We start from the raw sequence: 287,463 nt of genomic DNA, 5'->3' as shown, positions 1-287,463 counted from the left end.
CTAACAAGTAGGTCACAGTTCTACTCAATGGACTCAAAAAAAATGTTTTATCTGGTTAAGGCATTGTGGACAACACAATCTGGCTGGCTAGCAGGCTTCATTGACTGCCAATGAGTGCTAATGGTATGGGGAATCATTTACATGACATAGCTGTCCGTTTATATTTATTCTCATATTTCTCCAGAATAAATATATTTTTTAAATGTAATAAAGCGTTTAAATCCTAAAAGTGGGTCATTAGCTGGTCCTAAAAAAAGCAAAAACTAAAAACTGTTATACGTACTGAAGTGTTTGATCTTGAGAGAGGGTTTTTTGAGAATGATCCTTTTGATGAAGAGGTGTAGGTGGGAGATGATGATGAGGGGCGGGGCCAGACAGGGTCTGGAGTGATACTCCACTATCAGGTTGTAGCGCTGGAACTTCCAGTAGACATCGCTGTTCTCCTGGACCTTATTAAACGTGTAGCTACACAAAGACCACACATACAAACCATCAATTACTAATTACTCCATGCAGAACACCAGAGTCCAGATTAAGGATCTTCAGTCCTCCTGCAAAGCTAACGTTACCTTTCTGAAGAATATCTTTTAATACCAACCCCACAAAACTAAATACCCTCTACACACCATCAGATACTAAATATCTATCTTTTACATACTTTTGGATAGTAAGAACTCCACATGTTTCATTAGTTACTAGTCTATACTTCAAATACCAGGTATTCAACAGTCACCTCTACTAAACTACAGTGACAGTGTTCAGACGTGCAGTCCTGTGCTAATGGAACCCCACGCGTCAGTGCATTTTAATATTAAACTATAAAAATTCTAAATGTAAAAATAATTTTAAAAGGGAAATTTCAATGAAAATTAAACAGAGCACTAATACCTAAACATGGCAATGAGCAGGTTGAGTAAAAGCACGTTGGTGACGAGGAGGTATATGGACAACAGTATGAGGACAAGCCAGTTAGCTTCAGACTGTGGACACGGTTCCGCCCCCTGCTGGATAAGGCTGACATTGTTTGTACATGTTTTCTCTCCTCGCTTTAGAACTGGAAAGATGGTAAGTAAAAAAAGTGTATTTTGTTTTCTTGTTTTGATCATCTCACTTAAGCTCACACTCACTCACCCACCCACTGACCGACTTACCATCTAATTCGTCCAGTGGTATTTGTCCATAGATATGCAGATATGGCCTGTAGAAGACTCTACGAAAGACCCAATAAGGTCTAGGGTCATAAGAGTATAACAACGCCTGATTGGCTACCCCATAAGCCATTAGCCAGACTCCCAGGAAGAACAAAAAGAAGAACACATCTTTCACCTAGGGGGAAAATAATGGATACCTCCTTGAGATGAGGGAATCCATGTGTGTCTATGAAATGTTTCATCCATGGTGACCCAAAGGCATCTTGGTCCATTACTTACCATTTTGCCAACAATGATGATTTTGGGTCCAAGCTGCTTATGCACAGCAAATATGTGAATTAGACGAAGAGCAAAGACCATGTAGTCCACACACAGCACTGGACGCCCAAACTCATAGGACCCAGGGAACATCCTGCAACACACACACACACACACACACACACACACACACACACACACACACACACACACACTGGTGTATGACAGGTATAGATATTTCTGTCCCATTTTCAGAACAACACCAAACACACACACACACACGCACCTGCAGATGAGCCCAAGACAGAATAGTATGATGGCTGTAAGGTCACACTTGTTCCACCAGTCTGAGATGTATAACTTCATACTCTGAGAGAAACTTGTACCACCTACATTATAAGACTTTGAAAGAGACATAAGCCATTGTGTGTATGTGTACACGTGCACACACGTGTGTATGTACATCATATCTGTGTGTATGTGGTTCTGTACCTGTCGAATCTCCTCACAGACCAGAGTAAACACCCAGAAGTACAAAACATACTCTATGGGGGCGGGGCCATTTGGAGGTGGAGGCTTGAATTCAACCAGTAGTGTGTAAGCAAACAGGAAGAGGAAGAGGAAGTACATGAGCACATTGCCTAGAAATGAAGTAACTGGGGCAAACCAGAACTGCTGCCATCGATGGAATATGAAAGGATATTTTGGAATAGCATGATCCGATTCTGTAACAGAACCAAAATACATTATGCCAAAAAATACAATTATCCTCAATACTTCCACATTCAAAGTCACAAATAAATTCACTCCTCATTTCTACCTGTGGGATCTCCTTTTAGAATAGCACAGTCTTCAACATCCTCATCACTGAAAAATATTAATCAATTAATTAATTAATTAAACAATTAATTAACAAAGTAGGGGATTACACACATTTCTATTAACAGGATGAAATAATAAATAAATGAAAAATATTGACTAAAGGTGTGTATAACTTTAGGAGACACTAATTACACGTGTGAGACATCAGCAAGAGGAATGGCCGCAGTGTCTGCTTCTTTGTCGCCCACATTTTCAGAAGGAGAAGCATGTTGAGATGCACCGTTTTCCTCCCTAACAGAACCAGAGAGACTGAGTCAATCAGGAACAAATCGAAGTCAGATTTTCTGTATGGTGGAAGTGTTGGTGAAACCATCTGAATGTGACTGTCCATGGTTCTGTTAGTTACATGGCATGGGTAATGTCATCCATATTGAAGGTTCCCATGTTTGGTGCTTGCAGGCTGTCTGTGTGTCTGCTGTGATTTTCCCTAAAAATGACACAAGCACAGAAAAGAAGAAGTTTACAGTCCCCACTTCTGTAATTTTTTTCACACCCAGTTGGTATTCCAGCTGAGAGTAGGAGAAACGCATGCCTTTTGATTTGTGGTTTTACTCTACAGCATTTCAAATCTAACAGAACCCAAATGATCCCACAGAACACCAGCTCAGAGAAAGCTTGAACAGACACTGACCTGCAGAGGACTGAAGAGTTTAGGACAGGGTGGGAAAGGAGAGGAGAGCACAGAAGAGAAGGAGAAGGTTCCCAACCTGAAGGTGATGAGGTTGGTGTAGATGAGGGGAGGTAGGAAGAAGGACATGACCAGCCTCCACACCTCCGTCCTGCTGCTCATGTCTCCCCACCAGATCCGAGACAGCAGATTCTGTCCCCCAAAAGAAAACAACAACAACAACAAACTCAGAGAGAAACAACACCTCTGGGAACAACACACTGAGATATTATCACAGTGTTTGAAATTAATGAATGCCTGAACACCCGCGGCTAGTAAAACGTGAAGTTTGGACAGCAGCAATAAAAATCTCTTGCCCGGTCAGGCCAGTTCATTTTACATTTTAGATTTTTGTCATTTAGCAAGTGCTCTTAACCAGAGGGACTCACAGAAGTGCTTTGTCATTTACACTTAGAATGTATCCCAGCCAGTACAGTAGGTTAGAGTTCAAGATACCATTGAACTAGAATACTGTTGAAATACAAGGATCAATACTGATACCTATAAGTGCAAAACGTATCTCAGACAATAATAAGTGCAATAACAAAAAATAGCAAAGTATACATGCTAGAGTTTTGGTTACTTAATAGGTGCAGGATCAATGGTCATTCTTAATAGTCCACAAATAGATAAGTCTTCAGTCTGCATTTGAAGACTACAAGGAACTCTGCTGTCTGGCCAGCCAGTGGAAGTTTGTTCCACTCTCTGGGAGCCAGAACACAGAATAGTTTTGATGCTTGTTTTCCATGAGAACTGAAGCATGGTGTTTCAAGCTGAACTGTATTTGAGGTTCAAAGCACTTGATGTATGGATCAGGGTTTGACCACTGACATCATATATGGAGGGATTGGTCCATTTTTGGCTTTGTAGGCCAGCATCAAGATTTTAAATCTGATGCGAGCAGCCAATGAAGGGAATGGTGGAGAGGAGTGACATGTGAACTTTGAAGACCAGTTGTGCTGCTACATTCTGGACAAGTTGTAGAGGTCTAATGGCTCATAGAGGAAGAGCATCTTGTAATGAGATACATTAGTCTATATTTGAGATTACAAGAGTCTGCACAAGCACCTGAGCAGCTTCCTGGGAGAGAAAGAGCCAAATCCTTCATATGTTACAATGATGAAATCTGCAGGACCGGGTCAGATTTGAAATATGAATTGAGAACAACAACAACAACAACAACAACAACAACTGGTTGTCCAAAGATATCCCCAAGCTACGAGCAGCTTCAGATGGTGATACCAGGGAGTTCTTGAAGGAAACTGTGAGGTCATGGTAAGGGTTGGGTTTCTGGGATGTACAAAGCTTGGTTTTACTGGGGTAGAGCTTCAAGTGTTGGGTTGTCATTCATGACATAATGTCAATCAAGCATGCTGAGATATGCCTGGAAACCTGCTTGTCAGATTATGGGAAAGAAAGAATTAATTGGGTGTCGTCAATATAGCAGTGGTAGGAGAAGCCATGCGAACCTATAATACTGTAGAGCATTACTGAATGAGGAAAAGAGATAATTGCTTGTAAACTGCTCATCCAAGAACTTTTGACAGGAAAGAGCGAAGTGAAACAGTTCTGTAATTGGTTATGTTGGAGCTGTCAAAAGTGGCCTTTTATAGGATTTGTACCATCCTGGTGAATTTAAACGCAGTTGGTACATGTCCAGAGGATGAGGAGTTGTTGATGATGACAGAGATAAAAGGAAGCGGATCTCTTGAGATTGTCTGTAACAGAATGGAAGGAATGGGATCCAGCAGACATGTAGTCTGATTGCTGGAAGTCAGGAGTTGAAGGTTTTTGTCTGATAAGGGGAGAAAAAGAAGCAAAAGTGCTGGATGTAGGAGAAGGAACACTGGCTGGAAGAGTGGGGACAGAGGAAAAGGATTGGTGGATTGCTGCAACCTTCTGCTCCAAAATGGTGATGAAATCCTCCGAAGTAAGATATGAGCGAGAATGGGGAGGTGGAAGGTTAAGTAGAGAATAAAAAATAGTGAAGAGCTTGCATGGATCAGATGCTGATGATTCAAATTTCCCTCTATAGAAGGATGACTTTGCAGAGGTTATTTCCAGTGAAAACTTGAAAAAGAGAGACTGGTATGAGCCGAGGTCTGAATCAAGGTGAGTTTTCCTCCACTACCTCTCGGCAGTCCTTAGTTTTCTCCTATGGCAATGCAGCGCTTCTGTTAGCCAGGGAGATATTGCAGTTCTAGAGGAGAGAGGGCACAGAAGATTCATTGATGAGGAGAGTGTAAAAAAGAAAGCCATTAGCAACTGTAGGGAGAGAGAAGAAAAAGAATCAGGGTGAGGAAGGGTGGATAATATAGGAGAAGTAAGGAAAGAGGGAGTGAGGGAGCACAGATTGTGAGGAAAGGAGAACATGTGAGGAAGATATGGATGGAAAAAGAAGGGCAGGAGAGAGAGAAGGATAGAAAGTGATGGTCTGAGATGTAGGGAGGGGTGACTGCGATGTCCGATGCTGTGGTGGTTCGGGTTAACACTGGCCGCTCTGTGAGGCAGAGGAGACTGGTTGAGGATGAGGATGAGGTCAATGTTTTTTTTTTGGATAAACGTGTCAGCTAAATGCCGTGATTGAGTGGGGTTTCCTTCAATGGAGAATTGTATCAAGAGTATATCAAGCTCATCAATTAAGTTACCTAGGGAACCTGTAGGGTGGTAGATAACGATGATGTGAAGTTTGGTGGGGAAAGATACTGTAATAGTGTGACATTAAAAAGAAGAGACTGAAGGACAGCAGGGTGAAATTCCACTTTCGAGAAAACAGTAAACCTGTGCCATGACCCCTGCCAAGATGCCTTGGAGAATGTGTGAATGAAAAGGAAGAGAACAGGGCAGCTGGAGTCGCTGAGTTCTCAAGGACTATCCAGGTCTCTGTTTCAGCCAGGAAGTGTAGTGAGTGGAGGGATGCTAGGGCTGAAATGAAGTCAGCCTTCTGGACAGCAGATTGGCAATTCCAAAACCCTCCTGCCATGGTCCTTGGGAGTAAGTGAGGTTGCGGTATCTACAACCTCTAGGAGGTCTAGGAGATCTGTGAGATATGTAGCCAGGAAATTGCAAGACACATTTCAGGTTGAAAATGTTTAGGTTTGTGGATTTATGTAATGAAAGTTTGTGAACATGTCTACTCCTGTAATGGAGTCAACCTAATTTATTTAACTATTCAGTGAGTGCTGTGTCCACACCCCAATTTACACTTAGGGGCCAAGGGGAAACTTAACCAACCAGAGGATATTCCAAGAGAAAAACCAAACCACAAAAAAAATCATGTTGGTGTGTGTGTGTTGAGGGGGGGGGGGGGGGGTCGGGGCACAATGTGTTAACAATATAACTAACGCCAAATTCATTTCACTTCAAAAAAACGGTCTTGTCCATTCACATAGCCAGTCAAAACAAACCAATGACATAATCTGTTGTCAAACAACATCAGAGTGAGGTGTGCAGGAAAATGATGAAGCGCAAGCATGAAGGAAAGCGAGACAACAGTTTCATTAACTCATGGGTCCATTTTGATCCCCTCTCTGCCTGAGATGTTCACTGTTGAACTCATGTGAATGAGCACAGGGCGGGGCCACAAGCACAAGGCGGTGCCATGAGCATAGGGTGGAGCTTGGGGCATAGGGCGGAGCTTGGGGCATAGGGCGGAGCTTGGGGCATAGGGCGGAGCTTGGGGCATAGGGCGGAGCTGCAGACCTGCACACCATCTTGGCTGAAGAAGTAGCGGGCATCAGCCGCCACAGCCATCTGCAGACAGGTGACTCCGCCCCACCTTTGGGAGGTCCTTATGAGGAGAGTGAAGGCACTTTCCTCGCTGCTCTGGTAACAGGCAGAAAACACATCTGTGGAGACAAAGGTGGTTCACTCACACTGGTTTCATAATAAAAAACCCTACTGATAATAACAAGTAGCAGAATGAGTAGCAGCAGTAAAACCTGTCATAGGTACAGGGTGACAAATCTGGAGGTACATGGATAAACAAATGTCCACATGATTATGCACATCTGTGTAGAATGTGGGGTTAGCAAATCCACAAACTTTAACTCACCAAGTTACTCTGCAAAAAAAGTATCTCAGGTACATTAAAGCTACATTAAAGCTATATTAAAGCTATCCTTCAGAGAAACATAACCAGCTGCACTACAGCCTACATGGTGGAAAAAACCTTAACTGCATTTAAGATATATCCATGATTGAGATCAACTCCTGCTAATTACAAATCAGCAATCAAAATAGGCTGCCAGCCAAACAATTTGGTCTCATTAACCATATGGTCTCGTTAACTATTTGGTCCCATTAACAGGCAGGAAGCCCCTGGAGTCATTTCCAACAAACCAATAAAAAGGAACTTGGATTAACAATCATTGTACGTTAAGAAATTAAATGAGATGTAACCTTTACCAATTCCATTGCCCAGCTCAGCCATTGTAAATCCATACAAGCCACTATCCCCACTGTCTGCAGTGCCATCACCAGCCAAGTGCTGTGTGGCCCAGACTCACTCACCATGGGCCAGATTCTCAAACGTCTGTGCCAAATCCTTCATGGATTGCTTCGTCTCTGCCTCATCCTCCAGCTTGGAAAGCTCTCTCAGAATCTTACATGCACCCAGAGCACTCAACACAGACTCTTCTGCCTGAGAGAGAGAGGAAGAGGAGTTAAGGACAGACAGACAATATGAGAAAGGCAGAGAGAACAACTAAGAGGAAAGGACAGATGGAGGAAAACTACATCTCGAAAGAACATCCAACAGCCTGAGCACATATTGAGAGATGAGGCAAAAATGAAGGGAGAGAGGAAACATTACCATCTCCCAGAAGAAAATGGCCATCTCACTGCGATTCTGCAGAACAGCCCAGATAAAGAGGGAGGTCCAGGGGTAGGTGCACTTCTGGTAGCGATATCCACATTCACCTTGCAGGAGCTTGGTCACGTGCTGGCAGCGACAGGTAACACAGTCAACATATGCAACTGAGTAAAGGCAACTTCTCCAAACCCTGTCCACGCAGACCCTGAGACAGGACGTGTCCATCTGGAGTCCTCAGATGTAACAACTAAAATGGACCGTGTGTGAAACCCTGAGGACTAGGTTGGTTTCACCAATAACAGCCCTTCCGTGTTGTTTTGGTCAGTGTTCTAAATCTCTATTACTTTTTAAATGAGTAGATGAGAGGTGATGTTATGGGGAGAACAGTACCCGCGTAGCTTTCCTTGAACTTGCTCCTGGCTCTAGTCCCAGGACTGTATAATAAAAAGGCTGACATACACCTCCGAAAATGTCCCCTAACAACCGCGAAACCTAGAACACAGATAACACAATGCATATCCACCAAAGAAAACATCTCCAAAAAGGCACACACACACACACACACACACACACACACACACACACATCTACACCCCCCCCACAACCACGTACACCCACACCCCCACACATCCACACCCTCCATCTCTACCCACACGTGAGCCACACCTCCTCCCCTGCTCTCACCTCAAACAGGCTGACTCCATGGCCACTAGAAGGCCCCAGTAGGGGTATGCTGGACTTGCTCCCAGGCGACTGGGTGGGGTGTGAGGTGGAGGGACTTTTCCTTTCGCTCAGGTACGTCTGCAGCTGCGTGTACACCAAGGTGTCCGGCAGCGACTGGTACAGACTCTCCAAACGCTCAAACGTCAGGTAGTCCAGGACGTTCAGGCCATTTTCTGTGAAGATGCGAACAAACTGGGGCTTGTTGTTCACCAGAGCATCTGTCATGGACTCCTCCAGATCATCATACTGCCACAGAGAGAAAGAATGAGAGAGTGAATATAGGGAGAGTACTTGTAGACATGTGCTTCACAGAGGTATTCACTTAGGTCTACTGCAGTAAGTGCATGCTAGCTAAATTACTTGTAATTACTCTAACCTTCCACTGGATGTCGCCATTGAAGAGCTCGCTTTTGGCAATGTCCACTCTGTTCCAGGCTACAGCCAACTTCAATTCCTCAGTGTATTCCCTGGTGCTACTGCTTACCTGTTTACAGGCTGTGCATGTGCACACCCAAACACAAACACACAATTCAAAAATAACACAAATCATACACAGGTAAACCTGCACACTTCTTGCAACACAAAAGCCGGTATCTATGAGCTTACCTCTCACCAGAGCTTTTAGAACGACATTGTCAAAATCATCGGAGCCATCCTGATCACCATGAAATACAGTGATTAAGGCTCTATTCTGATAGATGCTCAGAGCCTAGAAACAGAGAGAGAAAAAGATTTAGAGGCATGATTTGGCCAAGCTCAGTCTGCTGGCTAGTCCTCCAAGAACACACACACACGCACACACACACACACGCACACACACACACACACACACACACACCAACACAAGCACACTCCCTACTCCTCTCACCTGGTCCACTAGCTCCTCAACTGTTTTCTCAAAGGGGAAGTGTCTCTTGATCATCTCTCGCACTCTGTCTCCAAGCTCAGCTTTAGAGCTCTCTCTAGTGTTAGAGCCCTCCCCATGCACAGGGGGCGATGTAGAGTTCAGGTCACTCAGGAGCTCTGTGATCAGATCAGCTGCTGGACCTGACCCATCCATCACCAACCATGGTGTCACTTTCTTCAGGGAAGCATCCATTCTCTGAAGATGGAAAGTGAGAGAGACATGGCCCAGTTGTGTATTGTAGTTAACTTCAATAGAGGTCCATAGAAACAGAACTTCCAACATACCTTCAACACTGAAGCCTCCCCGGAAACCAGCAAACACATCACAGGGATCTCAATGTTACCACTGCCTGTATGTGTGTGTGTGTGTGTATCAGCAGCGAGAAAGGACAAACAGACTAGTTATTGCTGCATGCCAGTTATATAGTTCACAGAACACAATACTTCACTTATATTATTAGGTGGAAACCATGCACATCTGGATTGTAGACAAAGAAGGCACAGTAAATTCCGGTTACTTTCACCAGGGTTATTGTATCTGTAGTGAATGGAGACCCCTGGTCTGAGTTTTTCTGATTCCCAGAACATGATGCCATAGGATTACGTGAGCCTGGCCGAGGCATTAGAGGGGAGAGATCAGACCCAGGCAGCTATGAGAGGTGGGGGGGCTCAAATCAAAGGATTAAAAGAAGTCAAATCCACAGGGACATCTTTTGCTTTTGTTTGGTAACATGGTTAGGACCCTGCACCTCTGAGACTAAATCTGTAAGACTGTTAAGTATTTCAACAGTAATGTCAAATTATTCTGAAACATGATGTGTGATGTTACTTTTAACATTAACATTGTTTAGCCATTTACGTATATTTTAGAATACTGAGCTTCACGAGAGGATAAAGGTAATAGGCGCTTAATAACTCTGCACAGTAAACTTGGTAAAACTACAGATATCAATTCCTGTTTCTTTTCAGGTTTCCATTATTTTTAAAGTGCTGTTTCTCTCCCTCACCCCATATTCCAGTTCGCTGATGGGAAATGTAGTCCTCCAGGTTAGTTAAGAAGCACATCTCACCACCTCGACGGTTTACGCTACCATCATCCACCAGGAGGAAGCCCTGGTAGTTTTTATCCAAGTAGAGGGAGTCCTGTGATGTGTTCTGAACATAATATCTCGCTGGGAAACTACCCTGCAAAAGAAAAGATGGATCCCATCTCTTAGAATGTAGACATGGATGCTCAGTGACGTCTACATGGAATGTAAGCACATACAGTTAGAAATATATGTTTGTGAACCTTCAGCTAAGTCATAGTAATCAATAAAATCTTATTTAAAACTTAATGAAGGGCATGAATGAACTTGGCTGAAGTGGGCCAGTTCTCACCTTTGGGTTGACGAGCTGTTGCCGATTGCAAACCAGCCCCCAGGGGGCGACACCCAAGGCCACGACTTTGGAGTGGGAAGGGGAGGAGGCAGCAGCTCTGTGGTGCCTCACTGCCTCACCCACACAGCGACCTACGCCCTCGCTCAGCCCACTGGTCATGATCCAGGCCCCTGATGCACGCACACACACGCACACACACACACACATTAGTGTAAAGGCCCAAAGCACACAGACATCACTAGTGCTCACTCACTGAACAAAAGAAGCATGAGCAGAGTAATCATGTAGGTACACTGAGAAGAGGATGCTGGATGAGGCAGAATCCTCACAGCGTGCAGGTAAACATTAGTACATTAGTTCCACACACAAATATACCTGTATGCTTATATAAAATTGGCAAAATGATAAATGATCAGAGATTTGAACATTCTCTGGAGTAGATTGATATCTATTTATCTATTAAAATATTTGAATTCTTGGCTGCTCATTTCCACCAAAAAATAGTAAAACTTTTAAAATCTCTATTACTTTTTAAATGACTAGATGAGAAATGATGTTATGGGAAGAACAATTATCAATTAACTTGCCCTCTGTTGTCATGTTTACATTGTGGAGAGGAGAAGAGCCCACAGAGAGATTAGATGATTTGATGAGACATTAATATTTACATTCAGGAAATACTCGTTCAAGAAACACAGTCAAAAGGTAAAACGAAAGTTTCATTCTGGATGGAGCTCATTACACACAGCCAAATCCTCTCATGTTCGGACTATATACACACCTGCCACGGTACACAACCATGACCAAAACCACTGTATACACACACACACACCTGCCACGGTACACAACCATGACCAAAACCACTGTATACACACACCTGCCACGGTACACAACCATGACCAAAACCACTGTATACACACACCTGCCACGGTACACAACCATGACCAAAACCACTGTATACACACACCTGCCACGGTACACAACCATGACCAAAACCACTGTATACACACACCTGCCACGGTATACAACCATGACCAAAACCACTGTATACACACACACCTGCCACGGTATACAACCATGACCAAAACCACTGTATACACACACACCTGCCACGGTATACAACCATGACCAAAACCACTGTATACACACACACCTGCCACGGTACACAACCATGACTAAAACCACTGTATACACACACCTGCCACGGTACACAACCATGACCAAAACCACTGTATACACACACCTGCCACGGTACACAACCATGACCAAAACCACTGTATACACACACCTGCCACGGTATACAACCATGACCAAAACCACTGTATACACACACCTGCCACGGTACACAACCAATTACAAAAAATGTTGTATGCACACACCTCTCATAGTACAAAACTGACAAAAAGTGCTGTTAGCATGCATTATTGCAACTGTTAGCCTTAGCAAAACAAAAACACAAGAAGAAAATAATAATAATAATAATAGAAAAATCAACAAATTGTACTAAAGAGACACAATATCACATCATGAGCAGGCTGAACAGTCAGTCTGTTCACAGTGTAGAAAACAGTGTCAGGCACTGAAACAAATAAATGAACTGGAACAACAAAACGACACAGCACAGACATGAAGAGGAATTGACAGCGTAGAAGTCAAAGGTCACCTGTGCTCTGGGCGGCTCGCACCAGGTCCTTCCTCAGAACCTCTCGAACCCAACCTTTGACCTTTTCATGACCCCCACCCACCAGAGACAGTACCAGGTTCGGTGCCGACAGCCCCCAGTCTGAAGTCATCAGATCGAAGACGATCTTAGCTGGAGTGTCACAGGACAGGCGTATAAACTGGGGATTTAAACAAAAAGTCTAAATAAATGTGTGTGTGTGTGTGTGTGTGTGTGTGTGTATGTGTGTTATGTGAAGAGACTTCAAGATCTTGCAGGTGTTGATTTAGGGTGGTGTTTTTAAGACCAACTGAAAGGTACATAATGACACAGAAAGCTTATCATCTAACTACATCTTAGACTAAAGGTTACAAGACAAACCTAAAAGTTGGATGTCTTGTCCCCTTTCCCTCACACATGTGCACACCTACCTATTCTCTATTCATAGCAAGTGATGCAGACCTATTGAAATACACCAGAGCCAGCAACCAGCAACGGTGGACATACTAATCTAACTGAAGTTTCCATTTACATGAACATTTTTGGCATTTTGCAGACGCTCTTATCAAGAGCGACTTACAAAAGTGCTTTGTGTATCCTAAACAGTACAGTAAGTTAGAGTGCAAGATACCAATGAACTAGAATGCTGGTGAAATACACAGATCAATGCTGATGCCTAGAATTGCAAAAATACATAAGCTCTCTCTCAGACAACAATCAGTGCAATAAACAATAAGTACTAGATATTCAGGCAACAACACTCACCCATATTAAATGTATTAATAAAGTCATGAAACAATATGAACAAATTAAGCAAGATTCGACTAAATAGAGAAGGGCAAGATCGTATTAACTAAAACAGTGAAATGTATTTCACTGCCTCTTAGTACACAATATAATAACTTCTCTTATGAAGTGTGTGCGTGTGTGTGTGGGCCACGTACATGACTGTGTCTGTGACCAGCCCCGGCAAACTTAAGCTCTCCAAAGGCATCAGTGGGATACTCGGAGGTGTGCAGGGCACTGTCCCACTGACACACCATAGCAGAGCTGAAATAGTCCCGTGTGGCTATGGCCCCATGGAGCTCCTGTTCAGCTCCACACTGACACGTCCCTTTACTGGAGAGATGAGAGTGAGAGAGATACAGAGGAAACAACAAACATCAACATAGAGTAGTCTATAACTAGATCACAGGTCTTAGGGTCCTATAACTGCTAAGCTTTAGAAAATAATGCCTCCTATTGGATGAAAACACTTCCATGCCTTCTTACAGTTTCAAATAAATCAGGCATGTTTAAACATCATTAGTCACAAATCTATTCAATACTTTTTTTGTTTGAGCACTTGAAAGTCAATGAGCTATCCTTTTTTTCAATGAAAGCCAGTTAAATAAGTTCATTAACTTCCCTGAATATGAACCAGCCATTTATATCAAAATAGGTCATAGTCACACCCACAAATACAGAGTTACAACTGATCAGTGAATGTAATCTATACGTAATCTCTGATGCAATGGGTTTTATCTCGTTCCACCCAACCCAAAGTGTTCAATTTTCTAAAGACACAATAAAACATGCCAAAGTCAATACATCTTCTCCTTAAATGCTACAAGCGATTCCCTGGAACTAAAGGAGAGCTCTTCACACCGGTTCACTTTACAGTTTGTTGTCATGGCCCTGCCTGGTTCTTGGAAATAGGTGCTGCTGATTTGCATGGAGGCTGTTTTGGGTTGAGGTCAGCGACTGGAAGGTCCGGCTGCGGGTGATGTGCTCTGATGGCACGTTCTTCCAGCATTAGAGCTGTTTTTTCTTGTTTTGTTATTGTTTGTTATTATTTCAACTTTCATTCATGTGCAGTCTCCTTTTTACATCACCCTTTCGTGAGCCAGACCAGTGTAATGATAAGGATTGCCTCACAATTGTTGTGCGGGGTTTTTGTTTTTTTTTGGAGTCTCGCCACATTTTTCACATCAGGATAATATTAGTGTAAAACTCGTATACCATCTTTAACAAGTTTTATTTTTGTTCGAACCAGTTGTGGAAAATTCCATAGAAGACAACACAAGAGTCGTAACATAAATCAACATTCACTGTGATTACAGTTCCTGCTGGAAGCTCAGAGCTCAGTCAGACGGCCTGTTCCACACCCAGAGCTGCAATACCTGCTTGCATCTTCCACAAACGTAGTGCACACCCTCTTCTTTATTCCCCGTGATAGTCGACTCTGGAACACAACAAGCGGGTAACATTAGAGGACATCATCCCCACTGCTACTGGTACCAGTGTGTGATGCATTTTATAAGTGACAGAAACAATAATGACTTAGATAGTTTAGGCAGACTGGTTATTTCTACCATATACACTAAGCACTATGAATTAAATAATTCAGAAGTCCAGAATATCACATTTTATTGCATTTTTATGTATAAGGGTGGACCTCTAATGCTTTGTGATCAGATGCTTCATTTTAGTTAACCACAACTATTAGAGACATCCATAAGATAATTAAACAAAAATAAATGTTACAACTGGTGGAAAATTCTTGGTGCTCAATATCCATGCTGTATATGAAACATCGCCAGTCTGGTTAGTGCCTACCTATGAAGTTAGTCTGAAGCAAAAAACAAAAAACTAACAAACAAAAAAACTCTACCACAAACATTTTATAGCCGTCAATGAAAGAAGGTCTTTAGAGAGCACAGAAGCTCTTTAAATTACACAGCAATAAATGATAGTAAAAGTAGTCTAGGACAAGGCCAACAGTGAGCAAACAGCCAGGTTAATGTCACGGTAGGCCGGTCTGCCAGCAGGAAGGACATGCCCACTCGCAGTAGGGATCACTCCACATCCCAGCCCCGCTCCGCTCCCAGTCCCTGGAGTACTGATTGTGGGCACCTGACATTGCTAATTGTGTGACTGTTTAAACCCACAGGTACACGAAGACAAGCGCTGCACCTTAGCGGACTATCCCTCAGCATCGCTGCGCTGCCTTCGAACCAAGGATGACCTTTTGTTTTTGCTTAGTTAGTGCTTCCATTTCACTATTATCTATGGATAATAAAGAGCACTTCTCCACAACCCTGCCTGTGCAACCCCAGCAGTGCTGTTTATATTCCGTTTTGAAATGCCAAATGGAGAAAGAAGTGGTGTAACGTAGAAATATTTAGATTCCATATTTATTTCCCCGAAGGGTTTCTGACAGTACTGTGCTCTTTTTTGAGCTTGTATAACTGAAGGTACATTTGGTTGTGTGCAGTTTAAAAGAAAGTACTTCTCATGTTCCTGTTAATTAACTGTCAGGCCCTTAAGAGTTTAAAAATAGTAATACATACCTTGAAGCTTTGAACAAGCTTCTAGTTAGTTTAGAATTTATGTGGTTACATAAAGCAAATTACTGCAGCCAGAAGGAAGTAATGCAGTCAAACTATCTGGAAAAAGCAGTGGTACCAGTGAATATTTCCATCTACCCGCATGAGAGAGACAGAGCATAATTTTGCAAACATAATTAAACTTTGAATATAGCTACCAGCAACCAGATCCGCAACCAGAGTGTTATTTTTATGTAAAGTATTATATAAACGCTTAAAATAAGAAAGAACTATATTGGAGCAGAGTCTCTCCAGGCCAGGATTTAAGTAACTACGTCATATCCAGGTGACACTGGTGACAGGTTCGTATTGAGGCCGAACACTACATACAGTACACATGCTCTGACTGAACATCTGCGCACTACAGTGCATTTGTACAGTACATTTAATAACCAACAAGTCCTGTAATAATCGTGTACTAGCAATTCAGTGTCATACAAATTCATACAAACGAAACAAATAGGTAAAAATGATAGATCGGCTTAGAATGTGAACTTTTCTTTGACCAATTAATTACAAAAAGAGTAACTTAGCAACAAGAGTAGCCCATCACGTTAGAATATTTATAATCGATGGTAGCAAAATCTTCCATTCAACCATTTTTGTGATGACCGAAACTTGATGAATTAATTCATCAAGTTTCGGTCATCTCAGAAATAGCATAAAGTCCTATTAATTATTAAAAGTATATGAAAACCGTGCCTACACAATCCTAGTGTTGTCTGCCTTCAGTGGCAGGCTCGTGTATTCTAAACGCCGCTCAGACGATCGTGACATCAGTTATGTCATGGTATGTATGCAAGTCAGTACCTGCAACCTAGTCGCTATTCATTTAGCCACACAAAGAAAGGGTCAGATATTTGTCTATGGCATCAGCATAGCTGTGCTTCAATCCAACCCAACTTCAGGAAATAAATTCTGATCAGAAACTTAGTCAGACTAGTTCATGAAGTCATGAACCTTCTGGCTGTTTGCATATAATTTGTTTCTTCTTTCATCATCTGCGATGTTACTGCGGTCTTATTCATTGCCACACTGAAATGAGATATTTTCCCCTATACAAGGAATCAAAACAAATATTAAATAAATTAGTTTTTTTTAAATTATCACTGAATCATCAAATATTTAAATAAATATTAGTTTAATTAAAAAAACAAACATATTTTGCAAGTTAGTTTACAAAGAGCACATGCTTAAGACTGCGAGGAAACAAAAGCAATGGCGACCCGTAGTTTCTCGCGCAGGGGTGATGAGGTAAACCAACCTGACTGTTTTCGGTTTTTCTAGACTCGTCTCCGACCGCATCGCTTTCTTTCTCCAGTTGTGGCATGACGGCCTCTTCGGTGTACCTCCTATGTTTCTAAGTATCGTTTCGCTCCCAGTTGGTTCCTGTGGGGTATTCAGGATGACTTTAACTTCTTTGACAGCCACCTACCTACACAAGGAGTGGTTTCAAAACCTTGGGGCTAAAGTCCACATCTTTGCCCCACCCACACACCACCACTGACATTTACCCTTCTATCGCATTCCTCCGTGAAAATCCGTGTGTCCCACAATCCCGAATACTGTACGTTATATTTTCCGGCCACGCCCAACACAGGTGTAGGGGGTTGGTCTAGAGAAGGTAGATTTTAGTATCCTCTAGTACCAACTTTGTTAACGCTTACCTTGTACATACACTCAGTAGCCACTGTATTAGGTTTTACAGGTGCATTTATAGGTGTCCAGTCACCCTGTAGTCCATTTAGAGAATTGAGCATTAATGATATTTAATGAAGTACACATTTTTTGGAGGGCAAAATCAAATTCTTTGGATTTTTTAAATGCAAAAATGAAAAATAGGAAACATTATTGTCATTATTTCACTACTGTGAAAATAATTCTTTCAGCCACATTAATTTGTGTATTATGTGTGCTTAAAAAAACAGAGAGCCTTGTAATGAACACTGGAGTTCTGATGCCCTGGCATACTTTGCTAATTCTTTTTTTTACATTTTCTAACATTCCAAAATGAATGCATTTTATATCATGACTCATTAAAAATCATTGTTGTTTTTGGAGAGTTAGGATAGGCTAAGCTCTACTATTGTTGACCTGGACCTCAGTTTGATGTCCTGATTCTGTACACAGAGCAAGGATATGAGTTCATTATGAAAAGTGACTCCAAGTCCATTATATGCCTACCTCTATGCTGTGTATGTGTGCACTGAACTCTTTAGTTTAAGTGGAGTGAAAGGATTTGTGGGCTGGTTCAGGGATTTACATTGTACTGCATATGTCCTTTTTAGGACAGAAAATGCTTAAACCTGCGTCTACAAATGTGGTTGCAACACAAAAAAAGAAAATGTGGTAATGTGGAGGGGTCTCCATTTGTTCTTTTTTTGTTTGTGTGAATTTTCAACCTCCGGTTTGGCAGTTCATTTTACAGAAACTTGCATGACTGGTTGTGCTGGTTTCATATACCAGGCAGTGACCGCTCAGGTACACTGGTGCTTCACTCCACATGACAGGTAAGGGGAACTCCCAAGCAAGAATCTATGCTCGAAATGGCCCACTACATACCGTATACTGCATACTGGTACCCAGAGTAGCGTGACAGGCAGGGGACTGCCAAGGCATTAATCCTGGTCTGTACGCCAGGAGTGAACGACGGCTACAAAGCCTACAGGAAACTGTCTGAGATGGCGGGGGTGGGGAGCAGGGTGGAGTAGGTTGTTGGGAGGAGGAGTGCGTTTCCTGTCCTCCACAAATAAGCGCTAGGAAATCTGCACTCCTTGATGAAAGAAAAAAAATTCCATCACAAAGCTCATGACAGCACAACACTACTGAAATACAGTTAGACTACAGATTATACTTTCAAAAGAAATCTGTTCGATAAGACACACTAAAATTGGACTTTATGGTGAACTTGCGGATGAAAAAAATGCATGCGTAAAATTGTCATATGGCATTGCTGTAGGCTCACCGGAGCAGTTTCTAAATGTGCCATGCCCTGCAGTGCAAGAGCTTCAGGACCGCTATATCAGAGTTCTAATGCAAGTATTTGCTGTGAGATAAATAACAATGTTAAGCAATTATAACCATGGGTGTAGACAAGGAACGTGCGCTTGCAACACCGTGGCTCGCCGTCAGCTACTCACTCTATCGCATTAGAACAAAGAAAATGTAGAGTGAACACTGCGGTGGAATATGTAGACCTATAGGAGTCAGACAGGGTGGCAGAAGGACATTTTCACATTCTGCCTGTCATTGGTCAGCATCACAACAAGGTCTGATTAAAGTACATCCACACAATTACATCCACAATTTTACTCACACATTCTTATGAAGTACTTTTAAATTTAATCTTTCCTTTCTCATCGCATTATTTATTTGTTAAGTAAGATTTTTCTTTAAAGTTTTCCCACCAGGATATTTCATAGGCTGCTTCTACCGAGGCAGACACTAATCAAATAACAGCCACTGGCCGGAGCACGCGCTGACTGCATCACGAGAAGCTAAATCGTCACCTTTCTGAACTGCTCCCTGTACGGTCACCACAGCACACTCAGGTGTGCATGCAGGGATCGTGTATTCAGCCCCGATCTCAAGGCAGAACAAACATGGGTCATTAATTGGCATGTCATCATAAAAAGAGTGAAGAAAGCACCTGCGATCCTCTGGATGAGATCAAACGCTCTGTAACCACCTACACATCTGATAAATTGATTCTAGCACCTTGAAAATTGGCAGACTACCTGGGGCTGAGGGCGTCTACTGTGATTAGAGAAAAATACTATGTAACATAACTCAGTCTCTGAAAACAAAAATGTTACATGGATATACTAATCACAAAACTAACTGCACAAATGCTGGTTTAAAATTAAATGTGAATGCATTCAGAGTGCATGTGTGAGGATTCAAATACTTGTCACTAAATTACTTACCACCCACCAGATTTTAGCAGTAACTGTTACCATGTCTCCTCTGTTTCAGCTAAAATTAATCTACTTCCTTAGCTGTTTAGAAGTTGCCATGTTTGACGTGATTTACAGAGATACGCTGTAGTTGGTGGCCCTCAAACTTAGCCAGGGACCTACGGACCTAATTAGGTTTTTACTCTGAAGTTGACATGAGCATTACAACCATATCAGCATGGCTCATAAAAGACTCTAATAACACTGCATTAGTCTGTCACAGTATTTATTATATTTTTTAAAAAGTTAAAAAACATTTTTATAAGAATATGGTCCATAAAAGTTAGAAGATCCTGGCAGGAAAACAACCAGGAGATGATCAGACGTAATGCTTATAAAAGTGAAATGGAAAGACAGTTCCAGAATTGTGCCCCTTTTTCTCTGTTGACCAGAGCCTGGATATCAATACATGCGTGTGCTTGTGGGCACGTGGATGTGGTCTGTAGTCTTTTAGATGTTCTGATCACTGCTCCCTCAGCTTGTTGAAGAGTAGGAGGTCAGGTTCACGTCTGGAACAGCAAACATAGCACCGATCAGGCCTTGGCATGGAGCAGATGCCTTTCGCTGATTTGCTAACATTTACAAGTCCATTCAATTCAATTCCATTCAATTCTATTTGATTCAATTCAGTTCAGTTCAATTCAAGAGAAAATAAAAAAACAATCACACACACTCCTTTAAAGCACATAGTGAAAACAGAGCTGTGGTTTATGGGGGACCCTGCAGGATAAAAGCCCCGGCAGATTTAGATTTATGGCATTTAGCGGACACTTTACCCAAAGCGACATACAATTATGACTGAGTACAACTTGAGGGTTAAGAGCCTTGCTCAAGGGCACAACAGCAACTTGGCAGTGGTGGGGCTTGAACCAGCAACCTTATGATTACAAGTCAAGTACCTTAACCACTGAGCTACAACTGCCCCTCCACTTGCCAGCTTCTACACCACTTGCATTTCTGGGATAAGTGACTGTCCCAGTCCTCTCCTTGAAGTCAGCAGAGAGCCAATGGCCTGATTGTGGTCATCTTTAGACATGCAGTACTGAAAATAAATCAGTACTAAGAGCTTTCATGAGGCCTGTTTCAGCAATGTGTGTGTGTGTGTGTTTATATATATATATATATATATATAACAGACAGTAGTACACACATACATGAAAGAGAGAGAGAGCGGAGAGATAGAAAATGGCACCTCTGTGAGCAGGACGCGGATGAGTTGATTTAATCATGTTACTCTGTGTTAGCCCCTCCATTATCCAGCAGAGGGAGCTAGAGCAATACTCCAGCTGAAAGAGAATAAGACAGAGAGAGAGAGAAAGAATGATGCATTAAATCCAGACTGTTCAGAGGTAGACCTGAGGGACAGCTGCATTTATAATATTGTAATACAGGCAGTGGAATGTAACCAAAGGTGAAATGAGTAAGGGTGTGTGTGTGAGACAGAGATGACAGAAACTCAGCAGTCTGGGCTGAGCAGGCAAACCAAACAGCTGTGGCTCAGATGAGACACACAAATATATACAGTGTGCAGTATGTTAAAACATACAAACATACTCAGAGCCACAGGAAGAAACTACGGGGATATACACATACACACGCGCCTTGTGTATACAGTGTGAAGGAACAGACAAGTCTGCATGCTGGCCACTGACCTGGGACTCCAACACTCGTAACCTGCGGTCATGGTCTCGTATCTCAGCCATCTGCTTCAACACGTTGTCCACTCTACACATACATACATATATACACACACACACACATACATATATATACACACACACACACACACACACACACACACACACACACACACACACACACACACACACACACACACACACACACACAATGGCAACATCCAATTCAACAAGTCACAACATTCTCCATGTCTCCTGTTCTCATACACAGAACAGGAGCTGCCATAGTGTTTCACAGATTTTCTAACATTTACAATTAACTACCTCTGAGAAGCAAAGTAACGCAGTGCTTTTAAGAAAAATGATCCCTCCTAGAGAAAGATATCGACTTGGATTTCCTTACAAGGCTTGTGATGGGAGACAGGAGTCCTAAAACCTCAGTGTGTTATACAAACTAGCAGTGAAGCTAGAGCTTCTGAGTTCTTATACCAAAGCCTGATATCGCTAAATTGGTTGTCTAGCTACAACTGTACATTTTTTAAAAATTGTGTTCTTTGCGTACTACCTTACAATTTCCTGCATGCTCCTGTATGGGTTTCCTCTCGTTTTCTCAGAGTTCAAACCCTTGCTGTGGAGTTTCTTTTAAAAATCCCACCTCTACTGAAAACTTGCTCAGCACACCTACTGATAATGTCCCAGATCTGCACCCGAGTGCACAACTTTCCACCTCTTTAACAGGGAACCACCTGTGAAGCTGTTGCCCCTCACATTGACAGTTGATTTAGTTTACAGTTTACACTGCTGTTCAGTACAATATAGAAAACCACTCTACACTGCAAATAGTAACACTGTAGATCTGAGTAAAACAATACTTTAGACCTGATTAAAGTAATTCTGTAGATAGGATTAACTGCTCAGAGGACATCCCTATAGGTACAATTTTATTAACAACAACAACAAACAAAAACAAAAACGCTGTTGGGTGCATATCCTTGTGTATACACAAACATAAATGTTACTAAACTGGTCTGTAAGGCATCAGGCATGGTATTCAAACTAGGTGATGTAATAGTTTTGCCTCAGGTTGGACTATTTGTAGCTGTCATGGACAATTCTGACTTGACAATTTTCCTCCAAAATCATGCATTTTTCAGTTATTTGAATCAGAAGAACTTTGTTTACTTCCTAACAATTGCATTATGTATACATTTTGGAAACTGTTGGAATTCATCTTTAAAAAACCTGAGAGAAGAGTAGAGTGTTGTTCCAGGAGTAAGGAAGGACTAACTTGGTAGAGGTGCGTTTCAGCCGCTCCGTGTCACTATCACGCAGTTTTTTGCTTCGTGTTGACAGCAGGTTCTCTTTCTGCAAAGACTCCCATGTGTTCAACCTACTGGCCTTCATATCATGAAGCTCCAACACTGAGAGAGAGAGAGAGAGAGAGAGAGAGAGAGAGAGAGAGAGAGGGCAGATATTTATTATTTGATAACATTCCTCAGCAAACTAGCATGAGTTCAATCCGATGTGAAAGTCTGATCAACACAACATCAAAGCTTACAGGAATCCCAACAACAGATCCATGATCAGTCACGTTAGGACCTCGGTCACTTCAGAACACTTTAATCCCCCCTGAACATTTCCAAATATGAAAGTGAATGTGGAAAGGGAACATTCTCAGAGCTGCTACAGACTTAGATGCTTCCACGTGTTATTATTTCTCATTTAAATTTACATGTTAAACTAGAACTAGGCTAATGCTAGTCAGAGATGGAGAAAAGAAATCATAGATGTATGCTAAAAGATTTTAATTAAGAACAAAAAAAGAAAAAATATTAACTTCAAACAAATGTGAAACAGTAGATAGCTAAAAATGAATCGCTAAACATCAATAAAATTAAGTAGTGAACTAAATAATTGTATTTACATAAATCAAATAATCTCAAGCAGCCTAATGTGAGTATAGCTGAGTAAGGTACAGTAACAGTTTATGGAAGAATGTGAGTATAGCTGAGTAAGGTACAGTAACAGTTTATGGAAGAATGTGAGTATAGCTGAGTAAGGTACAGTAACAGTTGATGGAAGAATGTGAGTACAGCTGAGTAAGGTACAGTAACATTTGATGGAAGAATGTGAGTATAGCTGAGTAAGGTACAGTAACAGTTGATGGAAGAATGTGAGTACAGCTGAGTAAGGTACAGTAACAGTTGATGGAAGAATGTGAGTATAGTTGAGTAAGGTACAGTAACAGTTTATGGAAGAATGTGAGTATAGTTGAGTAAGGTACAGTAACAGTTTATGGAAGAATATGAGTATAGCTGAGTAAGGTACAGTAACAGTTTATGGAAGAATGTGAGTATAGCTGAGTAAGGTACAGTAACAGTTTATGGAAGAATCTGAGTATGGTAAGATGGGAAGTGCAAACAAAAAAACAGAGTTGTGTTCAGTGTTCCAAAGTTGAAAGATTAAAAGTAGATAATAGATGGAGAATATATTTACAAATATTTAGCAGTGTAGTTTACTACTTTATGTGAAGTAGGTCATAGTTCTACTGTACGGACTCACGAAAATGTTAAATCTGATTAAGGCCTTGTGCACAACAAGCTGGTTGGCCAGCAGGTTTATTTTACTGTTAATGAATGTCAACTGTACAGGGATGATTTTATTTATTATTTATATGGGGATCAAGTTCATTCTTTATTTATTTTCCTATTTTTCCATAATTCTTTTACTAACAGTTTTTATATAATTAAAACTACAGTTTAAATCTTAAATCTTACAAACTGTTATACGTACTGAAGTGTTTGATCTTGAGAGAGGGTTTTTTGAGAATGATCCTTTTGATGAAGAGGTGTAGGTGAGAGATGATGATGAGGGGCGGGGCCAGACAGGGTCTGGAGTGATACTCCACTATCAGGTTGTAGCGCTGGAACTTCCAGTAGACATCGCTGTTCTCCTGGACCTTATTAAACGTGTAGCTACACAAAGACCACACATACAAACCATCAATTACAAATTACTCCATGCAGAACACCAGAGTCCAGATTAGGGATCTTCAGTCCTCCTGCAAAGCTAACGTTACCTTTCTGAGGAATATCTTTTTATACCAACCCCACAAAACTAAATACCCTCTACATACAATCAGATACTATAGTCATGGCCAAAAGTTGAAACTGAGAAAAATTTTGGTTTTCACAAAGTTTACTGCCTCAGTTTTTTTTAGATCCTTTTGTCAAATGTTTATATGGTATAGTGAAGTACAATTATAAGCATTTTATTTCAAAAGTTTTTAAAACCTTTTTATTGACAAATACATCCAGTTTAAGCAAAGACTTAATATTTACAATGTTGACGCTACTTTTTAAGACTTCTGCAATTCACCTTGGCATGCTGGATATCAGCTTCCTGGCAAAATCTTGACTGATGGCAACCCATTCTTGCCTAATCAGTGCTTGGAGTTCATTACAGTTTCTGTGTTTTTGTTTGTCCACACAAGAACTGATCACTTTGGCCTTGTGACATCGTGCTCCATTATGCTGGAAAAAGCATTGTTCATCACCAACTTGCTCCTGGAGTGTTGGGGGAAGTTGCTGTTGGAGGATGTGTTCTTAGGCAGAATTTTGAGCAAACCCACTCACTTGGATGAGAAGCAACCCCACACATGAATGGTCCCAGGATGCCTCACTGTTGGCATGACACAGGACTCATGGTAGCGCTCACCTTTTCTTCTCTGGCAATCATTTGTCCAGGTGCCCCAAACAGTCTGAAGGGGGCTTCATCAGAGAAAATAACTTTACCCCAGTCCTCTGCAGTCCAATCCCTATACTTCCTGCAGAATGTCAGTCTGGCCCTGATGTTTTTTCTTGGAGAGAAGTGGCTTCTTTGCTGCCGTTCTTGGTACCAAGCAATCATCCAAAAGCCTTCACCTCACTGTTCATGCAGATGCACTCACACCTGCCTTCTGCCATTCCTGAGCAAGCTCTGCACTGGAGGCGACCTGATTCCGTAGCTGCATCCTCTTTAGGAGACGGTCCTGGTGCTTGCTTGACTTTCTTGGGCACCCTGAAGCCTTCTTCACTGCAACTGAACCTCTCCTTAAAAGGTTCTTGATGATTCAATAAATGGTTTAATTAAATCAGCTGCCTAGTCCTCCTAATGAGAAGATCACTGATATGATGTCAACAGTCCATTTTGTGTCAGGGCTGAAATGCAGTGGCTGGAATGCAGCAATTTTTGTGATTAAGTTCATTTTCATGGCAAGGAATGATTTTGCAATTAACTGCAATTCATCTGATCACTCTTCACAATCTAGAGTTAATGCAAATTGCCACCATAAAAACTGAAGCAGCAAATTTTGTGAAAATGAAAAGCTGTGCTTGTCTCAAAGCTTTTGGCCAGAACTGTAGATCTATTTTACTTACTTTTGGATACCAAGAACTCCATGTATTCAACAGCCATCTTTAGCAAATTACAGTGACAGTGTTCAAATGTGCTAATGGAACCCCACATCAATGCATTTTAATATTAAACTGTAAAAATTCTAAATGTAAAAATAATTTTAAAATGGAAATTTAGATGAAAAGTAAAAAACAGAGCACTAATACCTAAACATGGCAATGAGCAGGTTCAGTAAGAGCACGTTGGTGACGAGGAGGTATATGGACAACAGTATGAGGACAAGCCAGTTAGCTTCAGACTGCGGACATGGTTCCGCCCCCTGCTGGATAAGGCTGACATTGTTTGTACATGTTTTCTCTCCTCGCTTTAGAACTGGAAAGATGGTAAGTAAAAAAAGTGTATTTTGTTTTCTTGTTTTGATCATCTCACTTAAGCTCACACTCACTCACCCACCCACTGACCGACTTACCATCTAATTCGTCCAGTGGTATTTGTCCATAGATATGCAGATATGGCCTGTAGAAGACTCTACGAAAGACCCAATAAGGTCTAGGGTCATAAGAGTATAACAACGCCTGATTGGCTACCCCATAAGCCATTAGCCAGACTCCCAGGAAGAACAAAAAGAAGAACACATCTTTCACCTAGGGGGAAAATAATGGATACCTCCTTGAGATGAGGGAATCCATGTGTGTCTATGAAACATTTCATTTATGGAGACCCAGAGGCATCTTGGTCCATTACTTACCATTTTTCCAACAATGATGATTTTGGGTCCAAGCTGTTTATGCACAGCAAATATGTGAATTAGACGAAGAGCAAAGACCATGTAGTCCACACACAGCACTGGACGCCCAAACTCATAGGACCCAGGGAACATCCTGCAACACACACACAAATTGGTGTATGACAGGTATAGATATTTCTGTCCCATTTTCAGAACACCACCAAACACACACACACACACACACACACACACACACACACACACCTGCAGATGAGCCCAAGACAGAATAGTATGATGGCTGTAAGGTCACACTTGTTCCACCAGTCTGAGATGTATAACTTCATACTCTGAGAGAAACTTGTACCACCTACATTATAAGACTTTGAAAGAGACATAAGCCATTGTGTGTATGTGTACACGTGCACACGCATGTGTGTATGTACATCATATCTGTGTGTATGTGGTTCTGTACCTGTCGAATCTCTTCACAGACCAGAGTAAACACCCAGAAGTACAAAACATACTCTATGGGGGCGGGGCCATTTGGAGGTGGAGGCTTGAACTCAACCAGTAGTGTGTAAGAAAACAGGAAGAGGAAGAGGAAGTACATGAGCACGTTTCCTAGAAATGAAGTAACCGGGGCAAACCAGAACTGCCGCCATCGATGCAGTATGAAAGGATATTTTGGAATAACATGATCCGATTCTGTAAAAGAAGAACCAAAAATACATTATCTTCAAGACTTCCAGATTCAAAGTCACAAATAAATTCACTCCTCATTTCTACCTGTGGGGTCTCCTTTTACAATAACACAGTCTTCAACATCCTCTTCACTGAAAAAGTTAAATAAATTAATTAATAACTGAACAAAATAGGGGATTACACACATTTCTATTAACAGGATGGAATCATGAATGAGAAAATATTTACTGAGCTGTGTATAAATTTAGTGGGAACTAATTACACGTGTGAGACATCAGCAAGAGGAATGGCTGCAGTGTCTGCTTCTTCCTCCTCCACATTTTCAGAAGGAGAAGCAGCTTGAGATGCACCGTTTTCCTCCCTAACAGAACCAGAGAGACTGAGTCAATCGAGAACAAATCCAAGTCAGATTTTCTGTATGGTGGAATTATTGGTGAAACCATCTGAATGTGACTGTCCATGGTTCTGTTAGTTACATGGGTTGGGTAATGTCATCCATATTGAAGGTTCTTGTGTTTGGTGCTTGCAGGCTGTCTGTCTGTCTGCTGTGACTGTTCATAAAAATAACACAAAAAAGAGCATACAAGACAGTCCACACATTTTCTAAAAATTATATGAAAATTATATGTTGATATTCCACAGTAGGAGAGTAGGAGAAACGCATGCCTTTTGATTTGTGGTTTTGTGGTTTTCTACAGCATTTCAAATCTAACAGAACCCAAATGATCCCACAGAACACCAGCTCAGAGAAAGCTTGAACAGACACTGACCTGCAGAGGACTGAAGAGTTTAGGACAGGGTGGGAAAGGAGAGGAGAGCACAGAAGAGAAGGAGAAGGTTCCCAACCTGAAGGTGATGAGGTTGGTGTAGATGAGGGGAGGTAGGAAGAAGGACATGACCAGCCTCCACACCTCCGTCCTGCTGCTCATGTCTCCCCACCAGATCCGAGACAGCAGATTCTGTCCCCCAAAAGAAAACAACAACAACAACAACAAACTCAGAGAGAAACAACACCTCTGTGCACATGAATGTGAGATCGTATTAGCATATTTAAACACATGCACAGGGCGGAGCTGCAGACCTGCACACCATCATGGCTGAAGAAGTGGCGGGCATCAGCCTCTACGGCCATCTGCAGACAGGTGACTCCGCCCCACCTTTGGGAGGTCCTTATGAGGAGAGTGAAGGCACTTTCCTCGCTGTTCTGGTAACAGGCAGAAAACACATCTGTGGAGACAAAGGTGGTTCACTCACACTGGTTTCATAATAAAAAACCCTACTGATAATAACAAGTAGCAGAATGAGTAGCAGCAGTAAAACCTGTCATAGGTACAGGGTGACAAATCTGGAGGTACGTGGACAAACAAACATCCACATGATTATGCACATCTGTGTAGAATGTGGGGTTAGCAAATCCACAAAATTTAACTCATTTAGTTACTCCGCAAAAAAGTAGCAGTGATTTACACTGCAGAAAGTTGGTGACCTCTACACACTATGCGCCTCAGCATCCACTGACCTTGCTTTGTCATTTTACGTGGCCTACCACTTTGTGGCTGAGTTACTGTCATTCCCAATCGCTTCCACTTTGTTATAATACCACTGGCAGTTGACTGTGGAATATTTAGTAGCAAGGAAATTTCATGACTGGATATGTTGCACAGGTGGCATCCTATCACGGTACCATGCTGGAATTCACTGAGCTCCTGAGAGTGACCCATTCTTTCACAAATGTTTGTAGAAGCAGTCTGCATGCCTGGGTGCTTGGATTTATACATCTGTGGCCATGGAAGTGATTGCAAATCCTGAATCATCACCATCCACAATCCCCACTGTCTGCACCTTTACCAATTCCATTGCCCAGCTCAGCCATTGTAAATCCATACAAGCCACTATCCCCACTGTCTGCAGTGCCATCACCAGCCAAGTGCTGTGTGGCCCAGACTCACTCACCATGGGCCAGATTCTCAAACTTCTGTGCCAAATCCTTCATGGATTGCTTCGTCTCTGCCTCATCCTCCAGCTTGGAAAGCTCTCTCAGAATCTTACATGCACCCAGAGCACTCAACACAGACTCTTCTGCCTGAGAGAGAGAGGAAGAGGAGTTAAGGACAGACAGACAATATGAGAAAGGTAGAGAGAACAACTAAGAGGAAAGGACATATGGAGGAAAACTACATCTCGAAAGAACATCCAACAGCCTGAGCACATATTGAGAGATGAGGCAAAAATGAAGGGAGAGAGGAAACATTACCATCTCCCAGAAGAAAATGGCCATCTCACTGCGATTCTGCAGAACAGCCCAGATAAAGAGGGAGGTCCAGGGGTAGGTGCACTTCTGGTAGCGATATGCACATTCACCTTGCAGGAGCTTGGTCACGTGCTGGCAGCGACAGGTAACAACAGTCAACATATGCAACTGAGTAAAGGCAACTTCTCCAAACCCTGTCCACGCAGACCCTGAGACAGGACGTGTCCATCTGGAGTCCTCAGATGTAACAACTAAAATGGACCATATGTGAAACCCTGAGGACAAGGTTGGTTTCACCAATAACAGCCCTTCAGTGTTGTTTTGGTCAGTGTTCTAAATCTCTATTACTTTTTAAATGAGTAGATGAGAGGTGATGTTATGGGGAGAACAGTACCCGCGTAGCTTTCCTTGAACTTGCTCCTGGCTCTAGTCCCAGGGCTGTATAATAAAAAGGCTGACATACACCTCCGAATATGTCCCCTAACAACCGCGAAACCTAGAACACAGATAACACAATGCATATCCACCAAAGAAAACATCTCCAAAAAGGGACACACACACACACACACACACACACACACACATCTACCCCCACGTGAGCCACACCTCCTCCCCTGCTCTCACCTCAAAAAGGCTGACTCCATGGCCACTAGAAGACCCCAGTAGGGGTATTCTGGACTTGCTCCCAGGCGACTGGTTTGAGTTGGGGTGTGAGGTGGAGGGACTTTTCCTTTCGCTCAGGTACGTCTGCAGCTGCGTGTACACCAAGGTGTCCGGCAGCGACTGGTACAGACTCTCCAAACGCTCAAACGTCAGGTAGTCCAGGATGTTCAGGCCATTTTCTGTGAAGATGCGAACAAACTGGGGCTTGTTGTTCACCAGAGCATCTGTCATGGACTCCTCCAGATCATTATACTGCCACAGAGAGAAAGAATAAGAGTGAATATACGGAGAGTATTTGTAGACATGTATTTCACAGAGATATTCACTTAGGTCTAGTGCAGTATGTGCACGCTAACTAAGTTACTTGTAATTACTCTAACCTTCCACTGGATGTCACCATTGAAGAGCTCACTGTTGGCAATGTCTACTCTGTTCCAGGCTACAGCCAACTTCAATTCTTCGGTGTATTCCCTGGCGCTACTGCTTACCTGTTTACAGGCTGTGCATGTGCCCACCCAAACACAAACACACAATTCAAAAATATAAGAACATAAAATCATACACACATAAATTTGCACACTTCTTGCAACACAAAAGATGGTATCTATGAGCTTACCTTTCACCAGAGCTTTTAGAATGACTGTATCAAAATCATCTGGGCCATCCTGATCATCATAAAATACAGTGATTAAGGCTCTATTCTGATAGATGCTCAGAGCCTAGAAACAGAGAGAGAAAAAGTTTTAGAGGCATGATTTGGCCAATCTCACTCCACTTTACTGTCCCAATTTCTGTCTATTCCTCCCAAGAAACATACAGAGAAAAAAACCCTGCCCCCCTTACACACTCCTTCCTATTCTCACCTGGTCCACTAGCTCCTCAACTGTTTTCTCAAAGGGGAAGTGTCTCTTGATCATCTCTCGCACTCTGTCTCCAAGCTCAGCTTTAGAGCTCTCTCTAGTGTTAGAGCCCTCCCCATGCACAGGGGGCGATGTAGAGTTCAGGTCACTCAGGAGCTCTGTGATCAGATCAGCTGCTGGACCTGACCCATCCATCACCAACCATGGTGTCACTTTCTTCAGGGAAGCATCCATTCTCTGAAGATGGAAAGTGAGAGAGACATGGCCCAGTTGTGTATTGTAGTTAACTTCAATAGAGGTCCATAGAAACAGAACTTCCAACATACCTTCAACACTGAAGCCTCCCCGGAAACCAGCACACACATCACAGGGATCTCAATGTTACCGCTGCCTGTGTGTGTGTGTGTGTGTGTGTGTGTGTGTGTGTGTGTGTGTGTGTGTGTGTGTGTGTGTGTGAGAGAGAGAGAGAGAGAGAGAGCAGTAAGGAAGGACAAACAGACTAGTTATTGCGGCCAGTTACACAGTTCACAGAACATAATACTTCACTGATAACATAAAGAAGAATCATACATATCTGGATAATAGATACACATGCGATAGTGAATTAGAGTTACATCTGGACTGTAGACAAAGAAGGCACAGTAAATTCCAGTTACTGTCACCAGGGTTATTGGATCTGTAGTGAATGGAGACCCCTGGTCTGAGTTTTTCTGATTCCCAGAACATGATGCCATAGGGTTACGTGAGCCTGGCCGAGGCATTAGAGGGGAGAGATCAGACCCAGGAAGTAGAGGGGAGAGATCAGACCCAGGCAGCTATGAGTGGTTGGGGGGGAACACCATGGCAGTAGCTGCACTGATGTGTGCTCTTACACAGGTGAACATTCCTCAGATTCTGTCATAACTCAGAAGAGCAGTGGGGTTGCTTACAGGACAGCACATACACAGGTAACCACCTATTTAGATCTGGTTTTGTTTTTGTTTAGCTCATGTTCGATAATATTTAAAATCAAAGGATTAAAGGAAGTCAAATCCACAGGGGACATCTTTCACTTTTATCTGGTACTCTGGTTAGGACCCTGTACCTCTGAGACTAAATCTGTAAGATTGTTAAGTATTTCAACACTAATGGAAAATAATTCTGAAACATGACGGCATCAAAATGTGTGATGTTACATTAACATTAAACATTGAGCTTTACAAAAGGCTCAAGGTAACAGGGGCTTAATAACTGTGCACAGTTAACTTGTTAAAACTACACATATAAATTCCTGTTTCCTTTCAGGTTTCCATGTTTCCATTTTTTAAAGTGTTGCTGTTCTCCCTCACCCCATATTCCAGTTCGCTGATGGGAAATGTAGTCCTCCAGGTTAGTTAAGAAGCGCATCTCACCACCTCGACGGTTTACGCTACCATCATCCACCAGGAGGAAGCCCTGGTAGTTTTTATCCAAATAGAGGGAGTCTTGTGATGTGTTCTGAACATAATATCTCGCTGGGAAACTACCCTGCAAAACAAAAGATGGATCCCATCTCTTAGAATGTAGACATGGATGCTCAGTGACATCTACATGGAATGTAAGCACAGAGCATAGTTATGAAAATGATCAAATTATCTTTGTAAACCTTCAGCTAAGTCATAATAATAAATTAAGTTGTGATCAACAAACACTACACAATATTTATTGAACAACTTTTGGATTAAACAACCAAAATCACAGAAAGAAAAGTGATATTTAATAATCAAAGGAACTACAATCCTCCCTTACTTTCAGTAGCTGTGGAAGATCCCTGCACTGTGTTTAGGAGCTACTGTAACCCACTATGCTTCACAGCTGTCGTATACTGTTACACTCCCTCCACTATACTTCCGAGCTGGCAGGCTTTGTTTTCTCCAAACATGTATTTGTTCCATCTGTCCATTAAGCCTTGTTCCAGGAGTCCCAGGGGTGTTGTGGGAGTTCCAAGTGGGCTTTATATCAGACAGGATGCAAAGCTTTTTTTGTTTGTTTGTTTTATGGTGCAGGGCAAACCTTTACATGAACTGATCCAATTGAAATGCCTAATACACATTCATCAATCTTGAGGTTCACCTGTGTTTTATTTAAAGCCAGTTCTCACCTTTGGGTTGACGAGCTGTTGCCGATTGCAAACCAGCCCCCAGGGGGCGACACCCAAGGTCACGACTTTGGAGTGGGAAGGGGAGGAGGCAGCAGCTCTGTGGTCCCTCACTGCCTCACCCACACAGCGACCTACGCCCTCGCTCAGCCCACTGGTCATGATCCAGGCCCCTGATGCACACACACACACACACACACACACACATTAGTGTAAAGGTACAAAGCACACAGACATCACTAGTGCTCACTCACTGAACAAAAGAAGCATGAACAGAGTACTCAATCACCCAGGTAATGTGGGAGCTCTACAGGCTTTGGGGTACCAAAGCTTGTGGGCCTGATGACATCAACCCCAGGATGTTTAAAAACATGTGCTGAGCAGTTGGCAGCTCCTCTACAGCACTGCTGCTCTCTGAAGAAGGTGTCTACAGTATGGAAGACCTCATGCATCATACCAGTGCCAAAGAAGCGTCATCCAACTGGTCTTCACATCTACAGACCGGTGGCTCTGAGCTCACACATTATGAAAACATTTGAGTGGCTGGTTCTGCAGCACATGAGGTCTTAGTTGGGTGGATGATGCCATCATCTTCATGATATACAAGGCCCTCTCTCATCTGGAGAGTCAGGGAAGCATTGTGAGAGTTAAGTTCTTTGACATCTCTAGTGCCTTCAACACCATCCAGCCCTGCCTACTGAGAGAGAAACTGTTGGAGATGCACCTGCACCCCAACACCACGTCCTGGATCATGGACTACCTTATAGCTCAGCCACAATATGTGAGATTGAATGGCTGTATCTCTGAGTCTGTGATCAGTAACACCGGTGCACCCCAAGGAACAGAGCTAGCCCCATTCCTTCTGTCTATACATTGGACCTCCGCTTCAACTCTGGTTTCATCTCCAGAGGTTTTCTGATGACTCCTCCATTGTTGGATGCCATTACGAACGCCAGGAATCCCACTCAACCCCACACTGCCATGCCTACCTCTTCCCACACACGCCTCTGATCTGGTTCGCTGGAATACTAGCACACACCTGATCATTGTTACTCTCATCATTGCTCCCTTACTTAAAGCTCCCCTCCTTCACACTCATATCACAAAGTATTGCCAACCTTATGTTGCATACCAAGTGGTTCAGTTATGGTTTTGTCTTCCTGGTTTCCGACTCCTGTCTGTGTTTTAGACCTCGTCTCCTGCCTGACCATGGACACCCCCCCCGTGCTCTGCCCCATGTTATTGACCTTGGAACAACCTATGAATACCTGCCTGACCCCACTAATCTTGTGATTGGATCCTCTTTCTCATTTGTGCATGCAATCGTTATAGATGCATCACCAAGGACAATGAGGAGGAGTACAGAGGTTTGATTGGTGCAGTAAAACCAAAGCAATCATAGTGACTTATCAGAAGAAGAGAATCCCCCCTGCCCCTGTTTTCATTCAGAGGGTGACAGTAAAAAAGTTAAATAACTAACTATTTCATTCTATAAATCACTTCCTTATTAAAGTATTTGAATTCTTAGAAATAAAAACATTGAGTGTGGCTACTTAGTCCCAAAGCACTGGTCAAATAAAAAAAAAAAAAAATCTTTAAAACATTTGAAATAATGACAGTAATCCTGATTCTTTCTGTTTTATAGTGCATCCAGAAAGTATTCACAGCGCTTCACTTTTTCCACACTTTATGTTACAGCCTTACTCCAAAATGGATTAAATTAATTTTTCCCCCTCAAAATTCTACACACGATACCCCATAATGACAAAGTGGAAAAAAAAGTTTGTTTGGAATTGTTGCAAATTTATTAAAAAAATAAAATTAAAAAAAAAAAAAAATCAAATCAATCAAATGTACATAAGTATACACAGGCTTTGCTCAATACTTTAAGCACCTTTGGCAGTAATTATAGGTCTTTTTGAATATGAAGCTACAAGCTTGGCACACCTATTTTTGGGCAGTTTCTCCCATTCTTCTTTGCAGAACCTCTCAAGCTCCATCCGAGTTGGATGGGAAGCGTCGGGGCACAGCCATTTTCAGATCTCTCCAGAGATGTTCAATCGGGTTCGAGTCTGGGCTCTGGCTGGGTCACAAGAACATTCACAGAGTTGTCCCGAAGCCAATCCTTTGTTATCTTAACTGTGTGCTTAGGGTCGTTGTCCTGTTGGAAGATGAACCTTCGCCCCAGTCTGAGGTCCAGAGTGCTCTAGAGCTAGTTTTCTTCAAGGATGTCTCTGTACATTGCTGCGTTGATCTTTCCCTCGACCCTGACTTGTCTCCCAGTTCCTGCTGCCAAAAAATCCCACAGCATGATGTTGCCACCACCATGCTTCACTATAGGGATGGTACTGGCCAGGTGATGAGCGGTGCCTGGTTTCCTCCAGACATGGTGCTTGGCATTCAGGCCAAAGAGTTCAATCATTGTTTCATCTGACCAGAGAATTCTGTTTCTCATGGTCTGAGAGTCCTTCAGCTGCCTTTTGGCAAACTCCAAGCAGGCTGTCTTGTGCCTTTTACCGAAGAGTGGCTTCCATCTGGCCAATCTACCATACAGGCCTGATTGGTGGAGTGCTGCAGAAGTGGTTGTCCTTCTGGTTCTTCTCTCTCCACAGAGCAACGCTGAAGCTCTGTCAGAGTGACCCCTGGTTTCTTGGTCACCTCCCTGACTAAGGCCCTTCTACCCTGATCACTCAGATTGTCTGGGCAGCCAGCACTAGGAAGAGTCCTGGTGGTTCCAAACTTCTTCCATTTACAGATGATGAAGGCCACTGTTCTCATTGGGACCTTGAATGCTGCAGAAGTTTTTCTGTACCCTTCCCCCTCTCTGTGCCTCGAGACAATTCCTTGGACTTCATAGCTTGGTTTGTGCTCTGACATGTACTGTCAACTATGGGACTTTATATAGACAGGTGTGTGCCTTTCCAAATCAGGTCCAATCAACTGGATTTACCACAGGTGGAAACAATTGAAGCATGATCAGTGGAAACAGGATACCTCAATTTTGAGTGTCATGGCAAAGGCTGTGAATATTTATGTACATGTGAATTTTTGTTGTTGTTGTTTTATTTTTAATAAATTTGCAACAATTCCAAACAAACTTTTTTCACTTTGTCATTATGGGGTATTGTGTGTGGAATTTCGAGGAAAAAATGAATTTAATCCATTTTGGAATAAGGCTGTAACATGAAATGTGGAAAAAGTGAAGCGCTGTGAATACTTTCTAGATGCATTGTAATAGCAAAATGTAGTGGAGAGGTGGAGAGGAGTGGAGATAAAAAGTGCTGTTAGCATACACCATTGCAACTGTTAACCTTAACAAAACAAAAAACAAAAACAATAAAATACAAGAAGCAACAAATGGTGCTAAAGAAACACAATACCAGGCAGAGAAAGAAATGAAGAAACTAGAACCACAAAATGACAGAAAATAGTGCAGATTAGCACAGATATGAGGAGGAAGTGACAACACAGAAGTCAAAGGTCACCTGTGCTCTGGGCGGCTCGCACCAGGCCCTGCCTCAGAACCTCTCGAACCCAACCTTTGACCTTCTCATGACCCCCACCCACCACGGAGAGTACCAGGTTTGGTGCCGACAGCCCCCAGTCTGAAGTCATCAGATCGTAGATGATCTTAGATGGAGTGTCACAGGACAGGCGTATAAACTGTGGATTTAAACAAAAAGTCTAATTAAATGTGTGTGTGTGTATGTGAAGAGACTTAGAGAACGTTGCTTTAGGGTGGTGTTTTTTGACCAACTGAAAGGTACATAATGACACAGAAAGCTTATCATATATAACTACATCTCAGACTAAAGGTTACAAACACCTGATGTCTTGTCTCCTTTCCCTCACACATGTGCACACCTACCTATTCTCTATTCATAGCAAGTGATGCACGTCACGGAGACCTTACTGAAATACACCAGAGCCAGCAACCAGCAACCAGCAACGGTGGACATGCTAATCTAACTGAGGTCTCCAGGCAACAACACTCCCTCGTCGCTAAAGCTAATGTATTAACTCATTCATGAGACAGTATGAACAAATTAAGACAAGCAAGATTAGACTAAATAAAGAAGGGCAAGATCATATTAACTAAAACTGCAAAATGTATTTCCCTGCCTCTTAGAGAAAAGACAAAATATAATAAGCTCTCTTATGAAGTGCGTGCGCATGTGTGGGCCACGTACATGACTGTGTCTGTGGCCAGTCCCGGCGAACTTAAGCTCTCCAAAGGCATCAGTGGGATACTCGGAGGTGTGCAGGGCACTGTCCCACTGACACACCATAGCAGAGCTGAAATAGTCCCGTGTGGCTATGGCCCCATGGAGCTCCTGTTCAGCTCCACACTGACACGTCCCTTTACTGGAGAGATGAGAGTGAGTAACTCATAGTGGTGCTTATCCTAAGATTTATATCATACTCTCTGATGAATATAATGATGTAATGTAAAGGCCTGAGTGTAACAATGTGAGAATTAGATTTCAAAACCCAGCCAGGCGTGTTCCTCACGGGTTAGTAACACGTTTTTTTGTTCCAACCCGTTGTGGAAAATTCCATAGAAGACAACACAAGAGTCATTACATAAATCAACATTCACTGTGATTACAGTTCCTGCTGACAGCTCAGAGCTCAGTCAGACGGCCTGTTCCACACCCAGAGCTGCAATACCTGCTTGCATCTTCCACAAACGTAGTGCACACCCTCTTCTTTATTCCCCATGATAGCCGACTCTGGAACACAACAAGCGGGTAACATTAGAGGACATCATCCCCACTGCTGCTGGTACCAGTGTGTGCTTTTTAAGTGATAGAAAAAGAAATGACTTGCAAAGTTCAGTCAGACTGGTTACTTCTACGGTATACACTAAGCATTATGGAGTAAATATAATACATATTATTCAGAAGTTCAGTTTTTACTGCATTTTTATGTGCATGGACAGACTTCTATTCCTTTGTGACCATACCTTTCATTTTAGTTAACCACAACTATCTGAGACATCAATTAGTCAATTAAACAAAAATAAAAGTTGCTACTAGTGGAAAATCGTGCTCAATATCCATGTTGTATATGAAACATAAAACCAGTCTGGTTAGTGTCTACCTACGACAGTAGTCTGCAGGGGAAAAAAAACCCACTCTAGGACAAACATTTTAGATCTGGCAATGAAAGAAGGTCTTCAGAGAGCACAGACGTCGTTTAAATTAGACAGAAATAAATTATGGTAAAAGCAGTCTAATACAAGGCCAACTGTAAGCAAACAGCCAGGTTAAAGTGACCAGAGTATCAGTCTACTGCAAACAGCACAATTTTCAATCTTCACACTCTCCATCCTTCCATTTACAACAGCCACTGAGAATTCATTGCAATATGAGGACTCTTTTTTGGCAACTCTGACCTAGAGAGCATGTTCACTGCAAGGTTAATGGCATTTATGTGTATGGCAGGAATAATGGTGAACAACAGATATCAGGAGATACAATGAGGAGAAGAGGAGAGCACAAAGAGGAATGAATAGATAGATAGATAGATAGATAGATAGATAGATAGATAGATAGATAGATAGATAGATAGATAGATAGATAGATAGATAGATAGATAGATAGATAGATAGATAGATAGATAGATAGATAATCAAAAATAACCTTACAAAGTGTTAAACTATAAATTGGTTGTGCTGGCTTCAGTGTTAATTTTCTGAAAATGAATTGGTAAATAAATTAATAAATTACATTTAAGTAATAAAGTCAATGTATTTAAATTAAATTAATTAAAATGTAGTGAAGAACCCTAGTGTTAGCATCATTAGTTAGGGCTACCGAACCGGAGGTCTGCATGACACACAGCAATGTCAGTTTATGGAAAAATTATGTGATAGAAAATTAATGAAAAGTAAACAAAAAACATACACAGGATCACATAATTTTGTGTTGAAAGATTAACAGGCGTTTGGTGAATTCAATAGACATTACGGACAATATGGAAGATGTGAATAAATACAAAAGCAGCGGGGTAGATGGTGTATTTACAAATACTAGCAATGTAGTTTATTATGGATGGATGGGTATAATTAATAGCATCAAAAATAACCCAAATATTCGCAATGTAGTTTATTACTTTCTCAAATCAAAGTTTGTTTCACATACATAGTCATACACAGTATAACTGGCAGTGAAATGCCTTTGAAGACTGCTCTGCCCGTAAACCAAGAATATGGAAAAATATATAGATAAGGGAAATGTAAGGTTAACCTGAAATAGATTCTACAGTGTATTTGAAAAGGAAGAAAAATAAAGTCCAAGATAAAAACAGGATTTTTCTGGGAGAAAAAAAAATAGATAAATGTGAATGTGGATGAATAAATATGTGCAGATAAATAAATGACTGAATCTAAAGGGAATGAATAAAGATGAATATGATTATATACAAATGTACCATTATCCAATTATCCAGCTCAGGGTGTAGGCGTGCAATATGGTGCAGTGCAAAAAACAAAATATGGGTAAGAATGTGTATAACGTTATAATGAACAATGGTTCAGTCCAGTGGGGGAATCCAATGAATGAAGAGTAGTCCCATCAGTTGCCCTCGTTCAGAGCCTGAATGGCCTGTAGGAAGAGGCTCCTCCTCAACCTCTCTGTGTTAGTCTTCAGGGAGCGAAAATACTTTCCTGACCTCAATAGAGAGGAGAGCCTATTGTCGGGATGGGTGGGGTCCTTCAAAATCATCCTGGCCTTGGTCTGGCACTGATTGTAATAGATGGTCTGCACATCAGGAAGTTCCGTATGAGTGATGCGCGCTGCTGAATGCACCACCCTCTGGAGAGTTTGTCTGTCCTGCTTGGTGCTGTTCCCAAAGCAGACCATGATGTTCCTCATGTTCCGCAGCTCCTTTGAGGGCAGTCTGAAGTCTCTTAGGCATCTGAGGTGGTAAAAACGCTGACGAGCCTTCTTTGCCAGGGAGTTGGTGTGGCAGGTCCAGGACAGGTCCTACGAGATGTGAACTACAATGTACCCGAAACTGTCTACTCTTTCCACCATAGTTCCATTGATCTTAACAGGTTGATAGTGCCGCTCCTGCTTCTTGCTGCAGTCCACAATCAGCTCCTTTGTCTTGATGTTTAGGAGACTATTTTCCTGGCACCAGATCTCCAGGTGTTTAATCTCCTCCACGTAGGCCCTCTCGTTATTGCTAGAGATCAGGTTCATGACGACAGTATCATCAGTATACTTGACGATGGTGGTAGAGCTGAAAGTGGCCATGCAGTTGTAGGTGTACAGTGAGTAGAGCAGGGGGCTTAGGACAAAACCCTGGGGGGCTCCAGTGCTGAGGGTGAGGGTGGATGAGACAGTTGCCCACCCGTACTGACTGTGGTCTATCTGTTAGGAAATTGGAGATCCATACACACAGGTATGAATGAAGTCCCAAATCTTCCAACTTGCTGGTGCCTCTGAATGGGAAGATGGTGTTAAATGCTGAACTGTAGTTGACAAACAGCATTTTAACATAATTACCCCTCCCTTTGCCCAGGTGGGTCATTGTGGTGTGAAGCATGTGCGCAATTGCACCGTCAGTGGAGCGGTTGTGACAGTATGCAAACTGCAGTGGGTCGATGGAAGCTGGCAGTGAAGAGGTGATGAAGTCTCTGAAAAGCTTTTCAAATCACTTCATCATGACCGATGTGAGGGAAACAGGGTCACTGAGGCAGTTAGGCCGACGTTTCTTTGGGACAGGAACGATGGTGGATCGTTTGAAGCATGGTGGGATGATACCATGCGTCAAGGAGAGATTAAAGATATCAGTGAATACCTGAGCTAGCTGGGCTGCACAGGCTTTGAGGACTCTACCGTAGATTCTGTCTGGTCCTGCCACCTTCCTGGTATTCACTCTTTTAAACACTCTCCCATGTCACTCTCCGTGATGATGAAAGGGCGCCGTCTGATGGTGGGCCACGCGCATGATCCGTTGGCTGCGCCGATAGCGCCATTTGTGTCGTTAGCACTAGCGCTTTTGGCATTTACGCTGCTAGATGCAGCCTCGAAGTGAGAGAAGAATGTGTGGACTCATCAGTCCTGGGGGTGGGCTGCTGTAGTCTGTGATCGTCCGTAGTCCCTGCCACAGGGTTCTGCAGCCAATCTGCTGGAACTGTGACTCGTTTCTTCCCCTCTCACCGCCCTGCGCACTCCGTATGCCACAGACTTGTACTCGTCCATGTTCCCCCTGATGATCCCTGCGTTGAAGGCAGCAGTGCGAGAGTTAAGAGACTCGCAGGTGGTTTTGTCCACCCATGGCTTCTGGTTGGGAAACGTCTTAATGGTGGTTCTGTGGTTACTTCTGTGAACTAAGTCACAGTTCTACTGTGTGGACTCACTACATTTTTCAATGCGGTTAAAGCATTGTGGAAAATACAACCTCTCCGACTAGCATGTTTGATTTACTGTTGGGTGTGTGTTGTGCAGGCAGATGTAGCTAAATACATATGAGATACATGGTACATGTTTGGGTGGGTTAGTGACATGAGTCAGCACATGAGCAGATTATACAACAGTGCTGTTTATATTCCGTTTTGAAATGCCACTGAAATGCAGTTCATTGCTCGGATGTTTTCCTTCACCATCTACGTTATCATTCACCACTATAGTTGCTTAAACTTCGGAAATCACATTTTAAGCACATTTTCTTATTTTGCCAGAATTCTTTTAATAACAATTTTTATGTATTTAGCAAATCCAACAGCGTAAAGCTTAAAATTTGGTTGCTAGCTGATGTTTATGACATATAAATGTTATTTAGAGTACATATTTACCTGAGGGGTTACTTTTTTGATCTTTAAAAATTAAGGTACATTTGGCAGGGCGCAGTTTAAAAGAAAGAACAAATTGGGCCCTCAGTGTTTAAAAATAGTAATATGTACCCTGCAGATTTGCACAAGCTTCTAGATATTTTAACATTTCAGCTATGTGTACAAATGGCTTTTAATTACTACTAATAAAGTGAACTACTGCAGCCAGAAGGAAGTAATGCAGTCAAGCTATCTGTCAAATGCAGTAGTACCACTGAATATTTCCATCTACCTGCAAAAGAGAGAGAGAGAGAGAGAGAGAGAGAGAGAGAGAGAGAGAGAGAGAGAGAGAGAGAGAGAGAGAGAGAGAGAGAGCACTTTTGCAAGCATAATTATAACTGATCACCACCACCACTACCAAGACTGTACATACATCATGCTGGACCCTTGTGTCCATCTTTAAAGAGGTTCGTATTGAGGTTAGACGCCGAACACTACATACAGTACACCTGCTCTGACTGAATTAATTATTAATTCATCAAGTTTCGGTCATCTCAGAAATAGTATATAAAGTCCCATTAATTACTAAAAGTATCTGATTATGCTTTTAGAAAACCGTGTCTCCACAACACACGTGTCGTCTATCTTCAGTGGCTGGACCGCATTGTGAACGTAGTAAAGACGAAAATGACCCGAGTCCCGCGGTCATGGCGTGTATGCAAGTCAGTACCTGTAACCCCCCCGAGGGAAAAAAAAACAAGTTGCGCCAGGACACTTGCAATAACTAGTTCGCGAGATATGTTTCTGTTTCTGTGATATTCAGCACAGCTGTGCTATCAACGAAGCTTCAGGAAATAAGTTGTGGTCAGAAGTTACATGTCAAAGACTACAGACTACGCTGAATTTATATTAGTCGCTGAGTTTCTGGCTTACATATATTTCTTTCTTTCATTATCTGCGTTTTTAGTAATCAATGCCACAGTGCAATATCCGGAGAATTTATAGAACATTTTTCCCAATGAATCAAAAAAATTTAAAATAAATATTTTTAAATAAGCAATTTATTATGCAAGTCAGCGTAATTGTGTTAGTTTACAAAGAATAAATTTTAAGCGAGAGACGAAACAAAAGCAATGGCGACCCGTAGTTTCTCGCGCAGGGGTGATGAGGTAAACCAACCTGACTGTTTTCGGTTTTTCTAGACTCGTCTCCGACCGCATCACTTTCTTTCTCCAGTTGTGGCATGACGGCCTCTTTCGTGTACTTCGTATGTTTTAACGTATCGTTTCGCTCCAGTGCCTTCTTGTGGGGTATTCAGGATGACCTTTCTGCGGATTAACTTCTGTCACAGCCACGTACATAAAGCGTGGTATTAAAACCTTGCAGCTAAATTCAACATCCTTGCTCCGCCCACACACCACCTCTGAACATCACATTTACGGGATTTATCTGATGCGTTTATCCAAAGCGATATATCATTATATCTGAGTACAATTTCAGCACTTGATGGTTAAGGGCCTTTATCAGGGTCCCAACTGTAGTAAATTGGTGACGGTGTGTCCCACAATCCCGAATACTGTACGTTATATTTTCCGGCCACGCCCAACACAGGTGTAGGGGGTTGGTCTAGAGAAGGAAGATTTTAGTATCCTCTAGTACCAACTTTGTTAACGCTTACCTTGTACATACACTCAGTAGCCACTGTATTAGGTTTTACAGGTGCATTTACAGGTGTCCAGACACCCTGTAGTCCATTGATGAGAATTGATGTTTAAGGATATTTAATGAAGTACAACATTTCTGGAGTGTAAAATTAAATTCTTGGGAATTTTTTCAAATGCAAAAATAAAAAATATGACACATTGTCATATATGACACATTATTCCACTATTCTTCCAGCCACATTCATTTGCGTATTCAGTGTTCTTTAATTTCATAATTCATGATGCACTCAACAGTTTCCAAACAATCATATTCTGACTTAGTCATTCTGATTCAAGTCATGACACCCTTAATGACTTGAATCAGGCATGTTAAATCGTGAGAAACACTGGAACTTGTTCCAATAAATTTTGTAACATTCCAGAATGAATGCATTTTACATCCCGACTCATTAAAAATCGTTGTTTTGGGAGAGTTAGGGTTGGCTAAGCTCTACTATTGCTGACCTGGACCTCGGTTTGATGTCCCAATTCTGTACAGAGAGCAAGGATGTGAGTTCATTATGAAAGTGACTCCAAGTCCATTATATGCCTACCTCTGTGCTGTATATGTGTGCACTGAAACTAGACTTCTTTTTACTATGGAGTGAAAGGTGAAAGAATTAAGTGGAATTAAATTATTTGTGAGATGGTTCAGGGATTACATTGTTCTGCATATGCCCATGTCCCATGTCAGGACAAAAAAGGCTAAAACCTGGGTCTATTAAACTCACATGCCAGGGGGAAGGGAACAGGGTTCAATTTGTCATTTATTTGCATGAATTTTCAACCTCCCTTTTGGAAGTTCGTTTTACGGAAGCTTGTATATCCAGTCGTGCTGGTTTCATATAATGGGGAATCGCCTCTTAGGTACGCTGGTGCTTTACTCCTCATGACAGACAGGGAACTACCAGAGGATGAATCCATGTTCAAAACAGACTAATACATACTGTATACTGCATACTGCACTCAGTATATACTGCATACTTGTTGCTGTAGTAGTATGCAGTATAGTATTCAGTATGCAACAAAAGCAACCCACACTACGGAATCACGGGATTGTATGCAGGTTCCATGCACTTGGGAAAGATTTTCCACCTCCTTTGCATGACTGGATGTAGTACAACACAAAGATAGCTCTGGTTGCGTACTGGAATATTTGGCCAGATTAGTACGTCATCCGAGTATCTTTCAAGCACTGGAAAAATTTGTTTTGTTCGCATACTGCATAAATGGTTCCAAATCAATATGCAAGTAGTACGTAGTAGACTGTTTCAAACACAGCCCTGGTCAGAAGTAAACTGACAACTGCAAAGTCTACAGGAAGTAATTCTCTCAGGCATGGAGAAGTGTAGTACGTTGTTAGGAGGGGTGCATTTTGTGTCCGCCGTGAAAAAGCGCTAGGAAATCTGCACACCTTGATGGAGGACAAAAATATATCGCAAAGCTGATGACAGCACTGCCCATATGAAGTTTATGTATGCAGTGCAAGAGCTTCGAGACCACTACATAAGAGTTCTGATGCAGCTCCAAGTATTTGCTGTGAGATAAATAACAATGTTAAGTAACTATAACCATGGTTGTAAACAAGGAACGTGCGCTTGCAACACCGTGGCTCGCCGTCAAGTACTCACTCTGTCGCATTGGTGCAAAGAATACGTAGACCTATAGGAATCAAAGGGGAGACAGTACGGAAGCCCCGAAGAGTAACGTAAATAAATAATTAACATTTAAAATGTGTTCAAAAGTCAAAGTTCTCCCTCATTTTTTTTATCTCCATCAAAGAAATATGTTGTATACTATCTACCCCGATGGGTAACATAAAAAAAATCTTGGTTAATATTTAGCATGCTAACTGTTAGCCATTAGCTCCCCTCTGAAAATTGTTTCCTCTTATCCCCCTTCCAGGACAATTCGTGAAAAAATGTATTCACCGAGGAGCTAACAGCTAATCGTTAGCATGCTATAGCAGCTCCGACCACGAGGGGGCGATTCAGCTCAATGGACTCAACGAAAAAAAAGAAAGAAAGATGGCCATCGTTAAAGGTGAGTCAAATTTATAACAGGTGATGCTAAGGATTAAATAGTTATTTTATTAAGTTTAGACAACGAGTGACGTCATATGTATGGTTAGACTTTACTGTTTAAAGTTGTCACAACTCTGCAACTTTATGGTGAAAGCCCTAAGCAAGCATGTAATGGGCAGTGATAGCTCAGTGGTTAAGGTACTTGACTTGTAATTGGAAGGATGCTGGTTCAAGTTGCCACTGTTGGGCCCCTAAGCAAGGCCCTCAATTGCTCAAGTTGAACTCAGTCATAATTGTAAGTCGGTTTGGATAAACGTGTCAGGTAAAATGATGTACCTTGGATGGCAACATAAGTATGCTACTTAGAAAAAAATTAATTGCTCAAACACAACATTTACCACCCATCAGGGGCACTGATATCTCAGGGAGCCCCTCAGATCTGTCTACATTATGGCTCTCCCCTTTTTTAATTACTCTGTTACAGCAGCTAGGTCTGCCAGAATTTCTTTTGTAGTTATATTATGCAATAGAGCAATCATGAAATTGTCATGACTGAACCCCCAGTTAGTTGCTTTCAAAGTTATAATTTCAAATATAAAGATGCAGAGTCAGGAATTAGTTGAAGAGAATAGCAGGTCCCATTCTTTATTACAGGTCAACGTTACAAGCATTATTGAGGCATCCTCTAGAGAATGTCTGACAATCACACAAAGAACCCACGTTTTTATAGTTATCAGGAGTGATTGTATAATTGCCCCACCTTCTTTACATACTAGTGTTTGAAATCTCCACCATTATATCCAAACCATGCATTATTCAGTACATGCAAACTGAGATCCAATAATGTGCAAGTTATCTGTCATTACGAAAGTTTGACACCATTATATCATATTGGAAGATTTTCCTTTTTCTAAACAAAGATAATCTCAACTCATACCACCAAACACCTGCAAGATAAAGTTGTTGGTCAGCATCATCCTGCCCTTGTGTGATCAGATAACAAACCTTGTTTAGTCATAGAACTCTCAAAGAGGCTTTCAAGTCTCAATAATCTTTTCCAGTACTAATGAAGTTATTTCTAATGGCAACAGTCCAGTGATCTGCCTTAGACTTTCACAGAGGCCTTGAAACCACCTGCATCAAAGCCTCTGCTCCACAATTACAGACCCAAAAAAGGTCTCTGACCTTAAGAAATCTCAGAAACCTTATGAATCTTTATGCTTTCAAATACAGTCTTGCACCCACCAATCTGCAACTGTTGGAGAGCTTCAAATACTATTATATTGAGATAACCGATAGTCTTATGAAAATCCAGAATAACGTGTGGCCTTTCCTTTACATTTAATTATAATGATTTACCGTTCATCCATCCATCCATCCATCTATCCATCTAACACAAGGGACTAAATCATTTGCCTCAACTTTAACGATATTCAGCTTTCGTTTTCCATTGTCTCTGTCGTTGAGTCCATTGAACCCTCGTGGTCCAAGCTGGTATAGCATAACTATTAACTCCTCCCTGGAAAAAATCGCGAATGGTTATGGAAGCGTGAGCGGGAAATGTTTCACAGAGGAGCTAAAGACGAACGGTTAGCACGCTAAGTGTTAGCCAAAGTTCACGTTTAACTTCAGGTCACACACACAAAAATAAATGTAAAAGAAATATTTAAACATAGAAAAAAATTGACTTTGACTCTAGAACACATTTAGAAACGTTTTAATGTTATCCTTCAGAGCTCCCGTAACAACCACGTCCACTTTGTTTGAAAAAGTTTACTCACATTTCAAAAGTTCTTTAAAGTTTGCCCACCAGGATGCGTCATAGGCCGCTTCTACTGATGCAGGCACTCTAATCAAATAACAGTCCCAGCCTGAGTGGGCGGAGTCCACCCCCTCTCTCAAGATTCAAAGTAGCTTTATTGGCATGACTGTTATAAGATCAAAATTGCCAAAATATTACAAAAAGAAAAATTAACGACAAAAATTGCAAAAAAGCAACAATAGAGAAAAAAATATTTAAAACAAAAGTTTTGGCAACATTTACAAAAAGATATTTATAAAATATATACACATACTTTATAAATGTACTTATGTATAGTATATACATACTTATAATGTGTCTAGTTAATGGTGGGATATGGTGAGGCCACCCTCGATGGCTCCAACATAACCAATTATAGACCAGTATCACTTCTCTCTTTCTTCTCAAAAACCCTTGAACGAGCAGTTTACAATCATCTCTATTACTTTCGCAGAACCAGCTGCATGATCCCGATCAGTCTGGCTACAAACCGGCACATTCTACAGAAACAGCCCTCATATAAGTGACAGAGAAACCTCTTTGCCAAAGCTGCCAAACTGTCAACTGTCAAAGGTCTTCTTCTGGACCTTTCAGTGGCCTCTGAGACAGTAAACCACAACATTCTCCTCTGTGATCTCTCCAGGTTCAGTGTGACTGGCTTTGCATGGAAATGGTTTCAGTTCTATCTGGAGGGACAGTCCTATCAGGTAAAATGGAGAGGATCCACATCCAAACCATGCAGACTCCCCATCGGTGTTCCACAGGGCTCAGTATTAGGCCCCCTTCTCTTCTCTTTGTATACTTGTTCTATTGGTGATGTAATATCTTCTCATGGCTTCTCCTACCACTTCTATGCTGATAACACCCAATTATTTCTTTCCTTCCAACCCTTAGACATACAGGTCTCCAGACACATCTCAGCTTGCTTGACTGACATTGCATCATGGATGACAGCCCACCATTTGAAGCTCAACTGCAGTAAAACCAAGCTTCTGTACATCCGAGGAACTCCCAACCCTTACCATGACCTCACAGTTTCCTTTGAGAACTCCCTGGTATAACCATCCGAAGCTACTCATAGCCTGGGAATAACTTTGGACAACCAGTTGTCATTCTCAACTCATGTTTCAAATCTGTATACACACACACACACACACACACACACACACACACACACACACAGAGGACAAATGCTGTGCATGTATGTAAGCAAATCATGGTATACAGACTCCACTATAACTGAAAGCCACTGCTTTGTGAATCTGGAGTATTTGATGATTAAGTGTAGACCTTTCTATTTACCGAGAGAGTTCTCTACTATCGTTGCCACTGCTCTTTACATGCCTTCCCACGCTAATGCCAAGTTAGCCATGGAAGAGTTGAGTGCAGCAATCAGCAAACAAGAAGCTGAGCATCCAGACGGAGTTTTTATTGTTGCGGGGGACTTCAATCACTCAAATATATGAACTATGCTGCCTACATTTCATAAAAATGTCTCCTGCCCAACCAGAGGAGACAACACTTTGGATCAGGTTTACACGAACATTGTAGAGGCATACAAGGCTGTTCCCCTCCCCCATATGGGACAGTCCGATCACCTCTCATTGTTCCGGCTCCCCAGGTATGTGCCACTCATCAAGCGTGTGAAAATAGCAACAAAGGCTGTTAAAGTGTGGGCAGAAGGGGCCGTCTCCTCTCTACAGCTTCAGTTTCATAACACTGATTGGAGTATGTTCTCCTCACAGGCCACTGTGGACTCTCACAGAGTTCTGAACAAATACCCCTCTGCTGTCACAGACTATATAAACTCATGTATTGATAATGTCACCACTGTTATATATGTGAAGATCTTTCCTAATCAGAAGCCCTGGATGAGTGCCGAAGTTTGCCTACTGAAGCCACGAGACATTGCTTTCATGGCTGAGGATGCTGAGGCCTACAGCTCAGCCAGGGCCAAACTGAAAATGGGCATTAGGAAAGCCAAACACACCTGCAAACTATCTATTGAGGTGCACTTCCACAGCGCGAACCCCCGCTGTGTGTGGATGGGCATCCAGTCCATCACATGCTATAAACCACCCCCACAACTCTCCCATCTAGCAGTGCATCACTCCAGATGAGCTTAATCAGTTTTACGCTCGTTTTGATCACAGCAATTGACAACTCATCACATGGGATGGGCTTCCTCCTCATGAGGGTGAACCTCCCATGTTATCCACTGAGGATGTGCGTTCAATACTGAGCAGAGTAAATGCAGGGAAAGCCACTGGGCCTGATGACGTTCCAGGATGCGTCCTCAGAGCGTGTGCAGAACAGCTAGCTCAGGTCTTCAATGACATTTTCCACCTATTTATGGTTCAGGCTGCTGTTCCGACATGCTGGAAGACATCCACCATCACGCCGGTGCCGAAGCGATCTTCTGCAGCATGTCTAAACGACTTCCGCCCTGTTGCACTCACACCCATCGTGATGAAGTGCTTTGAGAAACTTGTTCTCAGTCATCTGAAGGCTGTGTAACTGGGTCTTGCACTTCCTAACCGAAAGATCCCAGGCTGAGAAGTTGAGCAGTCACATGTCCTCCCGCCTCATTCGGGATGCTGGTATGCCGCAGGGCTGTGTGTTGCGCCCTCTGCTCTTCTCCTTGTTCACCCATGACTGTGTGCCTTTGCATAGATCTAACATCATCATTAAGTTTGCAGATGACAGTACCATGATCAGACACATCAGCGATGATGATGAAACAGCCTACAGGGAGGAGATCCAGCATCTGAAACCTGGTGTTCCACCAATAACCTCTCCCTCATCACCAAAAAGACTAAACAACTCATTGTGGACTACAGGAAGACTAAAGGCTGCTCACACTCTCCTGTTCATATCAGCGGAACAGAGGTAGAGCGTGTTTCCAGCTTCAAGTTCCTTGGCGTCCACATCTCTGAGGATCTTTCATGGACACTCAATACATCTTATCTGGTTAAGAAAGCGCACCAGCTTGTTTACTTCCTGGGGAGACTAAGGAAGAACCATCTGTCTCCTCAGAGCCTGACTAACTTTTACCACTGTACCATCGAAACTGTTCTGACCAACTGTGTGACAGTGTGGTACGACGGCTCCACTGTGGCGGACAGGAAGGCCCTGCAAAAGGTGGTGAATGCTCAGCGCATCGTTGGTGCACAATTCCCTGCCATTGGAAACATTCACCACCAGCGCTGTGCGCAGAGCACGCAGCATCATCAGGGACTCCTCCCACCCCAACCACACACTGTTTAACCTCCTACCATCTGGGAGGAGATACAGGAGCATCCGTGCTAGCGCCAGTCGGCTCGGGTTCAGCTTCTTTCTATTCAACATCACTCTGCTTAACTCTACAATACACTGATAAATACTTCTACTTCTACACAGTTCATAAGGTGTACCCTGGACTTATTTATATTTAGCATTCACCATACTGGATATAGTGCATGTACATCATACACTACTGTTTATATCTATCCTGTACATACTATGTAAAGATACACTGTAAATTATTATTACATAATAGTACATACATTATTGTATGTACTACCTATATTGTATTGTAACTTATTGTTATACTTAATATATTATGTATTTATAAACAACTTTGGCATTATATATAAAATATATAATATATAGAGTCATATATCTACGTACATTTTGTCACTTTTCTGTCTTGCACATTGCTACTACTTGCACTTCTGGTAGATGCTAACTGAATTTCGTTGCCTTGTACTTGTACTAAGCAATAACAAAATTGAATCTATCTATTTAGAGCATCCAATCAACCTAATCTCCTTGGACTGTGGGCTGAAACAAGAGACCCTGGAGGAAACCTACGCTGACACAGGGAGAATATGGAAACTCCACCCAGATAGGGACTTGTACCCAAGACCCTAGTGCTGAGAGGCAAACGTGATAACCAGCAAGCCCCCACGGTAATCTCTGATCTTCCGAGATATGGTGTAGTTGGTGGCCCTTAAATTCAGCCAGGGACCTACAGACCTAATTAGGCTTTTACTCTGAAGTTGACATGAACATTACAACCATATCAGCATAGCTCATAAACACTTTAATAATATTGCATTTGTCGGTCAGAGTATTTATTATATTTTTTAAAAAGTTAAAAAAAAGGATGAACATCATTTTTACAAGAATATGGTCCATAATATTTAGAAGATCTTGACAGGAAAACAACCAGGAGATGATCAGACATAATGCTTATAAAAGTGAAATCCAGAGACAATCCTGGAATTGTGCTCTTTTCTCTCCGTTGACCAGAACCGAGACAACCTGAATATCAATGCATGTGTGTGCTTGAGGGCATGTGGATGTAGTCTGTAGTCTTTAAGATGTTTTGATCACTGCTCCATCAGCTTGTTGAAGAGTGGGAGGTCAGGTTCGCATCTGGAACAGCAAACAGCACCAATCAGGCACCGGCATAGAGTAGATGCATTTCACTGCTTTGTAAACATTTACAATACAATTAAATTCCATTAAATTCAATTCAGTTCAATTAAATTCAATTTAAGAGAAAATAAAAGAACAATCACACAAACTCCTTCTTTAAAGCACATGGTGAAAACAGAGCTGTGGTTTATGAGAGGCACTGCAGGATAAAAGCCCCTCCACTTGCCAGCTTCTACACCACTTGCGTTTCTGGGATAAGTGACTGTCCCAGTCGTCTCCCTGAAGTCAGCAGGGAGCCAGTGGCCTGATCGTGGTCATCTTTAGACATGCAGTACTGAATATAAATCAGTACTAAGAGCTTTCATGAGTACTAAGAGCTTTCATGTTTCAGCAATGTATATATATAAGGGTGATCTAAAATAAGCAGTTAAGTCACCGAGAAACTTAAGCCTACAAGTGCTACTGCAGTAAGACGAACAGCAGCATGTAAACACACACACACACACACACACACACACACACACACACACACACACACACACACACACACACACACACACACAAACAGACAAACACACACAGAGTGAGAGAGACAGAAGGAGAGAGAAAATGACACCTCTGTGAGCAGGACATGGACGTAACTCTGTGTTAGCCCCTCCATCATCCAGCAGAGGGAGCTAGAGCAATACTCCAGCTGGAAGAGAGAGAGAGAGAGAGAGAGAGATGCACAGACTCTTTAGAGGTAGAACTGAGGGACAGCTGCATCTATAATAATGTAACATAGGCCAGCTAAGATATGGTGAAAGCGCTGGAATATAACCAAAGGTGACGTGAGTAAGGGTGTGTATGTGTGAGAAAGAGAGAGACTTTGAGACGGACAGTCATTAGTCTATGCTGAGCAGGCAAACGCAACAGCTGTGGCTCATATGAGACACACACACAAATACATACAATGTGCAGTATGTTAAAATATGCAATTATACTAGGAGCCAGAGGAATTCCAGAAGAAACTATGGGGACACATACATATATACATACATATATTATCTATCTATCTATCTATCTATCTATCTATCTATCTATCTATCTATCTATCTATCTATCTATCTATCTATCTATCTATCTATCTATCTATCTATCTATCTATCTATCTATCTATCTATCTATCTATCTATTATTGCTAGCTAGCTAGCCACACACACAATTCCAGGAAAAAAATGAGACCACTCCAATTTATTCTTAAATCAGCATCTCCACATGTACAGCAGCCATTCCATTCCAGTGTTTGTTGAATTCATTCACAGACACACCTCATTCTAATGAGATGCTGAATAGGTGATCACCTTAACAAAATCCTATTCTAATGAGCAACAGTATAAAAAGCACTGCTGCTGTCTTCACTATTCTCTTGTTATAGAACCAGCTGGATGGGAAAAGCAGTACTAGGACTATCCAAAAAGTAAGTGTAGTCAAAATATAGCTACAGGTCATGCCAAAAGAGTTAAAAAGAAAGGTTCTTAATGAGGAAAAGAAGCGTTCTATTGTAGCTTTACTGGCAGAGGGATATAGTGAGCATCAGCTTTCGTCCGTCTTGAAAATTTCAAAAAACTACGGTTCATAAGAACAAGGTCAAGCAGCAAACACATGGGACAACAACAGCTACATACTGGTAGAGGTTGAAAACAACTCTTTACCAACTGTGATGATCGCCACCTCATTCGAATGTCACTTAACAACCGTAAGATGACATCAAGTGACCTACAAAAAGAATGGCATGCAGCAGCTGGGGTGAATTACACAGCAAGGACGGTTTAAAACAGGCTTCTGGAGGCGGGGCTGAAGTCGTGCAAAAAGCCCTTCATCAATGAGAAGCAAAGAAGAGCCAGACTGAAGTTTGCGAAAGGCCATAAGGATTGGACTGTAGAAGACTGGAGTAAGGTCACCTGGTCATGTATATATATATATATATATATAAACAAACCTAAAACAAAAATGCTGTGTGCATATCCTTTTGTACACAAAAATAGAAATGTTAACTGGTTTGTAAGGCATCAAGCATGGTATTCAAACTAGGTGATGTAATAGCTTTCCCTTAGGTTGGACTAATGGTTGCTGTCGAAGACAATTCTGATTTGACAATTTTCCTGTAGAATCATGCATTTTTCATAGTTATCTGAATCAGAAGAACTTTGTTTACTTCTTAACCATTGCATTATGTATACATTTTGGAAACTGTTGAAATTCGTCTTAACAAAACCTAAGAAGAGTAGAGTGTTATTCCAGCAGTGAGGAAGGAAGATTAACTTGGTAGAGGTGCGTTTCAGCCGCTCCGTGTCACTATCACGCAGCTTTTTGCTTTGTGTTGAGAGCAGGTTTCTTTCTGCAAAGACTCCCATGTGTTCAACCTACTGGCCTTCATATCATGAAGCTCCGACACTGAGAGAGAGAGAAGGCAAATAGACAGTAGAGAAAAGAGCAGTCGATGGGGAGGGAGATTAAAACCCAGAGTACATAACATAAGCACAAGGCTCACACAGTAAATGTTATTTAATTAACAGAGTTTCTGCCCCCTCTGTGTACTTGAGGGTTGTTAAACTTCCACCCTGCAGGGCCAAACCACTACACTCACCTCATCTGATTACTTTCCTCAGCTAACTGGCACGAGCGCAATTAGCTGTGGGAAATACTGGTTAACAGAGTCTGGACTCCACAACCACAGACAAGACTATTTGAGTACTGAGGACTTAATTTAGCTGCTATGGTATACCCAAGGTCCTTGTTAGTGATAAATGGACCACAGTTCACTGCACAAGAACTCGCTGCATTCCTAAAGGCTAACCATGTGAAGAACATTTGCTCAGTACCATACCATCCAGCCACCAATGGGTAGGCTGAAAGACACAGACCAGATCGTCAACTTCGGTAGCAATCACCCAAACAGAGCTGTGTCAGAACATTGTTTAGAAGAGTGGAGTCCCATTGTAATACCACAGAAGCTAAGCTGTAGGAGCAAAAGCTCCACCATCTGCAGATTTCAATCCATCCATGTCAACTAAAAGTAAAAAATGTATGCATGGCAAGCTTCCTAGCGAGACTCCATTGAAGACCACACTTGTGATGTCTCCTTGGTTAAAGAAAGCACCAGTCGCTACCTTGTTCAGGTGACTAAACCCCCAGATCATGTTTTATGGAGACTTTAAAGTAACAACAAAGAAAGGAAAATGGAATGTATGCAATTATGTTAGGGAGTCTGTTCCATTATAGGGCAGAAGAATCCCCTGAACTGCCTCAAGGTGAGAGGCAGTCTACTCTCTACCTCTAGATTAAAAAAAAGAAGAAGAAGAAGAAGAATTGCAATTACTAAGATTATTTTGTGTGTACTTGTGTATTTTCATAGTAAGGTGGGAGGAAATATTGTGTATTGCTTACACTTATCTTTATACACCAGTAGGGAGTAGTATTGTTTGCCTAATTTGGGCAAACAACCAAGTAAAAGCACAGTTCCCAGTTCAACAATCTGAATGTAAGCACTTCATATTGTCTTTTTGAAATGTTATGTTAGTGCAGACATAACAAAACTGAGTGTACAAAACGGGACATTCTCATGAGCCAAGCCTACGTGGCATGAAAACATGGCCAATAAACAGTGACGTGACTGGTCCTCTGTTGATCTCAGAGCTGCTACAGACTTAAAGAGGCTTCCATTTTTTCATGTATTTGTCATTTACATTAACTTGCTAAACTAGAACTTGCGTAATGATAGAGAGATGGAGAAAAAATGCAGAGGTAGGCAAAAATATGCTAACAAAAAAAAGAAAAGAATATTAACATCAATCAAGTGTGAAACTAGATAAGGTAATTTATTTATTTGATTTACATAATCAAATAATCTCAAGCAGCCTAATGTTATGGAAGAATGTGAGTATAGCTGAGTAAGGTACAGTAAGTTTATGGAAGAATGTGAGTATAGCTGAGTAAGGTACAGTAACAGTTGATGGAAGAATGAATATGGCTGAGTAAGGTACAGTAACAGTTGATGGAAGAATGTGAGTATAGCTGAGTAAGGTACAGTAACAGTTTATGGAAGAATGTGAGTATAGCGGAGTAAGGTACAGTAACAGTTTATGGAAGAATGTGAGTATAGCTGAGTAAGGTACAGTAACAGTTTATGGAAGAATGTGAGTATAGCTGAGTAATATATAGTAACAGTTTATGGAAGAATGGTCAGATGGGAAATTATGTGCAAACAAAAAGCAGGCAGGTGTTCAGTGTTCCAAAGTTGTAAGATTAAAAATATTTAGTTAGCCTACACTTATTCTGCAGCATAGTTTATTACTTTATGTGAAGTAGGTCACAGTTCCATTGCACGGACTCTCAAAAATGATTTATCTGGTTAAGGCATTTTATCTGGTTAAGACAACACATTCTGGCTGGCCAGCATGTTTGATTTACTGTTATTGAATGTTAAGGGTATGGGGATTATTTATTTATATGGGCATTAAGGTTTTTAAAAAAATTTGTTGTTTTCATATTTTCCCAAAATTATTTTATGTAATTAAGAGTTTTAATCTTAAGTGGGTCAATAGCTAGTGCTTATGCTTAAATAAAAGAAGCAAAAACTAAAAACTGTTATACGTACTGAAGTGTTTGATCTTGAGAGAGGGTTTTTTGAGAATGATCCTTTTGATGAAGAGGTGTAGGTGGGAGATGATGATGAGGGGCGGGGCCAGACAGGGTCTGGAGTGATACTCCACTATCAGGTTGTAGCACTGGAACTTCCAGTAGACATCGCTGTTCTCCTGGACCTTATTAAACGTGTAGCTACACAAAGACCACACATACAAACCATCAATTACTAATTAATCCATGCAGAACACCAGAGTCCAGATCAGGGATCTTCAGTCCTCCTGCAAAGCTAACGTTACCTTTCTGAAGAATATCTTTTGATGATCAGGGCCATCCTGATCACCATGAAGTACAGTGATTAAAGATCTATTCTTTAATAGATGCTCAGAGCCTAGGGAGAGAAAGATTTAGAGGCATGATTTGGACACTCACTCCACTTGGCTGCCCCTATCTGTCCTCCAACACGCACGCACGCACGCATACACGCACACCCAACCACCCACCCACCCACACAATCCCTACTCCTCTCACCCGGTCCACTAGCTCCTCAACTGTTTTCTCAAAGGGGAAGTGTCTCTTGATCATCTCTCGCACTCTGTCTCCAAGCTCAGCTTTAGAGCTCTCTCTAGTGTTAGAGCCCTCCCCATGCACAGGGGGCGATGTAGAGTTCAGGTCACTCAGGAGCTCTGTGATCAGATCAGCTGCTGGACCTGACCCATCCATCACCAACCATGGTGTCACTTTCTTCAGGGAAGCATCCATTCTCTGAAGATGGAAAGTGAGAGAGACATGGCCCAGTTGTGTATTGTAGTTAACTTCAATAGAGGTCCATAGAAACAGAACTTCCAACATACCTTCAACACTGAAGCCTCCCCGGAAACCAGCACACACATCACAGGGATCTCAATGTTACCGCTGCCTGTGTGTGTGTGTGTGTGTGTGTGTGTGTGTGTGTGTGTGTGTGTGTGTGTGTGTGGGTGGGTGGGTGTAGTGACGAAGGACAAACAGACTAATTATTGCTCCAAGTTACATTGTTCACAGAACATAAATACTGATATTATAAAGTGGAACCATGCACATCTGGATTATAGATAAGCATATGATAGTGAATTAGCGTTATTGTCACCAAGGTTATTGTCTCTATAGTGAAAGTTTAAACCTGGTCTTTTCTGATTGCTAGAACATGCTGCCGTGGGGCTACTTGAGTCTGGCTGAAGCGGTAAAAGGGAGAGATAAGACCCAGGAAGTAGAGGGGAGAGATCAGACCCAGACAGCTGTGAGGGGTTGGGGGGTCTCAGCCTGGAACCACCATGGCAGTAGCTGCACTGATGTGCGCGCTTACACGGGTGAACATTCCTCAGATTCTCTCATAACTCGGAAGAGGAGTGGGGTTGCTTACAGGACAGAACATACACAGATAACCACCTATGTAGATTTGTTTTTGTTTAGCTCATGTTCGCTAATATTTACATCAAAGAATTAAAGGAAGTCAAATCCACAGGGACATCTTTCGCTTTTGTCTGGTTAGGACCCGGCATCTCTGAGACCAACTCTGTAAGACTGTTAACTATTTCAACATGAATGGAAAATAATTTGATGGTAACAAAATGTGTGATGTTACTCTTAACATTAATATTGTTTAGCCATTTACGTCTATTTTAGAACACTGAGCTTCACGAGAGGATAAGGATAATAGGGACTTAATAATTCTGTACAGTAAACTTGGTAAAACTACAGATATCAAGTCCTGTTTCTTTGCAGATTACTATTATTTTTAAAGTGCAGTTTCTCTCCCTCACCCCATATTCCAGTTCGCTGATGGGAAATGTAGTCCTCCAGGTTAGTTAAGAAGCACATCTCACCACCTCGACGTTTTACGCTACCATCATCCCCCAGGAGGAAGCCCTGGTAGTTATTATCCAAGTAGAGGGAGTCCTGTGATGTGTTCTGAACATAATATCTCGCTGGGAAACTACCCTGCAAAAGAAAAAATGGATCACATCTCTTAGAATGTAGACATGGATGCTCAGTGACGTCTACATTGATGCTCATTGACTTCTACGTAGCATGTAAGGGCAGCATAATAATAAATTAAGTCTTTTTCAATAAACACTACACACAATATTTATGGTACAATATTAAAAAAAAACAAGTGGATTACACAACCAAAATTACTCAAGGAAAGGTTTTGTGATATTTAATAATTAAAGGAACTACAATCCTCCCTTACTTTCAATAGCTGTAGAAGATTTCTGCACTGCGTTTAGGAGCTATCATAACCCATTCCTTTGCCTGTGGTCTGAAACAGTTAGGTTGCTTGGGGTGGGGGTTACTCAAACGGCCTCTTTGAGATAATGCTGTAGCACTTCAGTGGACCTCAGCTTGGAGCTTACTTGTCCTCTTACTAGTTTTACATTTATGGCATTTTATCTGACACTTTTATCCAAGGTGACTTACAATTATGTACAAGTTGAGCAATTGAGGGTTAAGGGCGTTGCTCAGGGACCCAACAGCAACTTGGCAGTTATGGGGCTTGAACCAGTAACCTTCCCATTATAAGTCAAGTACTTTAACCATTGAGCTACCACTGCCCCCAGTGATGCTACAAGCCATCCAGGCCTGTGGGCAACAAAGCTGCCCTAGACTATTGCACTTCATCTACTATATGTCACAGCTGGCAGACTTTTGTCAGCCTTTATGTCAGACAGGAAGCAATGCTTTTTTTTTGTTTGTTTGTTTTTTATGGTGCACGGCAAATCTTTACATGAACTGAAATAATTGAAATGTCTAATTCACATTTGTCAATTGTGAGGTTCACATGTGTTTTTCCATCAAATATTACTGCTTAAGCCATTCAATCAATGGACATTTGACAATGTAAATGTGAGTCTCACTTGTTCACTAATACTCTATTTATTATTATAGTTGGCAATAAGATCAAATCATGTTTTTACATAAAATCCAAATAATCCCAGGCGTCACGTTTGGCTCCTCCTAGCATATTCATTGTCACGGTTACCCTGTCTCATGTATTTGTTTCGCTTCCGTTTCTCATTTATCTCCACCCATCATTTGTAGCACCTGTGTCTTGTTAAGCCCATTCGTACTTGTATTTAAACCTTGTCATGTTCTCTGTTTGTTCGCTGGTTACTGAGAATCCTAGCTGCTGTTTATTAATCCAAGCCTCATGTCTTCTCTGCCTGTTTTGTTATCGCTAGTGTTTGTTAAGATCTTATTGTTGCTTGTGTCATTGTTATATGCTGTTCCCCTTTTTGTAATCGTGTTTTGTTTCATGTAGTTTATGTTGTATTTTCATGCTATATGCATTGGTCTAGGACCCTAGATTGTTCTATTGATTACGACTGTGGATTTGCCCATAATAAATCTTGCTCTACTCCGTGTATGCGTCTGGCTCCAAACCACTCATCGTTGCACCAGGATTCACAAAGTTTTCACCCTCTCATCTACATGCATAAATACGCCATTCTAAACCAGGATCTTGTAATAAATAAATTATTCGACATTATGATAGTCTACAATACTTTACAGTAACTTAGTACTGTGCATATGACTTCAGCAATTTCTTCTGCTGTATTTTATATATTTAATTTTTATCTTGATGTATTTAAATGTGTTCTTTGCTTTATATATCTATATAAATATTTAAAGAAAGTGCTATATAAAAATAAAAGTGATAAAAATATTATTACTCTTATGTATGATGAAGGGTATGAAATAACTTGGCTGAAGTGGGCCAGTCCTCACCTTTGGGTTGACGAGCTGTTCCCGGTTGCAAACCAGCCCCCAGGGGGCGACACCCAAGGCCACGACTTTGGAGTGGGAGGGGGAGGAGACAGCAGCTCTGTGGTGCCTCACTGCCTCACCCACACAGCGACCTACGCCCTCGCTCAGCCCACTGGTCATGATCCAGGCCCCTGATGCACGCACACACACACACACACACACACACACATTAGTGTAAAGGCCCAAAGCACACAGACATCACTAGTGCTCACTCACTGAACAAAAGAAGCATGAGCAGAGTAATCATGTAGGTACACTGAGAAGAGGACGCTGGATGAGGCAGAATCCTCACAGCTGACAGCGTGCAGGTAAACATTAGTATAGAGTCCCTGCTCTATGACCTATCGACACCTGTCACCCTCTCCTTTCTCAGCAGACTTCTGAACCTAGAGGACAGCCTTATTCTTTCCAATAGCTCCCTTTAACACAACATTAACATGACATTTGATGAGAACTTCTGACTACTCACGTCATCCTCTTCATCTCCTCACCTACAACCAGGAATTCTTAGCTCCCTGCATACTTCCTCACCACCCAGCCCTACCTTCACCATTATCCAGGTACAGTGGAAGCTTTACAGGCTTCGGGCTAACAAAGCTTGCGGACCTGATGACATCAACCCCAGGATGTTAAAAATGTTGGCTGAGCAACTGACAGCTCCTCTATCCTTCTCTCTCTCCCTCCCTTCTCTTTCCATTCATACCTCCACAATGTGTTCTTTCTCCTTTGTCACAATCTGCACTCCATCACTTCCCTTCTACTATTTTGTCCACCCTTCCTCACCCTGACTTTCTTCTCTCCCTCTCTGGATACAGTTACTAATACTTTCATTTCTACACCCTCATCGTCAATGGATCTTCTGTGCCTGCTCTCCCCTAGACCTACAAGGTCTTCCCCACCTGCCCCCTAGCTAACAAACACTCTGCAGTCCTTAGTTCTCTTCCGTGGCATCGGAGAGGCGGTGGAGGAAATCTCACCTAGATTCAGACTTCAGCTCATACCAGTGTCTCCTTTCCAGGTTCTCACTGGAAGTAACATCTGCATAGTCATCCTACTACAGAGGAAAATCAGCATCTGATCCACACAAGCTCTTCAGCATTTTTTCTTCTCTCCTTAACACCCCCCCTTCTCATCTCTCACTCCTGAGGATTTCACTACTTTCGTTGACAAGAAGGTTGCAGCAATCTGCCAATCCTTTTACTCTGTTCCCACTCTTCCAACCAGTGTTCATTCCCTACATCCAACTCTCTGGCTACTTTTTCTCCTCTCTCCTCAGATAACATGTTGGGGATCCACATTCAATCCATATAGACTCTCCACCGGTGTCCCCCAGGGCTCAGAATTAGGCCCTCTTCTCTTCTCTTCTCTTCTCTTCTCTTCTCTTCTCTTCTCTTCTCTTCTCTTCTCTTCTCTTCTCTTCTCTTTGTATACTCATTCTATTGGTGATGTAATATCTTCTCATGGCTTCTCCTACAACTTCTATGCTGATGACAACCAATTATTTCTTTCTTTGCCACCCTTCGACATGTAGGTCTCCAGATATATCTCAGCATGCTTGACTGACATTGCGTCATGAATGGCAGCCCACCATTTGAAGCACAACTGCAGTAAAACCAAGCTTATCTACATCCAAGGAACTCCCAGCCCTAACCATGACCTCACAGTTTCCTTGGAGAACCCCCTGGTATCACCATCTGAAGCTGCTTGTAGCCTGGGCATATCTTTGGACAACCAGTTGTCATTCTCAACTCATGTTTTCAAATCTGACCCGATCTTGCAGATTTTGCCTTTGAAGGATTTGGCCCTTTCTCATGCAGGAAGCTATCTGGGTACTTGTGCAGTCTCCTGTAATCTCAAAGATACACTACTGCAACTTGCTGGTCTTCCCTTAAGAGCCATCAGACCTCTACAACTTATCCAGAATGCTGCAGCATGACTGGTCTTCAATCCTCCGAAGTTCACACACGTCACTCCACTGCTGCGCTCCCTTCATGGGCTTCCAATAGCTGCCTGCATCAGATTTAAAACCTTGATGCTTGCCTGCAAAACCAAAAATGGACCAGCCCCTCCATACACAATGTCAATGTTCAAAGTCCAATCCGTACCTCATGTATGGCTCGGCTTGAACTTCCATGGTCCAAGTCTCATGGTAGACAAGCATCGAGACCATTCTCTGTCCTGGTTCCTAGATGGTGGAATGAACTTCCACTTGCTGTTCGGACAGCAGAGTCCCTTGCAGTCTTCAAACTCAGACTGAAGACCTATCTATTTGTGGATTATTTAAATGACCACTGACCCTGCTCCTATGTTGACTAACTCTAGTACTTATTGTAGGGTATTGTTTATTACACTGATTGTTGACTGAGATGGAGCTTATGTATTTTGCATTTCTAGGCATCAGCATTCCCTGGAAAGCCAGGGAAGCACTGTGAGAGTTATGTTCTTTGACTTCCCTAGTGCCTTCAACACCATCCAGCCCTGCCTACTGAGAGAGAAACTGTTGGAGATGCACCTGCACCCTGACACCACATCCTGGATAACGGACTACCTTACAAGTCGGCCAGACGTCAGATTGGATGGCTGTATCTCTGAGTCTGTGATCAGTAATATCAGTGTACCCCAAGTAACCCTGCTAGCACCATTCCTTTTCACTGTTTATGCATCAGACCTCCACTTCAATCCTGGTTCCATCACCAGACGTTTTCTGATGACTTCTCCATTGTTGGATGCATCACCAAGGACAATGAGGAGGAGTACAGAGGTTTGATTGAGAGCTTTATTACATGGTGCAGTAAAAATCATCTGAAACTCAACATCAGTAAAACCAAAGAGATTATAGTGGATTATCAGAGGAAGAGAACCCCCACCCCCCTGTTTTTATTCAGGGGGTGGGAGTGGAAAGTTAAATAAGTCTATAAATAACTTCCTTATTAAAATATTTGAATTTTTAGAAATAAAAACATTGTGTGGCTGCTCAGTCCCAAAGTAGTGGTCAAATTTAAAACATATCTTTAAACATTTGAAATAATAACGATAGTAACCCTGATCCTTTCTGTTTTAATAGCAAAACATAGAGAAGAGCCTACAGAGACATGAGATGATTTTATAAGACATTAATATTTACATTCAGAAAACACACTCAAAAAGGTAAAACAAAAATTAAAGTTTCATTCTGAATGGAACTTGTTTTCATGCACAGCCAAATCCTCTCATGTGCTCTGACCATACCCACACACCTGCCAAGGTACACAGCCATGATATAAAGCAATGTTAGCGTGCACCATTGCAACTGTTAACCTTAGCAAAACAAAAAAACACCCGCACCCACTATAACATCATGAGCAGACTGAACAATCAGTCATAGTGTTCACAGTGTAGAAAACAGTGTCAGGCACTGAAACAAACGAACTGGAACAACAAATGACAGGAAATTGTGCAGATTAGCACAGACATGAAGAGGAATTGACAGTGCAGAATTCAAAGGAAACCCGTGCTCTGGGCGGCTCGCACCAGGCCATGCCGCAGAAACTCTCGAACCCAACCTTTGACCTTCTCATGACCCCCACCCACCACAGACAGTACTAGGTTCGGTGCCGACAGCCCCCAGTCTGAAGTCATCAGATCGTAGATGACCTTAGCAGGGGTGTCACAGGAAAGGCGTATAAACTGGGGATTTAAACAAAGTCAAATTAAATGTGTGTGTGTTTTATGGGAAGAGGCTTTGAGAATGTGCAAGCTTTGCTTTAGGAGTGTGTTTTTTGACCAACTGAAAAGGTACAATGACACAAAGTTCATGTAACTACATCTCAGACTAAGGTTACAAACACCTGAAGGATGGATGGATGGATATGCACACACATACATGCACAGTACTTTGCACATCTACCATGACATGTTTCTCTATTCATCTAACTGAGGTCTCCAGGCAACAACACTCCCTCACAGCTAAAGCTAATGTATTAATGGATTCATGAGACAATATTAAGACAAGCAAGATTAGGCTAAAGTAAAATTGCATTTCCCTGCCTATTAGAGAAAAGACACACAATATAATAAAATTTCTGATGTGTGTGTGTTTGCGTGTCTGGGCAACATACATGACTGTGTCTGTGGCCAGTCCCGGCGAACTTAAGCTCTCCAAAGGCATCAGTGGGATACTCGGAGGTGTGCAGGGCACTGTCCCACTGACACACCATAGCAGAGCTGAAATAGTCCCATGTGGCTATGGCCCCATGGAGCTCCTGTTCAGCTCCACATTGACACGTCCCTTTACTGGAGAGATGAGAGTGAGAGAGATACAGAGGAAACAACAAACATCAAGGCTTCACTGCAGGTAGAGTAGTCTATGACTAGATCACAGGTCTTGTTGTACCATTACTGGTACACTTTAGAAAATACTGTCTCCTATTGGATGAACACACCTCTACTCAATGCCTTGTTACATTTTCAAATAAATCAGGCATGTTTATACAACGTTAACAAACGTCACAAATTTATTCAATAATTTTTTATTTGGCTATGAGCTAAGTCAAAGAGCTATGCTTTTTTCAATGTTGACCAGTTAACCAAATTCATTTACCTCCCTGAATATGAATCAGCCATTCATCAAAATATGTCACAGACACCCACAAATACAGAGTTATAACTGATCATAGTGAACGTAATCTATAATCTTCTCTGATGCAATGGGTTTTATCTCGTTCCACCCAACCCAAAGTGTTCAATTTTCTAAAGACACAATAAAACATTCCAAAGTCAATACATCTTCTCCTTAAATGCTACAAGCGAGTCCCTGGGACTAAAGGAGAGCTCTTCACGTCGGTTCACTTTACAGTTGGGTGTCATGGCCCTGCCTGGTTCTTGGAAATAGGTGCTGCTGATTTGCATGGAGGCTGTTTTGGGTTGAGGTCAGCGACTGGAAGGTCCGGCTGCGGGTGATGTGCTCAGACAGCACGTTCTTCCAGTATTACAGAGCTGGTTTTTCTTGTTTTGTTCTAAATAAATGTTTGTTTGTTTTTTACTTTTCATATGCACTCTCCTTTTTACATTACCCCTTTGTGAGCCCTGGCATTTCACAAATCCTTCAGGTCCAGAGAATAAAAACCTAAATTCAGCAATAGTATGACAATAATATTCATATTAATAACTCATACTGGTGCTTAGCGTGAGATTTATATCTTCCTGTCTTTAATGATGAATATAAATGCCTGAGTGTAACAATGTGAGAATGAGATTTCAAAACCCAGCAAGGCACGTTCCTCATGGGTTAGTAACACGGACCCTTTCTAACAAGTTTTATTTTTGTTCTAACCAGTTGTGGAAAATTCCATAGAAGCAACACAAGAGTCGTAACATAAATCAACATTCACTGTGATTACAGTTCCTACTGGAAGCTCAGAGCTCAGTCAGACGGCCTGTTCCACACCCAGAGCTGCAATACCTGCTTGCATCTTCCACAAATGTAGTGCACACCCTCTTCTTTATTCCCCGTGATAGCCGACTCTGGAACACAACAAGCGGGTAACATTAGAGGACATCATCCCCACTGCTGCTGGTACCAGTGTGTGATGCGTTTTATAAGTGACAGAAACAGAAATGACTTAGATAGTTTAGGCAGACTGGTTATTTCTACCATATATGCTAAGCAGTACGAAATAAATAAAATTCAGAAGTCCAGGATGTCATGTTTTACTGCATTTGTATGTATATAGGTGGACTTCTAATGCTTGCTGATCAGACCTTTCATTTTAGTTAACCACAAGTAGGTTAACTCTCTCAGATATCCATAAGTCAATTAAACAAAAATAAGTTACAATTGGTGGAAAATCCCTGGTGCTCAATATCTGTGCTGTATATGAAACATCACCAGTCTGGCTAGTGTCTACCTATGAGTCTACCACAAACATTTTATATCTGGCAATGAAAGAACATCTTCAGAAAGCACAGAAGTTCTTTAAATTAGACAGAAATAAATGTAAATAAATGTAGTCTAAGACAAGGCCAACTGTGAGCAAACAGCCAGGTTAGAGTGACCAGAGTATCAGTCTACTGCAAACAGCACAATTTTCAGTCTTAACACACTCTCCATCCTTCCATTTACAACAGCCACTGAGAAATGATTGCTACATGAGGACTTGTTATAGACAACTGTTTTAGAGGTCTCTTTCCTTTTTCTTTTGGCAAGTCTGACCTAGAGAACATGTTCACTGCAAAGCTAATGACATTTATGTGTATGACAGGAATGATGGTGAACACCAGACATCATTAGATACAATGAAGAGAAGAGGAGAGCACAAAGAAGAACAGATAAGAGAAATACATCAATAGAGATAGATAGATAGATAGATAGATAGATAGATAGATAGATAGATAGATAGATAGATAGATAGATAGATAGATAGATAGATAGATAGATAGATAGATAGATAGATAGATAGATAGATAGATAGATAGATAGATAGATATAATAAATGTAATATCAAAAATAACCTTAAAACAGTGTTAAACTATAGATTGTGTTGGCTTCAGTGTAAATTTTAATTTGAAAATTAATTGGTAAATAAAACAATAATTAAATATAAAGTAATAAAATCAATTTACTTAAATTAAAATACAACCAAGCAGTCTAACTAGAGTCAAAGCACAGTGTAATGCGGCAGGATGAGCCAGATGCGTGTGGATCAGTCAGAGAGAGCAGTCCTGAATGTAACTAAATCCAAAGACAATGCCAAGAAATAGCAAACCAGTCAACACAGGGAGTATTAGAAACAAAGAATACCACTCAGTATGCTCAAAGGAACAGAGGCAATACATACTGCACTCAGTATATACTGCAGACTTGTTGCTGTAGTAGTATGCAGTATAGTATCCAGTACGCAACAAAAGCAACCCACACTACGGAATCACGGGATTGTATGCAGGTTCCATGCACTTGGGAAAGATTTTCCACCTCCTCTGCATGACTGGATGCAGTACAACACAAAGATAGCTCTGGTTGCGTACTGGAATATTTGGCCAGATTAGTACGTCATCTGGGTATCTTTCAAGCACTGGAAAAATTTGTTTTGTTCGCATATTGCATAAATGGTTCCAAATCAATATGCAAGTAGTATGTAGTAGACTGTTTCAAACACAGCCCTGGTCAGAAGTAAACTGACAACTGCAAAGTCTACAGGAAGTAATTCTCTCAGGCATGGGGAAGTGTAGTAGGTTGTTAGGAGGGGTGCATTTTGTGTCCGCCGTGAAAAAGCGCTAGGAAATCTGCACACCTTGAGGGAGGACAAAAATATATCGCAAAGCTGATGACAGCACTGCCCATAATAAGTTTATGTATGCAGTGCAAGAGCTTCAAGAACGCTATATCAAGAACCAAACACCAAGTATTTGCTGTGAGATAACTGACAGTGTTAAGTAACTATAACCAAGGGTGTAGCCAAGGAATGTGCGCTCTGTGAAAACTGTTTCCCCTTATCTCCCTCCCTTCCAGGACAATTCGCGGAAAAAAAATTCACCGAGGAGCTAACAGCTAATCGTTAGCATGCTATAGCAGCTATGCAACAAAGCAATCATGAAATTGTTGTGCCTAAACCCCCAGTTAGTTGATTTCAAAGTTATAATTTCAAATGTAAATATGTAGACTCAATAATTAGTTGAAGAGAATAGAAGGTCCCATTCTTTATTACAGGCCAACGTTAACAAGCATTATTGAGGCATCCTCTAGAGAATGTCTGACAATCACACAAAGAACCCACATTTTTATAGTTATCAGGAGTAATAATATAATCGCCCCACCTTCTTTACATACTACTATTTGAAATCTCCACCATTATAGCCAAACCATGCATTATTCAGTACATGCAAACTGAGATCCAATAATGTGCAAGTTATCTGTCATTACGAAAGATTGACACCATTATATCCTATTGGAAGATTTTCCTTTTTCTAAACAAAGAGAATCTCAACTCACACCACCAAACACCTGCGAGATGAAGTTGTTGGTCAACATCACCTTGTATGATCAGATAACAAACCTTGTTTAGCCACAGAACTCTCAAAGAGGCTTTCAAGTCTCAATAATCTTTTCCAGTACTAATGAAGTTATTTCTGACCGGAACAGTCCAGAGTGATCTGCCTTAGATTTCTATGGAGGCCTTGAAACTACTTGCATCAAAGCCTCTGCTCTACAATTACAGACCCAAAAAGGCCTCTGACCTTAAGAAATCCCAGAAACTTTATGAATCTTTATGCTTTCAAATACAGTCTTGCACCCACCAATCTGCAAATGTTGGTGAGCTTCAAATCCTATTATATTGAGATAACCGATAGTCTTATGAAAATCCAGAATAACGTGTGGCCTTTCCTTTACCACAAGCATTTAATTACCACGTAATCATGCCATGATCAAATAAATATATTTCTGATTTGATGTTGTTTTAATTAGCATTATCGCACTTGTTCAAGAACTGGCTTCTCGCATTGTGGCTGGTTATGCTGGCAACATAGAACTCAATGTATTGTCCATAAAAGTTCTTGTGGTCTTCTCTTTCAAAGTGGCCTATCTGAAGGAATTACTGTTAATTACTCCTTAATTATATTTCATGTCATTACTTTAATATTAGTAGTGACTCTGGTCCAGGGCTTGTTTTGGGAACGTCATATGCTAACGCTACTCTTCTTAAGATGTATGAGCTCATATGCTTACGATTTTAACCATGTATAATTCTACACAATTATAGAATAATGTCAGTTTATGACAGAGTTTTCACAGTTGATAATTCCGAAGCAAAACAATAATCTTTAAACGGAATCGCTCTTTGAACTACTGCGCCTAGCTAAACATACGGATTGATTATCTATCTATCTATCTATCTATCTATCTATCTATCTATCTATCTATCTATCTATCTATCTATCTATCTATCTATCTATCTATCTATCTATCTATCTATCTATCTATCTATCTATCTATCTATCTATCTATCTATCTATCTATCTATCTATCTATCAAACAAACAAACAAACAAACATGACGGACTAAATCATTTGCCTCAACTTTAACGATATTCAGCTTTCCTTTTCCATTGCCTCTGTCGTTCAGTCCATTGAACCCTCGTGGTCCAAGCTGCTATAGCATGCTAACTATTAACTATTAGTTCCTTTCTGGGGAAAAAATCACGAATACTTATGGAAGCGTGACAGGAAAATGTTTCACAGAGGAGCTAAAGACGAACGCTTAGTACGCTAAGTGGTAGCCAAACGTTAACCTTCAGGACACAAAAAATGAAAATAATGCGGAATAACTTTGACTCTAGAACACATTTCAAACCTTTTTTTTTTTAACGTTACCCTTCATGGCTCCCGTAACAACCCTATTCGTTTTGGTTGAGGAATTTTACTTACATTTTTAAATTTCTTTTTAAAAACTATTTTTAAATTTCCAGGATGCGTCATAGGACGCTTCTACTGATACAGGCACTCTAAATAAACAGCCACCAGCCTGAGTGGGTGTAGTGCACCCCCTCAAGATTTTCAATATTCAAAGTAGCTGTATTGGCACGACTGTTACAAGAACAATATTGCCGAAGTATTACAAAAAGAAAGATGAACAAGAATTTAAAAAAAGAAAAAAGTGACGCAATAATTACATAATAGGTTACAACAGTAGTGAATAACTTTTGTTTTTAAATTATTTTTGGCAACATTTACTAAAAGATATTTATAAAATATATACACATACTTTATATACATACATATATACTTTTAGATATATATATATCATTGTCAAGTTTGCTGACGACACCGTTGTCGTGGGTCTGATCTCGGACAACGACGAGAGGGCCTACCTGGAGGAGATTAAACACCTGGAAAACTGGTGCCAGGAAAATAATCTCCTCCTAAACGTCAGTAAGACAAAGGAGCTGATCGTGGATTGCAGCAAGAAGCAGGAGCGGCACTACCAACCTGTGAGGATCAGTGGAACCACGGTGGAGAGAGTAGATAGTTTCAGGTACCTTGGAGTTCACATCTCGCAGGACCTGTCCTGGTCCCGCCATACCAACTCCCTGGCAAAGAAGGCTCGTCAGCGTCTTTACCACCTCAGACGCCTAAGGGACTTCAGACTGCCCTCCAAAGTACTGCGGAACTTCTACACCTGCACTATCGAGAGCATCCTCACGGGGAACATCACAGTCTGGTTTGGGAATAGCACCAAGCAGGATAGACAAGCACTCCAAAGGGTAGTGCGTTCAGCAGAGTGCATCACTCACACGGAACTTCCTGACCTGCAGACCATCTACTACAAGCGGTGCCAGACCAAGGCCAGGAAAATTGTGAAGGACCCCACCCAGAGACTCTTCTCTCTGTTGAGGTCAGGGAGGCGCTTCCGCTCCCTGAAGACCAAGACAGAGAGGCTGAAGACGAGCTTCTTCCCACAGGCCATTCTGGCCCTGAATCAGGGAAACTGATAAACTGTGGGGACCACCACCATCACCATGTAACATGACTGTATATCTGTACATCTGTATATATAGATTTATACTCAATTACCCTGTTACACAACAACTGTAGATATGTTATTATACAAAATGGATCTGTACATTCTGTAGATTGTGTACATATATACCCAACCATATACATTGTACATTGTGTATATAATCATAATATACATATATTGTACATACATTAATATATTTTTGTACATACATAGAAGTTCAAGTTCAAGTTCGGTTTATTCGTCACATACATAGTCATACACAGTATAACACGCAGTGAAATGGTGCAAATGGTGAAATGGAATATATATATTTATCTGCATATATATATTTTTCTCTATGCACCCGTTTTCTCTTCCTCAGTTTGGACAGAGCACTCTCCACCATTTCACTGCGCGTTATACTGTGTATGACTATGTATATGACGAATAAACCGAACTTGAACTTGAACTATATATATATATATATATATATATATATATATATATATATATATATATATATATATATATATATATATATATACATACACACACACACACACACACACACACACACACACTTATAGTCTTATAGTATATAAATGGTGTGAGTAGTTAAGGGTGATGAGGTAGGTGTTACCCACTGTCTCTCAGGTGCAACAAGGGGGGTGTTTCCTCTCCCAGAATTATCTGAAATTTCTGTGTTTCATAGTTTGGGATTAGCTGTTTAAATCTGTCTTTGAAATGTTCTCTACTTGTTTTGAATTTTGACAGTGATGATGGAACTGCATCTGTCTCCACCTCGCCACTAAGAGTGACAACACACTCTCTTCTCTCTGGGTAGCCAGGACTCTTAATACCTGCCCTACAGCCAGGCTGTGGTCACTGAGCTGATACTTGGTCAGGATCCTTCTCTGCTGTACATCTCTGAAGCTCTGGAGATACGGTTCATCTGAACTATCTTTTTATTGCAAAGAAACATTTACATTTATTTTGAGCCTGGATTTGGTTCTCCCAGTGCTCTAGATATGTTGTCAATGCTGTGGTGTGCTACAGCCTGTTTGAGTCTCAGGACACTCTGACTGCGGGGACTCTTCTCGGGGGTTTGCTCTTAGCTCTGCAGCGTTTTAAACTTGTTTCTTTGGGGCCTGAATTTAGGTGCATCCAGACATTTAGGGATCTTTTTTTGGATGTTTATAATCAGAGGGAGTCAGCCTAATTCTCACTTCTCTTTCTTTCACTCTCACTCTCTCCAGCATGTGCTGACTGCATCATGAGAAGCTGAATTGTCAACTTTCTGAACTGCTCCCTGTACAGTCAACACAGCACACTCAGGTGTGCATGCAGGGATCGCATAATCAGCATTGATCTCACGGCAGAACAAACGCGGGTCATTGATTGGTGTGTCATCAGAAAGAGAGTGAAGAAGCCACCTGTGGTCCTCTGAATGAGACCACACTCTGTAACTACCTACGCGTCTGATAAAGTGGCTGTTAACTGAAAGGTTCCTTGTTCCTGCATCTTGGAAAACAACAGACCACCTGGGGCTGAGGACATCTACCGCGAGTAGAGAAAAATTCTATGAAACATAACTCAATCTCTGAAAACAAAAATATTACATGGATTATACTATCACAAAACTAACTGCATAAATGCAGGTTTTAAAATAAAGTGTAAATACATTTCCTTTAATCAGAGTGCATATGTGAGGAATCAAACAGTTTTCACCCAAATTACTTACCACCCACCAGATTTCCACACTTAACTGTTACCATGTCTCCTCTTTCAGGTAAAATAATCATTTATCAAAAAAGACAAAGCAAAACCTTCCTTAGCTGTTTAGAAGTTTCCATGTTTAACATGATTTATAGAGATACGTTGTAGTTGGTGGCCCTCAAACTCAGCCAGTTTTTTTAGTAATATATTTTCTACATCACTTGTGCAACAGTTTGAGTCTTTATGCTAGCCATATTTTTAAGGTAATGCCAGTAACAACCTAACACACATTACGAGGACAATGTTATTTGCCTTTTTTTTAAAAAAAAAACAGTTAATGAAGTTGTGGAGGGAGGTCCCATCAGCACGTGGCTCAGACTGATGCTCTTATCGTCCACTCCTTATCCCGTCTGCAACCCTCGTGGTGGCCATCCAAAGAGAAAGATCTGCAGGACGCTAGGCTTCTCACAAGGGAGTGCAAGAACAACCTCCTCCTCCCAAGAAACATGTCAGAAGGTTGGTAATGGGTGCTGGCACTCAGCTTTTATATCTCTGCATTGGCGAATGACCTTTCCCAGTCATTACAGTATCCTGAAGTACAAATAAAGTCTAAGATACATGCATTTCTCCAGCTGTTCCAGAATGTGACTCATCCCAGGTGTGCCCCAGTACTTCTGGGTAGGCGAGGGTGGAGGGAGGCAGTGGTACAGCCCCACTCCTTGGCTTTTTGAGAGTCAGTCCACCACCCCGAGCCCCTGGTTTTCTGCTACGATGAAATCGACATGAGAAGGACCGTGATTCAATAGAGCAATAGTTTTGCTCACATGAAGGAAAAAAACAAAGTAAAACAAAAAAATGTGAACATGAACCTCCTACACATTGCACACATTTGTAATGTTTACTCTTTACAATCATTAAATGAGCAGAACCTTGTTTGGGGGAGGGGGGGTATTAATAATATAACATCATCCATTATAACTATAGATTGACCCCATCTGAGGTTCTGGGTGTATAATAAATGTGAATATTCTCCAACTACAAGCAGAGATGAGCCCAATGTTATTCTGACATTCACAGTAAAGACATAAAAGAAAGAACAAGATAAAATGAAAGTCATTCATCCTTACACTCACTCAGCTCTCTCTCACACAGACTGACCTATGTAAATCACAGAGAAGGAAAATACTCCTATGTAGTGTCCTAACAATATGGAAAAGTTTGAGTGACAGAGACAGGAAATATGTGTAGATGGTTCTTTCTCTCTCCCTCCTGAATTTGTAATGTTTTTAAAGCATGAGTCACACTCCTTTAATCATATGTCTGGACTGCAAAACAAAAAGACAGACAGGAAGGGGATCGGTGTTCAAGAGTTTACACATTAGCTGCACGTGAGGAGCGGTGCAAGAACAGTAACTTCTTTCGCCTGGTTGCTTCCGCAGGCACCAATCACGTGCAAAGATACAGGCAGGGTCCTCAGGCACTCGTTCAATCAGAACGAAGCATTAAAAGCAGTCCATGTCCAATCACGTTGAAGAGTGCAGAGAGGTGGACTCTCTGTCTTCCTTGTCCTCCTCATCCATTTTGCGCCCGTGCTTCCTGAAATACTTGTACCTCTGGACGTACAGCTTGACCAGATTACTCACTTTCACTGGATTGATCTCGCCTGTTCGACTGTGGCAGATCTGAGGGAGACAAACAAGCTTTAATTAGTGTGTGTTTAAAAAGTGTGTGTCATGACGCTGCATGTTCTGAAACAGTGTGAAGAGAGCTCATCCTCTGAAGCTGGTTACGACGCAGCCCATTACCCAAGGACACCTTATTTACCCCACGTTTGTGTTGTGCTCTAGTTCCAAGCAGACCAAGTCAAGGCTTCAGAACTCACAGCTGTGCTGGAATAGCAGAACTATTCGTTCCACCCTTTTACCATATATTTAGGGTCACGCTCAAATGGCTCATCTCAGTGTGTGTGTGGGCACACAGCAAAGATCAATAAACCTGGAAACCTTCCATGGACTGCAGTTTTATTTTAGACCACCACCTGTCTCCTCATAGTGCAAACAAAGGTGAGGGTTGGCTAAGCTTCTATCGATGAAGCACCTTTAAGAAGGGGAGCTCAGTTTACCTTGTGCACAGCTTTCCTCAAGATATCCTTGTACTCCTCTTTGTTGATGTCCTTGCGCTGATAGTATGGCTTAATGGCCAATTTTACTTCCTCTACTGCCCTCTCCTGGGTGTGCAGCTTCTTTAAATACTGAGAGAGGAAAAAAGGTAAAGGGGAAAAAAGCCACACTGGAACAAATCGATTTCAAGGCATAGCAACAACACATTTAACAGACAGAGGCTGTGAAGGGTGAGCATGTAATTGAAAGAAAGTAGTATTAAACTTGCCAAGCAGGGAGAAATACCTTATCGGGGTCTTTACTCTCACTGTCCCAGCTGGTCTCACTTGCACCCCCTGTCGCTACTGACAGACCTGTAGACAATGGAGGAGGTGGTGTCTGAGCACATCCACCACCCAGTGAAAGTCCAGGATGCAAATGAGGAGGTGGAGTTTTGGTGCAGCCGACCAATGGAAGGGAGCCGTGGAGGATAAATTGCGCTGGAGTTGGACCAGGAGGCAGGGCGTGTGATGGAGGGGGAGGGACTTGTGAGGAAGAAGAGGAGGAGGAGGACGAAGGATGTGTCTGTGATTGGTTCTGGTTAGCCTGAGAGAGAATCTGTTTTAACCAAAAAAAAAAAGGAAACACCTTTGAGAATTAACCATAATTTGAGAATTAGCTACATAAAACCAAACCCCCATGCGGACTTTATTAAAGGTACCATCACCTCACCTGACTTGTGGCCTGAATGAACTCTTGTGCTTTGGCTCGACTGGCAATATTAGCCTCCTCCATTTTAAACAGCAGAGCTGTCACTGCAAGACAGAGACACTGCATTACACTTTCATATGTCTCACTACACTCTGCTCAATAGCTTGAGTGTGTGTGTGTGTGTGGGGGGGGGGGGGGGGTTGTGACCTGTTTCATTTTAAGCACTGCATAATTGTTTACTGGTTTGACATGCTGGTCAGATAACTAGGGACGTCTGATAATTAAGGAGATGTTATCAGAGAACGGAAATCAGTCATTTTGATGACTGACAGAATACCTTGATACATGATGCATTAAAACATGATTGTTGATAAAACATGATCAGCAATTGGCTTTGATCATTACTACTGTTTAGTCAACTTATATTTGATTGTTTAATTACCAATGAAAAACACGTTACCAAAAAACTGCTTATACAACAAGCTATTCAGTAATTAGCTGAAAACACAACAGCTCAGTTACTTATGTTTTTAGTTTACTCAATTAATACTAAGTGCACAAGAACAAGGTCTCCACCACTACTTGGTACTTGGAAGGAGATATATAGAGCTTGAACAATTTGAACAATTGAGGGTTAAGGGCCTTGCTCAAGTGGCCCAACAGTGGCATCCTGGCGATGATGGTGTGGCTTGAACTGGTAACCTTTTGATTACTAGTTAAGTACCTTAACCACTGAGCTACCATGTACTCGGTGTCTATAAGGGTATAAAGGAAAAAGAAACTTACATGCCAAAACACCTCCTGCTGTGCAATCCACCCCTGCCTGCAGGCTCCAGGGCAAGGGTGGAACAGCAGGGGGTGGGGGTGGGGGTGGTGGGGGCTTATTGACCGAAGAGGATGACACTGACGATGAGGAGGATGAGGAAGGGTCCGCAGAAGGTGGAGGAATGGGATGAGAGAGGGATGCACCCGCCAAGGTAGATGAAGAAGTGGAGCATGGAGGCGATGTTTTCTGGTCGTCTGGGGGGAGGGGCTTGGAGGCGGACTGCGATATGCTGTCACCCCTTGACTGTGGCGGGCTAGTGGGTGACTTGGAGGACACAAGCTGCACGGACTGTGACTGAGCCGGGCACTCCTCGGAAAGGAAGGATGGTTCTGGTGTCTTGCAGCTGCTGTCTACAGTCTGAGAGTCTGGAGAAGATTCTCTAATGTCCCGAGAGGGCGGCAAAGACAGTGGGGGCGTGTGAGGGGGTGAGGATGAAGGCGGAAGGACACTGGTAGAAGAGGAAGAGGAAGATGAGGAAGATGATGATGAAGGTGTGGGGCCTGGAAGAGCTGAGGGAGGACTGGACGGTTTAGGACCGACTCCACCCAAAGGCTGAATGTCAGTGCCTGCTCCTGCCCAAGCAGAGGCTAAAGTGCTGCTGTTAGCGCCTTTAACATCTGGACCATCCAATGCCAGGCCCCTTTCTCTGGGTTTCTTTCCCGGTCTCCGCCGGCGTTTAGCCACTGAGGAAGATGTAGGAGACGATGCAGACGATGACGTGGAGGTGGTAGAGCTTGGCTTGGCTTTCTTTGACTTCAGGCCCGTCTGGTTGGTGGAGGAGAGCGGAGCGAGGGTGCTGCGTTGCTTTCCTGTCTTGCCCAGTTCCTTGACTCTGCTGGGTAAGGACAGCGGCTCTGAGCAGGGTTTCAGGAACGGAGACCGACTCTCGTTGTCCCGACGAAACACCACAGCGATAGACCCTCCCACAACCGAAGTCCCCGAGGCCCCACCCACAACCCCAGCAGGTCCAAGAAGGTCAATACCCAGTTTATTAGAGTTTCCTGTGGTGCTGCTCACACCCTCCCGCACCAGCACCGAGACCTTGGACTGCAGCTTGGTCTTCCTGCTGCTTCCTCCAATCTTCTTGGACCTTCCAGAACGACCAGACTCCTTCTTGCTCGTTTTCTCCTTCCCTGTCTTCCGACATCTTGTGGTGGTGGATGAGGAGGCACTGGGCGGAAGGGAAGTTGTGTTGCCAGAGCAAGCAGACAGAGGTGGCGAGAGCGAGGGCAAGAGGTTTTTACTTTTTGCTTTGGGTCTGTGAGAAGAGGACGAGGTGGAGGACTCAGACACTTTTTTGCTGCTGGATCTGGATTTCTTCTTCTGATGGTGCCGGCTGATTTTGGGGGCTGCAGATTTGGGTTTGGGACTAGGGAGAGCAGGTTCAGGGGCAGGAGGAGGCAGCAGAGGAGAATCCTCTAGCGAAGGATAATCAGAATCCAGTGCCTCTCCATCTAAAGACAGCATGTCCAGATCCTGGTGGTCGGAGACGTGGTCCGATTCGTAGCTGGGGTAGTGGGGAGGAGTGAGGGAGGTAGGGTGAGACCCGCTCCTGTGCTCCTCCTCCACTCTCTCTTCGTCATCAGAGCGCCTCTTTCGTTTCTTCTTGCGTTTGCGGGGTTTGTCCGAGCCTTGTGTGGGACTTTGGGAATAATCCTGGGCACGCGCTGGGGAGCTGGGGACTGTGGTGGTGGTAGTGGGTGTTGTGGTAACAGTGATAGTTCGTTTGATGGCAAAAAGGTCAGAGCCATTCAGGTCCTGAATTGACGGAGGTACAACAGGTCGGCCATCTCTTCTCTTGTCCCTCTCCCTGTCTCGCTCTCGTTCCTTCTCCCTGTCTCTCCTCTCGCTGCTTTCTCTCTTCCTTTTTGTATTTCCCCTCTCTCGGCTACTCGATCTTCTGCTTCCTTCATCCCGATCTCTCTTCCTTCCCTCTTTCCTTCTGGAGTCTTGCTCTCTTTCTCTGTCCCTGTCATCTCTCCTCCTGTCCCTGTATCTGTCTCTTTCTTGATTTCTGTCCCTATCCCGCTCTTTCTCTGTTTCTTTTTCTCTGTCCCTGTCTCTATCACGTTCTCTCCCCCTGTGGTAGCCTTCTGAGGGACTAGACCAGGACCTGTGACTGGGGGCGTGCCGCGAGGCATTGTGGGATTGCGAGGAAAGTTCCGGAGTGCTCTGGCGTCTACTCTTCCTCTTGCGACTGTCACTTCTGCTACTTCTCCTCCTCTCCTTGTCCTTCCTCCCTCTCCCACTCCTCTCATGATCCCTGTCCTTGTCCTTTACTTTCCCCCCTCTTCCGCTCCTCCTATCATGATCCCTGTCCTTGTTCTCCGGACCCGAATCCACTTTTCCCTCTTTCCTCTTCTTCCGCTTGTCCTTTTCCTCCCCCTTCCCCTCTTTCCGCTTGCGTCGGTCCCTCTCCTTGGAGCTCTTAGATGACTTGCGATTCACCTTCTCCGTGGACAGGGGCGGGGAAGCAGGCGGGGAGAGAGGAGGTAGCGGCAGGTCAGCTGGAGGAGCAGGTGATACAGATGCAGAGGAGCGGCATCGGAATCTCTCTTTTCGTCTGATGGTGAGTTTCCGCCGCAGGTCTCCAACGCCCACCGGGGGAGCTGGTTCCCTGTTCCACTCTCCTTCGGCTCGGACTGATATGAAACCTTCACCATCCAGTACCCGTAGAATCCTCTCAGGCTTAAGACCTCCCCCCTGCAGAAAGGAAGGACTTCCAGAGGATGGGAGCAGCACCTCCCTTCTTCTCTCCACCTCTCTTTCCCTCCCTCTGTCACTGGCACCCACAATCTCCCCTTCTTCTATCTCAGAATGCTCAGAGTCATCCATTCTTCTCTCTCTCACACCTTTCCTCTGTTCCCTCATTCGTTCTCTAAGGGGCCTGATCCTGTTCAAGTGTATTGTTGCTTCCTCAGAAGCATGAATGGGGATCTGCGTCTCTGTCTCTGTCGAGTCTGGAGGCGAACCAGCCGCCTCAGCAATAGTCTCCCCTTCCTCATTTGCATGGTGCTCATGTCGTGTGCCTCCAACTCGACCTCCTCCTTCTCGATTACCTGCCAGCTCCCCTTCATCCTCTTTCTCTGAGGCCGGAGAGCCAGTGGGTTCAAATGGATCATATTTGTCTCCCTCTTCTTCATCCTCTTCCTCCTCTTCCTCAGCCACTCCTCGTTCTCCCTCTCCTTCTGTGGGGTGGAAGGGGTCGTACATCTCAGTTTCTGGGCCCTCCCGCTGTCCATCTCCGAACATGCGGGGGGACAAAGAAAGACGGTGTGATGCGCTTGGAGATGATGGGGGAGGGGCAGCATGCGAAGGCGGAGCTAGAGAAGACGAGGTGGACGAAACGCCGTCTCCCGTTGCTTTGTTGACCCTGCCGTTTCCAGCATGGCCACTGTCCTCGTCTTCACGATAGCCTGTTCCAATTCCTCCAGGAGAGGATGATGAGGAGGGAGATGAGGAGGGAGAGGAGGGGGCAGAAGAAGGTGATGAGGGAGACGCTGAGGGGGAAGAGGGGAGAGGGCTTTTGGCAGTCTCCATCACCCTCTGAGAGGGGCAGAAAGACGACAACCTGGGCATATGTGCTACAGGTTGATGGAGAGCTGCTGTCCACTTGCGGAAAGGGGCAGGGGTCAAAGTGCAGTCTGTTAAGGCCTTTTCTAGCCTAGAGGCTGTTAAAGGAAGGTACTGTCCATCAGATGTGGATCCTAAAAGAAACACCAAAAAGGACGGAAGAAGTGTCACACTTTAGTAGCACAACAGATCATTTAAGTAGCATAAATGACCTACATAGATCATTAGGTGTAAAATAAGCCACGCTACATATAACAACTTACCTGCCTTTCTGAAGCCAAAATGAAGAAAAACAGGCACTGACAAAGTCAGTGAAGAAGCACCCTCTGTCCTTACCTCTGCTGTGAGTTCCACATCCAAATCACTTGAAAAGGACAATAACACTATATCAGCATTGCGATCTTCCAAGTAGTTTAGCAAATATATTTCCCACAGAGCATTTAATAGCCTGTGACCACAGAGCACTGAGATGTCAGACAATCATCTGCTGTGAGATTATGTAAAGTCATCAAACTTAAACATTCAAGCAAGACACCGCAAGTGTCTCAAATCCAACATCATGTCTATAAAGATCAGATTTAACAGATCTGTTCTAACATGTAGGCTAAACAAAGACAAGAGGCATCATAAATGTCTGTCTGCACACTTAACACTTCATATTCTCTTACACCTACCTGTCAGAGAACTGATGTTGAGAGCACAGCTGAGGCATAAGGAATGCAGTATTGGAGAAACTAGCAGTAGAAGCCCCCTACACAAGCAAACCAAACACTTACATGACACTTGGGTCAACCTCTTGTGCTCACTGAATTACAGACAGATGGTCCAAATGAAAGAGGAGGAACCGATACAGCTCACTTCCTGTGACAGATTGATGCTTTGGCCGTTCGTTCTACATTACCAGCTCACTGGGCTCATCATCTGTGGACTCTCTGTTTCCTTGGTAACACCTTAGACCGATTGTCCTTCTGTTTTCCTCAGATTCCTTCTCTTCCTCTTCATCTGAATGTTGCTCAGGCTGTGACGGGACACACCAGACAGACAAACGCGAGTGAACCTCATCATCTGGCTTTTATGGAGTGATGTTGCCAACACACAAACGCTATCTAACCTTCACATGATCCATATAAAAAGGCGCCCCTTAATCGTGTAAACGGGCACTGACCTTAGTTTGCAGAGTGCCCGCTTCACCACCATCATATTGCCCATCTGCACCCATCTAAGAGACATTGGAATAAAAACCCATAATTGTCAATATAACAATTTCATTCAGACTTCCAAGTGTGAGATATATATGTACACATATATACATACACACACACACACACACACACGAATGCATACAGTGAATAACTAAGACTATTAGGATAAGTCTTAGGCATTATACGTAAAATTTGGTGATGCGCCACCACAAAAAAAGTTTCCATCAATAAAAGTTCTCATGTAAAATTTTGCTATCAAACAAACGTCTATTACGGAATCACTAAAGCTAACCATCGACCAAAGAAACAGTAGTTAAGTCAACGAAATTCTTTTTTTTTTTAACTACTTTTACTCATGTAGCATGCTGTCTGAATATAACATAAGGTCTGTGATGGACTGCGTGTCACCGTCGAGGAGACAGTCTGTGTTTTGACTGGCATTAACTGTCCAAAATCACTCAGGAACTGCAAGTACAGCGCATGGTGCCGTGCTGCGATATTATACTGAAAATCCAATAACTGGCAGGCTAGCTCGCTAGCCAATATGGTGCGTGACGTTTCTCTATCTCCTATTTGCTTGTTAATACTTGCAATTGGTCGATGACCTTTCAAATAACGACAAAGCATTCACCAACCATCCCCATACACCCATCCACTCCACAATGACAACACATACCGAGATTTCTGGTCGACAGCCAGCTAACTTCTACCTTATTGCGGATTAGCTCTCCCAGCTAACTAGCTGTTAAAAATCGGGGTTGTTTTAAATAACTCAATGGCCAAACATGCAGAGGTTCAGCTATTACCGCTGCTGTGCGTGTGCTTTGTTATGACAGATAGTTCCTCATGCGTTATTTGCTAAAGAAAATACTCAGCTGGCTATTGCAGTCCCTAGCTAGCTAGCGTCCCAGTTTCGGTTTCAGTAGCCTGCTAGCCAGGTTAGCTGCGAGATCGACTGACTCTGAACTGATCTTCCATCTAGCTAGCAGGCTAAACTGCAGCTAAGCTAACAAAATTATTTACCGTCACCAGGAAGCGTTATGGCAGTAGGTGAATTCCACAGTCTTGATGCTTTAAAGCACTTCAGTATCCTCTAAAACGGAATATGAAAGGCTGAAACATTTTCCTACTACGAACACAATAAGAGGCCCATCCCATCCTAATCCGCCATTTTACTCCCCTCACTGTAAAACAGCCAGTACGGAATTGTGGGAAATGTAGTTTTCTTTTGGTTTGCGCTTTTTTTCTCGCTCATCAGTTATTTTACCTAGGTTTAAACTCCACTGCCTCCTGTTGGAACGGATGTCGGCACACTATATTAAGTTCGGGATCAGTTAAAAAAAAAAAAAAGTCAACGTGTAGTTAATATAATACAGCGAACGTAGCATAAGGTTGGACATATTGGACCTGTGTACTATACATTCATCTTTTACTTTTAACATGTTTAGGGGAAAAACATGTTCTCCTTTCATTAGATGTTTCCTAGTTCTGGTCAAGTTTTAAAACTAAAACAATAAATTCTACCTTACATTGATTGTTGTTACATAATTACTACACATATATGAGATAATAATACAGATATATGTTATTATGACCTATTGAGACCTTGTAATATTCATACTAACATTATATATTTAATTTACTGTATGCTGTAAAGAGCTAAACTAAACCAAAGTCTGTTTGAAATAGAGTATCTGACTTGCCAAGACAATTTGCAAAGCTGATCTTTACCAAGTTAAAGTTACTTTTCATGTTTCTCAATTATATTCAATACTATGTGTAAACAATAATGTAGGCTACCTCTTAATAGGCTAAATTGTCTAAACCTATTAAACTTAGCCTGTACAGATTTAGCTTCAGTTATCTCGGTTAGCTTGTTGTTGCTAAATCTCTGAGATTCCTCATCAGTGCAAAATGTATAACCATACAAATTTATAACCATATAAATCAGTTACTCACAGGTGACAAGATACTTTAGTGCTTTTATTGGTTTTTATTTGTTACATCTTCACTTAAGGTAGTTTGGTGATTCTGATGAGGAAACATCGGAACCTTCGGTCAATGACCAAAGCAATTTATATCAAGCATATTATATTTTTGCATTCTGTTTCCATGTCTTCTTCCTCTTCATCCTTTCACCACAGAGACCGGACCATTCTCTTTCTCACCACATATAAATAAAAGCGCTTCTACCAACTGAATACCACACAGCCTGCGGTTACCAAATCCACCACTAGGAGTCACCAGAGAGACGGTGCATAACGTGACCACAAGCAGCCTGTGACACTGCATCCCCCAGCCCAGAAAATACAGTAGACATATGGAAAGATAGAAGAAGTCAAATTCACACATTGCAGCCGAAGTGACACCAAAACGTTAAGGACACAGAGAGAATAAGAACAGTTACTTAAAAAAAAAAAATCTAATTACATCTTATTTCATTTCATTTCATTTCAGAGAATGAAACGTAAAGGGCAGAAAATCACAATCAGTGAAAATTAAGAGCATCTGAAGATAAACGAGATTAACCAATGAGCGCATGTCAACAAGCATGCATATATAAATGACAAAGAAACGTACTTGATTCTCTCTCCTGTTCCAGTGTTGTCAGAGTTTGATGGTGTAGGTGCCTCCACTATACTCTTCTTCAGGGAAACCTGGAGTCACTATATCTGCAACTTCACCCCCCACCCCACCACTCTCTCATTCATCCCATCATGTTAATGGGTAGCACCAATATGTGGGTCCATCACTGAGCTGTGCCTCAATATCCGCCTCCAATTAATCACCTGCAGTCAGTCCAAATAATTAGCTTTATGTGCACATTCCCTCCACTTCCCTCCATCTGCTTAATCACCCTTATTAAACCCCGACAAGCCACTCTGGATCCCTTATCAGGCCTCTGTTCTGCCTGTGACTAGGACAGCAGGTCATGTCTCTGGCTCTGTCCTTCTCCTTCTGCTTATGTCCCATTCCCTTCCTTCTCCTTCTGCTTATGTCCCATTCCCTTCCTTCTCCTTCTGCTTATGTCCCATTCCCTTCCTTCTCCTTCTGCTTATGTCCCATTCCCTTCCTTCTCCTTCTGCTTATGTCCCATTCCCTTCCTTCTCCTTCTGCTTATGTCCCATTCCCTTCCTTCTCCTTCTGCTTATGTCCCATTCCCTTCCTTCTCCTTCTGCTTATGTCCCATTCCCTTCCTTCTCCTTCTGCTTATGTCCCATTCCCTTCCTTCTCCTTCTCTTCACTCTTTCACTCTCGGTGTCTGTTTGTCTCTTGGTTTATCTTTGTTTGGTTAAATATTTGTTTGTCTTTAAATCTAGGGCTTGGTGATATGAGCCAAAGTTTATATTGCACTACATGATTTTATATATATATATATATATATATATGTGTGTGTGTGTGTGTGTGTGTGTGTGTGTATGTATGTGTGTGTTTGAACAATAATACATTTTGCATCACAGTAAAAATATACTGTTTATAATTTTACAGTTCTCCCTGTAGACACACATACTGGAAGTTCTACTTGTAACTCTTCACATACATGTGAAGAGTGCATAATATGTGGACAATAAAAATGCAGTCAGACTGTGGCCTGCCACCCAGCGCTACTGTGTTTGCGCTGGACTTGAGACTCACCACATGCCAAACGTGTGAAGGTGTGCGGTGTTCAATGACATGCTGTGGCAGGTGGGGATTAGAGGAGGAAGAGTGCGTGTCTGAGTCTGAGTTTTACTGCAGTGTGATTACATGCAGGGAGTGAGGGGTGGTACACACACTCTCACTGCAGCACTCTCCAGCCATTAGCCCAGGCAGGGCAAAAGAAAAAACAGCAGTACATGAGGCTTTTAAAACATGCACACTAGATTTAGAGTAATACTGTAGGCCTGAAGTGTTTTTCCAGGACCAAAACTGCATAAACACTCCTTTTTGATACATCACTACAGTTTTAGTGAGGAGTTTGACTCTTAAGGAGGCCCCATGGATGTGAGTGTGGAGAGGATCGTTCAGAGCATCGAACGCGGTGACCAGGACAGTGTCCGAACATGGCTGGACAAGTACAACACAGAGGTATGTGTGCCCTCTCACTTGTGATGCACATCAATGAACATAGCAACGATTTTATGAGCGAAAAACACTACACCTGTGAAGGTGTGGTGTCTGGCGTAGCAACGTGGAGCTGGAATTGCTTCTGTCCCGCTCTGCACACTCTGTGGCATCTGAGTCGCCGAGATCCAGCGGGTGTGAAAACAGAGTGGTTGGGATGATTAAAAAGTGCTACTATTCCACAAAGGCATAGACAACCGTTTCCATGACAACAGCGCTGGGGGCTAAAGCCTGCGTGGTGATGATTCATGTATTTGATGCATGATTTAGTGCATGTTTTTGGGGCAGTTGATTAGTGTAATTACAGTTCACTTCCACTTCCTACTGTGCCCTCAGTCTGTGATGGTGTCTCCTCTGCTTCTCCCTTCAGCACTCCCAGTGTTTCTTCTACAGTGTGGGAGGAAAGGAGAGGAGTAAGGTAGGGGATGAGTGTGTGTGCGTGGGCGGGTGTTTGTGGGTGTGTGTGTGTGTGTGTGTGTGTTCGCATGTGCTCAATCCAATCCCCTGCCCTCAATCTTACAGCTCAGACAGGCAAGATTAACACAGCTATTAATGTAAACATCCCTTATCCACCTTCACGTCTCTGTCTCCCTGTCTCCCTCTTTCTTTTTCTCTCCCTCTCTCTCTTTCATCCTTAGTGCTGTGAATATGTTATTACTCACCATTTCCCTGTGCCCATTCCCTCTCATTATGCTCCTGCATGGATGAATGGAACACCGCTACAGGCAGCTAGCAGAGAGGGAGAGAGAGAGAGAGCGAGAGAGCGAGAGAGAAAATAGAGGGGGGAGACGAAAAGATGAGTAATCAAAATCATAAAAGAATAAATCATGGAGTCCTAGTGAAGAAAATGAGCAAAGAGAAGGACATGTCAAAGAGAAAGTGTTACAGACCCAGAAAGAGGAGCCATCAGCAGAATGGCTCGTGCTGCTCTCAGCTCCAAAGTTTCCTCTCTAATGTTTTATTCTTCTTTCCTTTTTTACTTACTTTCTATCTTGTTTATGTATGTATGTATGTATGTATTTATTTGTGTGTGTGCGTGCGTGCGTGCATTTGTGTGTGTGTGTGTGTGTGTGTGTGTGTGCGTGTGTGTGTGTGTGTGGTTTCTCTCTCGGTTCCATAAGAATGAAGTGCAGAGCTATATCCCTGGCTCTGATTACAATGTTGACTCTGGCGAGGAGAGTGAAGATCTTATTTTACGCAGGGTGAGTAAGGGAGTGGCTGGGAGGTCACGTTCCCAACAAGGCTGTCCAGATGTGCTCTCTCACACTGCACTCATGTATTTTCTTACCCTTCATCTCCCTCCCCCCTTCTCCCTCTCTCCCCTCTTTCTCTCACTCCTCCCCTCCTTCTCCACAGCGGCTGGCCGCGGCCCTGATCTGGTTTGTTCAATCACAGCTGCAGCCAGGAGTACTGAGGGCGTGTCTGAGCACCCTGCGCATCCTGTCCCGTGACTGGCAGGCACAGGCGCCCTTCATCACCGACTCCGCCATCCTCACCCTCGCCCGCCTGGCCGGCATCACCTGCCTGCCCCTCCCAAACGAAGAAGAGGAGGTGGAGGTTAGGGAGGGGGAGGGTTCCTGCTGTGGCAGCTCCACCTCTGATGGCTGCACACACAGGGAGACAGACTCGAACCCCGGCACCAGGGCGGACTCCGGTACTGCCGCTCCTAACTCTAACCGAGCACTCTCAGAGAGTGCACCCGAGGTCACGCCGGCTGGGGCAGCTGCACCCACAGGCCATCCCAGGGGCTCCTGTTGCTCTAAACCACGTGTCACTCCCCCAGACATGCGTGGCCGGCCGGGAGAGGTTGTCATAGAGACATGCTATGAGCGGTGCCAGCCGAGCAGGTACGGCAAGAATCACAGCGGCATGCTGGCCAGGGGAAAGAGGGATGCCCGGGGAGAGAGTGAAGAGGAGGGGGAGGCGTGTTACGATGACGGGGAGGCGTCGAGGAAGGAGGCAATGAAGGCTCTCTGTAATGTCATCTACAACAGCCAGAGGGCGCAAGAGAGAGCTAGTGCCCTGAGGTGAGAAACTGGTCTCTCTAGTCGTAGTTCAAATGAGGAAAGGAAGCATATACACTACATTCTGAATCAATCCCTTAGCTATATGACAAATTCGTCTTTTAGCCCAACCTGTCTTTTTCGTTTTTCTCGTTTCGTCTTTGGCCAGACTTTTAACGGGGCTGTCTGAAAAGCTGCAGAATGGCATTCACTCTCTGTCACCCCCCAGTGGGCAATTTTATGACCTGCGTTTACTGTTTCTGCTGACTGCTTTACGGCCGGAGCTCAGAAAACAGTTTAAGCAGGTAAGAGAGGGTAAGGGATCGGGGGTGGCCGGAAAGCGCTGGTCACCTGAGAGGGCAGTAGTCAGTTCTCGCTTCCTTCAGCGTCTCTGTGTGGAGACTGGCACATCCATGCTCCTACACTGCCTAGTGGGCAGGTTTCTGACCTGTGTCTCCTGTCTCTGTGTGGAGACAGGCACGTGGTGTGTCCATGCTCACTGCTGCACTGGGACAGTGTTTGGAAGTGCGCTGGGCTGAGGGCTTTGAGGTGGTGACGGACATCACAGCGCCCCCTATCAGTAAGGATGCCACCCAGCGTGCCATGGAGATCCTTAAGAGCCTTTTCAACGTCACATACACGGTGCGCAGACAAATTTCTGATGAGGTAAACTTTTGCCCATCTGTATAGGCTTGGATTATCTGCAGAAATCCATATAACACCCCACTGTCATTAGTAACAGCCCACTAATAATTGCCTGAATTTCACTGCCTCACTCATGGTACCTGGAGGAGGATGAGGCTCTGTATCGCCATCTAGTGGCAATGCTGCGCCACTGTTTGCTGATCTCCTTTGAAGAGGAAGATTTAGCAGATGAGCTACAAGGGTGAGAAACAGATGCAGATCTACGATAGCACACTAAACTCTAAATAAAGCCGCTTCATGTTATTTATTTAAACTTTGTTTTACCAGAATAGTCGCTTTGAGATTAAAAATCTACCAAAATGAGTACTGGTTGAGAACGGATTAAACTACATCAAAAATACACCTTAAACTATTAAGTAAATAGAAGTAGATACATTAGCAGATATTTGGTTCCAGTCCGATAGAGTGGATAGTAAGATATTAATGTGTGAACCCTGCCCTTTCCCTGACCCCGGTCACTCTGACAGACATACGGTGAACCTGCTGTCTGTCCTCCCCCTGGCATGTCTGGATGTCCTACTCTCTGTGCGCCTGTCTGAGGAGTCCAGGGTGTCCCACGGAGTCAACATGGACAGCGTCCATGCCCTGCTGCTTTTCATGGAGAGAAGACTGGATCGAGTGGGAGAGAGAGAGAGCGCGAAAGAATGAGGAATTGACATGAGATATGCATGTGCATGCCTGATATGAGTATTTGTTTGTATGTCTGTGTGTTTGTGTGTGTGTTAAGGGTCACAAGCTGAAGGAGAAGCTAACTCCAGTCTTAAACCTTCTGACGGAGAGCTGCCGCGCACACAGGGAAACCCGACACTATCTCAAACAACAGGTGCCAAACCTCACCCACCACTTCGCTTCCCTGTGTTTACACAACTCGAACACTGCCGTACCAGTCTGCTGCTTTAACACCACTACTTCTGTGTGGGAGTGACCATATGCTAATGTGATGCACTATGATTGGTTAGATCCTTCCACCGCTAAGGGAGGTGGCTCTGAGGCCAGAGCAGGGAAACGCCCTCAGGAACAAGCTAGTCAGACTGATGACCCATGTGGACACGGATCTCAAACACTGCTCCGCTGAGCTGCTTTTCGTGCTGTGCAAGGAAAATGGTACAGGAAGTCACTTTCTTCATGTACATTTTTTTCTGTTGAAATAGGCATCTCCTTCACATGTAACCCTCATATTATACCCCTATAACCATCACACCAGATTCCCACATATTAACAGTGAAAACAGCCCAGATTTTTAATACTGCACTTGGATATTCCACATAAACTTGATATGATTTTACAAAATTTTATCCCAAGTAATTTTTACCATTTCTATTGGTCATAATTGTTCCCACAATGCAAAAGGAATTTGATACTTTTAATAGTATAAAAAATGCAGTGTGTGTGTGTGTGTATGTACGTGTGCGCATGTGTGTGTTAGTGAGCAGGTTCGTGAAGTACACGGGCTTTGGTAATGCAGCAGGACTCCTGGCTGAGCAGGGGTTCCTGTGGGACCATGGGCCCTCCTCTCAGATACAATACTCCAGTGACTCTGACTCGGACACAGAGGAGTACCGGAATGTCCGGGACAGGATCAACCCGGTGACGGGCCAGGTGGAGGAACCACAGCCCAACCCCATGGAAGGAATGAGCGAGGAGGAGAAGGAGGCCGAAGCCTCACGCCTTGTCAACATGTTCAACATGCTCTCCAGGTGTGTGTGTGTGTGTGTGTGTGTGTGTGTGTGTGTGTAAACTGTTTTTTTCTTCTTCTAGGTGGCCTTCTGTTTGCCTTTGACGGTTCTGTTTTTTTTTTTCAGGCACAAAATCATTCAGCCAATGAGGGTAGCAGCAGATGGCAGACTGGTGCCACTTGGTGGCCAGATGAGGAACAACACCCTGGAGGAAGAGGAGGGGGAGGAGAATGAAGGGGTAGACAGTGAAGAAGTAGATTAGGACCAAAAGGAGAGAGGGGCTTCGGATGGGCAGAGGAAAGTGGAGATAGGCAGAGACAGGTGGAAAAAAACAGATAAAATAGGGAAGGGGTGAAACAGGGATGACAAAAAGATAAAGGAGAAAATTAGTGAAGCTACAGTTGGTTGGAGAAGATAGAGAAGGAAGCATTAGGAATATATAATATGCAACTGAAAAAATGAAATTTTCTGTTCTATGTGCAAAAGAAAACGTGTGTTTATACGAGGAAATTCTTTAATCATCTTAAAGCGAGTAGGACAGCAATAGAATGGCAGAGAATGAGAGTGGAAAAAGAGCGAAGGGGAGCGGAAGAAGGAGAGAGACAAAGAAAGACAGGCATCGCCACAGACAGACAAACACACTTAGAAAACGCCGGCAGTGTTGCCATGGCTGCGTTGCCATGGTAACTACAGGAAATGTAGTTCTACAGATTTGAGGGATTTTTTTTCCCCTCCCAAGAGTGGAGTGTTTACCTCGAAGAGAACTGCTCAGGTTCAAATGAAATGCAGCTTGTACTGTAATGAAAGAGTATTATGAGCTAAATAAAAAACATTAAATTTCCTATGTTCTCCGAGAACCGTTTTCATTCACTGCATGCCCACCGTTGCAAACGCTCATGCAGTAGTAAGAATTACTGCAGCCCGAGGCACCATTAATCAAATCGGCATGTTGTAACGCATTGCTTTGATTCCTCAGCGCTGTGTGCTTTCTTCCACAACAAGCTTAGCTAACTGGCACCGTGTCTCATCTCTCCAGCGCCTGTCCTAGAAGTGCAGCACAGGAACGGGCCGAGCACTCTGGGAACACAGGCACCAGTTCGGGAGTCAACAGCAAACACCAAAACAAGCAGCACTGACCACAAAGCAAAGCAAGAAAGGCAGGAATACACGAACCACGGTTGCTTTCACCATTTTCATCGTTTCGGTGTTTTCTGTTTTTATTTGCGTTTGTCAAATACAGGATTGCTCATGGTCAGATGAAGTATCGAGAGCTCGAGACAGAAGCAACTGTACAATATTTACAGAGATCAAATCAATGGGCAAAGCTCCAAAATAATAATAACAATAATAATAATAATAACAATAATAATAATAATAGTAATAATGATATTAATAATGATAAGAATAATAATTATTATAGTAAACGACCAACAGATAAAAAAACAAACACAGACGTTTTCACACTTTAAAAATTGTTATATCCCTCTGCACCATCACGCTTTCTTTGAGAAAACAGATACGCCATCTTTAATTTTCTTTTGAAGAACAAACAGAAAAAACACATTTTAATTTTAAATACATTTTCCCTTGCTCTTTTTATGAGAGAAAAAAAGATTCACACACAGCTTAAACTCCTCCCCTTAAGTCCAGGCCCTGCCCCCCTATCCTTCACCTGTGGGGCAGGAAGAGCAGGGAATTGTGGGTATGCCATTTCATGTACACCCTAATAAAACATGAGTATTATTATTCAAAATAATAACAGCAAACCGCCCCAGCCTTTTGCGTATGGGGGTGTACTTGTTAAAAATGTCCTTGTATAAATAATACAAATCATAATTATCAATAATACATATTTATATATTTAAGAGTGTGCGTGGAACATAGCATTCAAAGCTCACCTCTGCCAACACATGGGCCTGTGAGTCTTTAACCCTGTTCCCCTTGGCACTGTCTCTGCACACCTGTGCAGACCAAGCACATCTTCACACATTCTCTTTCTCTCTTTTCTCTCTGCCTTTCCTCCTCTTCCACGGAGGAGCTTTCGCATGATACACCAAAAAAAAAAGAGAAAAATGAAAAGTGTCACAGAAAAACATTTTCAAGTTACAATGCAACAGCCCAGAACACTGCTCGCTCCTTACACAGACCGTGTCAGGAAAATGGTACATTCCGACTTGCTTCTGCTCAGAGGTCCTTAATGGTTCAGTCCACTGTCTGCGTTCCATGCTCTCTTGTGCTGCTAGCACACTTAGACCTTTGACCTCTGCCCCTCTAAGCCTTGTTGCTCAGGGTCAGCAGCTCGATGAAAGAGTTGAAATGGGTCTCCAGCCAGCCCTGGTTCGCCATGCACTGCTGCACCACCTCCTCCTGACCTGGGTCTTCTGCTGCTTGTTCTATGCTGTCCGTCTGAAAGAGACAGACAGGGGGTGGGGGGTGGGGGTGGGGGGGTTAGGAAGAGAGAGAAAGAGTGGTAGGCTCGCAGAAGTTGCGACTGGAGTGTACCTTTGCTGTTGTAATAATTTTCTCTGTAAATCATAATAAAGTGCATTCCATACCTCCTTCTTGCAGTGCAGGAAAGTGTGATATTTATAGTGATGGAGAGAGTGGTAGAGACTGTAGATCCGACACGTCTCCGTGGAGAGCTTCAGGTCCTGCAGAACAAGGGCGGGGGGTGGGAGATCAGAGACATGAGGAGAGACACCTCATGACAGACAGCACGTTCCACAGACAAATGGAAGAATGCAGGGAGGCCCATGGACACAAGATCTAACAAAAACAGACACAGGCTCAACGGCGCAAAGGAGCACAGAAGAGGTTTTCAGACCACGTGGTAATACAGGGCCGCGTCTCTTGATGGTCATGTGACCCACTGCTTGCCTGTTGCTTGGGAATGCTTCTTTTAGCCCGGTTAAGGGTTTTGCGGTTGTAGGCCTCACCGCCGAGGTGCACCCGCACAGTGCCGGTCTCCAGGGCGTCGGCCGTCATCTGCGGGTACAAGTGCAGGGCTTCCTGTGTGCGACACATGACACCACGCTGAAGAACAAAGCCCCACTCACTCACTTTTTTTGTAATTTGGCAGTGACATGCTCTGGAGTTCAGATGTGAGGGCCTAAACTGTTGCAGTGCTACCTGGTGCTGGGAGCTCATGGTGACCCTCCTCAGCAATCTCCTTTTCTGTTCGTTAAGAATGCTGTCAATCTTCCTCATGGGTGGGAGATAAAGCTCATCTAAGAAGTGAGACAGGAAGTCAGAAAGTACAAACGCAAGGATTTCAGACAGGCAGTGTAATCTTTCAGTACACAGATTCTGTTCCTTTAGCAAAAATCCTCCACACACTGCCTTGCTCCCTCACTCCATCTCTCTCTCGCTCCTCCCCTCTGACTCTGTCTCTCTCTCTCTCTCTCCTCCCCTCTGACTCCGTCTCTCTCTCCTCCCCGCTCACTCCATCTCCTTCTATCCTCTCCTCCCTCACTTCATCAAACTTCTTTCTCTCTCTCATTTCATTTCATTCACTCATTATCCACTCTGATCTTCCTCCTAGCCTCTGGTCCTCTCCATCATGTCTTCTCCGTACAGATCCTGTGTGCTGCTCCAGCCTTACCATTGGTGTCCTCCAGGGCCTGGATCATGTCTGGGTCCAGAGCTGTGCTCACCAGCATCTCAACGTAGCTGCGGAACATCTCCCGCATTGCTCGACTGTTTATCCTACTGCGCACAGACCCTGTGGGGAGCACGCACACACACACACACACACACACACACACACACACACACACACACACACACACACACACACACACACAATAAGACACACATTACACACACACACACAATTAGACATGCAAAATTAAGCATACACATACACATATATAGACATGTATATATACATAGCATCTTATTCTTACACGCCTACCAACACACACACATACACATACACATAACCATACTTACATATACCCACACACATTTGCATGTACATACCCACACTCACGATTCTGTGCAATTACATGATAAGACTTATGTGTAACCGTAAAGGTCTTGGAAAACAACATAGCAACCATAAATTACACACCAGATACAGGCGAACACACACACAACTGCACACACCTTCATCTTCGCTGGCGGCGTCAGGGGAGGAGTCTGAGTCAGAGGAAGGCACTTCCTTCAGCCACTTCTTCCTCTTCTTGGGCGGAGGCTCTGCCTTAACTTTGACAGGCCTGCTTCTCGTCCTATCCAGTCTCTTCTCACCTCCCATTGGTCCTTTCTTCTCCTCTTTTGCCCTTGCTCGCTCCGCCCCTCCTCTCCTCTCCGCCTTTTCCTGATTCTGCCTCTCCTGAAGCTTCTTTTCCTTTTCTTTCTCCTTCTCTCTCTCTTTCTCTCTTTGCTTCTCCCTCTCTCGTTCCCGTTGCTTCTCCTTCTCTTTCTGTTTTTCTTTCTCTCGCTCTCTCTCTCTCTGTTTCTCTCGCTCCCTCTCCTTCTCTCTTTCTTGTTGTTTTTCTCTCTCCTTCTCTTTCTCCCGCTCTTTTTGTTTCTCCCTTTCTTTTGCCCTCTCCTCCCTTTGCTTCTCTCTCTCCTCCTTCTCTCTCTCCTTTTGCCTCTCTCGCTCCCTTTCCTTTTCTTTCTCCTTCTCCCTCAGCTCTGCCTCTTTCTCTTTCTCTCTCTCCTTTCTTTCCCTCTCCTTCTCTCTCTCCCTCTGTTCTTTCTCTCGCTGTCTCTCCCTCTCTCTTTCCCTGTCCTCTCGTTCCATGCGGGGTGGAGTTTGGCTTCGGACAGGGGCCGGCGGCTTTGGGAGTGACTGGCGCCTGATTAAAAAAAGGAACGTACCTCCAGTTAGTCCTTTCCGGTGCGCGGTTTCACGTCATCAGCAGACAAGCCATGGTACCTGAGAGTAATGGCAGCTCTGTGCCAGGGCTTCCGCGAGCACACTCTGACGTAATCCTTCTTATTCACGTTCTCCAGGAACTTCACGTACAGGCGCTGGTAACGCATCTTTGCATCTCCGAAGTAGCCCAGGTACTGCCAGGGAGCGACAGAAGTGGAGTGGCAGGAAAGAAGGGGGACAGGGGAATAGTTTATTATCCACTCCAGTACGGGAAGAAGGAATGGGATTTCACTGTGGAGACACATGGAGGCCCAAAGGAAGGGCAGTCGAGGCCAGGAGGGGGGAGAGTGCATGACACTCACGTTGCTGGTAGCGCAGAACTGTCGCTGGCCATCTTTGATCTCAGGGGCAAATTTCTGCAGCAGAGCTTTCTGCACCCTCCAGATCGGAGGAGGCTCTCTGCCTGTCTGTAAAGCCAGCTAGAAGAGCGAGGAAGAGGGAGCGAGAGAAAGAGAGAGAGAAAGAGAAGGAGAGAGGGAGAGAGAGAGGGAAGACAGGAGGGAAGGAGAGAGGGAGAGGGAGTGAGAGAGATGGAGAGAAAGACAATGGACAGCAGGAGTAGGAACATCAGAAATTGGAGTGTGAGAGGAGGAGACAGAGAGAGAAAGATGAGGTCAAATACAGTACATAACAACACTACGTGCTATTTCTGAGTTCACTCATAGAAGTGACCTTCACAGACATTTGAAATAACCACAAAGCAGCAATGTCTTCAAACAGTGGCAGTGTTATAGGCTGTGCTCTGGTTACCTTGAGGGTGCCGATATCTTCAGTGCGAACAACAAACTCATCTCTCTCTCTGAAGATGCCCTCGCCACCACTTTCACTGTCGTCCTCCTCGCTCTCTCCAGCGATGGCGGCGTTGTCCTGCTTCTTGGCCAGGTGTAGGGAGGTGATCTGTGGCGTGGGGGCATCCTCTGGGGTGGGGGGTGAGGGCGGGGAGGGCTGTGGCAGCTCAGCAGGGGGCGGGGGCGACGAGGAAGGCGGAGGTGTGGCGGAGGGGGGGAGCGTGGGAGGCGGCGGGGACGGCGAGGGCAGAGCAGGGGGAGATGGGCTGGGGGGGAGAGATCGATGGAGCAGAGGAGCAAACTGGGGCTGGTGGGGTGGTGGTGGTGGGGAGGGGGTGGGGCTCTCCTCCTCCTGGGCAGGCAGAGGGGAGGGGAGCGAGAGCGGAGGCGGGGGGAGAGGGGATGGAGAGGAGGAGGTTGGTGGAGAGGGGGAAAGGGATGGAGGAGAGGGTGGTGCAGGAGCGGGAGGCTCAGACGAAGAATCTGTAAAGGTGAGAGATGGAGAAAGAGAACATGAGAGAGGGGAGTTGGATGGAAAAACGCTGGAAACCTCAGAGCCAAATACACGTGTGCGTAACTCAGCAGGCAGGGGACGTGCGTGCACACTGCCTCACTCACCATCGGCCTTGGGAGCACCCAGCGTGCCATACTCCAGCTCCTCTGCCTGCTCATCCCGCTGTCTCTCCTCTCCTTGCGTTGGCGCCGCGCTCTCCTCTTCTCTTCTCTCCTCCGCTGTCTCATCCTCTTCGTTTCCCTCTTGCTGCAAGCTCTCCTGCTCCACCTCTGGGAGCCCCTCCACGCTTTGATCCTGCATCGGCATTGTTTCTTCTTCCTCGGGGTGTGACATGTGTGGGTCCTCCTGTGGGTTCAGCTGTGAGGGTGAATCCAGGCCCTGAGGAGACACGCTTGTGTCCATCTCGGGATTGCTGTGTGAGTGCAGGAGAGACTCTGAATGAGGAGGGGGTGGAGGTGTGTCCAGGGGTGGGGCCTGTGGAGTGGGTGGGGATGGTGTAGGAGGGGGCGGGACCGCAGCCAGGCTGTGGGGTGTGTCGTAGAGGGCAGAGATGGCTGAGGAGATGCTCTTCTGCAGGTCTTGGTTCTTGCTCACAGAGTCTTCCTCATCTGAAGAAAACGATGGCAGCGTCTCAAGGTTCCTCTTCAGTTCCTCATCCAAGCGCTTGCATGGGGACGGACAGTTGCTCAGGGCCAGCCCTCCCTCGCCTTCACTCTCCCCGAAAGGTTGAGGGGGTGGTGGTGGTGCAGGAGGGGGGGGTGGGGACAAGGGACGGATCCCACCCTTCACAGAGTGGTCATCTGTGGGGGAGGATCCGTCCAGGGGGAGGGGACCCGATGGGGCTACAGGGCCGGGCTGCTTCTTCTCTGTCTTCAGGAAGTCCAGAAAGGAAGTTATGAACCCAGATTTAAGCTCAGAGGGCTTCTCTTCAGTCTGTGAGAGGGGACGAGGGGGAGGGGAGGGGAGGGAAAAAAGGAGAGGCACAGCAGGCAAAGGACATGACAGACCTGACACAGAATGAGAAAAAGGTGAACATACACATTGGAAGAACTGAACAAGAGCGAATAGAACATATACGTACAGAGAACAAAACCCAAAAAAATTAAGAGATAAGAAAATGACATAGAGATGTATTTGAAATGCACTTGAGGAAATGCATAATAAGGAAAAGCATCTTTTTTTTTAAAACTATCATTATTTCCTTATGGTTGTGGTCTCTTATCTTAGGTGTGTCTAATGTGGAGGTAGTACACCTTACTGAACAGCAGGGGGTTGGATGACGATTACTATGAATGAGTAACCGTGGCAACAGCTACCCTGGCAACAGCCAGCTCTCTCTTTCTTTTATTGCATTTTTTAAGGACAGAACGATCATGGTAGTCTGTCAATCATCTCAGACCCAGACTATAGGACTCCCTCTAGTGGAGCTAAATGCACAAACACATTCAGGACAATGCATTTGCTCCAAGAGAAATGTGTCGCAGAGACACATGGTTTTCATCTAAGTGATGTGTTCCCCCATGCTCAAAAGACACAGTATTTGCATTCCTTACAGAATTTTTACAGCATTATTCCTTGAACATCATGAATGTCCCACTGCATAATTGTGTCTTGAATAATGAAATACTTAATGTATCAACAGGCATCTTACTGAGCTGGACAATTTTTGCATGGTGGCCCAGGCCTCTGGGGACAGATCTTCATCCATGTCTCTCTCCCAGGACATCTGCAGAGAAACCATAGATATCTGCACAATGCATATGCAATAACTAAAGATATCCATGTTACGCCCCCCATTCCTTATTCCTTCCTTCTCTTCTGAGGTTACCTGTTGCTGAGGCAACAAGAGCAATTTCACAAGTACAATTTTGCACAAAGGCATACAGGAAAGGAATCGTTTGATTAAAGTTTCAGCATCTTTAGGCTGTGAAAAATGGAAAACAGAAATGGTCTTTATGTGCACACTGAAAGAAACATCTTTTATTTATTTCTATCCTCTGATATTTTCTGTTTTTAAAGTATCTCTTGACAATGGATTAAAAGTGATCCAAGTCAAGTCGCTGCTCTGAAGGCAAGACAACCACTGACTTCTCCAAAAGGGTTTTTTTTTTTTTTTGCACTTTAATACACAGACTAATTTTCCCTATATCCTCTACCAAGCCAACCTCGGCACTGTCAATGTCAAGAAGTGAATACTTTTTAACTGCAGTCAAATCTAATTTCAATATTTAACATATATTTAATACTTACATATAATATTTAAATAGAATTTCAATATGCCAGTATGCTTAGATGTGTACATGTCTACATTATATTTACTCAAAACGTAAGAAGACAAAAAAATGTTCCTCCAAATTTAGGATTTATCACAAGATAACAAACCCTCACCAGCAACATACTGCGAAGTCATACAGTCAAACACTCTAGTGTCCGCCACTGGACCATAAGGAATGGACCAATGGCAAATCAGAGAGGAGCAGGGTGAGGGCTCCCAGCATGCTATGCGCCTGTCTGCAGGCTATGTAATCTAAAATGTAATGTTTAATGTTGCTGTTTATATTTGAATTGTGTCTGTGTCCTGGTTGAAGTTTAATCATGCTCATTTTTTAAATTTCACTAGTGTGTTAGTAAAGCTTAACCATCATGCTATGTTTACTCTTTCGTTATTCTCCCTCCACTTTTCTCTGTTAGCCAGTCTTTTTTGTCTGTTCTGTGCGACTTCTTGAAGAATACACTATTGAATAAAACAGCCATTCTTTGAGCAGAAATGGCATACTATGGCTACTGTTTCTTTGACCTATATAAAAATACAATTATAAATAAGAAAAGGCACTATAAAATCTTGCTCTGTTTTATTTACCTCTTGATCTTTCTGTTTCATCTTCTCCTGAACTCGATTCATGTCATTTCTGTTCATGTCTAATGTGGACGTCGGTCCAGGGCTGAGGCCTAGAGATGGAGCAGACCCTACAGAGCCATCAGACAGAACTGGATCTGTGCTCGACAAGGAGTCTGTCCTCAACAGAGACTCAGATGAAGGCATTGAGGGAAGCGGGAGCTTGATCTGTGAGTGAGGAAAAAGAAAGGAAGATTGCAGATTCGTTGCTGTCCATTCTTTCACTCACTACTCAAATTTAATCCATTGCCACATTTTCCCCAAAGCATTCATGTCATCCCCGTCATTCACCTTGATTGGTTTTATGGGTTCCTGGTACTGTTGCTGAGGCTGAAGTTGCTGTTGGTGCTGTTGGTGCTGTGGTTGCTGTTGATGATGCTGCTGCTGTTGATGTAGATGTTGTGGATGGTGCTGTGGATGGAGGTGTTGCTGTTGGTGCATGTGTTGCTGCTGCGGCTGGAGATGCTGCTGTGCTTGTGGATGATGATGCAGATGTTGCTGTAAGTGTGGTTGTTGATGTTGCTGCTGAAGTTGTTGGTGATGGAGATGAGGTGCCTGTTGATGAGGCTGTTGATGGTAATTCTGTCCTTTGTTCATGTCTCTATGCATCTCCAACATGAGATCCTCTTTCCTGCCACGACCTCTTCCTCGACCGCGGCCTCTCCGGCTCTCCCCAGTATGCCCCATAAGACCTCTGCAATAAGGAGGCTCCGGTAGTGGACGAATACGTGGTCTTCCCCTTGGTCTTGGAGGACCCTCTCTTTTGGGTTTGGTGGGCTTCCTGCCCCTCTTCTTCGGCCCATCATGGGGAAGCAGTTGTGGAGGAGGTCCGAGAGAAGGGTACCCTGAGGGGTGGCAGAAATCCAAGTCACCCATTAGAGGACTTAGCCCACCCACCCCTGAACTGCCACCAGACTTTCGGCAGCTAGACACCAGGTCAGGAAGCAAATCAGGGAGTCTCCTGCTGTTTAGTCTAATGTCAGCAGGAACGTCTGCTTTATCCTCGTCATCCTCAAATTCATATTCCTGGGCATAGGTTTTCTTAGCCTGTGGCTGGGAATTTGGATCTCGTCGCTGTTTCAGAAGATGGAAGGAGCTGGTCTTTAGCAGCTTTTTGGGTCTTGAGGAACAGAAGATGGGTGAGGACAACCCACCTGTTCCAGGTCCACTACCTACACCAGATGTTCCCATCATTTTGTTCCCTGTTCCATCTACACCAGTACCTGTCCCTCCCATTCCAATGCCTGGACCTTGAGATTGGATCAGGCCTAGTTGTTCAGTGTTCACAGTAGAAGGGAGTTCATGGGCTTTCAGGGAGTCCAAATCTAGATGTATGGTGCCATTGCCAGACTCAGAAAGAGTGTGACAGTATTGCCCATACCCCTGGTCCCCATGGTGACCCATCATATCATATCCACCTGTCCCTCCACCTGCCTTAACTGACTCTATTCCATCTTGAACACGCCCTTCAGACATGTCCTGATCTCCTTGCCCTGCACCACCTCCTCCTGTGCAGCTTGACTTGTAGTCCTCAGAACAGAACATGTCTTCCATTCCTGGGAAAAATGATCGATCTTCATCTTGCAGAAGGGAGTCGGGGAAACAGATTGAAGTCAGAGGAACAAACCTTTGCTGCTGTTGTTGCTGGCTTTGTCCCTGGTTCGAAGTCGGCTTCCCTACAGGTGTTTCAGTGTCGAACTGGTGCTCTTTGAGTTGATCCAGCTGTGGCTGGGGGATCTGGGTTTCTGGTTCCCTGGAAGGGGCTGGGGGTGGTAGAGGTCCAGAATTAGTCTGCATGTGGTGAGAGTGCTGGTGGGTGTGTTGGTGGTGTGGGTGTGGCTGTGGCTGGTGGTGGGCATGAGGGTGTCCATGGTGAGAGGCCATGTGGTGCAGATGAGATGGTGTTGACATGCTCAAATTTGGCTCAGTCAAAAAATCGTGAAGCTCTGAAGGTGTTTGTTGAGGAAGGTGTGACTGGTGGTGTGGGGGAATCCTATGCTGCTGCTGCATCTGTTGTTGTTGCTGCTGCAGCTGCTGTTGTTGCTGTTGTGGTCTGTGATGGTCGCTGGCACTCCCATCTCCTCCAACTATCCTCTCAGTGGGTCCTGCACCTTCGCGACTGTTTGTCCTCGAGAGTGTCCGTTCAAGCATGTCTAGCTGTGAGACTGAATTCTGATTTGACTGGCTTTGGTTTCGCTGTGTTTCACGCCCATAGTGGGCCTCCATAGCCTGGGACTGGAGCTGAAGCTGTAGTTGAGAGGCCTGTGGCTGAGTCTCCACTCCACCACCACTACCAGCCCCAAGACCTCCAGCTGGTCCCATTAAAGCTTGTTGGCTCATCGGATGCTGCTGTGGTTGGGGAGGCTGTTGAGTGTCCATCTTGTTACGTGTGGTGTGAGAAAGCACAGACTGGAGAAGGTGAGCTTGCTGTGGTTGCTGAGTCTGGTCAGGTGGTGAGTCCATGTGGGAAAGAGAAGTCTGGGACTGTCGCTGCTGTAGGTCTGGGGTCTTTCGCAGGTAAGGTATCTCTGATGGATCTGGAGCTTTCTTGAGTTCCATGTGTGAATGAGACAAGGAATGGGGGTGGGAGTGCTGTGTGTGTTGGGAGTGCTGTGAGTGTGATGAGTGTGAAGAGTGATGATGCTGGTGTGTCTGGTGGGCATAAGGGTCTCCTCTTCCGTAGTGGACTACTGAGCCAAGGGAGTCGTGTTGGTGTGTGTGAGCAGCATGAGGTTGAGGGTGATGAAGTGCGTCCATTCCCCCTCGTCCTCCGTTTGCTCCAGCTCCAGACACTGGTCTATCTGTTTTTGCTGGCTGTTGCTGCTTCTTGAGAGACATTTCCAGCTGACCCTCTGGACCACTTCCTGGTCCAGTGGTGTTCCCAGCACCTGGAGCCACATTATTGGTGGCATTATTGGTGCGAATGACACTCTGCAGATGGTAGCGTTCCTCAGATGCTTTGTTCAGTTCATAGGCAGACATTCCCTTTGCTCCTTCCCTACTTTGGGCCACTGACTGGGGCTGTGGTGCCTGTTGTGGCTGGGAAGTCACCTGTGTTGGCTGTTGCTGGGTGTGATGCTGAGATGGATGGGGTGCTGGACTCTGGGAGTGCAATAGGTGCTGAATTAGAAAATCATCATCGTCTTCTTCATCTTCCTCTTGGGATCGTTCAATGCCAAGTATATCAGACTCTGACTTGGACTTGGGTGGTGCTGGATGATAAGGCTGTGTCTGAGGGGGTGGTGCTCGTGCATCTGAGAATCCTTGTGGAGATGATAAGAAAGCAGGGGAGAGAACTGATGAGAGGTACTTATTACCTCCAGCTCCTCCTGGAGATTGTGCAGGACAAGTCGGGGCAGGTGAGTGCAGTCCTGGACGGATGATACCAGAATTACTAGAGGGTGAAGGGCTGGAATCAGGGAGGTGGTATGAGGCACCACCTCCACCACTTGCAACATTGGTGTTGCCAGCACCTGCACTTCCTGAACTTCCCCCTCCTGAGCCAGTTCCACTACTTGCCGAACCTGTACCCCCTCCAGACCCAATTAGGGCAGGTGAATGTCCTGTACCACCATAGCCCATGGGGCTTCCTGCTCCTCCAAGAGAGGGTGGTAAAGAACCATATCCTGATTCAGAACCATATACCACCTCAGCTGAAAATGAGCGTCCCGTTGCTCCAAGACCCACAAACCCTTTTCCTGACCCCCCAGGACCAGAGCTCAGATCTTGGGCCTGTGGGGAACTGAATCCCCCATAAGGCTGGGACAGATGGGAGGGAGGTGGCTGACTTGGAGAGTATGATTGAGAGTGTTGTTGTGGTGGGGTTTGGCCAGGGAGGCCAGAGGCAGGCTTAACAGGAGCCACGGGAGAGCCATATGCAGAAAGGCAGGGTTTAGGAGGAGGCTGCTGTGCTGCAGATGATGACACAGGGGGAGGCGGAGGAGGTGGAGGAGGGGGCTGGGGTGCAGGCTGAGGTGGTGGCTGTTGTCTTGAAGGAGCAGATGAGGCGCTAGATGAAGCACTGGGGTTAGAGGAAGCAGAGGAAGAGGAAGAAGTTGAGGAAGCTGAAGGAGGCGTGTGGGGCGTTCTGGATGAGGATGAACTAGAGGAGGAGTAGCCACTGCTTGAACTGGAACTCTTCCCTGCTTTGCCAATACCACTCCCCGAGGCTGATGACGACGACGTTGAGGAGGAGCTGTATGGGGGCTGTATTATGGGGCGGTACACTTGCTCTGACCTGGGTGAGGGTTTGGGCTCAGATGATGGGCTCTGGTCACCCAGAGGGCTACAGTTCACCCCTCCATGCCGATGGTGAGATATCTGCTGGTATCCTGAAGCTCCACAGCTGAGATAATGCTGCAGGGGATGTGGGGTGGAGGAGGACAACTGGGACTGTGCAGGGGACGGTCTCTGGTAGTGCTTAATCACACTGTCTTGCCTGGAAAGGGTTCTTTCCTGGGGGGTAGGGGGCTGTGGTGGAGCAGGGGCCGATGAAAATACAGAGGCATTGTACAGCTGCGAGGTCTGGTCTTGAAGCTGAGAGGAGAGCAGGTTAAATTGGGGTGGAGGTAAGTGGCGGGCAGAAGAGGATGTGGGTGCTTGAGGTGGAGGTGGAGGAGCAGTGGAGGGCTCTTGGGCTCCTCTGTATGCTGCTGCTGCACTCTGTGAGGAAAGAAGACGGTCGAAGCCCAGGCTGGACTGGGAGGGTGTTTTTATGTGCAGCAAAGGGTCGTGGGGCGACAGGAGGCCATTGGAGGTGGGGCTGAAGGTGGGCGTGTCCTGAAGAGACAGTGATGGGGTCACTCCAGGAAAGGAGCGCCCTGAGAAGGAGGCAGGGTGCTGATATGCTGATAGGGCAGAGGAAGTGGGGAAGGAGCCAGAACCAGGCAATGCACTGGATATGAAAAGCTCAGCAGGGGCTGGGGCATGCATTGCTGCAGCAACAGAGAAGGAAAAAGGCAAAACCATCATTAACAGGTTAAAAATACACCTGTGTACATAGGAGTTTATTTGCTAGTTAATCAATTACTTCAATTGACGTATCACAAAGTGGAACATTTAATTGCAAGGAAAGCACCGAACAAACTTACCAGTCTGCCAGGAGGGGGTGCGGAACTGGGAAAGGAGGGAGGAGGCAGAAGGGGGAGGCTGTGGACCTCGGGATTCCAGAGCAGAGATCAGGTTCATGACAGATGCATCAGGCCCAGACGGGCTAGCATGGTGTAGGCCAGCATCAAATAAACCTGAAAGCCCTTTGACAGAAAGCACGGTAAAAGTCACTATTCTGATCTACTTAAATTGTGAACCCAGTCACTTTTCAAAATTTACTCACCTCATTAGTATATGACCATAAAATTATGTTCTATTATTTAGAATAGCAGTAGTCATAATTTTTTTGACTGTTTTTATTTCACCAGCATGAAACAGAATCACCTAATATGGATATGCATACATGAATTAACCAGAAAAGTAAATAACCAGTAAGCGGCCCTCACCTAAGCTGCGGCCTGCTGCACCCCATGCTCCGCCCTGGCCAGAGCTGCCTGGGTGGTGATTTGTTGCATAGCCCTGCAGGGGGTGTGGTGTGGCGTAGGCTTGACGATGGAGTAGTTCTGAATCTGGATGGGAGGATCTGGAGCTCCCATACACCAGACTGAACACACAGGAGAAAGGAGGAACAGGAAAAAAACAGGGGAGGGCACAGTGAAGAACTACTTTTTTTCACACAAAAGAGATTCAGAGTGTTTGGATATAATGATCCCTTAACTGATATGCTATAGTCAATGTATACCTTGAGACACTATAATACATTTCAACACACAATACGCTCTCTCACTTAATACAACACTGAGAAACCCTGGTGGGCTCTGCCCTTTGTAAATCCAAGTATAGAATATTAGATGACCAAGCTCTGCATTATCCCTTTCTTACAGGAACCACACACACAGATTAGCCATTTAATCAGCCTACTTGCTTCCATGTCTCTAACTCTTCTAAATAGCATCTGAATTGGACTATATTCAGACTATACTACATCAGTGCATCATCAGAATGCTTGCATTCTATAGTCTACTCAGTCTCTTTGAGCTATGAATGACAGGACCCATTTCAATTGTTTTCCTGGGCCACTACTAAAATCTCCCCATGGATTGGTGTCACCAGTTTATTAATAAGGAAATGTCACATAAAACCCTAACTATAAACTGAAACATTATATGTATTAGAAATAAAAATAATAACAGCAAAAATTACAGACCAACAGACTTATATTTGTATTTATATTTGGTTTATTTAAACAGATAGAGAAACCCTTGATGACTTGAAACAAACTGTAACAGGTACTCCAAACCATGTTACGATTTGGGATTTTTTTACTGGTCGTGTATGTCCGTGGTAGCTCTTACTCCTCACGTCTTCTATTCACCGTGATTGGCCACAACCCGGCATGTTGTCAGCCAATCAGCTGCCTTTTGGTGTCTTTACAGACTGTTGTTTCCTTTCATAAGAGTGGGCAGTTGAACTGACAATAGCGGTTAGGATGTTGCTGAGGTGAGACAGAGCTCTCATTGATAAAAGCTCTCCTGTGACTGAATTGCCTTGGTAACCCCCTTGCCTTTCCATCCTCAACAAGCTCTTAATGTGAGCACGGCCCAGTTAGCGTGGATCGCTGTACTCCGAGACCAGTGTGGGAAGCCACATGCACCACACACAGAGCGAGCACGTGGTGAGGGGGTGGGTGTCATTCAATACAAGCGGCGGAACAGGGCAGACAGTCTATCTTTACACCAACAGGGAAAAGACCCAATTCACACTCAAATTATTTCATTCTGCATTCTGTGAAATATCCAAAAAAAGAAAAAAGAAACCAATGTGAAATTACATCCAAAAGAAGCATGCACATATGGTACTATTGTACTGTTCAATACTGTAGGAATGAAAAAAAAAATCTCACAGTGAAGATTAACATAAAAAATTTATCCTCCACAAAGCTTTGGTTCTGTGTAAAGATACTCTAATAACATTGATGTCTGTTACATTTCTAAAGGTGTATCTGCAGACATGACTGAACCTCTTCCTGAGAGGATACCATCTGGGAGTTTGTCCGTCTTCTTCAACCACCCGCTCATCTCCAAGGCAGGGCACTTGTGTAATTAGCTGGATAAAAGCTCTAATGAACTGAGTTAAATATTTAAATGCATGAGTGAAAAAGCACGCATTTCTCTCACTGATTCATCTGTCATGACAAATTTAGAATACAGTGTAGCTGCTGAATTTATAATCATTCCAGTTATGTAGAATTCTATGAGTTGTTTGCAATCAACAATACTAAATTATCAAATTTTCATTATTTAAATATCATCTATTTACTGCCTTGCAATGTGCTTTTACATGAGACAATTTTTGATAATTTTATGTTAAACTTAACCATGATGCAAAGAAAGATATGTTTAGCACCTGGTTAAAAAAACCAAGGTCAGTGCCTTACAATATTAATCTTAATCTTGTAGAAAGAAGAAAAAAAATACAATTTCAAAACAGCACAGCAAAATTTGATAATCCCACGAACAACCAGATGCTCCTTTAGCAACGGAATGCCTTCTTCTAAATAATTAACGTCTCACAGCATTCGTTCATTAAATGTAACATTCATTTAAATTAACATGACAGTTCTCTGAAGCCTCTGAGATCTTTTGCCAGATCAAAGGGACTGTCATGCATTAAAACTCATTAAGAATGACGAAGTTTGATAGGAATCAGACCTTAATTGGGTGTTAATCCCAAAGAGGTGGTCCAGAGACCCCAAAGGAGTGCAAGTAGATCTCAGGGGAATGATGGGAAGTGATGGATGCCTTTCAAACACACACACACACACACACACACACACACACACACACACATACACTCCACTTGAGCTTTCATACACACACACTCCATTCAAGCTTCCTCCTCCTCACATCTTTCTGTTCTCTCTTTCCCCCTCTGCCTAACGCCTTTGCCTTGCCTTGCGGTTTCCCTCTGCCACGGCTCTCTTTCTTCATGTGCGGTTCCCTGCACAACTGAGCCTTCTCCTTTCTCTTTCACTTCTCCAGCAGGTGATAATCACCCGAACCCTCCCCTGTTTGCAGCTCTCCTGCTCTGGGATACGCTCCTGTGTTAAACCTGCCCTGTGGACTGCTCTGGATCTACTCATCTTGAAGCTTCGCTACCTTTTGGTCCATAGCCTAGCTAATCAGTTCCTCCATCTCTCCTTCCCTCACGCTCTTTTAGTCTGTATTGAGCTAATGGGATAATATATCTCATCCTGATCAACAGAGAAGAGAAGGAGAGATAAAGAAAGGGAGAGAGAGGGGGTTGACAGAGACAGACAGAGACGCATAAAAGCAAGAACGGCTGAATTAGAAGCTGCATTAGAAAGCTTGTGCAAAACCACTGCACAGGAGTGTTCCTGATTATATGGACGGTAATTCGACACAGTGCCTCCAAACAGGTGCAAAATGTTTACGGGATGATGAGAAACACAATCATGCCCATTAATCTCCATTAGAAACGTGAGTAGGTGTCAGCATGTAGCGCACCCATGGTGCCTTGCTGTGGAGAGCGGTTGGTAGGCCATCTCTGTGTCGTGCACTCTGGTCAGGCATCATAACTGAGACTCCGGGGCTTGCACTGAGAAGTTACATTAACAGAACGAATGAACCAAATGAATCCAGAAATGAGCTTTGATTCAAGTCAAATCTAATGTTTCTGGTGCAGTGGCATAAATAAATATACTGTGTAAAAATATCTGGAGTCGTGGAATGATCAGGTTAATGGTGGTGTGTCTGCATACAGTTAATTCAAACACGTTGCTGTAGCTGCTCTTATTTGAATAAGTATATGAGAAATCACTTTTATTTCATTTCACTTCATTTCCTATTCATTTCATACTTCAGTGTGTTTCATCGCAGCCTAGTGGAGGGACAGGTACAGTCCCGCAGAAGCCCTCTCACTCTGAACCCATATTAATTCAGACCGAAGACAATTACAAATGCTTCCCCAAAACAAAAAAAAAGGAGAAAAGATCTCATTTCAGTTCAGTTCATTTGATTTTGTTCAGATATGCTCTTAGGCTGCTGTGTGGCAGTGGTGTCGGGTTTGTCCGGAGCCCTCTGAGTAAGAATTGCTCGTTAAGGATCCTAGGTCCCATCAATCCGCCTGGGGTGTGGAGGGATGCCCTTGACTCAGAAAGGCAATCATAAACTATCCAACAGCCCAAGAGCAATCACTCCCACTGGACAGATCCAACAGGGAGTGAGGCTGGGTAAGGGGAATGCACACCTGGATAAGAAATACAACCTTAGTTTCTAGTATTACCTGGTCCTAGCAATCACACTATGGTACAGCTACCTGCTATCCTACAGTCTGACTTACTCCCATATATAGACATAAAAGACAACAGCCGAAGTTACTAGGACGTCCTGGTCTCGAACATGCAATATCACCAGGACATGCATACTATCAGAAATTACATGCTGCAGTGGAGGAGAAAAATGTTTATGGAACACAGCATTACTGAGACACATAGGTGTAGTTTTCAGGGAAGACGTGTCCCCCCCCCCCCCAAATAATTTTTGCTCACTCTACTCACATAATGTTTTCGGCTGGGTTTTCTGAGCAAAGCTGAAATGAAACCATTCCCACTGCTGAGACAGGTAGCTCGGAACAGCATTGTTCCTGCAGTCAAATTAGAACCATATCTGCCATCATGGAGAAAGGCCTTTACTTTAAAACAGCACAATGCATATGGATCTAATTTAACTGCAAAATGGCTTGGCACATAAAACTGGGAAATCGCTATTCTCACAGCGCAGTACTAATGTAACAACAAATTCATAGGGTTTAACACAGTGCCTAAAGTAGTAACAAAATAAATAACAGATTTTTTGAAATGTGGAACGTTTATAAAATTCTCACTGCGTGGAAAAACCTTACGACATTACACATGACTAATTCCAATACTCCCCTCCCTTTACACTGGACTACAGAAAACTAAAAATATATAATTATAATTATACAACGAGAACTGAATTGGGCTACTTAAAAACAGCAGGCTGAGAATTTTCTTATGCTAGAGAAACCAACTGATTTGAATAGCTGTGCTGTACATGGAGCACCACCGTCACTGAAAATGAATGCATACAGCCACTATAAGCTCGTGTGATTGATTTGGTTGTCACGGCGACTGGTAATGTACGTAGCCGGGCGCCTTTGAACTGTAAGTAGGCCGCGCAACGTTGGAGCACGCGAGCACGGTCGTGTATCCATAAAACAGAGCGAGACCGCCACATAGTTGGGAGTTACATTTTCCAGTACTGATAAAGGACAATGTCGCATTGTAACATCTGAAATGGTTGCAAATGTAGCAACGCTATTACTCATACCTAGCTCACTTTGCAGCAGGTAGGTACAACAGACAGACTCGGTAGGCTCAAACCAAACATACCAGCACTTAGCCCAGGCATTTGATTGCCATTTTATGTTTTAAAGCTAGCGTACCGCTCGGTCGTTTTTCTTATAGGGTAATTAGTCAAAAATATCGGCAAAATGTGCTGTCCAGTCCGGCGCAATTACACAGCTCTTAATCAAATGAAGTTAGAAAACATATTGCTGTTATTATGTTATACGGTATATTTACCGTATATCTGACATATTCATATTAATTTATATTAATTTAATTTCAAAAGTTATATAGCGCACGCTTTCCCACCACGAATAAATTCTACTATAACCTGAAACGGAATCTCCTCAATAGCTCATAATCCAGACTTGCCACTTAATCACCTGGGCAGGTGACATTTCTATACCTGGCTGTCAATAGGGTCATGAATATGCAATTTGAGATTTGTTTTAATTGTTTATTTATTTATTTAAAGAAAACGTGATGTTGCATTGCAGACAACATGTTTGATTAATGCGAAGCTTTTCAAAGTAGCTAGCGTAATAGTTATGAGCCCGCTACGGCTGTTTAGACAGCATGGCATAAATGTGCAGCGAATACTGTGCCATATGTAATTAAATCTTTGCGAGAAGCAACATTTTCTTGCCAACGTTTTGATACTGCTTTTTTTCATATTTAGTTAAAAATCCGCTATGCACCAGGCGCCGCAATTCCAGAGGACGTACTATTTTGCAGACAGCGTTAGCTACACTGGTAAGAGGCATACAGTAGCCAGCGACCATTGCATCGCCAGATTTATTTGATTGCTGTAACCTAATTGGCCACCTCCAGAATAGTGCTCTGTCAACACACAACGTGGGCTAGAAATGTGCAGAAATATGGAGTTCAGCGTTCATGGAAACATTGCATGTAATATTCCGGCTCGGTTTGCCCTCAAGTGAAAAGGTTTGATTTTTCATTTCTTGATAATACGCTAGCAGGCTAGCTAGCAACATCCCTTAGTCCCATCCCCCTCTCTTCGCCCCTCTCCCCCCCTTTTCTGTCTCAGTCTACCTTCCGTATCGCGCATTAACTCTCAATCGCATTCCTCGCATTTTCAAGACACCCCCTCCTCCCCCAGTAATGACAATACCTGGACTCCGTGATCAGTGCAACTGAATTGCAGAGCACCGAGAAGCAAAGAACATGCAATTGCATCGCGCCCGTCGGCATGGGCATTGTTACAGCCAGCTAAGCATATTTCCACAGCCGATGTATGAAAGTACACTTGCACGGTCACAGTCGGATTCCTACCTTGCTTTCGCCGATCTCTCGTAACTCCATCCCGTTCCAGCGCCCAAATCACCGAATCCTGTGCCAGGATAATTTCTATCCATTAAATAAAAGAAGAGGGATGAAGATGGAGAGATAGACAGGGGGAAGGGGAGGGAGGTGTTTCCTAAATTCTAATACACTATCTCTCTCCCCACGTCCTTTCCTCTGCGTTCTGTGCGTCTGTTTATCTCTCCCGTTTCACATGCAAGTCCTCAAGAATGGGACCAGCTCAGAGGGGGAGAGGAATGGAGGGAGGAGAGGGAGGAGAGGAAGGAGGGGGGAGACGGAGGATACGGAGCGGGGAGGGGAGGGGGTCACACCAACCACCACCACCACCACAAAAATCCGGTTTCTTCCCTCCCCTCTATATATTTCAGCGTCTATTGTCCTCTTCGACAGAGACAGCGCGAGGCTGACGCTGAAGCATACCCCAGCCTATTCTGATTGCCATGCTTATTACGCTCGTGAGGCACGCGGCACGGGCTGATTCTGACCTCTTTTCTTCCCCCCCCCTCCCTCTCCGTTTTCTGACTTATTGCAACCACGAATAATTTAGTGAGATACCAATAGGGTTCTGTAAATGGCAGGGACTGAATGCTGAGGATTTTGCTTCCAAACATCTTTATAGCCACATTCCCTTTACAGCAGATTTATCAAAAAACAAATTAGTTGTCTTATTGCCAATTTTCATTTCCTGTGAGCGGTTCACACGTTGACCCGCATGCCATATTTCGCTCGTAACTTATATCAGTTAGAACTGGAACAAGACAAATGTTAGGTTTAAAAATAGCTATTTTATGTTATTTCGCTACGAAGACGCCATTTTTGAGAGCGGTATGGCTGGCTTGGAGAAGCAAGCTGACTGACTAGCTCACTGGTTCACACACTCCCCCTCTCTCGCTTGCACACATACGCAGTCTGTCTGTACCCCTCGTGCTTACTGCCGCCTTGTTACAGCAGCGAGGCACGACTGAGAATGGAAGGATGTTAGCCACTTCAGTGTAGCGGAGAGCGCCTGATGGCAGTCTGCTCGCCGTGACTACCGAACTAATAGGGAATACTATACTGATAATAGTGTGTATAAATCATTGCAAATAACGCTGCGCGTTAGGCGAATTCAAACAGTTTAGAAACAAGGATATTTCATATAGGCCTATAACGAAATAGTTTACTTGTTTAGGACTTTAGTGAACTCGAAAGACTGGAAAAACATTTATTTAAAAATTAACAGTATTCACACAGTTGTTTGGGGATATTTGTCTTCTGTAGGGGATAATAAAAGTGATCAGTTGAGCTAAAATTAAATACAAATCAAATATTAAATATAGAAAACTTCAAAGCTGTGCTGACAGAAAAATGTAAAAAAAACCCCATTTTTTTTGGACTGAAATGCAGTTATTACTCTTCCCTTTACATGTCTTTAAACGCTGGTATACATGTAATCACTACAGGCTACAAATGCACGCACGTGCACGCACACACACACACACACACACACACACACACACACACACAAATAACATAAAATAAAAATCTAAAAGCACATATTACTCCTAACATCCACCTCCACCCGTGTCATTTTAACTAGGTTAAGGTGGCATATCTGCATTTTCTAAGTCAATCTTCCTGTTGGAGGTGCAAATGAAGTCATTGTGGTCCCTCTACAAAAAAGGCAAAAGAGATATTAATAATCCTTCATTTTGTACACTTACACACCAGTCCTAAAGACTTTACAAACAGTGTTGTTCTGATATGAATAGAAAAAATATATAGTTTTTGCAATGCAGTTTCTACTGACTGCTCTTCTTTGCATGTCAACAAAGGCTTGTATACATATAAACAAGCTAAATAAAAAGCCTGTTTTATAGAATACCCGCCCTCAATCCAGACCCATTTCAAACTAGCATACTTCTGCAGCAGATCTTTCCCAATCTCATTCTTCTTCCTGTTGTCCAGGAGGGGCAGAAGGGGTCATTGGAGTCCCTCTAAAAAATAAAGATAGCAAAAATGACAAAAAGCAAGCATAACGTTGCTCAACACTTTTTTATTGTTTTGTTGTTCCTTTCATATTGAAAAAGCATGTGCGCACACACAAATAAAGAATGAAGGTGTGTTACCCTGAGTAGGGAGGTGGAGGCGCATCATGCTGCCCACTGTGGGTCAGGGCCTCGTTGTACGAGGGCAGACCCGGCGCGGTGATGTTAGTCAGAGGCACTGACTCCTGTGTAGGGTGCCCATCTACAGCCATTTGCACTGGCACACTGTGGTGGAGGGTGGGAGAGGAAGGTGACAATGACATGCATATGTGAACTGGAAACATCTCTCTCTCTCGCTCTCTCTCTCTCTCTCTCGCTCTCTCTCATACACGCACACATGCATGCACCCCCCCCCCCCCCCACACACACACACTTACCTGCCTCTTTGCTGAGAGGATTTACCCCTGTTTTTGTAAAAGTAGCAGACAAGCACAATGGCAATAACAGTAAGGATTACAGCTGCCAAGATCCCGGACACCAAAGCAGGCACATCCAAAGGAGTAGACTCTGATCAAACACAAATTCATCATAATTCGTTAACTAGTACATTTTAACAATTTATTGAATTACTGAAACTGAAGTCCTGTACAGCATTGCACTTGCAATATTTTAAGGATACAACAGCAAACTTGGATCACAGAGAATGACTACAGTCCGTACATACTGATGAGCTGAGGGTCATTGAGGGCAGTGTTCCCTGTTTCTGATCCTAAATCAGGCTACCTCATCCTCACCTGGAGATGCGTTTTCCCTACTCTAAACCCCCCACGACCTGAACCATCAAACACTGGCCTGGGATTCAATTTTAAAAAAGAAAAAAATAGTACAGCCTAGCTGCCTTACCATGACTGTTGTGAGCTTTGACATAGTTCTTCCAAAATTCTTCCTACAGAAAAACAAAAAAGTGAGTCTTTGAGATCCAAAAATTCTTATTTGTTTCTATGTGCTTAAGGAAGTATTATACCATATTGTCCTGTCTACATATCATGGAATTGTTTTAACCTTTTATTTGAAGAGGCTAGTTGTGCACGATACACACACACTCCCTCCTCTCTCACCGTCTTCTTGTCATCCTCAAACACTTCTCTGGCCTCTTCATATGAGCAGACCTCCTCGTAGCACTCTCGCTCCAGATTTCCAGGCACCACCAGCTCAAAGTCCCACTTGTTGAACAGCAGGGATCGGGAGAGGAACACATCCGCCGACCTCTTGTTGATGAGCACTGGAAACAAACCGAAGGCACAATTCAGTGTGACACCACATAAATGTCTATCCATGAACACAAGACAGCAGCAAAATATTTCTTCACAGGGCATTGGCAATGGAAAAAAATACCTCTTTGATCAGACCTTGGGTCATTTAACTATGTTACTAAATGCATGAGAGTATATATTTTGGGATTACCATTAGTACTGTGATGGATGCATCTCGCCAATCCCAGATGCAAAAGGGAGAGTACACCAAGGCATATTTCTGTAAATGCCAGCATGTTACCTGTCCAACACAAGTCAAAGTTTCTACACATTCGCTGCAAAAATCTGTGGAGAACATTCAATAGGTACATAACATAAAGGTGAAGCCTTAAATGACTGTTAAAAATGACAAAAGAGATTAAACAAGCTAGGTTAATGGACAAGTATTTTTCCAAGACCCATTATCTACTTATCTATTATTCGTTTCCAAGCATCATTTGCAAACAGGGGGAGGTGATATCTGACCTGAGAGGCTTTGTTAAAAACGGCATGATCGAGGAAATGAACTGTGCACCACTGCGACATAATTTTTTTCGTGTATCTAAAGGTAGTAGTCTAAAACGTAAACAGGTGCGAAATTACCATTCAGAAAACAGATAATTAAAACTTCTTAAAATGTTCTTAATTGCAATGAAGCGTCTTACTCAATCAAAGGTTTGTTGCAATGACGCCCTCTATCGGTTGTTAAAACCAGGAGGAGAAACTTGACTATCAGTAAGTTCCGAAATCTATTAGAAAAACTGAAATTCGTTCTAACCGTTTGTTGGCCTTTATTGTTATAGCGTTGGATATTGCCTATTCAGTGGAACTGCATATTGTGAAATCCAATATAAATAAATAAATAAATCGCATTTGCATACTGGAAGAACAGTTTTTGATGAAAATACGTATAATAAATGAGTTGTTATAGAACAAGCTGATAAAACATTTGGAGAAGTTAGACCGATAGATTAAGGTACGTCTCATCTAGGCAAAATAAACAGACTAAATATTAATAACTGCACAAAAGCTCTCTTACCTGGGTGTTAAAGTGCAATCCAAACCAGGAAACTTTGTTAATCTTAAAATAAACGAGCTGATAAACCTCCTTTCTCTGTCGTGTGGCAATTATTGTACTCACTAATCAACTAGACGAGATGACCTAACACAGAACTCATGACCTATAAAAAAGGTAGCAAATAAAATAATAATGTAGCCCATTCACCTGTAGCTTAGCTGATTAGCAACGTAAAAAACAGCTCCTGGCGCAGAGCTACTTACCTGTTTGGCAACATACCTCACAAGAGTGGGTGGGGTGTTTTACGGCATTTCGTTAACATCAAAACAGGGTCGTGATATGAACGGAATGGACAAATATTCCGGCACGCTTCGTCTTAAAAGGCAACGCTTTAATATTTAATAACAATATACCGTAAACGTAGCTTTTACACTTAAATTCTCTTAGGTAGGGAAAATGTCGCGGTTACTTCGGTGACTGTATATACCGGTAAATGTAAACACCCGTAAGCCCCCCAAAATGTTAAAGGATAATATTGAAATGTATGTCGTTCAAGGAGGTCTAACAGTGGAACGGTTTTCTAGACTTTACAAGCTCAAACAACCCTGGGTTCCGCATAAACTGCTAGGAATAGATGTGAAGTCCTTGGATATGAGATTCTGGTAACGCACAGCCTTCACATTGAGAATATTTGAAGCCAGTGAAGGCTTATGGCTCCATATGTTTAGAAAACCTAACCAGATGAACGTGTAGCCCAATATGTCAGTCCTATGCATTGTGTTGTAACATCCGTTTTGTGCTGAATGCAGGATACTCGTAGCTCTCTTGCTACTCCTAGGTAAAGCCCTTATGGATTTAGCTGTGCGTAGCTTTTTTTAAAAATACCAACTCCAATATATTTAATCACACACCCTCCCTTACCTCACTTTTTAACATCTGTCACTAGGCTAAAGGGAGCCTTAGTTCTATGGTACATTTGCAATTGGACGCTCCTCCAGGTGCTCTGTTTGTATTGGCTAGAGACAAGGTTTGTTGGCCAATAGGAATTTAATGTAAAATTAGAGGAAACAAGGCCAAGGATTATTGGTCGATGTGTATTGCAAGGTGGAACAATCATAGGCTACTGCCGTCACTGCCCGGTTATGGGCTGCATAAACACGAACATGGCAGGATTCCTACGTAAACCCTAAAACAAAACTAGGGATAGTGTAGCACAAGGGATAAAAAAGTACAATTACACAGCTGCACAACTACAAGTGACTTATCGTCTTCTTTCCTGAAGCCAAAACAAAGAAAATATGTAGTTTCATTTAATTATTTATTTTTGACATAAAGGACGTATATCACGATTTATCAAAGGCTATAGCCTATCCGACGTTAAGATATTACCACCAATAACACCAATACATTTAACTTAATGTAAATATGTAATAATTAAGTACGTTTTAATAGCTACATCACACACAAAAAATAATAAAAATAATACAATTGCAATGTATAGAGAAGAACCTGAATCAGGACTGATAAGCAAATATTTTAATTGTGTACAAAACGTTTCAGATTAATTTTCTGCAATCGAAGCCTAAATGGTGCAGCAGGGTATACTGATATCCATTTAGAGCAATTGAGTTTGATTTAAAATGCCAAAAATTATGGTAATTAACAACGGAAAATCCGTTTAAACAATACCAGATCGTATCACATTAAAATATGCGACTTTTAACACATTCTTGGGCTTCAGACTGAACACAATGCTTGCTTAGTCTTGAGTTAGGTCTCGCGACATGCCTCAGACCTGAAGTACGGGAGCTGCGCCCTCTTGTGTATAAACAAAGAACTACCAAAATCCTAGTCGGGATTATATCTGCAAAATGTAAATTGAACAGTTCTCTGCTCATGTTAATTAAATTGCCTTTGGTTGTTGCTTACAAATCACTGTATACTTATCAAGTAAATCTAGTAGACAAAGTGTGTGTGTATATTATATATATAAAAACAGCAAAAGATTTTACAGACAACATTCTGCAAATGCACCAAGTACCTTGACACAGCCACATAAAAACTCCCCCAAACACACACACACACACACACGTGCGTGAACAAATGAACGCATGCACACACACAGACAACTCCAAAAACCTACCCCCAGGATACTAGTACAAAAATGTACTTGCACTTTAGTGTCAAACTACTTTGGCATCACTATATATGAAAAAGGTGTGCAAACACCTACACTGTTCTTTGGCTTATATGAATAGTGATAAGTATCATTTTAGTAGAGTCCTCTGTCCAACAATTCTATCATCTCTTAAAAAAAACAAACTTTTATATATATATATATATATATATATATATATATATATATATATATATATATATATAAAAAATATATATGAGCTAGCTCTTGCCCTCCCGTAACACTACATCATGAGCCTATAAAAGTATAAAATGCTTACATAAATCCACACTGATTTCTCCAGGGCTGAGGGAAAGATGTAAACACTTCACCTGGAGGCTCTGCTCAGGCCAAATATGGATTGACGGGAGGAAATGTTGCTTACAGTAAAGCAGCACGTTCAGACCATGGGCTGCAAAGTCTAAATGCATAATTTCCAAGTCCAAGCCTCACAACTCTCAGTCCAGACCACGATGCATACTGTCTCGGTTCTGTTAACTGCACCGGGTATTCCACTGTCCTTGAGCGCTTGGTTCAGGCATATAGGGAGACCGTCTGCATCGCCAAGGGCAATGCTTGGCAATGCTCTATTAAACAGCACGCAGGAGCATGAGCGGACCTGAGGACAGGTTTTCTGTATCGAACACAGTATGGGAGGCAGAGTAGCTTGTCCTAGTACAGCAGCATTATTCAGAGAAAGCTGATAGTCAGGGTCTCAGGTTGCTCCCCAAGACATACAGGGGAAGGGAATGACTAGGGACCAGAGCTCTGGCTTGATTTAAATGTGAATTAAAAGCCAATTCTTGAAGGCCAGCACTGTAGATAAAGGGCTAAGAAATAATGACTCAATATGGCATGACTCCAGTGGGTTGTAACTTGCATATTCACTCCTGGACTAGAGAGTGGGAACTACTCTGATAAGTGTTAGCAAACTCAGGTCTCCATCACCAGCTCACACCTTAAAGGGGATTATCTTATTCCCATAACCCAGTACTAGTTAAGGAGAGAGAGAGCCATTTTGGATGTATATTTGTGTAAGTTTAAAAATAAGTGATGTGTTAAGGGAAAATCCTTTAATTCTTGACTTCTATTATGATTTGCACAAAATACCTGCATCCAAGTAGCCAGCGACTGTGTATATACACAAGAAACATACTGTTTTGTCACGCTCCGCTGTCTAGTTGTGATTATTCTGGACAGGACCATAAACTGTCTCGATCTTTTTTTTTTTTTTTTTTAATGTTAACTGAAAAATAACCAAACTGTTACCAATACAGAAGAGAGAAATATTCTAGAAAGTGCAGATGAAAAATAAACTGTAAAACACTACTGCAACCTCTTCAAGAGAATCACTTCTCATTACCATGTATGCACCCTCTACTATGACAAAGCATTCATGCATGCACACACTTTTGTGCACTTACATTCGGCACATATAATGCCACAATAAGCATTCTTAGACACTGAATAACTCACCACTGAATCAGTCCCCCCCCCCCTCTCTCACACACACACACAGACAAACATGAGTGTGGGGGCTTCAGTCTCCTTGGCGACAGTATGAAGAAGCAGTCAGAGAATAGTGCAGGGACAGCCACCACTCTTCTGCTTCCTAGCATGATTTGCGAGCTGCGGGGGACTCTCCGTTTCCTGAAACTTTCTGTGTGTGTGTGTGTGTGTGTGTGTGTGTGTGTGAGAGAGAGAGAGAGACAGAGAGAGAGACAGACAGAGACAGAGACAGAGACAGAGAGAGAGAGAGAGAATGCAGGATGGAGAAAAAGAAACAGATTCCTTAGTTCAGAGGTCTTCAAATTTACTGTTCCAGCGCCTATCACACATTGGCCAATTAATGAAAACTGATCATCTGGCTGATGTTCACGAGGAGCTGGAAAAACACAAAACACCTGTTCTTGCTGGAGATTCCAGATGACCAAGTCATAAAACCTCTGCCTAAGTTAATTTTATGGTATTTTGTCTGACAGCCCTTGGACCCCTTGGATTAATGAATCTCTCCGTCTCGAGTCATACCTTATTGCTCGCACCACTTCCAGAAAAGCTTCATCCACATTGTGGCGGTTCTTTGCTGATGACTCCATATAGTGGATCCGGTTCTCTCTAGCGAATGCCATGGCCTCTTCTTTGGAAACCTAGGGAAAAAAAAAAAAAAGAAGATACACAGGCATTAGAACAAAATTCATTGGCCTTAGGGCAACGCATGATGACTGAATTGACAGGCAAAGATTAGGCTCAGCAAAGTTTCAGTGCATTTCCATCAAACTAACGATCTATAACGCCATAACATGATCTGTTTATTATTTAAAACATGACCTGTTGATAGTATTAGAGACGTTACCACTCTGTGTTGGTCCAGATCAGATTTGTTACCAACGAGCACCATGGGGAAGTCGTCTCTGTCCTTTACCCGCAGAATCTGTGTGTGAAACTTCTGGATTTCATTGTAACTGAAAGGAATGATAAACACATTGCAGCTTCTGGATAGTTCACAAGCGATTCCCCCAGTCTCTCAACTACACATCCACAATTAAAGTTGGAACCAATGAAGCCCAAAGGAGATTTCAGACCACTTCACATAACCTTTTAGTCCACAGAACCATGACCCTACATTCTAAAACTAGAAGTCTAATTCTAATGCTGGTGGTTGGGGTGAGTATGTTCAGAAAAAGAAATGAACAGTCAAGTTAACCAGTGTCAATTAGGGAGAACATTGTAGACACTCTTAGTTATCATAACCTTAAGGTTTGGCACACTAATCCAATTGTTGGGTACACCAGTAAGTACTCTTGGGAGAAGATTAGGCCGGTGTGCTGTAGGATTTTACAAACAAACTTATTCTAGGAAGAACCTGAGTCTTTCATGCAGATCATATGACTCTAGGTGCTTTATCAAAAGATTTAGACAAACTTAGTTCAGTTTGAAATGGACCTGCTGGCATTACCATAAGATTTCTGACAGTCCCATGACGTAGGCTAAAACCAACCCACTTAACCACTCCAGCACCTAACCACAAGCACTCATCACTGGCCTCACTCATACAGGAGCAAGTGCACACACACATACACACACAGGCTTGCTCTCATAAAGAACAATTAAAAAAAAAAACTTTTCACACCTACACAGTCTCTGTTCTCTTTCACTCATTCAAACAGAAAGATGAGGGGCTCTCTGTTCCTCATCCTTCCATAAAAAAAGGCACACAAACCTACCTTCCGCCATCATTCAGAGCAAAGACCAGCAAGAATCCCTCTCCTGAACGCATATACTGTTCTCTCATAGCTCCAAACTCTTCTTGACCTGCTGTATCCAAAACTAAAGAAACCACACACACACAATTTTACATAGAAAGCACAAAATTAAAGCAGACCAAATGTGCAGAAATGGACTAAATCAAAGTTTAACCCAGACATTAAGGTAAGGCATGATCAGACACACAGCAAACCACATTTCTTTCACCCATGTACACACCTACATCCAGCTACATGGCTTGAAGGTATCATGCTGACATACTGATGCAGCAAATCAAAACAAACTGGGCCGGGAATAGTGAAAACAATCATGATTCACTCCTGTGTCATTCTGTTTCAAAAAATGTCCCATTTATGAGACCCTTCAGTCCATGATGACCCCCCCCCCCCTCCCCCCCAACACACACACACCCACACACACACACACTTCTTTACAAAGTAGGATGGGACTCCAAGAACATGAACAGCGACATACTGTCTAATCGTGTTTCTTTCCCATCCACAGTGCAGATTTTGGTGTAAGAGTCCTCAATGGTTGGGTCATAGTCAGATACAAAGTATGACTGTGACAGGGAGAAGAGACAGATATTACTGCTTTTAGTATGCTGGGCAACAGACAAAGAATCTCTTGGGCCTAGACATGAGAGGGCATGTTAAGAAAACACACAAGCTGCGTGGAGTCATGAAACACTTCGAAACCGTACACTGAATAACTCGAATCTGAAACTACGCATGTTACACAACTCGAATCTAAAACAACAGCATAACGTAACTGGTAGTAGTACATTGTATGCCAAGTTATACATTAAAGCAGATTGTAAGCTTCGTGTGACGAAGAGTATTTTGCCATTTCATACGCAAGATGTTTATTTGCAGAACTATTCGTAGTATTACGAACTATATGCTTACCTGAATGAACTGAATGGTTAGGGCACTCTTCCCCACACCACCACCGCCTACGACCACCAGTTTGTATCTTTCCCCCTCTGACGACATGACTTGCTCAATATGCTACGAAGTTCCAAAAATGTAAACTCTTAAAACGAGTCTTTAAGTTTACCGAAACCAAACAAGCATAGTTACTGAACGTCCTTCCAAGTAAACAGATAGTAAATAGATGGAAAATCCAGAGAAGCTAAAAAAAAATAAAGGAGTCTAAAACATGAAACATCTCGAATTAGCTGTAGCTCTCTAGATCACTGATCCCGGCATCTCTAAAACTCAAATCACAAGCTAACATCTTAAATGAGTTTAACTATCACAAACTCTTCCTGTTTCGTTTTATTCTACGGATAGCGGCTCAAACTGTGTATAAATCAACGACATTAAGCAAGAAAGTTAATACGGCCTACAAACTGAGGCGAGCAGTGGAAAATCGTCGATTACCTTCCTTCCGCAGCCGCCTTGGTTAAACGAACCTGGTGCTGGTGCCAAGGTTGCGACTCCAAAGTCAAACAATTGAAAGTTAGTTTGCGAACACGCAACAATGTTACAATTTAACTGCTTAAACCCTGTATCCTTTTGCCCATCAGATATTCCGACGTACGCACGCCAAACCCATTTTTTATACTGGAAACAGCCGAATTCCAGAGATTTTTAACGCCTTCTGTTTTTTTTTCTTAGTGATTTCTTCTTGACGCTCTACGTTCACCGACAGTCTTTTTCATGGCCGAGAGCTACACTTTTCTTTTTCCACAGCGGTATTTCAGACGTAGCCTATGGGAAGAATGGGAGTGTCCTGTAGCTTTACTCATCGGACGAAACCCCACTAAAACCGTGTGTAGTCTACATCAAATCTGTAACCCAACTAAATGAATCGATGAGCCTTTCGAAGTTGCACCAGGCTTGTGTTGTACATTTCCGGAAAAGAGTAGCCATCATAGTAGCTTATACACACGTCGTTCTTTCCATATTTGGCCACGGACCTGTTCTGTCTGTGTTGACTAAAATATTAAGATAGCATGTTGATATAGTTAATACAATTCTTTCGGTGTAAAGTTTTCAATAAATTTCACTTGGATTTCAAAAACGTATGAAAACTACGTTATTTAGAGGTTTTTATTTTTTTTTTTACTAATAACATCGTATGTACGCTATAGGCTACAGCCTACCACAAGCGTTTCATGCCCGCGGGGGTATTTCGAATTTGGCAACATATAGGATATTACTACATTTGAATGTTATGTTCTAAAACCAATTTTACAAAAGAAACGTTGCGGCGACAAGTCGCAACCACTATGCGACGATTGATTACTATTTCATACCGGTCGTGACTCACCACAGTAATCAGCGTGTATAGGGACAAAATGAAAAAAAAAATCCCATCAGTCACAACGGGATGGATGATTCTCTTTACTTTAATAAAATATGTTCATTACGCGGTAAAGGTGACTGCGTTTTTAACGCGTGGTGTAATTAAAACAAAACCAGCTTCTGTTATCAGGAGATCTGTTATACTTTTCCATTTGAAAACAGAAATAATTGATAGTTTGAATAAAAAAATTCATGAGCTCTCTAGTCGAGACGTTTGTATTAATGCTGGTAAATAAAAATATAGGCTACATATTTTCTGTTTTGATTATGACCCTAGGTTATACGTTACAGCAATACTTAATTTTGTGCCGTTTCTGAGTAGAAAATGTTAGCGGCAAAAATAACGTAACAGATTAATTTAGGATCGTAGCGCAACGCGGCAGACGGCTTGGTTAACTGGTCTGGTTTAAAATGTTCTTAAAAGTAAGGTACACACCTCCCTTCCCATCCCCAGGGATGAGTAACAGGGCGTAGTAAAATGTTTTTGTTGGAGCACGTCTCTCTAAATCCACGTCATTCTCATATGGTAGGATACTAAACATTACTTTATGAATACGGTAAATTGAAATCTTTATTTACACTAATGTATAACAATACATATGAGGGTAGTTTAAAATACTACATATTCCTCAATATTTTTTCACTCAGTAGTTCATATTTTAGAGAGCTTTTAGTTATTGAAATATGGTCATCCTAATGTTGTTGCTATTCTTATAAGATTTAAAATTGGCATATTAATGTATATAACTGCAAAAACAAGACTAATATAACCGGCTTATTAGACATAAAATGTATTTTGTTAAGTAAACTAAATTTTAAGTCTGTACATTGTGTAGCTGAAAAAAGATTCAGTGGAAGAAACAAAAAAAGTTAAATATGTTGTCTTTAATGAACACTGTCTCTGTACAAGCCAGCGTCAAAACAGCTAATCACTCTCAAAATATCTATTTATAAATAACAACAACAATCCAATAATTAATGTAATTGAATAAATAGATTTATAGCGGGCTGTGCATTTAAATACAACAGAGAGATTGCAGTCATCTTGAGTCATTTATACACATCCAGTACATTGTCAACTGCCAATAGGCGATTTATAGTGAAGCATTCAACCACAGTACAGTCACACAAATAATTTCAAACAGAAGTCCTACATGCAGTCAAGTCGCAAATTTAGACACAAATACACTTCCTTTTTATTTTCCTTCTTCATTAAAGTTCTTTCTTGTTCACTTCAGGAGCAAGAGTCCGAATGCTTTTCACTGGCTTCAGTCCAATGATGCATGAACAAGTTTTACATGCTTCTGAGTTGTTCTTCAGCATTTATATGGCAGGGCAGCCTGTCCCACTTTGATATGGGGACCAAGAAGCACCCCAAGCAACATACGTTCTCCCCAGCCCAAGAGTCTGTTGATTGTTAGGTTAATGGGTGAGAGTGGGCTCTGATCTCCAGTCATTCCCTCTACTGCCTCCACGGCACTTCCAGCGAGTTCCATCTCTGATGCCCGCTGGTGAGAAGCAGTATTGCACCGGCTCTGAGTCTTCCGCTGGGACTGTGCTGTTGTGCTGTCTCTCTGTTCTTTTGGCAAAGCTGCCTTTGGTCTCGGCTGCTCCTCTTTTGTCTTGTTCAGAGAGGGGCTATTTTTTCTTTCACTCCTTCTTTTCTGTGATCTTGAGTTGGTACATTTGGTAAAAGCTTCTCGGCTGCTGGACCTATGCGCTTTGTTCAGTCCTGCAGCTGAAGGATCACGACGTCTGTGAGCAGCAGGGATACTGCTCAGCTCGCTTTGACTGAAGTCGCTGCTGACCGACACTACCCCCTTCTGGTGATTTTTGGGACTAGGACAGATCGGCGTGAGGGACAGAGTGAGAGTTTTGCGCTTTTCTAAGAAGGAAGGAATCTGAAGCTGACTAGGCTTCGAAGCAGTGGGAGTGTGTACATCCTGCTGGGCGAGAGACACAACACTGGCTGCTCTCGGCACCTCTACAGGCTCCACACTGAGAGTCAGAGCTCTGAGCTTTTCAGAGAGGGATAATGTAAACTCCGGCTTTGGGTTTGGGCTCTGAGCAGCTTCCGTTCTGATGTTCTTGTTCTCACAGTGTACATCCCCTTTGGCCTCCTTAGTGTACCTGTTAACTGCCCAATTACTGTCTATAAAACTTTCCTGTACATCGTTGTTGGTAAACAGCCCCAAAGTGGAATTGTTGTTGGTTGTTTTGCCAGCATTCTGCAGACATGCATCAGAGGATGTGACTGGCTGATGTGTGGGTTGGTCTGTGTGTTTGTTTTTTAAAGGTAGTGTATTCTGGAAGAGCTGCAGTTGACCTAGAAAGTTGAAGTTAGGTGATATTGTAGGTCTGCGCTCTTTCACAAACCTAAAGGAATAAAATATGTTAATAGTAAATATCTCAGTTTCTGTGATTTCTATAGTGGATTATGTCATTTCATGCAATCAATGCAATGACCAAAACAATGCATACATACACAAATATGCACACATGTACCTGTAAGCATGCTCCAGGTCCATTCCCAAGCTGTACATTACATAAGCAACAACAAGAGCTGGGGAACGAGAGATTCCTGCTGCACAGTGGACTATAACAGAACATCCGAGAGACATGGCCCCATCTATAAAACAAATACTCGCTCCATGAGTCCACAAAAACAACCTCTAATGCAAAGATACACCACACCAGAGGCAGTGTAGAGTATTTTGGCGCTAATTGTTTATGCAAACCACTAAATATTTCAAAGCAATATGCATCCAGACACAGTCTGAACATTTTTGTTTACTTGCTAATTTAGATGAATAGCAATGCTATTGTCAGTTAATGCAAGCTGTGGGATTCACGGTCCCTCACCAATGAATCGCAGTGCTTGGGGGATCCAGGGTAACAAGTCGTCCCGGAGAGAGTCGTCTATGGGGATTCGCAGGTACTGCGACTGAAGCACGAACGAAGGCTGAGGACAGCATCGGCTGACGCTGAGCACATACGATATTCCACGGGTAGACAGACAGTCCTGGATAAAATTAAAAGGAAGGGAAGAAGGGAGTAAGGACAATGTTCTGAACAAAAGAAACTAACCGATAAACGGGGGATATCCCGTCAAAACGAAACAGGAGAAGATAACTGGAGGCTACCTGCGTAACGTCACTCTCTGCACCAAGGTAGAGATGTGGCAGGATACGCGATAGCGGTGGTTGCTCCGATTGACTTTCCCTGTACAAAACCATCTTTTAAAGGACGTATTTGGGCCAGATCTAAAGAGAGAACAATGCGTTTGTCAATGGAAAACGGACAGTGACGCATTAAACATCGACATATGAATTACCAGAATATTTCTTAGTCATGAGCACAACCGGATGCACGATCAAATTACTGCAGAGTAACGTGTTAAGTTTATTCTAACAAAAACGAACCATTTGTCTTATTAGCATCAACACTAAGCTTAGTTAATGAATACACATTTAAAAAGGCACTCACCAAATTAATAATTAAATGAAATGTTGATAATGCTCAATTCGTTCAAGAAAAAAGAAGCACGAGAAGTCCAAGAGTGTAATCCAGTTGCAACAAAAATAATAAAGCGTATTAGCTAGTCAAAAAGTGGAAGTATATTGTGGTTAGTAGTAGATTCCGGATCTTTACTCGCTCCACTCCGGAGCTGTTTTCCCTCGCTCCTCTCTGTTCTGTTTGTGCCTGGATTTGTTGTTGTACGTCTATACCTGCGCGAGGCAGGAAAAGGATGAGGTAATCCCCATTCCAGAAGCTAAAATTGCACACTTGTATGTGATGTCATTTTCAGCCAATCCGCGCCGAGGGCTGCTCTGTCACGAGGGCTGCTCGGGCACGCCGTTTGTTAGCGCTCATCAGTTTTACTCGAAGACCTCGGCGTTTTTATTGTGATGAATCGTGTTTTAATCCAGTGATCATTCTCCTAGAAGCTTTACTAACAAGAGGGGGTTACTGAAAAATGCACAGATCCGTGCAGATCTCGTGAAAGGCGATGCATTTACCAAGACTTAAATGTAGTGTAGTCCTTGTAGTTTTGTCCGTTAACCATTCTTTACTAACACGTCCGGTTACATTAAGGAGGTGCACTAGCTAAAGAGGTTGTATAAAATCGTTTCGTTCGTTGCTGTTTAGGTCACGTAAGCTTTCACGATCGGACGCGAGTAAACTGCACGAGTCCGGTTTGTACTTGTTTGGTACTCGGTAAACGACTTTAAAATGCGGATGTACACAGTCTTTTGATGCTTGATCTCTCTATGTAGGATATCTACACGAAAGACGGCTTGAATTCATACACACAGAACAGAAGGGACGCAGCTGGAGTATATGGCATAGTTTTACTTTCACATTATTCAGTACAGAGTAAATTTAATCTAACACAGGTATCAGACATGTAGAACACCGATACACTGGGGCTGCATTAGCTAGCGGATACTGCACAGACACACGCGCACCCCCCGCCACACACACACGACATTGATTCTAAACTGAACTACCATGACAAAGTCCCATCACATTAGTTCTGCAGTGAGGGAGGTATAGTAAATTTTCATTTGAACTAATGTGACAAGGTTCCATAATTCCCAGATTTTTCAAACATCCACACCAGACACACGAGCTCGCTCGCCTCACAATTCTGACATTATCCCTGTATTTGTGATTGACAGTTGGTAGCCGCTTTGGTCCTGTGGTTTCTCTCCCCAACCCTGCCGTCTTTTGACTGCATGGGAATGCCTAGGTGTACGTGCCAAACTTCACTCACTAGTGTTCACATGGGTAAGTGCTTCTGCAGGATTTGACTTCAACACAAGAAAATGTGAGTGCATTTAGCTAGACAAGGAACAAATTGGCCTCTAGGTACATCTGCCTGTGGAATATATGTTTGCGTGCACACGCGCATGCATGCATGCATGCCTGCTGGAGAAATGCTGTTATGATACTCCTGGAGTTCCCATGTACAGACAAACGCACTGGCAGACTAGACATCTGCTCTCCTGGTCTCCTTCCCATTTCCCGACCACCCACTTTAAACCTGTTCTAAACCTTGATGCCCTTGCTTTTTTATATATATATATATATATATAACACAAAAACGAGTGGAATGTTCCCCCAGAATAAAATAAAAACCAAAACAAACTGCATATAAACATCAACACAAACATAATGGACAATCATTTTTACATTTCCATATATATATATATATATATATATATATATATATATATATATATATATATATATATATATATATATATATAAATCATAAACCTCACAATAATCAGGTATGGAATGATGACAGGTACTTAAATTTTGAAAAGCTAGAAAGGGATTGAGTAACAGGTAGTGGGATGGGGGCGGGGCTTATAAAAGCCTTTCCTCTCCAGGCCTCTGGAAGTGCACTGGTCAGCACTAGTTATCCGGGGAATGGGGTCAGGAAGGCAAAACGGCCACAAAACAATTCACAAAACACTTTCAGAATCCCCCACCATCAACATGTGCACTGCTGACTCTGGAAAACTAAACTTTGAGGGAGTAAAAAAAAGGGGTGACATGGGCTGTTAGTGATTCAGACTTCTGGTAAAGAAAGAAATGCTATTTAATTTAGTGTATTCTATTTGCAGTGTTATTATTCACAATAAGGAGGAAGGATCTTAACACCCCCCTGGAATGCATGTTCCACCAAGGTGTGCAGTCGGACATGTGAGAAGGTTGTGTTTTGTGTGTGTACCAGAAATGCTTACAGGTTGAAATGATGCGGAACACACAAAGAGAGAAAAAGAAGAGAATCTTTTAAATCTCACTCTGTCACTCCCTCTCTCTTTCACTCCTTCCATGACCTACGACACACACCAGCTGTCAACACAAGCACAGGTCCACTGGTTATCAGGCAGAATGGAGAAAAAGGAAACCAAATCAAATGATCACAGTTCCTTCACACACACACACACACACATACACACACACGACGACAACGACCCCCCCCACCCACCAAAAAAAAAAATACACACACCCACACTTCACTGCTCACACTCAGGTAAACACCAATAAAAACAAGAATGGTAGCGCTGATGATAATATACAATAATAACCATAATTATAAGAATTAGGACAGAAATCTTGCTGCCCCAGTCGGACAGCTGCTTTTCCCTTATGTGTTGAACGCTTCTGGAGACACTGTTCAGTGCTGTGGAAGTTGGAACGCTGGTCTGGTCTTGGTGACTGTTCTAGAAGGTGATGGTCCAGGACGCGGGTTCTAGAATCTCAGTTCTAGAACTGTTCTGACAGCAACTCGCAAAGACGCTTGGCCACAGTATCCTTACTGCTGCGCAGAGTCAACCGATACATCTGAGAATAAGGAGGTGGTAGAGGTTAGAGTCAAAGCCACACACGTGGTGTCCTGCATGTGTATGTAAATCTGTGTATACACATGGTGAATGTGAACACACGCCAGTTATGAGGATTAAAACGGTCTGATGAGCCACACGCAGAGGGGCCGCAAAAACTAAAGACACGTCATAGCTAGAGTTCTGTGTTCCTCTACAGCCGCAAGAAACAGAGAGCAGGACAGAGCATGAGACAAAGAGCTACACGTGCATTACCTGCTCCCCGGCAGCAACAGATACAGACAACAGTGCGATGCTTCAATGCAACACACATAGAGACCAAGGAGTTCGCATTCCTACAACTGGGACGACCGGGTGTGTGCACATGCATGCGTATTTGAGAATGTGCATCATAAAAGTGGTGTGAGCTAAATTTAGGAACATTGAAGCAGACAAATTGGCGAAATTCCATGTTTGAAATTAGCAGAAAAATTCGACTATATTATTAGCAGCCACAACACCTTTTATGGTGGAGTCTGTACAGGGAGTATGCGTGTTTGTTTTTGTGTGTCTGGTAACAAGCATTTAACCAAGCATATGTGTAGAAGTACACCCTTACCTGGGCTTGTGCGTTGGGCTCCAGTCTCAGCAGACAGCCTATTTGTTGAGCCTTGGTTTGGATCACACCAGCACACACAAAGTTTTCTGGGTTCGGATCAACGTTGTCCAGCAGCGCGGTGCCAAGTCCTAGCAACTGCATAGCCACGCATGCACACACAGAAACAGACACAGAAAAGAGAAAGAAATACTTACCAAATCAAACTATGCCAAACAACAATTAAATTATAAATTCCACAATCTTGTTAAAAGCCTAAATTCTGTCTCCACTGCTCGAAGCTACCAAACCTTCCCTTACCAATTTAAATTCACTATGCGGGAAGGAAGGCTCCCTTAACGTTCAGAGTACCGCTGAGGGGCATCGTCCCAGAGGCAACTGTGGAGTGTGTGTGAGGGACCATACCTTGGCTTTGAGCACTTCTGTGTCCATGGGGTGGTTAGCCTTAAAAATCTTTTGTGCTTCTTGCTGGGGCCTATGACAGAATAATAATACATATTTTTTGGCTTGATCGCCAATAATTACATCACACACACACACACACACACACACCCCACCGGGGAAGACTGCATTACACTTAGTTCTGAATACTCTGATCTACACTACTTATGCATGATGTCGCACAGAGAACTTCACATGTTGGCACGTGCTCTCACGCACACACACACTCACTCACTGGCTGAGCTGTTTCCATCGCTGAAAGAAGTCATGAGAGGACATCTCGGTGGGCTGGAAGAACTTGTTGATAGTGACGGGCAACTTAAGTGAAAGGTTCTGCAGTGCTCCACCGTACCTGAAACAACAGGATGTGTGAGCACACCCAAAGCCTGATCTGAGAAATCCCTCACTCCATGGCAGGCTGCATTAAACAACCTTAAGGCAAAAAAGACCTGAGCCCTTCTCCTTCCCAACTAAACAGAGGATTTCAACGTTGATATTTGCCTTTCATGTATAAAGCTGAGTGATGAGCAATAAAGAACACGTGAAGAACACCTGAAGGTTCAGTTAAATTAAAGAACCAGACCTACATAAGACAGGAAGAGAGTGTGCTCAACCTTAGAGGGTATAAGGGATCTATTTTTGGTTATAGACAGAACTATTCAAAACTTACTTACGCAAGAACCATCATTAAAGTTTCATTGTGGAAATAAAACACAAATTTGAATAAAGTATATAATAGGTCTTTGGGGGGGGGGGTTACCTGAACTTGATGTTGAGAAGTGGAGCATCAGAGAAGTCAGAAAGACATTCAATGTTGATGACCTGCTGCACCTGAGCACCCCCCTCTACTAGGGGGTCCACAGGCTTCAGCTGCACATTCAGCTGTAGGGTCAGTCAAGGAGAAAAAACACAGCGTCCACTTGCACCTCCCCCATCACCCACCCCCCTCTCACACACACACACACACACACGGAGCACCTGGTGGAGGTTTGTGGGTACTAGGTTAGTATAAGAGAGTGAGCAACTGTGTGTGTTAAAGTGACCATGTGCATGTGTATGCGCATACACAATGGAGGTAGTGTCGGTGTTAGAGGGAGCAAAGATGAAGCTGTGTGTATGTGTACTGGACAGTGTGCGCGTGCGTGTGTATGTGCGTGCGTCTGCCTCTGAGTGAGTAAGTACAGGAGAATCAGTAAAGGATATGGCTCTGAAGTTCTCCTGGGCAGGTGACTGTGGTACTGAAGCTAACAAACTGCACTGAAGTCTTATTGCCATAGAACAGGTACATCCGACCTGACAGCATATAGTAAACATTATGATTGGTTACACTTTTCTTCTGCGTACTCTTACCAAAATCTCATTTAACAAGGCAATAAAAATTAATAAAACAATATTTCTTAAAGTATTGGGCAACTTACCGAGGTTCTGGCGATATTCAGACTTAATACCTATCTGAAGTAGCTGATTCTCAAACAGAACTCCATTATTCTTACACACAAACCTGCAGGGCAGAGATAGAAACACCACAGACACCGGGAGGAAAGATTTAATTAATTTAATTGGCAAATGACAGTTAGAAGTGCTGAAGACATGGGAAAGGAAGAGGATAGGAAGAGGGAGAGAGAGAGAGAGAGAGAGATTGAGCAAGTTGGGGGCTTTAAATGAAACAGTAATACATTAAAAACATAAAAAGGAAGGGGTGGGGTAGTTTGGGGGGGTGGGGTGGGGGGTTGCTCTTACTTGTTAAGCAGCTCATCTGACTCAGGCAGAGGAGGAGCAGGATCTTCAGAGACCACAGAGGGAGGAGCAGAGCTGAGAGCGGAAGAACAGCTAGAAGGAAGACCCCCGTAGAGATGAAGACAGAAAGATGGGTGAAGAGTTTGGAGGGAAGCATGCAGGGTAACCAAACAGAATCGTGGGAAAGAAGGGAGTTAAAAAAAAAAAAAAAAAAAAAGTACATAAAATAATAATCAAAACAAACAGTAGCCAGAGCAATGATGCATGAGACAGCAGAGGGAGAAGAAAAAGAAGAAAAAAACAAAAACAAAAACACACACACACCAGAAAGCAGAGGGGTTAGTTATTGCATTTAAAAGTTCCAGCCCAGACCTCATAGCAAACATGCATTAAAGGCCTAACACCATACCACACCAAACAGCACAGCTTTCATCATCCAGGTCAGCACAAATATGACAGCAACACACACAGTTCTGCCTAAAGTATCTATTGCAACATTAATACTTTATGTGCAACTTCTATTTTGTATGATATATGACTTTTTTTCTTCGTTCTTTCATATTGACACAGTAGCCAACCACTGGCCTCTTACTCCGAGTCACCAGGACCCTCAGCCAATAAGGAGTCAGAGCTCTCAGTGGGAGGTTCCAGATCTCTGCCATCGTCCAATGACAATTGAGGACAAAAGATGCACAGGCATTCACCCAAATGCGCACGCACACACACACACACACACACACACATGGAAACAAGAGGGAGAGAGAAAGAGAGAAAGCAAGAAAAAGAGAGAAAGCAAGAACAAGACAGTCACATACACAGCAAGATAAAAGACAGGCTAAGATTACACCAACACAAAGAGGAAAACAAAAAGAATGCGCGATAGAAAAGTGAAACGACAGAAGAGCAGAAAGCCTGACAGGACAGTTGTAGCCCGAGAGAGCTGCTCCAAAATTAGCTTTTAAAGAACAATTCACACCTTAATTAGTCCAAGTAATAGAAAGTCTGCAATAAAGTTCATTAGAAACCTCTTCATTTACCTTAGGAAGCCATCATCGTTGACACCAGCAGTGGAAGCCGCAGGCCCCGCCTCTGAGAAGACATCAACCAATAGGCTGCCTGCACTGACCGGCGCAGCACTGACCGGCGCAGCTGAGCGAAGGCCAAGGAGATCAGCTGATGGAGAGGGAGTGGACTGAGAGAGAGAGGAGGGAAAGAAGAAAGATGTCAACTGTCCATTTATTCTAGAAATATTACAGTTCTTCTACAAACTCTTAGAAAAGAACTTTTGTTCGACACCACAAACAACAGACAGATGCATGGCTGTGGGGGTGGGGGAGGGAGAGGTGGTCAATGAGGAAGCATTTTCTTGGGAAGGTTCACTTTTTTGCTGATTCACTTCCCACTGAAGTGCAAGCATGGCAGTTCAGTTATGAGGCAGTGTGGGCCTCTGGCCAGTATGTTTCTAGAGAGCATATGTATGTGTGTGTGTGAGAGTGAGAGCGAGAGAATGTTTTCAAATTAAGTGACATGGAAAGGAACTGCTCCTTGCATGCTCTCCACAGGTGTCCCACAAGTATCACTGCTTGGCCCTCATCTCTCTGTATACTCCCTATCTTGTAGAAGTTATACCCATGACACTCAGTTCATTTTCTCCTTCACTCTCAGATACCAGCATTTCAACTCTGATCTCCACAGGCTTCTAAGAAAAATCTCATCATGTATGGCTGCACATCATCTGAACCTGATCCCCAGCCAGACAGAGCTGTTACACATTTCTGGTGATTCCTCCCCGGCCATCTCCTTCTGAGAACCCACTTATCATAGTGTCTGAAAACGCAATAAATTTGTGTGGCCCTGGACAACCAGCTATCATTCTCTGCCAATGTTTCCAACAAGAACCAGACATGCAGGTTTCCTTATATAGGCACGTTTACCCCAACATCAGTAGAATTCTGCCATTTTATTTCCAGAGTAGCCTCATAGTTGATTTGGGTCATCTGAAGACTGGTCTGCTGCAGCTCACTCTTGGCAGTCCTCCCTGCACATGCCACTAAACCCCTGCAGAATGCAGCTGCATGAGTCATATTCAACCTTCCCAAGTTCTCTCTCTCTCTCACACACACACACACACACACACACACACACACACACACACACACACACACACACACACACACACACACACACACACACACACACAGCTGTGTCCGTCCACTGGCTTCCTGCAGTCGACCGCAATATATTTAAAACCTTCACACTTGCTTACCAAGCCAAAAATGGACCAGCTCCCTCCTACATCCAAGCACTCATCTCCCCACACTGCATCTCGCAACCTTTGTACCACTACGACAGTACGAGTTCAACCACTGCCCCTTTAGAGACAGGGAAGACATGCCTCAAGAATTGTGTCTGCATTAGGAGCCAGACAGTGGAATAAACTATAAAAACTTCCAGTAGTAGATTACAGACCTTTTCAAGCAGCATTTTAAATGAACAACAGTAACTTCTAGGCACTTGAATAATCAACATTCCTTCACTTACTTATCTTATTTAACTAAAGCGCTATTGCAAGCCATTCTGGACAAGAATGTGTGCTACATGCTGTACGTGTGTGCTGGCGTGTGACAGAGAGAGAAAAGAGAAGTGTTTTTTTTTTGTTTTTTTTGTTTTTTAAAAGTGTCTCTCTGAAAGGAAGAAATCCTTATGTTGGCACACTAGGCCTGAGTCTAAAGACACCATTACGATAGAATACTGTAGATACAACACAAAGTACATACAAAACAAAAACGTAGAAAGTGCATAGAATGCGCGTGTGTGTGTGTAACATCTCACGGCATTGGATGCGGCTATGGCAGCGTTGTCCCCTGGCCGTTCTGCTCCGTTGACCTCTCCTCCCTCTCTCTTTCCCTCCTCCAGCTCTCCAGCCGACACAGCACCAGGGCCCTTCTTCTTTTTCAGCTTGGCCAGGATGGATGACTCCCTCTCTGGGAATGGAGGCATCTCTTCCAGCACAGTGGCCTGCAGACACCCGGTTACACAACTTTAGACAAGAACAGGGGCAAAAAACTTCCATGTCTACAACTAGCAATGAGCTAGTTCTATGTGTCTGTGTATGGATCATGAACCAGTGTGCATCTGTGTGTAAAGTACATGAACAAGTGTGTGTGTGAGATTCATGAGCAACATTTTACATTTATGGCATCCAAAGCAACTTACAAATATGACTGAATACAACTTGATCAATTGTGGGGTAAGCGTCTTGCTCAGAGGCCAAACAGTGGCAACTTGGCAGTTGTGAGCCTTTAATTGGGAACCTTCTGATTACTAGTCAAGTACCTTAACCACCGAGCTACCACTGCTCTGTTCATGAGCGCATGCATGCGCGTGCGCACACACACACAGACAGACAGACAGACAGACAGACAGACAGACAGACAGACAGACAGACAGACAGACAGACAGACAGACAGACAGACAGACAGACAGACAGACAGACAGACAGACAGACAGACAGACAGACAGACAGACAGACAGACAGACAGACAGACAGACAGACAGACAGACAGACACGTCCCCTCTCACCAGGACATCGGTGCTGGCGATGGAAGAGAGTTTGAGGTACTCTACGGCACGCTGCTGCAGCTCCACGTCGCTGTTCCTGATCTGGCTGTCACATCGCAGGACTTCCTGGATGGTGCTCTTGGTCTCCGGGAACAGGTTAATGAACTTAATGTAGGCAGAGAGGAGCAGGGCACGTGTGGGCACCGAACACAGGTGGAACTTAGAGTGCAGAAGATTAAACTGAACCAGAGGACTGGAGGGAGGACGGGAGAGGGAAAGAATATGGATGGATAGACACGCAGAAAGGGAGACAGGGAAGAAGGAGATGCAGGGACAGAAAACAAACAAAAACAACAAAACAACCAGCATCAAGGCACTGTTGCACTCACAGAGACACATGCTGAAAGCTTGGTGTCTGAAAGCCGTGGCAGGTGGAAGGAGAACTCACCTGGAGCGAGGATCACCAGCGATGAGGTTACCAAACTCCCCTAGGATGTATCCTCCAACCTTCACCATGTTCTCATGACAAGCTGGAGCTTGCAGCGCCTGAGGTTAAGGGTCAGAGGTCAATCATGCAATCAATCAGCAGTTGGAGCCAAGAGAGAACTGGCGGATAAGAAAAGTAAACGGCAGTGGCCAAGTTGGATGGCAGCACACACCTCGAAGACGGTCTTGGCTGCGTAGCCTTGCACGTCATCGCGGTTGATGACAATCTGGATAACACGGTACCACACTTCCTCGCTGACATAGTCACCGGCGATGCGGATCAGGTTGAGGATGGTGTCCACGTACCAGGAGTAGTCCACGGCGTACTTCTCTGCCAGGATGGCCACCTTCAGCACCATCTCCTCCCGGATGGAGTAGTCAGCTGTCTCCAAGTAGCTCAGCATCTCGGCAACGATCTGCTTGGCATTGCTGCGGTCGCACATGGCGTAGAGCAGGTCGGCCGCACGCTGGCGGACACTGACGTCCCTCTCAGTCTGAGAGACACGGACGGTGGGGGAAAAAGAGGGGAGAGGTGACAAAAAGGGGGATAAAGAGAGAAAGAAACACACACACACACAGCGCTATTTTTTTCCCCCTTTTTCTGCACAGTTATCACTTTTAAATGTTAATTATTCTTTAAATATCAGTTAATTAAAATTCAGAGAAAGCGATAGAAAATAAGTGAGCCAAAAGCAGTAGGTTTTGATTTATATCCACCCACAGCAACAACTAATTAAATACTATTAACAAATTTAGAAATCAACAATCCAATTTGACTCCTCAGTGAATTAACAGTTTTGAAGTATTCTCTTGAAAGTGTCTGGCATTAAAAGGAAACTGTAAACAGAAGTCGTCAATTTGCTTTTATATGCATTATGTAAGCCCTCACAAGAACAGATTTACAACTTAGTAAAGGTGGGAATGATATTTGCAAGACAAGTTCAAAATCAAACATCACATTGAAACATTATAAACCTCAGTGTACTGAAAGGCTCTTAAATCTGTATGTGTGTGAGAAATGTCCCACAGAGAGTCCACATGTGACATTTGTGCGTGTCCTCACTTTGAGGGCATTAATGACCGTCTCGATGTGTGTCTTCACTGCCTCGTGGGAGAACTCAGAGCTGGCAAGGGTGCACATGCTCTCCAGAGCCAGATAGCGCAGGTTGGTCTCCCTGTGCTGCAAGAACTGGCCCAGCTGGTTACATGCTCGCACAAGCAAGTTGGGCTCACTGGACAAACACACACACACACCACACAAACCACACTCTTTTTCACATCAGCTAACAACAAAAAAAAGACTTTGGAAGAAATAAGTAGCATCAAAGCTCAGTGAACTAAAGCAGGTGTGTACCTGTCATAATGAATGATGAGGGCAATGGCTTCAAACAGGATGGCATTCTTGGCGTTGGAGTGCTGGACCTTCTTGGACTTGGGAGGCTCCTGGGCTTTGTTAAGGATGGTCTCAAGGCATTCCACCAGTCGGCCCTTGACGGCACCATCCTCAGGCGGCGGGTAGCACTGCAACAGGCGAAGCAGCTTGCAGGAGAGCCATGGTGCAGGAACAAAGTAGTATGTGTAGTCCTGGAGGTCAGTGGAGGCTGAGGACACGATCTGAATGAAAGAAAGTAAGAGGTAAGCGGAAATCCAGACAAGTAAGAAAGAAGGCCACACAAGTAAGAAGGCAAGAGTAATTCTGATTATAATGTGTGTAGCCAAAAGCATGTTGGAGTGTTTCATTTAGACAAGCATAACAATGAAAAATTCTTTGATCCTGGGATCAAGTCAGCAGATCTTACAAGTGTGATTGCTGCCTCACCACAAACACGTGGCCAATAATTGTCCTTTCCATTATCCCAGTCAAGGTGAAAAGCCAGAAATCCAATCAGGTGGTCCAAGACAGACATTTTTAGATCCAAGCAGCTCAGCAACATTTTGCATTTACAAACCTTTGAGTGTTGAGCTTGCAAGAAAAAAAGCTGTTGTTCTATTGCGGACCATAAATCATGTAGACAGTGGAAAGTTGTGTGATGGTGAGGATAATCCAGACTTGATTATCTTAGTTCTGAAAAATTAATTCCATTGCCAGATATGTACACAAAATACTATGCCTGTGTTTAAAGCACAATGCAAGCACAAAACAGGAAGACAGTGTTCAATGGGTATATCTGAAGGGCATTAAGATCCCAATTATTGACTCTGTTATTGATCTACTCATTGGAACAAATGCAAATAAAGTCAAGGAAACATGGGTGTAGATCAATAGGCAAACTGATGGGCCCTATGTAATAATAATGTAAAAAAAAAAAAAAAAAAAAAAAAAAAAATTAGGGTGGGCTATCAGTGATCCTCTTAGAGTTGGAAAGGGGTTGTGTTGCAACTATGAAGTGTATTTCTGTTGCCAGGTTGGAAAATCTGATGATAAAGTACTATAATAAAGGCTTCACTGAGAATTAATGCTCAGAATCAACTTCCATGCAAGAAGGTAAAAAAAAAAACAACAACAAAAAAAACCCCCACACCACCACTTCAGCTGCACTGAAAGATGGACATTGTCTTGACTTACCTTTCAGAAAAGAGCCATGCAAAAAAAATAATAAAAAAAATTAAAAATAAGTTACTGTTCTGCAAATAAGCAGAGGTTTGTTTAAGCCTTGAAAGGAAATCTAGAAAAAGTGAGAGGTTTCATAATGACTATGGACTTGTTCTTAATAAATATGCCCGAGCAAAGATATGCAGAAAAAGTGCCTTCTCACCAGCCATGTCTACCTGAGGCAAAGGTCTGGTTTGTTCCTCACCATGAAGTTCATCATCCAGTTAGGCAAGATGAGTCATTTTTGACTGTGAATCTATATATAAGGGAAGATCATTGAATACTCTTGCAAGGTCCAGAGCTCACAAGATCTCTTGTAGAAGTCCTCACTAGGTTCAGATTGGAACTAGATAATATTTATGGCTGACATCCAGACTATCAAGTCAATATCTCAGAGTTTCTGCATTGGTCTAAAGGTGATGTTTCAGTGGATATTGCAGTGGAATACAGAATTCACTGTACATTTGGTGCAATGTCAAAGTGCAAATTTTGCAAGTTTTTCCAAGAAAACTGCCAACGATATTAGTCTGCTTTACCAGCAGATGTCGACACAATCCAGAACCATTTCTATGTGTGTTGAAGATGACAGAACTAGAAGAGGAATTCTATCAATAATAAAGCCACTGTATGATCCTCTAGGACTGCCTGTACCTTTCACACTCTCAGCAAAGATATTCTACATACGTTTGCCAAGTAGGACCAGGATCTTCCTCCATCTCTGTCTTTGGGGTGGGTTTGGGCTGGCATACATTAAGAAAACTGTTAACTTTAAATGGTGGATTGTAGCCTCAAGCCTGATGATTTCGGAAGGCCTATCAAATTACAGCTACATTATTTCTCGGTTTCTGGAAAATGGCAGTGGTAGAGCACATGTTGCGTTACTTTTTGGAAAGTGAAGAGTTTCTCCATTAAAAAAAAAAAAAAAAAAAAAAAGGATTCCTCCTATGGATCTTGCAATTGCTGTTCCTGCTATAAGCATAATGTTGCAACAAGAATTGGATGTTCATCTGGAAATGGATATTTCTAAAATAATGGATCTAAAATATGCAAGTAACGAGAACAAGTGTTCCCATACTTTTTTGGCAAAAAGAATTGCTAAAATTTCAGAAAAAACCTGAAGTTAAGAAAAGCAATTTTGGCATGTTAATAGCAAAATAAATTCAGCCAGCATTGAAAGTTGATGATCTTTTGACAAGTTGTAGATGGACGATGGGCCCAGAAAGACGAATGGCACAGGTTTGAGTAAAGTACAAAGGCAATCTCTGATGACCATCCAGAGGTCAAAAAGACCACCTCTGTAAATAGTTTATTTATTTATTGCATCAAATTACATTTCGCTGTTTACTAGTTACTTTTCAACTTGAGAAAATGAAAATTCTGTTGCACAGATAGTTAGATTTAAAGAAGCGCTATAGTTTTTCTGTTGCACGGATGGTTAGATTTAAAGAAGCGCTATAGTTTTTGTGACTAAAAAGAAAAGAAATTCAGGCTGCCAACAAAATCAGATTTTGTATTAGATGATGGACTTTTGCAAGTGGGCGGATGCCTTAAGCCAGCTTTGCCTGAGGAAGCCAAATCTCCAGCCATTTTCCTCAAAGGATTTGCATGCATCAACATTTCTGATGCATCATAGTCGTCATAGACTGAACTCCCATGTGGAGCCATCTAACAAAACAATACTGAATAACAAGTGCAAATGCAGTTGCTTAGAAAATTCTCTGACATTTACATATAAAACAGTCTAAGAGGAAAGGACACTGAACAAAACACAGCAGATCTGCCAAAAGAAAGAATCCTTCTGGATAGGCCCCCATTCATTATGCGGGTATAGATTATTTTGGCTCCTCTGAAGTGAAGTGAGGGAGAGGTCTATAGACTGCAAACCATCTTTTATGAGGCTGAAGCGAGATTTAATAGCAGGCCAATCACAGCTGCTTGGCCTTTTATACCAAGGTGGATTTGTTATAGAAAGGAAATCGAGCCTCAACTCCTGGACTCTTTGATCAGGCCCCGATATATGAGGAACTGTAGAGAGTCACAATACACCACAAATCTGTTTTGGAAAAGATGACTCAGCTAATATTTGCAATAGAGATAGAAATGGCCCCAGTAAAAAAAAAAAAAAAAACAACAAAAAAAAAAAACCCAAACATGCTAGAAAAATGCTGGAAAAAACTGTTACAAAAGGTCTGCATGTTGGAAGCAACAAACTAAGAGCACTAAGAGTTAAATAAGGACTACATTTGCATAAAGAGTACATAAGGACTTTCATAAGAGAAATCACTTGATGTAAACTGCACTCACATTCTCAGGTTTCAAATACATGTAATGATTTAATTTCTACATGAGGAAGCAACAATGATCACATGTATATACATTAAGCATGTGGTCTACAGTCTTTCAGTGGTGTTGAAGACTAGAGCGTAGAAGCAATCGCCACCATCGAATTAATCAGAGTGCCAATGTAGAGACAGAGAGAAAGAAACAAACACAAAGAGAGAGAGAGAGACACACAGAGAGAGAGAGAGAGAGAGAGAGAGAGAGAGAGACACAGACACAGACACACAAAGACATACCCTGCTGAGACGGGAGACGGCAAGGGACACGCAGGTCTTGAACTCGTCTGGGTTCTTCTGGCTGAGACAGGTGATGAGGGAGATGGCGGCAGTGACGACACCCTAAAATGTGTAGTAGGCAATGGTAGAATGATAAAGTAGACCAAATAAATGTTCCAGATAAAACTGAACGGTAACAGGACATAATCAGCAAAGCAACAGCTAGCCACCGTCCTGCTAGAAAGGGCATTTGGTTCTATTGACAATGGGAAGGAGGTGGGTTGGCTAAATACTGCATGGGCTTGATGCACCCTGCAATAAAACATCATCTACGGCCACACCCACCATGTGCTGATCATTGAGCAGATGCACCACTCTGGAGGTCCACTCGCCCATGAGCACCAGGTCCGGAGAGGTCTTATAGAGCCGCAGCAGACACAATGCTGCTGACTGCTTCACACTGTCCATGGTGTCCCTGTAAAACACACAGGCCACACATTCAGGCAGCCAGCAGCCAGCACACCTTTGCTACAGCTCAAAAGGCTCATTCAGGTGAGACAGGAATGACATGGAGGGTTTTGTCTATTCTGTCTGTGGCTGGATAGGGATCTGCTCCTAAATGCAGCTTTAACCTCCTTCTCTGTCTGCCACCCTCAACCACTAACTCACTCCCTTCATGTTCATCATCAGTTTCTTTGTTTTTCTGTTTTCCTATAGCAAATCCTCTTGCCCTTTGTTCATGGTCACTTCCTATGGGCATGCAACGAATACCAGCATTTGCACAGCTCAGCACATTTACCTGACTGTCTGCAAAGCTGATACAGATCCAAGGTTTCTTTAAAACTGGAGATTTTAAAATAAACTCAAGCACTTCTCGCAACAGTCATCTAAACAGAACATGCTCAAATCATCTCTCTTTGGGCTTTCGGAAAGAAATACAACAGTCAAGCATGTGGAATGATGCTTCCTTTAGTGGGGAGTTTATCTAGACAGCTGACATAATAGCAACACCTATATATGTACAGTGCTCTCTACTTGTTCTTATGTTAATGTAATACAAACATAAGAACACCCCTTTTTCCTGGTTCACCCCACTCTGTAGGATCTTCCACACTCCCTTTCCCTACTCCCCCCATAGTCCCACTTCCCCTTTACTGTTTTGGTACATTCCTGGGCTCTCACCCCGCCACAAGGATGCGTGGAATCTCCCCAGCAAAGGCCTCTGCCATCTCCCTGCTGCCCACGTTGGCAATGCAGTGCAGGGCCAGACACATGAAAGTGGGGTTCCTGCTCGACAGGTCATTCTTTATGGCATTGTTGATCAGCCTGATTAGCTCACTGTTGCTATTCACCAGCACAGAGATGAACAGATAACCCTGCGAAAGAAAGAAAGAGAAAAAGTGTAAAAGAGATAAAAACACTCAAAATACGTAACTCAAAACTGCATGAATTCTGCTTCTTTTTGCTCCAAAGGTCTGGATTCCTGGATAACTACATTTTTCAATACTCGAATACTCTCAGGAGCATTCAAGATCACCAAGCGCCAAAATGAGGCAAAGCACATGCATGTGTTACGGCAGAATGACACACTGAAGACTTCAGCGCACTTCTGTATCTGAGGTCAGCGACCTTCTGGCCAAACTACCTGTTTAGTCCTGTTGAGAAATAGCAGCTTGTCAACTTGGACAGGCCTCAAATGCATGGGAAGAGCATTCAAAACAATACTTAACAGGTGTGGGAACACACTCTTTCCCTTTGAACACGGGATGTGAAGACCACCCAGTGAGGCCAGGTAGCTCTCTGCTAACAAAAGCTAATTGGTATTTAGGGTGCTAAAGCCTCTTTACCTACAGACTTGTTACAAAAAGCTTTGTTGAATGAGAGATACCACACACACCATTTGTCAAATATTGACATAGAGCACACAAAGAAATTCCGAGAGACACAGACAAAACAACCAGAGATAAGCATCACCCACACACTGGCGCTCTCAGAATTCACTTTTAAAAGCAATGCTTTGCTGATTATTTCTAAAAGAAGACAATTCGTTGCAAGTGGTATGAGCACTCATCAATTCAGTGATTTAAACAAATAAATCATTATATTCCAAGAGGAGAGTTTCTGATCACTACAACTTGTATAAACTAGGCTTCACATCATGACAATGCTACAATGGCACATCTTGGTATAAAACATCTCCTCAGCTCAGCACAGACACTTGCCCTGAAAAAAATTCTCAGACACCACATGCACTAAATGTGGGTCATCTACAAAATGACAGTTAAGGATGGAGCAGTCTTAGCAAACGTTTTAGGTGGCCTGAATGTTCCTGCATTCTAGATGTCCAAGCAGAGAAAGGCAGCAAAATCTCATAGGAGGGAACAAAAGATGTAAAATCAATGGAGAGAGACACTCATTGAATAGATGAAATCAACTGTCTTGACTAGATTTGCAATGATTCATCTCAGGTTTCTTAAAAAAACAAAAACAAACGAACATGCTTGAACATGGTGTTTTACATAAAAAAAAGGTAGACAAGGTCTCTTCATAAGACATTTCATTTCTCATTAAGCAACACTAATAAAAGCAAACATATAGACTAAATAAAACAAAATTACAGTATAATTAAACACTCGATTGCTATTTGGTTCAAATACTCAACTTTATTGTGAGGCTAGTAAAATAAAGAATGCAAGAACAAAAACATCTCCTGACCACAGAATCAATGTTGGCTGACTTCTCACGAGAACGATAAAACTACATGATCAAATAAAACTTTAATACAAACAGATTTAATTTTATTTCAAAGATCATTTTGACTTTAATGCCCAAGCATATCCAACACCAATGTCTCTTGTGTCTTCTACTATTGGACGTCTTGACAATTGGATTAAGTTAAGCTTACTAGGAAATCTTGCTTGAATAAATACTCTGTGGAGTTCTGGATGCTTTCACATCAGGATTTGTTGTAATCTTTAGGTAAATAAAAGAATGTAAGATTTCTCACACAAAAATTAGAAATGTTAAAAGCATCCTTTGATAGAATGAAGAGAGCCAGATAAAAGGAGAGCAGGTGAGTGTAAAGCTTAGGGAAGCTGAGGAGCAAACAGTTCAAGTCAATCGAGTCCTGCCTCTGCAGCTATCTAACACCCAACACCACACTTTACCATACTGAGTTCTGCTTATATGCAAGACTCAAGGTCAGTTTTGCGCCAATAAACATGAACAGGACGAGAATGAAAATGATTCAGATTTGGAAAATGTAACCTTCGTTGCTATTGTTGCTATCAATGGTGCTAAAACAATGACTTCACAGGAAGTGCTACTGCAGACAAGATGGCATCGTCACATTCTTCAGCCCTCTATAACTACAACAGATTTGACAGACACTGTTATTTATTAGTATGGCTACATAAAGATTTCCTTGAGTCATCTCTAGAGGACATTTATGGCTTTGTACAAAGCACAAGATGGCAAAAAAAAAACCAACAACAACATGATGCAACAGCCAAATCCTGCAATTTACAGTTCTAAAAATCTCATTTAGCGTGTCCGTGTACTGCACTCTGTAGTTGTGGAAGACTTTGTGCTCTCCCTGTGAGCGTGCAAGTTAGGAGGCAGCAGAGGGCCTGTACTCAGGTCACTAGTGGTTGTGGTGAGCCTACATAGCATGGAGGGACACTGAGGCAGGCTGTGTGGGAGCATCACAACATGACCGTGCTGTCTCTCTGTAGTTTAGCACAAATAAGGTTTAAACACAGATTCAGAGAGAACGGGGGGGGGGGGGGGGGGGGTATTCAAGTATTGAAAACCTGTAGCACACAGCAGTAAAAATGAATAGATAAGGAAAGCAGCTTTGACACCAATACATATGCTTGTACATACAGACATAGGCGCATGCATGCATGCCCACGCCTACCCGCACACCAGGAATGCCCCACTTACAATCTGTTTCTCGGTGTACTTGTTGGAGCTGAGAAGGTTGACTGCCTCCATGTGGCCAAAGTCGATGTCGTGGCCCAGGAGGAAGATGAACAACAGCTTGCACACATACTTCTTCTTACTGTAGCCATCCAGGGCCTTGTCCCCCTTGAACTTGGAGCGGATATTGGCCAGCTCTTTGTTGATGCGCTTAATCTCCGCCTCCTTGCTCTTGCCTGTGAAGAGGATTACGGCCAAGTGATGACACTCTGCATAAAAGCATCACAGCCAGCAGCTCACTGTTAGAAACACAACAGGAACAAAAAATATTTAAATAAGGGAAAAATCCTAAATATTTAATCTTACTTTTGGGAAAAAATGTCAGTGAATAAGCATCCCCAATATTACAACAACAATGATTTGGAGAAAACATAGATGGAAAACAATAAGATGCAGTGTGTAAACCCTGCAAAAATAAATGCTTTAGAATATTCAGAGACTCCTTACAGTCTAATAAAATGCAAAAACACAGCTTTGTCCACATTTCCCTCCCTGAAGATTAGGGGGTTTCAGAGTCAACAGCATCCATACATGTGACTTCCAGGAGTTCTACACCTAAACAAGCCATAAAATTAACAGGAACGTTGTGATGTACTGAGACATACTGCTTGCACGTGGAAACACTTGGCCAATGAAGTCTGATTCTGAAAAATGCTGCTGGTAGAAATTATTATATGATGAACAGCCTGTTGAGTTTATCTTAATTACCAGCTCTTTGGCTTAAAACAGTATTAGTTACCTGCCAGTACATGTTCCCCCACTTAGTGAAGTAAACTATTCATCAGTGCACCTTCAGTAGAGACAATAGCTGTATATGAAAGTGCAATTATATTTGAACAGGGATATCTTAATTATTACCCACCAACCGACCCTGGGGAAACCCTTATTGTCATTTAGGTAGAGATTATCATAACCATCTGCCCTACGGTTTCACTACAAAAGAAGGCAAGAAAACCTTGGACCTCAGAAATAGGGAGATTTTGCAAAGCCAAGGACTTGCAACGGGGAAAGAAAAAAATTCAAAGAACTCAACTCCGGCACACAGTCAAGCTGTCTATAAAAGAAAAATTTTGTTAAAAATGCAAAGAGCTGATGCATTTTTATGTGAAATGCTAGCAGCTCCCCGACAACCAATCAGCCAATGACAATGTGACCACAGAATACCAGGAGGGGCTTATTTGTGATATGCAATACTTCCTCAAAGGCTCTCAAATAGCAAAGTTGTCAATGGGTGTTGCCATGTCTATGTAATCAAAGATACAGCCCTCACCTAAATAGTCAAAACAGAATGCAAGATCGCGTATTATCTTAAACAGGAGAATTTTGCCCTAAGAGAACAGCTGCAGAAAGGAAACAAAATTGGGCTCTCTCCAAAGAATTGGGAGGGGCAACAAAGACAAGCAGCACAAGCATTTTAGGGGTTTGGATGTGAAACGGGACAAAGTCCAGGAACTGGTAAACCAGCAGTGTCTGCAATGCACTGGCAGGAGTATACCTTACATGAAGCCAGTGTGCTTTCCAGAAAATAAATTAATTAATTAAAAGTGTGATACAGTGCTGTGTTTATGAGAACACTGGAATGGGTGACGTTAGCTGTAAATTTCAATAGCCGTCACCAGTCTGAGTGATAACATCATAGCCGGGTAGACATATCAAACTAGACAGCAAGCTCCAGAAGGTTGGAGGCTAATGGAAAAGAAACCAGTTAAAGAGCATGTTTTTTTTAAATAATTTCTAGCCTACATATGACAGAAAGAAGACAGATTGGGAATAAAGGATTGGCTTGGCAACACCAAATTTCTTTTTAATGCTTTTTTCCCTTTTTAATTACAAATGAGCTATGGCTGCATGATATAGACAAATAATATCTTTTGATTGTATTGTGACTGAAGTAGGTCTTGCAATATATAAACACAAAGAAGTCAGAAGAACCTTTGATGTGACATGGTTTCAGACCAATGTAACTTGCATATGCTAGAGCATACAAATACTGTGATTCATAAAAAGCTAAAGAACACTTATCTGATGTGTCTGCATTTGGCTAGCATGCTCACAGCCCACAACAACTGAAAAGATATGCTACAGGTGTCATCTGCATACTGCAGCATACAGTGATACAAGTATGGTAGTGCCCAAAATTGAGATATATATACAGATATCTCAAATCCTCACAATCATCAGCCTTAGATAAAACACTACCGTCTTTATTCAACAATAAATGTTTAAATAAAAATGAAAGTCACATAAGCTCAAATACAAAACCCAATCTATTGTCTAAATGATTGACTGATTCTCAGATCAGCTTAAGTGTTTGGGAGTGATAGACCCCAATGCTGGAGTTATTATTCCAAGGCCCAGCTCTCAGTGGGTAAAGAGGAAGCATATGACAGATGCACTAATCAAGCATCGCCAGAAAAGGACTGGGCATGTGGCGTTTGCACACAGTAAATGGCTGGCGTGCATCACGGGCACCAGCTTTGCTGAGATCATATTCTCTGCTGTACTCATTGGAGCTCCTCACACTGGCACCCCCTACATGGCCTACCTCCCCAACACCAGAAAGAGCCAAGATTGGACTACTTGCTCAGTTCAAACGCACCCGAGCTGTTTTTAGGTTTTGGCTTGAGAAAACTAAAAACCACGCACTAGTATCAGGTATTCTTTCCATCAAGTAGGCTAAAGAGTTATCTGAGGATTTACAGCATGTCATATAACAATGTCAAGGTCTTAGTCATGAAAACATTTAGGCTATTTTTAAAATAACAGCACTTCACTCTTATACTCTTAATATAAACAGGTTTGTGTAAGGAGATGGAGAGTACACTGTAAGCCATGCACTCTAAAATAACCATCAGTGCCCGACTACGCTTTGTTCTGAGGTTGTGCGGTGAAACACACAAAGCCACATGGCACCCTCTGTCTATTCTGTTCTGTTTCATGACACCACACCTTTCTCCCAGGTAGATAAGTGCATTTAGTGGACACCAGAGGCAGAGTAAATGGGAGGAAAGTGTAAGGAAGAAAGCAAAGTTCAACTAACAAGCAACACAAAACGTGCACATCATGACATGCACTGCACCAAATCCGCGTAGTTGGCCAGCCCTCAGTTCATAAAATCTTGTTGCTAAATTGCCTTGAGGTCATCAACCTCTCTTATAAGGTGTATATACCCTTACACGTTTATCAACTAACCAAACATGGTTTTTGGCCAAAGTCAACGAACATCAAAAAGTACAAAATACCTAAAAAGTTTAATCTAATGTTTAATGGACAAAAACACGTTATCTACAAGGTGATCGCTACAGATGAGGTTCATCATTAAAGTATCATATTAGCTGTGATAGCTGCACCGAAACAGCCCAACAATTTTACAACACACAGAAATACACCTTTTTAACGCTCAACGTATGGAAACGGCTTGATAAGCGTATTATCTTACAAACAGATGAGCTGGCCCCTTTTGGTGACGACTGATATCAACTTCCAATTATCCACGTGTTGACGTGACGGTATCTTACGGATTCATTGAAGCTTCTCAACTAGAACAGGGTTTTTCTTAGCGGCCTAGCCGGTTCTGGAGCAATGTATGAACACTTTGTGCTTACGCTACACCATCATCAGGCCCCCCCACCAAGTGCAACCGATGAAATGCAACGGGAACACAACGGTGCAATTCCTACGCCCGCGTAAATGACCTCTCTAGCAATGTAACCCTCCTTCCGTTTTAAAGAACTGGCTTTAAGCAAAGCTAGCGGGATACACTGCTTCTTTTGCAACAGATTCACAAAAGACCAACTAAGCAACACATACAGCAGCTAGCTAATATTAACAAAGATTTACAACTAGGTAGCTAGGATACATAGTCTGTGTAGCAAACTGGGTAACTAAAGCTAGCTAAATAACAAATCGCAGATAAAAGCGGCTGAAACAACTGATCTCAATAACATAAAGGGCACTTACAGTTTCTTATGTCCGAAATGAACACAGCTAATCCTCGCATCCCATCTCCTTTCGACACAGCCGGCATTCTTGCAGGGGTCTCTCTTTAACCCGGCCTCACACGAAACAAATTACTTTCAGATGGTTGAGATGTAGCTAAAATACGTTTCGCTGTACTGCTGCCTAGCAAACGCCACGCTAGCGTATAAAACAGCTAGCTAGCTAACGTTAACTTAAACGGAATTTGGCGTTTGACGTTGTTTTTTTAACTCACGCTATCTTGCTAAATTGGCTAACCAACTTGCTTGTATGTGATGCACCTAGATACAATGTAGAGAGGATTACCTACCTAAGAAGACTTTGATAGTGGAAAAACTTAGCTAGCTAATGTTGCTAAAGTCAAAAGCCTAGCTGCTTAGGTGAGTAGCTTGCTAGCTCCTAATGACACTGAACTACGACGTCGGTGTTTCCGCTAGGTAATTCATTCAAACCTATTAACAGTGTGCAATGGCCAAACGACGACGAGAGTCAACGGTCTGTATCGTTCCAAATCACTAAGGACAAAATCCTAAGGAAGTGCTGTTACTGAGTGGTTATTAAACAAGCCGACACGACGACAAATAATCAATCTATCTCTCTGTTCACTGCGAGTCAGGCGCGGCAAGCTAGCTAAACAGCTAGCTAGCTAGCTGGCTAGCGATGTAAAATGTTAGAATACATCACCCAAATGACCGTTGTCAGACAGTGATTAATCCTATTCTTGGTGAGCCGATTCGATTAATTTGTCTTTTGAGGGAATGGTAGTTCTAATCGGACCGAGGTCGCCAGTAACGTAGCTGTGCAACTATTCGCTGGGTCGGTGTCCACGGGTACGGCTCGTGACAGAACGAGCAACGGCCACTGGACGTTTTTTCAGCGGCTGGATTCTAGCGCTTCCTCCCATGAAGACCCGCCCTCGTCCAATACTGTACTATTGGCTGCGTGCGATTACGATCCTGTTATGAAATGCATCATTAGTTAGTTCGTGAACCAGTTAAACATTTTAACCAGTTTGATTAACTGGAATGGCTCACTCAAACGACAAAGCTATAATTATGAAATGAATAAAGGCTGCAAATTCAAAATATAGACATATCCCGACAATTTAGTTAACATCTATCTATCTATCTATCTATCTATCTATCTATCTATCTATCTATCTATCTATCTATCTATCTATCTATCTATCTATCTATCTATCTATCTATCTATCTATCTAAGCTGTGAGTGGGATGTTGCTATACCTTCAGGATGACAAAAATGTCATTGGAGCATCAACTGAGTCTAAAATACAAGACTGACATTAGAACAAATATTTCACCAACATTTATGCCCTCTGTAAAACAACTGTGAAGGAATTCATTTACTGCAGATGCAGGGAAAACATCTTTATTATGTGTGCACAATGCAGTACACTGTATATGGAAGACTGTACACTGTATATCCTGCTTTGTTAGAGTATTCCAATCATGCACGGAAACAATTACATTTAAAGACTTCTGTTTACAGTGTTGAACTCATTATGCAACACCTATGTCATGTCAATGAGTGCTGAATGCAGTATCCTCCAATAATGACTATGGACTGGGTTTAGCCATGAATTTTATTTTTGTTTTGTTTGGTTGTACCTAAAAAAAAGAGGCCCTGATAGCCTCTGGGGATTGTAGTTGTCGACTTTCCAGAAACATTAGCATGTTTTGGTTGACTTGTTGACAACAGCATGTTTTGTTGACATTAGCATGTTTTTTGTATATTGTTCTGTTTCTCGGGTTTCATTATTTTTCCATGTTTCACTGTAAATAAAAAGGCTTAATTTAAAAAGTCTTAATTTTTTACATTTACAGCACAGAGATAAATGACAGTGTAAATACACGTGTAAGAATGATCAAATAGCATATACCGTGCATAGAAAAATAATCCTGATAATTAGATATAAACATTTACTTAAAATGTTAACTCTATCTAAATAATAGTTTTTATGATTTGTTTTAACCATTTTAGCAGCTTGGATCAAACGTTAGGAGAGTTAACTAAAAATCTATTCCATTACAGATTTTTGATTCCCTATTAAAATGTATCTGCGACTTAAACAAAGGATTGCTTTCCATTGCTTTTGAGTCACTTTTAACTGCAAGTAATTTTAGGTTCCTCGCAGTGACAGCCAATATGGCCACCTATAAGATCCCACAAGCTCATGTGTTTTCTCTGTGCAGATCACGCACAATTTAGGAGACCTGTAAAAATGGTGCATATAAACGTCATGTCCCAGCAGTGCAGGACTGCTGAGAAGGCCCTTTGTTGCAGAATGGCTATTCCATAGACCAGTAAAAACGTCCCATATACGTTTAAAATGTCTTCGCGGTGACAGAATTATGGATGCCGTACATGCGGCACTTTGTGGGAATGTACTGATGCAAAACACTCTTCCGCGATAGGAGACTATGTTCGGCAACGTTTTAAAATAGAGTCGTTAGAAATTCCGTAGCACCCGGTTAAAAGCATACCTTGAAAAGCATACCGTAATCCGTCTTTTTCACTCCGATCGCGCTATATCGGTAGTGTAAACAGGAATAATTGCGGGACATGACATGAGAGAAATTCAGTGATTGGCTGTTTGAAGTCCAGTAGGCCTAATCTAATGTAATCACTGAAAACAAATATTGTTAATCTGAAAGAAATCCCGTGTTCACTCAAATTGCACCGTGCGCAAAAAAAAAAGAAAAAAAAGAAAAGAAATCAGAGCTCACAAATGCAGGCCTGCTCCGTCTTAAATTGCAAGTAAAAGTCACAAAACACGCATCGTAGGAGCACAAGACATTTTAAACCTTTTAATAGACATATGCTACAAAATATACTGATGCCGTTTCTGTGCAATAACAGTGGGTATCGTTCACTCGATCAGAATCATTAAAAGGGGGGAGAAAGAAAAAAGACTAAGTCATCCTCGACATGTTGTAATATAGTCCTGGCTAGTAATCAATTCATTTCTTTCTGTAAGCGTAACATAATACAATTACATTTTTTGTACCCTGATTACCTAATCGCTACATGTAGTCTGCTACTACCAAACCTTGTCTGATATAAGGTTGTAATAAATATAGATAGGTGGGTAAATGAGGCTACATAACGTTAGCTTTATCTAACCTAAATAAATCCCATTAGGCTAAATGAAACATTGTTGATTTATTTATTAGTTTACCTAGACATACACTTTAAGTTGTAGGGTAAAAATTAAAAGTATAAATAAACTATTGGACGAATAACGAGTAGGTTGGGGTAAATAAAATCTACTTAATTAAATAGGCCTACAAGTCCTTTGACGGAAGCTTATCTATTCCAATTGAACACTTGCATTAAAAGCGGAAAAATATACTCTAATTTTAAACCAATGATGACTGGTTTTAGAGGAAAAGGCGGTGTATGGGGCGGGCCCTGCACGAACCGTCCAATGAAAGAGTCGGGCAAGTGCGCGAGCGTAAAAGAGAACGTTCGTGTTCCGAGCTGCACCCGCGGACTCAAATTTATCGTCGAAATGGCGGAGACGACGGACAGAATGGAGGTAAGCAGATATGACACAAAGCTCTGGTGTGCCAGGCCGGGACAGAGGGCAAACCATTATTACGCTTACTTCGAGTTGTCTTTCACCTCAGAGGGATAAATTAAGGTACTGTTGGCAGGTTCCTTTCATGAATTTGGTTATTGCGTAGATGGCCAGCTAGCCGTCGTTGTCCAGCTAAGGGCTCCCTGTTAAAGCTATACCGGCGCATCCATTTTAATAGTTTAACGCGACTGCCCGGTACAAACGCTTAATCCAGCAGTGCGGCTGTAAATTACGTAGTTACTGCTGTTAAACGTTTAGTAGTCTCTCACAGAATCGCAGTATAATAACCTAGCTCTCCTAGCTACCTTGGCTGAGCGTAATTGTCGGTTTTCGCACAGACCGCATGGGACTCGCTAGCTCGTTAGCTACTTAGCTATTCACTCGGTGGTAAAGCGGGGCGTTACAGCGTAGTTTATTGGATTAACTTCCAAATTGACACAAAAACACCAACACTTACATGCCCCGTTAGTGTTATATAGCTGGTACATTTAGATGTAGCTAGCTAACGTAAATTGTACTATTCAGCTATTAGCTAACCTAACTTGCTATAGCTTCCTTTGAAATCAGTCGTTTCAAGTCTGCTGAGCTCCATTCACAAGGTTGACTAGCTAATATGGCGAGTAATGGTTAGTATTGACGTGGGAACCGTTAGCTATAACCGTAAGATATAGTAGTAAACTACAATGACGATAGGCCCGTTTCTTTCCCGTACCACGTGTGCCGGTATCTGTAATGTAAGCTAAGCCTTTGTCCGAACGAGCCTGTTCCCTCCTCACTAGTGAAATTTGAAATTGGAAGATCAAAGGTAACCTCCCAAAACGGGCATCATATTTTAACCAACTTGAATAAAACTTTGCTTTGGTATTGGAATAAAATGTATTGGTGAACTCAAAGTATAAATTGGATAATGTTGTTTAAAAAAAAATGTAACACCCCCCTCCACTTTTCCCGAGGTGTCCCAGGGAGAAAGCTCAGCAAAGCCTGCGGCCGAAGATATGACATCCAAGGACTACTACTTCGATTCCTATGCTCACTTCGGTATCCATGAGGTCAGCGTTAATGTGAACTTTGTATCCTCATATCTTCACTACTGATGCGAAATGAATGGGAAAAGTCTCATGCAACATATTAAATATCTTTTGGAATTTTATTTATAATACATGTACAAGTTCATCGGGTGTCTAGAACAGCAAGATTAACCCAATTAGCAAGAGAACAGATTTAAGTTCCCTGTTGGCCTGTCTTGCAGTGCCCTATTTCCTTATCCTTTCTGTTTTCCTGACTTCAGGAGATGCTGAAGGATGAGGTGCGCACTCTCACGTACAGGAATTCCATGTTTCACAACAAGCATCTGTTCAAGGATAAGGTGGTTCTGGATGTGGGCAGTGGGACAGGTATCCTGTGCATGTTTGCGGCCAAGGCTGGTGCCAAGAAAGTTATTGGCGTGAGTACAAGTCCTGCTTGAGATCTATGCAGATGTCCAGCTATCTAGATCAGCATTGTAATACATTTAAGATGGATCAGCTGTAAAAGCGCCTGACTATTAATGCTGTGTGTATTCCTAGATCGAGTGTAGCAGCATATCAGACTATGCTGTGAAGATCGTCAAGGCCAACAAGCTTGATCACAGTAAGCTTGGTTTCACACTTTCATAGCACTAATGATCTTTGCCATTTAGACACTTTCTCTGCCATTTTACATTTTATCAGACTAAAATCATGCTTGCATTGATGCAAAATTAATTATTATATGCAACCTTTTTGCTTAGTTTGTCCAGGTTTTCGGTTTTAAATTCTGAGGAACTTTTTATAGAAGTAGAGACTTATTTATTATTGGTAGATGCATAGTTATACTTTCACAGAAGATTTAAATAAATAAAGTAGAACAATGCAAGTTATTTTTTGGGGAGTGGGGAAGGTTGTGTCCGTGTCTCGGTCTTGTCTTGGACTCTTGCAAAGTCTGTCTCTGCCCTATTGGTTTTGACTAACACTGCAGCATATTACCATGCTAAAGATATAAGCTGCCTCCATCAGTCCATTAATTAGTGCGGTATGGTTTTGGACACAGCCAATGGGAGAACACAGGGCTCCCACATTGTTTAGCCTCCAGCCAATCATCTTTCACATGCAAATGAAGCTTTTTTTGAAATGTTAAACTTTTTCCACCTTGAATACTTCATCAATGTTGCTATTGACAGTTTTCCCTTTGATTTCCAGTTGTGACCATCATCAAGGGGAAAGTAGAGGAGGTGGAGCTCCCAGTGGATCATGTAGACATCATTATCTCTGAGTGGATGGGATACTGTCTCTTCTACGAGTCAATGCTCAACACCGTCATCTATGCACGGGACAAGTGGCTGGTGAGGGTGTACAATGATTCCTTTCCCCAAGAGTGCCAGAATGCTCCCACCTGTTGCCAGTCAACCTATTGATACCGTTGAATGTAAGCTTAAATTCAATGTTGGTTAATACCTTTTTATAATGGTCATTTCATCCTTGACAGAAACCCGATGGGCTTATCTTCCCTGATCGGGCTACCCTTTACATCACGGCTATCGAGGATCGACAGTACAAGGATTACAAAATCCACTGTGAGTTTTTGGCTTGTGTGCTCAGTTTGCCGAATTCTGCATGTAGTTATCTGGTTTTCTCATCCTGTTGTGCAAGTAAATACTGTTTTAATGACTCCTTGATTCTTTTATCAGGGTGGGAGAACGTGTATGGGTTTGACATGTCCTGTATTAAAGAGGTTGCCATTAAGGAGCCGTTGGTGGATGTCGTTGACCCCAAACAGCTTGTGAGCAGTGCCTGCCTCATTAAGGTGAGTTCACGGGTAGACCCGATGTCTCTCTCTAGATCTGGGTTCATCCTTTTGTTTAGGGCAATTTTTATATTGGTGTTTTTAAATTTACATGTATAAATATTGGTGGGGTGGTGTCATTAGTGTGACAGAACATGGTAAGTATCATGCTCAAAAAAAAAATTTTTTTTTTTGATGAGTATTCAATGCCATACTTGAAACTTGGCTCATTTGTTTGGGGGGAAAAAAGGTCTGTGGAAATACAAACAATACAAAAACTTAAGAAGTAAATGCCAATTTTTTGTTGTGTGTGTGTGTGTGTGTGTGTGTGTGTGTGTGTGTGTGTGTGTGTGTGTGTGTGTGTGTGTGTGTGTGTGTGTGTGTGTGTGTGTGTGTGTGTGTGTCAGGAAGTGGACATCTACACGGTGAAGATCGAGGACCTGTCCTTCACCTCACCCTTCTGCCTGCAGGTGAAGCGGAACGATTACATCCATGCGCTGGTCACCTACTTCAACATTGAGTTCACACGCTGCCACAAGAGGACCGGCTTTTCCACCAGTGAGTGGCTGTATGCAGCGTCTGCCTGCTCCTGGAGCTGATGCACATGGTTGTGTTGTCCTGGAGACGAGCTGTGGAGCAGGCCTAACGTAATCAGGCTTTGCTGAAAATTGCTGGAGTCACTAAACCAAGCATTCCTGGTTAAGTTTAATAGGTATGCGAATGTGGATGGAGATTGGCTGAGTCCACTCAGGCTTTAACTATATGTTCAGGTTTATATAGTATAGTCTGGTGGCTTTTTGTTAAAATCTTCGACCCAAGTCAGCATCATGTCTGCCTACACTGTTATCCTGGAGCTTACACAAGTGCATTCACTGTTTTAAATCATTCCGTGTTATTGGTTGTGATTGAGAATACCTGAGGATGTCAAATAGCTACAATAAATTTGCAGTGAATATATTCTATCTAAATGAGAATCTTTTTTTTTTTTTTTTCTCTTGGATTTAAATTAAATTCTCTTTATCAGGTCCTGAGTCTCCTTACACTCATTGGAAGCAGACTGTGTTTTATCTTGATGACTATCTGACGGTAAAGACTGGAGAGGAGATATTTGGCACCATCAGCATGAAACCCAACGTCAAGAACAACGTAAGCCCCACACCCCTGGGGATGACTGCATTAATTATTTTTGCTGTGCCATCATCTGATCATCTTTCTTTTTGTCTGTTCTACAGAGAGACCTGGACTTCACTGTAGATATTGACTTCAAGGGTCAACTCTGTGAGATGTCCAAGACATCAGAATATAGAATGCGTTAGAACCGTGTGTGTGTGTACGTATGTATGTGTTTTGGGCAACTCTTGAGGGACATCAGTGCATGTATTGTGTGCGTGGCCTGGTTAGTTTTAGATCTGTGTCTTATGGTTATGGAATCCATTATTGATGGAGAGGGAAAGTTTCTGGCTTTTATATGGACACTGAGTTTGTATTCAATGATGGCGCGAGAGGAGAGGTGGCGCTTTTTTTATTGTGCAATACTCACACAACATTTTTTGTTTTACCTGTATTATAGTCGTTGGGTCACTTGTCATGAAGGAATTAACTGCCTGGTGTGAAATGATGGGGGGGGCGTCAATTAAGACATGCACACAAACATGCACTGCATCCCTCTTGCCTGTACATCGTCTTCAAGTTCACTCACTTTGACCGTGTTGTGCAGTCTTTAAGCCTGTCAATACAGCAACATGTCCATGAATCACCCCCTTCGTTTTTCTTTACTTTTAAAACTTTTTTTTTTGTTTTGTTTGTTTTTTGTTTTAAGATAAAGCCTCTTGAGTGTTTCATTGCCCAACGACACTCCATCAGCCAATCGGCATGCGTCTGCGTGCAGGGACAAATGCTGATCGTTGGCATATTTTTGCAGTTCCATGTGAGGAGTCCTCTGTGTTCACAGTAAATAAAAATAAAGTATTGTTCTAAATTAGGCAGCAGTTTCAAACCTTGTGATTGGCTGCATGTGCTCACAGTCTTGCTTGGACTTTTATCCTGGCTGTGCTAAAGAACCTTGCTTGTTGCCAGTAGAGGGCGCCATAATAAAATGGTTTCTTTGCGGGTTCATTCTGGTTTTATTTTCTGATGATAGTGATTCTGCTTTTTACATCTTGAGTTGTAGGTAGAAACTGCGATGGCTGGATGGAAGCTGCAGAGTTTAGTGTAATCTTCTCAAATGCAGTCATGGCTGCTGTAATATTGGACCTTTTCACTGTTGAGGTCTGCAGCTCGGTCCCCCTCTGACTCATGGTTTTTCATCTTTTGTGCTGTGAGCACTTAGATGTTAAGTTTTTTTTTTTTTGTTTTTTTTTAATGCTGATTATGCATGAACTTCAAATGGACTTAGATACTGCCCCATTTTGTGATGTGTAAAGTCATTTTTTCATACTGATTAAGTCTAGTCTTAGGCTACACCACTGGGGTGTCTTTTGGGGTTTTTTTTTTTTGGGCCTTACTTCCTACTTTGCTATGCCTAGGCTTTGTGTGTGACTGAGAAACTGACACTTGTTACCTCTAAATAAGCCAGAGTGCTAAACACTGATTAAGCCTAGTGGTAGGTTAATGTTTTTTCCTTGGATTAGGCTTAGCCAATTTCAGCAAAACTTGCACTGCATGTTATTGTGAACAAAAAGGTGCAGGGGCTGAATAAATAGTCATTTAGGTTGATCACTGATCTGGGTACAGCTGGGTTGCATTATACCCAATAGGATGTGTTCATTTTTCCTGCTTTATTATTATTTTTTAAGAAAATAAAATTTGGGGTGAAAACATTACTTTGTTGCTACATGTCTCAACACCTGTTTCTCAATGCCAAATATAATATCAGCAGCCACTTTATTAGAAGTGGATGTTTTTGGTTGTGTAGTTAATCTGTAGCCAATCAATTGCTATGCAGATTTTTAATTTTTAATTTAATTTTTTTTAAACTTTCATGTTCATCAATGGTCAATTTTTCACTGGCAAATGGTGATGCTTCTACCAGCTCAGCCTGATGGGTAAACAATAGGCTTTGCTGTGCCCTATTCCTATACCACATTATACGCTTACCTGTCACTTTCACTTCATTTCACATCATTTATTCAGAACAGTCATGTGTCTGTGGTTCAGATTCCACAAGGTGTTTTTTGGGCCATGTTGCAGACTTGGCTGCATGCTGATGCTGTGAAGCTTTATTTGAATCAGATATGGTGACTGGGGAGGCCACTGAAGAGAACTGAACTCATGGTCCTAGTCCTGGAACCAGATCTGAGATGATTTGTGCTTTGTGACCTGGCTCATCAGCATGTGGGAAGTAGGCAAAAAAGGATGCATGAGTTCAGGCTGAATCCTCAGGCTGGTACATTCAAATAACTCCTGATTTATATCAGTAGGCACAGTGTGTAAACCCCCCCCCCCCCCCCCCCCAAAAAAAAACAATTCCCAGAACCATTAAACTAAAACTGGCCCCAGTCTGAGTTGTTCACATAAGGTAGGTCAGGTTCCATGCAGACTATACCAAATTCCGTTCCAGTTTTAGTCGCAGCAGAAACAGATTTGTCAGTGAAACCCCCCTCCAACTGTCCAGTTTCTGAGCCTGTGTCCACTGATCCTCTCTATTCCTGTTTTAGGCTGACAGGAGTGACCATTCTCCTTTGACCTCTCATCAGCAAGGCATTTTCATCTGCAGAACTACCACTAAAGGATTTAGTTTTTGTCCCATTCTATATAAACTCTAGGAACTAGTGTGAGAAGGTCCCAGCAGACCCAGTTTCTGAAACACTTAAACCAGCCCATCTGACATCTACATCTCCGCCGTGGTCAGTCACTTTTTGTGACCATAAATTGGATTTCATGGTTTTCTTGCCACAACGAAATGCATACCCAATTGATCAGAACATTGCTAATGTAAAGGTCATATATATACATTCTATTTATTTATTTATTTATTTATTTATTTACATGTGTAGTGACTGCATTACTTTTTCAGCCATTCTTCTCGGTCTTTAACTTTTGCTGTGTGTGTTTCAGATGAGTTTTTTTTTCATGTTGTACTATTTTAGCCTAAGTATAAAGATACTGATTGCTAGGTGTGTGTTTTTTTCTTTCCCCCCCCCCCCATTATTAGGTTTTGGTTGGAAAAAGTTCTATGAAAAATCAGGGAAACAACTGGAGTCGTGAAGGGCATCTCAGAGAAGCTGCTTGCTTCTAGTGGTAGTGAACTGGAACATTTGAGGCATGAGGTAGCAAACTGGTTCTTTATCTTTGTTTCTTTCTTTTGTCTCGTTTCTTGTTTTTCTGATGTTTGATCTGAAGGAATGTAGTGGGTGAGTAGGTGCTGTTCAATCATTCTGAAAATTGAAAAGATTGCAGTGGTTTTTTTACCAGACATCAAAAGGATAATCACAATTCCTTTCTCTTGTATTTATCTGTAAGATAAAAACATGACATAATAGTTTTGCTGACAAATGCCATACTTTAAACACTGCTAAGCAACCCCACAATGACTCATTTGCTAAAACTCACTTTTCCCTGACAGTAGTATGAGACGTATCATTTTTGGAAAAAAAAAATTAGCCTCTTCTGGCTCCGCCTACTCCTAATGCTACCTGTAAGCATACACTATACCTGAATCACAACAGCCAATCAGACCCAGGAGGACAGTTTGACGGAGTGTCAATCACTGCCAGTGCATGTACATGCACTCATTCAGTTGAGCTCAGGAATTTGAGAAAAGCAATAGTGCATAGACAAGCCTCATCAGTGAAGAAGCTGCCCACCCCTCCATCGCCAACAACAGCTTACACGACAAAAGGAAATAAACACAGGATGACAAATTAAGTAAAGCAAGCTCAAAAGAGAGAACTCCATTGTGCCCAAGATAGAACAAGGATAATTAGAGTGCAGTTTTGGAGGGTAAAAAGACTCCAAGCTGATGCCAAGTTTGCCACATTTCTGTTTGACAGGCATTTACCCCTGCTTCATATATTTTTGTTTTGATTAATAAAAAAAATGATCTCCATTCGGAGAAATTTCCTTATATCATTTAGGCAGTCAGACATTCTGATCATAATATTGGCTGGAAAACTGAATTTCAGAGGCTGCCTTAACCAGAGGATTAACAGACTACCCCCAAACAAGCTAGATGTGTGTAGTGAAGTGGAAACTGAGACACCATGAACGATACCTGAACAGAAGCATTGACCAATGTTAGTGTTCCTCATTGCATCTCTGAAAAATCTGTTCTGGGTATGCAGTTTGTGAAAGGCAATGTTATTCTTTATTTATATATTGCTGTTGGCAAACCCATTACTCATTGTGAGACTTGATATTTTTCCCAAATGTCCTGGCAGGTGAATCACATATCACAGAATGTAGTTTTAAGAACAGCTTTTGCCATTAAACTCAAATCCTCTCACCGAGCCCTTTAACTCCAAACGGCTGGAGTTAACAAAATCTCCCCAGTACACCTCAGCTGAGTTTGGTCTACTTGATCCACAGAATAAACGATAACAGCTGGCTCTTAAATTGGAACACGAAGAGTCCCACAGCTGGACTACACAGCTCTTACACAGAGGTATGTTTATCTGCAGTTTTAAGGTAAAACCATCCTCAGTTGATTCAATGGCCTGAGACATGTTCCTGATGGAAGACAGAATGCGAAAGTAATAATATAGTCCACCCCATGCTGAGATTGGTGTTTGTTTTCAGAAGGGTTCTGACATCCTTTGGAAGATCAGAGTGGTAAAATATGATCAACCCAAGCAATGCTATAAGGGAACCCCTAAATGTCAGTGCCACTAAGGGTGCAAGGCTGATCAAAGTCAGACGCTTCCTCAGAAATATCTACACTATCACTCAGCTCTAGAGGAATTGCATTATCATCTGCAGTGTCCTCCTTAAACACTCCCATAATGCTTTCTGCCCTTTGCAGCCTCCTCCCATATACACCTCATCAGATCCTTTTGGCCTGTGCTCCTCACTATAACCATGTCAGGCATAATTATTGTTATGACTATCTTGTTTTTCCTGCATTAATCTTTCATCTCTCTTTGTGGGCCATCTAATGATAGAGCTGTAATCAAAACTTCCAAAAAAAGTTGTCACTTTCCTTAAGTGACTTCTCTATTGTTCTTATTTTTGAATACTTAGTCATTATTTAATTTTAAAATTTTATTTTATTTTATTTTTTACATTCTAGTGATGTTTAATTGTCAGACACTCCGTCCAGGCCCCCCGGCTGTGATCAAGTAAAATGGGCAAAGTATGCTTTATTTGAATTTCATTAGAACACAAGAAAATAGTGTATATTTAAAAATAATAATTGTATTTATAAAGGTTCCAGTTTCAAGAATAGATAAACAAAGTGCGTCAAAAGTCTACCAAGAGTAAATGTAAAACCAATATGCAATATGAAGCATCTAAACCTCTCAGAAAAAGGTTATGGGAAAGAGTGTAAGAGAGCTTTTAAACAATGAAAGTCATTCCAGCTCATGGACATCTGTGTGCACGTTGTCACTTTTGAAATGCAGCCTTCACAGTGAGATCCATCATCTCTGTAGATCCTTCTTCCTTCCTCCCAGTTCACAAAACCATTTTGAGGCCTTTGATTCACTGTGATCTCCGTACACATAAATATCCAACTTGCATGGATGTATTTTTCTCACTGTTTGCTTTTCCTTGTTTTTGTTTTTATTTGAAATGTATTTTAAATGGTGTGGGCTTGTCAGGTCATAGCTTGGAAGCTGTGAGCATTTCCTGGCAATTGCTCTCTCTTTTTGCTAGCAGTCTTAAGAGTCCTGCAGACATCTGAAAGAGAAAAAGTAAATTTAGACAAATATTTATAGACACTCAAGTGAACATATGAAAACATTTTTAACGGGAATTTTATTTATCATGAAGTAATGCTGAATTTTAAGCTTGCCTGTTGAATTTTATATTTTGGAGAGCATTTTTGCTTCACAAAATAAAAACAAAACAAAACAGGTGGTTATTAGATTTTCGCTTCAAAATACAAGAAACAGATAAACAGGCACAAGTAATTTTTCATTTTCATTGTCAGAAATAACAGGTGGAAAATGTAAAGAAATTCTATTTGTTCTTCCTTCAAAAATAAAACAACATTTCCAGGAAACAAAAACAGAAAATCGGTCTGTCTTCATTTTTCTGAAACAAGAAATTCTTCAGTCATTGGCAGGCACAGGAATAGGAGTAACCTACCCTTGTTATAGTCAGGATAGAGCAATGCATGTTTTTGGAGCAGTACTACTTTAGGAAAAACCTCTCTTCCCTATAATCATGCCATTTTGTTGTGGAAGATAATCCTCTTCTTGTCATGTCTAAAACGATTTCAGACGGTGGTGTAAGTTCTGAAGTTGCGGCAGGGCAGGGCAGGGCGGGGCGGGGCGGGGGGGGGGGTGCAGGCAGTTCCACTGGCTCTCATGGTGCAGTACAGCCTCGAGTGACTGGGTTTCCTACAGTTCCAGTTGTGCTCTTTCCATCGGGAACTCCGCTACGCATCTATAATTCATGAACAGATCCTTTAACTTGCCAATATCCATCTGCAGCCAGTCTAAACACACGCTGCTTTACACACACTGACATTCAAATATATTTCTATTCTTTATAATGTATCTCATCCATGGTAGACAAAGAGACCTTTCAAACCAAATCTGTCTCAGCCATGGTAGACAAACTGATCTTTCATTATATATTCATTATTTCTAACTCTAAACTCATAAAACATGAAAGTTCCATTAAAATATATCAAAATATGTATTTTAGGAGAACATGCATGTCACGTAGTAATGGCTCTCAGGATTATGCCTGTAAGCACTGTAAGCGGATCTAACTGACATGAACGTGATTCACTGGCTACTTCTCGAAGTGAGTTGGCTCAGTTGCTGGCAACAAGATATAAGCAAGGCAATTCTTGCTTATACATCATCCATGTCCTTCAAGGAAAAGTCAATAATGTTTTTTCCTTGGATTCAGTAGAGAATCATATTTATTTTGTTATGACAGACAGACTTTGTAGAAGTGCATTTTTAGCAGATCAATATGTTCATTTCATATTCAGCTTATTAAACACATGTTTCAAAAACAGCTTTGAAACATTGAAAGCAAATTTAAAACAACTTTAAAACATGATATTCCAACTTTCATCCTCCGAGCCAAAAGTCTTCCATGCTCCCCTTTAAGAGCAGAGAAACTTTTCCAGTTTTTCATAGGACATATGCATAATGTATTTTTCTTAGAGACTTCATAGCCATGCTACAGTATATTGTTGTATCTGTAGGACTTCCCATATTACACGTTTCTGACTGAACGCAGTATTGCCCTAATTATCTAATCTTTTACCAAACCACTTCATTCTGATTTGTCTTTATACTAGAGGCCAAAAACTTTTTTCAGTCCAGATCATGTGCAACACTGAAACAATTAAGATGACCCCATCCGATGAATGATAAGATGCAATTTAAGATGGAGACTATAATAATAATAATAATAATAATAATACATCTTTCTGATTTTTAAAGAGGGCTTACAATACAAAAATAATAAATATAAAAATATACAGAGTTAGCTACACATGGGTAAACATAAACACAAGATGTAACAAAATAGAACCTAGCTAAAAGCAGTGATGCATGGATGTGTCTGATTTTCTTTTTAAAAGTGCTGCGTGTATTAAAAGAACCCAAATTGATAGGCAGAGAAGTTTTGAGCTTAGACAAGGCTCTAAGAATAAACATAACATGGGCTCTCATCCTAGTATGCATCAGGACTCCACATTCTGAACGCACTATAGGTTTAAAACAAAGATTTTGACTAAAGCAGATTAATAAGCATTGCGGTAGTCACGTCTTGACGCAAATGCATGGACTAATTTCTTGCAATTAAAATGTAGAAAGAAAGCCACTAATCTTAGAGATGATACACATATGATAATCAACAGACTTACAAACATTACTAATGTTTTTTTCAAACTAAGATTACTATCCAAAATCACTCCTGACATTGCTGGTTGACTTCACTGAAATAGATACACAGTTTACAAAGAACTATGCACCTATTTGGCTTTGTCACAGTTAATTCGAAGAAATTGAAATATCCACAACTTGACTTTTGTACAATCTAAAAGGTAATTACTAGATTCATAGGCATCAGATGCCAAGGACAAAGAGATCTCTCATCTTCTTTACCTTGACTTCCGTTTCCTGTACCAGTGTAACCGGTATGGCTCTTTGGAGTTCACTCTGTAGCAGATGCGTCTGCAGTTCCTCCATGTGCTGCTCCTGCTCCGGAAAACTTTTGCTCCATGAGTTTTCGCCTTTTTAGTAATTCTTCTGTTCTGATTTGCATCTCTTTGCCAGATGCACAGATTTTTGCTTGCTGCTCCAGCTCTTTTTTTCTTGTATTCCCCCAAAGTTGGTATGTTGTGATAGTATAGCATCCACCTCCATTCTGTTTGACCAGATCTTGAATCTTTTGCAGAAGTGCTGCTGCTGCTGCTGCTGCTGCTGATGATCTCTGTTATTGAACACATGGTAAGCACCCTCACTTTCTCCAGGTCATCTCCTCTTGTGAACAAACCCGTCATGTATTTGGATCGTCTTTGTCTAAAGATCTTCTCGATCTTCGGGACAGTTTGGTTTTCCTCAATACTGACCCCACTGTTCATGACTTTGTTCTCTTATGTTTCATATCAAAATTTGAAAATCCTGATAATTTTACAAACAGCAAACTGGTAGTTTATAGAAAACCCTAATCAACCTTGAACCTATTTAAATACATATGGAAAGGTCTGATATCACACCAAGCTGTCTCTGATCCATTTGGCCTCTAGAGTGCGTTGACAACTGTTCCAGCATTTAAGGATGCAAAGATATGTATGTGCCCTCCCTCTCTCTCTGTGCCCATTGGTTACACCCCATTAAAATTGCCTTCTGGGCAGCAGAGCGTGTGACAATGCTGAGGTTGTTTTGTTGGTAAGAGTTATGTTCTTAGGTTATGCATGCTGAAAGAATCATTTCAACACCTCCTTTTTAAAAATAAATGTGTGCATGACTAGAATATTTTTAGTTGCATTTGCAGTACCAACACTGTCTGTTTTTCCACTGTAAATGTAATAAACAAAGTCCCAATGTCTGTGAAAATGTTTATTTCATGAAAATGTGAAAATGAAAATGTACACACTGATGTTTATGAAGGAAATTGTTTTCAGCAGTCCTGTTTCTTTAAATTCATTTCTCTGAGTGCTTCTGCCATACAGCTTATATCCATTTTTCAAAGCAGTATATTTTTGTTTCAAACATGAATTATGGAAATTTTAATCCATTTCAATGTATATATATAGTTTATATATATACAGTCTCCAAATGGATATTTATAGTTCTATGATATGATCTATTGAAAAAAGTCCCAAAACATGCTTTAAATGCAATAAGTACTGTAATTCCAAATCTCATGCATTAACAGTACAAACATAGCACATATGATACATGAAAAATTCTTGCAAAAAAATTCCACTTCCATTTTTATTAGTTGTGACACTTTAGTTTCAAGCAGTATTTCACTTAGGCCCCTTCCTTGTCATCAAAACAAACTTGCTGTTGGTTCCTTTTCAGCAGAAAGTGTGGAAATCGTTTTAGTGTACAGGTTTATTGTAAGCAGAATGTTCAAGCTTTAAGCAGTGCTGAATGGACTGAATGTGATTTACAGAGAAATGTGAGGACTAAAATCCCACTGTTTCAGTGTGTTTGGAGTTGTTATCATGCTGAAAGAGTCCTAAAGGGTATCACTGCTAGTCTAGCAAGCGGAAATACCTCGTGGAATGCAACATATATTTGTATTTTTTAATTTTTGATTCACACACACACACACACACACACACACACACACACACACACACACACACACGTCTAGAGAGTACATAGTACATTTAGTTTAAAATTACTGTTTAATGTTTAAAACGATTGTGCGTGTGTGTGTTTTTGTCTGTGTGTGTGTGTGTGTGTGTGTGTTTTTTTTTGTGTGTGTGTGTGTATGTGTGTGTATGTGTGTGTATGTGTGTGTGTGTGTGTGTGTATGTGTGTGCGTGCGTGTGTGTGTGCATTAATTAGTTTTGTCTGTCTCCCTGAGTTTAATAACATTTGTAAAGTGTCACCCTTGTCGAGTGTGTCTGTCCTTCCCCCTCTAGCCATGCTGCTCTTTAGTCTCGGTATGTGGGAGCTTGCCATAAAGAACATTATTCTCGGGCAGACATGTCATGTTCTAAGTGTTCTTCCACACTCACGCTACAATATTGATTTGCAGTCACATTTTTTTAATAGTAGTGTATTTTTGTTACACTGTGTCTTACAAGCAAATAAACATTTACTGCCCAGATAAATAACATAAAATGGTTTTGCACAGTTCTGTACTGTATCATTTGATTTAGACTGGATTCTTTGTAAAGCTGAAATTTATTTAGGAAAACTGGAAAGGTTTAATGTGCTTTGTGAGACAATCCCCATGTTTTATTCATAAACATACAACCTAAATTTCACTGACATATAAGATCATTATGGGATTTTCTTTGGACATCCTCTGGGTTAAGGCATTAAACAGTGACATTAAACAAGTTTCAAAGAGTTCCATCTTAACAGAGTTAAGTGGGATTTGTTCAGTGGTGCATGGATGGATGGGGGAATTATTCCCTCAGAACATAATTTGATAGGTTACTAACTGGTATGTGGTTTACCCTGGTATATTTGAAGTCTTGGTATAATACTTTTTAAAAGTTCTATGGTAAAATGAGAAAGCTCCTGTTACTTACACTGCATGCCATCTTGTTGTCAGAGACCTGCGTTTCCCAGATGTTGTCTCAGTTCTGGATGAAAGGAATTGTTGCTCTCATTCCAATCTTTTAGACACCAATTTAGTACAAAAAACCTTCACTTTTTTTTTTTTTACTGTAAGTGGGTGTAGCATGAGTTTGTTCTTAGTAAATATGATGAAATGATGGCTTTGAGACCAAAGTATGAAATGTAAAAGTTACCTGAATTGACACCTTTATATAAAAGATGAAATTAAAATACAAGAATTTGTTATGATTTACTGCATCCACAAGTAGAATAAAGATATCGTACCATCCTGAATATTTATACCAGATAACTGAGATTTAAAATTTCAGTTTATGTGTAGGGTAGTTTCTTTTGTTCTTTAGTAGACTTTTACTGTTATAATTCAACAGTCACTCATCCTGGAAAGCAGAATTATGGATGAGATTACTGGATGCATTCTCTCTTAAATATTTTCTGTCTGACATGGTATCCCGTTCTTCACCCTAACACTGACAAATATGGACACTCTCTGCTGGGCTGGGAGAGAGGTGGATTCTTTTCCATGCAGTCTTACAGATGATGGTTGGCTTTTGTGTTTATGAACATGTGCAACATGTTGAAAGAACAACGCGATGTGCCTAGAGGTATCGGAGGTCTCTAAGAATGCTTCTCTCCTCCTTGCAACTCCATGCTGATAGAGCTGCTTCGGGGCATTGGTACCAATCAGTAGTGGAATTTGACTGTTAAAGTGGCAGTCAGGAACTATGAGCACTACTGAAGTCATTTTTCTCTACCACTCTTGAAGGTTTTAAGCAAAACTTTTGAAGGTTTTAGGGAAAGAGATCAGTGTGGTATGTAGCCAAGGTAGAGAACATGCTGCCCCCAAGCACCCTCAACTTCAAACACTGAATTAATAGTTTAAAGAAGAAATGACTCAAGAGGAATGCCTTCTGTACATACTGAAGTACTGCAACGTGGCCCATGAGGCAGTAACTGGTGGATATGGAAGTTCCAAGCCCCTTCTCTGGGCCTCATGTGAGGCACGTCTCTGGGATGAGACTCATGTGGATCCCTGGCTCCTGCCTGCTCCATGACAGGAGATGCTAAAGTTTGATGTTTTTCATTAGTCCATTGCTTGAGTTGAAATTGCTCAACTCGGTCTCTAATCTCTTGCAGATAAGGACAGAACTTTGGTCATTAGACCAGTGGCCTGCTATATATTCATCCCTGTCACATTTAAAGCAATGAGTTGGAAAACTAGGTGCCCCATTGCATTAATGATGATGATGAGAGTTGTTAACCCTAGAAAGCCTGTTTGCTTGAATGTGAGTCTTATATAACTCTTTTCAGCTTTGGCAACACAACTACCTGACTGTGCAACTCTGCTGTCTTTCTCTCAAGGTTGAAAGTTTTATCTGTGCTTTGTCAGTTGTCCAGAGCTCTCATCATTAATTGGTAAGCTATGTACTGACTGAATATATGCTACAGCCGTTGAACATCTTAAATGTTTTTTTTATTCTATAAATAGCAGATCAGTGATCTTCAGTTCTTAATAAAAGAAACAGCTCAGGAAATGACGGTTCATTGCCCTTTTTGTGGTCAAGTTAAAGTTCTCATATCATACTTTGGTCCCAGCATCCTCTAAGGAATTGTCTGAGGTGTTTAATAGAATCCTTCGCCAGAACTTCCTCTCTAGAGATGGCAGGGGTGAGAAGAATCTGCAGCATTTGGAGGTTGCATGAGTGTTTGGCTATGAGAAGTATCTTCTGAAAATGCATGCTTGTCTTCAAAGGACAAGCACCTAATTAAATAAATCCCAACGATCACTTTGACTATAGGTGATTTGACATTCTATGAATACTACTGGTATTTTTTTTTTAATTTAAATGGATGACTACCTTTTATTACTGTTATTCAGTCACTGTTATCTGTCATTATAGATTATTATAATACTTATGAATTTACATGTGCACAGAACCTGATATGATGATTCTGGAGGTTGTTCTCTTTTTACTGCTAAGTAGTGTTGTCAAGTGTTCTTTTGAGTTCCTTACCCTCAGGATTAGATATATCCTTCACATCTGCTTATACCACATCAGTATGTATGTCTTATTTGGAGTCTTACAATCAAATGTCTGATGGCAAAAGCATTGTCCAATGTCAAGACTGTTTATACTAATGAGTAGAGGGAGCTGAGAGCTTCATACCATCTGCTTGTAATGAGCTCTGGTCAGGGTGATGGAGCATGGAATAACATGTGACAAATGTTTTCAGACTCCCATGTTAGCTAGCTGTGTATCATGAAAAATCAAAATTTAACATATTAATCTTTTCTCTGTGCTTTATTTCAAGCACTTCAGGGCAAAGAAACAGTACAATGATCTTATTGTCTCAGGGGAAACATTAGGGTGTATTTGATTGACTACCTCCTCATTGCTTAAATGTGCTTAAACAAAAGATCCAAAGGATGTCCTGTTTAATATTTATTGCTAGCTGTGACTATAACTAAAAATTGAAAAGTACAATTTTGGCCCTCTATGTAGCAGATTAACTTGAAAGATACCAGGCCTGAGGCATTTTTTTCTCAGCAGAAAGACACAGAAGATCGTTCAAATTCTGTGCTTCCTTCAGACATTTCCAAGTGTTGCAGATGTTGTACTATTGATGCTTGCATGAAAGATGTTGTGCAGTGGGTAATGGTCATGGAACTCAGTCAGTCAGGAAGCAAAAAATGCCTTGTGTTAAACTGGCATGCCCTGTGGTCAGGAAAATTATTGGTATGTAGATGATCAAAGTGCCAGTTTGTCATATTCCAAAGTGGAATCCTTCCCCTGTACCACTAGTACCACTAGTGTAGTTAATTGATGAGAAGCCTGACATTCTGCTTTTGCCCCACTATGGGTAAATTAGTCTAAGATGAGGAGATAATCACTGGCTATGTTGTACCTAATGAAAACTATTCTGAAAATCTGCAAACTTGTTGTTTTGCAGTTGTTATTTAGGGTTTCTGATGTGGCATGAGGTAAATGCGTAATCAGTCTGTTCATTGTGATAAAGACGTAATCACTTGTCTTTTTTACCTGTCAGTGAGGCTTGAAAAATATGCCTTCTGTTTTAAATGAATTCTGCCACTTCTATTACCTCATCTAGATCATTACATGCAAGAGAAGAGAAGAGGCACCACGTGTGCACTGTTCGCATATACAAAATGTTCAGGGAATATGTGTCAGACACCATTGTTCTGCCTTCTATGATTGACTTGCTGCACATTTACCAGTATTTATGAATATGAATTTAAGGTTTTGGTTTTTAGCATATCAAAAGGAACACAATACTGCACAGTTTGACAGTTTCTTAACAAATGTGTCCTTATGCTCAGGGAAGGGAAAAGGAACATTTTTGCATGCGGTGAGTATGCTCTGCATTACAGAGAGCTGCACACTCATGCATGTCTTACATTCAGACACAGTCCTCAGCATAAAACCTCTCAGTCACAAATGATTTTGTTGCTTCCTTGTCAAAAGTAAACAATACTGGAGCCAAATTGTCTTGGTAACAGTGAAAGGAACTGTCTAAAGTGCTCTGCAAAGAAAGTAATTGTTTCAATAAAATAAATATCATTTTCTGATATCAAAGGAAATTAATTACTACACAAATGAAGTTTGGATGATTTGTCTTAACCCTTAAAAAGATATTTTTACCATCTTAGAGCCACATTTATTTATAAAGAAACAGGCTGTAATGTTGGATTAGATGGTGATAGATGGTATGACATGAAAACAGTTTTGCTGGTTTTAAGAATAAGTACCACATGACCTGCTGTTCTGTAGCACATAGTTTATGATTCACTGCTCTCCAGCATTTTCCCAAAATCACTACAGCTGCTATTCAGCCACTCTTGGAAACGAGAACTATGTAGAATGTATAAAAAACCCCCAGAGACCTACTACTACTACTACAGATCTACTACTAGTCTATGAATACTCAGAATACATTTTTGAAATGATTGATGAGTATAAACCTAGTAGGTCTCTCAGATCTATGTCAGCTTGTACAGGTCAGCTTGTAGAGCTTAAAATACAAATTAAACATGGTGAGGTACTGTATAGCTTTTATACTACATACCACCAACTTCCAGCAGAAATACCTTATATGCATCTATTTCTAAGTAGTTACATATTAAAACATTTCTGTACTCTTTAATATAGCCGTATATTAAAACATTTATATACTCTATAATTTAACTTAATTAAGACTCATGCTTTAATTTAGCTAGACTTTATTTTTGTGCTGCCCTTTTGATGTAAATTATTTTTTTCTTAATTCTGTTGTATTCCAGTTTCTTTTTCTTTCATTTTATTATTTCATTATTTTTAATTAAGCTTTTGTATTATCTTTTCAATTTAAATAAATTGTTTTTTATACTATGTCTTTTTGTCTATTTTAAGTATATTTAAGTATATTTTATTTATTGGCCCATGACGGCCTCCTACAATGATTTGTTTGCTTTCCGCTGAATTTTCAAGAAACACTAACTGATTCAACAGCAAGTTAGACTATTATTTCTCAGATAAATGGGATTTATTAAGTCTCCTTCTTTAGCTTGTCTCTTTTCATATTTCTAAATATTCTACAAAAAAGGAAAAACTCAAAATTATGTAATTATTATAACACAAGATGAGGTTAATTGCTTCATTTATTCATTCACTTTGATAGTTTGTTTCGATGTGAGTATAAGCAGGGATGTCTTTCCACTTGGGGAGGAGAATGGGGGGATTTGAGGGCTTAGGCGGGGAGGACAACTTACGCAGCAACTGGGCCAAAATTCCAGTTGGACCCCATCTGTCTGAGTTTATGGTAACCATCTGTAATCCACTAAAACATGAAAATAATTCCATTAAAATATATCAGAATATGTATTTTATCAAAATATGTACATTGTGCAGCAATGGTTATTCTTTGGCCAGTATCATGTCAGTTGCACTGGGGCTCATTAGATCCAGGTTACACAGTGAAAGAAATTCTGTAGTAGTACTCTGCAAAAAAGGTATTGTTTCAATAAAATAAATATTGTTTTTTGACATCAAAGGAAATTAATATTTTTAAGAATTACACAAATTAAGTTAATGTTGGATGATTTGTCTTAAATCTTAAAAAGATATTTTAACCATCACACAATGGCTGGGTGAAAAAGGCTCTTCTGTAGTGCACACAGGCTAACATTCAAGATCTTTAAAGACACTTGAAATCTAGGTTCAATACAGTAAATCCACCTTTCTTGATGCAATAAATCCTAGAGCATAGCTTCAGATTTTCATATCATGAATGTTAGAGATGAATCTTGTACTGGAGCATGTACCTTTATTAATGTACAATTTATGAAAGTGTTCTTACACGTATAGAGTAATTTCATCAGTCTGCAGTTGTCTAGCATACACATCCCTCCATCTAGCACACAAATGTACATTTGACAACAAAAGCAATAATTATGTAATAATAACCTAGCACTTTTTTTTGCTATGTTTTTCTTTGACTGTGAGAAGAAAGTTTGGACAGCTGTTCTGGAATCAGTGTTTTTTGTCATTATTAAATTGCTTTTTGAGCTTGTTACATTCCCCCCCCAGCTCCATGCTTCTCTGTTTAAGCATGTCTCTTTCCTCACTGTTTTCTCTCTGCACCGCGTTCTCTCTGCAATCTCCTCCCTTTGCGATCTTCATCCATTTATTCTCGGTTTTATCAGTTTCCCTTTTTCTTGAAACCACATCAACTCTCTGCCTGTTTCATTTGCCACTTCAGTTTCATTTTCTGTCAGAAGTTTCTTCCTGTGGTGCATACCTTTATCTTCTGACTTATTTGCATTGCAGAAATGACTGTCCTGAATCGTCTTCACAGACTATTCCCCACACCCATTTTCCGAGCAGGATGAGTCTCAGCTCCTCCAGTCCAATAAAAGCGAAATGCAGGGGAACTGTGGTTAACGTCTGACTATATGAGAGGCAAAAATAACAAAGGCAACACACTACTGCCTCTGTCACACAGAGCCCACATTCTTTACTTATTTTTTACATATGATTTTTATGTTTGCAAATTCACATATTCCAAAGAGGTACATGTTGTCATAGTTGTATGTGATAATTAAACTTATAGTTAAAGTTAGATGAAGGTGATTAGTCTAAAATGTCCATCAGAAAACTACAAAACACTTTTAGCTTTGCAAAAGCATATTATTAAAGATTTATTTGAAATTTATCCCCAAATAAAATAAAAAATCTGTTCCTGTACCTGTTCACTACTTTGTGTTTAGTTTTGCGTTTCTCTTCAAATGGTGAGTGGGTGCATGTGTGTCTTCCCAAAAATGAGAGCTCAGGATTTGTACTGCTATACCAAACACCTACGACAGGCTCCACCCCTCTCTGGATGATGTCACAATGGGGGTTTGTTTTTTTTCTAGGTCCCTATGCTGAAGCTTCTTATCCTCTCTGCTTAAACAGAGTCGCACCAGTAACTTGAGGATGAATATCCTCATTTAGGAAGACTAGATCAACCTCTGCTCTAGTGTAGGAAGAATCAGATTCTCCCAAAGGAACAGTAAAACTAGAAAGTAAAGTTTGTGAATACAATTCATGTTGGTCTGATAAAATCTGCTAAAAGCTATCAAGGTCTCTGGTAAAAAAAGTTGACTTCAATGTGACTCTGCATGAAAACTGTCTGATCAGATTGGTCCCAAAAATCAGTGCAATAAGCAAATAATGTGTGAAAGTGTGATAGCTTGAAAAGGATATAGCTTAAAAACTGTAGAAGTTGATCAAAATAATTTGCTGAAATAATAATAATAATAATATTAATAAATAAATCAATATAGGAAGAGTCCATATAAATATATATTCTTAAACTAGCCGTTAATTTTAAATATAAAGCCAAGCTCTTTTTCTTCCTTAAATTTGCCCAGACCTGTAATTGGAAAGAAGATTTAATTTAAGTTAGTATGACAGTGGGATGTCATTTGATTGCATGTCACTGTATTTTTTTAATTTGATTTATTATCCTTTATTCTTTTATTTATTTGTATCTGCACCAAACTATTAACAAGGAGTCATTCATGTTTTTTTTTCATACACGATGAAACTTTATTGATATTTTTGCATGACAGCTTGTGTTATGTTCATGAACACCATGTAAAGGAAAACTAATGAAGAACCTTTACCTCAGTACTTTCATAAATACACTGGTGGGATCTAAAGTGCAAATTTCTACACATGCCATCATATTTCTATACCATTTCTACATAGCCCCATAGCCAACAGCAGAATGTTCTGAAATATTAATCTGTCTAATCTAACACAGTTTTTAGATAGAAAAACTAAAACCTGGGGACAAGTAGGCTCATCATTGGTTCATGTTTTCTTTCCTTTCTTTCAGGCATTTATAACTGTCCTGTAAATTATATCCTGGCTTTTTAAAAATATTTGGAAGGATAGCATATCTGCCCTGCTCTCCAGATTATCTATTCAAGCATGAAAGGAAAGTTAGTATGACATGGAACATAGGTTATGAGATCACGCACCAAAGGAATTCACTGTCTGAGATGTGTGACTTCATAGAGAAATATTCAGAGCTACTTTTTTTTAATTGAAAGAGAATTGACCCAAGTGATCCATGCTGGCATTTTGGTTCAGTAACCCATCTGACTGACTCAGAGTGGGAGCGAGTCAAAACGGCACCTCCGTCTCTAGCACATATCTGGTTGCATCTTGGACGTTCGGCATCGGAGGACTTTAAGAAAACTATCGATCTTGTGGGAGTCCCTGCGGAAGCAGGACAAGAGGAAGTGGAAGTTGACCAGGCGTGAGATTTTATCATGGCCCAGGTCATTACTGTTGAAAGGGAGAGAGGAAAGAACCTCAGAGGATGTCCCCATCTATGGAGGAAGAGAAGAGAGGAGAATAGCAATTGGTTAGCACTGTAGATATATGGTCAGCTATACAATGAGACCTGCTAATGCATGGCACAAAGATGGTACTTACACATAGACACACACACACACACCAGCAGAACTCTCATACCTTGTGGACCAGTCGCTCTAGGCCTGCTCCAAGGGAGTTAGTCTGGTCCTGCAGTTGTCTGGTCTTGCTATTGATAGCATTTCGTTCTGGATGGGGCAGGGTATTGGCCTCGGACGAGAGCATGGCCAGAGGGTCTGACCAGGCCAGTAGCAGCGAGCGAGCCAGAGACAGTAACTCGTTCTCCTGCACAGAGACAGAAAAAGAGCAGCCGGGGCTAGTTACCACTCACGCTCCTCAGACACTGACACGGCTGAACTAAGACTGCACTTCTGTTTTCCTGGAGGGATGTTTAATGTGCCGCGACTTACAACAGTGACCACAAGAGGGAGCTAAAAATAAGTCAATTTGTGAGGGCAGAGAGCACTAAAACAAAACAAAAGCAATAAAACTGAACACTTGTGAATTATCAAATGAATGAGAGGTGAATAAAAGCTTAACAGTATGAGAATGTTACCGGCAGTCTGAGGGCCTGATCTTTATCATTGGGGATCTGAAGGGAAGCTGTATGGCACATAGATGGTCTCATGAGTCTTCCTCCATAAGGTGGGAAGTGAGAATCCTAGATAGGAAAAAGAGAGGAATGAAATATGGAAAACTACAAAATGAAGGCAATACCTAATGCCTCATCACAATTGGAAAAAGAGAAGAGACTACACTGCCTACTCCCACACAGTAAAACACCACACATCATCACTGCAGTTCATCCACCTGTGCACCCTAAAGACCAACGACTAGCCCCCATAATCACACCATCACCTTCATCTCGACACCACCCTCAACTCAGCCAGTCTCCCGCTGTTTCATTTCACCTCTGTTCCACACCACCACTCGTCAGTTGCTGATCAGTAAGTAAAGGATTTACTCTGAAGATTTACGGATTTACGCCTGCCACACATCCCCAGCCATGGACAAACACGGAGACACACAGCCGCTTGCTGGTGATACACTGACCAGGTCATTGGTGAGTGAGGTGCTGAGTGAATGTAGTTTGTCGGAGAGCTGAGAGACTCTCTCTAGAAGGTCGTTCAAGCTGACCCCGTCGATAGAGACAAAGACACACATCAAGACGGCAACTGGAGCAGAAAGACAGAGAAACAAGATGAGGAAAGATAACAGCTAGGAGAGCCTAAACCCCAGTGGAGAATGAGAAGCTGAAATTAAGGTGAGAACTGTGGAAATTGAAAAAAAGGTGAGGGTAATGAACATGGAGCTCCAAATGTCTTTCTAGATGGAATCTGAAGTGCACTTACAGTTTCCAGACAACAGTAACAATAGTCACACACGTACCTGCCAAGGTTAGCTTGTGGTTTTGGGAACGTCGAACCATTGTTCTTCTTCCAAGTTTTCTTTTCCTTCCCCACTGTCTATGATCAATTGTTCTCTGTCACATCCTCTTGTGTCTCCCCATTATATACGCTTGTTTTTTTTTTTCATTTGTGTATGGAGTAGGTCCTTCACTTTGCTCACATTCTCCCTAAACTAATCCTGTCCTGAATTGTCATAATGAGAAACATTGTCTTGGGGTCAGGACTGATGAATAGCCACAGGCTGTTTGACCAAGCTTGGGGTGCAGGGCTGTGGCCAGGAAGGTCTAACATCGTTCTGCTAACCACATGAAGAAATGAAAATCTAGCAGGTTTCCTGAAGCATAACAGGTTTTAAACAACATGCTTAATGTATGTAAATTAAATTCAAATGAAATGTCGCTCTTGCGTGTTATGTCCCCTGAAGCTGGACAGCTGTGTGTGTGTGTGTGTATGTGTGTGTGAAGTTCTGGGAACCACTTTTGCCTTTGATTGTTTTTAACCAAAACACGTCTGTAACTCATATTCAAGCCACGCATCACATGCTCACAACAAGTCACAATTATGAACGTGCAGCTACAGTGCATTTTTTTGGTCAAGTCAGTATGCTTTTTTTTCTGGATTGTGCTGCACTGTGTGTGTGGGGGTGTGTGTAGTTGTTGTCGTCGTATGTCTGCATGGGAGAGAATTTTGGAGATGTTTCCTGTAGAACATCTTCATTCAGGACGTTTCTGACTCTAGGCCATGTCATCAACCAGTCGCCCCGAATTACTGATATATTCTGCAAAAGCTTTTGAAGGAACTCTTTTTTTTCAGTTCAGACTGGTCTCCAGCAGCTCCCAAAGACAAATAAAGCCTCCTGACGGTGGACAATGTGTACAGCATTAAGGCCTACCACCTCCCTAATAAATTCCAAGTGAATGTTTGCTAGAGTGTAGTGGGTCCCTATGGGGGGGCCAGGGTTCAATCCCCTCTCTTGGCACTATACTATGCCAATAAGAGTCCTTGGGTGAGACTACATTTGCCTCTGTAACATGATTGAAGTTGGGTAAATTGCTTTGGATACAAATGTGTAAATGTTTATGGAATTGATGCCATAGTGTACAAATGAAAGTACTGCTACTGTTACCATGGTGAAGTGTTGTACACTCATCACTGAGTGTATTACCTATGAGGGGCCAGTTTGCGTCAGCAACATTGCACTCTGTTGAGAGAAGGGCTATTATTAGTAAACTAAATAAAAAATTAAAAACTGACACTGAAGAAAAATATTGTTATAACTGAAATAAAACAAGTGCCCACAAACTGAAACAAAACATAAAAAATGGCAGGTGCTATTAAACCTAACCAAAACATGAAAAAGTGGACATTTTTTTTTACTTGTTTATTTATCACTAATGCACAACATATGTGTATTTTCTGGTTGTGATGAGCACAGTATCATATGACCAACAAAAATGCTGGTAGAGAGCATGTCCTGTATATCAGTGTCTAGGTCTGGGAGCTGTGTGGCTACTAAAGCTAAATCTAAAAACAATAAAAGGAGACATAATTTAAAAACAAAACCTAACAACAACAACAACAACAACAACAACAAAATCACTTTATGAAAACAAATTAAGACTTTATGAAATGTAAATGGGAAAAAGAGAATAAAACATCATACTTACATTAATATTACAGAACTGTTAAAGCCTAGATTGAGAGCATTCAGGCTATAATATCAACAACTAGACCCAGTAATAAAGCTCAATAATCAGTAACATAAAAAAAGCATATTTAGGCTTGTTACTAAAACTCAATATTGGGTAATGTAAACAAATGCTGATATATGTGACTACTGCAAAATAAACTGTATGGTTAGGAGCCAAATAATAAAAGATGTGTGTGTTTATGGTAAACTAACCAAAAGCTAATTGTCTATGGGAAAGCAGCTGTACTCTGTAGGTAATGAGTGATCACAGTAACCAGTATTACTGCATAGTATTTCTGTCTAGCTTACTGGTGAGCTCCTCCCCAGACACTCCCACCATATACATTTTGACCTCCAAGTCTGAAACTCTGACTTTGAAACTACAGCCACTATTCTCAGTATGACAGTATGACCTTCCAACACACATTATATATATATATATATATAAAATGAGAGTGGGAGAGAGAGAGAGAGAGAGAGAGAGAGAGAGAGAGAGAGAGAGAGAGAAAGAGAGATTAAAAATTGTAGTAAAGTACATGGAGTTTCCAGAGAAACAGAACATTTTGGACAGAGGTCCTTCATCACCTGTGCAAGCATCATATCTCCACATCTCTTTCTACAGTACACTATATCCATATATATATATATATATATATATATATATATATATATATATATATATATATATATATATATATATATATATATATATATATGTGTGTGTGTGTGTGTGTGTGTGTGTGTATAACTGATGGTTTCAGCTTGCTCAATTTCTCACTTATTCACTCTTATAAACGTTGAGTTTCTTTTGTACTAAAGAGTTAAATAAATTTAACTGTATCAAGAAGTAATCGTTACCGGACTCTGTACACTGGCAGGGCCGTCCATGGGGCGTGGATAACAATATAGGCCACAAAGAAGAAGAAACATATATAAACGCAAAATTGCAAAAATGTCAGGTTTACAAAGTAAAATAAATAGTGCGCATCAAGGAAACCTCAAATACATCTAGATCTAAAGAATAAAACTAAGATGAATAAGAAGTTAGGAAGACCTAAAGAGCCTGATTAAATTACGGTCAGCAGGGCAAATATATTAATCACGTAAAACCACAATTTAACATCACACCCCTGCAGATGACGTTGATAGCGGCCTAATTTGTTACATTGTTAATGGTTTTTCAAACATATCTGTCCAGTCTCACGGTTCTCCGGTTAAACGTAGAGTACCTTAAAATTAATTTCATTAAAACTTTCGGTTTGCTTCATATTTTAGTAACAAATCAAATTTGCTGAGGACGCTTGTAAACACATCCTTTCACAAGCAGATCTCACAGGTCTTTAGATTATGTGACAAAAACAACATGAATAAAGCGTTCAAACAGAAACATACAGTCGGTATATTCTTCCTTTGGACTACACGACAGTGGACTATATATTTAGGAGATCAAGTTTAATCAAATTGCAATGGTTATACATTATTTGTATTGAAAGATTTATAATCACAAACGAAGGATTTAGATAATCTAATTAGTTCGCGCTTGAAAATGCACCCTAACTCTGCATTTGTCACTAAATGCATGAAATTCCCCACGTGTGCACGGACGCAGAATTGCGCGCAGTCCACGAGGCTTGGCAGTTAGGAATTATCCATGACGCTTTCCTGTCTACTCCTGTTAGGGTCAGTTCGGCAAAAGAACACGGTCAGTAATTGGTTGACATTTGATGCTAATTTAATTTAAAAGGATTAAAGGATTTAAGCGTGTTATGTATTTAAATGAATGAGAAGGTCTTTTCATTATTTGTGAACACAAAACCCTATTGAAGACTGCTTGGCAGATGGGTCATCCGTGTTGCTCTCTCTTTATTCCGCTTTTTGAAGTAACAGGGAGACTATACTATACATGTAATTTTCTTACAATTTATGGGTGTGTGTATGCAAGTCTATGCGTGTATGCGTGTCCATGTCACATTTAAAAGTTGGCGAACTCATTAGTGATTTGAGCCAAGTTATAGGACCGCGTCTCGCGCGGCTGGTACAAGACGTGCTGTCAAAGCTCAATATTGGATCAAATCTAACCGCAGGGCTCGTGATGGACGATAAAGAAACTTCGCAGATCAGCAGCTATGGTCCTGCAGTGCAAAACCGTGCGCACGAAACTCTGTCCTTTACTGCTGAATCAAAGAATACAAACAAACGATGCAGCGATTGTAGCGTAATGTTTTAATTATAGGTCCTATCAAACATTGTCTTTTTACGAACACCGTAATCAAGAAAAACGAATTCGACAGCAATGAATAATCAGAATTGTGGTAGAACTGCCGATGCGCTGGAGATTTAAATTAGTGAACGTCACTGCATTTAACAACTTTGTTTTTAAATCCTACAACAATTGACGATTAATATGCAATTACCCGCATTTCTCCATCACAGTAATACACTGTAGTCTCGGCGTTGTGTGCTAAAAGTAGCTTGAAAGAAAAGGGGAAAGAAAAGTTACCTTTTCCACGTTGCCACAGATTGTTTCGTCCTTTTTAATCTTGGCTTGAATAAGATACAATTTTGTTGCTTTCTGTAACAGCGCAGCAATTCCAATATTTTTTTTTAAATATCCAAACCGCAACTAATACACCGCAATCAACGCTCAGTGATGTTGCGCGCTACGATAAAGGCAGTTGTGCTGGGTCCGGAGGAAGGTAAAATTACGCAACCTCCTGTTTGCAGTTTACACAAGTATGCAAGCTTGCTTTATTTATTTATGCTATGCCACGAGTTTCGCCGTCATTTATTTGGCTGCCCATTTCCAAGTGAACACCCTTTAGCGTGTCTTCCTGAAATAGATTTTGATGTCTTATCAGAATTGTATTACAGTTATTCATAACGTCTGGATAGGTTTACACCTCACCTTAAATTTCAAGTTTTGAATTTACTTTACGATTTTGAAGCCGTTTTTTTAAAGTCCGAGATTACTGCAGTAAGAAGGCCTAGGCTGTATATGTTTCACACGTCATACGTGATTCTTATTCTGACTTTTCACTGTCCGTTTCGCTTGTTTAACTCGGAGTAATTGGTTTTTAAACCTTCAGCAGCGCCCAGGAAACACAAGTAACGCACAGTAGCATATCCGCAACCGAATGTTTCAAATAAGTATACCTACAGGATCTTTTATAAATGTACAGCTTTAGATTTGGAAATTACAAAGATGCATGTGCCTGCATGTATGTGTGCGTGTGTATGTCTCTGTGTCTGTGCGCTCGCGCGTCTGCGTATGTATCTCGTGAGGGGAACAGTAGGGAGCGCGCCTTCATTGTAAAAGAATGACGTCTGCAGGTGGCGAGCGTGTGCAGATATTCTTTTCAGCAAGTTCTAGGTAAAGAGGCAATACTGCCGCCTATTGACACGACATGCTCAGGATTGCAAGTATTTGCGCGATGCATTCTGAGATTGACTTAATTGCATGTCCAACACTTTAAATCTCTTCTCCTGTTTCATCTCTCATGTGCATGTGAGCCTGAGTATGCCCTCTCAATATCCACCACCCATGTGCCCTACCCTCCCTCCTGCCAACTCATACTTACACTCCTCCCTCTCTCTCTCTCTCTCTCTCTCTCTCTCTCTCTCTCTCTCTCTCTCTCTCTCTCTCTCTCTCTCTCTCATGCACACAGAGGGTACACAATAACACACACACAACGTTGTAGAACATGTCAGACTCAGAGGCTGCAGCTCCTGCCGAGACCCCTGTCCCTGCTGCCTGTAAGACCATCAAGGCAGACCTGGACAAATGGTGAGTGCCTCCATGTCTCTCTCGGTTGTCCATTTGTGTGTGCATTCCAGTCCAGTTGTACTACCCCCCCGTACTGGCCCATCTGTGTTGGATGGTCCTTCTGGCCTTGGTACGATCAGCACTTCTGTAGAACCTCCAGGATGAGAGTAATGTCGTCAGGGGCTTAAATATCAATATTCATATCAGCCTAACTATCATGCATCTTGATGTTGATTTCAGTTGGAGGAATAACATTTTAATAGCAATGGACAGCACATGGTTAACTAGTCTGTGGTACAAGACCACTTTTTAAAATGCTAGTATTAGATTAAATTGAATGTTTTTTTTTAATTTTTCATAGTCTGTTCATTAGAGCTGGGAGGCACGGGTAAGGGGATTCTGGGAAGCACGAACTGCTACATTATGCTTGATTGGCTGTTTGGATTAAGCCTACATCCTGGTCTGTCTCTCTGTTGCTCTCTCTCCCTGCCCTCATGCCTTGCTATGTCAACATCTCTGCAGTGCTACAGTGCATTCATGTGTGGGAGACAATCTCTTAATGCTGACCTCTCTGTATTTGTGTGTGTGTGCCTTTCTCTCTGCTAAGCCCTTGCTTGCCCATATCCCTGACTGAGAACAGTCAATAGAATAGTGATTCTGGAATAATTTTCTGGTAAATACACCAGGCTTGTTATGGGCACTGTGGTGGTGTGTCTGTGTGTGCAGACTGTAAATAATAGGTACTGCCAGTGCTGTTTGATGTGATGTCCTATTCTGTCAGCATTTTGCCCTCAAGGCCACAGTGACACCAGGGCAACACCCTGCTTTTTCCACCTCCCTCGTACCCTTGAGTGTGTGTTTACATGCTATAGCAGTGTAGATATGGCAGGCTGGAGGGTCCTGATAAGACAACACACACAGTAAGCCTGATTAGTGTGGTACTGAGATAATGGGGGTATGTTTTCCAGTGAGGCGTGACCTTAAAGGCTGGGCCTGGCTTGGTGGTCCAGTTTGACCAGTATGTCTGACCAAGATGACAGATAATATTAAACCAGTGCTTAACCAACTTTACCAATATGTGTATGTATTTTGTGTTGGTTTGTTAGATTTATTTCTAAAATGTCCTACTCCTCTAGATTTTACCAATGACACCAAGGGAAATGAATGTTTAGTGTGTGTACATGGCCATAGCCAGTTATAAGGTCACCAAAGTCCAGACCTCAGTAATTTGTTTAGATTACAGATTACTGATTTTTAACTAAAATTAAAATGAGACAAAATAGAACTGGATAAAACAATCAGCGGTTGATAACTTTTGCCCAGAAACAAGTGCAAGCTTAATTCAGTTTAGATGTGTTTAGTGTTAACTGTGTTAGAGGGTGTGAGCACAGACCCTGGCATCATGTGCACTTCTGCTGACAATGATTGTAGTCTGCACACATGGGTAGCAGCACTGCAACAGGTCCCTTGTAAGTGAACCGGCAGGCAGCATACCATCCATTAAGATAAAGCAATGACCGTTATGCCATTATCTTTATACTATAGACGACGGCTATTTCTTTCACATTATTAGGTTAGCTAACATTTCACACAAGGCCCCCAATTAAAAAAGTCTTATGTATGTCACATATTAATAACAGTAGGCCTCCAAAACATTTCAATAACACATTTGGAAATGAATATAAGCGTATAATGATGTTAGATTGTAATGGTGTTACTCATAAGCTTTTTTCTTTTAATTTTTATTTCTAGCTAAGGTTAAAAATGACCATATCTTAATTATCACACTTCATACTGTAAACGCATATGTTTTGTTGCTGTAGATAATGTCCTTATTATTTATTATTTATTCAGCAATGCATATAAATATGAAAGCTGCACCTCTCTGGAAGCAAATGTCTCACCAAATTTTGAAATTAAAAGCCTTTGAATTTCTAGCACTGAATTTGTTTAATAGAAATTATGCATCTGAATTTTTTGCCTCTGAATTCAACTCTTAAATTTTCAGTAACTCATTTCACTTGTGTTTTTCAATGTTAACAAATTCAGAATAAAGATTCAGGATTGAAACACTGAAAAAAGCAAGAAAAAAATAGAATTCAGAAGGAAACAATTCAGATACATAATTATAATGGAAAAAAAATTCAGTGCTAGAAATTCAAAGGCTTTTAAATTTCAAAATCTGGTGAGACGTTTGCTTCCATACACATCTACTTTACAATAAGCTGTCAGCACATTTATAATGGGCCATATTTAACAATGCCTACTCCTACAGAACACAGGCAGCTCAGAGCGGGGGAGAAACAGCAAAAAGGTTCAAAGAGAACACATCGTCCTGACAAAGAAACCAAATTTAAAACAGCATCACGAGGAAGACACGGGTAAAGAGAAAGACAGCCAGTGTGGGGTATGTGGGTGATCAAAACAATCCAGTCAGATTTATTAAAACATAAATAAAATTTGTTTCTTGTAAATAGCAACAAGTCTGTAGAGAGGGCAGGCTGGAAGGTCCAGAGATGTAATGTTTATATGTTTATACGTGTAACTGTGCATAATTTTGACTAAACCTACCACCCCCAATCCCAACTCCTGACACCAACATATATCAAATAGTCAAAGACTATTTTCTGATTGTTCCAGCCTTGATGCAGTGGACAGATTTTAGTGGGTGGCTCAGTGTAAGTTAAACACTTACATGGGCTTTATGCTTTTTGTCCTGACCTAACCGATCACCTTATGTATAACAGTTTTACTAATCAGTTCTCTGTGGGAGGAAGGATCTGCAAGCAGTGAAGAAACCCCCCCCCCCCCCCCACACACACACACACAGACACACACACACACACACGCGCACACACACACACACAGACACACACACACACACACACACACACACACACACACACACACACACACACACACACACACACACACGTCTGCTTTTGTATGTCCAGCGTTTGCCAGTCCAGTCCCCTCCAGTTCCTGGAGCTTGGCACTTCAACCCCTCCATGTGTCCCTCTGCTTGCGCACATGTGTTCACACCTTAGGGGCTTCTGCAGGGCACAGTGCACAGTGATGCTCACAAAATGAAGGCCTCAGGAGGCTGACTTGAGTATTCTCTACCACCTCAATATTTGTATCTCATGTATAAATAGGCAGTGTATGTGAGCATGAGGGCATGTGAGTGTGTCTGTAGTCTGAAGTTCTGGCCACTGGATCATGTTGCCTGTAAACTCGACACCAGGTGCTAACCCTGGCGCGCTGGCCATCTTGAGCGTCTCTGCAGGTGGAAGACAGGGAGAGGCTTTGAACTATGGCGCTTCTTCACAGAGGCATGATGCCAAAGGCTCAGTGGGCAGCTGCCAGTCATGGCTTCAGGTTTAAGCCCTGCAAGGCGTACTTGTGTTGCGGAAGCACAATCTCAGACACTGATATAATGCTATCTCATTCCACCCCCCTGCATGGTCGTTGCGATCATCCAAACAGAAAAGGATCATGTGTTGGGCGAGAGCGAAGTCCTCCTGACCTTGTGATCTCATCCACACTGCTGCAGTATATGAACAGCGGAGGGGCTTTGGGACCCCACTGATGGGCAGATAGAACATACAACCCCTCTGTTGGATTCAGCCCATCCTTCTGTTTACATGACTATAAAGGTTACACACCTGGCAGTGTGTGACTGAGCTGGTTTACCATTGCTCTGTGAGACCTCCTCCTGACCAGCCTGTGATTGTTGTGACCCCAGCTGATCCTTAGATGGGGTTCTTTTGCTCAGCATGAAACGCCTCGTCCTGTCTGCAGACGTGCATATGCTTGCAGCAGCTTGGAGGGGCGATGCGGTTGACGTGAGAGACTTGCTGACCTGTGCCATGCTTTGGTACAGTTATAATGCAGACCCCTGAGGCTGGATTCATAAACAGATCAGTGGGTTTTACTTATTTTTTTTGTGTCAAGCTCATCTTCTTTCAAGATCATATGTTCAGATTAAGCCTGGTTAGAAGATCTGGGATATTTTGAACTTGGCTCAAATTTCTCACGCTATTCTTAAAGCACTTTTACAACACAAAAACACATTTTTAAAAATTGCACTGGATAAAAGATTTTGTTATTTTGTGTTATTGCATGCTGAATCCAAATATGTTTCAGAATTCCTCTGTCATCCAGTTCCAGTATACTCACATATCATTATATATAGTATGGAAAAGTGGTACCAAGGAGAGTGGATCCCCTTTATGTTGGCAGACTACTGCTGGACACTGAAGAGGGATGTTCCTGAAGCTGAATAGAGGCATAAATTAAAGACTTGTACATTTTAGAAGAACATTTGAGCATATTTTAAGTGTAATAAAACCCTTATTTATGAATAAGTAAGTTAATGTAAATTTTAATTGCTCTGTCATCTATAAACAAATTCAGCATAAAAAGTTCACCTATTTTAAATTGTGGAAGAAAATATGTTTTGTCTTCCAGTGTTTCTGGCACAGTGAAATCTCACCTAGGATCACCTGATTAATCCTTCCACAAAATACGCCTCAAATTTCCAAACATCACCTTCCCACCTTTCACCCCATCACAAAACCGCTCTGCATAAACCTTTTTTTAAATCAGAAATGATCAGCTGAGTGTTCCATCACTGCAGTAGGAACCGGGTGGAGGTTGTCTTGCTGTGCCAGCCACCACTGACCTAAGAACTGGGTCTGGCTGGAGAGAGGACTGGAGCATGGTGGATTCCCAGAATGCCTTGCACCTCTCCATGGACTTTTACGGTTTCAGTGTGGTAAATCGTCGGTTTGTGTGAGAGTGTGTCTGCTTGGTTATCCTAGCCATGTATTTTCAGTGTGTTTGAAGCGTGCCTGGAGTCTTCCTGCTGTGCTTACTCATTTATAGGTCCCTCCTCATTTTCCCTGTGTGTGTTACTCTTTCTACATGTGTACTTGCACTGGCTTTAAATAAGAGTTCTTTCCTTCAGCAAAAATTCTCTCTTCTAGCTCTTCTTCCTCACCGATGCTACATTTTGTTTAATGGTTAGGAGGATTCTAAAAACACATTGGAATTCAGTACAAAAAAGTGATATAAGTTTCACCTATTTTAGTCTGTGTGACCAAAAAAAGTTACAGTTTTGCTGCCTAGTGTTATCTAGCCAAGGATCGCCTGAACAATAATTCTGAAATCTCCTGCCCTTGACAGTCCCTCTCTGTACCTTCTCCAGAGCGGAGGAGCCCACAGGCCATGAGCGGGACCCGGGCGTTTGCTGGGGAGAGGCCATGTAAATAATTCAGCTGTGATTTGCAGATGGTTCTGCCCCCCCCTCCCCTCCCCTCCAACAGTAGCCATTATCACACTGCTGTATGACATCGCTGAAGCGTCTGTTACCGAAAATCTAGTTGCTATAGTAACCAGTGGGAAGAGAAGGGGAAAGGAAGTGACACTGTGTTGGCTGGAGAGGCGGTGTCAGGTTGCAAGGGGGGTAAGGGGGGGCTGTTGTCTCAACAAGATGACTCATCTGCTTTAGAGATCTTTTGTGTGTGTGTGTGCTTGCGTACGTGTGTGCATGTAAACCTTTGCGGAGGTGATATAGAGCATGCTTCAGCGGCTTCTCAAACCTGCTCTTGCAGTGACCTGCCTTGAGTGAAGATTTTTTTTTATGCTGACCTGGAATGATTTGGGGTTCTGTAGTTCGTGCTTCTCTGGAGTGATCCCTCCATCCCGTTCTCTTCCTTCTCTCTCCCTACCTCTGGATGTGTATTATTAAAATAGCTGTTACTGTTACTTAAAATGACCTTGACTTGCACTCTCTCTTCTGATCTCTCTCTCATCCTTCTCTCCTCTCTGTCTCTCCATTTCTTTCTGTCTCATTGCTCCTCCCCGTTCTCAGCTCTGTCTGCCCTCCTTTTCTCTGGTTCTCTGTCATTCTCACTCCTGTTTCTCTATTCTTTCATTCTGTCTCACGCTCAGATTATGCTTTTCTCACCAACCCCCTCTCTTTCTCACTAGTTCTCCCATTTCTTAGCACGACTCCCTGGCTGTGCTGCTGGGACACTTACGTTTAGTCTTTTTTTACATCATCTTCCAACCTTTCACCTCATCGCCAAACTGCTCTGCATAAACCTCTTTTAAATTAAACCAACTGTGTGTTACATCATTGCACACTGAACTGTATTTGGGTTATGTATATTTATTGGATAGGATGATCTGTTGGTGTGGGAGGGGCAAAACAGTTTCAATAAAAGAGGAGGGCCATGGGTGAAGTCATGTGATCACTGTATCCAGCATCAGTGGAGAGGTTACATTCACCTGGCAGCAGTCGCTGCTTGGCTTGCACTGTCACACAATCTCTCTCTTCCTTTCTCTCACTCGCTCTCTCGCTCCCTCTCCCCCTCTCTTTTTCACTCTCTTCCTCTCTCTCTGTGCAGATGCGTTCCCCCCTCTCTTCTTCTCTTTTTCCTCCTTATCCACTCTGTCATTCCAGCAACCCCTTTCGCTACATCAGACTAATGTAGTGTGGCAGGGCCTGCCTTTGTGTTGGGTGTTGAGTGACTGGAATAATCTCTGTGTGTATTCACACAGACACCGATGTACACACACACACACACACATGCACACACAAAAGAGAGGCAAGCCCCCCCCCCCAACACACACACACAGGCATGCTCACTTACACACACAGATGCATACACGCACACACCCACACACACACACACACATGCACAAACACACACGCACACAGATGTGTGCGTGTGTGTATGTGACAACACACATGCTTGCATGCTTGCTCGCTTTCTCTTGCATATCTTCCAACTTGTCTTAGGTCTGGGTATTGACTGGTCCAACTTTAGTTTTCCATGGAATTTCAGGGTTTGCACTGGCACATTTGTGAGTCATTGGGTGTGAAAACTGCCCCTCTGTTATTCCTCAGCTTTGTTGTTTGTTGTATTTGAGTATATACTTATGAGTATGTGCAACAAACTGTGCATGTGATTGACTGCCTGGCCCTAACTGACTGTGTGTATGTATGTATATGTGCATATCTTTGACAATAAATCTTGTGTTGCTTGTGTTATATGAGAAATCAGGGTGCTATTGCATGTGTAAAGAAGCACATGGTTATAAATATTGCTGTGTGTGTTGCAGCATAAAGGAGAAAGGGGAGGTGGCATGTAGCAAACTGGTGGAGGCTTTCACCGCCTGTGTAAAGAGCAGTGCCAAGACATCGTGAGAAGCTCTACACAAAGAACATGTAAACCACCCTCTCTCTCTCTCTCTCTCTCACACACACACACACACACACACGAACACACTCTAAAACAAACACCTTTATACACACACCCTAAATTAGACACCGTCATACACACACCTTAAAGCAGACACCGTCATATGCACAACCTAAAACAGACATTCCCATATGCACATATATGCACATATGCTTTGCATATCAGTGGGATACTTGCATGAACAGACAATATGGATTAGTGTGTAAGCTTTCACTGTAAAAAAAAATAAAATGAAGTATAAATTTGAAGTCATAGTATTTATAAGTTTGTGGCCTGTCCTAATGATTAGCATATTCCTAAGTAGACAGATTGATTAATATACGTTCATGAGGAAAGACAGCAGCAGGGTAGAGCACAGAACTGTGCTCCAAAACTGTGGACACAGTGTAAACTGTAGTCAACGTGTAAGTCAATACACAGTACAAGTACACAACAACAACAACAAAAAAATGCTCGGAAGAGTATGATGAAACAGTGGACAAAGCGTAAAAGCACTACATAAAAATGCATTATAAATAAAACACAGTGGAACATTTCCAGACCAAAAATGTCTTATTGTCACTGACTGTTTTAAGGAAAATGTTATTCTCATCTCATTAGCTGTGCTGGTAGCTCCATTTCATCAATAACATAATCCTCCTGATCTCTGCGCCGTCCTACAGGTCCACTGCACTGGGTCCTCCACCTTCCCAGCATTCCTTTCAGCACTGAACTGAATGACTCTGATGGGACTTGGCAGCAGAACACATATGTCCGGCCCCCTCGCCTCCTCTCCTCCTGCCCCACTTCATGCAGTTTTAACGGCATCTTCCTGCCCCTCCTTTTTCCCTTGCGGCCAAATGCTTCTGATCTGTAGGCTGTTTCGGGAAGCCCTTGGATTTTATGTAAATTGTCTGTTTGAGAAGCTTTCATAATAGTGTAATAAAGTTTAAAAGACTAGTACTTTTGTCTTTGACGAAATTGTTAGGTTGACACATGTGCTTTTGGTGTGCGGTGTGATCTGCAGTGCATAATGTTCAACATAATGACCAAACCACTGGGCAAAAAATAATGGAACTTGTACCTACCATATTTTTTAATAAAAAGTGGTATATATTTCTTGTTTTTACTTCAGATTTTTTTTCTGTCTTGGGTCTCATTAGTTGTCACACACACACACACACACACACACACACATATATATATATATATATATATATATATATATATATGTGTGTGTGTGTGTGTGTGTGTGTGACAACTATATATAGCCCAATATTACAGTGGTGATTAAAAATAAAATATCAATGACAAAGACAGAGGACATATTTGATTATGACAACACTTCCTTGCACATTCAAATGTAAACGTTCAAACTAAATGGCTTAATTCTCCAAAAGGTATGTATGAAGTCCTCTCTTTAACACTCCTTATTCTTAATTTTGCATTGTCTTAATCCATCTTTTATTTCCTTGAGGGACTATTAGGGCTTCCGAAGAAGGAGTGAGATGATTAATGAGGTGGATTAATGCAGCCATAAGAACACCAGTACCTCAGAAGTCCACAGACACACAGTGCCCCTCAATCACTAAGTGTGGATTAAAGCGCAAGTGTCAAACCAGTCAGGTGGACGTTCAATTGAAGACCTCCACAGGGGAACAGTGAGCTGGCTCACAACACCTCTAGCACATGGTATCAACCCGAACGTATGAAGACTTGCCCTACAAAACAAGAAAACCCCCCAAGGGTTTGGAAAGGGATTTTATACAAATAGAGCAGAATGCACGCATGCATGCGTGCACACACGCACACACGCACACACACAGAAATTCGGAAATATTGCCTGCATTTCATTACTCTGGGCTTTCAGTGTCAGCATAATGAGTTTGTGTCAGCATTTAATGTGGTTTTAATGCCATACAGCCAGTAGTGAGTTATAATTCTATGGTTGCTTATGTAAGAGAATGTAAAGAATGTACATATTCATAAAATACGTTCATGTGAATGAGTATGTGCCTTTACTATGTACTCATACATGGATGTATCTGCACAACCACATTCATCCAATTGTACATGTTGGAGTGCATGTGTGTATGTGTTAGTGAGTGTGTTACTGTGTGGACTGTTTTATTGTGTGTGTTACTATGCGTGTTACTGTGTGTGCCATGTTAGTGTGTGTGTTTGTGTGTGTGTGCATTAGTGTGTTACTGTGTGAACCGTGTTATTGTGTGTGGTACTATGTGTGTTACTGTGTGGGCCATGTCAGTGTGTGTGTTAGAGTGTGTGCATACAAGTTTCAAGTTTCAAGTTTGGTTTATTCGTCACATACATAGTCATACACAGTATAACTCGGAATGAAATGGTGGAGAGTGCTCTGTCCAAACTGAGGAAAAGAAAACAGGGATGGATAGAGAAATATAGATATTCTATATATGTGAAATATATATATGCAAAGAGAAATATATATATTCTATGTATGTGCAAAATATATTAACAATGTATGTACAATATATGTATATTATGATTATATACACAATGTGCAATGTACTTATACTTATACTAACCCATTCATTCTATGAGTAAATGACAAAGGACTTTTGTAAGTTGCTCTGGATAACAGTGTCTTCTAAATTCCATAAATGTAAATGTAAATGCAAATGCAAATGTAAATATCCTGGCCTATACCAGCTTCACAGCAGCATGCTCTGCATGTATGAATGCAACCATCCCCCCAGTGCACACAAATGCAGGACACTCATTTCATTAAAGGTGAACTACTTTGGACTGACTATGTTACATCCTACACAGGCCAGAGCTATGTGTACATATGGAGGGACCTCTCTGGAAGAAAGAAACATTTATGCATTCCAGACACTACAAGACTGTGCCCAGTCGGAGGTGCTACCTGAAGCAGAAGGTGGGCCCATGCGTCTTGTGGCACTTGGCAGTCGGATGGGGAAGCCAGAAACCCTGCAGGCTTTGGCATTTAGGCCTAAGAGGAAATCAGACCACTCTGCTGAAATCCCCAACTCACAAGAGGCAGGGCCCAGAGTACAAATAACTGATTTGCTATAAGCTTCCACAGCAATATACAAAATACAGGTCTGAGAAGTGTCCATTTTGAAGACTTGTTTGTTGAGTAAGGATCAACAAAGCAGTTCATAATATAAATCCAGTTTTATTTTTTTGGTTTCTTTTATTAAGTGGAAACACATTTGTTTTTCTTCAGAATACTTTTCTCAAACTGCAGTGGTAGACAATATGATAGTCCCAAAACTACTGATCCTAAATTATTATTGAAATATTTTTGCATCTTTAAATGTTGAAATTAAAAAATAAACATTTTTCCAGGCAAATTTGCTTATTGTTAAACTTTAAATGACAACAATTAAACATGTTATTTTTGAAAATTGTTAGTGTTGAGAGTTATGCCTCCTGTTGTCTGAAATCAAATTGCTGTATTAATAGCACTGGCAGACAAAACAAGACTATCAAATATGTCTCAGATAAAGAGCATATTTTCAAAAGCTTTACTTTTGTGTCTTACTCTCTATAAGAGTGTTTCATTAAACACAGATAGAAGTCCGTGTGTCTGCTGCCACCTAGAGGTCGTGCGCAGAACCGTGGCATGCGGATAAAATGCCGCACCACGGAATTTCGGCGCTTGAGCGAGAACAGTATGCGCCCAGTGGTTTATTGCATTTGCACTCCATGAATGGCTCAAGAGGGTCAAACAGTGCGCTCACGCTCTCTCTCTCTCTCTCTCTCTCTCTCTCTCTCTCACACACACACAAACACAAAGACACACACACAGTAGCCTTTATTATGCTTTTTTAAAAATGTATTTATTTATTTATTTTTACCGATGACTTAGGCTTGCTCAATTAGCTCATCTCATTCAGGACTGGTAGGACTGTCATAATATTCCGAATAACTACGTAAAAATAAGTAAATGCGTCGTGCCAATCAATGCTAAGAGACAAATAGCTCGAACACTGAGCAGGATGATCTCATCCATCAGCGTCGCTGGTTAGTAGGGAGGGTGCACAGGGTATGGGGCTGAGCGGCGCCTTTACTGGTTCACTGGGCATCGCGAAGGGAGGGGAACACGGGCCGAGAGAAACCCGGATGCTGATGCTGCTCGTATCGGATGGGGAGAAGGAAGAGAGACGAGGAGCGATGAAAAAAAAAAGAGCACTGTCAGAAGGAGTGAGACGTGCGACTCGGACACGACGCATTTGAACTGAACGTAGCAGGGCAATAAAAAAAACACCGGATCGAGATTTGCGACCGCGACTCCGCGAGGAAGAGCCCGAGAGGAGATGCTGTGATATGCACATAAGCTGCGAGGGAGGGAGGGAGAGACAGAGGGAGAAAGGGGAGAGGAGGCTACTACGCCAGTTCCAGATACCGAGATGCTGCTTTCACTCGGAGAAACATTTTCTAGTCAAAGTGTTCCCGCAGAACAGGTCTAAATAGACCTGACGGTTTTTGGACACCTCGAAGTGGATAGATTGCCGAACGAGCAATCCATGTTTGTCTGCGCCAGTGCCGATAGGGTGGTTGTCTTCTACATTACTATTTTCCTCTATTTCCGGATGCGAGGCCTGGAATAAACCGGGGTGTATTAGATGCCCATAACGCACATCTCCTTTCTAATTCAGTTATTTCCTGGAGTGGGGCTGTTGGCATTGTTAAAAGGAAAAGAGACGGAACACATTTGGAGGTGTCAAAGATGGATAAGGTACTATCTATTAGATGACAGGCTTTTCGCTTAGGGTGATATGATCAGCTTGTCAATAACTAGGTCAGCCATCATATCCAATATAGTATTAGCGATATTTGAATTAGTGACTCCACAGTGTCCCGCGACTAAAACGATCTACAAAAATGCGCCCTTTGTTTAGCGAAAGTAATTTGAACAACTATTGATTTCACCAGTTTATCGCTACATTAGCTGCCCTCTGTCGTTTTAAACGATTAACCTATAGCTATTTCCCACAATATCTACAAATGTTCTTCACCAGGTTTATCTAAATCGTTCAATCTAGTCCTATTATATCGCCTTACAGTTTGATGAAATATAGCACAAAGGTGTCTCCTGTATTATTTTCCATCTCTTTAACAGGCTCTACTTTTACTCGGAACTGTAATTTTGCCTTTCTGTTTGCCTTATCACTTGCAATTTGGACTACGGCGTCCGGGAAAACCAGATTTGATTTAAAATATTTACCAAATTATTTCCATGGACTGCGAACAGGCCGGCGCAAGGGCTTGAGAGTAGGCCACTGATCTCGCGACTACAGCGTCCAGCTTTCCCTGAATAATCGCGAGCCGTCCGTCTGTAATGTCGTTACGGCGGTACGCTTCCGTGCGCAGGACAGACGGTCGTGGATTTATTTTGAAAATACAGTGAACTCTGCATTGTGTTGCCCTATAAAAACCGAATTTGAACGAAATGTCCAGTAAGGAGTTGTCGGGGAGTCAGCCGGCTCAGTACGTAGGGCCCTTTCGTCTGGAGAAGACGCTGGGCAAAGGCCAGACAGGTAAGAACGCATCACTGGTACCGCCTCTATTAAATTTCAGTATTAACGAATATGATTAAGCAGATTACAATTAAAGTTCAAACCTTTAATGCATGAATAGATTTGTGAGAAATCAAACAATATAGTTTGCAGGAGGACTAACTGGCGGGGCGTACAGGTAGCAGCATATAGGCGTAGTTGACTGTAAGATCTGATCCTCATTCATTTATTCAGTCATAACTGCGTGGCAAAGCACTGCTTAAATGAAAAATTGTATTTCATCTTCATGAATGCTTCTAATGGCCAAACCCCTTGTGGTGTTTTATTGAAACCATACTGTACAATTGCAGTCAGCGTGTGGCGTGTTGTGGAATTTAGCTGACGATAAGGAATATTACTTTTTGGCCTGTATGGAATTACTTTCAGCAGTCGAGTGAATGACAGTATGCGTGTAGTGGGCCATATTAGCAGCGTGACAGTTCTGGGAGTACCAGATTGTGGCTTTTTTAAACATTGAGGTTCTGTTTGGCAAACAACATGGTCAGGACCTGGATCAGGTTATATTAGTACATGTGGGGTCATGTGTAACCCACGATTACAGTAAAGTTCATCTGTTTCTCATGAAACACTTTTGAAAGTGATGTGTGTGCATTGTTATGGGAAGAGGAGTGAAGGAGTGGAGGATGGGACCCTTCAGAATATGAAGTATTTATGTGACACTTGTGTTGAAGCTTTTGAAGTATTTATGTGACACTTGTATTGAAGCTTTTGAAGTATTTATGTGCAGACTGTAGCAGCTCCCGAGCAACTCCAGTGATCCGGGTTCGATTCCTGGCCTGGTTTCTCAATGGCTAGAGTTTGCATGTTTACACTGTGCCTGTGTGAGGTTCATCTGTGTATCTCACACTGTGCTTGCGTGAGGTTCATCTGGGTATCTCATACTGTGCTTGCGTGAGGTTCATCTGGGTATCTCACACTGTGCTTGCGTGAGGTTCATCTGGGTATCTAACACTGTGCTTGCGTGAGGTTCATCCAGCTACTCCACTGTCTTCCTATGTACCAAAGGCGTGCATGCTAGGTCTCTCTAAATTGGCTGGGTGTGTGGGTGCATGTGCCTGGTGTGTGTGCGTGTACTCTGTGATTCGTGCCCTGTCCAATATTCGTTCCCACCTTCTGCCCTGTGATTCCAGGATAGGCTCTGGTCCCCTGCGAACCTGATTGGATTAAGCAATTTAGAAGATGATGAATGAATGAGTTGTGTTGTACAGACTCAGTATCCAATGTCCTCTGTAAAAATGTGTATGAAACAGTTTGGGAAGTCAGTAATAAGAAGCATACTGATTAAAGAATGGATTCTGTGGTTTTTTCATCAGGCCTGGTGAAGCTGGGAATTCACTGCATTACAGGACAGAAGGTGGCTATAAAAATAGTGAACAGAGAGAAGCTATCAGAATCAGTTCTAATGAAGGTAGGGGTTATGAACACACACACACACACACACACACACATACACACACACACACGCGCGCGCGTGCGCCTACACATTAATACTAACTTCTGCTTTGTCTGTGTATATTTTGCTGGAATTAAAAGTAATTTGCAAATCTGAGAATACAAACGTGGTCCTGACATTCTCAGCTTTCTTTGTTATTCTGTGCACTCAACGTAGTTGCTTTCTCTATTTTTCCTCTTCCCTCGTCACTCTCCATCCTCTTCTGCACCCACCATACTGGCAGGTGGAGAGAGAGATAGCCATTCTGAAACTAATCGAGCATCCCCATGTTCTTAAGCTTCACGACGTGTATGAGAACAACAAGTACCTGTAAGTAGAAATATAAACACCTGTTCTTCGTGGGTATGTGTGTGTGTGATGTGTGTGTGCATGTGTATGGATATATACTTATGATTTTAAGCATGTGTTCATGCATGTAAATTTGTATGATTGTATGTTGTCTGTGCATTACTGGAACCTTGTGGTATGTCTCCCTGTCTCCCTCACTCTCTCTCACTCCTCCATCTGCTCTCCCTCCCCTTCTCTTTTACTTGCTTTCTGTAACTTTCTTTTGCCTCCTCTCTCTCTCTCTCTCTCTCTCTCTCTCTCTCTCTCTCTCTCTCTCTCTCTCTCTCTCTCTCTTTCTGTCTCAGGTATCTAGTGTTGGAGCATGTATCTGGTGGTGAGCTCTTTGACTACCTGGTGAAGAAAGGCAGACTGACTCCTAAAGAGGCCAGAAAGTTCTTCAGACAAATCATCTCAGCTCTGGACTTCTGCCACAGTCACTCCATATGGTAAATCCAGCACATAAAAACCTTTCTTACAAAGATCTCAGCAGTGTCTAGATGCTACAAATAAGACCTGCTGCATTTAAGACCTGGTCTGTGTTTAATTGTTCTTATTAAAAAAATTTGTTTGTGAAGTGTGCATGCAAATTTATTTTATGTAATATTGTTTAATTGGAATTGGTAATCTCACTACTACTAATTGATGCAACTAACTCTAATTTATTTGCTGAAAAAAATCCAGAATATAATCATGCGAGATGCGAGGTTTTATTAAACCGATAATCTGTAAGCATTATTTTTTCATTAGATTTTTGTGTCTTTGTTCATAATGATGTTCTGCATTACAGCATGTGACAGATTTGAAGGGATGTTTAACATTTGTTAAAGTTTTCTTACACCATGCACCATGTTAATGAAACAATTCCACTTTTATATGGAATTACTGGGCTCATCTATAGAAACAAGGCTACCAGTAGAGAGTACAGATCCAGCATTTTCACGCACATTCATTTTATGTTTGATCATTTTTCTTTTTCCTTTACACTTTTCTAGTTACCACCTTTTCTCTCTGTCACTCATCTTCTATACTGAACTGTTTTCCCTCTGTCTGTCTCTCTATCTGTCTCTGTTCCTTCCTTTTTCTCCCTTTCTATCTGGCTTTCTCTCTCTCTCTCTCTCTCTCTCTCAGTCATAGAGATCTGAAGCCAGAGAACCTCCTGCTGGATGAAAAGAATAATATCAGGGTTGCTGACTTTGGCATGGCTTCTCTGCAGGTGGGGGACAGTCTGCTGGAGACCAGCTGTGGGTGAGTTTTCTGTGCGTGCGACCTAATGGGGGTGTGGCCATGCCGGGGCTGCCAAATAAAATGTTACACCTGAAATGGCACTCATGCTGTGTGTTATGTAATTTCAGATCTCCTCATTATGCGTGCCCTGAGGTCATTAGGGTAAGACCACCCCTTCATCTGTTGCTTAACTGGAATCAGTGCTTACTTGCACTCCAGTCTCAAGCAGGACTTTACATGCATATTTGTCTTTAATTTTAATATTATATACAGTCGTGAACACTCACCACCCACTGCATTTAGAAACACCTGCCTTGCACCTACCATTCTTACAGGTGTATTTTATAAGTTTGCAGTTATATACTGTACTATGACCCTTGTCTGTTGGCATGTGCAGTTTGCCAGCAAGATTCTTTCCCATTAATGACAAATTGGTCACAGCACTACCGCTGAATCAGATACTATTTGGGTGGCAGATCATTCTCAGTACAGCATTGACTCTGGCATGGATGTGGTACAGGGGCTGGATTAGGTAGGTGCTTATCAGGAGGTCTGACCTGACTTGGTAGGAGCTCATCAGGCTCTCTGGTGATTAAGCTTGTCTGTGTCTCTACTAGGTTGATGACATGTTGATGTAAAGCTGAAAGAAAGCTAACACACAATGTGCACGTCACTGCATAGGTCGTGAACGCTAATTGTACACCTATGAGGTGGTTTTTAAGTAAACACTTTTGTTAAAGCGGGAGGTGTGTGTGTGTGAGGGGAAGAGAGGAAGTGTGTGTAACAGATGTGTGTTGTGCTGGGGTAGGGGGAGAAGTATGATGGCCGCAGGGCGGATGTGTGGAGCTGTGGGGTCATCCTTTTTGCTCTGCTGGTGGTGAGTGGGCAGCTCTCCTCTCTCATCTCTCCCCTCTCTCCCCTCTCTCTCCTCTGTCTTCTTTCTCTCATCTCTCTCCACTCTCTCTCTCCTCTCTCTCCTCTGTCTTCTCTCTCTCATCTTTCATCTCCTCTCTCATCTCTCCCCTCTCTCTCATCTCTCTCTCTCTCATCTCTCTCATCTCTCCCCTCTCTCCCCCTCTCTCCTCTGTCTTCTTTCTCTCATCTCTCTCCCCTCTCTCTCCTCTCTCTCCTCTGTCTTCTCTCTCTCATCTCTCCCCTCTCTCATCTCTCTCCTCTGTCTTCTCTCTCTCATCTTTCATCTCTCCCCTCTTTCTCATCTCTCTCTCTCCTCTCATCTCTCTCTCCTCTCTCCTCTGTCTTCTTTCTCTCATCTCTCCCCTCTCTCGCCCCTCTCTCTCTCCTCTCTCTCATCTCAGTCTAACATGTCCCTTTATGACTGCTTCTACTTTCTCTCTAACATATGTATGTGCTTATGAACTTGGTCCAAATGGCTCCAGCTGACACATTAGTTTTACAGAATGAGTGTAGGAGTGTTTGGCCTCTGACCCCTGACCCCTGCAGGGAGCATTGCCCTTTGACCATGATAACCTGCGGCAGCTGCTGGAGAAGGTGAAGAGTGGTGTGTTCCACATGCCCCACTTCATCCCACCGGACTGCCAGGCCCTCCTGAGGGGTATGATTGAGGTGGACCCCGAGAAACGCCTCACGGTACTGGCACACTCGCGAGTACACACACGCACACACACACACACACACACACATTCATCAAACACACACTCTCACACACGCATATACACATACATTCATCAGACACACACACACACACACACACATTCATCAAACACACACTCTCACACACACATATACACACACACACACATACATATACATTCATCAAACAAACACACACAAACACAGACACACACAGACACAAAACACACTTTGTGACTGTGCAATATATATGATGTATGTTTAAGAACTCTATTGTTTGTCTATTCACAGCTGGAAGCAATACAAAAACACCCCTGGTATCAGTAAGTACTGACTACACCTGTATGTTTCTGAAGTTTGCATATGTAGATTGCAGATATATAGTTACAGTTATAGTTACCTTTGAGTTTGGTATTACATTTGTTCTGACATGTAGTGACATGTTCCAAGTTTGTTTATGGAAGCTATGGACTAATATTTAAGTTTATAGTACCAGTATACACATACTATATATTTCTCTCTTTCTCTCTTGCTCTCTCTCTCTCTCTCTCTCTCTCTCTCTCTCTCTCTCTATCTCTCACTCACACTATACCTCTCTTCCTCTCTTTCTCCCCCTCTCACTACCCACCTCCTACCCTCAGGGGGGGCAGGAATGAGCCATGTCCCGAGCGGCCCCCTCCGAGGCGGGTGTGTGTGAGGAGGATTCTGTCTTTGACAGAGCTGGATCCTGATGTACTGGAAAGCATGCACTCTCTGGGCTGCTTCAGAGATCGCGTGAAACTCACCCGGGACCTTCAGTGTGAAGAGTGAGTCTGTGTTTATGTCTACACACACGGCTATGGTGCCATGGTAACTGTTAGACAGTCAAGCCCATGGATCACTGTAAACATTTAGTTGGTTAAGAAAAGGGAATCTAAAACTAATGTGGGTGTGTAACACTGTGCTCTGAAAGTTTTTTTTTGTGTTCATTCCTTGATGGCTATAATTTTATTATCACATCTTCAATTTTAAGATATTTAACCTGGTGACACCTGGCATGACATCACCTTTTTCACAACATTGCTTAGTCTCCATAGTCTCCACAAATAGGAAATCAAGGTGAAATGGGAAATGCACATATTATAACATCATAGATTGTTATAGCACTGTCACTTCCTCCCTCTCAACTCTCTCTTGCTCTCTCTTTCTGTTTCTGTCTCCCTCTCTCCCTGTCTCTCAGAGAAAATCAGGAGAAGATGATCTACTATTTGCTGCTGGACAGGAAGGAGCGCTACCCCAGTTATGAGGATGAGGACCTTCCTCCCAGAAATGATATTGGTGAGAGAGCAGATGTTGCTATGACAACATATGACACACCACCCTATGTAAGAGCATACCCCCAATTGAGTGAGTGGATGATATTTAAGTGGATGATATTCAAATAACGAAAACGACAAGACATATTTAGAAGTTACTTGTCTACTACTAATAAAAAATGACAATTCATAAGAGAGAAAATACAAAACCACACATCACATTACTGACCAATCAAAGAAAGATTAAAGATGGAAGTTGCTGAGTAAGCAGAGGTGGGAGCTCTGTCTGCCTAGGCTGACACATGCAGCCACTGAAGAAGTACGTCCATCTGTAGTTCTGGAGGTAACATAGTTGTGAGTGCAGGGACATAAGGGCGTGATTTGTGAGACAAGTTGACTGGTGCACGGTTTTATGTGGACCAGAAGGCTGGGTCAAAGGTCATATACCAAACATACCGCCAGTTAGGTATTTGCAGGAAATGCAGTAAAGTCTCATGAAGCATGTTACAGGTAGGGTCAACACTCTGCCAGTGGAACATTTTCAATGACCACATCTGGTATTTTTAAACGTGATCTGCAGAAGCCAAAACTCACATAGAGAGGAGAAGGGTAGATGGGGTCCCAAAGAGTGGAAGGGAGTTTGGGAATGGACAGCTAAAAGGGGGTATTTTCCTCAGGGTCTTTATCCCAGACTTCAGTCTCTGCGTAACGAAAGACTAAAGTCATCCAACATACATGTAAGTCCATGAGCATAATCATATGGAGGAGGTGCTTATCACTGTCAGAAAAGCATTCTTATACTTTGTTAGCAAACGTTCAGGCTTTGAGGCTCACGCAGACATAGTGAGCTTGCACTAAAGAAGACACGCACCAAGACTCTTCTCTGTCCTGGCATCCAGGTGATGAACTGAACTTCCCCTGGCTGTCTGTACAACTGAGTGACTGGCAGTCTTCAAATGAAGACTTAAGACTCCCCTCTTCGCTAAGTCACTGAGCACATAAATATGCACAAAAACCATTTACTGTTTCCACTCGAGCAAAGGATTTGATAGTATTCTTAACACGGACCTACTATCACATGAGAATGTGTATTTTATAGAGACTCCAAAGCACTTCTGTAAGTCGCTCTGCATAAGGGCGACTGCCAAATGCTGTACATGTAGATGTAAATGTAAATGTATGAGGTACAGAGTATGGATACGTGTGTGTGTGTGTGTGTGTGTGTGCATGTGTCTCAGATCCTCCGCGTAAACGTGTGGACTCACCCATGCTGAGCCGTCATGGCCGTTGTCGGCCGGAGAGGAAGAGCCTAGAGGTGCTGAGTGTGACAGAGCAGGGATCTCCCTCCCCACCCCGCAGGGCCCTGGACAACTCCGCACACAGCCAGAGGTACGGACACACACACATACACATACATATGCGCAAGCACACACGTGCACACAAGCACGCACACAGATATAGATGGTCAGTGTTAATTTTGGTAACAAAAATTGTAATGACGAATGATGAAAGTACTGATAATGTTACTGAGTAGGTTCTTGAAAATACTGTAAGATAAAATACAGATTAGGTCTCTTTAATTTATCTTGATGGAAATTACTACATGAATATGTCTGTATTGTAAGTAGAGAGATCTAAATTCCAAAGGGTACTAGGGATGCAGGCAAACATAATACCATAAAACCATTTTTTTTTTGCTTATTCCAAAATTGTAACAGTGATTTTCAGCTAGCAAGTAACACAGGCTAATGTCAATTAATTCAATGTTATCAGAGACTGCTGCATAATTTAAACAATTAGCTGTTGGCTGGTCAACTAACTAGTGTTAACACTGACCACTGTGTTAGAAACCCAGTACTTATACTTGTTACGACGCTACCCACCCCCCCACCCCAAGAGTCACGTGGTACGGCAAGCTGCGTACCAGGTTTGTGTAGCCATTATATTTGTTTGCCTAGCCTATGTTAATGCTTAGCGTTAATTGTGTTTATGTTCACTATTAATGTTACGTGTGAGTGCCACCATTTTCCTATGTGTTCAATGTCATTAAATGTTGCACAAAGTTGAGGGAGTCTGTGCGTCCTGTTCCACACCCTGCGGCACTCGGGCATCCGTTACAATACTGGGTAGGACCCCATTTGTTGTCTGAACCTCCTTGATTCTTTGTGTTATGGATTCCCCACAAGATGTTGGAAACATTCTTTTAAACTTTGGATCCATGTTGACATGATTGCATCGTGTAATTGCTGCAGATTTGACAGCTGCACATTCCTGCTCCAGATCCCCTGAAAATAAAAGTGGTCAGATGACCACTGTAAATAAGTGTTTTCTAAAAGCTACCTTTCCCTTGTCCACACTACCAACACCAAAGCTGCATTTTCAGCATATCACAGTTTGGAGAACTGATTTGAAAATATGTGTTTTCAGGGGTATAAAACACCATTTTAGTGTGGATGAATATATAAATGATCCTGGTTTCACCAGACCACCATCCACTGCACAGCAACTTTCAATAACAAAACAAGGATCCACTCTACGGCATCTGAAAAGCTCGGAAATGCGAGAGAATTGAAGAGTTTTGTGCCTTGGTTTCAAGAGGCTTGCTATCTGGCAAGCTAATATGCTGTGTAGAGGGCCAAAAATATTAGTCCACTCTGTACTTAGTTAGTTATAACCACAGCTTGCAATAAATGTTAAATAGGATTGCTTGTTTATGCTGTGGCAGTGGTGTGGAATATAAAAAGACCATAAAGCCTGGGGAAAATAAGATAATTACAGAGCAGGTTTTTCACCAAACTGCTTGAATGCAGTGGCTGACACATAGTTGATATGGTAAAATGTGTCTTGTTATTGTAACGGTGAGTGGTAAGGGGGTGGACGCATGTGCAGAGAAGAGTGAGATTTATTGGGGGCAAATCTAGATTCAGAGTCGTTATAATGGTCCAGGGTCATTGAGTCATTACGGAGAGTACAAGGATACATGATAAACAAACCAAAAACACACAAAGGCAAACAGGGGAAGCAGGCTATAACACATGGTAGTAATGATAAGCAAACAGTTAGAATAACACATGGGCTAACATAAACGAAGGCTTAAAAAAACCAAGACATTGGGAACAAGATAGGGTCTAAATACATGAACTAATGAACACAAGGCGCAGGTGCAAATCATGAACGGTGAAAACCAAAACAAGGACTGGAACGAAATGGAGAAAGAAACATGACAAGGAAATCATGGAACATGGAAGCAAGAAGGGACCAATCATGACAGTTATGTAGCTCACTAACTCATGAATATGCCTGTTGACTTCCTGAAAGTGGCTTGTGTTTGTCTAATGGCAAACATGTATATTATTTTTCACACTGCACAAAGTGGAACAGGCTGAATTAATAACAATGATATTACTATTAGTTATAATTATACATTATTATTATATACTAATATATATGCTTAATAATTATTATATCACTATTTATGTTGTCACAAACATCCCACATTATTTTAAAATGTTGGAATATTGAAATAACTATATCCAACATTCTCTATCTTTGTGAAAGTAAATGACATAATGATCGAGAAGTTTGGCCAGTAGCTATGTTGTTAGAAACAAACTCGCACATCCTTGCACCACTTTACTTAGCTTTTTATTTGAAGCAAGCAGACACACCCACACAAACAGCACATCTTAACTATCTAACTTTCACCTCTAACTCTAGCTCAACTCTAAACTTCTAGGCTGGCTGGCTAGGTGGTCCAGCAAAAACCAACAAAAACATTTCCAGGTTCAAAAGAACCATGCACTTACAAATATCAGTAGTCAAAATTCTTTACCTCATTGTTGTCTCCTCATCTGAAACACCATGTATGTTACTGTCCTGTCTCACTGCAGCACTGTTTTGTTCTGTGTCCTGTCTCACTGCAGCGCTGTTTTGTTCTGTGTCCTGTCTCACTGCAGCGCTGTTTTGTTCTGTGTCCTGTCTCACTGCAGCGCTGTTTTGTTCTGTGTCCTGTCTCACTGCAGCACTCTTTTTAGTTCTGTGTTTGGGCAGTGTCCTGTCTCACTGCTGCACTGTTTTGATCTGTGTTTGGGCAGTGTCCTGTCTCACTGCTGCACTGTTTTGATCTGTGTTTGGGCAGTGTCCTGTCTCACTGCTGCACTGTTTTGATCTGTGTTTGGGCAGTGTCCTGTCTTACTGCTGCACTGTTTTGATCTGTGTTTGGGCAGTGTCCTGTCTCACTGCGACACTGTTTTGATCTGTGTTTGGGCAGTGTCCTGTCTCACTGCAGCACTCTTTTTAGTTCTGTGTTTGGGCAGTGTCCTGTCTCACTGCAGCACTCTTTTTAGTTCTGTGTTTGGGCAGTGTCCTGTCTCACTGCGACACTGTTTTGATCTGTGTTTGGGCAGTGTCCTGTCTCACTGCAGCACTGTTTTGATCTGTGTTTGGGCAGTGTCCTGTCACTGTGACACTGTTTTGATCTGTGTATGTCCTGTCTCTGTCTGCAGCACTGTTTTGTTCTGTCTTTGGGCAGTGTTCTGTCTCACTGCAGCACTGTTTTGATCAGTGTATGTCCTTTCTCTGTCTGCAACACTGTTTTGATCTGTGTTTGGGCAGTGTCCTGTCTCACTGTAACACTGTTTTGATCTGTGTTTGGGCAGTGTCCTGTCTCACTGTAACACTGTTTTGATCTGTGTTTGGGCAGTGTCCTGTCTCACTGTAACACTGTTTTGATCTGTGTTTGGGCAGTGTCCTGTCTCACTGTAACACTGTTTTGATCTGTGTTTGGGCAGTGTCCTGTCTTACTGTAACATTGTTTTGTTCTGTGTTTGGGCAGATCACGCTCCGTCAGCGGTGCTTCCACGGGACTCTCCTCCAGTCCCCTCAGTAGCCCCAGAGTAAGTTACTGACTCCTCTACATGCACTAGAGCAGCTTCTCCACACCACTGAACTAGAGAATTACAGTGATTGACTCTGGCTTTGGTCCTTTGTCAAGGGCAGTTAAGCCTGACTGCGGTTAGTTGCTCTGTTTTGTTAGTATGTGTCTACTTCATACTGTTCCATTTGGAGTCATGATTCATGCCATGTACCCTGCTGACTCAGACATGCACACACACACACACACACACACACACACACACACACACACACACACACACACACACACACACACACCACTTGATCTTTTACCACTAATCAATTAACTTGCAGCAAACACAATAACAAATGACTGTTTTCATGGACCTATTTGTTTTTGGTCTGGTCAAACGTACCATTTTCCTAACACAGTTTCATGGTCAGTTTAACTCTGTTCTTTGCTAATCATAAACCATAGCTTTCATTAACTTTCATCACCATTGCTCTCTCCATCTCTCCATTCTTCTGCCCCCTCCATTCTTCTGTCCTTTCTCTTCCGCCATGTCAGAGTCCAGTTTTCACGTTCAGCCAATCAGAAGTCACCACCCAGTCCAAAGACCCCAAAGCAGGAAGCGCCACCGCACCCCGGGCAACCCAACGCGTGCCCGACCCAAAAACCCAGACCCTGCCCTCCAAAGCGGCCTCCGACCGACCCCACCTGCAGTCCATGAAGTCACTTCCTCTGCAGACGCCCCCTTCCTCCTCCCCCTCTCCCTCTCCGCTCCTCTCCCCCATCCCCCGCTTCTTCTTCTTCCCCGCCCCCTCCGTCCTGAAGTCTGTCACTAAGACCATCTATCCTAACTCTGCCCATGTACCGCAGGTCACCCCGCAGGATTCCCCGCTCACCACCCCTTTGGGGACCCCCGTGCATCACCCGCAGCACCCCCCTCCCACCCCACCCTCTTCCTCTTCCTCATCCTCCTCCTCACGGGCCGAAGGGGGCGGCGGTGTGGGCGGTGGCTCCCTGTCTCTTACCCCACCCACCAGCCCTGGTGGAGGGAGCGGAATGGCTGCCAGCAGCTCCGCACACTGGAGGACCCGCCTCAACTCATTCAAGAACAACCTGCTGGGGTCACCTCGCTTCCACCGCCGCAAGCTGCAAGGTGAGATGTGCATTATGGGATCCAGCGTATCCACAAGCATGCTTTACCTGTTTTTAACAGCACCCATAACATTTTTCTGTGCTCATAGCAGAATTGTTTCACTTCTGTTTCTGTAGTTCCTACATCAGAAGACATGTCCAGTCTAACCCCAGAATCAAGCCCAGAGTGAGTAATTAGCAATAGGAGTGGTGGAATGATTGTGTGGTTTTTTGCATTGAAATGTGCCTTAGAGTCCCATGTGTTAATGCTGTCTTCTGTTCCCTGTAGACTGGCTAAGAAGTCTTGGTTTGGGAATTTTATCAGTCTGGAGAAGGAGGAGCAGATTTTTGTGGTGATCAGAGACAAGCCTCTCAGTTCTATCAAAGCTGACATTGTCCATGCCTTTCTATCAGTTAGTATCTCTCCTCTCCTCTTCTCACATGGAGGATGATCTTATTTGCAAAACTCACATAGAATGGCGGTCCCTAAACATGTGGTCTCTCTTCTCCAGATCCCCTCCCTGAGCCACAGTGTAATTTCTCAGACCAGTTTCCGGGCGGAATACAAATCCTCGGGGGGGTCATCTGTCTTCCAGAAGCCTGTCAAATTTCAGGTGGACATTGCCTTTTCTGAAGGAGAGAGGGCGCGAGAGAGGGAAAGAGAAGGAAAGAGGGAGAGTGGCATTTACAGTGTCACCTTTACCCTCATATCAGGTACGTAAACACACAAAGAGACACATTTTCGTTGCTATTGTGTACACTGATGCATTGTAATGAGGTCTGAGTCATTCTGTCGAGGGGTGGGGGGGATGTATTTCATCTGACGTGTTTTGGACCTGTTCTGGACCCATTTTTGACCTATTTTGTCATAGGTCCAAGTCGCAGGTTTAAGAGGGTGGTTGAGACCATTCAGGCCCAACTGCTCTGTACCCATGACCAGCCGTCTGTGCAGGCACTAGCTGGTGAGCCCTTCCAAAACATCTGCATTTGCTTCAATAGGGTTGCCAAAACTTAGCCAATATATGCAGTCCCATAAAACCTAATCTACTGTTTTTAGAGGAAAAATAAGTACTTACATAGGAAGAAAATTCACTTCAGAGTAGGAGATGTTTGGGGCAGCTGCTTGAATTCAAACACATACATGGGACACGGTCACAGTGAGATTCAGCTGAGTGAGGTGTTTAAATACAGCTCAGGACAAAGACACAGTGTGACTGAAGGACAGGATAATGTGCCGGTTGACAGCTGTGTCCAAATGCGAGTCCCATCAGGGGAAAGTGGTCTAGCACAATTTGGTCAGTTTAGTAAATGCAAAGGATGGTGGATTCCTTTCCTGAGGATAGAGACAAAGATACAATAGGCAATGGGATGTAATTTCAGACTTATTGGACATTACTTCCATGGTAGCATATCTTGATATTCTGTCTCTTTTCCTCAGATGAGAAAAATGGGCTCTCCTCTCGTCCCCCCGGCACACCTACCCGCCAAAACTCTCGCCGGTCCGAAGGGGGCGGGGACCGTGGTGAGAGGGTGGAGCGTGGAGAGGGAGGCAGTGGGGGTGTGCTACAACGCAGGGGATCTGGCAAGGACAAAACCCGCCTGCTATCCTCCAACGGAACACAGCCCTGAGGGAATTTTCCAGAACTGCACCTGCTCCTTTCCCCCCTCCTATACCCCTACCCAGGAAATTTCCTCTTTGTTCACAGTCCCTCAGGCAGACACACCCATTCATTCATCTTTAATGTAAACCTGTATTCCAGATTCAGCTATAAAAGGACTAGGAGCATATCGACGTGGAAATGGATGTTCTTATTCACCCACTATAGCCCCCCCGACCTGGATATATGAGAAACACTCAAAGAGCTGGAACTACTATGATGTCACTCACACTTTAAAAGTACAGAGGCTCTCATTATAAACTTCATTAAAACACTGGACTTTTCGAGGCTTTTGAGGTCCATGGGTGTCTGAATGTGATCTGAAGCCAACAGTAAGCTGCACCATCCTCAAACTAGCTATCAGTCAACAGAGGAGATTATTCAGAAGGTGGGAGAAATATGATTGTTTCTTTGTTTATCCTCATCATCGTCATCATCACCATTTTCATCACTGTCATTTGACACGAGTGGAACACAGAAATCTCGCTTAGCACAGTAGTCTGCACTTTTGAAGAGAAATGATGGGAATCATGAAAACAAAGAGAATGACCTGGATCAACATAGAGAAATCAGTGTGAATCGAGAATTTTGTGAATCCCCACTTCCTAAGCAGCAGCTTGAGTTAAATAACTGTGAACAAAGCAAAGCAGTGCACTACAGGGCAGTGTACATTACAGAGCAGTGCAGTCTACAAATCACTGTACAATACAGAGCTGTGCAGTCTACAGGGCACTGTACATTACAGAGCACTGAAGTCTACAAAGCACTGTACAATACAGAGCCGTGCAGTCTACAAATCACTGTAGACTTCAAGGCACTGTAGAATACACGGCAGTGCAGTCTACAAGGCACTGCAGTCTACAAAGCACTGTAGACTACAAGGAACTATAGACTACAACGCACTGTAGACTACAAAGCACTGCAGACTCTGTATTTTATCCTGTGTGATGCATCTACATCAGCATAGGAAAAACATAAATGATAAAACTATAGTACACCAAAGCCTTCATGTAATGAAATGAGTGTAGTGGTTCAAATATTGAGAATTTACTGAGAACAGTGACCCATTAAGCATGCTCAGCAGATTTAGGACTGTATCGAAAATAATAACTGGCATCATAAAACATAGTGTGGGGAGTTGTATACTTTCATCAACCTGTGGCAGAGTCTTAACAAGCTCCCAACATGAACAGGTTTCATGAGGCTTAAAGCTTCTCACAGGCCTCCAGAATGAGACAGAACAGGGAAACAAGGAGCTCTAATAGAGACGAACAAAAATCCAGAGTATGAGTTTTGGAGAAGAAGAGAAAGATGAGGAGAATGGAAACGCTCTCTTCGTCTTCCACTGAGAAACGGCAAGCATCTGACAATGAATGATGGTCCAAACACACTTTGTCTGCTGTTATCCCTGGAGCAAAGTGTTTGCAGCTGAACCAAGCGAATGTCAAAAACAAACAAAAAAGATATTTATTTATATATTTACATTTATATTAATTTTATTTATTTATTATTTGTTTGTTTGTTCGGATTAGTTTACCATAGCAGGCACACCAATAGGTTCACTGCACCAGTGAAGCAACCAGAATAGAGAAATGAATGCATAAATGTTATATGTGTTTTTGCTTTTTGTTTTTTTGCAAATATATTAAAACAATGATGCAAAAAGTTCTTAAACCTCCCATTTCAGTTTTGTTAAAGTTTCCTCATTTCATTTTCATTTCACTTCATTTCTTTTAAGAAAATAAAAACAAGACAAAATAACAAGGAAAAAAAATAGCAAAAAAGGAACCTTCAGAAAGCTACTGAGTAAGAATTTCACACTTTTTATGTCCCTGGTGGGGAAAACATCACAGATCCTCCAAGAAATAAAAACCATTACAAACAGAGAAGGACCATCGGAGAGTCAGAGGAGACCCAGAGAGGGGGTCGAGAAGGAGGTCAGCATTTCAACCCTCTGTTTTCTCTCCATCTTTGAGAATGTTAACCAAAAGAACCCAAAGCTTTGGACTCGTGCATACGTGAGGCTAGACCCATGTACTGAATGCAAGCAGTATTCTCACCTTCTCTCACATACACCCAGCACGCAAACCAACACACACATGCACACAAAGTCTCATTGAACAGAAGTTGGTGCCAGTGAGAAAGCGCTGCCTCTACATTCACATAACTGAAATGAAATAAATGATAACTGGACTTTTAAAAAATGGAATGCACTGTTTCAAGAAAAGAAAAAGACATCCAATTGTCCCTGCCCAGTCCCTCCCATGGTAACCAGTGAAGTGCACGACTGGGTGCAGATCTGAGGGGCTTTTTGGTTCATTAGGCTCAAATCAGGTGTGGGGTTGGAGGAAAACTGATCCACCTAAAGCTGCTTTCTCCAATGAGCTACTGTTCTGTTGCTCAGGACTCAATCAGAATACTCCTCGCCTTCTTCCTCCCCCAAACAAGCTTCTTTCTTACACATGTCTCCCTGAACTTATGCATACAAGGAAAGCAATGAACAGAAAAAGGAAATTAAGATTTTCTCCTAGATCCATCCTTGCTTCTACCCTTTTATCCTGATCCCACCTCTTTTCCTGTTTCACTCCCCCAAACACCACATTTTTTGTGTGCATTTTAAAACCTCTAGTCTGAAATCAACACCTCCAGTGTACACTGAAAAAAACACAGTGAAGACTATATTCGGGTTGTATGAGTTAATATATAATTTATAATTTTACTGTGTACACATACCACCGTTAAGAATAACATATATAATGAAAATTTGGACAATAGCAATACAGTCAGACCATCACAGTGGCAAAAAAAAAAAATAAAAATCATGTAAAGAGAAAGACTGATGAAGTTTTTCTGATGAAGAGGAGACATGATAAACAGCACAATGAGGAAACCGTGCCTGGCACAGTGAAGTCTGACACAGCCAGCACCACCTGCTGGCTTGACGTGTTTGCTGTTGGGGACCAGTTATGAGAAAGAGGAGAATTTGGTCCAGGCTGAATTATACTCTCAATGCCTTAATCACAGACACACGAAATGGTTGGCACCCGCGCGCCCCGCCTTCACACATGGGCACAGTTCAGCAAAAACTTGCACAAAAATGTCCAGAAGAACATGAAGGAATGCAGCAGGAGAAGCCTGTGAGGTCACGCAGTGTATATAGATGTTAACTCTCAGAGGGTTGAGATGTGGCGAGGTGGGTCTCAGGGCCGAGACCCTGGCTGTGTGCGTGAATGTGAAGCTCAATTATACATGCCATCACTCTGCCCATTTGTCTGACTTTTTCTTGGGTTTGAATGTTCAACTTCCTTCCTATCCTCACCCATGTTAGCCCTGCCCATTTCCCCTTCACATGGACACTAAATCCATGCCCATGCTCACATTCTCTCTGCTCCACATGCTTCTTCAGCCCAGTTTCTTTTACGCTCAATTTATATACCTCAGTATACTCTCTCAGTATACTCTCCAAGTATACTCTCTCAGTATACTATCTCAGTATACTCTCTCAGTATACTGTCCCAGTATACTCTCTCAGTATACTATCTCAGTATACTCTCCCAGTATACTCTCTCAGTATACTCTCCAAGTATACTCTCTCAGTATACTATCTCAGTATACTCTCAGTATACTATCTCAGTATACTCTCCCAGTATACTCTCTCAGTATACTTTGTCTCTTTCTCTGTTTTCTAGCATTGTAATCCCCCAGTCTGCCCTACATATATGCTCATCTCCCCAAATCTGATCACTATGAGATGTAAACATTACTCATGTCTTCATTCTTTATTCATGCTATGCTTACTTGATGATTACTGATTACTGTCGGCATCATTATTGATTATAACAGATAAGATTGTAAATCTGTACTCTCTTTCTCCCCCCAATCCCCACGCACAGTAGAAACAATGTTTTTCAAATGAGGATGGAATTCATTAAGTTGGGGAAAAAAACACATTAAGGAGGAAAAAGAAATGTCTGTATTATAATACAAATAAAAGTGCACTATTATTATTGCCTGTGATAAATAAAGAATCATAAACATAAATAAAAATGACCCAGTGTTCTTCTGAAATCTCTCTTTTTGGGTGGGGGTGGGGGGTGGGGGTCCTTATTTCTTTGTTGTAAACATGAAGTATATATAAATATATAGAATTCCTTTCTCACCATTGGAAATTGTGGAAATTTCTTTTTTTCTACCAGAAGGCAGGGAGTTTGATGGTACAGCATAGACCCTTCACTGTTTCTATGACTGAGAATGATGTTATCATTCCTGATATCTGTTAGAGCCACTCCTCCAATATAGTTGTTACAGACCCATGTGCCCCTATCACCACTGGGAAAACTTTGGTATTAACTTTTCACATTCTCTCGATTTCTTTCAGTCCTTATTATTTTCCTAACTTTTCACTTTCCTTTCCTTGGATGTTTCCATCACTTGGAAATCTCATATCTATTACCACTGCTGTTGTCTGCATCCTGTCTACTATCATGAGATCTGGTTGCTTCATCACTATCTGCTTATCTGTCTGGATCTGGAGGTCCCACAGGATTTCCTGTGTGTTATTTTCCACCACTCTCTAAGATTCCTTCCATTTGGACTGGTTGGTGTCCAACTCATTTGCTTTGCATATGTTCCTGTGTATGATCCCTGCCACTTAGTTGTGTCTCTCAGTGTGTGTTTTCCTTGTTAGCAGTGTGTGTCCTGCTACTAGGTGCGTAATTTTCTCAAAGCTCCATTGCACAGTCTACATCTTGGGTCTTCTCTTAGTGTTGATATTATGCTGCCATGATTAGTACATTATGCGCTGTCCTTCAATCCTGCCTTTTCCAGCCACTAGTATGACTGGATTTTGCCAGCCCCCTGCTATCTGCTGGTGACACATTCCAGGGAGAGGCTTATTCTGCCATAGCACCTCCTCTGTTTCCATGGTATCCATATCCCCTATCTTTTGAAGGTTTTTTCCCCCCCTCATTCCTCCTCCCATCTACCGGCTGGTGTGTAGCCTGTGTATGTTCAGTTTGGGGTAGAGTGCTCTGTGGGAGAGGTTTTCTGGTTTTGATGTGGCAGCTTTCAGCTCTTCAACTGGCCAGCCACTGGAAACCTGCTGAATATTGGATGACTGGCAGGGCATATGTGTTTATAATGAAAATGTTATTTTCAGCATAAGCAATGAAAGTTGTTACCTCATTCACCTGACTTTTGAGGACATATCTTACTTGGATGTTGCTGTCCTTCTGGTTTCAGCCTCATGGTTCCCATGTGATTGGAGAATCCTCAGGTATTTGTAGCTGTCATCCAGCTCTGTTATATGGCCTTGCTATAATTCAGTCCTGATCTTTTTCTCTGTTTTTACTATTATCTGACCTCACTTCTCCAGCCCGAATGACATTCCTACATCTTTGATGTAGATCCTGGGCAGGTGGATTAGCAAAGATTCACATACTATTGCCACACAGATATGAAACATTTTCCTCAATAAATAAGTGTTAGTCTAATATTTTTGTCTCATTTGCTTGATTTGGTTCTCTATCTACTTTTAGGACTTGTGTGACAATCTGATGAAGTTTTAGGTCAAATTTATTGAGAAATGTATAAACTTTAAAAGGGTTCACAAACTTCCAAGCACAACTGTAGCTGACAGTATAAGATTTGGGATCATTTCAGTATGTCCAGAGTAAAGCGTGGCATGGTGTTGCTGATGTGACGATTGAAGGTTTTATACATTGAACTGATTTGTAGATTGAGTTTGTTAAAATAGTAAGTCTTCCAGAGCCAATTACATGTTTTATGTAATAAATTTGGTTTTTAAATAAACAAATAAAGTTCCAAAAATAAATAAATAATTTTAAATAAAGTTTTTAGAGTATTTTTGATTTAAGAGCTGATAAACCCAAAGACTATTAAACCTACTTAAGTCCTTCCATGATTCTTCTATGCATTCTATTGTAAATTATACAATCACTTGAGTTTTAGACAAAGCTTTTCTGAAAACTTTTCTTTGTCAAGGACTCAAGCAGAAGGTTTCACTCTCCAGTGACACATTTTGAATTTGGACAGTGGTTAGTGCCTGTATGTACAAACTCTTTGCCCCTGCTTCTTCTCATCAATCTCAAAGATTTCTGTTCTGTAGTTTACCATTTTACTACATTACTTACGGCTCACATTTTCTTTATCTCTAAGTGCAAATTCTCCTCTTAAGGTGAAGTTTGTGGTTCAAAGCAGAGTGTATGTTTGATTGTGTTTGCTTTAACTACAGGATTCTTAAGGTTAAGAAGGCCTAAATCATTAATATTTCAAATTACAGGAGGTACATTGCAGAGCTACCGGTTATCATTTTTGAAGGTGTCAGGTTTGAGGTGCAATTTTCTGGGGGATAACCACACTGTATCACCAGGCTTAAAATCAGGAGCAGTTGCCCTTTGATGGTTTGCATTGCATTGAAATCTCCTTATGGCATGTCCAATATGTGTTCATCTTTCGCATCCACTCATCAACTCATCAACTGAACGCGATGCTGAAGTCCTAAGGCACAAACGGGGGCTGATAACCTAAGATGCACTGGAAGGGAGTGAGACCTGTTGTAGAATGAACAATAGAATTTTGGGCCATCTCTGTCCACACCAGGTATTTTGACCACTCGCCTTGCTGGTCATGACTTGAGGTTAAACTGACAATGACTCCCAGCTTTTCCATAAACACTCGCCATACCTGACATGTAAATTGCAGTCCACAGTCAGAAACGATATCCTCTGGTATCCCCAAAACCCTAAACACATGCTGGAACCATAGCTCTGTAGTCTCAAAGGCAGATGGGAGACCAGATACAAGCACAAATCTCACTGCCTTAAAAAAAAGGTCTACCACAGTAAGCACAGTAGTGTTGTTTTCTGATTTAGGGAGGTCAGTTGCAAATCTATAGCTGTATGTGACCAAGGTCTCACTGATATGAGAAGAGGCTTACCAACTTACCAGCTTACCAGATAATGTCATTGGTGTTTTGGACTGGGCACAAACCAAACAAGAAGAGATGTAACTCATGTATGTCCCTGTTCATCGATTCCCACCAGTATTGGCATGCAATCAGATGTTGTGTCTTAATCTCTCCAGGATGGCCGGCAGTAAGCAAAGAGTGAACCCAACTTATCAATCTATTTCGGAAAGAAGGTAACATATATAACTTCTCCACAGGACAGGATGATGGGACAGTAGTATTGTGTCATTCTCTCCTTAGGTCCTCATCAAAGTCCCATTGTACAGCTCCTATAATTCACTCAGATGGCAAAATAGCTAATGGTTCAATCACATTTTAAGAACTATTCATTTCGTGGATGCAAGAGGGCATCTGCCTTGGGCTTCCAGGAGCCGGGTCTGACTGTGATCTGTAAATGAAAGATTAAAGAACAGTGACTATCGAGCCTGGCATGGAAAAAAAACATTTGGTAGTCTCCAGTAGTCTCTTTAGCACCCTTCTTACTTGATCGACATGCTCCAAAAGTGATGGTGAGTAAGATATCATCCATGTATGCCACAATGAACCTTCCAAATAGTGTCCCTCATCACATCAGTTATGCAAGCCTGGAAGGCTGAAGGTGAATTGGTGAGGTGCATTGGTTATGCCATAAGGCATGGTACCTGGTACTCATAGTGTCCAGAGGTCGTTACAAAGTCTGTTTTCCATTCATCCCCTCCTTTTTTTGCACTAGGTTATATGCACTTCTCAAATCCAGCTTTGTAAAGAAATGCACCCCTGTTATTTGGGTAAGGGTATTTTATTGTGCCATCATTGAGCGCGCTATAATCTATACATGGACGTAAACCTCTGTCTTTCTTAAAAAAAAAAAATAAAAAAAAAATCCAGTTGCTGCAGGAGATTTGGATGGTCTGATATATCCTTGCGCTAAAGCCTGTGTTATGTAATCCTCTATGGCTTGGTTCTCTGCTACGGACAAAGGGGTAAAGACAAACTCTAGGAGGAATATCTCCATCTATCAGCTGGCCAAAATACAGCAAACATTGGAGCAAGAATCCCTTGCAGCAAGCAGAATGACCATGACACTCATCTGGCCAGATGGAAAGAAGAAGGACTAGCGGTTGAGGGAGAGAGAGGCACAACACTAGGAGTTCTCACCTCATTCGACGTCAAAGCTGCCAGGCGCTATGTTAATTCTGTTACCAATGTAACCAAGGTGGTAAGTTGTTGGGTTTGCCTCACTAGTTCATCAGCCATGGTCTCTGATGATTCAAGCCTCTGATGATGTTGGTTCAACAGATGACCTTGAGCAGCTAGAGTATCTGGTAGTGATCCCGTACCTGCCGACTCAATCTGTCAGGTTTGTCAGAACGAGTCAGAATCAAGTGCAGGTATGTAGATGATACAGGATACAGTGATGATACAGTACTGGTGAACAGTAAGGAGGCAGACGCATGTGCGGAGAAGAGCGAGATTTATTAGGAGCAAATCCAGAGTCATAGTCGTCAGAGTAGTCCAGGGTCACTGAGCCAATACAAAGAGAACGAGGATACATGATTAAACAAAGAACAACACACAAAGGTAATTGGGGAAGTGGGCTATAATAGAGGCTGGGATGAATCACAAAGGCACGGAGTACAAAGCTAGATACAAATATGGTCTTTCAAAGACATCCAGACTTACATCCAGTGAAAAGCGAAGTCACAGGGAACCAGACAGGGTTTAAATACATGAAATAATCAACTCTTAACCAGACATAGGTGAAAGTAATGACAGGCATGGAAAAACAGACAAGGGGGCAGAGAAAACGAAACTAAGGAACGGAACAGCAAGGAAGTAAAGGAAAACAGACACAACAGGGAAACCCTGGAATATGGAAGCGAGGATGGACTAGCCGTGACACAGTGGAACAATCTAAAGATATAGTCAGAATACAGGCATGGGTATAATCCCGATAGCAAGCAATGAGCAAACAAATCCAAAAGAATATAAATACCTACAGGTATTAGAAATAGAAATACCTACAGGAGTAAATACAAATGCTCAGAACTGTGTGACTGGCAGACAAGACTTCACAATGTTTAATAGAGTAAGCTAGGCTTATATAGGGAGATGATAAAGAGTAACTAGCAATAGGTCTGATCACCTGTCAGGTGACTTGGAGTGAACTAATGGTTTGTGGGTAATATAGTGCAAAGAACAGCTGGAAGCCATGACAGAAGGAACGTGTTGGCCAGTTACTCACTCAAAGGCAGGAGGCCACACAAGTTTAAAGAAACTGCACCTGTTGAGTGTGTACCAAGAAACTGGTAAGTGGAAATATATGTGGACTTGGAGTACCAGCATTCAGACTGCTTGGAATTGCCCTTGTAATGTTTGCCTGAAGGACGCACAGCAACAGTAAGGTTGTGCAGTGGTAGCAGTATCTGGTGACTAATTAATTTAATATGTGAAGCAGGAAGAGTGTTATTAATCTTCCCACATGCTTACTGTGTTTGGCTTAGTTTTAGTTGAACAATTAATTACATTGTGAAATGTTATATGTATCTAAGGCCAGAATTGTCTATTATTAGTTTTAGTTACTTTATTAGCATTAGTTAGTTATTATTAGTTATTGGTTAGATATTAGTTGGGTTGCAGTAGAAATGTAGTAAAAATGCACACAGCACAACTGCAGAAGTAAAAAATAAATAAAAATGCAGTTTTAGTACTGCAGGATAAATGCAGTATAAACATGCAGGTTTATTTAAGTGCACAATCAATAAAATGTATGCAGTAATAAAAACAACATTATTGGTATTGTAGTTCAACTTTCCATTTAGCTGATGCTTTTATCCAAAGCGAATTTCAATTATGAGCAAGTACAACTTGAGGGTTAAGGGCCTTGCTCAAGGGCCTAACAGTGGCAACTTGGCAGTGGGGGGGCTTGAACCAGCACTCTTTCAATTACAAGTCAAGCACCTTCACCACTGAGCTACCACAGCCATTGCACTATAATTTGTTGTAGAGTGATTGAATAGAAGAGAGATAATAGCAGTTTGAGACTTTGCTTTTTGATGTTCCAATAAGCAGCCACTTTTGCTATAGCTTATTAGATTCCTGGCTATAATACAAAAGTATATAAGTCACGTGTTTATTCTGCACTCCGTTCGTTTTCTCCTAGTTTATGATCTTTTATCTAAAGTTGGTGGTTTTTTGTTTGTTTGTTGCCTTTCCGGGTCACCGTAAATAAGGAAATTATCGCAGTGAATTTTACGACGACAGGCCATCGACCATGAGTCTTCAGTTGTGTTTTGTGTTACATGCAGGAGGGAAAGTGTGAAAGGAAAATCTGTTTTGGCAATCTTCTGGAATTCCTGTCCTGATATTCGTATTGGTTGACAGGTATGACGGACTACTTTTAATGATTCATTATTACTTCAGGATGAAATAGATCTTGCTTTTCGGGGCTTTTTTGATAGTTCTTGTAATTATTTTAAGGACGTTTAAAAGTATGCAATCCCCATCCCTCAAAAAGTAAAAATTAAAGCAGAAATAACAACAACAACAACAACAACAACAACAACAAAACCCCCTTAAATTAGCGTTGTTCCTTAAACAAGGTTATTTAAGTAAGCTATATTTCAACACTCAAATCTGAATTAATGTTTAGTTCATGTTTTAGCCAAAAACAGAAATGTGACTGCTTCTCATGCGAGTCACAAATAGTTTAAACTCCCGAAAACAAAATTTGCACCAACACCATTTTATACATTTTATTCAAATGCATACTATAGATAACATCATACACATCGCTTTGATGTATATAACTTACTAAAAGTAAAATGCTTACACGACAACGAAGCAAAATAAGTCTATAGACTGATTATCGTAACTGGTGCAGTGGCGCATTATCTACAAGCATTATCTCGCATTGTTAAATTTAATGTGAAAATTTTGTGTCATTTACATAGGCGGAGTCCAGAGACTGTTCGTTTACAGGAGGTGAGGTTTTCAGATGTCCCTTCTCTACTTTGTTGCGTTGCTGATGGTCTGTATTGTGCCATTCATATTCGTTAAGAGTTCTAGCCAAAATTACTGTATGGATTCAATATTATTTTTGATAGTAAAAAGGTTGTTGTCCGCAAAAGCATCTTAAAATCTTGCAAACCTCTATGATCAGATGAACAGTAAATCCTCACAAACCCCACAGTGGAAGGTATTACCTGGTATTAAGTTTCAGCTTGTTTGTTCCACTTAATGGGCACAATAGTTTGGAAAGCTGACTGCCTTCCCTTTGCAGACTGGGCAATTGACTTTGACAGAGATCACAGCTGGCTCCCAGTCTTGCTCCAGTCCATTATGAGTTTACTGATGAAAAACAACATCTAGAGCATTTCTTCATGACACACTGTGTGGAGGAAGGTGTGACTGGAGGTGACTGGCTGTGGTGATTCAAGCAAATCCTCCCATATATGTGCAGTGACTTTGGCTGCATCCAGTCGACAGTATCAAAGAATTCTTAGTGCTCTTGGCATACCATCACCATAGCCACCCACCTGGCTCACAGATGTCTCTTGTTGTGGATGAGCTATTCAATTCACCATAGGATTAGGATGGGTAGAGCAAAGCAGCTTGTCTGTGAGCCAGAGGCAGAGAGAAGAAACAGTATGTCTATGTTTGCGTGTGTCTTTTCCCTATATTTCAGTGTATTTCCTGTCTCTGTAAATTTAGATATGCACTATGTCTGTCATTTCTGTGCTGGCTCATCCTCTGTCTACTGTTGTGGCAGGTAGACACACTACTATTTTTTTTTGTGTAGTGATATACAGCAGTGAGCCTGATGGATGGGGGTTAGATCAAGACAAGTGCTAGAGCAACACAATAGTGCTAGAGCAACACAATAGAGCCTTACAATTTAGTTACTGTTAAAAACAGTTAAGATAGTTTTATTATAGTTTAGTTTATAGTTTATTAAAATGTATAATATTATTATATATTATTATTATATTATAATTTCTAGTGAGTGGTCATCCATTTTCCTCACACTCTTCTACCAGAAGAGTTGGAGGGTGTGGAACAGTATTTTTGCTGTTTCTAGGATTATGCTCTTCTGGACTGAGATTGAATATGTCATTCCTGGGATCTGATGGAGCTGCTCTTCCAATTTAAGGGCCATAACTCCAAATGCCCCTTTCAGAACTGGGGAAACCTTGGCATTAATGTGATTGTCTTCCAGTACTGTTATATGGCCTTTTGGTATATCAGTTCCATCTGTCCTGAACACTTTTCCTCTTTTTACTATGGACCGACCTCACTTCTCCAGCCCAAATGACATTCCAGTATCAGTGATCTTGAGAAGTGTTATTTTTGGATCAGTCAATGTTCCTTTCCATCTTGGCATACAGCTTTATGTCATCCTTGTAAAGGAGGTGGCTGATGATGTTACCATTACTAAATATGTATCCATACCCACTTTTATTGATCTGGCTGAGAGGATTCTGGCCTATTCAGAACAGTAGTTGTATGTCCTTGTTATATACACCACACTTTATGGTCACCTGAGCGATTGTCTTCAAGTTGACATCCCATGTGCCACTGAGTTCTGGGTGAAGGCTCTTGTGGTCTTATTGACTTTATATATAGCCAGGCATTAAGGTATCCAGCTGTATTGCATTGTGATGCTTTTTTATACTCAGTGTAGGCAATGCTTAGGTTGTTCTGTCTGGTCCTGTCTGGAGTCCTGGTGTGAGCTCCACCTGTCAGTAGGTGGTGCTTTGAGCCTCTGGTGTTTCCCTTCTGAGTAGTGCTCAAATGCTCATTCAGCTTGATGGGTGTATTCTTGGTGACATCATGATTCTCTTTGCTCATGCTCTCATGTTTTAAAGGTAGGTGAACTGTAGTATTATGAGCTTTGATGAAGGACTCATATTAAATATTAGTAGTGTTTTTTTTAATTTCTTTTTAATCAAACTCCGGTCTTCTAGGTCCAGGTCAGTTGTTTTAACCGATGCTGTCCAACTGTTTTAACTAGTTTAATTGTGTTTATTATATGTACAGGACTAGAACTGAGAATTAATTAACCATGTCTCTGTTCCTAACTTTCTTTTGACAGGATGTTTTAAAATCAATCTGCATGCAAGTGTGGCTAGCAATTTTGTAACAGTGATCCTAAATATCTCATATTTTAATCAAAAACAAAATGTAAGGTGTTAAAGCATGTGCATAAGAGAACAAGGAAATCCTCTCAGGAATGTGTTACTGTGTACTGACAATAGCACACTCATTATTTTGTTATAACTCTACACAAATAGCATTAGAGAACCAGAAAAACAAACAAAGCAGGTTTCCAGAAGACCCTTCCTAGCAGGTTGTTGTGATTGTAATACAGCTGGGTGCCATTTGGTGGCACTTTCCTGTGCAGTCTCAAAAACTGCATTCCATGATTTAATGATATGTGCATCAACTTTACTGCTCTGTTGACTATGGGATCAAAGTTGCAGATAATCTGTGCTGTCCCTTTCAAATCCATAGATTTATGGACTCAATGCCAGAAGGCTATTGCTTAATTATATATTTTAGTAAACAATGGCATCAAAAGCTTCTGTAAAATTTTATAAACTCCTCTACAAACAAGAATAATTGCATTTTTTCAGAATCCATGGTCATAGCTAAAGGAAAATAAAATAAATTATGTAATTTGCCATGAGCAAAAAAACAAACAAAAAACCCCCCACTTTCCTTGGAGAGCAGCTGTATAATACTTCAGTTGAAACTGCCATTAGACATTAGCTACTGAACATGATTGTGAATGTTTTTGTTTAAAGAATTGTCCAGTACCCCTTCAGTGAATTTGATCATAAACCTTGCATGACATTTTAAAAAGGATCAAAGCTGGTCTAAAGAGAGAATGCAATCCCACCTCCTTATGAGTTGAATCAGGTGTGTTTTACGTATGCAATCAAACCACACTGGTCTCTGCCCCTCTTGGAACAATCAAAGTTTGCAGGACACCTGACCTCCAGGACAGTACTTGGACACTCCTGGCTTAAAGTTTTTGGGTGAAGTTGGGTGAAAGAGCAAACAAGACCTGTGGTGGAATTTTGAATAAACAGCAAGTCAGACGTGATTAAAAGAGTAATTTAATAAAGAAAATAAGACATACAAAACGCAGCTGTGTGAGAGCTAATGCTCTAAAGCAAAGGCTCTAAAGGGGTAGACTGGCTCTGCTCCTTATACCTAAACTTCACATCCTGGAAGGGATGTCCCATCATCCTGTTTACCCGTTTCCTGCTCCTTATCGTGCTAAACACTTTTGCACATACCAGGATGCTCTGTTCCACCAGGACAGACACAGTTTGCTAGTTCCTCTTTATCAGCATTAGTTGCACGACACATGCAAGATCACGAAGCAGCTGATTCAGCAGTCGTTTTGTTCACACAATATACAAAGACAGAATGTGCAGACTAAACTATTCATATAGGATTACATAGAGAAAGGATTAACATGATTATATATGAATCACATGATAATACATGATCAAATAATAATTTCCATCACAGACCCAAGAAGCAAACCTTGAGGGCTCTACCAACCTAATCATTTGCCAGAACAGTGAACAAAGAGTGAGCAGCAAAAAAGCCTGTGAGCTGCTCTTAAGTTTCCAGGAGGACAGGTTTAACTAATTTCCCTGATTACCTAGCAGCTATCCTCTGCCTCCATCTGGTGGCCTAAGGTGGCCTAGCAGATGGCCAAGACATTGGGCTGGTCTGTTACATTTTTGGCATTTAGATGACTCTTTTATCCAAAAAAACTTACTTTTATGACTGAGTAGACCTTGAGGGCTTAGGGCCTTGCTCAGGGGTCCAACAGTGACAACTTGGCAGTGGGTTGAACCAGCAACATTCTGATTACAAGTCAAGTACCTTAACCACTGAGCAACCACTGTTACACAGGGATACACTCTGCAAAGTCAAAGCAGAGTGATATATTATTGTCACTGCGTTAAGTTAGCATTTTCTTGTGTCAGTCTCCGTTAGGATGGTTTCACTATTTTGGACCAGGTTTATCTGTTTGGTTAGGCTTGCTCACTCTTCCAGGCTGGTCTCACTCTGTCGGGCTGATTTCACTTTTTTGTCTGATATTCATGTCTGTTTGCCAAAGGTTTCATCTTATAGAAAATGTATTTTGATGTCGTGTGTGATTTGTGTATGTTTGCATGTATGTGTGTGTGTGTGATTCGTGTGTGTTTTGCAAGTTTGTGTGTATGTATTTTTGCATGTGCGTTTCTGTATATATGTGTGTATTTGTGTGTGTGTGTGTGGGTGCGTGTGCGCACACTCCACAAAGTTCGACTGTATTTGCTGTAATGGCGGAAGCCCACCAGGCAGTGGCGTTCAAGTTCACCATCACTCCAGGGGGCTTGGACCTGCAGCTCTCCAGGCAGGCACTCAGGCAGATCTATCTGTCAGGAGTGTGCTCCTGGAAGAAGCGAATCAGTAGAATGAAAGTGAGATGTGACTTCGTCCATTTGCGAAGGTGCATCTTTATGAAATTTATGTGCAAGCATTTTTGTAGGAGATGAGGGGGCGCATGCACACAAGCCTGCTACACATTAATCTATACTTATGACCCATCTCTTCTCTCTGAACAGAACGCCTAATGGACATGTTGTTAATGAGATTGGAAATGAAACATTATTATGAACAATCTTGCTTTGCATCTTTTCCACACTCTACTGTGAATGTGCTGTGTATATTTAACTGTCTCCTGTCTTTTGCTTGAAGCTGAATGTATTTCATTAATTCACACTCTGCTGCTTAATTCTTCAGAGTTCAGTGTGTGTGTGTGTGTGTGTGTGTGTGTGTGTGTGTGTGTGTATCTTAGACCTCTGTGCATGTGTGTATATGTCTGTGTGTGTATGCATGTGCATGTAAATGCATGTGAAAATTAATGAATGCTTATAACCCTTCTCTTCTCTCTGGATGTAACGGAGTCCTGAAGGGCGTCTACCCCGCTAGTCTCTCCTCCTGGCTTTTCGTTGCATAGTGATCCTAAACAGTTTATACATACAGTCTGACCCCTCCATGGGTCTCATTGCTGTTATCCAGAAGCACTTCCCACCCAGGTAACAACCAGGTAGACTCTTGGAGTCTAGCGATGCCTATACTTGTGGGTGAATGTATTTCTAGTTGATAATGTGACAAAGATCTATGAGTTAAATTTAGATGGTGTCTTATTAGCGGACTAGCAACATAAAAAATTACAGCCATCCTATAATGGCAGTCTTAATAGTCCTTGTTATGTGAGAAGCAGTGTGAAACAACAACCTACTTGTGAAACAGAACAATGCTATCACTTTTAGTAAATTCTTTTCTAGCTTAACTCTCTGGTGCCACCTAGAGGAAGAAGTGCTGTTCCCCTTTTAAATTCTATGAAATTCTATGATGGATTTTTCTCTCTGTACAAATGTTGAAATAAATAGAAACTTTTATCCATCATGGCTGTTTCAGCTTGATAAAGGATAGTGATTTTGCTCTTTGTTTTAACTTAGCAATGGTCTCTTTCTCTGACCCCAGCCCCCCGCCCCCGTGGCCACGGTCAGACGGTTTTGTCGGCATAGTTGTTCAGCACTCTGCTGTGGCTCTCTGTGATCTTGGTCCTGGAGGTTCTGCCTGAAGCTGCTGCTGTCCTATCAGGACTGGATGTTTGAGCAGCATGGCCAGATATTCACCACCACCAAAATCTGGGTGGTCAGTGTCCCATCTTCACTATTGAGAACCAGGACTATACAATATATTGTTTATGAGTTGGTATCACAATATTATGCATTTTACTTTGCAAATGAAAATGTTCTTTGCTAGGGGCATCCTGGTCAGTCTCACATATACCAGACGAGTGTTTTATGAGTGTTTTCCTGAATCACAACAGTCATATGATCCAGCACACAAAAATAATTGTGGTAAAACTTTTGATCATTTTGTTAAAGATAATAGCAAAATAAATAAAGCAATTAACAATCATTTCACAGAAACACCACCGGATACCAAACTCCTGTCCATACTGTAATATACTTAATGGCCTGGGGCCAGTGTGGAAATAGCACCACAAAAGCATACCACACAAAGCATACCACACAAAGTTTTTTTGATGACAATTTGAGTACTGCAGTTTGCATTTGGCTTGGTTATTGTTTTTCGGAGTATCTGAGGCATGCTGTGTGTGTGTGTCTTGCCTGGTGACAGACTCTAGTTAGCTTGCTTTCTAGCAGGAAGCCGCTACTCTACATCTTTTGATAAAATTGCTGACGGAGTATCTGAGGCATGCCGTATGTGTGTGTGTGTGTGTGTGTCATGTCTGGTGACAGACTCTAGTGAGCTTGCTCTCTAGCAGGAAGCCGCTACGCTACATCTGCAAGCCTCCTTACCACACTTTCCTGTTCCAACCATCAAAGACACACTGGAAAGGGTGAGTCACCATATATAGGACGTGTGTGTGTCTTTGCGTACGTACATGCGTGTTGTGGTGGAATTTTGAACAAACAGCAAGTCAGACGTGATTAAGAGAGTAATTTAATAAAGAAAATAGGACACACAAAACACAGCTGTGTGAGAGCTAATGCTCGAAAGCGAAAGCTCTAAAGGGGTAGACTGACTCTACTCCTTATATCTAAACTTCAACCCCCTCCCCAGGCAGGGGGTGCTCTGTGATCTTGTTTAAGCATTTCCTGCTCCATTTGGTAATTTATATTCCTGCATATTCCAGGACTCTGGCCAGGATGCTGGCCCTCTTTACGATCCCCGAAGGTCACAACACATGCAGGTCATAAAGCAACATTCCAACAGTCATTTGTTCACACAATATACAGAGACAGACTTTGCAGACTAAACCATTTATATAGGATTATATGATGGAAAGGATTAACATGATTATACATGATTATACATGATCAAATAATATTTTCCATCACAGTGTGCATGTGTGAGGCCAGTGGAATGTAAATGTGGGATGTGTGTGACAATACATATGCTATCATAGAAGTCATTACACCCCGCAAATGTACAGTAAACCTTCCAGTACTCGGCTCCCACAACCTATGCATGGGTAAGTCTAATAGTGGCCATCGAAGGGAAACTAGCTGCACCATGTTTGTGTTTCTCCATCAGTTTCTGGTGTCCATGTGACCCTTGCTGAGTGATGCAGAGTTTGAGTGCACCACCCAATTGGCTGCTGAATTTGAGAGGAACTCTGGGAAACCGCCTTCAGAATGCCTCAAGCTGAAGGCACTGTGGGCTACCAACTATATGTGTCTTTGAGACCCCTGACCTCTTTAGCCTCTGGCCTCTCATTGCAATCGTTGCTCTGGCGTTCACTTGGTGTGCTGAGTTGACAGGTTGTATTTTTGAACTTGAATATTCCAGGGCCAGATGAGCTGTCTACTTACACCCTGCACATCAACTACAGCCATGCTAGAGTGCTAGTGAAGAAAAAATTAAGTTTTGCGTTGCTTTGAACTCAAATTGCTTTGAATTCGCATTGCTTTGAACTCTCATTGCTTTGAACTGCATGATTTTTAAGTATTTTAAGAGTTGCTTTAGGCTAAAGAAAATCCACATTTTGGGTCAGTAATACAAGAGTAATGTAACGAGAGATCTTTACCCCCTTCTCGTTCCCTCTCTTTCACTTGTTCTGTAGTCTCTCTTCTTCTCTTTTTCTCTCTCTCACTTTTTCTACTGTCTTTCTCTTCTTCTCTTTTCCCCCAGGTGAGTGACTGGTGGGAGGAGTATGTTTATCTTATGTTTATGTTTGACTCCCATCATGGTCAACAGTAATCACTCTAGAATGTATTTTTACACACTGTATTATTTGAATGGCATTGTCACTCTGTCTCCATTGTCTTCTATTTTTTTCCCCTTTTTGTCCTCATCTCTCTTTCTCTGTTGCTTTCCATGTAAATGTTCCATACTCATTCACCAATATTGTATTTCCCTGCTAAAGGAAATCTATTTTGAGTGTTGCACAGCTGTTTATATGTAATCATTATCTCTTTTACTTAAAACTAAGTAAAGGTAAATAAAATGCATTTTGACATTCTACTACTGTATACTCCATATTCCAGTCGTCTCCCCTGCTGCTGCTGGTGTGTGTGTGTTCCGTTACATGATTGTCTGTTCCATCTTTTCTCCTTGGGTCTGTTTCACTTGTAGGACTTCTTGTATGTGACCCCAATGGCCAATCAGGCAGCATGAGCAGGAAACACTGTTATGGCCTTTTTGTTGTATCGTTGGAGGGTCAACCGAGAAGAGCTCAAGCCTGTATGTACACCCCCCCCCCCCAAGATCTTTAGATACTGGCAAGTGTATTGGTGTATTTGTTACTAAAATACTCCAATTGTTGTACTTCCTCTCAGTTGAAATAATGACAGTTTCTTACATTCTCATTCATTCTTTCTTTCTTTCTCTCTCTCTCTCTCTCTCTCTCTCTCTCTCTCTCTCTCTCTCTGTCTGTGTCTGTCTGTATCTCTCTCTCGACCCTTAGACTCATGTGTCTGCTATTGTTATACCACTGTGTGTAACCCATTGTGAGTGCATGTTCAACACAACATGCACTCCTGGAGAAGAGACAGGTAATCCACACACATACTCATAAACACACATACACACAAACTCATACTCAGACACATATATATACCCCCATGCACACATGAACACACACTTATGTGCAGTCGTATCCCTTAATGAATTAGTTTTTAACCCTTAACCCCCCTTAGCCCTGATGCGTTGCAGCACTGGCAGGACAGTGGGTTTGTGGCTCTGTTCCACAGGGGGCGCTATTTCAGGCTGTGGGTGTACCATGCTGGCCGCCTTCTACCCCCAGAGAGACACAGTTCCAGATCCAGAGAATCCTTGACAACCCTTCACCCCCACAGCTGGCAGAGGAAAAGTTGGGAGAACTCAATACAGGCAACGTGTGTGCGTGTGTGTGTGTGTGCATGTGCGTGTGCGTGTGTGTGTGTGCGCACACATGTGTGTGCGTGTGAGCATGCATGCATGCACATGTGCATTAAGGAGCGTTTCTTTTTAGGATGAAATGTTCTGACTGATATAGCAGTACTTAACTCCTCAGTAAAATGTATTACTCTTGATATTAAACATTTGTATGTAAATGTTGGTATGTTTAATTAAATTGCTGTTAGCTCAGTTACCAAGCGCTGTTGTTATTTACATTTTTTAGTGTGCCTTGTAAATAATTTCTACACTGGGAGACTCTAGAAAATGGCCGAATTCCCAGTTAGTTTAATACATATGGTTCTAGGTGTGGAGTTGAGACTCCATAGCATTGCCATGGAAGAACTAAGACAACAAAGGCTTCCTCGAGTGTGTGAACAAGAAACAACATCACAAGCAACCTAATATCTGATTGCGCTCTCAGATCTGATTGCTCTACTCTTGTTTTAATCTCCGTCCATTGCATTTCATGTGAATTGCCACCAGATGCTGCTGCCGAGTTTCTTAAATGCAATAAGCAACTCTCTGATGTGTAAGAGATAGGTTTGAACATATTTTTCTGTTTTTGCTATTGAAACTTCCTTCAGTAATACCCCTTCAGTAATACCCATATTAATTTAGTACAAAACATTATGGTGAAGTACTGGGCTTTGCTTTGAGCTGTTATACTGTTGTTGTTGTTGTTTTTCTAGTGGTTTCCAATTATTTGTTTACATTGCTAAAAACAGTATGTTGCTAACCCTAACAATAGCTCTAGTGGATGAATGTGAAATGTTGTGTTTGGATGAGTGTGAACTGTTGTGCTTTTGCAGCTCAGGCTATTTAAAAACTCTGTCATACCTCTCTGAGTCCTGAGTGTTTCTGTGTGACATAATTCAGTAAGGATGATGATGATGATGATGAAATGCCTGGAATGTAAATGTGGAGCTAAAAATGAAAGGTAAAAAATGGGCCAAATCCACAGTATCAGACCAGTTGTGGAAGAAAAGCCCATTCAAATAAAAGCCCAAAGGCCCATTAAAGCCCATAGAGACCATAATTAATAACCAGATACAGACTGGGAATACGCAAACTCACAATTTCTGTGGTCCTATTCCAGTGGCTTGTGAGTTTGAGTTTGCAGCTGTACTAACTTGGAGAATGCATGGCTTCTTTTTGTTCCCATTAGACGGGAAGTTAAATTCTGTATCCTGCCATTGTGTTAGGTTTCCATGGACCCATGTACAAAGGTAGTACTTTAGCTGAGCGATAAGCAAGCGCTCGCTGGACTGCATCGAGAAAGCGGCTTTCTTCATCATTCTCAATGACCAGCAAGAAGGCATGTTGGGAGATGACCCGGCTTGGAGCTTAGACCACTATGCCAAATCCCTCCTGCATGGCAAGTGCTATGACAGGTGAGCTCAACACAGTATTGCTTTCAGTAATAGCTGAATGATGTAGCCATGAAATAGTTTCAAGTTTCAAGTTGGGTTTATTTGTCACATACATAGTCATACACAGTATAACTCGTAGTGAAATGGTGGACAGTGCTCTGTCCAAACTGAGGAAAAGAAAACAGGGGTGCATAGAGAAATATAGATATTCTATATATGTGAAATATCCCGGTCTTTATTATAATAACATAACATAACATAACATAACATAACATAACATAACATAACATAATAACAGTCTTTATTAATATGGTCTGTGCCTTGCCAAAGTAAGGCAATCGGACTCATTACAATTTTTTCTCAGTAGATATTTACGTAGAAAAGGGGGGGGACCGGGACATATTCATCCTGTTCATTTGGCTGTGCACTCGAGATGCAAGAATTTGAAAGGGACAATACAATTGAGTCAGTTCGATCCAAGTGTATATGTGCTGAGATTAACACTAACACTAGGACAGATAGAACTCAAGCCATTAAAATGGTGTACCGGTAAAAATTGTAGCATGGAGGGAACAGAATAGTGTTCGAGTATATCAGCCTGGTGGCAGCTGTTATCTTTGAGGAGATTTTCCAGAACCTTCTACCAGATGGTGCAATGACTGACTGTGGGAGTGCTGGGAAAGATGAACAATGCCAGATGACTTGCAGATGTTATATGAATAGTAATTGTTCCTTCCAGGGAGTCTAGGCATTGTAATGGTGCATTCAGTTGGTCACATTAATTTCTTCATGGTCAGATTTTGTGGTTCTGTGAATTTAAATCATTCTTTCTACTGTGGAACCTGTGGATGTGATGTAGGGTCTGTGGCTAAACCCCATATGGTGTCATTTACAGGACATGATGGATTTAAGTCCATTTTTCAACTGGGAGTGAGAGAGTGTGTTCGTTTGATGCTATGAATTTCTATATTTGTGATAAAATTTTCTGAGGTTTAAGGCAATGTAGTTTTATGTAAAAGGAGGATACTGTTAGAAACTGGTCCAAAGTGACCAGAACTTCAGGTTCGATCTACTCTAAGTAACCCTCTGCCCTCTGTCCTCTGTAGCCAGATTGATCCAGGGAAGTCAAGAGGGAAGTGAATCAAGAGAGTTCCACTTTATTGAAGACAGCACAGAGTATATATGTGTCCTATACCTACTATCTAAATCTACAGGATGATGGGAAAAGGGTGAGGCATGTTCTACTGTCTAATCTAAGGGTCCAGGAAGAAAAGAAAGAAGCAAGGTTAGCAAAGGTTAGGATGCTCCCTGCATGACTGAGCCATGTGCTGCTCCTGTGCCTAGAGAGAGACGGGGGGAGGGGGGGGGAGGGAGGGGGGGGGGGGAGAGAGAGAGAGATTGATTGCCCATTGTTGGATTACTTTCTGCCAGTTCCAATTTACTTTTTATGCAGAGAAGTCAGTCTGTTGTGTACTCCAGATGTATTCAGAGATTTTGATTTTGCTGACTGCTGCACTTTTTGCAGCTCAGCACTTTAACTCTTAACTCTCTTTGAGGTTTTTCTCAAAAGATCACCATCATGCTGAATCTGAGTTCAGATGGTCAGGCTTATCAAGATGGCGTCTGGGTCATATGATGCAGCTTTAGATTCCTCACGGTTGATCATGTGGTGCTCACTGGGACTTCTAAAAAGCTTGGACATTATTTTAAAGCCCTGTTTAAGTGTTCTGCTTTGTCAGAGTTTGACACCGTGTTCTACACACTTCTTTGATGTTATTCATATTATATCGTGCTTTACTATTTGTGTGTGTTATGTTAGTGTTGCGCTTTATTTTACCTTTGTTTTACATGCTTAAATGGATATCTGTGCATGCTGTTATAATTTATAATGCAATAAAGACAGCTGAGTGTTTCAATGCAGAGGGTAGAGCTTGCATTCTTAGTCCATAAGGTTACCAGATTTTAATTGTACATGTGTATATGAAGCGTGTATTATTCATTCACAGATCTAATAACATTTTCTTAGTCTACATCTTGGCATGTCAACATCGAGTGCTTCACTGTAATGTTTTTAATCTTTTCAAAAACAAAACAGGCCTCTACATGTCTCTGTAAAACCTTTAAATCTCTTCCCGTGCCTACCTCCATTTTAACCTTGTGAATGGCTTATTCATTAACTACTGAGCTGCGTTAGTTGTTACAGTAGCTAAAGCAGAATATAGGAATCTATTAAAAGAGAGCAGGATGTAGGAATCTATACCAGTTTGAACCAATTGTGACATTAAAAGAGGAACACTTGCCTGTTCTAGGAAGAATAACTATCTCTCTCTCTCTCTCTCTCTGTCTCTCTCCCACAAGTGGTTTGATAACTCAGTGGTGCTTTTTAAGAACGGAAAGAATGGGCTCAATGCGGAACACTCCTGGGCTGATGCGCCTGTAGTTGCTCATATGCGGGAGATGAGAGGAGGAAGATGCAACACAATCTTGACCAGGGCCGCTAGGTTGAAAATTTCAAGGTATGGGAGCCTAGTCTTGAAATGTCACGGTTTCACGGCATCATTTGAAACTTTGGAGAAAACAAAACAAATGCTGATGGTGAAAATGAAAGGGAAGGCAAAGTCATTTGTGTAGCGCATTTCACACAGCAGCAATTTAAAGTGCTTCACGTCAGATATAGAAGTATAATATAGCTTAGTACAGACCAAGAGCTATCACATCAGGAAGGGCTTTGCTAAAAAATGTAAACAAACTGTTACAAATGAATTTTATTAAAATAAAGTTAAAATGGATTAAAGTTCATTTAAATAATGATGCGTCTGCTAAATGTTAGCGTTGTTGTTGTACTCGCCTTGTTCCACGTGTCGTTGTTACATGTATTCATGTTTATCGTTTTTGTTTACGGTTTTGTGTTCATTTCTTGTGTTATGTGAGTGCCGCTGTCTTTATGTAACAAATGTTCGTCCATGTCACTGGAGCCTATGCGTCCTGCAATTATGTTTAAAAACTTATGCTGGTGTGTTTTTTGTTTGTTTGTTTGTTTTTATTTATTTATTTATTTATTTTTGTTTTTTGGTGAACGAAACCAGCCGCCTGAGGATATTGGAAGAATCCCAATACTAGATGGTTGTAAATCAAAAATAAAAACATCTTTATTTTGCCTCATATTGCCTCATATTCTCCTCAGTGCGTTGGCTCGCAATCCTTAGTTTTTACCTTGGGCAAGACTGACTAGTTCCTAATGATCTGAGAATTCTGTTCAGCCCATAACGCTGCAGCATTTCAGATAGAATATATGCTATACACTAGTCCTACACCGTTAAGACCAGCAATAAAATCTTAGTCAACTCTGCAGTATACTGGTAGCCAGTGTAAGGATTTAAGAATGGGGGTGATGTGATCTCTCCTTTTGCTCGCAGAGAGTTTTTGTTTTTTTTTGGGGGGGGGGGGGGGGGGGATCTATTAGGAGGCCACTACAGTAATCAACCTGCTTGAGAAGACCATGGATGAGTTTCTCTAGATCTGGTCTTGTTAGGAAATGTCTGACCTTGTTGAAGTTCTTATGTTGACAGTGATTTCAGATTAGAGAGTGGAAGAGCAAATACTTATTCCTGGAACAATGTATTACAGGTTTTTTTGCAATAACCTTTTTATACATCATTCTATATGTATAAACAAAAGGATAAGGAAAACTATCAATCCATTAATTATTCCTTTTTCTTAAAGTAATATTACTGTGAAAACCATATTGAATGAATATTATACAGTTATTTGGGTAGCCAGTGACCACAATCAAGGCATACAGTTATACAGAAGCCTTTCCTGCATATTATTGACTGGGATCATTACGTTAAAAAGGACAGTTACATTACAGGGAACACCTGCTTGTGATGATGATGATGATTTGAGCCTTCTCAAATCATCAGAGGACAGTGTCAGATCTGTTGCGGTTAACTGACCAAGTTTACCATGTAGGAGTTTGTCATGGTTACATAGACTATGTCCCAATTTGAGAAGAAATACCGAGTGCTTGATGCAACTTAAAATGCTGTGTGCATGTGCTCCCCACGCTGTGTGCTGATGATCGGTGCAGAGAAAAATGTGTTCCACTCCTGTAGCTACTTGGTCAGCTTGGCATTTCTGGGATTAACACTTTCCTTCTCAGTGCTTCTGTTTTCATGCAAAGATGTATGCATGATGTAATTGATGTCTCTCTCTCTCTCTCTCTCTCTCTCTCTCTCTCTCTCTCTCTCAGTTTACACTGGCCACTGATGCTTTTCACCTGGGCTATGACACAGAAGGAAACTACAGGGGTGAAGTGGAGCACTCTCTTCCTCCCCCTCAGCATCTGAATTGGGACATCCCACCAGAGGTTAATGCATGCGTACACATGCACGCACGCATGCACACACACACACACACACACACACACACACACACACACACACACACACACACACACACACACACACAAGCATACAGCATGTATGGACAAGCCCTTTAGGCCAATTTTCAAACTGACCTCACTATCAAACCTCTCAGAGACACCATCATACTCTCGATCAGATGGTGAAACATATTGTAGTGTGTTATCCCTTATTGCCAATAAGTCATGCAGTGTGCAAACTACAATTGCTTAAAGATCTCTGATCTTATATGCTATATGGTGTAAGAACCCCTGATGTGTTTTGGAAATTTGAAAATGAATTTAAGATTGAGGGTTATTGATCAGACATGGCACATAATCTTATCATTTCTAATAGAAGATAAGTTGTCTTAGTAACTATTCAGAATGAATGTCATTGATATTGGGAGTGTATTCTAATAAATAATGACAAGATATACATTTTGAATATTTACTCACATACTGTAGGCCAATTGAAGGATACTGAGAAGCTAATGTTTACCCTAATAGTATGACATAGCCACATTGTTGCCAGCAGGTCTATGGGCTATTTAGTGTATAATCGCAAAAATTCTAATTCAATTAATGCTGGAATGTTTAAATGTAAACTATTCGAACATAGTTTTCACTAGCAATCAGAGTGTGTTCTAAAATTTGCTTAAAATTCTCTTTATGCCATGAAGTGTTGATGAATTGGTGATGGGACACCAATATGTTGTCTGTGTCCTAAAAATTCATAGATAACTTCCAAAAAGTAAAGAATTTCCATGCTGATTAAGTCCCAGTTCCATACAATGTTCCCCTGTCAAAGTGGACAATTGGGAGCGCTAGTATGAGTTATACAAAATGTTTGCATATACAAAGTGTATGTATATGCAAGTGTAAGTTGTCACACGCAAATGTAAGCAGTAGGCTATTTATGTAAAAATGTATCATATATGCACGTGTTTCATATGTATAAGCAGTGTGTGCAAGCCTTTTCACTGATTTTTAAACGATTTGATAGTGTGTGAGAGTGATGGTGAGTGTAAGGGGTTTGATAGTATGCATGAGAGTTTTGTGGTTAGCATAAAGGATTTGAAATTGTGGGTGAGGGGTAAGTTTGAATAATGGCCTAAATGGCTTCTCTTAAGTAGAGAGGCGTATTTGACTATAAAAACATTACAGAAAATATAAACATTACAGAACTAAAACAAGTAATGAGAACAAACACACAATGAAAGTCTATTCCCAGTTTCTATAAGTCCTAGTCTGGAGGGTCCTACCATTCAAAAATATCCAGGCAACAGAAACTGACCTAGAGGATGGCTAACACAAATTGTCCATGGTAAGAGGCTACAAACTTTAGATACATGTGTACAGGATATACCTACAAGATAAGTGTTCTGAATTAGCAAGTGACTTGTAAGTTTATGAATGTACTTCATATAAAACAATTGTTAAGGGTGGTGTTCTTTTCATTGCAGCACCACTGTTATAGTATAATAATATAGTGTATTTGCTCATCTGCCTTCTCATGCATATGTACTCGAGTGACATCCCAAACTTAATAAAACCCATAAGGTTTAATATGCTGTTGTCCCACACTTTGCAACAGCTTCACTCTGTAACAGCTTCAACTCTTCTGGGAAGGCTTTCCACAAGGTTTAGGAATATATTTATGGAAATGTTTGATCATTCTTCCGGAAGCACATTTGTGAGGTCAGACACTGATGGATGAGAAGGCCTGGCTCACAGTCTCTGCTCTAATTCATCCCAAATGTGTTCTGTTAGGTTGAGATCAGCACTCTGTGCAGGCCAGTCAAGTTCTTCTACACCAAACCCGCTCATTCATGTCTTTATGCACTGGTGTGCAGTCACTTGGTACAGTGCAGTCAGACAAATACCGTTCCCCTGGCAATCGCCAAACGCAGACTCATTCATTGGACTGTCAGACGGAGAAGTGTGATACGTCACTCCAGAGAAGACATCTCCACTGCTCTAGAGTCCAGTGGTGCTGTGCTTTATCCGCATCCGACGCTTTGCATTGCGCTTGCTGATGTAAGGCTTGGATGCAGCTGCTTGGCTATGGAAACCCATTCCATGACACTCTCTATGCACTGATCTTGAGCTACTCTGAAGGCCACATGAAGTTTGGAGGTCTGTAGTGACTGACACTGCAGAAAGTTGCTGACCTCAGCATCCACTGACCTTGCTTTGTCATTTTACGTGGCCTACCACTTCATGGCTGAGTTACTGTCATTCCCAATCGCTTCCACTTTGTTATAATACCACTGACAGTTGACTTTGGAATATTTAGTATTGGACTTGTTGCACAGGTGGCATCCTATCCCAGTACCACGCTGGAATTCACTGAGCTTCTGAGAGCGACCCATTCTTTCACAAATGTTTGTAAAAGCAGACTGCATGCCTGGGTGCTTGGTTTTATATACCTGTGGCCATGGAAGTGATTGGAACACCTGAATTTAATTATTTGGATGGGTGAGTGAATACTTTTGGCAATATAACTGACTAATAATACATGAGCACTTAGGTACTTACAAAGTTTACATTTACAGTATTTAGCAGACACTTACACAAAGCAACTTACAATTATAACTGAATACAATTTTAGCAACTGAGGAAAACGTGTACTTCTGAGGTGTGTATTGCATAAAACAGGCTAAAAATAAGTTATTTGACATTAAATTACTAAATACATCACAACTGTCCTCACAAACAGATGACAAAACAAAAGTAGTGTGTACTCTGAAGGCTAGCTAGTGAAATTTCATTGAAGGGAAGCTTTGAAAAAGGCTATTTAATTGGGTATGCCAGAATGTGTCTCACCTGTATTTGCCAATAAAAGATCGCAGGCTAAGGTAACATGGAGACAGAGAGTGATGTTTTATTAATAATATCGTAATTCCATCTTCAGAAGCCTGAGAAGAGCAAGGCTGCTACAGGCCAGCCCCTGTATTGAATATCATACATTTCATTGTTGTTATGATTCCACCAGGAAGAGGCAGAAGTAGAATGCAATTGCAGAAGGTGGTTTATGAAATGAGGAAACACAAACACGAAGGGTAAAACAAACATAGGCAAAAGGGGTAACACTAAGGATAAAATAACACGCTACCGGGGTAAACAGAAAGTAATGACAACAACTGTAAATGAGCATAAGGCAGAACTGACAGAAGGACATAACTTGCCACAATAACCAACAACCAGAAGACAAAACTACAGGGCCTTAATAAGCAAGACAATCAGACACTGAACAGACACAGGTGAACATGGGAACAGCGGAAACTAAAACGAGTGGAATAGAGGAACAGACGGGGGAGGAGAAAACGAAACTAAGGCATGGAACCAGGGAGTGCAGGAAGACAGGGAAACCGTGACATCAGGGACGTGAGGAGGGTGGCCATTCGTGACAACTGTTCAGAACCCTTGAAAACTTCACCAGTAAGGACATGTAGGCCCCACACAGCAGTGAGTCCCTGCAGTCATACTAATGAGCAGTTTTGATTATTTCCACTCTCAGGTAGAAATGATGTCCTAATTTAATTTTTCACTTTTAATAAGCCCTAAAAAGCCCTTTTACTTATTTATTTTCTGATCACTTTTGTTGCCCCTTTGTGGTCTGACTGTACACCACTAGTGTATTGTAAATGCATGTGTAACAATGCTATTTACAACATTTTGCACATCAGACATATAGATGCTATATAGATACAAGTGCATACAGACTGATTGTTATGGTAGATAGTTTATAAAATGGGTGGGGAATTTTGTTTTCTTTCACTTCCACCCAGTTCACTTTGTGGAAGCCAAGAAAAGGTCACACGACACCACATCGTTTGTGTAACAGCCATGACACCCACAGGTTGGGGGGTGGGTTGGTAAAGTCCAAGGCACCCAAAGATGGTTTGTTGACATGGTCATTTGAAAATGTCAAACTGGGGGTGAGGGTGTTTTTGGTACTAATTTTGTTCCATTAAAATTGTAAAAAAAAAAACATTAAGTGTAAATGAAAGGTGATGCAATTACAGAGACCAATGGTCTCTCATCAGATGTTGATATATATATATATATATATATATATATATATATATATATATATATATATATATATATATATATATATATATATAGCAACATCTGATGAGAGACCATTGTTCTCTCTCTCTCTATATATATATAGATGGATACATACATTCAGAGAGAGAGATTCAAAACTATAGTGAAACCCTATAGTGAACTATAGTGAAGCTTCCGGAGAAACAGGATGTTTCATCAGCAATACAAAGTTCCACTTTCTAAACTGGAATAAATTAGTTCCAGGTCCAGCATCTGACTTATTATAGGGCATGCTGCCTGGGGGTTTCTCTCATTTTCCTTGTTTATGGATCTTTTCCTCTCTCTTTCAGTTTCAGTCTGTCTTCTGCGTTCTGAATCTTTTTTTACCCTTTTGAATTTTCTCTTATGAATCTCTTTTTCTGTCTAACTTGTTTAGTGCACACACATAGACAATTGCTTTATACATTTATCATGTCTCCTAACAATTACTTCATATCTGGCTGATACATATAGCCTTGGAAGATACTTATAGCCTGCATTCAATACAGGCATGTGTAAACCTTTGACCAAAATGTTTAACTTATGTGAAGTGTGTTTTTGTTTGTGTGTGTAGGACAGAAATGGCTTTTGATGTATCAAGCCTCTATGACCCAGCTGTTCCATGAGGGCCGGACTGAGACGGTGCACTCCTGCACCAGTGAGAGCTGTGCCTTCATTCAGGCGCTTGAGGCTGGAGAGGTATAACAAGCTGAGCTCTCAGGATGAGCCTGCTGCTGTCATTATCTTCAGGTTCTTAGTTGGACATGTTATTTTGGTGTGGTGATTTACTCTCAATCTAAAAGTAATACTACAGTGCCTGATCAATTCAACAAATAACCATGTGTTAATACAGTATTGAAAAATGCCACGTTTATGCAAGTAATATTCTGTAAGCAGTCATTGCTCAGAAAATGACAACTAATTAATGGGGTGAAGTGTGGGTGGTGATAGATGAGCTATAGTCTGTAGTTGAAACTTATAACATGCACCTATATATTAGATATATCTAATAAAGTTGCTATTAAATAATGGCACCAGAGCCATAACCACATTACCTCATTTGGTCATGAAAATATTTCCATCTCTCTTATGGGCACCTTACCAAAACAAACATATACTCTTAAAATGAGGGTGGCAACTGCTGAACTTGATATAAAAGTATTTACGGCATTTAGCTGATGTTTTTTTTTTTTTTTTTTTTTGGCAACTTACAATAATGTCTGAAAAGAACTTGAGTAATGCGTAATCCCTGGGAATTGAACCCATGACCACGGTACTGAACCCATAACCACGGTACTGTTAATACCTAGAATTTTCCTCAGCAGAAAATCAAAAACGGCAAATGGTGCCTGATTAGGTTATTTCTTTTCTGTTAAGTCTTGCTATGTCTTTTCCACAAATGTAACTAATAACTCCCACTGAATTGTGGAAAATCCTCTTACCGTCCCAGTTTCCAAAGTCAGCAACTATATTTCTGCCTTCTGCAATTACAGGAGAGTCTCTGGTTTCATCCAGTATTGAAAATATGTCCCTGTTGAATATTCTTGAGTCCAAGGTCTGCGGTCATAGCTGCAGCAAGAGAGGATAAACACAAAGAGATTCCATTACCATACTTTTTATGGCACTGCTTATGCAGGCAAATGGATGAAAGACTCTCCAAATGTCCATTTCATAACTTGTGTTACATAATCTGTGTGTGTGTGTGTTTATGTATGTGTGGGCATGTGTCTCTGCACGTGGGCATTCATCTGCTGCCATGTAGGTCTTATCAGAGCCATGGATACAGCAAATGGATATCTTTGACTTGGTTAACCACACTGACTACATCTCACTGGGTGGAGGGTTTAGCCTGGTTAGTAATACATATGGATATATTATGAAGTAAGAAGTCAAGATATACGAATAATATTTCAGACTGCTGACTCCTGCATCTCACCGGTCTCCTTCCTCAGCCAAAAACAATGTTAGTTTTAAGTTGTGCGGTTATGTAATACTTTCCCTTAGGAACAGGTGAGAGGCAGAATGCATACGCAGGGAGGTGGTTTATTAAATTAGGGAAACACAATCACGGAGGGCAAAAAAGTCTTACCAGAATAACCCACAACTAGAAGACAAAACCCAGGGCTCAAATAATCAAAAACAATCAGGCACTAAACAGGCTCAGGTGAACATAGGAGTGTGAAGGAACCCATCCAGCCAACATTGTATTTTGTGTAGGAGATGCTAAATAGAGCAATAAACCTACGGCTGGCTAACTATCTCTCTGATCCATGCTCTCTGACTCGACATATGCAAATTGATATTCAGTACCTATACCAGTTAATTTGGTAGCATTATATTCAACCATAAACTGTTTTATTTTTCTAAAAAGTGATCCTATTCAACCCACCTGGTGCCCATCGTGATAACATTGATTGTTCCAGTGCCATGCCAAGATGTCCCGGCCAAGATGACCGAGGCCTTTTACTGAGGTCCTTAGAGGTCTGACACAAAGGCCCTTTGAGGCCTCACACTGAAGCCTACAGAGGCCTTTGCCTACTGAACCCAGTTTATTTTAAGCCATCCATAGCTTTTGTGCTTACAGTATCATTTTATTACCTCATTTCCCCCCTTTCATGACTTTTTTGTCATGAACCATGTTACTGCTAAGTTTATTTGATTACAACAGATGATATAATATTCAATGATATAGTGTTTGAGCTTGATTATATATTTGTTATAAACGTTGCTGGTTAGTAAACTAACAATGTGTCTCTCAACCTTTAACCCTTTTCTTAGCTCTACCTTGTACCCAGGGTGTCTGTGCCTGCCAGCAGAGCCCATGTGTAACAACTGTCAAACATGGGGAAGGATAGTTGAGTCATCACACCTAGTGTATATACACAATTTTCATTATGTTTTATCTCATAGGTAATGTGGGTAATGAAGTTACTTCAATTCATAATGATGCTAATACTGTAAGTAACTGTAAATTCTAAATGTGATCTCCTACTGTATGCAAAGCTTAATACATTCTTACCTTCTAGAAGGTCAGGAAGGTTCCCACGTTGTAGGCAGTTACAATGTATTCTGGATAATTATTTAATGATTAAATGTTGAGTAAATGCTGATCAGCTATTAAAGTGTAAGTAAGAAAAAGGTAAGAAAAATTGTAGAAAAAGAAAAGAAGAAAACATTGAAAGGTACATACTGAATGAGTAAATGTGGATATTGAGTAAACAATGTATTGATTAGCTAGAGTAACTTATATTCCTATAGGAGTTAATATGAGTGTAAAAATGAGTGACTGAGTAAATGTGGGTAAATGCAAAAATAGTTAATGAATAAACCTAATGCATTAGCCTATGATATTGTATTGCTATGATGAACTAATAGAAATTATGACATAGCCTATGCTGCTCCACATGTCCCCCTCTGCAAACATGCTGGATGGTCTCTGTACCCCTACAGAGGGGACAGGTCGTGCCCGGGTCATAGACTGTGTGTACGCCAAATGACACGCGAGCCATCATAATGTGGTCCAACAACTGACGCTTGTGTGAAAAATTATGACCTGTCCTCGAAAGCTTCAGTAACTTTCATTTGTGTTAATTGTTATAAATAGCACATTCTCGGGGATTTTTATGTGACATCTCTGAACACATGGGGCTTCCCAAGGGCGAGCTTGATAAAAATGTGGTTTCAAGATCGAAAGTAAATCGACACGTCCAGGGGAGACTTCAAAGCCTATAGAAAAGGGAACTGAGATTTGAGTGAGGGCAGAAATGTCCATTGAGAGTTTTAGCATAAGACCAAAAGCAGGACTGTCTTACTTTTAAAAACACAAGCCAGAAATTCAGCTGTGCGTTCAGCATCGTAATTCTCACTGAAGGTAAGGTCTTTTTTAAACTTGTCCTACTATATTGTCCGACAATATAGTTAATGTATTCAAACGTGATTAAGTCCATATGTGTTGTTTCAGACAGGCATTCGCACTATTCAACATATGTGGAGAGAGCAAAAGAGAGTGAACGTTGTTCGGGTGTTCACTTAATCATATAAATACATCGTACCAGTTACAATCCTCCATCCAGTCGACTATTAACCATACTACTACTACTAATAATAATAATAATGACAATATTATGCATATATAATTTTAACATGGAGCGATCACGTAGCAGACGCATGCGCTGCGAAGATTTATTAAAGGACAAATCGGCAATCCGTGTCGTTAGAACGGTGCAGGGTTAGTGAGCCAACAGGGAGAGTCCGGGAAAACATAGCAAATGAAAAATACACAACAGAATTAGTAAACAGGATTCGGTGAGGGGCACAACAGAAAACAGACTATGTGAAAAATTACAGGCAGCATGAAAATGTAACGCGAGGGTGGTGGAGCGCGAACACACTTGCGAAGTTTCGGCAGCTTGGACATGAGACGGAACTGAATTACATAGGGAATCCATAATAGAAGGGACGGACGGGATAGAATAACTAAATATGTTTAATTACAGACACAGACTAACAATACAGAATATAACAAAGAACAAAGAGGATAACATAAGATTAACAGGCTAACAGGGTGAGGGCGAGAACTAGGGAAGCAGGGAAGTAAACATTAAGGAAACATGAACGGAGAACAGCGAAGATGTATTAAAGTAGGACACGCAGAGAGAACACTGGACTGGACTGCATACTTTAGACAAACAACAACCAAGACAAAAAACATAATTAATAAAACTCAAAGAAAACCAAATAACACTTGCATATATATTAAGAGGAAACAAACAGAAGCGAAGCGATGGAGGAACACCGGACGAGGAAAGAAAGCGGAATCAAACAAGCAAATATTAACGGGGAAAGCAGCGTAGACGAAAACACAGAGAGACAGTAGAACAGACGAGCGAACAGCAGACAACTAGCAAACATGAACAGGTAAAGCAACACAGACAGAAAGGATAACTTAGCAGGGAGCGCAGGGAATCCTGGAGACAGACCCCTGGTTGCTTTGGAAAAGGGGAACGCTCCGGTCTGCGGGCCTGTCAGACAACAGAGGCTGGAACATGTAGACCAGTGAGAGGGGAGCGTTCCGTGACACTTATTCAATTAACTGCTTTTTTGCCCCTCTATGATAATTAAAAAAATGACACCTTTAAGTGGATTTGTGAACTCTCTGGAAATCTGAGCTTCACAAAGAAATCTCTTAAGGGTTGAACCTGCAGAGATAACTGACATAATACACTGAAAAGGGCGTTGAAAAGGTTTCTTTTCTCCTCTCCTACAGAAACCAGTGGTCTTAGTTATTTGGCTATACCATTTCTTCACCCATCCATGTTCTTTACCAAGGCACACAGGACCATGAGGACATGAGCTTTCATGGTTGCCACATCGCCGTAATGAGCAGCAAAGCCTTCTGCACTGTGTTAATTGTGAGTTTATATGATGCTTACGCATCTTTTTATGTCACAGCTCACATGTATCTTAACCTTCTGATCTGATGTCCTGGTGATCTCGTCCTGATCATCTAAAGGTCTGAATGTGTTTGATTAAAAAGTAGCTCCTTAGCTCTAAGTTCTCTCATGTTATGAAGATGCAAATGCAGTGCATACATTTTTGCTTTTATAAGGACATGGGTCTTAATGCTGAACAAAACTCTTCCTTGTACTAAAGATACATGTTATGTGCACTTTTTGCAAATATGGTTAGTTAATTGAAAGTGTATTAGCCAAGACAATGTAAGTTTAATAGTATAGCACATTCAAAAGTAATAATTCAAAATTGTTTTATGTAAACATGAATAAGAGCATATAGAGCATAAAATGATACAGTTAATTTAAAGTAAATGGGCATGAGAAGAAAGGCATAAATCAGATTAGCATTAGAATTCCAGTGTCTACAGGTTTTAGTCTAAACATGATCTCCTCTCCTTTTTCACAGGGACTTATTTTAAGACTCATGGTCTGTGATGCAGAATGTGAAAATTATTTTCGTAATGACATAGTAAGTATTTCATTATTAATCATTTTTGTTAAATTATTATAAAATTTTTAAGTCATAAATGTAATATATATTGACAAAAATATCAGTAGGTATACTAATACTTATAACTCATGTATTGCTATATGTATTAGTCAGATATACAAGACAAAAAGCAACAATATTAAGTCTAGGGAAATGGAATTTTTATTTTTTAATGTGACAGTACAGTATTTAAGTAATTCATCAGAGAGGTTTATATTGGGCAGTGATAGTTAGATTTATCCATTTTGTGCAGAATAAGCACATCCACACCAAAAGGTGTATGATGGTGCTGATATTAAGTCTTTGACATAGTCTGGGTTCCCTAAAATGTACAAGGACTCTTAAATTAAGATTATTTTAAAATCAGGACTTTTTACATCCAGATGATATTCATTAATTAGTTATTTGTGCGTTTTATATTTACACACTTGGTTAACATTGGTATTGTTTTTTAATATATATAGACATGTTTTTTTAAAGACCATTTGATTGCGGTCAAGCACTTCACACCTCCTGCTGAATCTGAAAAGGTAGGATGAAGCAGCCATGTTTACATAATACATTTATATTCTATGGATAATGACAAAATAATATTATGTAATTTTAGTTTAATATACTCAAACAGGTCTAGTGCATTACTAAGAGTAACATACAGTACAATATGTGGAAAACACAAAAAACAATTAAATTTATGGATACATTATCATTTATAAAGACTTTGTATAGTTGTCATGCATAGAATTACCTTATTAAAATAAAAGTAAAATTTGATTGCTGGCCCCCAAAGAATATGAATGAGTTACAGTACATTACAAAACTGTTATGAGTGAATTCCACAGTAAAATTGCATTTTATATCCACTTATATAATTATTACTTTCATTATTATGAATTAGTTTAGGTAATGTAGAGACACTTAGAGAATTACTCTTATTTATAAGAAAACGTTGATATAACAGAAACAATAGTGTCTAGTCAAATAAAACGTTGCCATACTGATTTCACCTCAACTGCAAAAACAATTATATGATTAAATATGATCATGACCTGTATTATTCTTCCGGAACCACTAAGGGTGATGGCTTACATTTTCAGCATTGTTTCTTGATTCCTTCTAAGCTTTTAAAACTTAATTTGAAAAGCTGGCTCAAGGTTTGCACAACATTTTGTCATGAGAAGTTAATAATTTTTCTTTCTTCTTGGGTTTCTTTTTTTAGGACGAGCATATTTTACTCTCTGTCATAAATACTCTTTGTTCCACCTGGAAGCAGAATGGAGAAAGACTTAAGAATGAATGTAGGAATGATACAAGGAACTGCACTGATTGCCTTGAAAAAGTTATGTGGACATATGAAAAAATTCTGAAAGACTTTGAAAGGGTACTGCAAGTTATATTTGCATATTTGATGCTTGATTCATGCTCAAGGACACTACACATAAAATTCTAGGACTGCAGGTCATATGGGCTTGTGTCATAGACTGTGTGTTCACTGTAAAGTCTAAAGTCATTGTGTCGTCTCTTCTGCTTTCTCTAGATGAACAACGCAGACAAAACAGAAAATATTACCAAGTTTTGTGAGAACTATACCTGCAAAGATACCTATACAACATATTTTATCAGACCAAATGACTTTGCGGACATGTATCATAAAATATGCAACAAGACTAAATCATTGGCAGGTATGGATCTAAAACTGTCTAGAGGTGAATGAGCACTTTGTTTTTTATATCTAAAGCTCTCTTTAAAATGACAATGTTCTAAAGCTCAGTTAATTGCTCTTTTTTGACTAGGTAGCATCCCAGAGTGCCCAAAAATACAGAGTAAGTAACAGTATATTTATTACTTTGTTAATGTTATTTTTTCATACAAGACATGTGCCACATTGTTTTGAACATTCTACATAGGTGGAGTTACATGGAGCGATTATGAGGTGGATGCATACGCTGAAAAGACCAAGATTTATTGAGAGGAAAATCCATAATCAGAGTCGTAGTTAAGGTCCAGAGTCATAGATCCAACACGTAGAGTCCGGGAATACATCTTAAACAAAAAAAACAAACAAACAATGAGAAAAGGGAGCAGGTTATAACAATGAAACAAGTTAACGATAATAACTAACACTAAAGATCAGAAAACAGGCAGAGAAATCACGATGCTGAATTACAGATGGAGGCTAGGCTTAACACAATGACGAGCAAACACACAGGCAACACGGCAGTGTTTACATACACATGCTACTGAGGACTAACAATGCACAGATTATACAAATTAGGTGAAAACCAATGTATTTCTTATAATGTATTACAATCTATTTTGCTTGATGTTTCCTCTATTCTTAAATCCTAAAAATGTCTGACCATCACAATGTCATTTTATTTGTTTGCTTGTTTATTTATTTTAGATTCTACAACTTGTTCCTGCATTATCAAGGGTAAGTGCCATCTAAAACAAACTGCTTTGGTTGCCTCGTATTGTAGGTTATTAGAGAGACTTTCTTACTCTGCAGAGAGGGTGCAATTTGAAATTTAATGTAACCCTAAGTTCTAGCGTACAGTTCGCAGAAGACTGCACCAGTCTCTTCCTCACAGGAGATGATACAATAAGGATTGTGCAGGGAATGTTTTCTTTGCACATGTAAGGCCTCTGATATCCAGTATGAAAAACATGAATGCCACTGTGTATCTGAACTCTGTTGCTGGCCAATTTTATCCTTTCATAGATGCAGTTTAGCCAGTCAAATGAACACTTATATTTACTGTGTTCAAATGTGAAAATCATTTACTATGGCATGTTTTTGGTATCATGTTATTGCCTTTATATAAATGAACATGTGTACAGTATAATGTAAAACCTTTTTTTTTATGAATTTCTACTCTACACATCTCTGCTTGGCATAAGTGTTATTTACATAATTTCTTTGTATTTTTTTCCTATCTTTCTGTGTACTCTGTAAGAGGTTCCCCCCAGAACATTAGCCCATAGGAACCAAAAGTCCTACCAAAGTCATCCAAGTCCTCTGAGAGCACAACTAGTCAAATGTCATATCCGTTCTATACCAGTCCAGGAAGTTTATAGAATGTGTGATGGACCTGAGCACACACTATTTTTCTTTCTCTTGGGGAAAGAAAAATTGTTTCTCATTGTGACTCGGGCCTGCCAGTGATTGACACCTAGAATAGCCAATAGCTGCATGTAGAACATGTGTATATATATAGTACCATAAGATTAGTGTGAATACCTAAAGACTTTTTTTTCTCGTATGATCCAGGCACTTCATCATCAGAAGCCACCCATACCACAATACCATCTACAAAGGAAAGTAAGTTATCCATCAAAATATTTTAATGACACTCTTAAATGTCATTTAGACCAACTTTTTAAGTACACAAATAGCTGATAATCATCTACTTTATGAAATGCTGCAGCAAATTAGTAGTTTAAACTTATTCCCACATTAAGGACTGCTATTATTCTTGTCTATGTACTACATGCCTATCAAGATGATATGTTAGATATCTCTAATGTGGCAGTGCTCTTCTACACCTTCCATCATACTATAGTAGTAAGTACGTCACTTATGCGCTTTGGGTTGTTGTTGTTGTTTTTTTTTTAAATGTGTTAGCTCACTTTTCTGTTCCTGTTGCTACTACTATAAGTAAGTGTCTTCCACCACATTCTAAAAAATAAGACTTGTAGCAGTATGAGAGCTGAGTCAGCATTTTATTAAATACACTTGACCTTATATTCTTAATATATATTCCAATGAATGATTGCCTGATTGGCAGAATCCATGTTTCATTTGTATCATGCTAAAAGTAGGATCAGAATTTGGACCAAGCAAGTTGAGTCAATGAAGTCGTCCTGTTTTTTTGTCAACACTTCAAGCCAGTGTGCAGGGAATGTTTTCTTTGCACATGTAAGGCCTCTGATATCCAGTATGAAAAACATGAATGCCACTGTGTATCTGAACTCTGTTGCTGGCCAATTTTATCCTTTCATAGCTGCAGTTTAGCCAGTCAAATGAACACTTCCAGCATGATGGAAAGGCGCGTACCTTAAACACATTCCGTGGTTATATTTACTGTGTTCAAATGTGAAAATCATTTACTATGGCATGTTTTTGGTATCATGTTATTGCCTTTATATAAATGAACATGTGTACAGTATAATGTAAAACCTTTTTTTATGAATTTCTACTCTACACACCTCTGCTTGGCATAAGTGTTATTTACATAATTTCTTTGTATTTTTTTTCCTATCTTTCTGTGTACTCTGTAAGAGGTTCCCCCCAGAACATTAGCCCATAGGAACCAAAAGTCCTACCAAAGTCATCCAAGTCCTCTGAGAGCACAACTAGTCAAATGTCATATCCGTTCTATACCAGTCCAGGAAGTTTATAGAATGTGTGATGGACCTGAGCACACACTATTTTTCTTTCTCTTGGGGATTTCATTGTGACTCGGGCCTGCCAGTGATTGACACCTAGAATAGCCAATAGCTGCATGTAGAACATGTGTATATATATAGTACCATAAGATTAGTGTGAATACCTAAAGACTTTTTTTTCTCGTATGATCCGGGCACTTCATCATCAGAAGCCACCCATACCACAATACCATCTACAAAGGAAAGTAAGTTATCCATCAAAATATTTTAATGACACTCTTAAATGTCATTTAGACCAACTTTATAAGTACACAAATAGCTGATAATCATCTACTTTATGAAATGCTGCAGCAAATTAGTAGTTTAAACTTATTCCCACATTAAGGACTGCTATTATTCTTGTCTATGTACTACATGCCTATCAAGATGATATGTTAGATATCTCTAATGTGGCAGTGCTCTTCTACACCTTCCATCATACTATAGTAGTAAGTACGTCACTTATGCGCTTTGGGTTGTTGTTGTTGTTTTTTTTTTAAATGTGTTAGCTCACTTTTCTGTTCCTGTTGCTACTACTATAAGTAAGTGTCTTCCACCACATTCTAAAAAATAAGACTTGTAGCAGTATGAGAGCTGAGTCAGCATTTTATTAAATACACTTGACCTTATATTCCTAATATATATTCCAATGAATGATTGCCTGATTGGCAGAATCCATGTTTCATTTGTATCATGCTAAAAGTAGGATCAGAATTTGGACCAAGCAAGTTGAGTCAATGAAGTCATCCTGTTTTTTTGTCAACACTTCAAGCCAGTGTGCAGGGAATGTTTTCTTTGCACATGTAAGGCCTCTGATATCCAGTATGAAAAACATGAATGCCACTGTGTATCTGAACTCTGTTGCTGGCCAATTTTATCCTTTCATAGCTGCAGTTTAGCCAGTCAAATGAACACTTCCAGCATGATGGAAAGGCGCGTACCTTAAACACATTCCGTGGTTATATTTACTGTGTTCAAATGTGAAAATCATTTACTATGGCATGTTTTTGGTATCATGTTATTGCCTTTATATAAATGAACATGTGTACAGTATAATGTAAAACCTTTTTTTATGAATTTCTACTCTACACACCTCTGCTTGGCATAAGTGTTATTTACATAATTTCTTTGTATTTTTTTTCCTATCTTTCTGTGTACTCTGTAAGAGGTTCCCCCCAGAACATTAGCCCATAGGAACCAAAAGTCCTACCAAAGTCATCCAAGTCCTCTGAGAGCACAACTAGTCAAATGTCATATCCGTTCTATACCAGTCCAGGAAGTTTATAGAATGTGTGATGGACCTGAGCACACACTATTTTTCTTTCTCTTGGGGATTTCATTGTGACTCGGGCCTGCCAGTGATTGACACCTAGAATAGCCAATAGCTGCATGTAGAACATGTGTATATATATAGTACCATAAGATTAGTGTGAATACCTAAAGACTTTTTTTTCTCGTATGATCCGGGCACTTCATCATCAGAAGCCACCCATACCACAATACCATCTACAAAGGAAAGTAAGTTATCCATCAAAATATTTTAATGACACTCTTAAATGTCATTTAGACCAACTTTATAAGTACACAAATAGCTGATAATCATCTACTTTATGAAATGCTGCAGCAAATTAGTAGTTTAAACTTATTCCCACATTAAGGACTGCTATTATTCTTGTCTATGTACTACATGCCTATCAAGATGATATGTTAGATATCTCTAATGTGGCAGTGCTCTTCTACACCTTCCATCATACTATAGTAGTAAGTACGTCACTTATGCGCTTTGGGTTGTTGTTGTTGTTTTTTTTTTAAATGTGTTAGCTCACTTTTCTGTTCCTGTTGCTACTACTATAAGTAAGTGTCTTCCACCACATTCTAAAAAATAAGACTTGTAGCAGTATGAGAGCTGAGTCAGCATTTTATTAAATACACTTGACCTTATATTCCTAATATATATTCCAATGAATGATTGCCTGATTGGCAGAATCCATGTTTCATTTGTATCATGCTAAAAGTAGGATCAGAATTTGGACCAAGCAAGTTGAGTCAATGAAGTCATCCTGTTTTTTTGTCAACACTTCAAGCCAGTGTGCAGGGAATGTTTTCTTTGCACATGTAAGGCCTCTGATATCCAGTATGAAAAACATGAATGCCACTGTGTATCTGAACTCTGTTGCTGGCCAATTTTATCCTTTCATAGCTGCAGTTTAGCCAGTCAAATGAACACTTCCAGCATGATGGAAAGGCGCGTACCTTAAACACATTCCGTGGTTATATTTACTGTGTTCAAATGTGAAAATCATTTACTATGGCATGTTTTTGGTATCATGTTATTGCCTTTATATAAATGAACATGTGTACAGTATAATGTAAAACCTTTTTTTATGAATTTCTACTCTACACACCTCTGCTTGGCATAAGTGTTATTTACATAATTTCTTTGTATTTTTTTTCCTATCTTTCTGTGTACTCTGTAAGCGGTTCCCCCCAGAACATTAGCCCATAGGAACCAAAAGTCCTACCAAAGTCATCCAAGTCCTCTGAGAGCACAACTAGTCAAATGTCATATCCGTTCTATACCAGTCCAGGAAGTTTATAGAATGTGTGATGGACCTGAGCACACACTATTTTTCTTTCTCTTAGGGATTTCATTGTGACTCGGGCCTGCCAGTGATTGACACCTAGAATAGCCAATAGCTGCATGTAGAACATGTGTATATATATAGTACCATAAGATTAGTGTGAATACCTAAAGACTTTTTTTTCTCGTATGATCCAGGCACTTCATCATCAGAAGCCACCCATACCACAATACCATCTACAAAGGAAAGTAAGTTATCCATCAAAATATTTTAATGACACTCTTAAATGTCATTTAGGCCAACTTTATAAGTACACAAATAGCTGATAATCATCTACTTTATGAAATGCTGCAGCAAATTAGTAGTTTAAACTTATTCCCACATTAAGGACTGCTATTATTCTTGTCTATGTACTACATGCCTATCAAGATGATATGTTAGATATCGCTAATGTGGCAGTGCTCTTCTACACCTTCCATCATACTATAGTAGTAAGTACGTCACTTATGCGCTTTGGGTTGTTGTTGTTGTTTTTTTTTTAAATGTGTTAGCTCACTTGTCTGTTCCTGTTGCTACTACTATAAGTAAGTGTCTTCCACCACATTCTAAAAAATAAGACTTGTAGCAGTATGAGAGCTGAGTCAGCATTTTATTAAATACACTTGACCTTATATTCCTAATATATATTCCAATGAATGATTGCCTGATTGGCAGAATCCATGTTTCATTTGTATCATGCTAAAAGTAGGATCAGAATTTGGACCAAGCAAGTTGAGTCAATGAAGTCGTCCTGTTTTTTTGTCAACACTTCAAGCCAGTGTGCAGGGAATGTTTTCTTTGCACATGTAAGGCCTCTGATATCCAGTATGAAAAACATGAATGCCACTGTGTATCTGAACTCTGTTGCTGGCCAATTTTATCCTTTCATAGCTGCAGTTTAGCCAGTCAAATGAACACTTCCAGCATGATGGAAAGGCGCGTACCTTAAACACATTCCGTGGTTATATTTACTGTGTTCAAATGTGAAAATCATTTACTATGGCATGTTTTTGGTATCATGTTATTGCCTTTATATAAATGAACATGTGTACAGTATAATGTAAAACCTTTTTTTATGAATTTCTACTCTACACACCTCTGCTTGGCATAAGTGTTATTTACATAATTTCTTTGTATTTTTTTTCCTATCTTTCTGTGTACTCTGTAAGAGGTTCCCCCCAGAACATTAGCCCATAGGAACCAAAAGTCCTACCAAAGTCATCCAAGTCATCTGAGAGCACAACTAGTCAAATGTCATATCCGTTCTATACCAGTCCAGGAAGTTTATAGAATGTGTGATGGACCTGAGCACACACTATTTTTCTTTCTCTTGGGGATTTCATTGTGACTCGGGCCTGCCAGTGATTGACACCTAGAATAGCCAATAGCTGCATGTAGAACATGTGTATATACATAGTACCATAAGATTAGTGTGAATACCTAAAGACTTTTTTTTCTCGTATGATCCAGGCACTTCATCATCAGAAGCCACCCATACCACAATACCATCTACAAAGGAAAGTAAGTTATCCATCAAAATATTTTAATGACACTCTTAAATGTCATTTAGACCAACTTTATAAGTACACAAATAGCTGATAATCATCTACTTTATGAAATGCTGCAGCAAATTAGTAGTTTAAACTTATTCCCACATTAAGGACTGCTATTATTCTTGTCTATGTACTACATGCCTATCAAGATGATATGTTAGATATCGCTAATGTGGCAGTGCTCTTCTACACCTTCCATCATACTATAGTAGTAAGTACGTCACTTATGCGCTTTGGGTTGTTGTTGTTGTTTTTTTTTTAAATGTGTTAGCTCACTTGTCTGTTCCTGTTGCTACTACTATAAGTAAGTGTCTTCCACCACATTCTAAAAAATAAGACTTGTAGCAGTATGAGAGCTGAGTCAGCATTTTATTAAATACACTTGACCTTATATTCTTAATATATATTCCAATGAATGATTGCCTGATTGGCAGAATCCATGTTTCATTTGTATCATGCTAAAAGTAGGATCAGAATTTGGACCAAGCAAGTTGAGTCAATGAAGTCGTCCTGTTTTTTTGTCAACACTTCAAGCCAGTGTGCAGGGAATGTTTTCTTTGCACATGTAAGGCCTCTGATATCCAGTATGAAAAACATGAATGCCACTGTGTATCTGAACTCTGTTGCTGGCCAATTTTATCCTTTCATAGCTGCAGTTTAGCCAGTCAAATGAACACTTCCAGCATGATGGAAAGGCGCGTACCTTAAACACATTCCGTGGTTATATTTATTGTGTTCAAATGTGAAAATCATTTACTATGGCATGTTTTTGGTATCATGTTATTGCCTTTATATAAATGAACATGTGTACAGTATAATGTAAAACCTTTTTTTTATGAATTTCTACTCTACACATCTCTGCTTGGCATAAGTGTTATTTACATAATTTCTTTGTATTTTTTTCCTATCTTTCTGTGTACTCTGTAAGAGGTTCCCCCCAGAACATTAGCCCATAGGAACCAAAAGTCCTACCAAAGTCATCCAAGTCCTCTGAGAGCACAACTAGTCAAATGTCATATCCGTTCTATACCAGTCCAGGAAGTTTATAGAATGTGTGATGGACCTGAGCACACACTATTTTTCTTTCTCTTGGGGAAAGAAAAATTGTTTCTCATTGTGATTCGGGCCTGCCAGTGATTGACACCTAGAATAGCCAATAGCTGCATGTAGAACATGTGTATATATATAGTACCATAAGATTAGTGTGAATACCTAAAGACTTTTTTTTCTCGTATGATCCAGGCACTTCATCATCAGAAGCCACCCATACCACAATACCATCTACAAAGGAAAGTAAGTTATCCATCAAAATATTTTAATGACACTCTTAAATGTCATTTAGACCAACTTTTTAAGTACACAAATAGCTGATAATCATCTACTTTATGAAATGCTGCAGCAAATTAGTAGTTTAAACTTATTCCCACATTAAGGACTGCTATTATTCTTGTCTATGTACTACATGCCTATCAAGATGATATGTTAGATATCTCTAATGTGGCAGTGCTCTTCTACACCTTCCATCATACTATAGTAGTAAGTACGTCACTTATGCGCTTTGGGTTGTTGTTGTTGTTTTTTTTTTAAATGTGTTAGCTCACTTTTCTGTTCCTGTTGCTACTACTATAAGTAAGTGTCTTCCACCACATTCTAAAAAATAAGACTTGTAGCAGTATGAGAGCTGAGTCAGCATTTTATTAAATACACTTGACCTTATATTCTTAATATATATTCCAATGAATGATTGCCTGATTGGCAGAATCCATGTTTCATTTGTATCATGCTAAAAGTAGGATCAGAATTTGGACCAAGCAAGTTGAGTCAATGAAGTCGTCCTGTTTTTTTGTCAACACTTCAAGCCAGTGTGCAGGGAATGTTTTCTTTGCACATGTAAGGCCTCTGATATCCAGTATGAAAAACATGAATGCCACTGTGTATCTGAACTCTGTTGCTGGCCAATTTTATCCTTTCATAGCTGCAGTTTAGCCAGTCAAATGAACACTTCCAGCATGATGGAAAGGCGCGTACCTTAAACACATTCCGTGGTTATATTTATTGTGTTCAAATGTGAAAATCATTTACTATGGCATGTTTTTGGTATCATGTTATTGCCTTTATATAAATGAACATGTGTACAGTATAATGTAAAACCTTTTTTTTTATGAATTTCTACTCTACACATCTCTGCTTGGCATAAGTGTTATTTACATAATTTCTTTGTATTTTTTTCCTATCTTTCTGTGTACTCTGTAAGAGGTTCCCCCCAGAACATTAGCCCATAGGAACCAAAAGTCCTACCAAAGTCATCCAAGTCCTCTGAGAGCACAACTAGTCAAATGTCATATCCGTTCTATACCAGTCCAGGAAGTTTATAGAATGTGTGATGGACCTGAGCACGCACTATTTTTCTTTCTCTTGGGGATTTCATTGTGACTCGGGCCTGCCAGTGATTGACAACTAGAATAGCCAATAGCTGCATGTAGAAGATGTGTATATATATAGTACCATAAGATTAGTGTGAATACCTAAAGACTTTTTTTTCTCGTATGATCCAGGCACTTTATCATCAGAAGCCACCCATACCACAATAACATCTACAAAGGAAAGTAAGTTATCCATCAAAATATTTTAATGACACTCTTAAATGTCATTTAGGCCAACTTTATAAGTACACAAATAGCTGATAATCATCTACTTTATGAAATGCTGCAGCAAATTAGTAGTTTAAACTTATTCCCACATTAAGGACTGCTATTATTCTTGTCTATGTACTACATGCCTATCAAGATGATATGTTAGATATCTCTAATGTGGCAGTGCTCTTCTACACCTTCCATCATACTATAGTAGTAAATACGTCACTTATGCGCTTTGGGTTGTTGCTGTTGTTTTTTTTTTAAATGTGTTAGCTCACTTTTCTGTTCCTGTTCCTACTACTATAAGTAAGTGTCTTCCACCACATTCTAAAAAATAAGACTTGTAGCAGTATGAGAGCTGAGTCAGCATTTTATTAAATACACTTGACCTTATATTCTTAATATATATTCCAATGAATGATTGCCTGATTGGCAGAATCCATGTTTCATTTGTATCATGCTAAAAGTAGGATCAGAATTTGGACCAAGCAAGTTGAGTCAATGAAGTCGTCCTGTTTTTTTGTCAACACTTCAAGCCAGTGTGCAGGGAATGTTTTCTTTGCACATGTAAGGCCTCTGATATCCAGTATGAAAAACATGAATGCCACTGTGTATCTGAACTCTGTTGCTGGCCAATTTTATCCTTTCATAGCTGCAGTTTAGCCAGTCAAATGAACACTTCCAGCATGATGGAAAGGCGCGTACCTTAAACACATTCCGTGGTTATATTTACTGTGTTCAAATGTGAAAATCATTTACTATGGCATGTTTTTGGTATCATGTTATTGCCTTTATATAAATGAACATGTGTACAGTATAATGTAAAACCTTTTTTTTTATGAATTTCTACTCTACACATCTCTGCTTGGCATAAGTGTTATTTACATAATTTCTTTGTATTTTTTTCCTATCTTTCTGTGTACTCTGTAAGAGGTTCCCCCCAGAACATTAGCCCATAGGAACCAAAAGTCCTACCAAAGTCATCCAAGTCCTCTGAGAGCACAACTAGTCAAATGTCATATCCGTTCTATACCAGTCCAGGAAGTTTATAGAATGTGTGATGGACCTGAGCACACACTATTTTTCTTTCTCTTGGGGAAAGAAAAATTGTTTCTCATTGTGACTCGGGCCTGCCAGTGATTGACACCTAGAATAGCCAATAGCTGCATGTAGAACATGTGTATATATATAGTACCATAAGATTAGTGTGAATACCTAAAGACTTTTTTTTCTCGTATGATCCAGGCACTTTATCATCAGAAGCCACCCATACCACAATAACATCTACAAATGAAAGTAAGTTATCCATCAAAATATTTTAATGACACTCTTAAATGTCATTTAGGCCAACTTTATAAGTACACAAATAGCTGATAATCATCTACTTTATGAAATGCTGCAGCAAATTAGTAGTTTAAACTTATTCCCACATTAAGGACTGCTATTATTCTTGTCTATGTACTACATGCCTATCAAGATGATATGTTAGATATCTCTAATGTGGCAGTGCTCTTCTACACCTTCCATCATACTATAGTAGTAAATACGTCACTTATGTGCTTTGGGTTGTTGCTGTTGTTTTTTTTTAGATGTGTTAGCTCACTTTTCTGTTCCTGTTCCTACTACTATAAGTAAGTGTCTTCCACCACATTCTATAAACTAAGACTTGTAGCAGTATGAGAGCTGAGTCAGCATTTTATTAAATACACTTGACCTTATATTCTTAATATATATTCCAATGAATGATTGCCTGATTGGCAGAATCCATGTTTCATTTGTATCATGCTAAAAGTAGGATCAGAATTTGGACCAAGCAAGTTGAGTCAATGAAGTCGTCCTGTTTTTTTGTCAACACTTCAAGCCAGTGTGCAGGGAATGTTTTCTTTGCACATGTAAGGCCTCTGATATCCAGTATGAAAAACATGAATGCCACTGTGTATCTGAACTCTGTTGCTGTAACTGCCCTCCACCACATTATATAAACTTACACTTCTAGCATAATGAGCACTGAATCAGCATTTTATTAAGTACACTTGACCATACATTTGTGTAAGATGAATAAAGTAAAGTGTTAGACAATTAGTCCATTGTAACCATGTGTGCTAAGGAGGTGAATGCAAGTGTGGAGAAGAGTTTGATTTATTAGGGTTAAATCTAAAGTCGTACTCTTCAGAGTAGTCCAGAGTCGGTTCACTGATGTGGAGATTACTAGGATAAATAATAAACAAGCAAACAAAAGCACACGAAGGCAAAACAGAGAAAGCAGGCTTTAACAGAGGCTAAGAAACAAGAATAGGCTAGGATAGACATACAAACAGGCACGGAGTACAAAACATCCGGGCATACATATACGGGCTTTCAAAAATATCCAAACATACATATATTCAACAGTCAAGACAAGAGGCACAAGACAGGGTTTAAATACATGAACTTAACAAGACTAAAAATGAGGAACAGGTGTGGAAAACGAAATGAGGGGCGGAGAAAACGAAACTCCAGAAAGGAACCAAAAAAACACAAAACGGAAACCATGGAACATGGAAGCAAGGAGGGACTAACCGTGACAATCATACTGATAAGAGTTTGTTCTACTCTTTAGACACACCCACAAATTCCCTAATTAGAATTTTTTTTTTTTAAATTTTTAACTAGCAGTTTGGCAGCAGCCTTTTCACTTGCCTTCACAGTGGGGCTTTATGCAAATTCCCTGTGGTAACAATGTAACATGAATATTAAAAAATTTGATGATAACTATATTTTTTATTGAATTCACACCATAATCCAGATTTGCTTTTCCATCCATATTGTTGGTATGATTTTACCACATGAATCTGTTTTTTCAACATCTTGATTTTGTAGGAATTATGGAAATATTCCATTATATTGATGCCTTTTCATTTTCACAGATAATAAAATTATGGATTATTTCACAAAATTACAAAGTATGAAGCTTCATAATGTGCTGGACTGCCCAATGGCTCCAGTTCTTCACTGATGAACAGAATTTCCTGTTTTTTTTCCAGGTCTGGTTTCTGTAATCTTGTCTTTGTCCTTACTGGCCAACGTAATATTCTTTGTTCTGTGGGTCCAACAAAGGAGGAGGCCTCATAACCATAATTGCCAGGTAATGTGAGAAGATGTCCATCACTCTTTGTAACGTTTTAAGTGATTGGGTAACAGGTCGGATGCATGAGCTAGCAGGCATGCAATCAGATGGAAAGGAAAAAACAAAACAAACAAGGAAGCTAATGTAACAAACTAAACCAGACGTGAAATGTGAGAATGAGGGAGCTAAAAGGCAAAGCAAAGATAAGAAAAACAAATACAAAATATAAATCAAAGAACAGCTAAAACCCAAAAGAAATGGCATGAAAACAAAAAGGACACGGTAAGGTATTGTTTAAACAGGAACAGGGATAAAGATATCAACAGCAACATAGACTGCAATAATCAGTAATAGTAACTCTAACGTACAGAGTAGTGCTTACAGAGTTTGTTTACTTCCTGGTTTTGTTTCCTCATGCTTCCTAATTTTGGTTTCATTCTGTTCCGCTTCCTTGTTAGTATCTATGTCTATTATTGTATCACCTGTATCTTGTTAGTCCTCATTAGTTGTATTTATGCCATATTTGTTCACTGTGTCTTTGTGAAGTCGTCAACCTGTGTTATGTTTCTGAGCTGTAGTCTGTCATTGTGAATTTCTTCTGGTTTATTGGATTTCTGCATATGTTGTTGGATTACCCTCTTTGCCTGTTTGCTGTCTGTTTTGGTTGCCTCATTGACTGTTCTTCTGTATCGTGACCTGTGTAAAACTATTTAGATTACAATTGTGGAGTAACCATGTTCTCTATTAAACTGCATTCACCATACTGGATTGGACTCTGTCTCTGTTCGTGCTCAGAACATTGCATAATGTAAAGCTGTTTTTGTAATATGACTGATCTGCTCTTTTTCAGCCAGCTCCTACCATAGAACTTCTGCAGGTAGGCCCAGGTAGCACCCTTTTAAACAATTTCTGCATCTGATACATAATGTTACATAATCTGTTACATTACATAAATGACATAATGTTTGGGTACATACATGACTGAGCATCATGGAAATTTTCCCTGAAGTTGGAGCTGGAATTGTTAAAAATCTCATGCATTAGGATCCAGTTCCTTTACATAGTATCCAGTTCTTCCTATGAATCTATAGCCTTATTGTTCCCTGCCTGTTTTTCTGTGTAGTTCACGTACAGAAACAGTTTCCACAGTCATGAAGCTACCGCAGGTGAGATTCTGTTTTTTGTCATCTCTTTGGTATAGCGTTGTTAATGAGTATGTGCACAGTGATTGTGAATGCATTTATGAAGCACTAATCCGTTTTGATTTTTATCTCTCCAAAGATATCTCCTTGTATTGTCCATTACAGGCATCATCAGACTCAGACAAAAGCAGCATGGATAGAAGTCAAGCACTGTAGAAAGAACTCCACTGACAGCTGTGAGTGTCCTCACACATCATGAACTGTCTACAGCACTGAACAAGCAGATTCCCTGGGAACATGAAACTGAGGCAAAGTGATATGTGGACTGGGATTGGACAGAAAATTATGAACCTGCATAATATGATGTAGGACTGGGCCACCTTTGCTTCATTTGTGAGATACTATCAGTAAATTTCACTGAGGAAGCAACGGTTAAGTTGTATGAAGCTACACTCTTAAAGAAATAAGAAGAAAGAAAAAGAAGACAGTCAGATACTGAAATGAGAATTTATTTTCCCACATAATAGCAAATGAATCATTTATTAATATATTTTTCTTAATGTATGTATGTATACTTAATGAAGTATTATTCACAGTGTCTTTATTATTATTTAGACTTATAAAGCACCTTTCCCATACCCAATGATACATTACAATCAACACTGCTTTTACATCCACACTTTTTCATAATATTATGTATAATAGATGATGTTGGTCTTACAATATAACCCAAAGAAAACAGTGTCATGGTGAGCTTCAGGTATGAAGTGCCGTTTATGAAAAAAGCTGTGTTTGTATCCGTGAGAGTGAAACTGTGCGAAAGGGGGTGGAAATGCACACGAGTGAGTGAAAGTATGCGTGAGCAAGAGAAACTACGTGAAAGATGTTTGATATGGTGGAGGAGCTTCATGTCATCCATTGTTGGTATACACTGTTATCAACACGAGAATAAAAAAGATATTTTTATTCTTTGTTTTTCTCAATTCAGTTCTATGAACAGCAGCTTGGCAGCAAAAGCTATCCATACAGCTCAACATGCGCATTTATTCTTTATGACTGGAAAGCAGCATGTCGATGTCCTCACTGCAGTCCATGGGTCAATAGGCTTTGGAAAAATTAAGGTTTATTCATTGGTTCCTGTAAAAAAGTATGCTTGATTTTATCTGTGGGTAAAAAAGAAGTAAACTTTGTTTTTTCATTGCCCATGTTAAAAAATTAAAGCAAAATTTAAACAGTTTAAAACACTTGCAGAAGTCTACAGATGACTATCTGTGTGCTTTCCTGCTTGAGTTTTAAAAGCCCAGTCGAGTTCTGGGATGGTCAGTGGTGGTCACAAGGTTTCTGTGCAGGTACTGAAAAGTGGAATTCCAATAAAAGCAGGAACTTGAATATAGGAGATTATTACTAGACCTGATGATAATTAGACATACACAGAAAATTGTAAATTAATCAAAACTAAGTGATTGTATATAGTAAGTCCCTATATACACTTTTTGGGATTGGGCCCCACTCTTATATACTGCCATTGGACACATATATGCGTAAAGGGATTGTGAGCTCATTTTGGATCCCAATACGCCATAGGGTAAGTAAATGTCTGGACAATGTTTACTGCCCTTAACTGATTTGATTACCATGATCAATATACAGGTTTTGGGATTCACTATGGGAGCTCTTGCGCTTTCCTACCCCTCACCCCCCCTCATACCCTACTTCCACATATAGATTGAACACCCTGAAAGCAGTCTGAGCAAAGAAAAACCTATAATCTCAAATCAAACATTTTGAGTGGTGTCATATATACTTGGAGTGGGATGGTCCGTTCATTGGTCCACTAGTGCCTAGATGTTAAGGAACAGGAAGTAGCTTTCCCTCACTTGTAGAGTCACGTGATTTCACGGGGTGTGTGTGTGCGTGTGTGTGTGTGTGTGCGTGTGTGTGTGTGTGTGTGTGTAAGGGAGGCTCCAGAGACAACATATTAAAGTGCCAGACGCCTAGAGTTTATGGAACAGGAAGTAGTTTTCCCTAAGATGTGGCAACCCAGCCTTCTGATATGTTATGCGGGACATGCAGATGAGCCACTGGGCCCCTCCTTAAACACAGTTTGTAAACATCCCACTCGAAGTATATTCCCATTCAAATGTCATATACTTGTTTTGGACACCCTTTACAAAGGTCAGATTGACACAAAAACTCATTATGTTTGCAAGGGATAACCCATGAGACAGTGTGTGAAAGGAGCACACCCTAGTGTGTTGTTTTCTATTACAAAAGCCCAGAAGATTTCTCCCTACATTGTGTGCAGATTTGAAAGGACACAGAAACTCAGGAGCAGGCAGAAAACATTTTTCAAGAATAGATTTGTTGATTTTTTTTCTTGGCTTGGGAAGGGCATAGCAACCCAGCCTTCTGATATGTTACTCAGGGCACCCAGATGAGCCACCGGTTGACGCGGCAAAGTCTGGGCACCACCCTAAATAGTGTTTGTAAACATCCCACTCCAAGCATATGTCCATTCATATCTCATATACTTGTTTTGGACACCCTATAAAACAGTTCATTTTTGTTGTTTCTGATGAGCTACAGGGACACTGCTCCAATATGTCATCCATGAGGCCTCATACATCCCACCTATGATGCCTCATACATCCCACCAAAGACAGAAATAGATTATTGGTGAGTCATAATAAATCAAATATATTGCAGATGGAATGAAAATCACAATTAAATTACATTTAATTGGTTTGTCAAATTTACTGCGTGTGGGATGGTAAATATACCATATTTGGATGCTGTCACATTCCAGAATATTTGAATTATGAAAAATATACTGCAAGTGGGATGGAAAATATACCATATGTGGGATGATGTCCAATTCATGTATATTTGAATTATGACATATGGCATGGAAAATATACCATTTGTGGGATGGTGTCAAGAAAAGCTGTGAGGAGAGCCCTATTTGTTGTAAAATTATTTATGTATGTGTGTTGTTACATGTAAACTTGTTCACTTGTGTGTTGTGTGTTTGAGCTTGTTCACTTCTGTTTTTATAAATTTTCTACATTTTAGATGTGCATTTGTATAGTATTGATAATATATTAATAAACTTTTCCAAATTTAGTGACAGTGAGTTGTTGTAGATGTCTATATATTCAATGTAGAGTGGTGAGTCAAATATACTGTCCAATATATTGATATATATATATATATATATATATATATATATATATATATATATATATATATATATATATATATATATATATATATATATATAGACAAATTATATACATACATTAAAAATTATAAATATATAAACATTTCAGTGACGTCAAATATATTGCAATTGGGATGAAAATCCCAATTCAAATAAATGTCATGTAATGTGTCAAATATATTGCAAATGGGATGAAAATCCCAATTCAAATATATGTCTTTTAGTTTGTCAAATATACTGCAAATGGGATGAAAATCCCAATTCAAATATATATCATTTAGTGTGTCAAATATACAAATTTACTGCAAATTGGATGAAAATCCCAATTCAAATATGTCATGTAATGTGTCAAATATATTGCAAATGGGATGAAAATCCCAATTCAAATATATGTCATGTAGTGTGTCAAATATATTGCAGATGCTAAAATAATTTATATTTGTGTGTGTTTTTACATTTAAACTTCATCCTTGGTGTGTGTGTGTTATATTAATAAATCTTTGAAATTTAGTGACAATGAGTTGTTGTAGATTTCTATATATTCAATGTAGAGTGGTGGGTCAAATATATTGAATATATATAAAATTATAAATTGTATATATAAAATGCCAAATTATATACATACATAAAAAATTATAAATATATAAACATTTCAGTGATGTCAAATATATTGCAAATGGGATGAAAATCCCAATTCAAATATATGTCATGTAGTGTGTCAAATATATTGCAAATGGGATGAAAATCCCAATTCAAATATATGTCTTTTAGTGTGTCAAATATACTGCAAATGGGATGAAAATCCCAATTCAGGTATATTTAATTTAGTGTGTCAAATATACCGCAAATGGGATGAAAATCCCAGTTTAAATATATGTCATTTAGTGTGTCAAATATACTGCAAATGGGATGCACTTTGACACTTCGTCTATACTTTTAGTATGGGCTGCGCACTTACACACAGCTATAGCAGTTGGTAAGGTGATCGCATCTAGCAAGGCCGCAACAAGGTGATGGTGCTGAATATGTTGCCCATAATTAGTGAGGAATTTCAGCTGTTTCCAAATCATGCCAAAATCTTGCACTACCCCAAAGGCGTAGCAATAGTCTGTATAAATGGTGACGGTTTTATCTTTAGCAATTTTACAGGCCTCTGTTAGCGCGATCAGTTCAGCTGCCTGGGCTGAATAATGTGAGGGGAGTGGTTCTCCCTTATCAGTACTATGTGCAGTGACTACTGCATACCTGACCTGCAGCTTCCCTGTCTTCCCTGATTCTCGAGGGGCTCATACTGGAGGTAAACCCTATGGGAACAGAGATGATTTATTAGTTTCACACAATCATGTGGCTCCCTGTCCTCCAGCATAGAAAGGAGGGATGATGGGTTCAGCGTTGTACACTGCTGAACCATTACATTAGGCATTTCCAGCAATGCGGTTTGATATTTTAGCCATCGCTGTGCAGTGAGGTGTGATGTCTTGTGGTTGTTAAGAAGTACATGTACAGCATGTGGAACCAGCAGGATTAGTGTGGTGTACCCCACGATGTCTCATGATGCAGCTAAGGCCTTTTCAGCCACCGCTGCTGCCCTTAGGCATGGTGGCAGGCCTGTGGCCACCGGATCTAGTTTGCAGGAATAGTAAGCAACTGGCCTATTTCTGTCTCCATGCTTCTGCAGGAGAACTGATGCCATGCACCCATTTCGTTCGTCAACTATCTGGGTGAATGGCTTGTCTGGATTTTGTATACTTAAGGTGGGTGTAGTTTGGAGGGACTGTTTTAACCCCACAAACGCTTCCTCTGTCTCTGGGGTCCACTCCACCTTGGTTTGAGATCCCCCTGTTGGGACTATAGCTCTCAATGGGGCTTCCAATTGCACATAATTAGTAATGAAGGTGCGGCAGTATGAGCACGTTCCTAGGAATGAAAGCCGCTGTCATTTGGTGGTGGGCCTTGGAATGCGAGCAATGGCTGATGAACGGTCAGTGGCCAATGCCTTCCCTTCCCTAGAAATCATGTGACCCAAGAATTTTACTACTGGCTGTACAAATTTTAACTTCGACCTACTGGCTCAGTGGCCAGTCTCAGCCAAGTGTATGAGTAAGCACAAGGAATCTCTTTCACACTGTTCCTGGGTGGGAGCGGCCAGAAGTAAATCATCAACATACTGCAATAGCACACTGCCCTCCGATAACTGCAGTGGTGCTAGGCTGTCTCTGAGGGCATCATTATAGATAGTGGGAGATTCACAATACCCCTAACACAAGCATGTGAACGTATAAGGTCTTCCCTCAGAGACGACTCTCTACCACTCACATCCGCCACTGTTTCCTTACAGTCCACCTTTTGGAGTCTACACTTTTTGCCCCAGTGTCATCACAGGTACCAGACCTCCCTACAACAGCCGCCGGATCCGCTTTACCCTTGGTTCACTCTACAGTCGATTGCAGCAGTCCGGATCCTGCCTCTGGAACTCCTTTCTCCCTTCAAATATGGGGTTTAGATGAGGATATTTATCTTTTTTTTCCTCACGGACATCTCTCTCTCAGTTGTGGGGTATGGAGCTGTGCAATCCTACCAACTACGGCAAATTGTGGAGGAAAAATCAATAGGACTCAAGCCAGATGTGTATTGGTTATATCTCTTATGCATCGATGGAGAGAAGCCCCTGACTTCTCTCTTACATGAGTATATATCACCCTGCCACTTCCTGCTGTTTTCTCATGTGCTAATCTCATGAGTGCAGCTAAGGGGGGTTGCGAAACATCCCCGTGTTTCATTGCTGGTATTTTAAATCTGCTCGACAACAGCTAAGCAATAACTGTCATACTTCTGCTTTTTTATCAGCTGCATCATCACTTCTCTATTCACTTCTTTATTCGCCCTTCCTTACAGACTGGTCAAAGAAAGGGGCGAGGGTCACATAAAGGTCACATATTTTCTGATTTCTTCTTTTAAGCAAGCGTTTTTCCCTTACAGGGCACTATCTAGAGGAAAGCACAGAGTATACAGAGTATATATGTGTCCTATATTTACTACCTAAATCTACAGGACGATGGGGAAAAGTGAGGCATGTTCTAAGGGTCTACGTAGAAAGGAAAGAGACAAGGTTAGTAAAGATTAGATGTTCTCTGCATGAACGAGCCACGAACTGTTCCTGTGCCCACCATGTGCCACTCCTGTGCTTAGAGAGAGACAGGGAGAGAGAGAAAGAGAAAGGGAGGGGTAAAGGAGACAAGAAGAGGGAGCGGATGACCTCGGGTGACCAGCTCGCGGTCAAGCCGCCATGTCATGGCTGATAGGCAGAGACCTTGCGTTGGGTGCCTGAAGACATAAAGGCTCCAGTATCTAACACTCCCCCCTTTGATTCCAAAGGAATCACATATCAGTATATAGACCTTTCTCATATGCAGGCACCAAAGCAACATTAGCATGATTAATCACAGAGGTAGAAATGTGAGTTATGAAAGAAGACAGCAGTAACAATAAGCAAGGTCCACAAACAAGAATCAACAAAATAATCAGGAGTACAGAAAAACATATGTTTATGAGCCTAGATCCCCAAGGGCCGACAAGGTCAGTTAACCAACTGATCCGAGAATCATGGGAGGGTGGAGGTTTAGCAATAGCGGTCTTCATGTGCGAAATGATGTCAGTAATGTTGTTATAGTAACTAAGGATGTCAAAGCAACACGTTTCATTAGTGACTTTGCAGACGCCTCCCTCCTTTGCCAAGAGGAGATCTACGGCTAGACAGTTCTGCAAGATAGTGGTACGGATCTTATCTACCTTATCATTGAGCAATGCCAGGGTGTTTTCAATCCATTAATTTTATTAAGGGCTGCAATAGTTCCTCCTCCCAGGAACAAACTCCAACCCACGTTCGCTCCAGGGTTAGTCCATGGGTAGGCCAGTACACACCCAACATACCTATTAGGGGTGCCAGTAATTACAGACCTTTTAGCCCTGTCAGATGTCGACTGCGAACGTGTATATATGACCAGGGATGGGATAGTTAATCCTGGGGTACAACATCCTTTCCAGGGAATTTGATGATGGATATGACTAACAATCAAAGTGGGTAGGCTGGAGTATGCGATCCTACTGCATAGCCACATGATAGCTGCAGATGCTCCAGTGCCCAGGATTGCAGAGCAAAGAGATGGTGTGCCTGTTATATTATTTATTGTGCATCTGCCCAGTCCCATGCCTAATGCCCATACCTCATTTTTACATAGTGTGTGGCCTAAAAAGGACCATCAGGTAAGCCTGCAGAACATAGACAGGTGGTACCTGTCACAGGTAATACTGCTAGGGTCATGTTTCTGAATTTGGGGTAATACCGTTTACTAATGCCAATGTTGCAGTCTGTCCTGTGGTCCAGCCATGAACCACCATCAAAGGCCCATGCGGGGAGATTACCACTGGCAGCTACTGCCTTAGATACATTTAGCAAAAACCCTACTCCCATATTGATTTGACAGTCGGATGAATTATGATTAAGTGCTGTTGCCATAACATTATCTACCAGGACTGGTACCCAGGGTGTATGGAATGCTTGACACACCAGACAGTCCCTCCCTGGCTCCACCTCTCCTACTGCTACCAGGGAGACCACACAAGCTAAATTACCATTACACTGAAAGCCCACTATCCCCCCTTTTGTACCTTTCGAGACTGAAAACAATGCCAATATTATGACACGAATGGGGCCCATTATTCTATAGTAAAGTTTTGCATGCGCTTATCAGGAAAACAAGGAGAGAAAGGAGCATAGAGTCTGCAAAAGGATGTTAATAGGCAGATAGGATATCCATCAAGTTATAATACCAATGCTAAAGTGTATTGACATACAGGGCCAAGGAGTACTTCCGTGGTGTGTGGTGCAGCCGAGGGGCAGTCTCTCAGCATAAAATCATATAACAAATTTCATACTGTCTCGAGAGTGGCGTTTCACTCCACTTTCCTTCTCTACTTTCCATCTCCTCTTTTGAATTTCATGCCATTACAGTGTCATTCCCCACCAAACTTCTTATCATTGTCATCTACTGCCCTCCAGGTTCCCTAGATCACTTCATTGATGAGCTCGACATCCTTCTGAGTCAATTCCCCATTGAAGGAAATCCACTCATTCTCCTTGGTGACTTCAACCTTCCATCAGACAAGCTGCATTCCTCCTGCATCCTTCCGCTGTTGACAGCATTTGACCGCACCCTCAAGCACTCTCCTCCGACTCACAAAGCGGGCAATGTTCTGGACCTGATCTTTACCCGTACCACCACAACATCAGACATCACAGTCACCCCCCTCCACCTCTCAGACCATCATTTTCTATCCTTCTCTCTCCCTTCCTTCTCTTTCCATCCAGTCCTCTCCGAAATGTTCCTCCTCCCTCTGTCGCAATCTGCACTTCAGAACTCCCTCTTCCCTTACTTCTACTATTTTGTCCACCCTTCCTCACCCTGACTTTCTATCCTCTCTCTCTTTGGATACAGTTACAAATACTTTCATCTCTACACTCTCCTCATCAAGGAATCTTCTGTGCCCTCTCTCCTCTAGATGAAGGATTCGACCCTTTCGCAGGAAGCTGCCCAGGTGCTTGTGCGGTCTCTTGTGATCTCAAAGCTAGATTACTGCAACTTGCTACTTGCTGGTCTTCCTCTAAGAGCCATCAAACCTCTACAACTTGTCCAGAATGCAGCAACACAACTGGTCTTCAATCTTTCGAAGTTCACATGTTACTCGACTGCTGCGCTCCCTTTACTGGCTCCCTGTAGCTGCACACATCAGATATAAAACCTTGATGCTTGCCTACAAAGCCAAAAATTGGACCAGCCCTTTCATACATGGGTCAATGGTCAAAGCCTGATCCGTACCTCGAGTACTTCAAACCTCAAGTATGGCTCAGCTTGAAATACCTTGCTTTAGGTCTCATGGACGACAAGCATCGAGACTATTTTCTGTCCTGGCTCCAAGATGGTGGAATGAACTCCCACTTGCTGTCTGGACAGCAGAGTCCCTTGCAGTCTTCAAACGCAGACTGAAGACCCATCTATTTGCAGAATATTTAAAGGATAACTGACATGGCTCCCATATTGATTGACTAATTTAATACTTATTGTAGGGTATTGTTTATGTTTTTTAACAAACTCTAGCCCTTATTGTTTATAGCACTTATCATTGTTTAAGATAGACCTTATGTATTTTGCACTTCTAGGTATCAGCATTCATCCCTGTATTCTACAGTATTCTAGTTCATTGGTATGTTTAATTCTAACCTACTATATAGTACTTGGATATATTCTATGAGTAAATGACAAAACACTTTTGTAAGTCGCTCTGGATAAGAGCGTCTACTAAATGCTGTAAATGTAAATGTACTATATGTGAATGTGTTAGGGTGCATTTAGCTTGTCGGATGCATCAGCTACTGTTGATTTCTTCAGCCAGCTGGTGTATATCCACTGTGCTGATCTCACTGTTAGCACAGTGGTTCGGGTCACTGCTATCAGTACACACTGTTCAATTTCTCAATCAAGTAGTCTGCCAAGATCACGTCCATGTCACCTGAATGAGAAACACTTGGGTTACCTCTGACCCATGCGGTGGTAAATGGTCTACCAGAAATTACCTCAAATGCTGACAATTTGGTGGTGGCACTGGGTGTGATTCTGATCTCACACAAACCACTGGCAGTACATATATCCACTTCTTTCCTGTTTCCATCATAGCTTTTGTTAACCTTTCTTTCAAGGTATGATTCATTATGTCAAGAATGCCAGATGACTGAGGATGATAATGGATGTGAAACTTCCAGTCAATAGTTAGGTAGGTGCATAGTTTCTGAGTTACCTTAGAAATGAAACAGGGTCCCTGATCTGAATCTATTACCTGAGGCACACCATACTCTTTGGCTAGGATTTTAACCACAGTGCGGGCATTTTCCTTAGAACAAGGAAACGCCTCACCAGCAGGTACTTCAACTAACCACAAGGTGGCATGTGCATAAAGGTCCAGAGGTTGAGTCATGATCCCTGACCTTTATGATAGCCAGACGAGCTGGTAGTGTACATACCGACAAAGTGCATACACTAGTCCTGAATTAGAAATGGGCTTACCATGTGAGGTGCAGAACCCCCTGGAGTGCCAAATCTTACTGAAGTTATGAGCAACTCCAAACCCATAACGGGAATCAGTATAGATGGTGACAACCTGATCTAGGAATAGATGACAGGCCCTGGTCAATGCCATCAGTTCAGCTACTTGAGCAGAGCTGTAAGGGAGAGAGTAAGCCTCCCAAATGAGGTTGGGCAGAGAGTAAACAGAATAACCACAGGAAAATTCGGAGTCAGATGGGTTAAAACATGAGCCATCTACAAAAATGTAATAGCCACCTTCGAGCGGCATGCTAGAGATAAATAGAGCGCCTGCTTGAGAACTCAAGGATAGCCTCTATGCAGTGGTGGGGCACAGAGTCATCAGAATGATCTAGCGATGTCAAAAGCGATCGCAACACATTAGCAGGTGAGCTCAGGGTTGTGTGTGATTTAATGGTTAAATTCTGAGTGGTACAGAGGATGGCTTCATAGCCTGAACACCGCTGTGTAGTCATGTGCTGTGTTTGAATGTTATTCATAATATTAATAACTTGATGTGAAGTGTGTAGAACCATAGGATGAGACAGTGACAATTTCTCTGGATCAGTGATCAGCAGGGCCGAGGCAGCCACAGCGTGTAAGCAGGCCGTCATGCCTTGAACTACCGAATCAAAAGTTTTGGAAAGGTAGGCCACAGGGCAATAACTTCCACTGTGCTCCTGGGCCAGGAAGCCTACGGCTGTGGAGCCATTTTCAGAAATGTAAAGGTGGAAGGGCAGATTATAATTCGGCAGGCCAAGCACTGGAGCAGAGCACAAGGCCAATTTCAGAGTCCTAAATGAGTGAAACATGGGCTCAGTGCAGTCTTTTCCAGTCTTTTCTACAGCCCTGCCTGAGGACTTTATCATGAAAGGAACAATCCAGCACTCATTGGTGGCAGTAGTTAACCAGACACAGGAAACTCAGCATGGCTTGTTTTGTGCTGGGCAGAGGGATGTTACATATGACTGCCTGACAGTCATCTGAGTGGACAGCAGGAGCCCTAGATACGTGACAGATGGCTTGCACCACTGGAGCTTAGATGGTGAAACCTTAAACCCACATGAAGCCAGATGTTTCAGTAGTGAGCCGAACCCCATCACGCAGCGCTCCTGCGTTGTTGATGACAAGAGGATGTTGTCTGCATAACTGATAACAACACAGTCCTCTGGAGGGACCCAGGATGCCAATGCGTCTCTTACAACAGTGGAGAACACAGCTGGGGAGTCCAGGAAGCCCTGGGAGAGCTGGCACCACGTGTATTGCCTACCGACAACAGTGAAATACTGATGGTGTACAGGAATAGTTAGGAATGGTTAGAATGGCAGACACATCAGGCACCAACCGGGCTATAGGAACTACTATGTCATTAATGCGTCTGAGATCTTGAGTAAATCTCCATCCCTTACCACCTGGTTTATGCACCGGGTTTAAGGTGTATTGGAGGATGACACAGTGGGAATGATTACACCTTGGCGAGCAGTGAGTCAATGATAGGTGACAGACCTGATTCTTTTTCAGGAGATAGCAGATACTGTTTACAGTAAACAGGGGTACTGTGCTTGAGTCGAGACTTGTAGGGAGGACAATCTATAAATCCCACATTGTTATTATGGGTGGCCCACAGTGATTTAGGGATGTCTTTAAGCTCAGGAAGTATTGAGTGGTCTGCTGTGTTGCTAGGTTGGCCCAGCACGTCTGTAAACATAGAGATATTTGGTCCAGAATGGATCGACATTTTGCCCTGCTCAAAAGAGAGAGAGAGAGATTCATTTTAAACATTAAATCGTGACCCAACAGGTTAAATGGAGAACCGGGAATAACTACAAACTGATGCATCAAAAAAATTGAGGGGTCATGCGGACTTCTAACGGGCAGAGAGTGTGTTTTAGGACAGTCCACAGGGATCCCCGAAATTCCCACAGAACTAACCAGAGACTGGACCAGTGTAACAGTGTGAGCTAAAGGATGAATAGGTGGCACCAGAGTCCACCAGAAATTAATAAGAACGATTATCGATCAGCAGATCAATAAGAGGAAGTGAACAAAAATCATTAGCTAGGGTGGCACTTAAATCTGCAAACTGGTTCGGATCAGTGTCCATGAGGGTTCCCATCCTGTGGGCACTCCTATTGATTAGGTGCTGGTGCCGGTGGGAAAGCTGGCACAGCCTGCCAATTACCAGGATATTGAAATTCGTCCTTGGGCTGCTGACCCTTTCTGTCATCATTCTTTCACTTTGACTCATCCCACCATTTCTTATGGCATTCACGAGCAAAATTACCCCTTTTGTGACAATAGTGGCACTCCAAGTTCTTCTTAAACTGGGTGCTAGCCATGGCGGGGACTGGTTTCTGTATTGTAATGGGAAGGGCGCCTGCAGCCTCTAATTCATGCACCCTAGAAGCAAACTCAGTTGGAGACTTACTAAAGAGGTTACACCACAGAGATTGTGCATGTTGAGGATTCATATTTTGCAGACAAGTTCATATGAACAGGTTCCTGTCTGACTCTAAGGTTGATCCAAGTCCTGCATGCTCAGTCCAGGCCCTAGTAAAACTGGAGACAAACACTAATCACGGCTCTTCAGGGCCATATCTGCAGCTCCGAGAAGCCTGTAGTTTAAGTAGGAATTCCCTCAGTTCCTGATAAAAGGTGTCAATGTTATTGTGCTGTGCCCAGTAATAGACATTGGCTCCATCGCTATTTAAATTTGGGAGGGTGTCGTTGCTAAATGACAGTGACTTAATGCCATTAATCAGCTCCTCCTCAGTAAACCTGTGCTTTAAACAATGCATCAGAATGGTCTTGAAATCAGTTCCTGTTAATTGAGCATATTTGGTGCATCCCTTTAAAGCATCCACAAATGCATGAACATTAGTTGGATCAGGTAAACTGTCACAAATATTTTTAATATCAGTCACACTAGGAGGCATAACTCTACACAGTTTCTCACCCAGCATCATGAATGGAGCAGAAATGTTCATGAACGGGCTGGAGGCATGCCCCAAAGTCTCACCCTGCCAGAGAGGCCAGGTTAGGATAGAGGGTGGGTGTGGGCTTGCCGTCCACTCCTCCTCCAGAAGCTCTCAGCTTTCTGATTCAGCTCAGACGTGTCTGTATCATTTGGCACAGAAACATCTGCCCGACCAGGAGCCTGTCTTATTAGTGTATGCTTCACAAGCAGAGGAGGGGATCCTTTCAGCTGTGTGGCAGCTATTTCAGACAAAAATAGCTATTTCAGACCCAGGCGTCTTATTGGGTTTAATCCCATGCGCCTTGTCCCACACTGGCTTGGCCTTAGTCCAGACCTGCCAAGAATTCTTTATATACTGAAAATCCCAGCTAGGGTCCCCATATCCCTCATAAACAGCACTGAGCACTATAAACCCCCTTTCAAATGAGCCTGTACGTGGATAGTGTCTAAACCCAGCACATTCAGTCCAACCAGCCAGACAATCAATGTACGGATCACAATGTGAGCCCAAAACACACCGAAACAGCCAATCTTTTGGGGTTTCCCCCTTTTTAGGTTTTTATATAACTAACATCGGAACCCATGGGTCACTCAACAAAATCACAACCAGTATACAACTATACAAAGAGCGCTCAAATAGGTACAGAGGAGGGAGGGTTCACTAATAAACAATAAATTGCATTTCAATAAGTCTCATGCAGGATAACAAATCTTTGCACAGTGTACCCAATATTCAGCTCGTGTCAATAGATGAGACTTCTTCCACCTTTTCGACAGGCAGGATAACAAGTACAAAATTCAACACTCAGTTCATACCAAAGGACGAGACTTCTTCCAACTTATTTGAGACAAAAACGCACCTAAACTAAATTTAAACTAAATTTAAGCACAGAGACACTGAGCAGGAAAACGACACATTAAATACTAGGGTGTCACTTACCTGTGCAGTATCCCAATTCTGACCCAGACTGTGATCCCACTTCTGACCCTTAGAACATGCCTCGCTTTTCCCCGTCGTCCTGTAGATTTAGATGGGACACATATATACTCTGTACTTTCCTCAATAAAGTGGAACTCTCTTGATTCACTACGCTGGTGTGAGTGTCTCTTGACTTCCCCGGATCCAGCTACAGAGGATGGAGGGCAGAGGGTATCTTAGAGGAGATCGAATCTGAAGGACTGGTCACTTTGAACCTGTTTGTAACAGTTAGTAATACATATACCTTAGGTTAGGAGGCAGACACATACTAGGAGAAAAGCGAGATTTATTATGGGCAAATCCAGACTCGTAATCATTAGAACAGTCCAGGGCCATAGAATCAATGCATGGAGTATGTGAATACATGATAAACAAAAAGGAAGCAAAACACACAGTGACAAAAACAATAAGAACACTTAACTAACACTAGCAATAACAAAACAGGCAGAGAAAACATGAGGCTTGGAATATGAACAGAGGAGAAAAACAAAACACGACAATATGGCGCTAGGAGGGACCAAACGTGAGAGTTCAGAACCTGAACAGCAACAGACTGAGGACAGACAACAAAAGAGCTGGGAGGGAGGACAAGGAGACACAACAAAAGACAGCAAATGATGAGGGATGTCTGGAGGCAAAAAAAGGGCGAGGAAAACAAAAACGCGATGGCAACAGACACAGAAAATAGTGATAAGCTAAGATGCTGTTCACATGTGGATAAGCTTCTCAGTAAGCTCCCTGTAAACTATCGCGATGGATTTGTAGAGTACTACATTAACCGTGGCATACTCCAAACTGGAACAGATAGAACTTATACTTTAATATAAGAGTTCTCTGCATAGCTACAGCTCAGATCGCAGGCAAAACACCGTTCTAGTGGAGCAGCTGCTTTGTTCCATGAGCATGACAGAAGAAATCTCAGAGTCTGGCATCCACTATCTACTACGGGGAAGAAAGTACAGCGGTTGTCACGGAAGGATCCTCCCCCCACGAGTCACGTGGTATGGCCCGCCACGTGTAGGGGGACTCACATGTGTATTATTCATAACCATGCCTCCCCTGGGATAGCACACACCTGCATGGGGATTAATGTTAAGTGTTTGTAGGTATTTAAACCCCTGTCAGCGTGTGCTCCCTTGTTGGTCATTGTCACTATGTGTGTGATCATTTCAATCATTGTAACTGTAACGTTGGTTTGTGTAGTCCCATATTAATGTATATGTGTTCTTCGTTTAATGTTAAGTGTAGAGTCATGTTTACCATTAGTGTTATGTGTGAGTGCCACCTTTGTCGTATATGTTTAATGTCAATAAATGTCCTTCACAGTCGAGGGAGTCTGCACGTCTTGCCCCGCGCTCTACGGCACTCAGGCCAGAAGCGTTACAGCAGTAAGAAACGCCACCAAATCCTCCAACCCTAAGGCAGCCTTCTCAAAGACTAAAGGGCAACCAAAACATTAATGTCCTTATTGTGACACCAGAGAACACTATCTGAGAATGTACGCTAAATTTAAATCACCGACTCCTCAGCTGACTTACCACCTGCCCGACTTTGCCTGTATAAGCCACCCTTCTGGTCAAGTGGAGTGTACTGGTTCGGCCCTTATAATGTAAAGATTGGACGGCATATTTAAAAGCGCTGGGGAGTCATATTCATTTACATTTACAATTACATGTATGGCATCTAGCAGACGCTCTTATCCAGAGTGACTTACAAAAGTGCTTTTTCATTTACTCATAGAATATTCTATTACAGTAGGTTAGAGTCCAACATACCAAAGAAATGTATGACAAGTTGCGTGCATCTCTATAACCTGGAAAGTATTGATATAGATGCATTCCTGATGGCCTTGAGGAGGTTTGTGGCCAGAATGGGTAAAAATCAGATGCTCGCGGATATAAAATAGAAGCTTTATTAGCGTTCAACTTAGTGGTAGCTGAATAAACCAGGGTCAAAACCAAAAGTGACAACGATCTGATTGAATGTCCCTGATTGGCTGAGTCATTGGCCGATAATGAACAGTCTGCTGGGTAATGTAGTGTGATAGGAGGTCGGGCAGTATCTGGATGCTTGGACGCAGTGTACACCTATTGTTCTTGCAATGTTTTGAGCAGCTTTTGCGTTGAGGATGCAACACTGTGTTTACAATGTACATACTTTGGGACACCAGTCTGGTTGGTGTAGGTAAGAGCACGTGTGTGGTTCAAGCCCTCTGCATCAATGTGATTAGCACAGCAATACATGTTCTCAATCAAATTGAATTCCCTCGGTGTGAGAACCAAATAGTAGTAACAATGACAATACAAAAAATAACTAGTAGGTACAATATACAGTTCATTCTCCTCACCCCATTCAGTCCATCAATGTCCACTTGATACCTTATGGTTGACTCGCTGTTCTTGATGATCCTGTAATCCAATTGCAACTGGATGTTCAATGAACACAGTATGGGCCACACTCAGCTCACACCCTTACTGTGTTATCTGCATTGGAGTCTGAATGTGTACACGCCGTTGTTCAAAATCCTCACTGTCTGAGTGGTCTCGCAGGTGGTGTTTGTTGAGTAACACGGAGTCACTGGTCTGGAAGTTCCACTGGGTCCTGCCTCAGCAGCTTGATTGTCTAGTTTATTTTCAGTCATTGGAACTTGTGATTGTTGCTCTGTGTGCTGCACTGGCTTCAATAAATCCAGTTCCCGAGAACAAGATGAGCCGACACTTTCTTACAGCAGTGGTTGTTGATAAAGCAACTTTAAAAGTCCTTCATGTCCGGGTCCTCGCCAACCTCTTTTGAAAGTCTTCACATACACATAATCCCCTGGAAATCTCCTTCTTCAATGTTTCACTTACATCCTTCAGTTGCACCCATTACTTGTGTAAAGATTTCTTTATGAATCTTTGTTAGGCACTTAACATATTCCCCCAGTCTTCCTTGCAGTTGTTCTAGATTAGGCCCTTTAGTTGGTCCCCTAAAATAAGTAACAGGCATCGGGCATCCCATGAGCATCTCATGTGGAGTCAGATGGGTATTACAATTAGATGTCATTCTCATGCTCATTAAAGCTAGGGGTAAGGCATTTAACCAATTCATTTTCTGTTTGCTATCTGCACATAACAATTTTAGCTTTTAGGACTCCATTTTGACATTGAACTATACCTTGTGATTGAGGATGATAAACATATCCCAGTCTACATCTAACTCTTAGTGCTTGTGCTATGATATTGATTACTCTGTTAACAAAGTGTCTAAGTATAATCTCTTGTATTAAAAACAAATCTAGGTATAATCTAGGTATAATCTCTTGTATTAAAAACTTGGCTGCTCAACCTGTATCTTCTTTTGCCATTGCTTATGCTTCTACCTAACCGGAATGTATTTAAACTTTCCAGTGGGTTTCACCATATCTACATATTGCATCACTATGTGTCTAAATGGTCCACCTGGGACAGGAATATGCCCCAATGGTGCAGTTAATTATTTTCAGTAATTGTACTCTACACATAACAATGATCTATTGTACGAACTAAATAAGGAGACCACCATTCTTGCTTAATTATCATTATCACTTCCTTCCTAAAATGTTCAACAAAGTTAATGGAGGTATATATAGGCCATTTGTCTCTTATCAAAAACCATGAATCTGAACTGCCCCCCCCTTTCTTCAATTTGTCACAGTTAGTCCCTCCATTTTTTTCATGGTTTCCTTCGTGTATTGTTTTGGTTCCATTCCTTATTTTCTTTTTCTCTGCCCCTCGTTTGGTTTTCTACACCTGTCATTACTTTCACCTGTTACTAATTTCTAGCCTTGTTAATGTTTATGAAAGCCCGTATTTGCATGCAAGTAGAACCGTTGTTTTGTTTATCCAAGTCTGTTTATATCATTCCTAACCTATTTGTTATTCTTACCTTTTTGTTTGCAAGCTATCTACGATATACTTTTTAATGATGTAGTGTTTAATAGTTTGTTTATATACTTAATAGTGTGGGTTAATTGACTAGCCCCAACCTTTCATTCCTTCTTACCTATACCTTGTATCCAAGGTGGCTGTCTCCTCCAGCAGAGCCCATCTCTAATCATCAGACATGGGGCAGGATAGTTTAGTTGTTACTTCTACCAAGTTATTAAACTTCATATTATTACTAATACTGTGAGTAACTAACATATTGATATGACCTACTCTATGCAAGCTTAATACATCTCTGACCATCTATGAAATCAGGAAGGATCTCTTGCTGTATGCAGTTACAACTATAGTAAATATACTGAAAGACTGATGATTTGATACACTGGATGATTAGAGATAATGTATAAAGCAGAGTAAAAGAAAACAAAAGTAACTGGGAAATGCAAGGTAAATAGGAACAAAAAAACTACAGATAAAATAAAATAAAAACATAAACCACCATCAAAGTACATGAACCCCCATCAGATAGGAGCTGAATTTATATACTGACACAGCAAGACAAGACAGTATTACTATCGCTCTAATTTAGAATGAAATCTACTGCAGCACCATGAATGGTCATGCTAAACATTTTATCCAGCGCCTACCTTAAACAAAAACAACCTAATGTCAATCAAATAGAAGAAGACTAAAACAAAGAAAAAGTCATCATGCATTCAAAGAGTAAAGAAATAATATCAAAACAAAAAACAAGAAAAAGAAATAAAACAAAAAACAAGAAAAAGCAAAACTGCCATCATGTAGCCTCAAGGCTCCTCCTCAATTCCCCCAAATGCACAAATTTAAAGACATAATTTGGTAAGTGGTGACACGAAGTCCTGTGAATGCGCCTGCCTTAGGTTATCCTGTACTTTGGGCAGGATCTTACCTGTCATTGGCTGTCCAGTCTACCTTTGGACTTGCACCACGACTTCCAGTCCCTCCGGAGGAAGCAGGAGCTGACGTCATACGGCTGGCACAGCAAGGCAGGATAGTTAAGCGTTACATGAAAGCCCATCTGCTGAATTATCTGCCACTTGTCATACACCACCCCAAAATGGCGTGTTATAACAGTCCAAACAGCCTCAACACTAAATTGAAGCAACTGAAGCCCTGTAAAATTCTGATAACGAATTAGACAATACATCAATCAAATTATCAAAGCAGACGGAAGAATGGAGTAGCAAGGCAAACCACATGAAGACCAAATATCTAACTGAAACAAAATGTCATGGCAAATAAGTTGTGGCTGAGATGGTGAACTGCTGATAACCAACAAACATTTGAGTTGACTCTGATTTATCCACTTTACATACAATCAATCAATACAAGGAATGAGGCAACTCCCACAGAATGCTAGCAAAACACTTCCTACCAGACATAATTATAGCCTACCATTTTTCAAGCAAGCTATCAAACCATCCAGTGACATTTGTATCGACCCCAGAGTTCCTGCCGACTTCATATCTCAAGGGTTCCAGTTTCGACAGTGCTATAGTAATAGAATCATGTGTTATTTGGGCTGTCTTATTTGGAATGTCTGTACAGCAGGATTCACCTAGCAGAACAAAAATACCACCTTTTCTGCTAATAACTATAATGAGTGGCTCGGGTACCGAAGGGTGTGGAGCAGGACGCACAGACTCTCTCGACATGGACAAACATTTATTTACATAAAACATAAAGACTATAGTGGCACTCACGTGTAACACAAACAATGAACATAGGCACATTTAATACTTTTTAACATCAACACAGGGTAGACAAACATATTCACTAATGTTACATTTAGACGCTAAAAAACAAACAACAGGATACATCAATAATGACCAACAGCACTGCACACAATGATGAGGGATTAAATACACAAAGACAATCAAGGTGCAGGTGTGTGCAGGCGTGGTTACAAACAAAACCCTCCCACTGCACGTGGTGGGCCAAAGCACGTGATGTGAGAGAGGCAAGCGTTCCGTGACAATAACATTTACATTTACGGCATTTAGCAGACGCTCTTATCCAGAACGACTTACAAAAGTGCTTTGTCATTTACTCATAGAATATATCCAAGTACAGTACAGTAGGTTAGAATTAAACCAATGAACTAGAATACTGTAGAATGCAGGGATGAATGCTGATACCTAGAAGTGCAAAATACATAAGGTCTATCTTAAACAGTGATAAGTGCTATAAACAATAAGTGCTAGAGTTTGTTAAACAACATAAACAGTACCCTACAATAAGTACGAAATTAGTCAGTCAATAATGGAGCAGTGGCAGTTGTCCTTTAAATATTCTGCAAATAGATGGGTCTTCAGTCTGCATTTGAAGACTGCTGTCCGGACAGCAAGTGGGAGTTCATTCCACCATCTTGGAGCCAGGACAGAAAATAGTCTCGATGCTTGTCATCCATGAGACCTGAAGCAAGGTATTTCAAGCTGAGCCGTACTTGAGGTTCGAAGTGCTTGAGGTATGGATCGGGCTTTGACCATTGACCTCATGTATGAAGGGGCTGGTCCATTTTTGGCTTTTTAGGAAAGCATCAAGCTTTTAAATCTGATGTGTGCAGCTACAGGGAGCCAATGAAGGGAGCGCAGCAGTGGAGTAACATGTGTGAACTTCGGAAGATTGAAGACCAGTCGTGCTGCTGCATTCTGGACAAGTTGTAGAGGTTTAATGGCTTTTAGGGGAAGACCAGCAAGTAGCGAGTTGCAGTATTCTATCTTTGGGTTAGATTAGAAACACGAGTTGAGAACGACAACTGGTTGTCCAAATTTGCGCCCAGGCTACGGGCAGCTTCGGATGGTGATACCAGGGAGTTCTCAAAGGAAACTGTGAGGTCATGGTAAGGGTTGGGAGTACCTGGGATGAACCGAAGCTCGGTTTTACTGGGGTTGAGCTTCAAGTGGTGGGCTGTCATCCATGATGTGATGTCAGTCAAGCATGCTGAGATACGTCTGGAGACCTGCGTGTCAGAGGGTGGAAAAGAAAGAAATAATTGAGTGTCATTGGCATAGCAGTGATAGGAGAAACCATGAGAAGATATTACATCACCAAGAGAACGAGTATACAAAGAGAAGAGAAGGGGGCCTAATACTGAGCCTTGTGGAACACCAGCGGAGAGTCTACATGGTTTGGATGTGGAGCCTCTCCATGTCACCTGATAGGACCATCCATCCAGATAGGACTGAAACCATCTCCAAGCAGAGCCAGTCACATCAAGCCTGGAAAGAACAGAGAGAAGAATGTTGTGGTTCACTGTGTCAAAGTCTGCTGAAAGGTCTAGAAGAATCAAAACAGATGACTGTTTGGCAACTTTAGCGGCATGAAGTTTCTCAGTCACTGCTATCCGAGCTGTTTCTATAGAATGTATCAGTTTGTAGCCAGACTGATTGGGCTCATGCAGCTGGTTCTGTGTGAGAAAAAGAGACAATTGATTATAAACTGATCGTCCAAGGGCTTTTCAGAGGAAAGAGAGAAGTGATACTGGTCTGTAGTTGGTAACGCTGGAGCTGTCCAGTGTGGCCTTCTTGAGGATTGGTATCACACTGGTGGTTTTGAATGCAGTAGACATATCCAAAGCCATATGATTTTGCCAGGTCATTAGTGAAGTGGCCTCTAATTGCTCTGCTATGATTATTAGTGCATCATGAGTGTAATTAATAAAATGCTGCAGGTTATAATGTGTGTAATTCATTCAATCTACATTTTTATTTATTGTAACCCACCAAAAAGGTGCTGATTCAAATCCTGCTACAATTTGGTCCCTGGCCTTGAATTCATATGGAACCGCCCTAGGAGCTCCGATAGCATCAAGGTGAACTTTGTTATCGAAACTTACTACAGCACTTTTTTCAATTTGATTATGTGTTTGTTATGCATAATGATGAGTTTCCATTAATGCTGATTCTGGTACTGGAATCATAGAGAATGGCACTATTAGCATAACTCGGGCGCATAAACCTGTCCATTTGGCTGCTAGGGTCACATATAATCCCTTATGTCCACATACTCAATAAAAATCAGGAACCACTGTACTGTCCCAATAAGTGGTGATTTGGGCATGACTAGGCGAAATGTTCAAGTATGTAATTTCACCAGTTGCACTATCAAAGTACTCGAGGGTACCAATTATACTATTCGCATGGCTTGGGGCATGGTCTGAAATCCAAATTTTTTCACACTTCCCTGAAAAATCTGGTATCCACTCTGCCTATATGTCAGTTTCATTACCTCCTACAATACGTTGTGGGATGGGTGAAAGGATACTATTATACCTATTCAAGAACTATCTGCATTACAGCCTACTTATTGGATCATAACGAGTGCAGCTTTTATACATCAGACACCAGAAGGCACGCGGCGTTCCACTAACACATGTGGAGAAGTTGCAGGGAAGAGACCAAGTGACTGGCTTGATTTTCCCTTTAGTGCATGCAATGCAACTATCTTTTGTAAAGGTACGAGCAGTGTAACTAACATATGATAAACGTATATTATCTGGATGCATAAATGCAGTATACATCTTTTGCTCCCGCAAAGTTATGAGCAGATTTTGCATAGAGGAAGCAACACTGCGTTTACGACGTATATACCTCTGGATACCTGAACGGTTGGTGGAGTTAAGAGCATTCATTTGATTTAAACCCACTTTAACAGTGAGATTATCACAACCTGACATGTTATTACAATCAACTGGGTTCCTTCTGTGTGAAAACCAAATAGTAGAAACAAGTAAAAATCAAAAGAAACAATATGCAGTTCATTCTTCTCACCCAATTCAGTCCATTAATGTCCCTTTGAAACTTCATGATTGACTCGTTAGTTCTTGATGTACCTGTAATCCAATTGTCGCAGGATGTTCAATGGTGACGGTATTGGCAGCGCTAGGCTCACACCTTTACTGTGTTTTCTGCATTGGAGTCTGAATGACTGTTTACCAGCCGTAGTCAAGACTCTTGTTCAGAATCCTCACTGTAGGTGGCCTCTCAGGTGATGTCTGACGAGTGACACTTCGACTCACTGGCCTGGAAAGTCCACCTATGTCCATTCTGTTGTTGCTAGCAGTGGATACATTTTTGCTGTCTTCTTTTGTTTTGGGGCATAGGGTGGTGGTCTCTCTGTCGCTGTTTAAAGATGTTGTCCACAGCTTTCCTTTGTTTCACTTTTCTTCTTGTAATCCAATTCTTTTTCTTTTACTTGTCTTGCATGTTTTTCAAATGCTTGCAGTATTGTCAGTTCACTTTGTTGGTTCGCCACTTCAGCTTTCTTTTTCCTTTTCCTTTGTATAATAAAGTCTTTAACTATTTGGCAGGTTTCTTCATCAAAATATCCTCTCAATGGACACTCTTTTTTTAGTCATCTTGTTCCATTTTTTTCATAAGTCATTCGTTCTCTTTCTGTCCCTATCCCTTCTAATAGGACCATATTAAGTGGTGTCATTTCACTTAGCTTGGTCCCCATTGTGTATAGTGACAATCTATTTTTAAATCCATTATTTCTTATCACTACTTTTAATGAAGTAATATACAATCTGTTTCTATTGTTCAGTTATAGATTAAGCACAAAAATAAATCAACACTAATAAATCAGTGTGTGTATAGTGAGCAAGTCTATCTCTTTATTACAACAACGGCATGTGTATGTGTGTATGTGTGTGTGGGTGACCTTGCAGCTCCTACCCCTGAATTAGGAGGGGGTTGTGTGTGTGTGGGGGGGGGGCTCTCAGACTCCCTCCCACTTGTACTTCTTTTCACTAAGGGCTCCATCTCACTCCTCTGTGTGCTGCATACATTTAAATCACTCACTTATGCTCCTCCCTTGCTGTGTCTACATGGGGTCCATTATGAGTAAACCTCTAGTTTGATCTTGTTAGTTCTGGGGCAAGTATAAGCATGATACATCATATTTGTAATGCCTTACAATTGGTGTTCATGTTCATGAATCACTTCATAAGCATTATGCGTGTATGTCGTAACAGCCTCTAGCTCTCGATTAGGTCTTGGTATTTTATACAATGGTTTTTTTTTTTCACAGCCTAGCAAAAATCCCATTTTCTAATTTCATGCTGCCCCTCAAAAAACCATGCAGAAGCTTTCATTTTTTTCCTCTTCCCACAGTTTTTCTGAAGTATGGTATATCTGAGCTACCCTTCCAACAAGCCTGTGACGGGTCGGGCAAAATCAGACGCTTGTGGATATGAAACAGCAGGTTGGTTTAATTGTTGTTCAGGGGTTGTACAATAATCCAGTGTGACGACAAATAGAGATTATAAAGGGATAATCCAAGTCGTAGAGAGCATAACAGTCTGAGTCAAAAACCAGACACAGATACTAATGATGTACAGGTGAGTTCAATACACCGGTGATGATTAAATGTATCTGATTGGTGGAGTTGTTGCCAGGCAGAACAACGGGTTGCTGGGTGTTGTAGTCTGCTATGGGATCTGGCATTATGACACTGTTTTAATAATTCTTCATGATCTGCACTTAGGATGTATTGTGTAGCTGCTTTCAACCTATCTACCATAACTTTTTCTGCCATTGCCCTGTCATCTGATTTCATAGCTATTTTATAATATGACCTGTCTGATGGTCTATGAATTCATTTTTTGTCTGTTTTTATCTAGTTTATTTCTTTGCTGGCTTTCATCATTGGTCCTAGATCTTTGGCTTATCTGCTTTTAATCTACATAATTATCTCTTCCTAGTAGATTAATTGGATAGGACTCTGAAAACAACAGTGGCATTCTTATATGGTCAGCTCTAAGAGTTCTGTGAATTTTAATTTTTGTGGTTTCCCAGAGGAACCTTGTGTTCGAATTCTTTGAATTAGAAAGGGGTAAGTGAGAACCTTCTGGTCCAACTGCTGAGTGGGTGGCTCCCATGTCCACCAGGAAAGTCATGGCTTATGTGTCCCAGTTATCCACATGTCCAGCAGTATATTATTCTCTGGCCCTGTTGTTGTTCTGGTGCTTGTTGTAGGTTATGACTTTCTTCTTGTTGATAGGCACCTATGGTTGGGACATTAACTGGTCTTTGCATTCCTCCTCATCCTCTTCCTCTTTCTCTGCCTTTTCCTCTTTCACCTCCATGCACATAGAAATTGATTGGAGGTCTTACTGGAGCTGTAGCTGGAACAGCGACTGGAACTGCTTGTGCATTCTGTGGATTAATGTTTGGAGCAAGAGTAGGTTGAGTAACTACTGCTGCCTATATGATAGCTTCTTATGTTTAGAGCATGGTTATATCAATAGATGCATCACTAAGCTTTTTAATCACCACTGCTGCTTGATTTACCACATATTCTTTTTTCTTCTTTTTTCAGCTCTGTTAACTGAGCCTTCTGTAACTGCATTGTCAACTTCTCCATGGTTTCTTTCTCTTGTTCCTTCTTTTTCCTGCATCTCTCTACATGTTCCTTGAAGACTGACCATTCCATGTTACTTAGGCCCACTACCTCTTCAAGTGCACCTTGTACTTCTTGTGGCAGGCTTTTCTTGAACATCATGTGGAAGAGTCTCTGGTCGGTTTCAATCTGATTCCAAGATCACCCAGTCTCTTCTAGCGATTTTCTTTGGAAGGTGGTGATGTATTCATGGACACATTCTCCAGGTTTCAGCTCTAAGCTGTGTAATTGACATGGATCCATTTTTGTTGGAAATTCTTGCCTGATGGCATCCCATATATTGTTTCTCTGAGGATCCAATGATATAGCATCCCATTTTGGCTTTGCATGTCTTTCTGTCTTAGCCAATGAGAATGTTTTCCATTTTTGCCTTCCCACAGTCTGTGAAAGAATAGCCTTGATGTCTCCTTTGGCTAACTGATGTCCTGCTGTGCATTCTTCAAAGGCTGTTATCCATCTTTTACCACCACTATTTATGTTTGGCAGTTGTACTATCAATCCTTTCAAATCCATGAATGACCATAGCACATATGAGCCCTATGTGAAGCAGTGGACATTTTCTGACTTGTTGCTTGTTTAGTAAGTGATTGGATCTTCTGGGTAGTTGTTGTTCTTTATCTCTGTATGATTGGTCTTCTTCATCTTTACTTTCACTTTGTTCTGCCTTGATGATTATCGAGTCATCTTGCTGATGGTATGGGTGTGTTCAATAAATCCAATTCATACCCGTGGTATGGACCACCAATTAATGTGGTTCCTTATTATTTCCTAAATTTCAATTGTATTATTAAGTACATTTTAAATCGAAAAAGATGCAGACTCAATAATTAATTGAATAGCAGGTCCTGTGTTTATTTTGCTGTTCAATATAACATACAAATGAAGCATAATTGGGAATATGTCTAACAGTCTGTCATGATTAGTCCCTCCCGGCTTCCATGTTTCATGTTTTCCCTGTCTTGTGTATTTTAGTTCCATGCCATAGTTTCGATTTCTCCGCCCCTCATTTGATTTTCCACACCTGTCCCTTGTTTCTAGTCTTGTTAAGTTCTGTTTGTGTGGAATATATTGAAAGTTTGAATATACTGGATATATGTAAGCCCATCTTTGTTTCGAAGCCTTTGTGTCTGTTCGCCTGTTTGATTCTAGCTGTTTTGTTTTTCCTTACCTCTGTATGTTACTTCTTAGTTTCTGTTATAGCCTGATTTCCCTGTTTGCCTTAGTATGCTTATGGTTCGTGTTTCCTAGTGTCACGATCAGTCCCTTCCACCTTCCGTGTTTTCCTTGTCTTCTGTTCAGTTCCGTTCCATAGTTTCATTTTGTTCTCACCTTGTTTGATTGCTTACACCTGTCCCTCGTTTCTAGTTTTGCGAAGTTCACGTATTTAAGCACTGTTGTGTGCCTTGGTTGTTGATGTTCATTTGAATTTTTGAATGTGTTTAGTTCATTGAATGGTTGTATGTTTATTTCGTATGGTTGTGTTGGTTTGTACTCCGTGTTTCCTAGCCCTGCGTTTTCCCTAGCCTTAGTTATAGCCTGCTTCCCCGTTTGTCTTCGTGTGTGTTTATTTTGTTACTCATGTATTCCCGTACTCTCCGTGTGAGCTCTTTGCCCCTGAACTGCCTTAACAACTCTGATTTTGGATTTGCCTATAATAAATCTCGCTCCTCTCCGCACATGCGTCCGCCTCCCTACCGCTCACCGTTACACCTAGCCCTCATTTATCCTAGCCATTGTTTTTGTTATCATGTATTCTAAAATTCTCCGTATTGGCTCTGTGACCCTGGACTACCCTAATGATTATGATTCTGGATTTGCCCCTAATAAATCTCGCTCTTCTCCGCACATGCATCCGCCTCCTTACTGCTCACTGTTATACAGTCCCAGGAGCTCAAGATCTTTATACAATTTCTTCAAGGACAGTTATATTACCACTTTTTTTCTTTTTTACTTAGTACTTTTCAGGGTTTCCACCACTATATCCAAATCATGCATTATTTAACATATTCAACACCAGTTAGAGTTTGGTACCATTATATTCAATCGTTATATTCAAACTGTTTTATTTTTTAAAAAGTGATCTCATTCAAATCACCTGGTGCCCATCGTGATAATATTGTTTGTTCCAGTGCCAGGCTGAGATACTGAGGCCTTTGACTGAGGCCCTTGGAGGCCTGACACAGAGGCCCTCAGAGGCCTTACACTGAAGCCTACAGAGGCCTTTTCTATGTGAACCCAGTTTATTTTAAACCATCCACACCTTTTCTGCTTACAATATCATTTTACTTTCTCAAATTCCATACCACTGGAAAGCTTGGTAGAAAGGGCCTGAGTATAGTTTGGGTATATTTAGTTTGGTACTGTTGTCAGACCCTGGCTAGAATCTGACCGGCTTAATTTTATGGCAGGAAAGAGAGGTGAGAACAATAGGAGGTCTGTCATGGGATTGGAGGTTGTACTTGGAGCTCAATAGCAAGCTTGTTAGGTTTGTCTAGATA

At 41.6% G+C, this 287,463-nt stretch overlaps 13 protein-coding genes and 3 long non-coding RNA genes across 46 annotated transcripts in view; 6 read left to right on the top strand and 10 right to left on the bottom strand.

Moving 5' to 3' along the window:
* The window catches only part of trpm4a (transient receptor potential cation channel, subfamily M, member 4a), a 22,973-nt gene extending 5,595 nt beyond the window's left edge, over window positions 1-17,378 (bottom strand). The window contains exons 1-25 of one of the 6 annotated variants that reach the window (XM_035529061.2): window positions 17,073-17,373; window positions 14,603-14,664; window positions 13,385-13,559; window positions 12,444-12,621; window positions 10,781-10,950; window positions 10,408-10,585; window positions 9,686-9,750; window positions 9,363-9,596; window positions 9,101-9,203; window positions 8,871-8,989; window positions 8,456-8,740; window positions 8,162-8,263; window positions 7,772-7,900; window positions 7,471-7,600; window positions 6,661-6,806; window positions 2,999-3,111; window positions 2,638-2,718; window positions 2,424-2,522; window positions 2,230-2,276; window positions 1,902-2,134; window positions 1,696-1,811; window positions 1,431-1,563; window positions 1,152-1,326; window positions 889-1,054; window positions 284-465 (exon numbers count right to left, since the gene is read on the bottom strand). In XM_035529061.2, the coding sequence (XP_035384954.2) occupies window positions 284-465; window positions 889-1,054; window positions 1,152-1,326; window positions 1,431-1,563; window positions 1,696-1,811; window positions 1,902-2,134; window positions 2,230-2,276; window positions 2,424-2,522; window positions 2,638-2,718; window positions 2,999-3,111; window positions 6,661-6,806; window positions 7,471-7,600; window positions 7,772-7,900; window positions 8,162-8,263; window positions 8,456-8,740; window positions 8,871-8,989; window positions 9,101-9,203; window positions 9,363-9,596; window positions 9,686-9,750; window positions 10,408-10,585; window positions 10,781-10,950; window positions 12,444-12,621; window positions 13,385-13,559; window positions 14,603-14,664; window positions 17,073-17,138 (3,487 nt within the window). In that variant the 5' untranslated portion in view covers window positions 17,139-17,373. Of the gene's footprint in view, window positions 1-283; window positions 466-888; window positions 1,055-1,151; window positions 1,327-1,430; window positions 2,135-2,229; window positions 2,277-2,423; window positions 2,523-2,637; window positions 2,719-2,998; window positions 3,112-6,660; window positions 6,807-7,470; window positions 7,601-7,771; window positions 7,901-8,161; window positions 8,264-8,455; window positions 8,741-8,870; window positions 8,990-9,100; window positions 9,204-9,362; window positions 9,597-9,685; window positions 9,751-10,407; window positions 10,586-10,780; window positions 10,951-12,443; window positions 12,622-13,384; window positions 13,560-14,602; window positions 14,665-16,768; window positions 16,864-17,072 lie in introns of those variants that run through there. The other 5 variants (XM_081711515.1, XM_081711513.1, XM_081711514.1 and 2 more) reach the window with 5 other exon arrangements.
* Window positions 17,379-19,960: 2,582 nt separating this feature from the next.
* LOC113568647 (transient receptor potential cation channel subfamily M member 4-like) lies at window positions 19,961-43,437 on the bottom strand. 2 transcript variants are annotated; one of them, XM_035524456.2, is made up of 29 exons: window positions 43,077-43,437; window positions 37,787-37,848; window positions 37,306-37,480; window positions 36,601-36,778; window positions 33,119-33,288; window positions 32,328-32,505; window positions 31,326-31,390; window positions 31,003-31,236; window positions 30,756-30,858; window positions 30,520-30,638; window positions 30,101-30,391; window positions 29,871-29,972; window positions 29,480-29,608; window positions 29,179-29,308; window positions 28,307-28,452; window positions 28,072-28,184; window positions 27,702-27,776; window positions 27,488-27,586; window positions 27,310-27,356; window positions 26,996-27,228; window positions 26,788-26,903; window positions 26,545-26,677; window positions 26,266-26,440; window positions 26,003-26,168; window positions 24,195-24,376; window positions 22,690-22,822; window positions 21,417-21,489; window positions 20,957-21,050; window positions 19,961-20,273 (listed from the first exon to the last, which is right to left on the bottom strand). In XM_035524456.2, exons 1-29 carry the CDS (start codon window positions 43,140-43,142, stop codon window positions 20,239-20,241), a joined length of 3,822 nt encoding a protein of 1,273 aa, XP_035380349.2. In that variant the 5' UTR covers window positions 43,143-43,437; the 3' UTR covers window positions 19,961-20,238. The 2 variants fall into 2 exon arrangements, with proteins under 2 accessions (XP_035380349.2, XP_081567643.1); XM_081711517.1 differs by lacking the exons at window positions 19,961-20,273; window positions 20,957-21,050; window positions 21,417-21,489; ... (1 more) ...; window positions 26,003-26,168; window positions 26,266-26,440 and having other exon boundaries at window positions 24,234-24,376.
* A 13,581-nt stretch (window positions 43,438-57,018) lies between these two features.
* LOC145657067 (uncharacterized) lies at window positions 57,019-58,322 on the bottom strand. Its single transcript, XR_014122909.1, has 3 exons — window positions 58,273-58,322; window positions 57,328-57,392; window positions 57,019-57,238 (listed from the first exon to the last, which is right to left on the bottom strand). It is a non-coding gene; the product is annotated as an uncharacterized LOC145657067 (long non-coding RNA).
* A 14,098-nt stretch (window positions 58,323-72,420) lies between these two features.
* On the bottom strand, window positions 72,421-82,066 carry scaf1 (SR-related CTD-associated factor 1). Of its 3 annotated transcripts, none has more exons than XM_027014697.3 (10): window positions 81,552-82,066; window positions 80,839-80,892; window positions 80,575-80,691; window positions 80,348-80,424; window positions 79,937-80,037; window positions 76,061-79,807; window positions 75,296-75,378; window positions 74,870-75,181; window positions 74,587-74,715; window positions 72,421-74,146 (listed from the first exon to the last, which is right to left on the bottom strand). In XM_027014697.3, exons 2-10 carry the CDS (start codon window positions 80,890-80,892, stop codon window positions 73,988-73,990), a joined length of 4,779 nt encoding a protein of 1,592 aa, XP_026870498.3. In that variant the 5' UTR covers window positions 81,552-82,066; the 3' UTR covers window positions 72,421-73,987. The 3 variants fall into 3 exon arrangements, with proteins under 3 accessions (XP_026870498.3, XP_026870497.3, XP_081567637.1); XM_027014696.3 differs by having other exon boundaries at window positions 81,899-82,066; XM_081711511.1 differs by lacking the exons at window positions 80,348-80,424; window positions 81,552-82,066.
* Window positions 82,067-84,584: 2,518 nt separating this feature from the next.
* On the top strand, window positions 84,585-90,205 carry si:ch211-195b15.7 (chaperone Ric-8A). Of its 2 annotated transcripts, XM_081711518.1 has the most exons (12): window positions 84,591-84,943; window positions 85,350-85,397; window positions 86,101-86,181; window positions 86,336-87,006; window positions 87,152-87,287; window positions 87,460-87,648; window positions 87,774-87,868; window positions 88,155-88,305; window positions 88,415-88,510; window positions 88,647-88,791; window positions 89,114-89,384; window positions 89,490-90,205. In XM_081711518.1, exons 1-12 carry the CDS (start codon window positions 84,854-84,856, stop codon window positions 89,623-89,625), a joined length of 2,109 nt encoding a protein of 702 aa, XP_081567644.1. In that variant the 5' UTR covers window positions 84,591-84,853; the 3' UTR covers window positions 89,626-90,205. The 2 variants fall into 2 exon arrangements, with proteins under 2 accessions (XP_081567645.1, XP_081567644.1); XM_081711519.1 differs by lacking the exon at window positions 89,490-90,205 and having other exon boundaries at window positions 84,585-84,943; window positions 89,121-89,259.
* Window positions 90,206-90,536: 331 nt separating this feature from the next.
* Window positions 90,537-110,523, bottom strand: prr12b (proline rich 12b). 3 transcript variants are annotated; one of them, XR_004776370.2, is made up of 17 exons: window positions 110,175-110,523; window positions 103,939-104,096; window positions 103,534-103,695; window positions 98,735-103,377; window positions 98,408-98,611; window positions 97,199-97,273; window positions 95,652-96,480; window positions 94,996-95,516; window positions 94,548-94,664; window positions 94,246-94,379; window positions 93,471-94,165; window positions 92,965-93,084; window positions 92,493-92,590; window positions 92,241-92,372; window positions 91,919-92,014; window positions 91,262-91,769; window positions 90,537-91,086 (listed from the first exon to the last, which is right to left on the bottom strand). XR_004776370.2 is itself a non-coding variant. In XM_027014725.3 (16 exons), the coding sequence occupies exons 1-16, from the start codon at window positions 110,255-110,257 to the stop codon at window positions 91,635-91,637; spliced, it is 8,202 nt and encodes a 2,733-aa protein (XP_026870526.2). In that variant the 5' UTR covers window positions 110,258-110,523; the 3' UTR covers window positions 90,537-91,634. The 3 variants fall into 3 exon arrangements, 1 of the variants encoding a protein (XP_026870526.2); XR_004776369.2 differs by having other exon boundaries at window positions 90,537-91,035; XM_027014725.3 differs by having other exon boundaries at window positions 90,537-91,769.
* Window positions 110,524-111,361: 838 nt separating this feature from the next.
* prrg2 (proline rich Gla (G-carboxyglutamic acid) 2) lies at window positions 111,362-115,384 on the bottom strand. 2 transcript variants are annotated; one of them, XM_027014746.3, is made up of 8 exons: window positions 114,689-115,384; window positions 113,636-113,725; window positions 113,290-113,453; window positions 113,075-113,117; window positions 112,609-112,738; window positions 112,313-112,456; window positions 112,105-112,180; window positions 111,362-111,856 (listed from the first exon to the last, which is right to left on the bottom strand). In XM_027014746.3, the coding sequence occupies exons 2-7, from the start codon at window positions 113,718-113,720 to the stop codon at window positions 112,129-112,131; spliced, it is 618 nt and encodes a 205-aa protein (XP_026870547.1). In that variant the 5' UTR covers window positions 113,721-113,725; window positions 114,689-115,384; the 3' UTR covers window positions 111,362-111,856; window positions 112,105-112,128. The 2 variants fall into 2 exon arrangements, with proteins under 2 accessions (XP_026870547.1, XP_026870546.1); XM_027014745.3 differs by having other exon boundaries at window positions 111,364-111,856; window positions 114,503-115,370.
* A 618-nt stretch (window positions 115,385-116,002) lies between these two features.
* On the bottom strand, window positions 116,003-121,785 carry rras (RAS related). Its single transcript, XM_027014718.3, has 7 exons — window positions 121,307-121,785; window positions 120,830-120,931; window positions 120,396-120,483; window positions 119,882-119,984; window positions 119,011-119,119; window positions 118,686-118,804; window positions 116,003-118,317 (listed from the first exon to the last, which is right to left on the bottom strand). Exons 2-7 carry the CDS (start codon window positions 120,914-120,916, stop codon window positions 118,230-118,232), a joined length of 594 nt encoding a protein of 197 aa, XP_026870519.1. The 5' UTR covers window positions 120,917-120,931; window positions 121,307-121,785; the 3' UTR covers window positions 116,003-118,229.
* Window positions 121,786-123,098: 1,313 nt separating this feature from the next.
* si:ch211-195b15.8 (uncharacterized) lies at window positions 123,099-125,993 on the bottom strand. The gene is made up of 5 exons (XM_027014717.3): window positions 125,720-125,993; window positions 125,377-125,496; window positions 125,096-125,255; window positions 124,739-124,862; window positions 123,099-124,609 (listed from the first exon to the last, which is right to left on the bottom strand). The coding sequence occupies exons 2-5, from the start codon at window positions 125,467-125,469 to the stop codon at window positions 123,550-123,552; spliced, it is 1,437 nt and encodes a 478-aa protein (XP_026870518.2). The 5' UTR covers window positions 125,470-125,496; window positions 125,720-125,993; the 3' UTR covers window positions 123,099-123,549.
* Window positions 125,994-126,566: 573 nt separating this feature from the next.
* On the bottom strand, window positions 126,567-149,388 carry ap2a1 (adaptor related protein complex 2 subunit alpha 1). Of its 4 annotated transcripts, none has more exons than XM_081711510.1 (21): window positions 148,502-149,388; window positions 144,506-144,780; window positions 141,743-141,936; window positions 140,906-141,035; window positions 140,582-140,683; window positions 136,767-137,026; window positions 136,476-136,644; window positions 135,586-135,906; window positions 135,375-135,472; window positions 134,948-135,179; window positions 134,198-134,383; window positions 132,403-132,557; window positions 131,958-132,020; window positions 131,369-131,458; window positions 131,047-131,129; window positions 130,833-130,921; window positions 130,389-130,513; window positions 129,864-129,980; window positions 129,593-129,662; window positions 129,191-129,325; window positions 126,567-128,593 (listed from the first exon to the last, which is right to left on the bottom strand). In XM_081711510.1, the coding sequence occupies exons 2-21, from the start codon at window positions 144,554-144,556 to the stop codon at window positions 128,516-128,518; spliced, it is 2,748 nt and encodes a 915-aa protein (XP_081567636.1). In that variant the 5' UTR covers window positions 144,557-144,780; window positions 148,502-149,388; the 3' UTR covers window positions 126,567-128,515. The 4 variants fall into 4 exon arrangements, with proteins under 4 accessions (XP_081567636.1, XP_081567633.1, XP_081567634.1 ...); XM_081711507.1 differs by having other exon boundaries at window positions 144,506-144,717; XM_081711508.1 differs by lacking the exon at window positions 131,958-132,020 and having other exon boundaries at window positions 144,506-144,717.
* Window positions 149,389-151,976: 2,588 nt separating this feature from the next.
* On the top strand, window positions 151,977-157,741 carry prmt1 (protein arginine methyltransferase 1). 2 transcript variants are annotated; one of them, XM_027014726.3, is made up of 10 exons: window positions 151,977-152,078; window positions 153,074-153,169; window positions 153,409-153,564; window positions 153,686-153,749; window positions 154,337-154,479; window positions 154,623-154,710; window positions 154,825-154,940; window positions 155,327-155,477; window positions 155,944-156,065; window positions 156,152-157,741. In XM_027014726.3, exons 1-10 carry the CDS (start codon window positions 152,052-152,054, stop codon window positions 156,233-156,235), a joined length of 1,047 nt encoding a protein of 348 aa, XP_026870527.1. In that variant the 5' UTR covers window positions 151,977-152,051; the 3' UTR covers window positions 156,236-157,741. The 2 variants fall into 2 exon arrangements, with proteins under 2 accessions (XP_026870527.1, XP_026870528.1); XM_027014727.3 differs by having other exon boundaries at window positions 152,007-152,078; window positions 153,083-153,169.
* A 16,130-nt stretch (window positions 157,742-173,871) lies between these two features.
* prl (prolactin) lies at window positions 173,872-176,377 on the bottom strand. The gene is made up of 5 exons (XM_027014715.3): window positions 176,122-176,377; window positions 175,786-175,907; window positions 175,289-175,393; window positions 174,835-175,017; window positions 173,872-174,689 (listed from the first exon to the last, which is right to left on the bottom strand). Exons 1-5 carry the CDS (start codon window positions 176,159-176,161, stop codon window positions 174,501-174,503), a joined length of 639 nt encoding a protein of 212 aa, XP_026870516.1. The 5' UTR covers window positions 176,162-176,377; the 3' UTR covers window positions 173,872-174,500.
* A 3,137-nt stretch (window positions 176,378-179,514) lies between these two features.
* LOC113580271 (uncharacterized) lies at window positions 179,515-189,960 on the top strand. 2 transcript variants are annotated; one of them, XR_003410956.3, is made up of 4 exons: window positions 179,515-179,533; window positions 181,497-181,615; window positions 188,726-188,831; window positions 189,528-189,960. It is a non-coding gene; the product is annotated as an uncharacterized LOC113580271 (long non-coding RNA). The 2 variants fall into 2 exon arrangements; XR_014122900.1 differs by lacking the exon at window positions 179,515-179,533 and adding an exon at window positions 180,509-180,527.
* Window positions 189,961-192,938: 2,978 nt separating this feature from the next.
* Window positions 192,939-212,039, top strand: brsk1b (BR serine/threonine kinase 1b). Of its 3 annotated transcripts, none has more exons than XM_035530417.2 (19): window positions 192,939-194,390; window positions 195,743-195,837; window positions 196,106-196,191; window positions 196,515-196,655; window positions 197,338-197,454; window positions 197,562-197,595; window positions 198,242-198,310; window positions 198,895-199,041; window positions 199,336-199,367; window positions 199,686-199,850; window positions 200,264-200,361; window positions 201,578-201,728; window positions 205,174-205,234; window positions 205,762-206,356; window positions 206,473-206,521; window positions 206,624-206,747; window positions 206,847-207,048; window positions 207,207-207,296; window positions 207,773-212,039. In XM_035530417.2, the coding sequence occupies exons 1-19, from the start codon at window positions 194,303-194,305 to the stop codon at window positions 207,961-207,963; spliced, it is 2,535 nt and encodes an 844-aa protein (XP_035386310.1). In that variant the 5' UTR covers window positions 192,939-194,302; the 3' UTR covers window positions 207,964-212,039. The 3 variants fall into 3 exon arrangements, with proteins under 3 accessions (XP_035386310.1, XP_081567631.1, XP_026870525.2); XM_081711505.1 differs by having other exon boundaries at window positions 192,940-193,588; XM_027014724.3 differs by having other exon boundaries at window positions 192,941-194,390; window positions 206,074-206,356.
* A 6,182-nt stretch (window positions 212,040-218,221) lies between these two features.
* On the top strand, window positions 218,222-243,801 carry LOC145657061 (uncharacterized). 12 transcript variants are annotated; one of them, XR_014122899.1, is made up of 13 exons: window positions 218,222-218,343; window positions 218,913-218,943; window positions 225,306-225,406; window positions 227,146-227,253; window positions 227,477-227,564; window positions 227,763-227,906; window positions 229,152-229,340; window positions 231,678-231,835; window positions 233,572-233,688; window positions 238,394-238,518; window positions 240,598-241,690; window positions 243,086-243,230; window positions 243,739-243,801. It is a non-coding gene; the product is annotated as an uncharacterized LOC145657061 (long non-coding RNA). The 12 variants fall into 12 exon arrangements; XR_014122897.1 differs by having other exon boundaries at window positions 239,582-241,690; XR_014122893.1 differs by adding an exon at window positions 230,426-230,548 and having other exon boundaries at window positions 238,394-241,690.
* A 491-nt stretch (window positions 243,802-244,292) lies between these two features.
* Window positions 244,293-262,428, top strand: LOC145657060 (uncharacterized). The gene is made up of 17 exons (XM_081711503.1): window positions 244,293-244,352; window positions 245,039-245,200; window positions 245,357-245,501; window positions 245,613-245,642; window positions 246,224-246,253; window positions 247,091-247,141; window positions 251,027-251,077; window positions 252,339-252,389; window positions 253,664-253,714; window positions 254,977-255,027; window positions 256,303-256,353; window positions 256,647-256,688; window positions 258,081-258,181; window positions 259,014-259,040; window positions 259,287-259,329; window positions 259,471-259,541; window positions 260,294-262,428. The coding sequence occupies exons 2-16, from the start codon at window positions 245,162-245,164 to the stop codon at window positions 259,503-259,505; spliced, it is 798 nt and encodes a 265-aa protein (XP_081567629.1). The 5' UTR covers window positions 244,293-244,352; window positions 245,039-245,161; the 3' UTR covers window positions 259,506-259,541; window positions 260,294-262,428.
* Window positions 262,429-287,463: the final 25,035 nt, after the last annotated feature.

The sequence above is a fragment of the Electrophorus electricus genome, chromosome 3 (assembly GCF_041902795.1).
Source record: "Electrophorus electricus isolate QZ-2024a chromosome 3, ASM4190279v1, whole genome shotgun sequence".
NCBI lineage: Eukaryota > Metazoa > Chordata > Actinopteri > Gymnotiformes > Gymnotidae > Electrophorus > Electrophorus electricus.
Note: the sequence above shows the minus strand (reverse complement) of the source record. Positions and strands in the feature narration are given on the sequence as shown.

Excerpts from the sequence above, each read along its gene's own strand:
- LOC113568647 (XM_035524456.2), bottom strand. The coding sequence starts at position 43,142 with ATGCCACAACTGGAGAAAGAAAGTGATGCGGTCGGAGACGAGTCTAGA. Across the intron at positions 28,453-29,178 it reads GTTTGAGAATCTGGCCCATG|ATGTGTTTTCTGCCTGTTAC; the intron begins GTGAGTGAGTCT and ends TTGTCTCCACAG. Across the intron at positions 27,229-27,309 it reads TGTAAAAGGAGACCCCACAG|AATCGGATCATGTTATTCCA; the intron begins GTAGAAATGAGG and ends CTTCTTTTACAG.
- scaf1 (XM_027014697.3), bottom strand. The coding sequence starts at position 80,892 with ATGGGTGCAGATGGGCAATATGATGGTGGTGAAGCGGGCACTCTGCAA. Across the intron at positions 80,425-80,574 it reads ATGATGAGCCCAGTGAGCTG|GGGGCTTCTACTGCTAGTTT; the intron begins GTAATGTAGAAC and ends TTGCTTGTGTAG. Across the intron at positions 74,147-74,586 it reads TGAGGAAAGCTGTGCACAAG|ATCTGCCACAGTCGAACAGG; the intron begins GTAAACTGAGCT and ends TGTCTCCCTCAG.
- si:ch211-195b15.7 (XM_081711518.1), top strand. The coding sequence starts at position 84,854 with ATGGATGTGAGTGTGGAGAGGATCGTTCAGAGCATCGAACGCGGTGAC. Across the intron at positions 87,007-87,151 it reads GAGAGAGCTAGTGCCCTGAG|ACTTTTAACGGGGCTGTCTG; the intron begins GTGAGAAACTGG and ends GTCTTTGGCCAG. Across the intron at positions 87,869-88,154 it reads TTAGCAGATGAGCTACAAGG|ACATACGGTGAACCTGCTGT; the intron begins GTGAGAAACAGA and ends TCACTCTGACAG.
- prr12b (XM_027014725.3), bottom strand. The coding sequence starts at position 110,257 with ATGGATAGAAATTATCCTGGCACAGGATTCGGTGATTTGGGCGCTGGA. Across the intron at positions 95,517-95,651 it reads GGGTGCTCCCAAGGCCGATG|ATTCTTCGTCTGAGCCTCCC; the intron begins GTGAGTGAGGCA and ends TCACCTTTACAG. Across the intron at positions 94,166-94,245 it reads AGAGCTGCCATTACTCTCAG|GCGCCAGTCACTCCCAAAGC; the intron begins GTACCATGGCTT and ends TTTTTTAATCAG.
- prrg2 (XM_027014746.3), bottom strand. The coding sequence starts at position 113,720 with ATGCTGGCATTTACAGAAATATGCCTTGGTGTACTCTCCCTTTTGCAT. Across the intron at positions 112,739-113,074 it reads CAAAGCTCACAACAGTCATG|AGTCTACTCCTTTGGATGTG; the intron begins GTAAGGCAGCTA and ends GTGTTTGATCAG. Across the intron at positions 112,181-112,312 it reads CCTCCACCTCCCTACTCAGG|AGGGACTCCAATGACCCCTT; the intron begins GTAACACACCTT and ends TTTATTTTTTAG.
- rras (XM_027014718.3), bottom strand. The coding sequence starts at position 120,916 with ATGTCGTCAGAGGGGGAAAGATACAAACTGGTGGTCGTAGGCGGTGGT. Across the intron at positions 120,484-120,829 it reads TAACCATTCAGTTCATTCAG|TCATACTTTGTATCTGACTA; the intron begins GTAAGCATATAG and ends TCCCTGTCACAG. Across the intron at positions 118,805-119,010 it reads ATCTGGACCAACACAGAGTG|GTTTCCAAAGAAGAGGCCAT; the intron begins GTAACGTCTCTA and ends TTTTTTCCCTAG.
- si:ch211-195b15.8 (XM_027014717.3), bottom strand. The coding sequence starts at position 125,469 with ATGGTTTTGTACAGGGAAAGTCAATCGGAGCAACCACCGCTATCGCGT. Across the intron at positions 124,863-125,095 it reads CCAAGCACTGCGATTCATTG|ATGGGGCCATGTCTCTCGGA; the intron begins GTGAGGGACCGT and ends TTTGTTTTATAG. Across the intron at positions 124,610-124,738 it reads GACCTGGAGCATGCTTACAG|GTTTGTGAAAGAGCGCAGAC; the intron begins GTACATGTGTGC and ends TTATTCCTTTAG.
- ap2a1 (XM_081711507.1), bottom strand. The coding sequence starts at position 148,568 with ATGCCGGCTGTGTCGAAAGGAGATGGGATGCGAGGATTAGCTGTGTTC. Across the intron at positions 141,937-144,505 it reads AGTACACCGAGAAACAGATT|GGTTATCTGTTCATCTCTGT; the intron begins GTAAGTGGGGCA and ends TTTCTTTCGCAG. Across the intron at positions 132,021-132,402 it reads AACGATGATGGCTTCCTAAG|AGATCTGGAACCTCCCACTG; the intron begins GTAAATGAAGAG and ends GGACGATGGCAG.
- prmt1 (XM_027014726.3), top strand. The coding sequence starts at position 152,052 with ATGGCGGAGACGACGGACAGAATGGAG. Across the intron at positions 154,480-154,622 it reads ATGCACGGGACAAGTGGCTG|AAACCCGATGGGCTTATCTT; the intron begins GTGAGGGTGTAC and ends CATCCTTGACAG. Across the intron at positions 154,941-155,326 it reads GCAGTGCCTGCCTCATTAAG|GAAGTGGACATCTACACGGT; the intron begins GTGAGTTCACGG and ends TGTGTGTGTCAG.
- prl (XM_027014715.3), bottom strand. The coding sequence starts at position 176,161 with ATGGTTCGACGTTCCCAAAACCACAAGCTAACCTTGGCAG. Across the intron at positions 175,908-176,121 it reads CCACAAGCTAACCTTGGCAG|TTGCCGTCTTGATGTGTGTC; the intron begins GTACGTGTGTGA and ends TTTCTGCTCCAG. Across the intron at positions 174,690-174,834 it reads TAGAGCGACTGGTCCACAAG|ATGGGGACATCCTCTGAGGT; the intron begins GTATGAGAGTTC and ends CTTCCTCCATAG.
- brsk1b (XM_035530417.2), top strand. The coding sequence starts at position 194,303 with ATGTCCAGTAAGGAGTTGTCGGGGAGTCAGCCGGCTCAGTACGTAGGG. Across the intron at positions 199,042-199,335 it reads ACCCCGAGAAACGCCTCACG|CTGGAAGCAATACAAAAACA; the intron begins GTACTGGCACAC and ends GTCTATTCACAG. Across the intron at positions 199,368-199,685 it reads CAAAAACACCCCTGGTATCA|GGGGGGCAGGAATGAGCCAT; the intron begins GTAAGTACTGAC and ends TCCTACCCTCAG.
- LOC145657060 (XM_081711503.1), top strand. The coding sequence starts at position 245,162 with ATGTGGACATATGAAAAAATTCTGAAAGACTTTGAAAGG. Across the intron at positions 256,354-256,646 it reads AATAACATCTACAAATGAAA|ATGTGTTAGCTCACTTTTCT; the intron begins GTAAGTTATCCA and ends GTTTTTTTTTAG. Across the intron at positions 259,041-259,286 it reads CTACCATAGAACTTCTGCAG|TTCACGTACAGAAACAGTTT; the intron begins GTAGGCCCAGGT and ends TTTTCTGTGTAG.